Source organism: Thunnus albacares, chromosome 7 (genome assembly GCF_914725855.1).
Source record: "Thunnus albacares chromosome 7, fThuAlb1.1, whole genome shotgun sequence".
Lineage (NCBI taxonomy): Eukaryota > Metazoa > Chordata > Actinopteri > Scombriformes > Scombridae > Thunnus > Thunnus albacares.
In genome coordinates this window covers 7046705-7271885 of record NC_058112.1, presented here as the reverse complement: position 1 = coordinate 7271885, position 225181 = coordinate 7046705, and the positions used below count along the sequence as shown (strand labels likewise).

The 225181-nt window shown below is 39.2% G+C and overlaps 8 protein-coding genes, 1 long non-coding RNA gene and 16 other non-coding genes across 33 annotated transcripts; 15 read left to right on the top strand and 10 right to left on the bottom strand.

The window, feature by feature from the left end:
* Positions 1–13508: 13508 nt before the first annotated feature.
* On the top strand, positions 13509–16175 carry LOC122985939. 2 transcript variants are annotated; one of them, XR_006404208.1, is made up of 3 exons: positions 13529–14254; positions 14378–14465; positions 15333–16175. It is a non-coding gene; the product is annotated as an uncharacterized LOC122985939 (long non-coding RNA). The 2 variants fall into 2 exon arrangements; XR_006404207.1 differs by having other exon boundaries at positions 13509–14254; positions 14378–16175.
* Positions 16176–19487: 3312 nt separating this feature from the next.
* gins3 (GINS complex subunit 3) lies at positions 19488–25929 on the bottom strand. Its single transcript, XM_044356577.1, has 3 exons — positions 25632–25929; positions 24044–24277; positions 19488–20208 (listed from the first exon to the last, which is right to left on the bottom strand). The coding sequence occupies exons 1-3, from the start codon at positions 25800–25802 to the stop codon at positions 19978–19980; spliced, it is 636 nt and encodes a 211-aa protein (XP_044212512.1). The 5' UTR covers positions 25803–25929; the 3' UTR covers positions 19488–19977.
* A 2975-nt stretch (positions 25930–28904) lies between these two features.
* Positions 28905–96482, bottom strand: znrf1 (zinc and ring finger 1). The gene is made up of 5 exons (XM_044356576.1): positions 94816–96482; positions 51119–51214; positions 35442–35547; positions 33541–33632; positions 28905–32253 (listed from the first exon to the last, which is right to left on the bottom strand). The coding sequence occupies exons 1-4, from the start codon at positions 95207–95209 to the stop codon at positions 33575–33577; spliced, it is 654 nt and encodes a 217-aa protein (XP_044212511.1). The 5' UTR covers positions 95210–96482; the 3' UTR covers positions 28905–32253; positions 33541–33574.
* A 4715-nt stretch (positions 96483–101197) lies between these two features.
* Positions 101198–137825, bottom strand: ldhd (lactate dehydrogenase D). 2 transcript variants are annotated; one of them, XM_044356299.1, is made up of 11 exons: positions 137686–137825; positions 114517–114629; positions 113184–113325; positions 112623–112764; positions 109628–109787; positions 109247–109446; positions 106684–106812; positions 105382–105509; positions 104659–104749; positions 102439–102550; positions 101198–101794 (listed from the first exon to the last, which is right to left on the bottom strand). In XM_044356299.1, the coding sequence occupies exons 1-11, from the start codon at positions 137776–137778 to the stop codon at positions 101614–101616; spliced, it is 1491 nt and encodes a 496-aa protein (XP_044212234.1). In that variant the 5' UTR covers positions 137779–137825; the 3' UTR covers positions 101198–101613. The 2 variants fall into 2 exon arrangements, with proteins under 2 accessions (XP_044212234.1, XP_044212235.1); XM_044356300.1 differs by lacking the exon at positions 137686–137825 and adding an exon at positions 114941–115079.
* Positions 120590–120672, bottom strand: trnal-cag. Its single transcript has one exon. It is a non-coding gene; the product is annotated as a tRNA-Leu (tRNA).
* Positions 122828–122898, top strand: trnag-gcc. The gene has a single exon. It is a non-coding gene; the product is annotated as a tRNA-Gly (tRNA).
* trnag-gcc lies at positions 123521–123591 on the top strand. The gene has a single exon. It is a non-coding gene; the product is annotated as a tRNA-Gly (tRNA).
* Positions 124360–124430, top strand: trnag-gcc. Its single transcript has one exon. It is a non-coding gene; the product is annotated as a tRNA-Gly (tRNA).
* trnal-cag lies at positions 124641–124723 on the bottom strand. The gene has a single exon. It is a non-coding gene; the product is annotated as a tRNA-Leu (tRNA).
* On the top strand, positions 125991–126061 carry trnag-gcc. Its single transcript has one exon. It is a non-coding gene; the product is annotated as a tRNA-Gly (tRNA).
* Positions 126830–126900, top strand: trnag-gcc. The gene has a single exon. It is a non-coding gene; the product is annotated as a tRNA-Gly (tRNA).
* Positions 127111–127193, bottom strand: trnal-cag. The gene has a single exon. It is a non-coding gene; the product is annotated as a tRNA-Leu (tRNA).
* On the top strand, positions 128461–128531 carry trnag-gcc. Its single transcript has one exon. It is a non-coding gene; the product is annotated as a tRNA-Gly (tRNA).
* On the top strand, positions 129300–129370 carry trnag-gcc. Its single transcript has one exon. It is a non-coding gene; the product is annotated as a tRNA-Gly (tRNA).
* On the bottom strand, positions 129573–129655 carry trnal-cag. The gene has a single exon. It is a non-coding gene; the product is annotated as a tRNA-Leu (tRNA).
* Positions 130923–130993, top strand: trnag-gcc. The gene has a single exon. It is a non-coding gene; the product is annotated as a tRNA-Gly (tRNA).
* trnag-gcc lies at positions 131762–131832 on the top strand. Its single transcript has one exon. It is a non-coding gene; the product is annotated as a tRNA-Gly (tRNA).
* Positions 132035–132117, bottom strand: trnal-cag. The gene has a single exon. It is a non-coding gene; the product is annotated as a tRNA-Leu (tRNA).
* A 1057-nt stretch (positions 137826–138882) lies between the features above and the next one.
* Positions 138883–147074, top strand: fam169b (family with sequence similarity 169 member B). Of its 3 annotated transcripts, none has more exons than XM_044356303.1 (10): positions 138883–139041; positions 139672–139788; positions 140419–140563; positions 140879–140945; positions 141034–141119; positions 142948–143110; positions 144490–144672; positions 145240–145365; positions 145499–145569; positions 146366–147074. In XM_044356303.1, the coding sequence occupies exons 3-10, from the start codon at positions 140441–140443 to the stop codon at positions 146693–146695; spliced, it is 1149 nt and encodes a 382-aa protein (XP_044212238.1). In that variant the 5' UTR covers positions 138883–139041; positions 139672–139788; positions 140419–140440; the 3' UTR covers positions 146696–147074. The 3 variants fall into 3 exon arrangements, with proteins under 3 accessions (XP_044212238.1, XP_044212236.1, XP_044212237.1); XM_044356301.1 differs by having other exon boundaries at positions 140843–140945; XM_044356302.1 differs by lacking the exon at positions 139672–139788 and having other exon boundaries at positions 140843–140945.
* On the top strand, positions 141600–141671 carry trnap-cgg. The gene has a single exon. It is a non-coding gene; the product is annotated as a tRNA-Pro (tRNA).
* A 3765-nt stretch (positions 147075–150839) lies between the features above and the next one.
* arpin (actin related protein 2/3 complex inhibitor) lies at positions 150840–163899 on the top strand. The gene is made up of 6 exons (XM_044357110.1): positions 150840–151058; positions 151575–151650; positions 153977–154109; positions 158365–158571; positions 161173–161336; positions 162002–163899. Exons 1-6 carry the CDS (start codon positions 150967–150969, stop codon positions 162008–162010), a joined length of 681 nt encoding a protein of 226 aa, XP_044213045.1. The 5' UTR covers positions 150840–150966; the 3' UTR covers positions 162011–163899.
* On the top strand, positions 155803–155885 carry trnal-cag. The gene has a single exon. It is a non-coding gene; the product is annotated as a tRNA-Leu (tRNA).
* On the bottom strand, positions 162764–186393 carry anpepa (alanyl (membrane) aminopeptidase a). The gene is made up of 20 exons (XM_044357109.1): positions 184977–186393; positions 182866–183008; positions 182568–182701; positions 182174–182294; positions 181884–182038; positions 181385–181498; positions 180409–180552; positions 180153–180218; positions 176594–176659; positions 176353–176501; positions 174603–174685; positions 174286–174419; positions 171816–171871; positions 171458–171605; positions 171134–171222; positions 169839–169949; positions 168711–168878; positions 168388–168528; positions 166210–166273; positions 162764–164912 (listed from the first exon to the last, which is right to left on the bottom strand). Exons 1-20 carry the CDS (start codon positions 185582–185584, stop codon positions 164766–164768), a joined length of 2841 nt encoding a protein of 946 aa, XP_044213044.1. The 5' UTR covers positions 185585–186393; the 3' UTR covers positions 162764–164765.
* Positions 186394–187937: 1544 nt separating this feature from the next.
* On the bottom strand, positions 187938–194170 carry si:dkey-12e7.1 (uncharacterized protein LOC557553 homolog). Of its 3 annotated transcripts, none has more exons than XM_044356062.1 (4): positions 194037–194170; positions 193873–193921; positions 192294–192931; positions 187938–190711 (listed from the first exon to the last, which is right to left on the bottom strand). In XM_044356062.1, the coding sequence occupies exons 3-4, from the start codon at positions 192855–192857 to the stop codon at positions 190124–190126; spliced, it is 1152 nt and encodes a 383-aa protein (XP_044211997.1). In that variant the 5' UTR covers positions 192858–192931; positions 193873–193921; positions 194037–194170; the 3' UTR covers positions 187938–190123. The 3 variants fall into 3 exon arrangements, with proteins under 3 accessions (XP_044211997.1, XP_044211998.1, XP_044211996.1); XM_044356063.1 differs by having other exon boundaries at positions 193873–193918; XM_044356061.1 differs by having other exon boundaries at positions 193873–194170.
* Positions 194171–194616: 446 nt separating this feature from the next.
* chka (choline kinase alpha) lies at positions 194617–223054 on the top strand. Of its 3 annotated transcripts, none has more exons than XM_044356058.1 (12): positions 194618–196559; positions 197492–197600; positions 199756–199809; positions 208478–208591; positions 209967–210100; positions 212964–213068; positions 213953–214011; positions 214113–214200; positions 217148–217256; positions 217371–217477; positions 217572–217653; positions 218331–223054. In XM_044356058.1, the coding sequence occupies exons 1-12, from the start codon at positions 196324–196326 to the stop codon at positions 218388–218390; spliced, it is 1257 nt and encodes a 418-aa protein (XP_044211993.1). In that variant the 5' UTR covers positions 194618–196323; the 3' UTR covers positions 218391–223054. The 3 variants fall into 3 exon arrangements, with proteins under 3 accessions (XP_044211994.1, XP_044211993.1, XP_044211995.1); XM_044356060.1 differs by lacking the exon at positions 194618–196559 and adding an exon at positions 198215–198275 and having other exon boundaries at positions 197496–197600; XM_044356059.1 differs by lacking the exon at positions 199756–199809 and having other exon boundaries at positions 194617–196559.
* The last annotated feature ends 2127 nt before the right edge of the window (positions 223055–225181 follow it).

Below are 225181 nucleotides of genomic sequence, written 5' to 3'. Positions count from 1 at the left end.
TTTGCACATCAAATTCTGACACGCTGTGACTGGATATTCACAGACAACCCCACTCTCACATAGATTCAGGCAGACCAACACAACAGCCCGCAGGCGACCAGAAGAGCTTTTCTGTCTGGTTAAAGCTACCGTCAAAGGAACTGACCATGTTTGGGTAACTGGGGCATGAAGTGATGGAACACTGATAGCAACGTCAAACATGTGGCCCCGACAGATCAATGGCTTCAGCAACCCGTGCAACAACTTCAGTGGGTTTTGTTATGTTGAATGTAAAATGGCATGTTTATGAGGGCAAATATTTCTCTCTAGTTGTTTGTACAGCTCTCTACATATCTTTATTTTTGTCAGAAAAACAAACCTTGTTTTCTGGTGTCAGTTTGGGATGTACAGGGTTCCTCAGAAGATGCAGGAGAGCAGGGTTCGGTCTGATCTAGCCATATTTGTACATTACACTGCTGTTGTAGCCTGGTTCAGCCCTATGAATCTCATATTTTGTCATTTTATTTGTGTCTCAAATACATCTGGTGTTGCTCTTGTGAGAGGCTGTTTGAAGTTGAAGGAACAATCTGAGCCAATCAGAGGCTTTATGAGTAGGACTGAAGTTAGTGACATTATCAAGCTGTGACAGAGTCAGGGTGAAGACCCAGTGAACATATGTAATCTAAAGCCACCTAAGTCCACCTTTATTCATTTTCTATGAGATGAGATTCTCAAAGCAAGGTTGTTTACTTTATGCAGATAAAGATGAAAATCGCCGGGAAGCTCTGTAGTGATTTGCTGAAAAACAGACAAATAAAATGTGATGCAGTGGTGGGCAACAAAGTTTAGTCTTTTCCAGTTTTGGATAAATATCTGTGGAGAAGAAAAGTATGAGTGTAGTTTCTGGGATTACTCTTTTAGTATGAACCTTGTCTAAAAGATTACAGATACAAAAAAAAATAGAGTGATGCTTGGCGCATGCCATTGGCAAATTTCTGGAGAAAGTCCAGGTGTTTGTTTCCACAATGTTAGCTAATGACCAAACTACTTGCTAGCTTGTAAGTATTGAAACCAGGACCCCAGGAGGAATGTCGGGCTGTGAACCCAATTTGACAATTACGGCCAAATCGTGTAATTACAACTTCCCAGTCTGTCACATGATGCACACTGGCCCAAAAAGCCTTTTATTCTGTACACAATCAATGGAAATGGAGCAGCTGTAAAATGGTGAATACATTTTTCTGAGCATCACAACCCCTGTGAAATGACTCGTCTTATTATCAGAATTTGATCCATTCAGTCCGATAACATTTGGAAGTCTAAAAGAGCCACACAATTAAATTATTTGATCCCAATTCAAATGAACGAAGAGCCAACCAGAAGTCAGCGGTATCCAGTCCTTCTTAATACATCCATGGTTGAAAAGCCTACAGCGACATGCTAAAAATGGCGCTGTTGCGTGTTGTGTTCACTTCCAGTTGGACTTCATTATCAGATAGGTCGAGACAAAGCAACAAAAACATTGGGATACCTTAAACAAGTATCCCAATATACTATTGTTAGTACTGAGTAGCTAAACTGCATGTAACCATAGAATATACAAATTAAACATGTCCATAATCTCCTCCCTTTTTTTTTAGCAGGGTGAGTTTTGTACAGTAATAGCAGACACAGTCTTTCCTGACTGCACTCACTTTCACACTGATTAGCACTGACTACCTTAGCTACATTGACTAACATGTTGGATCATAGGTATCCCTGTTTACTGTAAGAACCATGACCAAAAGGCAACTCATTGGCAGCTATGCTAACTTCACTTGCAAGTGTTAGCCATTTAGCTCATTATCTGTCTGCTTAAAGGATAAGCCATTAGATAGGTTAAATAGGCAGTCCTCAATAAATCTTTGTAACTGCCTCCTTGAGTTATTTAAACAAAGCCTCTCTTTTTCTTTTGCAAGTGCTTATCATGCAATCAAAACCATTTAATAGCCTCTTTAAGCTAGCTCACTCAGGTGTTCTCACACAAGAAAAGAGGAGAGAACTATTATTTCTATTATCTTCCTATATCGTGATTGTGTGTAAACGCTTATTCAAACAGCGAGCTGTTTTCCTATTATTATCGCCAGAGTTAAAGGTATAGTTCGGATATTATCAATGCCAAAGGTAAAGGGATAGTTTGGATTTTTTGAAGTGGGGGTTGTAGGAGGTACTTATCCATAGTCAGTGTATTACCTGCAATAGATAGGTGTCAGCACTTCCCCCAGTTTGGAGAAGCAAGCGGGAGTACCAGCATGGAAGCTAAGCAATATACTGGTGTGGACAGGGGCGACAGAAAAACTTATTTTAGCCACCTAAATAAAAGCCCACTTAAAAAAATCAATATCAGTTTAAGTGTATGCTATATTTAGAATATTCTCACCACTTTACCTTACCATCAGACAGTTCTATGGTTGAGGAAATTTAGTGCCAAAGGAAAAAGCTCTCTGATGGCAAGGTAAAGTGGTGAAGATTTCTAAATATAGTGTGCTCTTAAACTGATATTGATTTTTTAGGTGGGCCTTTATTTAGGTGGCTAAATTATGTTTTGCTGCAGGCCCTGTCCACAGCAGTACTTTGCTTAGCTTCCATGCCGGTACACCTGTCTGCTTCTCCAAACTGGGAGCATGCTGAACCAAATTTATTGGAGGTCATACACTTGACTATTATACAACCCCACTTCAAAAAATCCGAACTATCCCTTTAACTGAAAACAAGTCTCTAACATTGTCAGAACAAAATCTAATTCTCCCTCAACAGAAATATGACAGTGTGTACAGATATTTTGGCTACACCTGTACTTCTTCCTCCAACTGTAACACCATATTTTCATGTAGTCTAACTTGACAAATCTGACCAGGTCTTCCCAGCTTACCTCTGATCCCAAGGGTACTTACTAATTGGCATAGTTTGTTTGGAGATTTCTTTCCAATTGCCTTGCTGTTAGTTATTGGCAGAATTCTCTTTTCTTGGACAAAATTATATCTGAATTTGTTTGTATTTCAGCCAAGAGTGTCAGTGATGTTGGCGTATTACATATTGCTATTAAAAAAGAGCCAGTTGAGCCAAATGAACCAGCTGGCTCTTGCTGCTACAAATTAATGAAGAATGAGCGTAGAGCATTTGCTCCCTATGGGCCATGGCTAATAAATGGAATCACATTGCATCATATCTTATTTTTGACTTGTACGCACATTCCAAATCTACATGCAATAAGAAAATGTTCATGATCGTGGTCAGTATGAAAGTGCTCAACATGTGTCTGATTTTAAATCGGTGAGTGTTCAGTTCACTCTTATACTTTCAATTCAATAAAGAAATAATTCCTTAAATTGAGCCATAATACCGTACATTGAGGTAGGTATAATTTTGTCACCATTATAATGTTTTGTAATGCACATGGAATTTTCAAAACTTTTTCAAATGTTGTTAGTTTTCAAGATCATTCAAAATTGGGAAACTCAACCCCGTATTAATTTCGACTTAGCTATCCACCTGTCAGTTTATCCATCCATTCATCTATCCTTTCCTTTCCTTTTTCTGCCCTGTACGTGTCTTCTCTTTCTCATGGACAGTAATTGTCAAGCAAATTTTAAGCAAACTTTTGAAATGTGACAAAAAAGATGTTTGGAGCAAATTATCTAGGCTATCTAGGCTACGCAAAAAATGTTGTTTCATCAGAAGTTGGCGGTATAGGCTACATTATGCATGGCTGTAATAAACAGAGTAGAAGTAGAGGTTGCAAACCGGAAACAAAATCAGTCGGCCATCTACAAGGGAAAAATGGAGAGAGGTCTTCCGCATATCCAGGAAGACGCTGACAGCTGAAACAACTGATCAGTCATGTGAGTTAAATGTTTGCTTCATCAGAACTTATTTGACAAAGGTGTTTCCATCTCCCATCTCACATTACCTCTTTTTAAAGAGAAGAAAAACCACCTCAAGCGAGCATAAAATTTTTTTTGCAAAATTGAGAAAGTTTTTTGCCGTTTCCATCAACCTCCTCTAATGCAATATTTCAAAATTTGCATAAAAATACATTGATGGAAACATGGTTAGTATGACCTACTTTGCACACCACAGATTGACTGACTAGACAGCAGCTTCAGACTGATGGAGAGCTTGCCAAAATGCTCTCTGCAATCTAACTCATCTTGATCAAATGGTGTGTAACAATCACTCTGTAGTCTAATCTAATTCAAATGTATTTAATTTAAATAAATGTACCACATTATGAAACATTCATTATGATTCAGATGGAATTGTTTAAAGGTATACTATGCAGGATTTTTCGGTTGCTGTTTGTAAACATACCATTCAAAGTTGGCCCCTGCTTCTCGGCTCATTTATTGTATTCATAAGTATTTGTGTGTACGGGAAAATCATGACTCCATTTTGCTCATTGAATATTTCCTCTGTATATGGAGGTATTGGAGTTCATGGCTAATCTCAGTAGGTGGGCCACCCTGCAGTGAGGCCAGAGACTGTTACTGTTCTGTAACTAGACACCCAACAGACTCAATCTCTGCAGTCTCCCAATGTGTCCATCAGCAGTCAAGTATCCTTCAAAAATGGCCTGGGGCCAAAGAACAAAGCCCCATCAGTTTACTACAAATTGCTCTAGACTAGTGTCTGTGAAATGCATAAATGATGAAATAAAATATATAGTAAAAGTAAGTTTTTTTCAGAGGAAAGGTGATTACCACTACTGCAAATGACGTGCAATGCTACGTGACAACTTTCCTCTAGGAGAAATGGAAGTCTGAAGGACAAGACACGATATCCTTCATAAACCCGCTGACAGCCGGCAGCAGCTTTTTCTGATATGTTTGTGTCATGTGGAATCATTTGATATTGGTTGACACATGTCACACACTTTTAGATCAAAGTCTCAGAATTGCCTTGTTCATCGCCTGGCAAATTCGACATGGTCTTTCTCTCACAGGCTGCTTCCATCACACGACTAACGGAGACCATCTTTTCCTCTGCAGTCAGAGTCAAGCACTGTGATTAAATGTGACACTTATGTAATGTAAATTAAAACATCATTAACACACCAGCAAATATATAACAATCCAGTCTATTGAAAGAGAAATTACTCATGAAGTCTCAAACTGTAATTATTTCCAAAGAGAGGTTTAACTTGTGTGTCTGCTGCGTCTAGTGATCTATATTGATGATGTAATGTTTTATATGGCCAGGTGGCTATAACTTAATTATATATAACTTAATCATCTACAAAAGTTCAGACAGTATTTTTCATTGTCATTATGTGTGTTGTAACAGTTTGGTGATATATATGGTTCATGTCAATTAAAGGATTTGGCTAGCGATTTTCTATATTTTTCTTATTGTCAACAAATCTCATGTGCAGAGCCAAACCAACAATGAATTGATCTACTTACAAGTATTATGCATGTATCCAAAGCCTCAAATATCATATTCATCTGTGCCATAGACCTCTGTTGTTGTCCAAAAACTATTAAAAACACATCAGTGAACCACACTACTGCACTGGGTGACATGTTCTTTTGTCAATTTGGTTACTGTAGCTTGTTTAGAAATGGCTCCAGGTGTGTTTGGGGAGGTGTTTCTTTGCTAAATACATTATTTTCATATCAGTCCAAGACACTTGCATCATGGAACTGACTATTTATAGCAAATGTCTTAACAGCTAGATTCAACGGATGAAGCTCTGCTTTTTGAAGGAGCTCCCAAAGACTCCAAGCAGCAAGGAGGAGTCTGCTGGGACAGCTAATCCTCTATAATAAACACAGACAGTACATGAACATTAAGACTTGGTTAAGTAAACAAGACCAAAAGCTTAGCACACAGAGAGAAGGCTGGGGTCTTGGAGGGAGCTGCAACAACAAATGGCATTGGCAAGAATGCATGGTTATAATGGGTGAGCTGTAGGCCTGCATGAGTAAGATTGGACAGCAGAAACGTGCAATGGGTTGCACTGAAACTGACTTTAAATCTTGTTATAATAGTCCTAAAGCCTACACACACAGATAAAGCAATATCAAAGTGCCACAATCAACCCACAAGCAGGGGTTTAAAGCTCAGCATGGGCCGATCACAAAGACAAAACCCACCTACACCCACACCCACCGCCACCCCATCCCAATCCCCGTCCTCATGTCTGTCCCTGATGTCCATTCCCATTGATCCAGTCTAAAAAGCACTCACTCTGTGCAGCAATGCCACAGAAATCCACCATGTGTCTGCTTCCAACAGACAGAGAGACAGACTGACCCCTGGGAGGTCTGAGATGCTGTTATTATTATTATGACTCATCGGTCTGTTATGCTGCAAATTGGCCTCTGTAGATTTCCGCAAGTGTGAGTGTCTGTTTGTGTGTAAGACAGATGCAGTCAAGGGTAATTAAATGAGTAAGGGAGTGAGTTGCTTGTGCTAAGTACTGTTTTAAATGGCAACCTACAGAAAGAACCAAGCAGTGGCGGAATGTAATTAAGTACACTTACTTATATACTGTACTTAAGTACAATTTTCACGTACTTTACTATAGCATTTCCATTTTACTTTGTACTTCTACTCAACCACATTTCAGAGGGAAATATTGCACTTTTTACTCCACTACATTTATTCCACAGCTATAGTTACAGACTACTTTTCAGATCAGTATTTTTGCGTAAAAACATGGGATTATCTTTATAAAAGAACTATAAAATAACATTGTTATATGTTACACTACCCAACAGTATAAATTGTTAACATTAGCTCTATGTTAAAATGCTACTTACATCTACAGTACATGTCAATAAACCTGTATTAATATTCCAATGATATATTTATGATAAATATAACATTCCAAATGGGGACAGTTTCCATAATCAGTACTTTTACTTTGACACTTTAAGTACATTTTGCTGCCAAGTTTACTTCTTCTGTACTTAAGTAAAAGTACAGAAGTAGTAAACTTAAGTTTTGAATGCAGGACTTTTACTTGTCATGGAGTTTTTTTTCATTGTAGTACTGCTACTTTTACTTAAGTAAATGATCTCAGTGCTTCTTCCACCACTGAAACCCTGCTTTAAATGCAACATAGAATAAAACATAACATATATGATACATGATCATGGAAGACCAGCTGAAGCAGTTGTCTACCAAATACCATATAGCTAAGCTGTGGCTAACTTTATGTTACTGATCTGTAGTTTCTTAATTCTTCTCCTTAATTTCCTCTTAAGTTTCTAAGTATAGGGAAAATAAGAATTTCCTTGAAAGGAAAGTTCCATTTATGCCCAAGTAAATATTCAGTCATTTAGTCAATATTCAGTGTTTAACATTGGAAACTTTGTCCTCTGTACACGCTGCTTGTAGACAGATTCCACATTCTTGCATTTTGAGTAAAGCCCTGTCTTGGTTACACTGTTGGAACTAATGAACTGGAAGTGTGCCAATTGAACACTGTCTCTATTTTCCCTATAATTAGTACTAAATTACTATTTTCCCCCCAGGAAACATCTTAAAAATTATGAGGAAATAAATAAAATAAACTGTTTACCAGTTTTGTTGGAAAGAAAAGTTTGCCTTTGCCAGCAATTTTTTTAAAAAACTAAAGAAAAATTAGTTTAATAACTAAATAATATTGACAAAAATTAATTAATAAGTTGTCACACTGAATTTTGTGTCAAGAAAAATACTGGAGGCTCACCGGGGCACTTCTTAAAAGCACAAAGTTTGAGCTAACCTCTGTATCATTCGCCTCTGCCAGACAATATGCCCCATGGGGGGTTTGCTTCATTGCTCTTTCTAATAAAGAACTTAATTATGAAACTGTGCTAACTGGACATCTGCTGCTGCTAGACAGTGGAATTTGAGCACCTAATCATGTTTTAGGAAGATAAAACTATGTTTTTACTGACACTCAAAATATACAGGTGCACTAGAGGTTTGTACACGTAAATACAAAGAAGCAGACTGTCTCTTGACTCTCATGAATCTGTAGCTTTTGGGTGAGTTTTCCATTGAACGTATAATTTACGGCTAGTTATCATCTGACATTGCCACTAGACTGAGTGCAACAAAGTAGTTAATTTCCCAAGCAACATTTTTCCATGCTTTTTTTTTCTTATAGTTATATCACAGAGAACTGGGGACCACAGTCATCAGTCTTGCGTCCATTTTGATTAAAGCTCCTTTATGTTTTGGGCTGGAAAACACCACTTCTTCCACTGCTTCCTGAGGTTCAACAATGGTCATCCTGTCACTTCCCCAGTCTTTGAATCTGTAAGTGTGAAGAGGTCAGACTCATGGGAGCTGTCGGTGCTAAATGCTACATAATAATTCATTGATTTGCATGAATAGATGGAAAGACAATAGAGGATGTGAGAGTACTCAACAGTTCAATACATTGTCATACTGTAGCTTCTGAGTGAGATGTGTGATACTGTGTGATACTTCATATCTCTCTCTTCAGCAGCGCCACTACCGAGACAAAATAGTATTTCTGATTTCTGAGTCTGATTGTCACCTGTGTTATAAAAATTGCAACCCATGTCAAACCATTGATTGTTTCAAAATGTCACATGAAAATCCACCTGGTCTAAACTGTATAATTGTGAGAAACAGGCTCAATGAATTGAATTCTAATGAATTGAATGCCATCACTTTATGTAACACTGAATTGGTTAACATTTGCTAAAACCTCAGTGCGCCACCTGAGCTCACTCCAGGGCACCCTAGGGTCCAGCTAAAATGTTGTGTTTCTTTTTCAGCTGCCTGAGCAAAATTTTACATTGATGGATGTGAGTGGCTTTCTTTTTTTTTTTTTTTAACTGTAAAGAGAAATGACATAATTATGTTCTCACATTCCAACCATCCCTCCAAACTACAAAAGACCTCCTTGATATGAAGTGCGCTACTTTACACAGCAACACACTGATGCTTGGGCTCATAGTCATGCTGCTTTTGATGTTTATTTGGGTTTTTTAATTAGTACTGGATAACTGAAGAATTTTAAGTATGTACAGATTCATAAAATTATGAAAAATTGTTAAACATAATCATTTATTGAAAGATGAATGCCATTCTGATCATTTACAGATGAAGCAGCAATATTTTGTAGTGATGTTTGCTATCTGTATGTTTAACCATATTCAAGCAACATTTAAATCCCAATTCAAGGTCCCCTCACTAGTTTTTTACAGAGCTTTCAACCATATTACATTTTCTTCTTAACACTGAGTTTGCTCAATTGTCATGGAGACATCTGTTGACATGCAAGCTCAGTATCAGTAATGGCTTCATCCATAGCACTTTTAGGACATTGCATCTTGTCTAAAAGTTAAGCATCAAAGTCAAAGAGGAATGATTGGTTCACTTACTAGCTTTTTAGTTTTTAACCACAATCTTCACTATGCTGGATATGTTTGTGATATTGCATCAGCATTACATTATTAGAGTGTATTCAATTTTAAAGCTGCATTCATTGTTTTTTGTTTTTTTATGATCATCTTGGAATGGAATTCCACAAGCTGAAAACATACTATCAGCTTATAAAGTTGACATCTGTCCAGCAGACACGGAGCAACATTAGCATGGGCACCTGGTTATGTTTTAAAATGGGGGAGTAAACTTGGAAAGATACATAATTGGCAGGGGGGTCTGGTGGTCCTCCCCAGAAAAAAAGTGTAATTTGAAACAAATTTCCTTCATTTCTGCTCCACCTAACCTCTTGGATTAAGTCAAGAAACAGCCACCTGCACTAGTCTAGATTAGTTAGATTGAGGGTGCAAGAAAAATGGCTATTTCATATTTGAAAATATATTTATAAAATTATTATATAGCCTAAAATAGTGGTAGGTTGCAGGCTACTAGGCCATCTTCAAGGTGAAATAAGGACAAACAATTTATATAAATGAAATAGTCTTACAACACATCACCATATGATTTGTATAATTAAACCTGGTTAAACAATGTTAAACCTGAGGGTTGCTATTCTCAATACTCACAAGGCCATCTTCAAAGTCTGACAATAACAACAAAGTAAAAACAGTTTGGATGAATGAAATGGCCTCACAACAACTATCTAATTCCAATCCCACACACAGGTTCTAGTGGGAGCTATTAGCACTACTAGCCGATATAGTTGTAATGTTATACAGGAATGAATAATCATAACTTCAAATTTTAACCTACATTATCTCAAATCAAGGAGTATTTTAATGCACAACTCAGAGGGTGATTTTTGCTCCTCAAGACTTAATCGAGGACTAGAGCTTATTGTGAAACCACCCCTTAGAATAAACTTGTATGAGTAAACAAGAGAATAATGATAATGATGAAAGCACAGCGCAGAGCAGCTGGATGAAAGGAGAGATCATTGCACAGAGCAATGCGTCCTCGTATTTAAAAATAATTCCATCCAAAGTCAGACTGAAACTGAAACTAAAGCAAAGTAGTCTGTAGATGTCTAAATAAGTCACTTTCCACGCTGAACATTAGACTGTTAATTCAGACCAGTGGTGGCTGGAGACTAAAAAATTGGGGAGGACAGGAGGAAAACCAAGGAGAGGCTCCTTTTCTCTCTCACTGCACTGTCAGTGTACCCTGATCAATCAGCAACGGGTTTGACTGAACCAACTCAAAGGGTGGTCCAAAATGTTTGATTTTTGTTTGATTACTTGTTTTTGTCAGTTGCTGAAAATAGTAAAATGATCATTGATATCATCTGATTGTGGGAACTGTATGATGATAAGTTTATTTTTAAAAAGACAAAAAATGGGGTAGCATAACTTTGCTCCACCTAAATGAATAATGAGGATGCATTTGCTCAACTTGCTCCATTGCTCAGGCGCCCATGACCATTAGTATTAATTTGGAGTCATGTTTCTGGTGATGAAATAAATATAATAATCCATAATCCATTCTCCTTTTACTTCTGTTTTGGTCTCCACCAACTCCAGAGAAAATATGTGCCACTTAAGTGCTAAATGCTACACTGCATTCACTATTTAGTTGCTAATTTTGTGTGTGTGCTGTTTGGTGCTGGGCAGGGAGTGTACAGTGGGTTTATCAGAGCTGTGCCTACTGTAGCTGGAAATGGCTGATGAGAGAAGTGAGCCTAACAGTACATTTGTTAAGTTTAAAACCAAAACAATGAGCCGAAAGATGCTATACTGCTCCATGGAGCTATGGAGAACTGCAGAGTTGGGGGATAATTTTTTTTGTGGGTTCGTCATAGAAGCAAGCTCTTTCACATTACACAACATTGGACCTGTTAATCATAAAAATATTGATAAGTGTAGCTTCATGGGCCATAGGAAACAAATGTAGTATTAATCAATTACCGTATGTGTATAATAGTCTATAAAAGGAGAACGATAACCAGAACAACAGCTTTTCTCTCTTTTCTGTCATTTCACTTCCAAAGTATAGAGTCCAAAAACAATCATACAACCCCATCCAAATACTTGTATCACTATTGCATAGTCAGACACATATATCATCAGCTACCAAATAGCTGCCTATTTTTTCCTCACGACTGCCTGCCACCTGCTACAGATAATGAAGCGAGGCCTACAGCATGTTGGACTCCCTCCTCCTACCAGCCCTGACAACATGGCATTGTATGAGCTGTTGCTCCTGTGCCAACACAGTGGAGGGTAGGTGTGGGGGGGTGAGGGGGTGGGGGGGTTTGAGGGGGAGATAATACTCATTTGGAGAGCATAGCGGGGGTGTTGCTTCAGATACAGCTAATCCTCACACCTCATCGCTGAGACGTGGCTGGCTGCTGCAGTGTTTGCCTCCGCCGTTCCCTTTCTCCTTCTCCTTCCTTCCTTTCTCTCTTATTTTTCCTCATTCTCTCCACTTTCCTGACATTCAGTCCATCTCCTGCTGTCTTTGTTCTCATCTCTAAGCCCTCCTCTCTTTTTCTCCTCCTCCTGCACTTATCCCCTCTCTTCTTGGGTGAGAATATAAGGGGCAAAAATGCGGGGTTCTTTTTAGAGAAGAGAGGAAAAGATAGTAGAGGACTTAAAAGATAAGATAAGGAAGTAGATTAAAATGGGAAAGAGCAGAATACAACAGCAGGAAAGACTAGAGAGAGATTCTACTCTCATTTTTGTATGCTAAATATAAGCTACCTAACTTTAACTGTGCTAGCTTAGCACAAAGTCTGAAACAAGGGAACAGTTCGCTAACCCCCCACCCACATCCCCACTCTACCATCTGTCTATGTTTGTGAGCTTTAGAGGTGTTGGTGGATCAATTTTGTTAACTTTATTTATTTATGCCAAGCTATGTTAGCTAGCCCTCGTTAAACCTGCATCCAGTCAGGTTTTGTTCAAATTTGGAGGCTGTGTGAACTACACAGCTTCACAGGAATGAAACTTCTTGAAAGCTGCTGCATGCAGTATCTCACACATTTCCAGATCTATATTTATAATCTGGAGCACTACTGGAAAATCTTGGCATGGTTTACAGTTGAAAACCTGTGTATCTTATACTGACCCTTTATGAAGCCCCACATTTCAGCCTCTGACTGAAACAGGCTGTTTTAGCTCCTGTCTCTTTAAGGCCCCTACCCTGATGAGCCCTCCCTGTTCTGAGTGGCCAGCTCCTGGAAGCTGCCCTTCAGCAGACTTCCAGCAGCTCAAGAGGCAGCATCAACAGTAGTTGTAAGATTTCTTTTCGTCATTCTTTACTTGAAATGATAACTTCTTAAATATGTGCACGCATGTTTGAGCCTGAATCAGAAATGTGCAAGTGGACAACATCAACAACCCATTGCACAACCTCAGCAACAAAGGCTACAAAACAGACAGCTGTTTGTGGGCATGCGCAAACAATCTGATGTCATCATGAGGAGAAGTAGGGGTAAAGTAAAGCATTTGGCACAGGTTGAAGCCCTGGGTTTCAGGGAGAATGATATATACATTCACCTCAGGTTTTGGACCTTTGACCTGTTTAGACATCTGACATCATAACAGTATAACAGAATAACAGAATAAGAGATATTATTATTAATATGTCCCCTTTAAATACAGAAGATGAGACATTGCTGGGTGGTTGCTCTGGAGTTGTTGAAGGCAACTTTGACAGAGGTAATGAAAGTTAGCATGGGCCCCTGGTTATGATTTAAATTATTTCTGTTGCTGAGTGATAAGTAAAATATATGTAATACCTTTTCTATTAAGTAGCCAGAATGAGCCCAGAATATTATATGACATGCATTTTGACTGCTGCCACCACACCAAAAAAATCACTTCTCAGCCTAGTGCAGTTCCTCAGGGACTGGAATTTATGAGGTTGATGTTTTTATTCTGAGTACAGTACCTTGTCACTTCATGTTGGCAAAAACTCATCAGGCTAATAGACACACTCAAACTGGCTTTTTCTTCTTAACAAGCCAAGAAAACACAGAGCTCAGTGACTTGACAGTTTGGGTATATTTGCACAGTTTGGGTATCTCTGGCAGTAGGAGCCATAAATCAATATTATAGTGCAAATCAGCAAGTTTACAATGTCTCCATTTAGCTACAGAGGACTACAAGTACAATAAAAGTGCAATAAAAGAGAAACTCAATTTATTAGCAATGTGGAACCTTGTAAAATAACTTCTTATTCTTGTAATTCAATCCAGCATTGGCGTAAATTGTGGTTGAGTGAAGATGATCAAATGTTAATTGCACGGTAAGATTGTCTATGGTTTACTGGTGGCCACGCTTAGAATAGAAACTCTGCCTGCACAATGTCTCCACAGTGAGAGAGAGTGATGAAATTACTCGTTAGGCTAATTTAAAGACACAGGGACAGAAAGAACTGTGAATAAAATGAGATAGAACAGAAATGTCATTACAATTTAGGTACTTAAATGTAGAAAATGAGAGACAAACCAAGTGAGAGAGGCAGCAAGAATAAGCCTTGGGCTCCTCTCAGCATTTTATCGTGTACACAAATGATTTCCCAACAAATACCAAATGTCAGAGCCCCTTAAAGTAGACAGAAGCCAGAGGCAGCAATAATGTCTTGTATGTCAGCTTCCTGGACGCTCGCCCTCAGTCTGCCCTTTGCTGCGGCTAAACCTTTGGCTGAGACTGCCCACCAGGATCCACAGACAGACGCAATGAAAGGCCTGTAATAGATCTGCCTGCAGAGACATGTAATCAGCCAGTAATGGTTAGATCCACCTATGAAGAGAAATTCACACTTACCATAAAACCTTACCCTATGGGAGAGATTGATTTCATTGTTCCTGGTGGGCCATGACGTAAGTGCTGAATTTATTATTAATTCATCCTTAATTTTATGACTGATGTGACTTGTGTTTGAATCTTAGGAGCGAGGATCAGTGTTGAGTGCTCATCTGTAGAGCTTTAATTGATTTTTTCAGGCAGTGCCACGCCAGGAGGCCAGCCAGCTTGCCTTTGGGTGTTGTTGACCAAATTAAAACCCAAGCTACATGCAGGTCATCTAAATAGGTAATTATAAGAAAAGGAAGGTGTTTTGCTCCAAGGTAAGTTATAGTAAAGGCTTTTCTGATGTAGGGGTCCTGTGGTTAGCTCTCCCTGCTGGAAAACTCTACTGTTTTGCTTTACTGCTGCTTTATGGGACTATCTGGATAGAACGTGTCAGCAGGTAGAGGATTTTAACATCTGCCTTTAAATACTGGACTTCATACGTTTATGTTGATTTAAATATTCACTGCCAACCTGTGCTTTGCATTTTTATAGAGAGAAAATCTTTATGCTTTTTGTTGTTTTTGTTGTACGCAGAAGTGAGACACTGACTTGGCCAAGTGCAAAATGGGACTTAGGGAAGAGGTTTGGATGGTTGGTTGGGTCAAAAAAAGCATGTAACTTTGACACAGGGGTCCCAGCCCTTTTTGATAACCATGAAGATCATCCCTTGACTTTAACCATGACTGCCATCTTTACATATCTGTAACCAAGTTCCTTTTGCTAGCTTGGAAATACACCAACCAAAGAGCTTTTTTTGTTCTTATTAATGGATTATTATTGATCTCTAAAGCCTTAATAAAATGATTTATTAATTATACATAAAACCAATAATAACAAATTATAAACCTTTAAAAAGGATGCTTTAATAGAAAATGCTGGCATTTTTTGTACAGGGCTTTTTATGGGTAGATACTAGGATTTGTTTGCATTTCTCTCTGCAGATGATCCAAAATTGGCAAAAGAAAAACAAGATAAAATGTTTGTTTATGAAGACTTTTAAGAATCTGATGGATCATGAAAAACATATAGTAACAGAAAGAATCAGAAAAGAAGTAACAACATATTTATTAGACGGTAAAACACATGTTGTGAATTTTTTTTGTGCAGGACAATCTGTCAGGACAATCACAGACCAGGATCAATAGTTACAGCCCAGAGGCACGTCAATATGTTCATCAGCAGGGACCTGTGTCCTAAACTGCCGACCCACATTTAACACATCAGCAAGCAGCTAGGCCTAGGCCCCCCTCAGACAGTTTGGTAACTAATGCCTTTTCCACACAAACCCCACGTATGACCAGTCATACCGGTATATGGATTATGGGTAAATATTACAAAAGCTACCAAACAACAGACTGGGTTTTTCTGGGCCGTTATCTGTGATGCATATATAACACTTGTTGAAATTATGGCAGAGAACTTGATCAAGAAATGTGTTCATGATTTAATGTAAACTCCTGAGACAAGTTATTCACTGTGAATTGTTCAGATGTTTCATTGACTGCTCCTGTCAAATAAAATCCCTGAAATCCATGTAATTTACAGCCAATTTCTGTGTCCCAGTTCCATACTATTTGTATACAGAATGTACCGTATGCTAATTGTCATAGTATACTGTTTCTGCAGCTAGTATACAGGGGAAAAAAATCAACATTATTTATTGTTTTATTCTTAATCTTTTCATTCATGATTATACATCCACACAAATTAATGTTATAACTACATTTTTGAAAACACATTAAAATTTAATCTGCTTTTATTTTATTTGTTTTCTCTCCGTTATTGTTTTTATATTTATTTTTATACAGCTTGATTGTACCATTCACACTGTTTAACACTTGGCTGTGGTAAAATGAGAGTGGAAGTTTGTTTTAATGAATAAAGTTTTTTGGGAAAATAAAAAAATTGTGCGTTTGGAATGTCACTGACTGATTAAAGAGAACGAAAACTACTTTTTTCATAATGTAATACTTTTTTTGTGTGTGTGTGTGTTTGATTTCCGAAATCATTGTGGGGATGTCACACCACCACTTGCAATTAATTTAAATTTTTTGCAGCCATTAGCAGCTCTGTGCAATGTGTTGGGAGAATGGTCAGTCAACAGCACATTCAAAAATCAAGCATTTTTAGCATACATACTTTTTAGACTGCTTTTTTTTCACTTTTCCAGTTTGAAAACACTACATTCACTACTCAGACATCCTTACAATGACTGTGTGGACTGGAATTAGGACACAGCTACTCAATACTTCAACATCACTAACTTTGACGTACTAGTGTCAAAAAAGACACCAGAGGAAACATTTAATCAGATTAACTTTTTCCTAAAGCCAAATAAAATGATGAGTAGTTTCAATGGAATGTGACACATGGATTGCAAGTGGTGGAAAAAAACAAGACCCTTTACTACAAGTAGTAAAAACACAAAAAACACTCTATTACAAGATAAAGTCCTGCATTTAAAATATTGTAAAAAAATACATTTGACTTAGCTGAAAAATGTACTTGTGAATCGCAACTAAAAGAATTAAGTGATATACAGACAGACCTCCAAAACAAACACACACGGACTGAGATGTCTCAGTGTCACCTCTGGATAATAAACAGTGCCGCTGCAGGGATAGCAAGCTAATGATATCAGCAGCTAAAGGCCAACACACTCTCACACATACAGTATAGAGGGGATGGACAAAATACCAGTAACACCTTGCAAAATACAGACTGGCAGTCAATACCAATTTGATTTTTGTGTTTGTTTAATAGACTGTCAGAGGTGTTGACTTGAACCAAATGGGGGATTTTTTTTTTAACAAATGTTCTGGCAGGCGTCTTTTAGTCAGTGTTGTTGAGGGTTAAATCATGACAGCTGTTCCTCTTTATTAACATGGTATTCCTGTTTGGCATGCATCATCATGATTTTTAAGTCTTTATTTTGCCAAATTATTTTATTTTTCAGTGTTAGTCATGCAGCAGTGCCTCAGGCAGTGATTAGTATAAATCACAACTACAAAGGAAGCTTGCACAAGTGAGTTATTAAGCCGAATATCAATAAGAAGTATGAGTCAGCAATAACAGAGGTCTGACAGTTAACCATTATCAACATTACCCTGATAGTCACAACTATCTCGATGTGGTTTACTTACAAAGCAGCTTTCACAATAACACAGTAACAGATAAAATGTGACAGACATAAATACAGACGCAATAGAAGAGTGGAAGCTAAACAGTGGTGAGTCTAAGGTGTGTGTTGCTGTCTGATCAGAGGACCTTCTGTAAACTGCTGGTGAAACTAGAGGCACAAGAGGCCAGATAGTTGCTGAATGAACCACTAGTGCATGATGAAATCCAAATGGAAAACTACTCAAGTAAAGAAGACTAAGGACAAGTGGTTACAAACACTGACTGAACAACATCACTATAAATTACAGCCTCAGAATCTACTGAGTTGAACGGACACTTCTGACAGTGTAAAAAACAACCACATGAGTTTTATCAGAAATGCAGTTACTGCAGAACTATTGTACTGTATCATGTTTCTGATATAATATTCTGTCTACCCATTATACATAACAAAATAACTGATTTAACAATACAAAATTAAAGGGGATCTTCACCAATTTTGCACGCGTTTCCAGGTGAAAAAATAGTATAAAGCCATTTTTGTCTCCAGGGGGAGCTGTGTGAAATCTGACAAATTGCCTCAAGTGATGTCACCAGGTGCCATCTTTTCCATTTGGAACCAGGACCTTCCAAATAAGGAGTGCAGTGTGTTGCCTTTCAAACACTAGAAACACATCTTGCTACCTTGGCCAGCACTGCATACTTGAGCTAACATTAGCTACTTTAGCTAAATTGTGCTAACACAGCAGGTATCATAATCAAGTAACATTAAACTTAGTGAAATACTGTGACAATAATCTGACTCAGTGTGAGTCCTGGAGCCAGGGAGAGCAGCAGGTGAGCCAACTGTCAGTCACAGCTACTAATCAACTCCCACACGGCAGACATCGAACCTACTTTAAGTCTTCAAATCTTCTTAATGGAGCAATAATTTCCAATATGACCACCAGCACACTAATTAGAGGGCCTGGATTTAGCAATTGAGACCATAATGACTCATTGAAAAAAATTATTGATTTAGTATTTCTAGAGAAGTTGTCGCTTTTTGAATAGGAGTCAATTGGAGCATCTAGTGACTGCCGGTGGCTTTTTAAGGATGGACAGTTTTTTAAACTGTTGGACAGTCTTGCTATTGTGCATGCTGACTCACTGGAACACCATTGTTAGTGTTATTAGTAACACCTGTGTTTCATACTGTAAGTCAGAATGTGTGCTGTGAAACAGGTCTACAGCCTACATCAACTAAAATAGCCACTGATATTCAGTACATTACAGCATGCTTTTTAGACTTGCCATCAGATTTATCAATAACGATGCAGAAAGAATCCTTTGCCTTATGTCTAATACATGTTGCAATGCATATTTCTAAGACAAACACTTAAATATTATAGTTACCTAGGACAAGTGAATCCTCCACCAGCAGGGGACAGTAGTGTTCCACGGGAACGAGGTCTCCAGGAGGTGAAGTCTGCATTTGGACTTTCTAACATCTACCCAACCACACCCAAACCATGCCCTCATATCACATCTTGATATCCCTTATCTCACTTTAGGAATGTTGAGGCAGAGAAGAAAGCAGAGGAAAAGTTTGCTCCAGTTTGTGGTTTAGACCTTGCAACTTAGTTTAGAGCAGTAGAGGAATAAACAGCTAATCAGCAACCTGCTGCTAGGTCGTTTTGCTTGGATTCAGATTGGCTGGTTGGAACATTTGGAGAGACCCAGTGCTGTTGATAAATGCATACAAAATGTTATCTCAGTCAGTGTGCTGAATGACCCATAATGATAATTCTACCAGTGACACATTTTACCAGCATTTCTTTCTACAGTTAGTATGTAGAACTGATCTCAATCTGCATGCTGATATGCTATATAATGTATACTATCACACATACTATTGATAAAATTAAGTCCAGGCAGTAAACATTGTGACAGCAGGTAGATGCTGATATCTCTGACTGCAGTAAGATCTCATGCAAACATTTGAAAAATAAGACTTCAATTGTATTTCTGATCCTATGAGACACCAGATTTTTTTTTCAACAGGTGGACGTGTTACTATACTGTTTCTACTAAAGTAGCAATGTCTTTATGATATCAGCTTCTATTAGGCCTAGTAGGCAATTATAAATCACTGAGCAGGACTTCTTTATGGTAATATTGCTATTTAATGATGTAAAATTATATATCTCAAGGCAGACAATTTGATCCATATCAGCCACCCCTAATGACCATCAGCCAAAAATCCTAAAGTTACCCATCTATAATGATATGAAACAGAAAAAAACAAGCAACTCTTTGTATTTGTAAAGTCTTCACTTGCTATATAATAAAATCAATCAACAATCAGAGTTACAATAACCAAATACTCATAGATCGGCTGAATGTCCAAAGAAAAATACTTAGTGATGACAAAATGAACACACCATCATACTGTTGAGTTTATATAAAGTTCAAACAATGTGACAGAATAAATAGGAAACATATGTTTACTCCATGCAGGATTGATTGATTCCCCACAGCAGAGAACGTCTCAGATGTAGAAGACAGATTTGTCCATGGAAAATGAAAATGCAGGTAAGCCAGTCTGTAGGTGCCGTGCTCTCAAGCAGAATCTTCCAGCTGTTGGCTGAGGTCAGGACTGTATGTCGGTTATCTTCCTCTTGCGGTAGTTAAGTACCAGACTAGAGGCGGTGAGCTGTGAGGCCTGACCTTTCTCCCAGCTCTGGAAGCCGTTGAGGCCGCTCTGCCCTGACTTGAACAGCGCCTTCTCCAGACAGTCCATCCGCTCCACCAGGGCCGACGTGTCCTCGTTGTAGGCATTCTGGGAAGAGTCCATGGTCCGTCTGAATCGACCAATGAACGTCTAGATGAAGGATGATATCCAGAGTTTGTGACCCGTTAGATTAAAAGGAAAAGGGAGAACGACCAGATAGAGTATTGTAGTGAAGGTTTTTTACATTAAGGCCTGCTGGTTTTTAATCACACTGACCTAGTTCAGCCACCTTTGATATAAAACCTAATGTTAAACCTCAGATATGTATAATTTTTTACATTTTGAACTTCCAAGAAATTGAAATCTTCCAAAAAAAAAAAAAAAAAAAAAAAAGATCTTCAAAAATATTGGAAACCACTTCAAACAGAGTCCAGAACTGGCCCACGCTATAATTCACTGAGCTCTTACATGGCTGGTATGTAGTCCACAGTCATTCAAGTCATCATCTAGAAACCTGCAGGCAGAATTCTTCATTTCCATCTGAATATTTTTTGTTAGCACAGTGCTAAGGGCACATTTTTAAGACCCTCCACAGTGATGCAATTATGCATCATTTATATAAATGTAGGGAGCACATGATAACTACAGGCGGCAAACAGGTCTTCATAACAAGATTTTACCACTCTTATTCCTGGTAGACTAAAAAAATAAAAATAAAATAAATAAATAACACTTAAACACAGCGGCTGAGGAAATGTTGATGAGATCAGTCACAGATTTCCTCCCGAAGCTCATGTGGTTAAAAACAACCAAGATACCACTTAAATGATGAAGGAGGAACCATCAACCACCATAGTTATTCACTTTTCTTTTATGGTGAAGAACCATGTAGTGTGTCAGGTCTATAGAGAAAATCTTATAGTATGCAACTACCTTGTTTGTGTTTCTGTCTGTCAGACAATGACATTAGAGTTAATCTGCCTGGTAACAGCTGCAGCAGACAGCCAGTAGCCTGCCATGTTTTCTGATCTGATTGCACCACCTAGTTGTAAAGTTTTAAACAACACTGGCTGGATTTGTTACATATTGATCTGAGGGCATTTCGTAGCAAAGTATCTGACTGTACAACGACATGTATTAAACATTCACAAGTGTGTCAATACTTCAAAGAACCTGGCATGTCTGTCCGTCCTGGAAGAGGTGATCATGTTAAAGGGTCTTTCAAGGGTCTAAGGACAGAGGTGTTGTGTGCTGCACAGATTAAGGCAAATTTATGATTTGTTATACTGGGCTATACAAATAAAACTGACTTGACTACTCTCAATATATACATATTCCAAATAAGTTAAATGAAGCACAACAAGCTGTACACTGTCCATAGACAGCACATAATATTTCACTGGATTTAAGGTGGATTGAAAGAAGGCATTTGAACAGAGTTACACTGCTTCTTTTGGATATGGCCTTCTATTTGTTTTGGATTCTGCACTTTTAAAGAAAATCATGTTTTTATAAAACACAATAATTAGGGTATTTTTCTAATACAATGAACAGAGAATTATTCCTTTTAGATAAATGACAAAGAAAAACAGCAAAGCGTTGCATTTGAGCAGCTGGACTAATTTTCTGTCAAACGACTAATCGTTGCAGTTCTAATATAAATGTATAAAATGAGTCTGAGTGTGTTGACCTTTCAAATCAGATATATGCATATATGTAACTTTCAAGTTTTATGCTGTGTTCTTCCACATCTTTTTATAGTGTCTCAAGTCATGTCCTGAACATTATAAATACATCTTTTAGAACAGGCATCTTCCCAGATGCCTTCAAAACAGCTGTTGTAAAACCTTTATTAAAGAAACCAAAGCTAGATAGTAATATAGTGACTATAGACTGATGTCCAACCTTCCATTCATTAGTAAGATACTTGAGAAGATAGTTTCAGTCCAAAGAAATTCATTTCTCAAAGAAAACAGTATCCTGGAGGAGTTTCAGTCAGGCTTTAGAACAAAGCACAGCAGTGAAACTGCTCTCACCAAGATAATCAGTGACCTCAGAATGAACTGTGATGACAATAAAGGTTTCAGTTCTTATCCTTTTAGAGCCAAGTGCAGCATTTGACACGATTGACCATGATATCCTGATCAATCGTCTTGAAAAGTGGGTTGGTCTTTCCGGCTGTTTGTTAAACTGGTTCAAAGCATAAATCAAAGGGAGAAAGTTTTTCATCAGTGTTGGAGATTATGTGTCTGAGAAATATGACAACTGCTATGAGGTTGAACAAGGGAGCTGCCTTGGTCCATTATTATTCTCACTGTACATGCTGCCACTTGGTGACATCATCAGAGAACACAATGTATGTTTCCATAGTTACACTGATGATACATAACTGTACATCTCTGCTGAACCAAAATCATGTTGCAGCTATTAACTCCATCACCAACTGTCTGTTAGCAATAAATAAATAGATGAGCAATAACATCTTAAAATGAAATGAGGATAAAACTGAATCCTACTGGTCGGCCTCAAAACAAAAAAGAGAAATGCTGTTTAATAATCTGGGAAAATTAACACCCTGGATTAAATCTGAGGTCACAAGTCTTGGTGTTATCTTAGATTCAGACCTAAGCTTCAGTTCACACATCAACACGGTGACAAAAACATAATTTTTCACCTTAGTAAAATAGCAAAAGTGCAACCATTTATAAATCCAAAAAAATGCTGAGAATCAAACTCATGCCTTCATCTCAAACCGGCTAGATTACCGCAATGTACTTTTTACTGGCCTCCCGAAAAAAGCCACTGAGAGACTTCAGCTCATCCAAAACTCTGCAGCTCTGCTATTAAACAGAACCAAAAAGACAGAATACATTAGTCCAGTTTGAACTGCTGTGCACTGGCTTCCTGTAGCATTTTGAATTGACTTTAAGGTCCTCCTCCTTATATACAAAGCCCTAAATGGGCAAGGACCAAACTACATCACCAAATCCTTGTTAGCTACTTGTCCTCAAGAACACTGCGATCATCTCCTCCAAACTATGGAACACACTGCCCATAGATATCAGAGCAGCCAGCTCGCTGGATACTTTTAAAAGAAAGTTTAAAACCTCTCTCTTTACCCGAGCATTCAAATAGCTTTGCACTTGCCCTCTGCTGCACTGTTTAATGCTCAGTCAGCTTCGCATTATGCTCTACTGCACCTCTTTTAAAATGTTATATTTTACTTTAATTTATACATTCTACGCTTTAACTTGTTTTTTAATCATATTTTATTCTTTGATTTTCATTCAGTATGCATTCTATGTATTTTAGTTTCACTTTATCCGGTGAGTTTTATTTTTATTTTATTTTCCATCTTATGTTATACCAATGGTTTTTTTTTTTACATGCTTTTATGTCCTTTTCATGTCATTTATTTTGTTGTAAAACACTTTGAACTGCATTTCTTGTATGAAAGGTGATATACAAATATAGCTATTATCATTATTATCATTATTATTATTATTATTATTATCTTTTCAACATTAAACAGTACAGAATGGTATTTAGTAAGACTCAAGCACAGATCTTGCACAAAGTTAGAGAGAGGGGCAATCTCTGTTAATGGTGACAAATTCAAATTACACTTATATGGTCATTTTAAGAATGTATTGCCTTTAATGAAGAGTCTAAGCCCACTTAATATCTTCAACAATCAGAAGAAACTATTTTTTCATCTCCTGCAGGTTTGCCTTACCTCCCAGAGGTCACTGGCACATACTGTTACAAAGATCTATTAAAGAGTTTGAAGAGACATGCTGTGTCCCTGATGAAGGTAATACATCATCGTAAATATCAAAGAAGCCCTGTCCAGTTTAAGTTATTATCATTTGTTAATGGTTGCTCAGTGTAGATTATGTCATTGTTATTATAATACCAGCACTTTTATTGGTAGCTCCCTATGTTGAATGAACTCTTGCATGTTGTGTTTGTGCATGCTGTTCACCTGCAGCAACGTCTGGGCGATATCTGGGTTCTCTGGGCTGTCAAAGTGCAGCATCTGGGATCCCAGGCCGTAGTAGTAGGGCCCCATCTTATGCAGGTCCACCACATTGGAGTCAGCATTGAACACGGTCCTCCAGCCCTCTTTGTATACTTTAGGAAGCTCGACTGACAACACCCTCCTCTTCTTCTCATACAGACCCTTTGACAGCCACAGAGGAAGCTCCATCTTTGTGCCCTGAGATGAAGGAGACAAACTTCAGAGTTGGAGGAATTGTCAAGGCTCCTGCTCTCTGGTAGGGTCCATAATGCAGGTATAACAGTGTTTCCACTATAACTGTACAGGCATGGCCGGCCGTCAAAATATTTTTTTAATGCCAAAAATAATGCCAAATATCCATTCATTTAGAAATCAATAGTGTTTGGGAGCCTCTGTGCAGAGCTGCTCTGAAATGTGGGTTAACCTCTGTGTCGTTGCCTGGGAAACTCTCCGTAGCATAGCTCCTTTAAAGGAATAGGGCAGTGTATAATGTGTGTGTGTGTGTAGAGTGAGCCAAGAAGTGCTTCTATACTCTTTGAGTGAAAGAGCAAGCAGCAGAAAGGTGATGGTGAACGAGCGGAGCAGAGGAAAAGGTTAGCAGTAAGTTGTCAGTCTGGCAGTAAATGTACAGTACAGACTACAGTGTGTCAGTTAATAAATGCTGCAGCTTGTCAAGACCAAGAAAAGTCATGTTTGTTGTTTCCCCAACTGCTGGAAAAGTGAAGGAGGTTTGCTCCAAAGTTAGCAACAATGAGTTAGCCTAACCTGATGATGCTAATGAAATGCTCTCAACGGAGTTCAATAACTGAACTGTCAGACTTAAAGTAGGAAAAGCGCAGGTCTTGCTAATAACATTCATTCATTTAACAATCATTCATTTTTATCATTAACACCTGTGCTTTTCCCACTAAGACGTGAAAAAGGCTCATTTCCTTTCCTTCTCGGGTTCCCTCAGAGGTGAAGAAGGGTTTCCACGATGTGTTTGAGTGTGTGTAACATGAATTAAATTACTCTTTTAACTCTCTGGTGAATTTAAAGTGTAGGTTTACTGACAAAGTGTTTCGTTTTATTAAGTAAAATATATCTTATAAAGTCAAAAGTAAATCACGTATACATCTCGATGAAGTGTGACTAAAACATTGTACTGTATGGTTAGAAGTCAGGGCTCATTGTGGCCAAATGGTATCAGACCAAACAACATTTAAAAAATGTTTAACTTGCACAGTTGGATTCTAACTATTTACAATGTTACAAAAAGTTGTTAAAGTTAAATTATACCAATATGACTGCTGTCTTGGAGGTTGCGGAATTGAAAAGTGGGTCGCGTTTATGCTTTAACAGTCGACTTATTTTTCTACCTAATGTCTGCCCTTTCCAGTAAAGAATAAACTGCAAAATATTGAAAGGGAAAAATAATGTTTCTTATTTAAGGACTACTTTTGAGTGAAGCTCTGGCAGAAACAATTGTCATAAGATGAATTAATTTACAAAACTTTAAACTATCACCGCTTTTCACGTATTTTTCTTCAGTAATATGAATAACTCCACCAACCTCCGGTATGTCCTGTGTGTCACTCGACTTCTCCAGAAATCCAAGCCGAGGAAAACTGCACTCTGTCCGGACAGGAAGTCTCTCATGAGACAGCAAAATATCATCGAGAGACAGGAAATTTTCCTCCATCCCCACTCCTGGTTGTACGGGAAGATACGACTGTGTGTCCATCTTTGTGCCTAAATGTGGCCAAAATCGGCTGTAAAGTAGATAAATACTGAAATGTTACGCAGAAACCTCCCCCTTCGTTGTTTACAACTCTTCCTTCTTGGTGTTTTGGCGCCAGGACCTGACAACCAATCAGAGCGCTGCTGTGAAGTCTAGACCAGAGCAATCGATTCAATCTGAGTCGAACCAAGTCGAAAACATGTCATTTATCCTTTTACTGATATGTTTGAAACTTTATGTTTTAGATTATTCTCTTTTGTTCATTCTTTTTTTTTTTTGTCAAAGCTTTTTGGAGTTCTGTGGCCATTTTACAGCCAAGTTATATTTAAAACTGTCAATGACATTTATATGAATTTGAAATGCAATATGTTTCATAAGGGGAACATAAAACCATAACCAAAAGTTATTATATTATTAAGTTTGTGAAATGCATTACAAAATTAAATGTACCTCTTTTCCATTAGTCACTTGCAATTATGTATTTAGCCATCAGAGGTCAGAATATTACCATTACAAATTTGAAGTCCCGTTTGTGTCCTGTTCTGAGAATGTTTTGCAGTCATCACCCTGGAATCTATAATACTACTACTACTAATAATAATAATAACAATAATAATAATGATAATCACCAGTATTTCAAACAGGCACTGGAAAGTTAAACTTGAATTGCAATATGCTTCTCTCTTCCTCTCTCTGTCTATCCTGATCCACATCACACACAGCTGTCATCACATTTACCAGTTGACAAATGAAAAACGACAGCTGGTCTATACTGTGATCATGTATTTTCCCATCTATCAGGACACCATCCGTTTGCAAATCTAGATAACAGGAAGAAAAGGTCAGTCATCTTTCTTATTTTGACATTTTTTTAATATTATAGATTATTATATATGTCATTATTATTACTCATCCCACAGATTGCACATCAAAGTCATCAGACATGTTAGTCGGCGCCCCCAAAAAGCAGGCTGCCATTCACATCCTCGGAAAGTAAAATAAGTCATGAACTAAAAGAGTCAAATGAAATAAAGCAAAATGAAGGTACTGTATTCTTTTAGCTGTGTGTCTGAGCTGAGTGGGCAGGCAGGCAGTACAGTGGGCCAACTGTCGACTGTGGCAGCAGTCTCAGACACTCGTTGGATATTTTCACTCTGCAAACCAGAATGAGGCAGACGCCATTTCCCAAAGAGATCATCCCCCACCCCACCCCCCCCCCACCCCCACCCCCCCATTAGCTGCAGGCCAGGATACACAGGGGACATTGTGTGTCACACAAATAGACAATGAGGTTAGCAGTTATCATTATTATTTGGCTTCTTATGGCCCACTGTTATGCACGCTGATGTTGTTCCCCGTCCCCGCAGGAGTGAACACTGCCCTCTGTTTCAAACCCTCCATTGTGTCATGGCCTTAACAAGGAACAGGGACGATCTCAGCACTAACAGGCTTCTAACACTTTATTTGAAGTGGTGCTCACGAGGCATCATAACCACATTATGATTACATGTGCTTTGATGTTAGGTGTGATATAATAAGGAAAAAAATCTCTAGTGGGATTTGAGTCTCTCTGCTGAAAAACAATTTTATACCAGATTCAAAATCAGCTACAGCTTAGACATTGTCACACCATAGTAGCTCCAAATGGCAGTGAGAGACAACTGTGTAACACAATTTGAAATTGATTCCTCTAAAGTTCCCAACTTTACCAACCCAGCCAATGTGGGATGCTTTAAAACATAAGACAGCATTGTGATTATGTAGGGAAAAGATTTAAAATCTAAACTTTGAAGTCTTAAGATTTAATTAGTCACTAGCTGGATGAAGATGTGATCATGCCCTGCACAGACATTTCTTTGTTCACAGTGTTGATGTGATGTGTCTCATACACTGTATACTGTAGAGCTGAGGGGAACTGTGGAGTTGGATGATAATTTTTTATAGGTTCATCACAACGAGCAACAACCTTCACATTACTCATTGTAATTTCATCCATTATTGATATAAAAATATTTATTAGTATAGCTTTCTGGCTTTTCTTTATCTGTCTGTGGTTTGTTGCTGGGCAGGTAGTGGACAGTGGGTTTATCGAAACCTTCTTTACTGAAAACACCTGCCTGAAGTGATTCAGAAATGCTGCCAAAAAAAAAAAAAAAAAAAAAGCAATGAGCTAAAAGTGGCTAAAATGCTCCATCCAGAGCTGAAGCAATACTTCCTTGTGGGTTCGTAACTAAGAGCAGCCCCTTTCACGTTATACATAGTAATTTGATCAACTCTTTATATATAAATATCCACTAATGCAACTTTAAGCTAACATATGGTGGTGCATACACATATGTTTACAGTCCTTATAATGCCTCGTAAAGAACTTCAAGTAAAGTTCCATAAAAACGCTGTCATGATAAATACCCCCAATATGGACTCTGCTGACTTCGACATCCGTCTTGGATGGATGGATGTTAATTGGCAGTATGACAAGCACAGTTTAAGTACAGATCAGCCCTGTTGTGTAAATGGTTAACTCCCACCTTATCAGATCAGAGGCAGTTTTCCTGTAAGCTTCAGAGCACTACAGAGGCCCCTTTGGGACTTGACTGCATTAAATTGTGTTAAATCCCATCCTTGCTGGTATTAATGACAATAAAGGTGACTATAGAGCAATAAAGCAAAGGGATAAAAGCAAGGGGTGAAAACTTCAACACCCAGTAAAATAGGCTTTTTTTTTAGATTAGTGCAAAGTTATACCTCAAGAATTAGAATGACTGATAAATTAAAAGATTAAAATACAGTGTATAAGACTGCCTGATACCCTTTGTTTTCACACACACAAACACATACACTTCCAAGGGTATTGGCTGGATTCCTCAAGTTTTGCCCCAAACAAAAGCTGACAGATGATGTAGCATCTGTTGTTGGTAAAAATGAAAGATAGTCGTAGTGCTCTGAAGCTGTTAGGACGCTCCCAGTTCTGATCAGTGTTTTCCTGCCAACATTCAAGATTTGGTTTGAAAATTCTCCCGGACGCTGAGTTTCCCCAAAAGCATCTTAGCTGTAAGTCCGTCTCTTACACACTTACTTACAACATTAGAACAGGAGTCGAGAGTGTAAGAGTGAGAGCAACACGCCATTCTTTTATTGTTTTAATATTATTTTGGTTCAAGAATGAAATATTCAAGGAAAAATCCACACTTGAATGTTTCAACAAAAAAGAGTAACGTCAACTACAACTCCCAAGGTGTATTTCTGTAACATCCAAACACCTAGCTTAAAAGTTACATGCACTGCTCGATTACTGTTTATTTGTTTTTCTTTATCTTTTATTATTAGTCAATTACTGCTTTTAATATTTTATTTTATTATTTTTTATTACTTTTTCTTCTGTCTGGTGTTGTTCAAGGATTGTATTGTTATTGGCTTCTCTACGATATAGTTTTGTACTACTGAAAATGTAAAATTCAATAAACTTTAAGTCATGACAAAAAGTTACATGCACTGCTAACAGTTTAAGTCAGCTTGTTAACATTCAGCAGTTGAAAGTTCACCTTCAGATTCTGGATCTATATTGGAATTTTGAATTTGCTAGAGCGCTAATTTATATCTCTGACTTGCTTCTTCTCCATAGCGACATCTGAGGCTCATGGGAAGTGAAGTATTTAAAGCCATGACAGAAAAAAAATGTGTCCATACTACATACTGTATATGTATTACATACTAATCTTCATAGTATACTGTTTTTTGCAATTACTATACAAGAAGTCATCACTGTCTGTTGCTGTTACAAACAGCAAATAAAATACTTCACTGTTAAGGCCAGTTCTGATCAATGATTTGCAACGAGACTGGATGCAACTTGCAAAAGAATCCCTGACGTCTGATTGTAAACATTCAATCAAACTGCAACTACAAAATGCATTGCAAAAAAACTCATTGTAATTTTTTTGTTTGGTTTCTGATGCGTTCCTGGAGCTGTTTTATCACCAACCACGATTAGTTTTAACATTTTACAGCTTTGAGCAGCCCCCCCAAGTGCATTGCATTGTGGCAGATTACATCATAACACGCTCATATATTATATACATGCATATATATATATATATATATATATATACATATATATATACACACATACATGAATTATGTGTGCCAAAACATAAACTGTTAAAGTTTTTTTAAGTATTGTTTAATTTTCTTTCTGGATTCTTTCTAGATTCTTTGTGGAGGGGCCTTGAAGCAATCATTAAAAAAAAAAAACCTAAATGTATTTTTACATTAACATTCCCAGTTGTACCCTTATAATAACTGAATGAAGTAGACACACACAACCTATTTGGAGAAAGTGGATACATCACATTCAATCCTAAAATAACTCCCGGGGTGTGCTGAACATTTCTGACCTATGTAAGGGTGGAAGATGATTCAAGGGTGGATTTTTCCTTTGAAGCCATGTTACATGATAATTCTGCAGCAACAACAAAAAAAAGACCAACTGTTGCTCCATGTCTCATTACTATGCAGGTATATTACATACTGTGCGTCTATAGGATTAAGATGTTTCATGGGAAACCCAGTGCTGGTCTGTTGTATTAGTTGTATCTGGGCCACTGAATGAAAGTTGATCATAGAGTCTGTCATCTAGCACAATTTATTCCACCATTTGTTTACAGTAGCTTTGTAAATGCAGTTGTTTGTATGTTGATTTGTAGTAGTCGTCATACATCAGCTCTTGGCATTCTGAAGAGTGAGTAACACCTCACATGATTGGAATATTAAACAAATATTGTTAAATATGAACAAATGAATAAATAAGCCCCGTTCAGTGGATCCACAGTGGGACTACAGAGTCCTTTTTCCGGGTCGGAGCGGGTCACATCTCCAGTCGGCCACACACGCAGTCAGCCAGACCTATTCTAGCAGAAACACAATGTGGGGAACCGACAGTAGCATAGACCAAGAGGCGCCTTTTGAATCACACACACACACACACACACCCCCACAAACAGTCGTACACACGGAGACACACACACGCACACACACACACACTCTTGAGGCTCTCACGAGAAAATGACTAATCCATGATCACATGAAAAATCTGGCAGGTCTAAAAAGAAAGAGGAGATGAACTGAGAGAGGTTACATGTGTAATTTACAATATGTCATGTCGCTTCTCTGTAGCTGTAAACATCAGCAAAGTAAAGGGAGGACTGCCAGTCGCACACAGGGAACATGGACATCTAGACTGTAAACATTTCAATACACAGACCCACACACACACACACACACACACACACACACGCACACACACATACACACATGAGGCTTCAGCAAAAGCTATGTTGTCACCGTTCTAAGCTCACACACCCACACGCACACATACAAACACACACACACACACACATACAGTGTACGTACACATACCAGGTGAAGCCTGACACACACGTTACACAGTCGTAGTGTAAACTACATTGCTGGCCCGTCTTATTCTCCCTCCCCCCCTCCCGATCATAACTGAGCATGCTCAGACGGCTCCTCTCCAGCCCCAGTCCATCTTTAGATTCCCCCCCTCCATCCTGTACATACAAGACAAGCTGACATCCCAGTTTTTTTTTTTTCTTTTTTACCTCTATCCCTCCCTGCCTGCCCAGGTGTGCACTCTGGTGTGGAGGATGTCTTGGAACCAAATCTAAGAAGCATTTTGGGGACTTTTTAATTGGATTATTATTAGTCAAATTGGCGAAGAACAGCACAGAACTGAGGCAGGGACTATAAGAAAGAAAGCACACCGGGCTGTTATGAGAGGACGTCACCGAGTTGGAGTCCTGTTGTGAGATGAGAGGCCCACCGAATAATGTACAAGTTAGTCCGGTCTGTTTCACGTAGCTTCTGCAACTCGACAATCCTCCATTTGATGGTTTCCTCCTTATTCTCATCCTCTTCTTCTTCTGTCTTCCTTGTGTGGTTTCCTTCCTCCTCCCTCCTGCCCTATTGCTGCTCTGCTTCCTCACCTCTCTCCAGTTAAGGCCATGGGAGGGCTGGACACAAATGACTGACGGGCCTCGATCCAGATACGAGAAGGAAGGCCGGCAGCTGGAGGCCTGTGAGGACCTGAGCACGTCAGGGAGGCAGCTGGCCTCGGTTGAGTTAGGGGGGAGGAGTTGAGACCGGTGAAGCCCTTTGAGGGACTCTGTTAGCCTGGAGGAGTGGGAGGGAGGGAAGGGAGGGAGGGGTTGTAAGCAGCCTCTTCAGCAGACATAAAATGGAGGGCTCGGGAGGGGCCCTTTAATGTACGATGGCGTTGGTTTGACAGTCACGTTTTTTTGGTTCAGTTCACGAGGAATAATTATCTTGGTTAGGATGATGGATTCTGTCAGGATAAGTATGTGTTGATCGCTTTGATTGTTTCTTCAGATTTGGTTGCGCCTGTGTCCAGATATCCATGGCAGGACCATGAGATGTCCTGGAGACAGAGGGGAGGGGTGGGGCAGACACACAGAACAAGAGATGGTGAGAAAAAGAGAGAAAGAGGATGCATTATGTGTGACTGTAATGACATCAAAGATGTTAAAATGATTCAAAGTCTTGTAGTTTTATGGTCTATTAAGCAACATATTAAAGGATGAAAAACGGTGGCTTAAATGACAATAATGTGCGTCATCTTACACAGTGTGTCAGTGTGAGAGGGAGTGTCTAGATATGTCTTTTTTGACTAATATGGACTAATGCAGATCACGCCATCCAAAATCTTTGGAGCAACCTATAAAAAGCCCATTTACTGTAGATTGAAGCCCAGGACACTACTAATCCTAGTGCTAATGCTAAGGCCATGTTCAGACCAACATTAGCGGCCCTATCATTCATTTGCATGGAGCCAGTCGGTCAATACATCAGGGGGAAAAATGAGGGTAGTCTGGCAAAAAAGTTTAATCTGACACAACTTTTGCATCAACACCTTTTGACATCATCCAGCAAGGCATTGTGTTGGCCAATCACATACATGCAAGTGCACATTCCTGGTGGATTACTTTATAACATGAACAGAGTATTTCTATTGTTTAACTAATTTTCAGCAGACATCAGCATTCATTTAAACTGGTGTTTCTGTCAGCTTAATGAATTGCCAGTATTTACTCTTCTTCTAGTTCTGTATTGGTCTCCACCAGCCCCTGAGAAAAATATCTCTTTAACTGCTAAATGCTCCACGACATTCACCAGCTAGTCACTAATTTTGCCTGTCTGCTGTTTGGTGCTGGGCAGGTAATATACTGTGGGTTTATAAGAGCTTTTTTGCTACCACCTGCACGTTTCGGCTTGAAACAGAGTCAATGAAATTGGTGAGACTGAACAAAAACAGTTAAGTTGTTAAGTTAAGACCAAAACAATCAGCTGAAAGATGCTAAAACGCTCTCTAGGACTGAAGGAAACTGCACAATCAGATGACAAATCTATGTAGGTTTGGTTTTACATGGGACCCACTTCATTTTACACATAGTCATTTGATCCACTGTTAATATAAAAATATTGATTAGAGCAGCTTTAACATGCGATAAAGGTATTTATCCTTTCTACAATGAATTAGAATTCAATTAAAATACATCAGATCCATCATATCAGTGATAGAAAACACTGATTGGACCACATATGAATTTTAATACAAAGTCAATATCTGCTTTTGTATATTGCTTACATATACAGTTTTACCTTGCCATAACTAGCATTCAAAGTGCCTATGTGCTGTGTTTCTTACCTTGAGCAGTATTCTTAGTGGGCCTAGTGGTCAGTCAGTCAGAGGGGTGTTCAGGGCAAGACCGATTGATCTCGAACCATGAGTCTATACAGCTGCAGACACACATACACACACAGGTATTCAGTTATTTTGTGAAACGACAAGTCCATACAATACAGCTGCAATACAGTGGACACTTTCTTAGAACAAATAATAAAAACATTCATAGTTCATTTAGGAAAGGTCAGACAAAATAATTATAGAAGGAGGAGAAATAACATAACAAGAAATTTGATAAAGCAAGACAGCTCAACAACTGAATTCTGGTCTTAAATGCATTCAGTACAACAGAAGATTGTTGCTAAAGTAACATGTAGGCGTGTTGGACGGCCTCCATGCACGCCCACATTAGCAGAACATACACAATATACTGTATATAAATGAGGCCCTGGGGGAAAAAGCAGTGTTACAGTTCACTCAACATGTATTGTACATTATTTTAAACTTTTACTTTCACATTCTTATTGTGCTTTACTGAACTGTTTTTTGAGTATGCTATATAAGCAGAAAATAGCTTTATCAGAGTGTTACATTTTTATATATAAAATACTTTATATACTATATATATAAGCCTTTTTCATGGAAGACATGCCGACAAGTCACAAAATAATGCTTTAGTCCTGCTATTGCTCATGCTGGCTCACTGTCACACTGTCATGTTTTATGGGGACACTTGAATAAAATGGAGTCATTATTTATGCTATTAGCAACACCTTTTCTTTTCCTGCTGTGTATAAAAGGCCCATTGGAATATACTTTTTTTTACATTTAAGTAGTATTTTAAATGTTAATGTTGTAACCTGTTGAGGAGGAGCTAATTTTAAAATATGATGATATATTTAGTGTGTAAAACCTTTATCAGTAACTTACTTATCAGATAATTGTAGTGGAGTAAAAAATAAGATATTTTTACACTGAATTATAGGTTTCCAAGGCAGATAAAGGCAAAATATTTTGGATGAAACCTCCAAAAGGATTATTTACATTAAAAATCAAAAATACTAATGCTAATGCTAATATTAATGTAAATAGTGATTCTAATAACAACATATCCACTCATACATGTGTGAAATCCCATCAGTCTTAATGTGAAAAGTAACTATATCTGTCAGATAAATGTAGTTCAGTAAAAATCATAGTATTTTTCAATGAAATGTAGTGGAGTAAAACATAAAGTAGTATAAAAGTACCATAAAATTGTACTCTGAATATGACTTCCAACCACTATGGGTTTTCGAGGCAGATAAAACATTCAAAATGTTTTGGATGAACTTAATTTACGTTGAAAGTCGGGATACTAATACTAATTCTAATTCAAATCAAATACTAAGACTAAGAGTCATTTCAACAGTCAGATAAATGTAAAGTGAAAAGAACCATATTTCCCTGTGAAATGTAGTGTAGTAGAAATATATAGTAGTGTAAAATGAAAATACTGAAGTATAGCATTTTCAAATTAAGTACTGTGGATGTGTCTTTTTTCAACCCATACAGGTTTTCAAGGCAGATAAAAGCTTCCAAGAAATACAAGAAATACCAACCCAGCTGTAGGGCTTCTGAGAAACACTAGCAGCTATCAGTCGTCTCCAGCCTGCTCATGTTTGTTCATGGTAATTATCCTTCACTTTCACAATTAATCTGACAGTGATATATCGATGTTTAGAAATGCTACACGCAGCACCTTTATTATCCAATGATATAATATGAATAACCTCTAAATCAAATGCAACGAGTACTGTCCATCTTTAAGGAATGTCTTTATTGGAGTGCAGTGGATTTAATTAGAGGAAGTGCAAAATTATATAACGGGCAGTGATTCAAATCTGTGTGTGTGTGTGTGTGTGGGTGTGTGTGTGTGTCACCTTTTGTGGTAGATGCAGAGGCACGGCAGTCTGGCTATGGTGTCCCCTTGCTGCAGTTCCTCTAGACAGATCACACACTCACCGGCATCCCTCGCCAACACATCATCTAAGGTGGCAGGCATACACACACACACACACACAGCAAGACACGTCAACAGTATGCACCAAAAACAGTGACAATTCCAGACTCCGTCAACATATCAAACACAGCAGAGAGCAGTGGGGCGAGCAGGTGGGTGCATTACACACAGTAGATAGAGTGCTTAGTTTCTGCTTGTATCATGAATTAAGAGCCTCAAGTCTGTTTCCTGAGTAGAAGTGTAACAGCGTCCATCAGATGGACATTCACCAAAGAATATTTTTAATTCCACCCATCTACTTACTGTGATGAATGCAGGCTCTTAAAGTCTTGAATGGCATATATATACAGCATTGAAAAGTAAATAGGCCTATATTAATCAATCTAAAGAGATTTTACATTCAGTCAAATGTAGTCAAGGCTGTGCTGAGAAGAAAGGAAAAGGCAATATAGCAAATGTTGTGTCATGTCACTAATGGCTGTTTTTAGTTGCAAATACACCACCTGACAATTAAAATGTATATCTTAGTGGTTAAATTGCATTTATATGAAAATTCCAAGCTGCATCTAAACAGTATCTTTTAAGTAAAACAGTAAAGTAGTTATCTTGTTTATTATGAAGTAAGGCTAATAAGGATCAGGGCCACACAGCAACGTTTCACAAAGTAGGTGCTGTGGCACTCTGGGGTGCCTTAAGGACAAGCCAAGGATGCCACAACATTACCCAGTACCACAATCAATTTAGTGAACATTTTTAATAACAATTTGCAACAACCGTATTTTTATGTTGTGTTCTCGAACATATCAAGAAATAACCAATAATCATTGAAATCACCACATTAAAATGCTGTTAAACATGCAAGACTGCTAAGCTAACAGTTGACGGATGTAATATTAACTCAAGCACATGGCAGATAGAAAAAAAGCATCTGTCAGAGCAACCAATGGAAGTATTCAACACTGTAAAGACAGCTCAAAGAAAGGCTCAAACATCTCTCAGGGCAGTCTGAGATGACTAAAACAACTAAAATTTGTCTGTAGCCTGCAGTGGGAAGCTAGCTGGCCCACAAGTTTTGCGGTATGTAGGTGGTACTGTATGTAGAATCAGGAGACAGACACTGAATATTTCAGGTGACTATTAGAGGTGAATACAACAGAATCAATGCAAGATGCCATTTAAGTGCATATTTTTGTCCTTGAAAACCTAAAACATAGGCTAATTTGATTTTTATGCTAAACAAAAGAAATTGTAACCAATTAGCATATTCAATTCTTTATTAATTTTTTACTATTTATTTATTATATTATTTATTTATTCAAGTTATTTATTTATTTAAGTTATTTATATAAGTTATTATCTATTTATTTAAGTTCAAAACCTATTGGCAGAGCAACATAAAACTACTGGATTCTTTATATCAGCCATGCTAGTGGCAAGGCCCTTGGGATGGCAGTGTCAGCCTGTCTTTCGGTTGGTCCGTCCACCACTCTGGTCCAAACTGAAATATCTTAACAACTACTGGATCGATGGCTGTTAAATTTTGTACAGAAATTCATGTTCTCCAGAGAATGAAACCCACTGACTTTAGTGATTCACTGACCTTTCCTCTAGCACCACCATAAGGCTGACATTTTTGTTTTTAGGGAATTATCTTGATAACTTTTGGATGGATTACTGTGAAATGTGGTACACATATTCATTTCTCCCTCAAGATAATTTGTTATAACTTTGGTGACCCCCTGACTTCTCATCAAGTGCCATCATTAGGCCAAAATTTCAATCGGTCTAATGCTTTGATTTATAACCAAAGCTGCTTCCATGCTAACACACTAAACTAAGATGGTGGACATGGACCTGCCAAACATCAGTATATTAACATTGTGAGCATTTATGCATATGATATGATCCATAACACACTGTGCATAAATAGTGCATGTGACAAATAAAGTTTTGAACTCTGAACTTGAAATATATTAGATAATATAGTATGACATCTCACTGTAACATCAGGGATTCCTTACACTCAAACTAAAAAATATTGATCCTCAAAATCTTTAAGTCCCTCTGTGGGCTTACAGGTCCCGAAAAATTCATAACGCTTCATTTCACATCTGCCACTGTGGGGCACAACTACAAAGGCTCTGCAGCCTGGCTGCTGCTCCAGTTTGAGAGTGGCTGGTTGGTAAAGCAGAAACCCAGCTTCTAATCCACAGTGAGTCAATTAAGAGCCAAGCCGGTCGCAGCTTGTCACCAATTATCTGCTTGTTTTGTTTTGGGTTTATTTTGCATGTCATCTTTGGTACTAAGCTGACTGGGTGTATTTACTGCATTTGTTCCTGCTTTGACTGCTTATTATTACTCTTCTCTTTGTCTGTTCATTCATGGTAGGAATTCAGTTCAAATTACTTTATTCCTCCCTCAAGGGGCAATTTGAGGCAAGCTGGTTTGCAAACATAAAAACACACACATTCACAAAAAAAATCATTCAGATGCATAAAAACAATCAAAACAGATAACAGAATAGAGAAAAATAGACACATGAGCTGATGACAGTGGCCAATATATTGCTGACCAACAATGTCAAACACCATTATGTCAAAAGTGCATTTACATGTATCAGTCAAACTGAACATCACTTATTGTAGTTGACATGTCTTAGCTTTTGGAATAAACCAAACTTCCTTCTATATGTTTTATATACAGGCTAAAATATGCCAATAATTTCTTCCAGTCAAAAAACAGATGTAAACCAGCAAATTAATAAAAAAGTTATAAAACTTCCACTAAAACAAATATCAAATTAATATTTTTGAGTGGTAAAATTGCTGCTGCTATTGTACACTATGTATGTGCTGTGCAAAAATGATAAGCCTGACAGGCGTAGCAACTTTACCTAGCAGTGTTTAGTGAACAGTCAATTACTGTAAGTCCTTTACTCAAGTAAAAGCACAACAATGTAGCCTAATAATACTGTAATACAGGTGCAATATAGGTGTTAATTGTATGAAATAAATGGTTCAGATGTAGGAACTGTATTGGCAAAATTATCAGTCGCTAAAGCTGTCAGGTACGTGTAGTGGGGTAAAAGTAAAGTCTCATAAAATGATGATACTTAGGTTAAGTGCTGGAATTCAAGTACAGTACTGAGTAAATTTACCAACATCTCTGTTGGATAAAGGTTCAGTCACTAGCGCTACAGCTATCTGCCACAGAGTGAACCAACATTAATGTGAAAATGTCACAGATTATTGGATTGATACAAAAAAATCCAGTATTGAGGATGTGACTGAATCATAATCACAATTTTTCCTATCTGTCAAAGGAAATATGAATCTTCAAGCAAAAGAAACTGCAGTTACAGTTACAGAGAAATGATTAGTGAATAAGAATCTTATAATAAAACATATCACACTGATTACTGACTCACAGAGCATAGACAGAAGGTGTGTTGCAGTGTTACAGGCAGAATATGGGGCAGATAAGGAGAAGGGGGGTAGACTGTGAGATGGAATAAGAGACAGGAGACATATGCTCTGACTGCAAATCAGCTTAGTTCCTCAAACAAACTCCCATAACCCTGCTCTCCTCCTCCTCCTCCCTCTCTCTATCTCTCTCCTCTCCTGACCCCTCTCCCTTCTTCTATTGTTTACTGTAGCACCTCCCTCCGTCCCTCATCCTCTGTCACCCCCGTGAAAACACCCAGCATCTCTCCGACTGAGCGCTCCGGATTAAATCACAGGAACATGTCTAAATGCCCTGTCTAATAATGATACAGCAGCTCTGCCATCCTCCTCCTCATCCTCCTCTTCCTCAAGTTTCCTTAGCATACGAATCCAAACGGGAAACATTCAACTCCCAAAAACGGACGCGATTTTGCCAGTTTGACAGCGAGCGCAGAGTGTATTAAATCTAAAGTCAACATCTGACCTGAGCTTTAATAATCAAGTGAAGAGGGTGGTTCAATCTTGTTTCCCCTTCACCTGCGAAATATTTCAAAAATGAGGTCATTTCTCTCCGATGATAGTGCCCTAACTCATCATAGTCCTGCCTCAGCCAAAATTTCTCTACATCGATTGCAGCTGGTACAAAATGCAGCTGCGAGGCTTTTAACTGGATCAGATAGGAGTGTATCACCTCTGTTCTAGCTAACGTCCACTGACTGAAGATTTTTTTATTAATTTATAAAGCCTTTCATGATCTTGCAGCTACATTTGTGAGCTCTTAACCCCTTATGTACCAGTGCATAACCTGAAATTAAGTTTCCCAGATCTGGAACTAGGTCATTGCAGTAAAGCAGGGAGTAACACACTGTAGTACAATAAAGAAGAGTACAGGTTTAAAGCCCTGCTAGAGGTCTTTAACTTCATTGTAACACCTCAAAATATCAATGTGTGGAGGGAATGAACAAGATCCTGGTTTGAAGAATGAATCTATATTTGGTATTCTTAAGAACATTATGAGTGGCAGGCCTAAAAACCTTAAGTTTGTCCTAATGTTGGTGCTCGAGGACATTGGATATGACAAAGGTCTTTGGATATTGAAAATGGGAGAGGTTCATCCTCTAGAAAGCATGATTGTGGTCAGAGGGTTTCATGATAATCTGTCCTTTAGATTGTGTTATTTGTTGTGTACGAAGGGAAATTGTGGCCTGATAAAAGTGCTTGAGGAAAGGTTAGCCTGTCATGAAAACCATAATGATTCAGCCTCAGGAGACCATGAATAAAGCCTAAGCCTAACTTTAATTGAAATCTGGCTTATAGTTGTTGAGATTTCTTGACCAACTGACATCACCATCTTTATACCGAATTAATACTGCACAGTATCAATCCACTAATAGCCTGATCCAGCTGATGTTGGGGTGTCTGGAATGAAAATGAACATTAGGCATTACAATTGCTCTTTTTATTTGGCAAAGTGTTTCATAGTGGAAGACAAATTACCATGTAGACACCATGTTTGTTGTTGGTGCTGTCAGATGAAGTTGGTCACTGGCAGCGTGCTGATCACCTAGCAAAAGCTACATTTGTTTGTTGTGATCACATCTGTCACAGTAACTACCTCAAAAAGACAAAAATATTCTGATCTCAGCATTTGGTAAGGCACTAACAGGGGTTGTAAATGTAAGTGCAAAACACATATCAACCCTTTGGCCAGACAAAAGTTCTGCAGCCTGGCTAATTGATACTGCAGTATCAATTAGTGTCCAAATACTGAATAGTGTGAACATGTTCACACTATTCAGAGTGACACTTGAGGCTGAGGAGGCTGGGTAGACTTTTTATTTGCCATGTGCTTTTTATGTTTTTTCTTATCTATAGATATTTTTCATATAAATAGTCAACATAATTATTACTAACCTAAACTAACTATAACAGCCCATATGAGTCTCACGTTTTACACATAAGACACATTTTAATGCTTTTATTCATTATATATGATGTGAAAACATCAGATTTCCACACAGTCAGAGAAATGAAACGTGAGAGTCCTGGTATAAGTTCAGTTTTAAAAACCTAGCACACCACGGAGCGTCGCTCCAGTAGGCTGCTGACAGTGCTGTCAGTTGAGAAGTCAGTCCCACAGGACGGCAGTAGCATGCGGTTAAAAGCAGTTTAGTCGACATTGCTTCCGTTCAGCACTGGAGCACTGGAACAGAAACGAGTCATGCATTGCTCTGCATCGCGGTGTCCTCAGTTTCACTGTTGCCATCAGTTATGTATTACGTAATTCTGAGACAAGACTATTTGTAAAGTTAACAGCCTGTCATGCTGTTATCCTGTACTACTCTGTGTACAATGATGCAGCTATAAAAAAAAAAGCCAGTGATTCGACTGACAAAACGTGAGTCAACTCAGGGGACTTCTCGACTGATGATTCAAATAATTGATGTTTAGAGGGCAGCTCTACAGTCCTGTACAGTACCACTGGACTCCAGGAACATGTTTCAGCTTTTTAGAGAGACAGATGAACCAAAAACTCTACAAAAAACTTTATGACAAAATACAATGAGCAACAAAAGTCAGTGGTTCACAATCAGTGCCCTTTATAACATTGGTGGAACATACAAATACCTACTAATATAGAACAAGTAAAAATCATTTATGATATAAAAATCAACTATAACAAATGTGAACACGAGGAGACAGTACAGATCATGGATGTGTGCTCTCAGGTTGAACAGACTTCCCCAGGTCTCTCAATCATCAGCTCTCTCCTCACCTGCCCCTCTCTCCCTCTTGACTTTCAGCTGTCTCTCCCGTTTGCTGGCTTGCCAACAGACATTTGGCATCCAGCACCTTCCCATCAATTATGAGTTAGGCAGAGTTGCTGCCTTGCTTCTCTGAATCACAGCACTAAATTCCCTCTTTCTTGTTTTTTCTGTGTCCTCCATTGACCTGAGCTGCGAGAGGCATCTTTTCTTTCATCTCTTAACCTCTCTTTCTCTCTCTCTCTCTCTCTCTCTCTCTCTCTCTCTCTCTCTCTCTCACACACACACACACACACACACACACACACACACACACTTTCTGTGTCTCCATACCACCCCTGACTTCTATGTCTGTATCCGGCCCCCTCTCACTCTCAGTGCGACAGGCTATATTTAGTGGGAGGCATTAAAATATCATCATGCAAAGTCGAAGCCCAGAAAAGATCCAGTGGTCAGCTCACGTGGACTTGGTGTGCTACCTATAACCCTCACCTGCTCCACACAAACTCACGCACAGTACACCTACACTAACACATACACACACAGTACAGTTTGTGCAGTACAGTATGTATCTGACCTCACTAAATGTGCTGCCTGTAGTCTTTAACCACTACTGTATCTGCTATACAGATAGATATGATGGTGATATATTAAAAACAAAAACATTATAGATATCAGATTTGAAAAAGAAACTACATTTATGAATTGTAATGATGTAATATGTATATCATTACATCATCATCTGTTATCATCATCAACATCTGTGTTCACATTATCGAAGAAAAATAGCTTTTGTGCATTTCTGGTGGTGGAAAGTAACTAAGAATATTCAAGTACTTCTTTAATTATATTAAAGAATTTAATAATTCTAAGTATATTACTCAAGTGCTTTACTTAAGTACAATTTTGAGGTACTTGTACTTTACTTGAGTATTTCTGCTACTTTATACTTCCACTCCACTACATTTCAGAGGGAAATATTGTACTTTCTACTCCACTACATTTATTTGACAACTTTAGTTACTTGTTACTAAGATTTGACACAATAGATAATATAACAAGCTTTTAAGATACAACGCATTGCTAATGATAAAACCAGTGGTGTCCAACCTTTTTGGCTTTTGACATCTTATAAAAAGCAGTGTGTAGTCGGGGTCACATTTCAGATGTCTATGAGTTGTTAACAGCTCCACCAAATAGTGATTTTTCCCTCTAAACTTCTCACATGGTTGCATTTCAATAAATGTTCAAATGATCCAATATTTCACCAAAAATCAAAGATTAGAGAAAAAGTCCAAAAACTGAAAACAGATTTGTGTATCAGAACTTTTTTTTTTCTTCGTCCCTCTCCCATTAATCATCTCATGACCCCTCAGATTTATCTAGTGACTCTTTGGAGGGGCTTGACCCCTAGGTTGGGAACCACTGGACTAAACTAGCTAACTGTGTATAAAGTAGTTGAAACTAGCTCCACCTCCAGCAGCTACAACAGTAACATGCTGCTCTAACACTGATGCCTCAGTATTAATAATCTAATGCTGTCAGTCAGGGGGACCAAACCATTACTTTTACTGCAATACTCTAACTACATCAAGCTGTTAATACTTATGGTGTTTTACTAAAGTAGGAATTTTCATGCAGGATGTTTACTTGCGACGTAGTATTTTTACATTGTTGTACTGGTACTTTTACTTAAGGATCTGAATACTTCTTCCACCACAGTGTGTTTCTCCTCCATTACTGTTTATGTGGTGTGTTTTTCCTGCCAAATGTGCTTCACTGATGTACAGTGGGCTGCTTGTAGTCAGCCTGTGCCAAAAATTGAAACTTTGAACCCAAGCTGTGTTTCCCTTTGTGAGTGCAACCAATGGCTGAAGGCTACTGCTGTTGCAATTAAAGAAAAATCAATGATGTGTCTTTTCGAATGTATTGATACTAGAGCTGTAAGTATTGACTGTTTTACTTATTAATTTATCTTCCAATTATTTTCTCAATTAACAGATTGATCGTTTTGTGAAAAATGCACATCACAGTTTCCCAAAAACCTTAAATAACATATTCAAAAGTGTTGTTTTATTCCAGCAGTTCCCAAGCTTTTTTTCCCCGATGTACCCCATACACAATCACTGTAGTTACACACAAACAGCTTAAGAAAATTGACTTGAAGCCTAAAAATGCACTTCCAGTAGTGGTTACATGCGTAAAGTGTGAGTGAAATATGAACAGATCTGAAGCCTGATTAAAGACAGCTGTATTGATTAAAATACGACTGAAACACTGTCTGTGTAGACACCATGTTAAGAGTCACATATTGATCAAAAAGTTAGGGAAGAGAAAGAAAAACGCACAAAATTAACTTTGGGTTTTCCAATTTTTCTCCAATTCTAGCTTTCTTGAAAAACAATGGATATCTTTACCTCTTTAGGCCTCTAAAAAGAATAAATAATAAACTTATAAATAATCTGAGATGAGAGAATCTTCACTTTAAAGTCTTTGTTTTAGCTCCTATACAACCTGTAACAGCTAGCCTTTAGTTTAAAGATTCACAAGCCAAAAGAGTTGGGAACCACTGCACTGTATCACAAAAGCAAAGGTACTATATGTTCGCAGATGACTGGCTGCTAATAATGACACACTGACGAAAGTGACTACTCCCAGAAAGTCGGTGTAGTCTGTTAAGTGTCTGATTATATTCCTGTATGTATTGTGCAGAAATTGTGTGTATGCGTAAAGGCCTTGCTCAGAGATGTGCTGATGTGCGACAGTCAGCGGGCCCAGGTGATTGACAATAGACCCCTGAGCATGCTGGGAAACGAGATAAGCTGCAGCTCGGCCCGTTTTTGTGGGTCTCAAAAACCCAGGAGAACAGAGAGAGAGAGAGAGAAATTACAGAGAGATTACACAGCAGGACAGACAGACGGACTCACAGAGGAGAGAGGGACAGAGGGGGAATAGGAGAGAGTAATTTGCTGGAAATAAAGAGTGACAGGACAGACAGAGCTGGAGAAAAAAAGGGGGAATTATGGGAGTCTTTCTCCTTTTACCCTCTCTCCTCTCATCAGTTATCAGCCATCAGGATACTCCATCACTCTGGATCCCATCTTCCTTAAGACAGTTTCACTCTCCTCTCTCTGTCTCTGTCACTCAATCTTCTTCTCCCCCCCACAGTCTGAATTCAGCTGCAGGGTTGAAACTTACATTATTTTTACTGCACTGGCCTTGTGGGCCTAGTTGACAGCTATTTGTGGAGCTGTAAGATTACCTCCCTTCTCTCCCTCCCCCTACCAAGTTTACATGATATAATCTGTGTGGTTACATTATTGTAATCATCAGAAACACAACAACAGTGTCCCCGCTCTGCATGCAGTATGAAACACAGACTCCTACAAGGTGACCTTCCGGCTCCAGATCAGACGTACATGTGCACAGTCTTGAGTCAAAGAAGTAACTGTCAATCAAGGAGTTGCTAAGGGCAATGAACAGACATGGCTGCTGTCAATCACATGTCTCCACGGAAGCAACCAGGAGAAGCAGCCCAGGCCATAATTAAAACAGCAGCCGGCTCAAGGAAATAAACAGCTGACTGGAAGGTAGACAGTGTGTCTGCATGCAGTATTACTGACTCATTTCCTTGCTCCTTATGTACATCTCTATTTCATTCATTAACCTCCCTGAGTATTACTATGGACACAGAGTAACAATAAATGTGATGAATGATGCACAGGTGTCATTCCTCCTTCCATTCTTCCAAGTCTTAAGAGTGGTGAGGCCATTTGGTTTTTTAAAAAGTTGAAACTTTGACCTTTATTTTTATGAACAGGTGGTTTAAACATCAGAACTCAGGCTGAAAATGTGCACCATAGTCTGTTACAATAAGACCAGAAAGGAGAAATCTCCTGTAATGTACAGTTACCTGGGTGTTAACATACCTCAAATCATAAATAATATGTGTATATCACTGGTATTTTATATATTTTCATATGCAGGATAAGAGGGATATTTGTTTGCTTTAATCCACAATAATGTGTCCATGCCGTCATGATCATGCTTGGCAATTATAGCCCAACTAGTATTAAAAGAATTAACACTAAAGTAATTGAACTTTAATTATTTAACACTATGGGACGTATTTTCGCAGAGGCACATCGACCAGCGCAAGCAGCACTCCAACTGTTTGGTATTTTCCTGACCTTGAGACTCACTTTGTGCATCTGTGTGATATTCTGGCGACCAGTGCAGAGCGCGCAGTGTACGGGTGGGAGGAGAGGCGCAGACAATTGGGAGGTTCATTCAAATGACGCAGCGCAAAGACAGTTGTATTTTGGTTGAAATTTGGTCCTAGATGTCGCTCTAAACACAGACATCTCAGGACCACGTCTGTTTGTGGCATAACATCAATCTGTGCTGATTTGGTAATTTTATCAACAGGATCAAACTAAATACTTGCTTCAGACAAGCTGCAACAATGGATTAATGTTTAAAATACAAATAATTTATTTCAATTAAACACTCTCCAACCAAAATCAGCACAGGCAATAATGTTTAACGTGATTAAAGCAGGAAAGTCAGTAAATCTGTCTGCATTGATCTGTAAATGAATGTGGGTGATTCTTACAGTATTTCCTCTTTTATCTGCTGCTTTATCCTGTATGAAAAGCTTCTCCTCCAGTTCATTAAATCCCTGCAGTATCTGAAGGCAGCAGGACTGATATGTTGATAAAACTGCAGCCTCTGAGAAGTGAAGCGCCAGAGTGCAGTGCCATTACACACGGCCATTCACTGTGTTTACCTTCATTAAATCACCTGGTGACACCAGGCTGCTACAGAATAACCACACACACCTCTACACATGAAGGAGACGTCGGGTTAGCAGGGCTCAACAGCCTCTTTTCCAACTTTCTTTCTAGCAAAAGTAACGTCTCATGTTTTATCCTTGATCGCAATGCAAACTCTATTGTGTAACATTAATTATTAAACTATGTGATGTGTACAAGGTGAGATACATTATAATTATTGCTTAAATAGTGTTGATCCGATATAATCGTATACTATTATCGTAACTAACTGATGAAAAAAAAACTACTCCACCTGTCTTTGGGTGCAGATTTGTGGTGATGTGTATTCATGTCCTGACACCCAGACATTTCCTGAAGAAAAGCTTTCCGTTTGTTGCGCTGTCATCATCACATTTAACTGTGATTGGCTCAACTGTTTCAGAGCTATGACAGCAGTGATGTGACTGGCTGAGACAGTATTTAATAATCACCACACCCCTTGATCTATATTCACCTTCACCCAGCCCATTTGCACGTGGCACGGCTGCACATACATGACCCAAAATAGCAGGTGTGCATGGAGATGCCCACACAGCCCATGCACCTAAAAGACCTACCACCTTGCGCTTGTCGTTGCACTTGCATGGTTAAGATAGGACCCTAAAGTCTTTAGCTAGAGCCTTTTGTTACAGCCTATGTATCCCAAACTCGACTAAGTTGTAATATCTATTTTAATTTCTGAATCAATTGTTTGGTTTATGAAATGTCAAAAAGCAGTGTAAAGTTGGTCATCACAATTTCTCAGAACCCAAAGTGTTAAGATAGCTTGTTTTGTCTGACCAACAGTCAAAAATCCAAATGTATTCAATTTACAATTATATACAACAAAGAAAAGCAGCAAATCCTCACATTTAAACAGCTGGAACCAGAGACTGTAGTTGGATTTAGGCACAAAAAGAATACACCACACATTTGATTGTCCCATAAGTTATTAGTCTTTAGAGCTAAATGCTAACATCTTAGAATACATTATGTTGAGTAGTAGCTCTAGTATGTTAGTGACTATAGTATTTAAAGTATTTATACTTGTACCACTAGTTTAAAGAGAAGAAAATGAGACATTGCAAAGTTGCAAGTAATCAAAACTCTTTGATACATATAAAATATACATCAGAAATAACATTTATACCAACTAGAGGGACTTTTTCCCTTTTACCACAGGAGGTGAAGGTGGCATTTAATGTTTGATAGTAAATAGTGCAAATATCACAGTAAAGGATTGCTCACCCACAAAATACACTTGTCAACATTAGCTACACTTTACAAGCTACAATTAGTGATATTATTACCTTACATGTGTTCATGTACATGACAAAACACTCTTTGTATAATGGTAGTGGAAACGTTACGTGAAGCATAATAGCCAGTGATCCAATGATGTACCCAGGACACTCGGATGATTTTGTTATCTCATTACTCATTGGTTGGTGGACCAATCTGACATATTCCCAACAGTTTGCTGTACTCCTTTAGGATCTACTACAACTAATAGTAAGTATCATTCCCCAAAAACATGAAATGCACTGAGGAGTAATAGATTCATGCAGTCATGAAACTGAATCAGTCAGCTGGTGGTTGAGGGGGAAAGAGAGTGGGGCCGGATGGAGAGACAGTGAGGGATGAGCTAAAAAAGCAACACAGCAGCGCTACACAGACGATCAATAAAGCAAAATAAAAGACCTTGACATGTGTGGCTTCCACAGCCCTACACTGTTACACCATGGCTTTTTATATATCACATGGAAACCTCGTGAGACCAAGCTTAGCATTGAACATCAAGGTTATTGATGGTAAACTTCATTACATGTGTATAGTGACACACTAAACGCAATTTTAAAATGCTACTTCACTTCTTTTACTTCACATTCTAAAATTATACCTCCAGTTTCTGAATGCAAACGTTTGGCAGGTAAGATGTATTAAAAGCAGAAGGGTCAGCATATTAACGTTATTTTACTTTTTTCAGAAGCGATCAAATCTGATTAATTTGACAAATTATATTGAATAAAACTACAAAGCTTAGAGCAATGCATGTGTCATAAATGTCTATCTGGAATATGCAATGATTTGCTCAATAAAGTTAACTGTGAAGCAGTGTTGAGAAGACAACAGCAATTCCTGGAAACCCTCCTTGCATTCAGATCTACTGTTGTGTATTTCTTCTGATTGTCCACCTCATACTCCTGGCCAAAAATGTAGCAGGGGTACCAGAGCTTCTTGTGTGGATTTGGTCTTTGTATTTTGACTCATTGCTGTGCTTTTTCTGAATTATTCTTCCTGCTTAAGACAAAGTTTTGGTAGGTGGCATCCAGCCATAATGTCTGTCACTTTTAATGTAAATAAACCAGTCCCTTTATTTGTTCCAACAAATCATTTCTTGTATGTCAAAGCATTTTTTAATCAGTCGTATTGTACGTAGAAATCTTGCCCTTTTTCCAAGCTAGCTCATGGCCCAACAATGTATTTCTTATAAAAGGTTTCTTGCATGTTCGTAAGGATACAACATCATATGTTTTTTTTGTCCACCTTATTCTAAGCTAATGGAGTATCTACTACTGTGTAGGGAAGTTGATTGTGAGCCCATTGTCATTTTAACCAGGGTAATACAAGAATTACTCTGTTAGTATTAAATAACAACAGATAAGATTAGGTTTTGATATTGTACTTATAGTTACACTCATGGGAGCTGTAGTTGGTAATTGCTACCTGACAAATTATTGTTTTATCTGATAAATATGACAACATGCTCAAATTTCGCAGTCTTGTATAGTAGTCGATACCAATTTATCTTTTAACAGCAGCAGTATATCTCTACTCAAACTACTCTACCTGAAAGCTAATTTTAGAGACACAGAAGCTACCTCCATTAGCTCAGGGAGAAGCCACCTATAACATTCACATTCACTTTGGCTCTCTATTAAGTGCCACAATGGATATTCAGTGATAAGAAAATGTAACAAAATTGTCACTTTCATTGTCAAAAGGTCACTTTGACACCAGTAGTACAGTTTATTTGGAAAAAAATAATATATTGTTGCCTTTTAGTTCTGGTCCATTTCACGCTCACACTGATTTACTAGATTACAAACAAACAAGGAGCTGTACACTAAAAGTCACAGTGAAACAGAAGTTTGCGTGTCTTTAGCTTCAGTAATGTGACACATGACCAAGTGAAATGGTTTATGAGGGTGGAATTTAATTTGAGACACTGAAATCAAATCGTACAAATGGGGCTTTAGCTAAACCACGGCTCAAAAGTGGCTGTGGTTCAGCTAAAACAGTGCGATACGAAGCTATAGAGAGATATGGAGCTGAAGAGGACTGTTGGCCTCCACACACATTTCTCTCACCCGTGTTGTTAGACCAGGAGGAGGGGTGTAAGGATGAAATTAATAAATTTGATCTAAACAAGTCTTTGGAAATGTAATTGAAGTTTTTGCCAGCTGAAATCCAAACACACACCTCCTACCAAGATATTGCTCTGCTAGCATTTATATGGTGAGAGGGGTTAGTTAGTCACCCAAAATTACATTTGATTTAGATGCATTTATGTAACTGCCCCCAAGTTTAATATGAATCATTAAGAATATTTTTACATTTTGTAGGAAAAGAAGAGAGGGAGTTTGATGTAGAAATACTCAAAAAAGATTTTTTGGACACATATTTGGCATGTAGCAAGAGATAAATGAATGATGAACACAGGGACACCAGATTAGAATCTGAAAAATGTATTTCACTGTGTCTTTAAGTCATATGATTGCATAGATACACTGAGAACAATCAAATTCTGGTGACTGACAGCAAGTCATGCAGCACTTAACTGTACCTTATGTGTTTGTTTATCTTTGCTAATGTCATAAAGCACAGCAGCAGAAGTAAGAATTGATTATGAACATTAACAGTCCAAACTGCAAAAAGACTCACTTTTCAGGCACTCTCAGTTTGGTTGTGTAATTCGCACCAGAATTTGATTGACAGCTTTCACACCAGAATAGTGGTTAATGCTGTCTCTGTCACTATTTGTCAGACACTGTACTTTATACTGTAATGTTGGCTTCTTGCACAGTTAGACCTGTAGTTCGCTGCTCCAGTGAGGAGAAATCAAATATTAAGAAAAAAAAAATACAGACATAACGGCCTCAAGGGACCAGTAACATCTTTTTTTCCAAAAGTGCTTGACTGAATATGTCAGGTTGTGTTAACTCATTGAATCTTTGAATGAATTTTTATGACTTTCCTCATTTCCCCTTATTCATATTTATCATGTTTTAGAGGGACTATCTTGACGACACACGTCAGTCTGTAGACCCACCCACCTTGTCATGAATATTTATTAGCCCAGCAGCAGAAACAGGAACCTTGGCACCATATTGGGAAGACCAATGAGTATGAAAAAAAGTACATAATCTTGAAAAACCAGGGCCAAAATCAGTTCATTATTTACTGGCAGACAACTGACGCCCGCAAGCCTGGCTTTTACCTCCAATTAACAACAAGCTTCCTGTCATGGCAAAGCAGAGGTAAACTACAGAAATAGACAGAGGTGATGCTCACCGTTGTAGGAGAGGCGGGGCTTGCTTAGACACATGATGAAGTGAACTTCCATTTCATTGGACGCCACAGACTTGGAGCAGACAGGACACTTGAATCCTAAGAAGAACAGCAGAAAAGAAGGTCAAAATTCAACAAACTTATGAAATAAACATCATCATGAAAACTTTTTAAGTTGCAGTAAATAGGATTTAGTGGCATCTATTGTTGAGGTTGCAGATTGCAACCAATTGAATACCCCTCCTCCCCTCTCCTTCCAAACATGTAGGAGAACCTACAGTGGCCGCGAAATTCGCGAAAAATGCGAAAAACATGAAAGGACCTCTCTAGAGCCTGTGTTTGGTTTGTCCATTCTGGGCTACTGTAGAAAAATGGCATTGCAACATGGCAGGCTCCGTGGAAGAGGACCTGCTCCCTATGTACATACAAAGGGCTCATTATAAGGTAACAAAAACACAATGATTCTTATTTCAGGTGATTATACATTAATTAAAATATACTTATGAATATTATATTCCATTTCTGCCAATTCTGTTCTGCTAAAAGCCACTAAATTCTACACACTGCACCTCTAACCCAGATGCGTGTATAAGATCATTACAAAGCAAATTCCAATAAAGGGTGTAAATCTATGTGAAAGGTACGTGAAGGAAAAGCTCAAAAATGAGTTTCAGATTTGAATGATGATACACATTTATCCTCTTAGGTGATGATCTGAAGTCCAGAAGCCCTGATGATAAATTACCCATCAATAGACTTAAGTGTTGCTGTTTTTCCTCAGGGCTCCTGGATCCCATCTGATGTTAAACTGTGACAAACTAGGCGTGGATGCTGTTCCACATCTTTCTGTGATAAAAAGCACAGAGCAACCCGGACCAAACAGTCTCCTTGGAGTGTCAAGCACGGTGAAGTTCATGTCAAATGCTGAAATGCAAAGTTATTCAGTGTTAGTAATATTTAATACTTTTTGATTGCACTTTAAAAATAGGTCCACCTTAGCCATAACAGATTTTAAAAATCTATTGTGAACCAGAAATCTGAAGAAAAAAAGTCAGTGTCAGAGGTACTTTGAGGCATTAAATCATGTTATGGTACTCCTTTTCCCATTATTCTGGAAAAGTTATTGAACCAGAAGGAATTTGAGCTGCTGCATTTCATACAAGCAAGTGTTAAGTGAAGCAGGAGAAAGGAGTTACATTCATCTAAAGGTCAGCACAATGATTGGAGATAAATACAATGTCAACACAGTAAAATGAAACAAGCCAGTGTGACAAGGAACTACTTGTGAATGGAAATCACTGTCCTTCAGCAAGGTGTGTACATGCTTGTAGATCTGAGTGTCTGCGTTATCCTTTTTACAGCTAGTTTGTTGTTCATTTATGCAATAGCTTTTCTTGGCACATCCAAACTTTAAATAGATTTGGGTTTTCAAGATGGTATCTCTCAAAGGGTGTCTTTTTAGTTTGTAATTCCCTCTTTGTGTTTCCACAGACAGCAATACATCCCAGTAGTCACATGTAGATTTGTTGTCAGGACAATAAATTAACAGGATGTAGATATCCACTCTATTTGGCTAACTCAGACTGCTGAAACCTCATAATAGCTGGGCTGAATCTTAAGGTTTGTTCAGAATACAAATAGACGCAACTTGATCAAACATTTAGAACTCATACCAAACCTGAGGCTGAGGCAAGAGGAAATTGGACAAAAACTGGAGGAAAATAACAGAAAGAACCCATGCACAGCCACACTACACACAAACAGTCACTGCATACTAGCTGCAACTAGTGTCTGTAGAGTTGGTGTACTGGCTGTTTGGGGTGGATAAGCAAAGACTGCAAAAACGTTCAAGCAGTCAAACTTCCTCAAATAATACCAGGTGAAAATTGGCGCACTAGGAGGGGAAAGTTTCAAGGCCAGTATGTAAAGGAAAAATGACATCAAATAGCCCAATCAGAGAGCTATAGAGTAAATATTGTTAGAAATGGCTAACACTGGACTCGTCCAATGGTGCCGAGAAGGAACGTGGCCCCTCGGTCTTCCCTCTATGTTCTGGTAGGTGCAAGTGTAAAATAAGTGCAAGAAGAAACATGAAGCATCTTTGCTCTTTTGTATCATTAGTATAGATTTAGGCAAAAACCAAAACCACGGTTATAGTACTGAAAAATGATCACCACGTCTTAGATAACAAACATATTAAATGTAAAAAGTATTCACTTACATGAGCAGATGTGAGCTGTAAGCTGCACAGTTGTGCTTTGAACTTAATGCTAATGGCGGCATAGTAACACTCACAATGACAAACCTGGCAAGTCTATGTTTAACAGGTATAATGTTTACCATCTTAGTTCATCATGTTAGCATGCTGGTATTTGCTCATTTGCACTGATCACAAAATATAGCTGAGTGTGATGGAAAGTGTCATTAGTTTTGCATTTATTTGGACCAAAGTACTGGACTGATGATGATTTTGATGAAAGGTCAAGAGTCAAAGCCGCTTTTCAGGGGAAATGACTTTTCATTTCTTTGGGGACAATAGTTTTTGCGATATTTCAATAAAAACCATGAACCATGGATATTTATACAAATTTTGTGCCAATCCATCAATATTGCCATATTTCACTGAATAAGTGAAAACTTTGACCTGCTGGTGGACCTCAAGGAAAAGTCATCGGAATTTATCCTCTATGGAACTTGAATGTCTGCACCAAATTTTAGGACAATACAACCAATAGTTATTGATATATTTCAATGAAAACCAAAGAAGTCAATTAACTTCATGGTGACAATAGAAGAAAACTCAGGAAACACAAAAGTCAGTAAGATTAATTATCCAGGGAACTTCTGTAGCAAATTTCGAGACAATACATTCAGTAGTTGTGGAAATATTTCTATCTGGACTAGAGTGTTGGACCAGCCAACCGACAAACTGACTGACAAACTGACTGACATTGCCATCTCCAGATTGCCATTGTATTAAAATAAACTCTGGACCTATCTTTTCTCTGTTCCCCTAACCGAACATCTGTCGTCTTCAATATGACAAATACTTTTCTTTGATAAATGTTTGAACATTAAATGAGTTCCTGTACCTGTTTTTCAGAGCATTTGTCTGCACTTGTTTGCCCACTTTTATCCTCTCTCACACATTTTCACACACTCTCTCTCCTGGTTGTTTTATAATGCGTTCTCAGTCGTCCCCCTCCTGTGCTGTTTGGATGGGACCCATTAGGCCTAACTATATTAGTTTAACACATAACAGATAATTAGATCAGCTACTGGGCCACATGAGCCGAGTTTGCACGTAGCTGAAAACAGACACGACCGTACTGTGATAAAGGAGACTTCTAATCAAAACAGGAGCAATCCTTCACTCTAAACAGAGGTGGAGGATCAGATAGACTGTGATGTGTTTTAGCTGTTTTCAGTCGTGGTTTTTGTGACCCTATTACTTAAGCTCACCAAGCTTACTGTATGTTTAGTCACTATGCAAATCAAGTTTTGGTACAAGCAAGCCCCCAAAATAGTGTGCAAGCAAGCTTCATCATGCAAATTCTTTTTTAAAACCTTAATCCACTGATGCCCTCATATACATAAGTGTGTTTTATCACAACCTCTTTGTTTTCACTGATTTGATTAAAGATTTGAAGGTAGGTAATGCTCTCTGGTGACAGTGCTACAGTCTTGTTGTGATTATAGCATCCATTCTGAAAATGTGCTCCAATCATGTGGTGGTGTTATTTACATTTATATGACCAGTGGCTTTGCCAGGGTGTTTTCTATGTGAGCAGTTTTTGCTCTTTGAGCATTTTACTTTTTGAAGTTTTATCTCTTTGGGGATTTTTCATTTTTATTTTTTTCTCTTGGGATGTTTTCGGGAGTTTTTCTTTGCACACTTTGCGGTTGTCAGACTGGTGGTGTTGGGCACTCCTGTCAGTATTAGATAGGTCTGTTAGTTTGTTTTGTCCTCTTTTTGCCTTTACTCTCTGCTGCAGTTTCCTTTTTCTTTTCTCTTTTTTCTTTGTCCTTTGAGTTCTTTGCACATCAAGGGGTTGTATGAAGAAATTAATTTGAACTTAAAGGGGCACTGCAGGGATTTAGTATTGCACTTCAATAAAGTTAAAAGACTTGCGAGGAATAGATTGTCAAAACTGAAGAAACAGGGGCCATGATATCCTGACTTCAAGTCCTTATACTATATGGTAAGCTAAAAAAAACTGTGAAAATCAAATTAACCACCACACACTGAATGACTTTACTGAGATTTTATTAGGAGCAAACAACATGCTTCGCCTGCAGCTCAGAAAAAAAACTTTTGCTTCTGAAGAAGCTACAGCTACCTAAGATGTTCCTGCGACCAACCAGCACCTGATTGAAATTACTGGCTGTGCATGGGGAGTACTGCTCACTAAAAAAAATGTATCCTACATTTCCCATAATGCACTGTGTCTTTTATTAGACCAGTTTTTCCAAACCTTAAAATTACGTAATATCTACTTGTGTTTCTGCTTCACAAATTACATCCTTACATTGTGGACAGAGTTTTGAGCATTTCAATTGAGTGAATGTTCTTCATGTCAGATGGTTTCATTTCATTTTTACAGGCTGGGAGAAGTAAGTTCCAATAAAGGCCTTGAAAACCTTTTTTCGATGGGGTCCTAAATGAACACACAAGTTTTGGCTGAAGTTAGAACAGGTCAAGGGCTCTCAAGGGCAATGAGCAACATTGTCCTTGAAAGATTCCTGTATTTGTATTTGTTTTGTCTGTGCTCTTGTCACTGGTTTGAGGGGGATCAGTGATGTCACATATTTCCATGCACCAGTCAGGATTTAGCAAAATTTGAATCAAATATGTTGACAGCTGTGGGTTTGTTTGCTTATGTTGTCAGGCCGATGTCAATCAAATCTGATCAAACCACACCCACACAGTCCTGATGAAGGAAATTAGCTGGAGGATGTTTTTTTTCCATAACTATAAATTGAATTGTTGCTTATTTAGTTTTTAAGTTTTATTAATTTTTATTTATCTTCTTTAAGTGTTTAAGGTTATAGAAAAATACTTGTCCTTACATTTTAAAGCAATGTCATGTCATCAATTAACCAGAGGCCGTTTCCAGAAGAAGTTTTTTTCAATGTCATAACTCCTTAGGAGGAAAAATATATCATTTAGTTGAAAAGTGCTGCAAACCTGTAGAGTGTCACACGTGTGGTGCCAACGCCATGATTCAAGCACTGAAAGGTCGTAACCACAATCAGGTGTTTGTCAAGTTTTGCACAACACATAAATAAAATAGGTTGAAAATCTAACATATAATACTGTGACAATTTGTTAGATTATACACACTCAGACAAATTCGCTATACACAGAACCCCCCTCCACATGGCAGCTGACCCACTTTTCCCTTGGCTGCTATTTTCAGATGCTCCATAGGGACGACCAGAGAGATAGAGATAGAGGAAATGAGTGAAAAAGAGGTGCAGAAGGAAGGTGAGAGAGTTCAGGCATTTGAGGAGAAATGAAGGGTTATGATACATGGTCCAGCAGGACTCTAGCTGTGCAGGCAGGGAGGTGTGGATGTGAGAGTGTGTGCGTGTGTGTGTGCAGGTTTGCCTTCAACTCAGCCAAGCACCACAAATCCTTGAAGACATTTCATATTCAAGGAGCGCATAAGGTCAGATAGGGACAAAAATAAATCATAGGACTGGATCATAAATTAATTATAGTGGTGCCTGTGTGAGAGTGTGTTGTGAGAGCGTACAAGGCATGTGTGTTTGAGCAACCTGTGCCAGTAATCCTGCACTGTACACTCTGAGGATTTGGTTTATGTCAAATTGGCACATTTCTCTCAAATGTTTTTCTCGACTGTCATCGCTGTGAACTGCAGGTGATGTCAGTAAACTGCACGCAGCACATTCCTGCTCACTCACTGTGGTACACTTTAAACCAAACGACAGTGAAGAGACCGAGTCCAGCTTTCCCTGGACTGAGCACTGCTGAGAAGACAGATTAGATTTTGATATTTGTATCCAGTGTTGAGAAAAGTCCAAAATCCAGTTTGGGCATCTCCAGTTTGGTAATAAGAGTGGGTGTATTAATAATAAGGAGACTGGATATACTGTATGTTTTTTGTGCTGCTCTGTTATTTAGGCAAGTAAATGAGAGTATTTTTTACATAAAAATATTGACTCATACAGTTGCAGTAAATTAAATTTAAATTAAAAAATATATGAATGGCACATACAAACAAATAAGACTAATTACTGTGTTTTTATCTTACTAAACTACTGTACGCTAAAATTAAATAACACTGAAACACTAAAATTAATGTCAGCTGAATTCCATTTAGCTGCTTCAGTTTCAGGGTCCTGATATTGCACATGTTGGCTTACTGTCACACTGTCATGGTTTACGGGGACAATTGAATAGAATAGAGGCATCATTAATGTTATTAGTAACAATTGTACTTTTCCTACTGTGACAATTCAGGTGCTGGAGTCTGGATGTGTTTAGCATAAAGACTGGAGGCAGCAGTAAACAGCTAGACTAGCTCTATCCATAGCACTAAAATACAACACCAACACCTTTAAAGCTCACCAGTTAAATGTTGCAGCTCATTTTTTTAACCGATACATAAACAGAAATGTAAAAACAACATTTTGTGGTTTCAGGGGGAGTTATGTGTTGGAACTGTTTCTAACTATGAACAGATAGACACAGTGTCCAGCCTGCCGGATGGATAAACTGTTGTTCATTAAGAAATAGCTACAGTCTTAGCTCCATTAACATTTACATGAGACTGACATTGCTCTTATCACACTGTTGAAAAGAGAGTGAATAAGGTTATTCTTTTCTTTCCTATCTTAAAAAAAGCCTCATCTCATGTCACTTGTGTAATTCTGGATCCACAACATACATCTACTTCAATTAGGAAAGACACAACATGTGAACAATTAAGATGTTTAAGAGAATCAAGAAATTTTTTAAAGAGCACAAAATATCCCAATTAGCCAAATCTGTCCTGTGTAGCATCTGTATTAAAGGTTGTGGAAGAGACAAGGACAAATGTGATGAATGTGATAACCTGACAATATTAATATAAAGGAAGAAAGTCAGAGTTTGAAGTTACCTCAATACCAAAACAGCTCCTGACTGAAGCAAGCTGTTGTAAATGTGTCCTGTCATTCACTTGTATGAGCATGTAACCTTCATAAAGACGATCTGAAAAGGCACACAGGGAATTTCACCCCAGGCTGCTGAGCCTAAACACAGTGCTGATGACTGTTACACAACAAAACTTAACTCAACTTTTTAGCCTTTTAACTGGTCCAGTTTCACCACATATTATATAATTTCCATCAGACTTTTATTCTTGTCACAGTGTTAAAGCATCTGAAACAGATTTCAGACCATCATGGGACAGTCAAACTCTGCACTGAAACCCAGACTAATGGATTTATGGTTAGCAGCTATTCAAAGCCGAGCTCTGTAGCTTTGTGAATGTTGTCAGCCTCTCCAGCAGTGAGGAGTTCTTCAATTTCCTTCTTGTTTCCCTGCCACTTCTTAGCTGCTACCTATCCTTTTTTTCTTGTTTTCTTGTTTCTCAGTTTATTCTTTCTCATTATCTCCAACAATGTCTAAATAAGTTGCACAATTGTACTGCCTTTCTCTTGCAATATGTACAGTATCTGTATAAAGAGGATGTATAGTTTGACTCTATGCTCATTATGTGATTTTGTGTGTGTGTGTGTGTGTGTGTGTGTGTGTGTGTGTGTGTGTGTGTGTGTGTGTGTGTGTCCCATCCTGCCTATAATGTGTAGTGTGTGACTGAGACTTTTCATAAAACAAAAACACTCCAGCCAACATTTTCTGCAGTAGCGGGAATAAAAAAAATGCAACCTGCATCTTTGATTTTATTCCCCTTTTAAGCTCGTGCAATCATGGGAACTTTTTGTACTATACAAAACTCCAGTGTTCCCAAGCTCATTGCTATAGTCAAACTTAGCTAAGTTACAACATAAGAATAAATGAATATTTACAAATCACTAAATTAAAACAGGATGCACTACAGAAAGAAGTACTTATATAGAGATTAGTATTTACTAGATACTTACACCTACTAACTGCCAGGACTTACTGTTACACAGCTAATTGAACAAAGACAAAACTAACGTTAGCATGCTAATACATGAATATGTAATATGGTCAACATGTCCGACCTGACACTTAATAAAATGCTGTTTAATGATTGTGTAAACTGGGGAGATTTTTAAAGCACTTTTCACAAAAATAAGAGAACATTAAAGAAAATGTTATGCTAATACTGTTTTGCTAAATTAGCTAGGTTAGCATAATCTGATATTTCCCACTCATGCTAAACTACATGAATACAACGCACTTATGTAATTTTAAACAATAAAGTTTATTGTTGAACTGTGAAATATCATGCCTCCATTACATGTCTTTGTCACAAGTGTTTGATAACCACATTAGAGGGATCACTGCAAAAAATGCGTGTTTATGTATATATTCTGTATATATAAGATTATCAGCCAATATATCAATATCAGAATTTTTTTACTCCCTAATATTGGTATCGGCATCTGCCCCAAAAATCCAGTGTGGGTCAGGTCCTAGCAGTAAGTTTGATAAATCATTTGGACTCCCAAAACTGCTATTTTCGGGAAGTTATGTTGTAACTTCCAGCTGTGTGATGCTACACACATTTTCTAGTAACTGATTTAGCAGATCTGGCAGACTTAGTGATGGATTTACAAATAGCTGGTGTTGGTGACCATATACTAATTCTAGAAAAGTTCAGAAACAATGCAATTTACCCACCATACACAACTCTAACTGGTACGTCATTTAGATAAGGAATTAATTTACAAATAATAATAATCTTAATATTATAGTTAAAAGCAGAGAGATGCTTATACTTAAAAGCATCTCATTCATTTTCATTTGTTTTTTGTAGGCTGCAGGTGTTGCATAAATTTCCTTTTCTGCATTGAGAGCACACACTTGAACTAGACTGAATGTTGTGTTATCCTGTTTTCGGTCAGCCCTCTGTGATGTTTTAGTGATGAAAAACATCAGTGAATCAAAATTGCACAGAAAAGCAGCACTATGCTGTGATACAATAATTAACATACAGCGAGCGGTGGGGATCAAAGCTGGATAATGACTCAAAATGCAAAATCAGTTGTTAGGCTTCCAGTCTGGATTCTCCTGCAGCGGGCTCATCACTAGGACAATCGCTTCTTACTAAATTATGATTTTTGTCAGGAGGACCACCACATGATCAGCAGCCATGCTTGATTGGTCACATTTAACCACAGATGACTTTTCATACACTGTAGCCAAACAAATAAAACATGTATGAAGTGTGAAGACTAGACTGGAATGCCACCAAGGAGATGCATAATATTGATGTTTTACCAACATTTAATCATTTCCATGATATCTTTGGCCAATTAATATCTACACATGCATTTTTTTTATAGATTAATGAAATACTGTTTATTGGTATTTGCCAATTCATTACAGAACACAACACTGTTTCCAAGTGTCATTGAATGAGATGGTCACAAATTATAGTACTTGAAGTGGGAAAAAATGTAATATTTATTTTGGCAGAACATTGTCATCTATCTTTGTTCTTGGATTTTTTTGCTACAGCAGATGGATCCTTGAAAACTGTCAGATGGGGACTGTCACACTCTTGCCTCAAGTGGAAACAAGCTTTAGTGAATATCAAAAGGGGGATATCTGCTCCCTTCAATCACAAAAGAGTTGAGAAATGTTTGAAGAGAAAGTTAGATATGAACTATATTCATTCAAATATTTCACAGTGGAAACAGTCAATTATGTTAAAGTAATTACAAACAAACATATGCACTTGTAACTCTTAGGATTAGGATGTTATTCATAACCTCTAGGATGTTATTCATTAACTTAAACTCTGCATTTAATACAGTCATCCCCTCCAATCTGATCACTAAACTTAGTGACCTTGGCATCACCTCCCTCTACAACTGGACACTGGTCTGTTAAGTTAAACAACCTCTACTCCCTTTCCACCCATGACTGCGTTCCTGTGCATAGCTCCAATACTATCATCATGCTCACAGACAACACCACGGTGGTAGGCCTGATCAGTGACAATGACAAAACAGCCTTCAGGGAGGAGGTCCAGCACCTGGCAGCGTGGTATGCTGACAACAACCTTGCCCTCATTACCAAGAAGACCAAAGAGTTCTTTGTGGATTACCGGAACACCAAGGGCAGCAGAAACACCCCCATTCATATAAACTGAGGTGGGACTGAGATGGAGTGTGTCTCCAGCTTCAAATTCCCCAGCAATCACATCTCTGAGGATCTCTCTTGGTCCCTCAACAACTCCAGACTTCGTAAAAAGGTGCGACAGTGCCTTTACTTTCTGAGGAGGCTAAAGAAAGCCCTACTGCCTCTTCAGATCCTGGCAAACTTCTACCACTGCACCATAGAGAGCATCCTGACCAACTGCATCATGGTGTGGTATGGCAGCTGCTCCGAAGCTGACAGGAAGGCCCTGCAACAGGTGGTGAAAACAGCCCAACACGTCATCGGTGTCCCACTACCTGCCATCGCTGACCTCCAGTATACTCACAGCATTACCAGGGACCCCCTCACACCCCAACCATGGACTGTTTGCCCTCCTCCCATGAGCCTTAATGCTTGATCCCACTGGAAAATAAATTTATCAGGAATAGATTTTTGTTTGCTGAAAAAATTATTCCTTGCATGGTAATAATATATCTTCAAATATCATTTATGTGCTTGCAAAAAATCTTTTTCTATACTCAAATTTCAGAACTGAGGAACAAATATAATTCCATACAGGTAGAGAGAAAGGAGACACTGCACAGAAACTCCAATTCAAACCTGCAGTCAATCTGTTTTCCAATCCACCTGTCTGTGGGAGGAATACCCTGAGAGCACATGAGCAAAACACACACACTCACACGTGCGTGTGCATGCACACACCCACGCACACCTTGCATGACTATGCAATAACAACAGTGAGAGAGGCTGAATAGCTAGAGCCGTCACACACTCTGAGCTGAAGTGCTATTAAATGGTCCCATGGAGACTTATTCTTGTCAACCCCTTCACAGACAACACACACACACTCACACAACACTTCTCAGGCGAGGTCACTCAACTCAATCTCTGGCCAATGCATATTTCATCAACCCCAGGCAGCCCGGCCCAGCCTGAGACTCTGACGCAGCTCCCAAATAACTAGTATCCTCTGACTGATGAAGACCTCAAGACTAACAAAGACACTTGTGCCTGGCCAGCGCCATGAAGTGTCTGTCAGCAGGAAGCGGAGCTACAGATTAACAGTACAGCTAGAAGAGGTTGGAAATGTTTGCACAGATTGGTACTTTTTGTGCCTGTGCTGGTGAGAGTTATTTGTTACTCTTAGCTGAGATGAGAAGATTGATATAAATTTTATCTCCAGGACAAACATACATTCAGGATGTCTATAATTTAGCACAAAGACGAGAGAAGAAGAAAATACACTTTCCTAGTGCCTTCCTAGTTTCAATGTAACTGCTGTTGCTGGTTGGAGTAGGTAGGTCGTGGCTCATATCAGGCCTGTATCCTACACCTGATCCTAACAAAGATGGATCATGTGTAGCTTGTAAGCTAAATTTTAAAAATAATACAAAAGTAAATGCATAAGCTTCAATTAAGACAACAAGAGTACACAGAAATAGTGAGAAAGAAAGCTGAGACATGTCCTTTATTCATACTTAATTCAGTTTCAGTTAAGGAGAATATAGCTTTATCTCTCCCTTGGGCCACAGCTAGTAGGGGGAGCAGAGAGGCCACACTTACAATTAATGGTATCTTATTCCACTATTACCACTGAGCGCAATAAGGTCATTGTCTTGAGTGCATAACAAGTGAACTCAACTGCTAATACACACTAAATGGCTAATAACACTGTGGTAGCATTAGCTTAAATGGGCTAGACGTTGGCAAACTTTTTTTCTGTCAATCCTCTTCAGACCTTAAATATCACTTTAGCATGCTGGGTGACAGCGGCTCTGCATGCCAACGATGCTAAAAGATACACTCTGGGAGAGAAGACAATGGATCATAATACTGACTACAGCTTTAGCAGGACTGTGAAAGTTAAGTTCAAACTGTTGTTTTCAGTTTGACATTGTTTTCAACAATGTACCTTATAGCAGAAAAGGCTATTTATTAAACATGTGGTGTCACTGCATTTTCTGAAAGAAATGTTTGATTCTGTTTGACTGAGAATATGTCTGCTAGCTTATTCCTAAATGCTTCCTAGTGCTAGCTACTTTGAAACATTTATCTGACAACACTAACTCATACTTTAAGCCTACTTTTGAACTTACAGCAGCTCTATGTATTTTTAAAGAACATATTGGTTTGTGTGAGAAATTTAAATGTAGGGATTTGTAGATAAAATGACACAAAACTGTAATGCTTTCGAGAACTATTGTCCCTGCTGCCGAAAGACAGAATGATTTTGTTGAAGGGAGATTATGTGTTATTTTAAAGTAACTGCACAGCTGAAATACTTCCAAAAATACACCATCAGCTACTGTATTTAGGCACAATCATATCTAAACTGATTTAAACATAAAAATAATAGTGGAACTTTGTTATTTCACTTGCTCAGAGACATGTCACTCTTTGGTTGTAGGAACCTTTAAAATGTTTTTGGTCAAGGGGTTTTGTAGCATCCTGTCATGTCTTGTTCTGCAATAATCACTGACTCACTGTACTTCATCTCCTACTTAATCACTTGTATTTACCAAGAGGTCAGAGTTGTAAAGCTAGTGGCTATTATCACTATTATTTGTGTGTTTTCAATTGCTGTTAAGTACTTGTGTTTAATTATTTGCTGTTTTAAAGAAGCCAGCTTGTGACATTAGGGTTGACTATAGTCTCATTCTCAGACCAAATAAAAAATATCTGAGCTGAGAAAACAAACTGGAGATGCTTGCAGTAGCTTCTGTGACAGATCACATCTAAGGACTAATGTTACCTTTGAGCAGCTAGACACATTCACTAACAGCCACATGCTGTAGTACAGCTGCTCCAGCCCAAAATTCCCAGTTTTGTAGCTCTAATTTTACAGTTTCACAGTTTCAGCTTGAATGCTACAATCTTTCTATAAAGTGTCTTGTTGATACCCATTGTAATCTAGATGAGAGAACCTCAATTGATAGAAATGGTTAGAACCTCATATAGGTTGGTTTCAACTGTTATCATGTGCTATCAACAACATTAAGCTTAGTGTGCAGCGGCAACCCATTTGCAGACTCTTTTGCCCTGGTTTCCCCTCTCAGGTAGGCTGCCCCAAACCTGTAATGTGGAGTGGAGCTTTGCAGACACTACTCCAGACAAAACATGACTATTTTAAGTTTCTCTGCATGCATTTGGGGAAAAATAATTTCCCTCTTTTTATTTGCAGGTCAAAATGTGTAATTCCATTATTCTAGTGGAAAGACACGACATGAGTCAAACCCAAAGGCAGCAAAGTTCTCTTAGGACAAAAATTGATTTTCTGTGACTAAAGCTGTATTTTGTAAGTGTTTATTTACTCAATTTTATTTTTATAATTTTTTATAGTTCTCTATCAATAAAATGAAATGTAATTTTTAATATGGTTGTGTATTGATAATACAGGAATTTAGGCAGCATTTATAATTCTTTAGTTAGACTTTTGAAAGTACAGTGACCAATTTCATTTATCAGTTTTTTTGCATATAAATATATTATTTTAAATAATATAAAAATATTCCAATACATTTATTTGCATGTAAGTACATGTAAATAAATAGTATTCACTTTTTTTCACCGTCACCCCCATTTCTGAACCCAAACCTTGTGTAGCGTCACTTCACAGACCTGCAATTCATTTTCTTTTTTAAACTATAACCACTATCTTTTCTTAACCTTAACCAAGTGGTTTTGTTGCCTAATCTCAACCATACCTTACCCATAGTTTGTTTGGCATAACCACAATCTTTCCCTAATCTTTACCAGAAAGCAAGAGTTTTGAAAGATGTTGGCATTGAAACTTGGTCGAATGTAATCTAGAATTTTGCAGAATTGCTAGCGTCCTTGTCTGACAATAGGGTTAGCTGGCTGTGTGTCCAACAATGCATAATGTTTAAATGTCAAGTATGGTCTTGCTGAAAAAGAGAAGGTGTGGTTAATAGACCTTAACAGCTCAAGTGGAAGCTGATCCCTGCAGCAACATTTCACTTTGGTTGGTTTAAAACTCAAATGTTGTTGCAGGGTTCAGGTTCTGGTGTACGTTTAAACGAGGTGGAAAAATGTCAGTCAGCAAACATTGACTCATTCTCTGACTGATTCTATCACCAGTCGCACGGAACAACAACCAGTCTTTAGTGAAGATGCTCGTAAGCAATGAATGACTTTGAGGCATAGCAATACTGCAGCAGGCAATATGATTAAAACATAGATGATGTATAATGTCCAGAGGATGATGGCTGGACTGTAGATGGCCACAGTCATCGAGAGGAGCCAGTCTAAATCAAACCAGTGCCTGGGAGCATATCGGCTGCACAAACAACTCTCCCAGATCAAATCAATAGCACTGTGAAATCCTGACTGTATTCAAACCTCACATAAAATATCTGCAGAACAATAATTACTAAGCCAATGAAGGCTCAGTTATTGTTTCCAGTCCAGGCAGTTATCTGTGTTAACAGTAGACGCTTTGGTTGATAAGTGTCAATAGCTGCAGAGGACAGACAGACTTCGGAGGAGGAAGGGGGAGTCTGTTTTAGCTGTGCAGTAAAATAAGGATCACAACAGTCCGGGGGCAGAGGGAAAGATGAATCATCCAGCCGTCTACTTTATGGTGCAGAAGTGAGGAGGAGGAGGAGGAGAGGACAGAGCGAGAGAAATAGAGGGGACAGTAAAAAAGAGAAAAGAGGAAGGCGAGACAGAAAGTTGAAGGGGGAATTGATGAAAACGAGAGTGCACGAGGGAGCAATAGAGCGAAAAAAAAGTGAGCATACTAAGACTAAATAGAGGGAGTGAGGCTGAATCATGGGACTGAGTAGGGAGGGAGCAGCGGAGGAGAGAGTGAGAGGTGGAGAGACACTGAGTGGTGAGATAAGGAGGAGGGGAGTCAGGAGGACAGGAGAAGGGCGGATCGAAACAGAGAAACAAGAGAAAAGAAGCAGAAAGCGAAGAAAATGAGAGAGATAAAATTCAGAAAGAAAAACAGCAAGTGTGGTTTTGTTTAGAAATTTATTTCTGATTTGCATCTGAATCCAACTTCATATGAAGCTGCCAGTTGACCATCAGTTCAAGCAGCTCTAAATAAGGCTATTTTCTCGAATCCATCACAGCGCAGTATTGACAGCTGTGCCATTCTTACATTTTACAATAGTAAGTCTCACCCACTTGAATGTAAATATCAAGCACTTTCCTTCAGTTGCTGGACGTGTTAACAATCAATATTCAGTTAGTCATTAAAAATTAACAAAACAAAATGCATGTCGGTTTGTGCGTTGGTCCACCACTTTGGTCCAGACTGAAATATCTCCAGAACAGTTGAATGAATGCCACTTAAATCTTGTCCAGACATTCATGATTCTCAGAGGATGACTCCTAATGACTTTGGTGATCCTCGGACCTTTCCTCAAGTGCCACCATGAGGTTGACATTTATGGTTTTAAGTGAAATGTCTCAACAACTATTGGATGGATTGCCATGAAATTTGGTTCACACATTCATTTTCCCCACCGGATGAACTGTCATAAGTTTGGTGATCCACTGGCTTCTCATCTAGCACCATCATCAAATCAGACTTTTATACTTTTGGTATATTACATTCATCTAGCAGACACTTTTGTTCAAAGTGACTTGTGATGAATGCATTCAAACCATGAAGCAGCAAGAAGTAGATAGAGAGATGAGCTACCACATGGTCCTTTTGACTGATGGGAGGCCTAAACATCCAGAGACAGAGGAGCACAATAGTCGTGCCTGGTTGTAGAGTTTGACCATGGCTGGGGGGTAGGAGGGAGCAGTGCCCTTCACTGCCCTGTAGGCCAGCACCAGAGTTTTGAACTGGATGTGAGCAGCAACAGGGAGCCTGTGTAGTGCACAGAGAAGAAGAACAGTGCAGGAAAACTTGGCAAGGTTGAAAACCAGGCAGGTAGAGCAGAGGCAGAGGCTCCAGCAAGGAGGGACTTGCGGTAGTCCAGGTGGGAGATGACAAGCGCCTGAATGAGCACCTGGGCCATGTCCCTGGTGAGAAAGGGGTGAATCTTCCTGATGTTGTAATGCAAGAATTGACAGGAGCGGGTTACTGCTGTGATGTTTGCCAAGAAAATGTTCGTCATCCACGTTCACTCACAGGTTTCTCACCGTGCAAGTTGGCACCACCATGGTGTTGTCAGTGGTGATGGACATGTCTCAGTGAGGGGAACCTTTCCTTCACAACCAAATATCTGCAAAACTAATGACAAGTCTGATGGGTAGCTAACACACTAATCTCAGATGGTGAACATAGTAAATATATGTAATACCAGCAGCTAAACATCAGTATGTTAGCATGTTAATGTTAGTATTTAGCTCCAAACACTGCTGTGCCTAAGTACAGTCTAAGTACACAGACAATCCGACATTCACACCCACTTCACATAGTGATTGGCCAGGTGTGTGGAGGGGAGAAAGTAAGCTCAAGCTGTTTTTTTTATGTGTTACACAACTACTGGCTATTTTTCATGTGAATGACAGAGTGCAACACTATGAATGCCTTCCAGGAGAGAGTCTAAAAACTTGCACTGTTATCCCCATATTAGTGTTTGTGTAAGAATTAGTTGTTTTCTAGCATAATCCGGCCGTTATTCTTGGTAAACTGTTGGCGTGGTGCATAATAACTGCAAAATCCAAGTGCATAAATGATTTGAGCTATAAATAAAATACAATTTGAATTAGAATAAGAAAATAGATAATGCTTTCACTTAAAATTGCAGTGCTTCTACTCTACATATGACCTGGCAAGTTTAAAATATTAAATAGAGCAAATAATGCTGTGCAACTTTCAGGCTTCACTGGAGGACCTAAAGTAGATGAGAAATAATAATGTGAGTACAACATAAAGTAATACTGTGAAAATCTGATACAGGGGAATTAGCAAGCTATGTATGGAGAGCGGTGGAAGAGCAGCACTTGTTTATTCTTTGTGTGGCCTTTATACAGGCAGTCAGCACACACAACCCAGTGCTAAACTGAATAGTTAATTTTCTGACAGGTTCCATTGTCAGTTAATGGATTTTTTAATTAATTAAATTATTAACTACCTTGCACAATAATTGATTTATTGGCATCCCTATGTTGCATATAGAATATTTAAACCATCTGGAAAGTTTTGGAAGAGCAATAACAGTCACATTACTGCCAGTGTGTTTAATTATTCAGATGAAACTATTCCTAATTTTGCAGAGGACCTTCCTGAAGGCCCTCAAGGACCCAAAGAGGTCCCTGGATGCCACTCTGAGAACAACTGCTGCGACAGATGTTATAGCACTGCTAGAGATGGGTACTTTAAGATAACAAAACAGATGATAAGAAATGCTCAGTATTGGGTAGCAGCCTTAAACGCAGTGACACAGCAAAATCAGCGACAGAGCAAAACAGCAAAAGCCACCATCCACAAGCAAGACATAGAACTAGTTTAATCAATGTCACCTTGAGTGGAGATGGGGACAAATGAAACCAAATCAATACAGGTAAAGGAAAAGGAAAACATTTGGCAGGAAAAATGTTGATACATATCATAGTTGACAAGTTTTTAATTTCTTGAATCAAGGATGCTGCTTCAAAGACATTTTGTCTTTTTCAGACTGATTTGACCTCTTTTACTAATACCACTAATACCACGGAGGCAGAAATCATTTTTCACTTCCACTTTCATACACTGTTTCCCTTCAACAGGTAGAAGAAGGCAGGCTGATGGATAGAGAATCCGACCTGTTACTGGAAGTTGATTGGAGTATTAATTATCTAAATGGTGTTTGATCACCCTTAAGCAAGGCAGTTAACCTTAAACACAACACACTATTGGTGGACTTCTGGTCAGAAATGAATATAATAGCTTTTCCTAGCAAAGCTGACAGGAAGTAGTAGTCGTAGAAGTCTTATCCAAAATGGGACAGAGGCTGAAACAGCAACAATGATCCTTTTTTTGTTTTAAATATAATCTCCCAGTTTAAGTGGTAACATACTGTAAGAGTGACTACATCTAAGGTAGTGTTATGCTAGATAGAGATAGCAGCTACACCCCATGCTACAGTATCTTACTGTATCTTTATATGGATGTATGACATCCCAACAGTGTATGAAAATTAATTTTAATTTAAATATTCACCTTGTTTTAGCCAGCTTACTTGGTCTTAATTATCTTGGCTTTCAAAAGTTTGGCTAAAGTTCTGCTTCAGCTTTAAATAACGTTTTCTTTTTAGCCAAGATAGCAGCAAGCTAACAGTGTTGACACAGACATTCATAGTCATCGCATTTTACATTTACGTTATTTTCAACTGGTATGGTGGTAATGTGAACTTGCCAAGCACAAGGCTAACGTTAGTTGGCCAGCTACCACCTGTAGAAAACCATAATCTATCTGTCTATCATTTATGTTAACTCATTTTCACTGATTGAACATTCAACAACAGTAATACGAATTGTACCATTGTTATTCCGTCATGTGGAATTCCAATTTCTCATCTGTCACTCAGACCTACAAGCTAAAGTTGAGTGATGCTTTGTGTTTAGATGTGCCACGCTAGTCTCAGTCACACACACATACACACGGATTGTGAGTGTGACAATTTGCAAAGAACAACATCTGGTTGATGCAGCTCTCACTATCAGAGAATAAAATGGAAGTTATCTCTCACAACAAATAAACTTGAACTTCATTTCAACCCAATTAAAAATGTAAGAAGACTAAATATGTCTTTATAAGTGCAAGAACAAGAACACATGCACAGAGCCAAGTCACTCAACTCAAGGTAAGCTAAGGGCACGCTCAGCTCCACAAGCTCAAGAAGCTCTAATTCAGGAAAAGCCAGGACTGAGGACACTGGAGGTTTTTAGCTCTGTAGCAGGGAAGTTGGAAAGTGATTCGGCTGCAGATGCACACACATACACAGCCATGCCGAGATTTAGCTCTACAGCAGACAGGCTGAAGGCAGAGATTCCACCGCAGAAGCACAACAAAGCCACTCTGGGGGTTTAGCTCTGTGGTATGGCAGACTGAAGGCAGAGATTTAACACACAGAGGCACTCTAGGCAGGCGGTGTCAGGCAGACAGATCAGAGAGGAGAGAGAAGACACCATTAATACTACAGATGGAAAGTCTGAGAGCAACTCTAGTCACACTGCTTGTCACGCTGCAGAGCCAAGCAGGCAGAGGGATGGATGGGAGGACAGAGAAGCAAGAGTTGGACACTTCATGTTTCGTAATGACACATATTTTGTGAAAATTACCAAATTCTAAATGTGGGGATGAAAGAAAAATGTGAGGAAGGATACCAAGACAAGTTATAGGGGTGTCAGAGAAATATATATAGTGTATGATAAAAGAACAAAGACTGTATACATTAAAATATCATACATTATGTGTTCTTGTTGTAAGCTAGATGAAAGGAAACTTTAATTCATATCAGTGTAACCTTTCACACATCTTAACTGATTGCCTGAATTCATGGGTTCTTGTTAATGAGCTTGAAAATTTAATCATTTTGTGTGTTTTACAGAGAACTTTGTTCTCTTCAGCATTCCTCAACATTCAATTTTGGGTCCCATTCACATGTGAATATCCATAGACACAAAATATCCCTCCAGGAAATTCAGTGTGTGTTGAATTTGACTGAAATAAAACCAGAAACAGTATTTTTTGGCCTTCTTTGTGCCAGAAATATTACTAGACGTGTATTAAAGCTAGACCAGCTGAATATTTTATATGGTAGCCTGCCATCTTTGAAGTTGACATTACCATTAACACTCAGGTAGAGATTTGTAGTCTTGTTTTGTTCAGTTACAAACCTTATCTCAAATTGAGCAGTTTTCATTGTTCATCTGTCTAGAGAAAGCCAGTCTCACTTTTATTTCCTCTCACCCAGACTACTCATCAAGCATCATGAAGTGCTTGGCTGGCTTGGCTTAGGTTTGGCCCACAGATGCTTGACTTTTAACACTTTTTTAAGTGTAAGTGCAACTAGGGCTGGACAATATATCAATATTATATCAATATTGTGATATGAGACTAGATATCGTCTGGGATTTTGGATACTGTAATATAGTGATATGATATACCATATCATAATAGATGGCATAAGTGTTCTCTTTTCCAGGAAAACCATAACTTTTACTAGTTTTAAAGGCTGCATTACAGTTAAGTGATGCAATTTTCTGAACTTATCAGACATTTCTAGCTCTTCCATTATTTGCCTTTATCCACTTAGTCATTATATCCACATTACTGATGATTATTTATCAAAAATCTAATTTTGTATATATTTTGTGAAAGCACCAATTGTCATCCCCACAATATCAATATCAAGGTATTTGGTCAAAAATATTGTGATATTTGATTCTGTCTATATCACCCAGTGCAAAACACAAGCTTTCTTATCATGGGTAAGCAAGGTCACTTATAAATCTTGGGTCTAATTTTTTGTAGCTTTGGCCATTGTTTCTATCATCATAACACTGTACTAACCAAAGTAATAGCTGGGATGTGGGAACACTGTAGCACTGCAAAACAAGATTAGGAGTCTACAGCCATGCTGTGAGGCTGTAATAAAGCACAGCAGAGCTTTGAGATAAATGCTGATGTCAGTATGCCAACATGCTGATATTTAGCAGGTATAATGTTTACCACCATCTCAGTTTATTGTGTTAGCATGCTAACATTTGCTGATTAGCAACAAACACAAAATAAAGCTGAGGTTGATGGGAATGTTATTAGTTTTGCAGGTATTTGGTCATGAGACTAAAGTACTGGACAAATTAAAAATTTGACCTGACAATGGCACTAGATAAAGTTAATAGAAAAGTCAATTCATCCTTAGGGGGACTTGATGGCTAAAAAGACTGACAAGGCAAGAAACATGAGCAATCAGATGACCCAACAAGCTGTAAATGAAACATTGGAGGTAATACTCAAAGTGAGCCCAACTAAAATTATGCTAATATTCATTCTTAGTGGGTCAAAGTTTACAATGGACAGTCAGGGTAATTATTTTAGTATTCACCTTTGTTTTCTCTTCTAAATAAGTTCAGCTAACCTGAAGGTTTATTTACAATCTGAGTGATGGTCTAACTGTTCATGTTTCTAGCCCCGTTAAATTTCTTTTTAGTGATGTCACCAGTTCCCCAGAACACAACAAGTATGAAAATAAGATCCAAACTGTAATTAACCACAACTATCCTCTAAAGGAGCAACAGAGACAAAGCCTAATGCCTAATCAATGTAAAGTGGCTAGCCCTTTGTCCTCACAACATCTGCTCTCAATGACTGCAAGGTCAGTGTTTTGTTTTTTTGTACTGATGTAGGTCTTTCTGCTGTTGTTGCACTATATTGATTTATTCCTTCTTGCCCCCTGACATAATCTGCTTTTTTATTGTGAAGTGCTAATAAACATTGGTATCAAATAACACTACATTGGTTATTTTAGTGTAATTTTACTCCTTCCCCCACTTTTTGTTATAAAAGGGTCACCTTGTCACTTCTGTTTCATTTTTGCCACCTTGAATGTGTAACAGCTTTACAGCTGCGTTCAGAGCTCTACAAATAAAGCTATAAATATACAGCCAATGTAGATAATAACTCAGTGAGACAGCAGTATTTGTAGTATACCTTTCTGTCTCATAAACAGTCAACACACACAGCCTCCACCTCAGAAAGCTCTTGTGCGCCACAGTCAGACTGGAGGAAGCCTGATCGTCAGCAGCCTACCACTGTCATGACCATAAACGGCAACCCTGGAAACTGTTGGTTTGATTACATCACAACTTACAACTAACGCAACTCTCGCCAACAAACTCTCCTTACCTTACCGGAAAGACCAGCAGTTTCCATGGGAACAGGACAGAACAAGAGAAAGAGAAAAATAGACAGAGAGAGATGGAGAGAAAAAGGAGAGGATGGATGTTGGGGGTGTGGAGAGAAGAGAGCTTACAGAAACAGGAAAGTGAGACACATTTCTATTGTTTTGTTTGTCACACAGGGGGATAATGTGACCTTAGATGGAAGTGAGGTGGAGGGAGGAGAGAGGTGGCAGCACACTGGAGAGGTGGAGTGGGAGGGAGAGAGAAATGTATAATTAGAGGGAAAAGAAAAAGAAAGGACAGGGCCACAGCTTGAAGGCGGTGTGGCCTGTGCTTTGGGTCTGTGCGATCCAGCAACACCAGGGGTTAAATTAGGTTGTTTGCGACGAGAGAGTCCCTGAATGCTCAATCAACACCTCAGAGCCCGTCGCTCCGGAGAACACAGTGGAACAAGGATCGGAAAACAACACGGTGAATATAACTCAGTCTGAACAACAACCACACACATGCCGTTCCCTCACCAGCCATCGGGTAAAGATGAGGTGTTACATGAGCAATATTGCAACTGGACCTGCAAAAGAACTGTTATTTTCAGTATCAGTTAGACTGTGGATTATTTTGGTAATTAATCGATCAATCATTTCATCTGAACAAAATTCCAAAGCCCCAGTTGATTTCTTCAAAATCAAAGCTTTATTTTATCTGGTTATCTGGGTTGCTAACCTGGCTGCAGTCAAGACCACTTAAAGGAATAGCTTGGGACCTTTTATTTGCTTTCTCACTAAGAATTTATCTTTGGACAAAGCCAGACTAGCTATTTCCCCCTTCTTCCAGACTTTATGTTAAAGGACAGGTTCACAATTTTCAAGTCTGACTTAAAACAGTCAAGAGCCTTAATGAAATTTGAAAAAGGTTTTTCTTGCTGTAATCATTCCTCCTGTTCATATTGACCATTAGAAGATCACAGACACACTGTGGGTTTTGGCCCCATCACTTATATTGAAAGTGCATTTGAAGGGGATCTTTTAATAGCCAGTATGAACAGGAGAAATGATTACAGGAGGGAACACGTCTTTCAATCAATCAATCAATCAATCAAATTTGTCAAATGCAATCATTCAGGTACAATCACAGTGAAATGCAATCCTGTCAGTTCCTCCAAATTGTGCAATGAAAATAGATGAAATAAGTAATGATTAGTAATATTTAAAAACAAATAGTAATAATATATGTGTATGTGTATAATTTTGGGGGAGATCCTAGTGGCCTGAGAGTAGAAGCTCATCCTGAGCCTCTCAGTGCTGGCTTGGTGTATCCGCTACCTTCTTCCCGACCACAGCAGGGAGAAAAGGCCGTAATCCAGGTGGTTGGGATCTTTAATGATTCTCCTAGCTTTATTCTTGCAGCGCCTGGTGTAAATATCCTAGACAGGGTAGAGCACTACCTATTGCATGTCAAGTTGAACAAACTACTCTTTGCAGGTCCTGTTTGGTGCTGTTTCCGTACCAGGCAGTGATGTTCCCTGTCAGGACGCTTTTGATGGTGCAGGAGAAGAAACTCCTCGGTATTTGAGAGGATACCCGGAATTTCCTGAGGCGTCTGAGGTGAAACAGTCTCTGCCTTGCCTTTCTCACCACCGAGTCAGTATGCAGCCCCCAGGTCACAACCTCGGTGAGGTGGACCTGTTGATATTAAGGGGGGCGTAGTTTCTTCCCTGCTCCTTAGTCTTGCTGACATTCAGGAGTATGTTGTGGTCCTGACACCAGCGATGGTGTTGAATCACTCAGTCCTTTGAATTTACAAGAATGTGAAACATGATAAGACTCAAGACCAAGACTGGACTCAAGCTCTGCAACACTAGTTGTTTGCATTAGTTTATTAATGACATTGTGTGTTTTAAACATGATTGCAGCTGCTCTAATTCAAAAAATGATTGCTTTATACTGAAGTTGTCCTTTGAATGTCAAGGGGAAGAAGAGAATGTTACATCAAATGTCTTGTGGAAAATGATGTTCTACTTTATTTACGTGTCAATTTGTGGTTGAATTACCTTTAAATTATAGAAGTAGGAACATTTCACCAAAGAGTGTAAAGTCTCTGAGAACTAGAGCAACAAATGACAGTACCAACTGCAACACATCATGTAACATCCCACAAACCTCTACCAATGTGTTGTCATGCAGACTGTGTCAGATATGTCATGTCATGTCATGTCATGTCATGTATGCCACACGATTCAATGATGGTGTTATGGTTGCTTTTGCACTTAAAGTATATCCCATATAAATTGGAATTAGGCTTAATTACACACGAATAACACAAATAACATGTACAATATACTGCTTGATTCATTTTGAGATGTCTGTCAACCTTGGCAGGATTGATGGTGAACCACACCTAATATCACAGAGCTTATCAGATTTGTGGTTTAATAATGTAACTTGACATACATCTGACAGGGATTAAAACTTTGTCTATTTAAATACATTTGTGGTTTGGAGTCAGTTTTCTGGCATTACTTCCAAAATATGTCATTGTGTAACACGCTATATAAAAGTGTTGTGTATACACACACACATACAGACAGGTGACAAATTAAAGGAAAAAACAGTACAGGTCTGAATGCTTGACCCCTACAGTGAGGGGATCTGGTGGCTCTGTTATGCTGTAGGGGGCATTTTGCTGGCATGGTTTGGGTCCACTTGTCCCCTTAGAGGGAAAGGTCACTGCAAATCAATACAAAGTTGTTCTGAGTCATCACCTTTATCCTATGATGAATCATTTCTATCCTGATGGGAGTGGTCTCTTCCAGGATGACAATGCCCCATTTCACAGGGCACGAGGGGTCATTGAATGGTTTGATGAGTATGAAAATGATGTGAATCATATGCTATGGCCTTCACAGTCACCAGATCTCAACCCAGTTGAACAGCTATGGGAGATTTTAGACTGATGTGTTAGACAGCGCTCTCCACCACCATCATCAAAACACCAAATGAGAGAATATTCTTTTGAAGAATGGTGTTCATCCCTCCAGAAGAGTTAAGAGACTTGAAGATTCAATGCCAAGGCGCACATGGTGGCCCAACACCTTACTTAGACACTTCATGTTGGTTTTTCCTTTAATTTGTCACCTGTCTGTATATAAGTATATATATACTCTTCTTACACTCTAAAAATTACGGACCTAAATTTGCATGTATTTAATATATGTGACTATTGTTTAAGCCACCATCTGCTTACTTAATTTTCCCCTGTTACAATGACATTAAAAAGAAAGAACTAGCATGCTGAAACCAGCAAATGTTTAGCAATTTAGCTTGATAAACAAATTGTGGTTCTAATAAATTATTCAACTAATTGTTTCAGCACTAATTTCAGCCACATAAAGCTTATGAATAATGGATTATTTCATGCAACAAGTTTGACCTTCTCCCCCGTTGGGTCATCACAAGGGAATTCTGGCAAATGCAGGAAATCTCCTTAAGTCCCCAGTTAAGTAGAAATACACAAATTTAAGAAAATGGGTTCACCAAGAAACACAATGTCAACGTTTCCTCAGAATATGACTTGAATTGACGGAACTGAACAGATATGTGACACTGTATGAGGCTCCATTTTTCTGTAAATATCACTGTGAGAAAGACATTCAGATCAGTCAGATGCAGTACAGAAGTCTGGCCTGTAAATTTTGCTGCTCTGCACAAGTCAGAGGTATATCTTTGCTCTGCCGTGACGACATTTAGTCCCTGTCCATAGCAACAGTCGCTGTGCCCACCAACTGCCGTGGTGACCACCGGGGCCCTTGCTGCTTGTAATTGGCCAGCCCGTTGCAATTACAGTACATATGGTGCTGACATGCAGCCACACGTCTGATGCAACCTTTTATACCTGTTGAAATGAATGTTTCAATTGCTTTGAATGGGACAGTCAGTGAGACAAACACGAAGAAAATCCAGACAGGAAGTGAGACTAGAAAGAAGACGTACAGCATTTAAATAAGGTGCAAAAGTGAACATGTCAATAATCTACTCTCTTCCAGACTGCCTGCTCTGCCTCTTTTTCTGCTAATTCATGTGTAAATAGCATTTGTGTGTATGTTTGTTTGTGTGCATGCGCCAAAAGTCAGCCAGAGAGGGAATAGTGGGGTCGTGGCGACATTTGCAAAGGTGAGGCATGTTTGTGTGGGAGCGTGCACGCGCAGTGCTCATATGTGTGTTCCTAGAAAAACAGCAGTGATAGGCAGCTATGTGGTTGTCACAGCAACAAAAACCCATCTTCAAACCTCGCCTCGCAGCCTCTCCTCCATTCAACCCTCCCTCGTTGCTCCTCATCTCATTCTGCCCTTGCATGTATGCAGAATGTGTACATGTCTGTGTGTGTGTGTGTGTGTGTGTGTGTGTGTGTGTGTGTGTGTGTCCTCGTATGCCTCCTCTGTGGATGCACTGCGCTGAGTTAACAGGGAGGAAAGAGACAAGGAAATATGGGGAGAGTGTGTAAATGTGTATGTGTGTGTGTGTGTGTGTGTGTGTGTGTGAAAGAGAGAGACAGGCAGAGGAAACAGAAATAAATTGCAGTGCTGACCTATATTCTCGTATCCCGCAACCAGACAGTTCAGCGGCACAGATGTTCCTCCAATCCCCGTGTTCCTGAAACCCTCGGCCGTGAAATCCAGCAACACCACCCGACCCTATGGACGGGACCCGCTCAAATTGTGCCTGTACGTTATGCATCAGTGGTGTTTTTATCTGTTTGCATGTGAGGATATGTGCCGATTTATTTCTGTGCTGATTTCAGCCTCGTCTCCGTGTATATGTTATAAGAGTACGCCTATGGACGCCGTTATACACTTGTCAATAATCTGCATCTGGTAGGAAGGCTCTTTTCATCCCTCCAAATCCTAAACCTGATGATGCAAGCACAGGACAAGCAGCAGCAATGAAGACTTATTTCAGGCTTTTCTTACTCCTGCTCACACCATGACTCAGAGTCAGACATACATAAATTGGACACAAGAATTTACATTTTCTGTCCATTTGTTTTCCAGACCATACCAAATAACTGTGATTTCTGCAGCTTTACAGTTGTGTGGTGTTTTTGAATTGCAAGCAAAACGCTCATTTCTGAATGGCTGGTTAATTCAAATCATATCGCATGATACCTGAATCATAATTCTATTTAACCAATGTGCTAAATCAGTGCACAAGACTTATGAAATGGTTGGTTCACCCAAATGATTAAGTTATATTTTCTAACTTGCCACTAATGATATCCAGCCATGCTGATAGTTTTGGTTTCTTTGCCCAGGTTTTAAGAAACTATGTCTAGATCTATCAATCTAGGGATCATTTGCAATAAAAACTGTTCACAGTGAGGACTGTGGGTTAGCCAGAGTAATAGGGACATGGTATCCAGAAAAAGATGTTACTGGTAAAATTGTTTTCAATGTTTTGAGCACCAAAACAGAAAACTCAAGTTTCCTCCACTGAATTGGTGTTGGTGCAGGAATCAAAGAGACGGATATATGAAAATCTGTGCAAATAAAACTTAATGTCTAGATACCACTACAGGTAACAGAAAAAAATTCTCCATAGACAATGTGAGGTAAGTCCCAGTTGGAGCACTTCTATGGCTTCAATGGTCTTGAAATTCTCCCAGTTGAATTACAGCAATAGATGAGCAACTGTGTTAGAAAATATCTGGTTCTTTGAGGGAAAAATCTAAGGCACAAGCCTATGTACATAAAAACGTAAGATGATGAGTTAACTATGACTCTCAAGGGGATTTTCAGTAAAAAAAAATCCAATCCTAGAGCTTAAAATGCTGTTACATGAGCTGCTAATGGTGGGCGGAAGCTAAAGATTACCATGTTGAGAAAATCTTTTCAAATGATGATGATATGATTATGATTATAAATTAAAACTATGTAGCCTATTTCATAACCTAAAGATCTACACAATTTGGTTTTCCTAGTGAAATTACAACTGGCTCCACAAATTGTCATCTGTAGCTGATAAGCATTAATTCAATGAGTTGCTGCATACCAGTGTATGTAATGTTTACACCAGAGATAAAGAGAGACAACTCTAAAAGAAAAAATCGACTGTTGAAGTTGTTCTAGACCAACATGGTGGTGATGAGCTACCTAACACATAGCTTGCTAGTTAGCAGCTAGCTAGATAGCTGTTAGTTGTTGAGTCTATGTATGGTGACCAGACGTCATATGTAAATCTGTAAAACGCTAAAATTGTCCCATTTTTCACCACAATTAAAATAATAATTATAATATTATACTTGTTTTCAGCGCTTACATAGACATTTATCATGTTCTGTCCCACTCATTTTTACCTAACCCGAAATAAAAACATAAACAATACATCACGCATCTAAATTCAACCCGGCAACGAAAATGCTGCGTTCTGCACACACTGCAAGGGTATTTTCGGTGTGGAAATGCCCATATAATAGATCTTATTAAACGCACAATATGTAATTTCAGCCACTAGGGGTCTCTCAATCAAATTAATAACAAAAGACGAAGTGTGATGACGATGTGAAGTAGCATGGGATCATGGGAGTTGTCGTCTTCTTTGTTAAATAACCAGCTTCATCGGGATAGGATTACTCCAGTGTTAATCATTCTGGATGTTTTTATCAGGATCTGAATTACCCGCAGAGGTCTCCTCCTCTCCAGAACAAACAGACCCAGAGATTACAGGTAAAAACACTGAATAAAGCTGTTTCACCTAAAAAATCATCGTTTCTCCGACGATGTACGGCGACGACCGGACGTCTGGTACGGCTGTTAGCCGAGCTGCTGCTAACACTTGTTTGGTTTATTTCTCTTATAACGTAAGATCCAGACATTCGGCAGAAAATTGTTGGAAACATTTGGGATAATGTAAGTACACAGCTCAACAAAATATATAACATAGGTCTAGTTGTTTTTAGACATGTTAATGTGGAATAATTACATATGATACCTTTAAGACGGCCAAACACAAGTGGTGGTTTCCCTGAGAGCTGAGGTTTTTGTTCAATTGACTTTATGTTTTGACATTTTAATTTTAATTTTATTTAAGTTTGTAAACTTGTGACAAGCTCATGGCATAGCATTGTGAAGATGTAAGTTAAAGTTTTTTTTATGTTATACCTTATAAAGTTATTTATAGGCCACATAGAGATTTGTACCTTGTTTTGTTAAAAAAAAAAAAAAAAAAAAAAAAGCTGGCAGAGAATATGTCACAGTCGGCCATTTAGCCGGCAGCCTGTGCTCATGCACACTGACAAATACCTTGGTGGATTCTGGGAGACAAAACATCATTTTTCGTCTGCTGAGGTGCTGCCCATGATGTTGAAAGGTGAGCTCAGTAAGTGTGCCAAGCGCTGAAACAATTCTTCCCCATCCTGATGAAAATGCCTGTGGTACCCCGGGACCCTTAAGTACACTTAAGGGTCTGTGTGACAGCTACAGTACTGGATAGAAAACAGTAACTGTGAACTATTAAGTATTTAAGCATGTCATATCATTGTTTTAAGATTACTGATATTTCTGAATTGGAACCTCTGGGATTCAGGGCTGTGATGTATCTCATCCTGTCTGTCAAGCTAACGTTAACACTAACTCAGTCAGACATCAACAACTTTTAAACTGTAACTATGAATCATAGCTCAATAAATAATGCCACTAGTGAAAAATATTCTATGAGATTAACTATGCTTCAGCTGACAAGTTTGAGAAAAGGAAATCTGTCAGGACATAAAAACAAGCAGCTGCATCATTTTATCTCATTGCTTTAATGTACAAATAAATTTGTGATTATACTTGGTTATAAACTTAAGTTTAAATTAAAAATACTGACAAATTTTCTTATACTCTTAATATTAATTTTAGTCTAAAGCTTTTATTGAAATTAACATTATCAGGGGCAGGTTCTACAGCGTAATACATACGTGTGTTTGAGTGTCCATGTGTGATTTATTTTCATTACTATTTAGATTTAAATTAAAAGGTGCCGGTGTATAGAGATGGAAGATTTGCTCATGTGTCTGTAATCTGAGAACAATAGCATGAACAATGGCAGACCTCTGCTCAGTGAGAGACAGAGAGAGAGAGAGGGAGGAAGTGATGGGGTTGCTGAGTAATTGTTTTGCACCTCAGCTGGGTGACTGAACTCTCAGGCAGGAGATTACGTGCAGCTTCGTGACCAAGACCAACCAAGAGTCATTGGTTCACCCTCTGACCTGGTTTAGGCCAACTGTGTGCATGTGTGTGTTTGAGAGGCTTAAACATGTTTCTATGTGTCTGTAATGTGCGTGAATAAGAATGCAATTGCTTAAATGTTTAAAATTATGTTGTTTTTTTTTCCTCAATGGGTTTGGGCACTTTTACTTCTCCATGTTTCTCAATAAAAACAAATCTTTAAAATGAACAGAATTTGAGAAAAATAGTAGCTATACTTAAATGGAAATTGTTCACTGTATACATTATGCAGACCAGTATTTAGATAAAAAGGACATTTTGATTGTCATGGCAGGAAGAGCACAGGTGTTTCTAATAACATCAACAATGCCTCTGTCTGTTGTTAACTTTTTAATGAACCATAGAGTTTGCTTAGGTAACTATGATCTATGACAAGGCAATACATGCATAGTCACCAGGGCTTGAAAGTTTACTTTTTGGATCATCAGCAAAAATAGCTACTAGATTTTAAAATTTTGAATCTCAAGAAGCTGAAGGGATTTTCTTGAATACATTTAATAATATTTGGCCTACTTGTAGAAATAAAAGATCTTCCATATCACTGGTGTCCACACACTGCAGTGCAAACTGCAGTGTGTGGACACTGGTATCAGTACACTGGTATCAGCACACTGGTATCAGCACACTGGTATCAGTAAATCTATGTATGAACACAATATGTATGCAATGTTTGTAAAAACACAATCTCACTGTCACATGACAATACCCAGCACTTTTAATCCCCCATTATGTTGCATCAACATGACTTCTTTACACTGCCTGATGTAATGCACAGATACACTGATAGAAATGAAAACAAAATATAATGTGTGTATGTGTGTGTGTGTGTGTCAGAAAGACTAACATTGTAAAAGAAAAATCATCTGCGAGGACAAAAATTTGAAGAAAGTTGCAGAATGGAATCCCACCAGTGATGATGACGAAGAAGAAAATAATTTACTCAATGCCAGTTCTGACACAAAATGTTGCACTCATACCGAGCTCACATGTGTGGAACTTGTATAAAAAGACAGTCAAAAGCACATTCTTAGCCAGCAATGTTTGCTTTTGTTGCAGCAGAATGAGCAAGGTAACACAAATCTGTATTACCACTTGAAAACATCTTCATAAAATATAATATGATGATTCCACAAACACCATGAAAACTACCCAACCCTTCTGACTGATCTTACACACATTTATAGGAGTAAACTTGGTATATCCATATACCAGATACCCTTGTAATATTTATTAGAAAATGAAAGAATTTCAAAAATCCCAACCTGAGAACATCAAGATTTTACAGCTAAAGAGCTACTGACTATTACACTAACAACTGAACTGCTGAACCAAACTTATGAAATTAATCATTCTTGTCTATACTGCAATACAAACAAATTAAGCAGTATGTTTGTTTGTATAAACAGGAAGTTTGCAGCTGTGGTTGACTGCACCATTTAAGTGTCAACTGTCCTTGTCCTGAGTTTATGTTTTCAAATGTGTTCAGTCACAGGCTTAACTGATCTGAAAATCTGATTCCGTTCCAGTGGTGAACTGATTCAACTCAGCCGCTTAAAAGTATTGTTCAAATGAACAATTGATTTGTGAGTTGACCCATCACTACAGCTCCACCATGTCACAGACAGGCCTCGATAATGGCACCAGTTGTGGCTGCTGGGTTGATTTGTAAAGCAAAGGCCTCTATTGAATTGTACTGTATTGTATATTCATTTCTGCTCTATTCTGTTCAAACAGCCAATGTAATTAAGTGTTAAAAATGCTTTTCCACTTGCAAGGTATAGCTGGGGAATTTGCAGCCAAGGTCGGCGGGGATTAAACTTGTTGGTCAGAAAAAGAGTGCAAATGCTGTATTGATTAAACACTGATGCTGTATTGACAGGCTGTGTCAATAAAGAGGCAGGAGGGTGGAGGGGAGGCCCATTGGTCTGAAGGATGACTGATGGATATAATGATCAAAGTACTAAAGCACTGGGCTGTACTGTAAAGTCAGTTATTTGTGTTTGGGTTGAGGGTAGGATCTAACCTGTCTGTCTCAGTTGGGTCTGATGTAGAAAATGAGCAATCTTTCCCTTTAAAAGCCCTATCTTCATACATCTGTCTGATACCTATTTGTATGATCTAATTACTAAACTGTAAAACATTTTAAGCTGGTTCAAGTTAGGTTTAAGTTTCTCTGCCTCCTCAAAAACAACAGCTGCATTAAGTTTGAGAAAACAAGTCAAACAAATCAAATTCGAGATATGCTGAATCAACAACTGTTTAGTCACTCTGACAAATGTCAAAGTGTTGCTAGATTTGCTTTGCAGTTACATTTAAATTTCAACATGTGAGGCTGCTCTTAGTAGAATTGTAACCCTTATCATGACTTGCATTGTTTTTATTATCATGAAAAGAAAAAAAAAACGTGACTTATCTTGACTTATCTGTGTTAAAGACACAGCAAATTCCCATCATGTATGTTTTCTTCACACTACAAAAGAAGGGTCCTTGGAGAAAAATGTAAGTTGGCTCAACTTGAAATAAATAAAACTACATTTAAGTTAAGTTAATGACAAAAGATAGCTGATTCCAAAGAATGACCATATGATGTTTTAAAGTGTGTGAGTTCTGGTTATAAAGCTTGATATGAGTGTGAAAAGATAAGTGAAAAGAGCTCACTTGGCTTTATTCTTCACTACCTCCTCGCTCTGTTTGTCTCCCAGCCTCGTCCTTCAGTTACATCACAGTGATGTCCAACCACAGTGAGTAGATTTATTCTTTTCTGTCTGTTTCCTTTAATTCATTCTGTCTCTCTCTCTCTCTCTTTCTCTTCCAGCCTATTCATTTTTGTCACATCTGTCTGTTTTTCGACATATTAATTACAGGGATCTGCCTTTAGTGGCAGTTCTCCAGGTTCATACCCTTTTCAAACTGCCCAGCCTTTCATACTTTTCACTGATGGCAGGTGTGGAACATTTGGACTAATCAAAGCAATCACAAACCTTTTTACATATGAGACTAAAGAAATCAAGAAAATTAATTTTATAATACAAGGTTTAGTTTCAGTCACTAAACATCAGTGAATTGTTTTAAATCTACATATTTTATATATTTTTTAATAAAAAATAAATTCAACCAGGTGTAGTTGTAGTTGTTAACGCAACATACAATACAGTAGATTTGGCCAGTGGAAACATGTTGCTTTGCTAATACTGCTAAGGGTACTGGTCTCCTCATTTTCAGACAGGAAAAGCAGGGCGGCTGTTAAATTTCTTCTAAATCAACCACCAATATAATGTTTGGAACAGTTCCCCTCAGCTTTACAGACCATTTTATCCCTATTTAGCTAATTGTTTCAGTTTTCTGGCCTGGAATCCCTACTTTCATCTTAACCTCAACCTCTCTGACAAACCCAATGTACGCTAGCTGATCAGCGTCAAACAGCAGACAGACAAAGTTAGCAAGCTAGCTTGCAAACATTGTGGAGCATTTAGCTGCTAATAACGCCATAACACTGATGTTGCTCTGTGTCTGCTGGATGTTTACATAAGCAACTGTTTGCTAACACATTAGTCATAACAACTTTATGAGGTGATAATATATCAGTATTTTGTTCTTGTTCCACAGCCCTGAAGTGGCAAAATATAAATTCATGCAGGTTTAAATCTCAAAACAAAAACTGAGCTTGCAAAATTTAGGCTGGCTTTGCAAGGCTAATAAATCAGGACTTCTCTAACATTTTTATGTCCATCACCCTGAAACATACATATTTTCTTGATTGGGATGATTTCTAGTGAACTAAATTACTGTAAAATGTATCTACAGTGCCAGTGACCAACTACAACAAGCTTTAGGTACCCCTAGAAGTCCCCTGAACACACTTTGAGAAACACAACTATTAAAAGCATGACTAGCCATATGCTATCAAATATTAAATTGCCTGCCACACTGATTGCTGCGCTAACCAGGAATCTGCTTAGCAATCTTTCTCACATTCCTGTTTTTATAACTTGTATACTGTACATCCTACACATTTTATTATTTTGTGAAACACATCCAGAAAACTGTCTCACATTATCCGCACTATGTTAGTAGCTAAAGCTAAAGTGGCTAATGTTTTGCTGCTCCTGTGGCACGAGTCTTGATGCCAACCTGATCTCGCAGAAAAGCATGAAATGACTACGACCTCTTAACACCGCATTACATGGTGGTGGCACGTAATGTGTTAAAATTATGTGCATTAAGAGGTTGTGGCCATTTGACATATTTCTGTGAAATCAGGCTTGTCTGTGCTTTCCAAAACCATTATAAATAACTATTAAAAAATAATTATATTTTATGGTGTGACAATGCTGTGGTTAAGGTCTGGTTAGGTTTCATCATAAATATGGGCTGCTCAAGCAGCACACTCACTCTTTTGGTTTTGTATAATGGGCTGCTCAAGCTGCCCACATAGCAACCAGGGATTTCCCCCAGCACCTCCAATGGCCAGTCCAACTCTGATTTAGGGAAGGCTTAGCCTTCTCTAACCTACATTACCCGCCACCCCAGGGGCTGATATGTAGCTATGGCTAGGCCTGTTAGCTTAGCTACCACAAAAAGTGTAGCTTACTTTAATGGCAGGTGCCTAAAATTAGTTATTTTATTCCAGTATTGCGTTATGGTATAAGCTACCAGTTTTACATGGTATCTTTTAGTGAAATGTGGCTGAAAAGAGTTGACATCCTATTTTTAGGTAGTAACAAGCAACCACACACAGTTTACCATTAATAATCAAAATATGTTGGGAGGGATGCAAGTGGAACAATAGTGACATACCATTTACAAGCTGCATATGCCAACAGATCAGCAGCAGCATATCAATAATTTTTAAGCTGTTTACATATTGCTAGGAAAATTCAATAGGCCTCTTAACACAGAAGACATTTGACATGTCATGGTAGGAAATAAGTAAATAGGTGGTAAATAACATCAATGATGGCTTACTGAGACACTTGAATAGAGTCAAGCCATCATTAATGTTATTAACGATGTGTTTTCCCTACAATGACAAGTCAAAATGCCTGCTGTGAAAAAAGCCTATTGACAAGTCAGGTAAAATTAAAATTCTATTATTGTTGCCAGATGACCCTATTCTTAATTAAAAACAGAAAAAAAAGTTTGAATCCGTTCATGACACCCAACTATGGGGCTTATTACTGAATACTAAATATCAACCTCAGACACAATACTGTCCCTGTGTGGTCTAATTCACACAGATGTGAGCAGCCATATGTTCTGTCAGCAGAGGTATAGTGAAATGGAGACGGGATCCAAAATAAAGCTGTTAAATTAAATACATGAATGAATCTAAATCCTCCAACCCATTCATGTTCTTGAATCAAGCAGCAGCCATTTAATCCGCCCCAGCACAGCTTGTTTGACCTCTACCTGCACCGTACCAAAGATGGATGGGAGGAAGCGGAAACTTGACTGCTGCTGCTCTGTGTGTGTGTGTGTGTGTGTGGGTGCGTGCGTGTGGACAGTATGCGTGGTACATTACGATTGCAATTGCACGACTCTTACTAGTCTGTGTTGTGATTAACATTAGCCTAGTAAATGCATCTTTTAACATGTGAATAGATGCTCATCAACACACACTAAGACACACACTCTTCTGCATTACCACCACCCTTTGTCTTGAATTTTAAGGAGACAATCTGTTCTTCCTTGTGACGATGATTTGGATTCTTTCTTTGCCCCCCCTCTTTGTCTCTCGTTCACAAACACACACATACACCAACCTCCCAAGGGCAAACAGGGGGAGAGGCACCTGTGGCCTGCCTGATTAACAGCCATTTTACAAAGAAGCAGCAAGCACTTTCAGTACAGCAGTGATGTGTGTCTTCTGAGAACCCATCTAACAATAAAACGTGTGTGACTGTGTGTACGTGTGTGTAGTGCTGCGTAACTATGTCAACAACAGTCCTTCCCTACGTGAATATAAAGGTCAAGGTCTGAATGTGTCTTGTTCTCTTTGTCTAACACACACTAGTACATATGAGAACATAATGTTACTGCAAGTACACTAAAGGTTTCTTACAAAAAATCAAATCCCGTTTCTGAGCATCACGCAAAAAATGATAAATTATAGTTGTTGTGTATAGCTGCAGAAAGAACGGCCTGTATTGGATCATTTATTATTTCATTGCATAGATCATTCTTTGTCAGAGAGTTATGCACACTGGTTTTGGAGGTCCGTGCCAACAGTTTTTGACATTCATCTTAACATGGATTGTCCTCTACATGGCTAGACAAACATACTAGGGGAACCCTGGAGCGAAACCCCTTTCTCACTGTAAAGTGTACAGTTGATGATGAGGGTCTTAAAAACAGGGACCCTCTTCATGCCAGGGCCTCAAGAGCATGGCAATGCACTCTGAACATATTGTGATCGGAATGGGACCAGATTGGCTAAACCAGCCATTCTCAATCAGTGGGCCTCATTGCGCCATCTAGTGTGCCGCGGAGGCAGTGGTACTGCCAAATGGTCAAATGGTATTGCCAAATGGTTAAATGGTTATTTTTTCTGGTAATTTACAAAGTTTAAAAAGCTAGTTATTTTTATTTTGAAATGTGCTCAATAATTCACATAAATAAAAAACATCAAATTAAAATGCATAATTTCAATGACCAGTTACATTTTAATATCACCACGCCAATCATGACACTTCATTAGGTAGAGATTAGGTGTTTTGCCACTGTTAGCTAGCTAGCTTTCTCTGTGGATCCTGCTTCAGAAGACATGTCTCTGTCTACTGTGTTGGAAAATGAACTGATGGAACTATCAGCAGACAGCAGCCTGAAGGTTCAGCTCACACAAGTTGACCTTGCTTCATTCTGGATACTGGCTGCCACTCAATATCCCTCTCTGTCAAAATGGGCAATCAAAATTCTGTTGCCTTTCATCGCCACCTATTTATGTGAGTTAGGGGTTTCACTTGTGACTGTCACAAAATCAAAGGCAAGGAACAAACTAAAAGCAACTTGGAATGCTACTCTGCACATCAGCCTCTCACCCATCCCACCATGACTTTTTTTGTCATGTTTTTTTTTTTCCCGTTTATTTGGGAAGGTGGTCCTCAGAAATTGGTTAACAATCAGAAGTGGGCCTTAAGTTAGGCTATAAAAGGTTGAGAATCCCTGGACTAAGCCAAATCTGGAAGTGGTCTGGTTCACACTGTGATTGGATCTCAGCCAGGTGTAACTGTAATCTGTACAGGGTGACTGCATTCATAAGAAGAACATTGACCCAGCAAGTTGAAAGATCACCTTCCTGCTTGCTTAAGCAACCCTGACAAAACCTACTAGCAGGAGCAGTAGCTATAAGTCTTCCCTAGCAAAAAATTAATGACACTCATCCACAACATTGCTTCCCTTGACCTGGGATGCACCATCCCCGCTGACAAGTCCACCTAGCTAATTTGCATATTGGGATCTGATGACAGTGTGGGTAGAATCAAGATAACAAGAGTGATTATTAACACCAAGTGTAACAGCAAAGGCTCATGGATTGGATGTCATTATCCAGATAATGTATCCAGATACAGATCACATATACCAGGCATATATGTAGCCTAGTAAGTGTTGCATATTCCCAAACAAAATTGTAATTAATTTGGCACACAAACCAGTGGCCACACAGTAAGATTGGACCTTTTGGAGTCCCTGGAGTTCTGGGGCCCTGGGGCAAATGCCTGCTTTGGCCAGTTGGTAAACCAGCCTTGGTCCTGTATGACATTAAATCTGCCTTTCTGAGGGAGTACATCACACTGTGCAAATCTCCAAATCTCAAGGATTCAGTGAATGCAGAATTAATCTCCCAAATTCAATTAAACAAATGTGTGACTTTTTGTGATTATTAAATCTTGAGCTGTGGATGATTTAGCTCCCCAAAGAGACATTGAATGGCTTTACGAAGTGCTTCAATCAATCACAACTTGTATACACCCACTTGATTTCACCAGCAATTCCTAGTCCACAAGCTAGCTATCTCATATGTCTTCAAGCACAGTCAGCGTTGGAATATTTACTAGAACAATTAAAATAGGTCATCAATTTAATGTTAACAGGCAATCACCACTCTCACCTTTTCTCTGCAACATCCATGCCTGTGACTAACTTTAAACCTTAGGCTGAACTATTATAAAATCCCTGAGGGAAGTCTGACATGGTGCTGCTTACGGATACTCCAACCTTTCCTACAAAAATCACTGTATCATTCTGTTCTGTAGAGTAATTCATGAGGTCTACAACCCAAATGGGGAGCCATATTCACATGTAAAGTAGCATTTTCCATGCTTTTCTTTTTATATTCCTGAATATACCTGCTGGTAGAAATCCCTGTCTAGATCAGTGCAATCTGAATCAACAGAAGTGCAACTTTTGGATGGTAGGTCAATTCCCCCCCAGATCCTTTGGCTATACCCACAATTTGTATCTTGCATCTTATCCAACTGCATTCTATGACCCACTGTCATCACAAGGTAAATTAATGCAAATCAACATAGACTCCAAAGACATACTGTACAAAAACTAACTTAATAGTTTGAAGTTATCCTGAACACCACATCAACAAACTTCAACTCAATCTCTACTTTCTGCATTACAACAAACCATAAAAATTCAACTGAACATGATGTCGCCTTCGCTGAATTACAAAAGCAACTTTCACAGCTGTGAAGTTAACTTGCATAGCTTTCTGAAATGGGTGTGTAAAAGGTTGGCAAATGCTTTATAAGATCTACAAACCAATGGTATTTATATTCTTTGGGCTGAACCATGAAAAAACGTTGGTAAGGTCCATTACAGCAGTTTGTGGAGGGAGATTCTCAATAATTGACACCTTTTTATTTCATTTTTCATTATACAATTCAGTTATTACTCACATCAAAATTCATAATCACAAACAGCATGTTCCTTGTGTTAAACACAAACCGCACTGCGCTTCCTATAGCTGAGTGGGATCACAGCTGCATCAGTCCCAACAGATTTGGTTTGGAAGTATACTGCGAAACCTCCCTGTAAGCCAGGTCTCAGTCCAACTGCTTTGCTCTCAAATGGATATGCTGAGCTTGGAATAACTGCTAGGAAATAGGAAAAGACCTAACCAGGCTGGTGAAAGCAGCTAACAGCCTAACAGGCGTTGTCTTGGACTTGATCTTCAGAGTGTGGGTCTTTTACTTTAAACATTTAACACCTAGCCCCAGAGCCACCATATTTGTAAGGTTTGAGCACTCTGCTGTGTGTTGTTCTTGAATTCTTTTCAAAAATGACCACAATGATGAAAAGACAATGGTGACAATGGTTTAGTGTGTTTGATTGTTAGTGCTTCCATAGACATACACAACTTCTGTTCAACAATGTTAGCTCACAGTTTTTCTCTGTTCCACTATTTGTCTAGTGTCGCTGTGACTGATGTTTTAAACAAATGAAACAATATATGTAAATGACACTGGAGTAGGCATGTCAGTTTTGGCTAATTTTGCTTTCGACAGACCAACACCCATTAACTGGTGACTAAACGCTTAATTCTTAAGAAATGTTGTGATGTAGCTTTCGTTTGTGAGAGCTGTCCATCAGTCGGTGGTCAGAGCTAGCTTGTCTGCCCTGGTTAGTTTGACTTTTAGCACATCCTTCTTTTCCTCAGTGTTTTCAATGTGTTTAGTCACAGTAGCTCTCATTGGCATAACGTTCTCAGGCTTGAGGTACGAATTTAAATAATGATACGAATATAAGGTGACCCTGATTATAAGACGACCCCCCCTTTTCCAGCAGCTGTTTTTTGAAAAATATCATTACTTTTTGAATATAACTTACATCATAGTATAGTTACGTATTCACACGCTCTACCAGGCTCTGGGAAGCTGTCAAGAATTATTTTCTCTGGCAGTTAGCATTTATATGACTGTCTTTTTGAGCTCCTTATCATCTGTGACCATGGTATTTGGCAGCTTAACATATTCTTTTTCTGCAGTAGAGACGTCGGAAGACACTTTGGACTCATTTTCACTTGTCATGAATTTATTTCCTCCATGTCAGAAAACCGATTACACAAGCCTTCAGAAACTCCTGCAGGTTAAACTGGACTAACAAACTGACTGACTCTAACATACTGTCTATAAACAGACATTAAGATACTCACTAGCCTAGCAACATTAAGGCTACAAAATGACCTATAATGCAAGACTCTATGTAGAAGTCAGTTTTACACCTGTACTTTATCTATTCAAAAAGAATATCTGATGATGTGGACATGTAGTTGTTTAGCCGTTAGCGGAATATGTATACAAATTAACCTATAGACCAACATGCATAACTGGTCAAAAATATTCTCTATGGTTAACCAATTAACCATTGACATCTCTACACTGGAGGCTTATTTCATATTTGTATTCACCATACTGACAGCACTTGCTATATGAGCTATGTTAAGGAGCATACCTGGCAAGTATGTTTTAGCCAACAGAACTGCCAAAGCTTTCTGGGTGGAGCACTTTAGAATTTATGTTTCCCTATGGTGTTTTAGGCTACTTCTACATTAATTTGGTTCAAAGGGTATACGCAACCAAAGAAACTTGTGGACAGAACCGAACATCCTGTACTGAATGGTTCAGGACAAGTACATACACTGTTACACCCCTACTGCACAATGTTACCAGTAGTTCTTCTTTGAGGCAGGATTACACAGTTCTGGAAAATAGTCCAGCAACGATAATTTTCAGTTTCATTCCTATGCTTGCAAGGTAAAAAGTATAATTGGCACAATGCTACTGGCTACATGCTACAAGCTATTATACATATATGGATACTCACTTATTTGATTTCCTGAAGCATGCTCTGTGCAACTTCTGACAAACTACAGACCAATTCATGCTTGCCACATCCGCTAGGATGCAAGGTACCGCATAGGTCCTTGTAACGTAAATTTTGTTGCATGTGCTAGAACAGCAAAATGGATGCTTGTTTGGAAGAGAGCTGTGCAAAGAGATCAGTCACTATCCACATCTGTACAATTTGTCAGATAAACACCCAACTGTAGTGTGCATAGAAGCGCAGCCTCTGTCCGTGTGCAATTCTGCAGCTTGTTGCGTCTAAATTGAAGTCACCCTCACCCTACGTTTTCTTGCCCTTTGTAGTGGCACTATACTGTGCCAATGTATTGGTCTTACTGAAATAAATGAGGACCCTGGATTATTTGACACAGTGCTATTGTCGTTCTGAACGCAGCCTAAGGCAGCCAATCACTTTCCAGAAAAATCTCTTTCATCAACAGAAAACCCCTCTGAGAGAAACATTTCTGCTGGAGTTACAAGTGAAATGAAAGGTCATGCTAAGCAATTGGAGCAGAGGTCGAGATGGATGAAAAGGGGCAAAACTCCCTACAGTAGCAACCAATCTTTTGTTATAGCATTAAAGATTTGACATTTTGGTCACAGTGACCTTCATCAGATACTTTAGACTGTATCTTCTAAGCTCATCTGTCTCCAACCTTGGCTGCACAACGGTTCCAATCCTAAGAAAAGGACTAACAGATTAACGCTGCAATATGCAACTTTTCTCACAGAGACAGGAGGAGTATTGTCAGTCTTGCCCTTTTCTCCATCAGATGGTCAAGTTCTCACCCCAACACTTGTCACTTATCTTGATGGGCTGTCTGTCTTTTTTTATGTCATCTTGCCTGAGGCTGAGGTGTGCAGCATCTATCACCAGCATCACTTGTTGTTTTTCCTTTTTCTCCTGCTTACCTCTCCTGTTGTTGTTGCTGTGACCTCCGGCAATGTGGCCGCAACTAGCCTCACCTTTTTAGCCACAACATGCTAGCTGCTGACCACGCCCTTATGTCCACCCCACAGTAATAGTGGGGCCCAAAATGTCATGGCCTTCACTTCAATTCTAATTTGAGCCATAAAGGGTGATTTTGTAATTAACACTCAGGTGTTTCCTGTATATCGACTATTTCCTGAAGGCCTTAGAGCTCAACCTCTCTTTCTGACATGTGTACCTTCCTCAATTTTTTCGATCTTCCACTGACTCCCCCTCCTCCAACAGTGTTATCTCCTCTCACTGGTATGAAAGCACATCAGGGTCGCTAGGCAATGTCGGCAAGGAGAAACAGCCGAGATATTGACGTTCAACTTGCTATTCTCCTGCTGTTAGCCGGTCAGGGCTTTGGTAATGAGAGCCTGGGGACCTGGCTGTGCCTGCTGTATGTGTGTGTGTGTGTGTGCGTGTATGTGAAGGAAGAGTGTGTCTATAATCTTCCTCGAGGACTTTATTGCTGCGTGTTTGCATGTGTTTCTTTACATGCAGTTGGGATGGAAACAGCTGTGGCCATGTGTTTGTGCGTGTGTGTACGTATATATATTGTGTGTGCAAGTGTAGGTGTGTGCACTTGAGGCTGATGGCCTGACAGGTTCTGTCACACACAGAAACATATTGTGGAGTGAGAGGTAAGCCGATGATAAGCATGAATAACCCCCCTCAACCCTTCTCTTCATCCTCTCCCTCCCCTTTTTTCTTCCTTCCCTCCCTGCCTCACCTTCCTCCATCTCTCCTCTTCCCTCTCCCGTTTCTCCTCCCTCCCTCCCTCACTCCTCACTAATCGCCAGGCTAATTGACTCAGCCAGATTTGGCAACAGGCTTATTAGTGTCATTTCACACAACAAGGAATGACCTATGCAGACAGTGCAGCGGTGACAGTCAACACGAGCACACCCTGCAACGTTATGCTCACCAATTCCCATTACACACACAGCAAAATAAAATGACCTATTAACAGCGCTCATTATTGTTTCATATGACCAAAATGACTGTTTGAGCATACTTTGATTCATTATCTTAAGCTGTAAAATTCAATATCTTAAATTTCATACAATTTTCTGCACAAAAATGTCTGGTGGCCCTCTGTTTTCTGCTATTACTGTGCATGTTACCCACATCAGCCCACACAGAATAAGACCCTGAGGGGAACATGCTGTTTCACAGACAGGTCAGTTTATTTTTAAGGATAAGCTGCACCCCAAATTGGGCTGAACCTCCCCCCATAGAAACTGAATGGCAGCGCCTAAGTGTCATTCAGCAGCCTACCTGCAGGTAAACAAGGTGTGCGTGATTGTATGTGTCTGTATGAGCTGATTTCTGATGCGTTCATGTGTGATGATTAATCCGTCAGCGTCACCCAAATTTCTGCCTGATGGGTGTCAGTGTGTGTGTGTGTGTGTGTGTGTGTGTGTGTGTGTGTGTGTGTGTGTGTGTGTGTGTGTGTGTGCTGGCCGCCCTTACCGCTGTGCGCGCTGAACCAGCGGGGTGCGATGTGCAGGGGCAAGGTGTCAGCCAGCGACCCCCGGGACCCCAGATAGAGCACCCCGTCCGTGTGGTGCCCTCCGCCCCCAGTGTCCTGGTAGCCGGTACCGTGAGGGGCGGCGGTAGTGCCCCCTGACCCCCCTCCGGCTCGATCCGAGTCCGTCCCTCTGGGGGTGTAGAAGCCGAAGGGCACGGCGGGACTGTGCTCGATGCCCATCCCGGCCACGGAGCTCACCGAGCGGCTCCGCAGGCCCATGGTGCCGCTCGGCCGGTAGTGGCCGAAGTGGGCCGAGGGTGGCACCGCGCTGTCATCCGTAGAGACACCGGGGAAAGCACCCCGGGGCCGCCCCGCCGTGCTCTGCTTTCCCCCCATCCAAAGCGGGAGACAAATGGGTGGGGGTTCTGGGTGGAAACAGGAGGGGGCTCGGCTCGATCCGCAAAGGGTCGAGAGAGCCGAAACAGGCTGTCGCCCCCTCCCCTCGCTCCTGTCTGTCTCTCGGCCTGCCTGCCTGTCTGTCCGTGTGTCTCAGCAGGCTCGTCAGCTCTGACTCTCTGCAGACGCAACAGCCCGTTTCCCTGCTGAGCGGAGCATGAGCCAGCCCTGACGTCTGGATTCACCTCACCCGCAGACAAAACCTCGACACAACCAGGGGGGATGGCTGACACGCTGAATGACGCCGAAAGCCCAGAATGACAAACTGACGCGCACCACGCTCCCCTCTCTGTCCCAGGTGATTAAGACGGCTGTATCATTCCCGCCCGGCCCGGATCACAGCAGCGCCGCAATGTTCACTCCGCTGTTCTCGTCTCATCTGATCTCAGACATCGTGACAACTGTTGCTGTCTGTCTGACCGCCAAAAAAAACGACGGTCTGTCTCTGACAAAAATGACGTTGCCGTCCGCGCTGTCTCTCCGGTCCGGTGGTCTCCCCAGCCTTTTTCCCGGAGATCGGGGTCACAGTAAAGCCGCTCCCCTGCGCTCAGATGGGCGCTCCGCTCCTCTTCGCGCCGCCGCCGCCGCTGCTGCTGCTGCTGCCGCTGCCGGCCAGACAATGGAGGCGCTCAGTGCGCAAGCTCCGATCATAAATACAGACAGGACGGGAGACAGTGCTGGCAGATACAAACACACTTTGTTTTTATTCCTATTGAGGGGGAATGGGCTTGAAAATGATATACTTTGAGGGCTTTTGGATCATGGGGGATTTTGGGGCTGTGGCCATCTGGTAGCCTATTTTTACAGCCCTAACTGAGCCTAAATTGGATTTTGTAGTTTTTACCATAATATTGTGAGCAAAGAAAAAAACGTGCGCTTTTGTGTTACTTTTAATCAATATGTATCAATATCTTAAAGCTTGCACAGACATTCAGTTTCTCATATAAGCAGGTTTGGAAAATGCGCATATTTAGAGGTTACAGGGAATCTCCTTTCTTAAATTAAGTTCTTCATTAATATGTTAAGTGAGGAATAGACCTGCGTGGTCTTTTTCATTTCCCATGATCCTGTTCTGCTCTCCTACATTACAAAGTTATGCACAGATTTTTCCACCATATGCTAAATTATTGGGATTACTGGCTCACATGTTTTGTTGGGGATTACTTGGTCTAATCCTGTGTGTGTGTGTGTGTGTGTGTGTGTGTGTGTGTGTGTGTGTGTGTGTGTGTGTGTGTGTGTGTGTGTAATTAGGCTGGTTTCATTCTGTTTGGTTCTTTGTTTCTTCACAATAACACACAGACAGCCTTGTACAGTCTTGTTGGCCTCACTACCCAATAAGGTAAACTATGGTACTGTAGTTACTGTGATAGGTGTTAATCTATCCTGCTATAATGACAGCAAGCCTATAAATGGTCCCCTCTTGGTTCCTCAGGCATGTAAACACACACACACACACACATACACACACACACATAGTCACACACATAAACCATATGGTTCTAATATAAATATAAGACTACAGGGAGAAAATACAGAAGCTGACAGGGCTGTGGGGCAACTTGTTGTCTAGTGGTTTAATTTGAGAGCTTCCCAATATTATCATAAGATGTACGGTAATACTCTGAAGGCTTAGCGCACATTGAAAATAGGGGATGACACAGACAGAATCCTGCAATCACTAACAGTAGGTACACAGGTGTTGCCAGACTGTCTTCTCATACAGTACATGATAAAATACCTAAATAAATTGTGTTATTAAATAAATGGTGTTATGTAAGCATTTTGATAAATCTGTAAAGAAGCAGGGCTGTACCCAGGACTTTCATGAGTCCAAATTCACCAAGCAGAATCCCACCCAACTAAGACATGCTGGTACTACTTTCTGATAAGTTGCCTTTAATAATGGGTTTGTAAGTTGTAACTAATGGCTTTAAATTCCACTTCCTGCCTCAGTGCTCTTTAATTAATCATTAACACACTCTAATAAAGCACTTCTGGATAAATCTGTGGGGTATCTGGAATCAATTTAACAACATGTATAATTACAGAATTGCTGTGGTTTATAAGGTGCTGAGAAACACCCAAATGAAAAAAAAGAATAAACACTAGCAAGAGTTTTTTCACAATGTGGCAAACCCCAAAGTCATTGTTATTAATACTAATAACTGATTTATCAATCCTAAGTAAGTGATCTACTAACTATTAATAAAGCCATTACTTGGAACTTTTCAAAAGTTTCAAAAGTGACTTATCAGAGAGTGATCATAAAATTATTGCACTAGCTACTAACCAAACCCTGTATAATTTATTGAGTATTTTAAAAAGAAAATCACACAATTCACACATTTTATTTAATGATTGTACCGTTAATTATATTTCCACATTATGGTCTAAATTTTGCTTGAAAGCCTTCTTCACATTACCAGGTATGTAATTTTGGTAGATAATACAAAATTACTTTCATTGTAATTTAGTTTTTTCGCCAAAGAAGTCAAATTTTAAGATATTTAGTCTAAAGATGTAATTATGAGAATCAGCTTTACCCAATATGCATTATATGTGTGCATGTACATATAATTGTATAACTTTTCATTATGTCAGTAAACCCCCCACATTTGATGAAATATTACAGAGAACATGAGCTCAGTATCTACAGTAGTATCTTGAGTGGAAACAGCCAAACAACCGAGAGACATTTCTTAAAACATTCATACATGTGACAGATATTACCACTGAAAGACATAGCTGAAACACCAAGGAGAAGCTTTTCTTACTTTTATTTTTTCACATTATGTCAACAATTTAGAATGTGCACACTAATGGCAAATTTACTGTAGATGACAGATTTGATTCAAACCAGATGAGTCCCACAGTGTAATGCTATTGAATTAAAATACTATAGCAGGTATATACTCAACTAAAAAAAAAAGTCTATTTAGTGGTATGTAACGGTATGAAAAGACAGATCATTAAAAATTGAAAGAAATAAAGCCTTTATTGCACCTCAGTGGCAGAACGTGCTCTATTTATTCCATAATGTTCAGTTAATGGCTGCAAGCTGTGACAACAGTATTTACAGGCCTATCAGGGCAGAAATCTGTTAACACCATTTTATTTAGTCCATCTTCTAATGTGATCCACATGACTGAGATGCTGCATGTTTGTCCCCAGGGGATACACTGCTGACACTCTGTGGTGGAGCAGAGTATTGCTTCCTCTCTGTGACGCTGTGATACGTGCAGTGACAGCAGGGAGATCTTTAAACAGTCTGAATGGCTTGTCTCTTTTTCTGACCAGTTTAATGGCTTTGTCACCATGATGCTTGGTGCAAACTGACAGCATGTTGATGTGTCCCCATCAAACACTCAAATCATTCTGAAGTAGTTTGTCCTGCAAAATTTTGCAGGTTCTCTGTGAATATCTGACATGGGACAACGTAAAACCTCACTTTTTATTTGGGTTGCTAACATAAGGTACATGCTATAGGTACAATAAGATATATTTAAATTATAAAATTATATAAAATTATAAAAATGGAACTAAAAGCTGTTTTAAGTATAAAGTATAGTTAAAGTAGATGCATTTGAAAACAAAGGGCAACCAGTGAAAATGACTCCTAGAATGAAGTGGTACCCAGTCCAGTGTGTCGTACATGAAACAGTGATAAGCAGTAAGGACACCTCAGGACAAATCTACAAATATTATTGTAGACTACATTTATAGGCTGAAGATGTGTTTCAGAGGTGTTCTGGTATATGATATCACCATAATCAGTAATGGAAAATAAAAGCTGTTGGACAATTTGTTTTCTTACTTGAGAGTAAAACAATTAATTGACCGATCTAGTAGACTAGCATTTATTTTATTTCTGATAAAATAAATATGAGGCTTAAAAGAAAATTCAGAATTAATTAAGTATTTAAATTTATTGACTTTAATAAGTGGAGACCCATCAGTAAAATTAATAGCCAAATGACTAGGTGAATGATTAAGATTATAACTAGTACCATTATGAGATTTTTATTTAAAAAACATTTTTGAACAAAAGAAAATTCTGATTGCAGAGAGTTTTGAATTTCAGTTACATCGGTGTCAGATGTGTATATAACCATGTCATCTGCATATAACAGAACAGAACAATTAGAACACATTTCTGGAAGATCATTAATAAGAATAGAGAAAAGTAAAGGTCCTAAAATAGATCCTTGTGGTGCACCCTTTTTAACAGTTAAATGATCTGATTGATTGTAATGAAAAGTAACACACTGATGACAGTTATGGAAGTAAGAATTAAACCAAAATAATGCCTGTTGAGAGACACCAATAACATGAAGATTATCAAGAAGAAGATAATGGTCAACTACATCGAAAGCCTTGGTTAAATCAATAAAAAATTCACCTGTGAACTGACCTTTGTCTAAAGATGAGAATATATCATCGGAAATTGTACCAGGGCAGTAGTAGTAGAAAAATCAGAATGAAAACCAGACTGAAAAGGGGAAATTCATAGAGATCATTAATATATTGTGATAGTTGATTAAAAAACTTCTCAAATATTTTAGCTTCAGTGCACATAATAGAAATTGGTCTATAATTATTAAGATCAAAATACTCCGGGTCAACTTGAAGAATAACAAGTTGTGACCTGAATCTAGAAGTGACGTATGTTGCCACACCTCCCCCTCTACTGCCTCCATCTGTTCTAAACAAAACATAGTCCTCAATTTGGATTTCATTGTCAGAAATAGCCTAATGTTGTTGTGTTTATGCTGCTTTGTTTTACTGTGCAAGCAAATAAATAAATAAATACTACTGTTTAGCCAAGTTTCAGAAAGTGTGATAACATTAGGTCTATAGTAAAAAACCCAGGCTCTCAGGTCAATTTTTGGGGGGAAGGCGGCTAATGTTAAGATGGATAACTCTTATACCTCTTACAGTTTTAATGATATAAAAAAAATAAAAAAATTGGTAAGACAAATGAATACATACATAGTAGGTCAGATGATGAAAAAGGAGAGAGCCACAGCAGAGCACAAGACACAAAGAGACATAAACAAAGCAGAGAAAGCAAAAAAAAAAAAAAAAGATTTACCCTCAAAAAATAACAAATAGAAAAGAACATCATCCCTGGCATCCCAAAAAAAAGCTGTCAATGCAAAAAAAAACAAAACAAAACAAAAAAGTTATATTTTGTCACCACTTTACATCTTTGTTAGTAGGTAAACATGTCAGATACATTGATGAAGAAGTCATCTACTCGGGTAGAAAAAATGAAATGAAAACATTAAGCCGCTTTGGGTCGGCTATCAGTAAAGTCACCAGTTAAAGGGCCCACACAGTCAGTACATGCAGCTATTTCACTTGGGAGCTAATTTAGCAGAAGGCTAGTGTGTCTAGATGTGAGGCCGGCCAGATAGCAATAGTCAAATTGGAGATAGCAAAAGAGCAGCTATCTGGCTAGCATAGCTAGTCCGAGGAAACAGTCAGTGGGGCTAATTGTTAAGTGCCCATACTAGTCAGCATCAGGACAGATGGACGCTAAATAGCTCTGAGAGGAAAGCAGTGGGATAAGGCCCCTCAATGGATTCAGGTAGGCCAATGACTCTAATGTTGTTACGGCAGCTGGTTGGAGTGAAATTACTTGGTTTTCGAAAATTTAGACGAAAAAGGTTGAAGGAGCGAAACTCAACATGTGCCTACTCCATCACACACAACCGTAAATATATTCAATTTAGAATAAAATAAAACAGTGCAAAGCAAAAAATCTTACATTTGAGAGGCTGGGACCAGCCAAAGATTTGCATTTTAGCTTGATGTCAAATGATCAATTATCAATATATGCAGAAACAAAATGAGGAGACAGAAACTAGATATAAAATATTACATTTTCAAAACCAAACTTCATGAAAAAGTACAAAAGAAGTCAAATTCAGTTATTGATAATTTATTTACTCATAGTTAACAGTTAACAGGAATAGCATATACAGTTTTTGCATGATAAATCCCACATAGTGAGGAATTCCACCGCTATCCATTCATCATCTTGATTCTCTTACATTTTTAGATTAAAGGCCTATTGTTTTCTTACCTTGGAAAAGAGTACACTGTTAATTAATGGTGATATGGACAATTCCCAGTGATTCCACTTTTAAAATAATAGCATCTTCCGTAAAATATCCTGTTGATTTATACATTGGATTAATCCCTGCATGGATCCAAAGTCCTGTTTCAACAAGAAATACTTCTAATGAGCAAGGTGCTTTTAAAATGCCATGTCATTCATTCATTCAATCATTCTCTGTACTCAGCGACGTTCCACAACATCCCTCAGATTGGCAGTATCTTCAAGGTTCTCTTGGGAGCAGAATTTTCCCAGGATTCATCAGATTGTTTGGATCGAGGGCATCCTTGAGACAGTGCATGACCTGGATGGACATAGGTCCCATCTCCTCACACAGCAGCGCTCTCTTGCCTAAACCCACTCCATGCTCCCCCGTACATGTACCATCCATGGCTAGGGCTCGCCTGGAGGGGAAACACAGCACCATGGAATTTTCCCTCATCAAAGTGAACACTGACTTTCAACAAAAGGTATGTTTTTAAGGATATTATCCCAGTGACAAGCTTTTGGACTCCAGCTACAATTCTGCTCTACGTTTTGTGAGTGTGTCCTATCATGCTTTCTTCATCTACTCTTTGCCTTTGGGATCTACTGCTGCCCCTACTGAGCCACTGGAGTTTACAGCTCATGTAGGCATTTTTCAAAAAATCACTGTTTATGGATATATCCCACAATATCCAACATCCTTTTCAAAACCTTATACTGAAAGTTTTGTGCTCTGAAATCAATACCAGTTAAGCGATATGGGTGAGCGATGCCAAAAGGGAGGTGAATCTGTTTGAAGATAGGCGAGTTGAGTGAAAAGGATTAGGAAAAGTGTGGGGAGGATTAAGGGGAAGAGAAAGGTGTTGAAGAGTGAAGGGGAAGTTGCTAAAAAGGGAGTAGTGAGGCCTGTCTACCTGAGTAAATGTGCAGAAGCTTGAGGCATACGCACTTGAACGACCCTCAAAAATCAGTTTATAAGGGAGCCCTGCAGAGTAAAGCCGTGTCTGGTGGGGGGTTTATTAGACAGTGAGGAGCATCGGAGGAAGGAGAGGTGACACATTACCTGGCCAGTCTCTCAGTGAACAGGTGGACCCTATGGAGCTCCTCTGGGTCATTGGGGTCCACCACCATCAGACAGTGAAAGTTACCATCACCCACATGACCTGCTATGGGACCTGAGGGCAAACAGAAGTCGTAGTCATTACACTGAAGAACTTAACACATGAATCGATATGAGGTATTTCTTTGGTGTGTCCCCTCTTCTTCTGTGTGCTACATTTTTGGTGATAATATTGCACATATTTTTTAAAGTTTTTTATTGAGACCTGTTAGTTCCCGTCCAGACACTTGTTTGTCATTCTGATGACTGATGAATGGGTACGAGATCAGTTGATTAATAATCTAATGCAATGGTCCTACATGAATGTTTTGGGGGATTAATTATCAGCAATGTACAGCTATGTACAAAACAAACTGTGGTCAGAAGTACACATGCTGATTCTTAAAAGCAACTTTAGAATTATTTTGGGGGGAAAAAATGAATGAAAATGAAAAACTAGGTAGCACTGTCTCTAAAAGATGTAGATGCTAGTTTCTGACTACATATCATTACAAATAGCAATGTATGGATAGTTTTGCTGCTATTATGAGGCTGCTATGCTACAAGCTGCATATAGGGTTCAGTGTAATTCTGTCCAACTTGCCTGTTGTGGTTTTTATACCCTTTTTTCTGATGTATCTCATTCATCACATTGGTGACATGGGATGCATCATATCTGGCACACTGACTCTTGTTTATTTTATTTATTGACAATATGACTGAAAAATTTGGGTGTTGATCACTCAATCTGTAAAAAAAAAACAACAAAAAAAAAACAAAAAGGAAAATCAAAGTAAAAAGGTTTTCCTGATGAAGACCTTGTAGGTCCAAATGTTGCATTAGTAAAAATTATTATGAGAACTTACAAAACCTCACTTTTTTCTTTGTATGCTGTTTTTTTCTCTCCTGCATCTGTACCCAACATGAGTTGGATCTGCACACTGTCCACCTTCTTTGCAGAAAATCAGTCTGCCTCACATCAGCCTATAATACAATACAATATAACACATTCCTCCTCTTACAAGTGAAAAGCTAAATACATAAGCAATAAAATGCACGCTTGCTCAATTCGACACACTCAGTGGTTTTGCTCTTACAGCTTTACATGATGTGGTGTGGTCAGTGGTGGCTGGCGTTAGAAAACACACACTGAAAACAGTGTAAATGACATTACTGAGTCTGTTTGCTAACTGCATGAGTCTTCCCTATTTATGGCACTGCTACACAGTGTTTTATCTTTTACCATTATCCTAACTAAATCAGTGCTTTTCAGCCAAAGTTACATGGTGACATTTTAATCCTGCTTTCTTGTTTGTTGTTGTTGCTGGGACTTCCTGCTCTGTGGCCACCAGTCACAGTTTAATAGTCAGAACTAAGGGTGTGCTCCAAAACCTGAACGGCAACACCAGTTTGTGCTGGAAAACCAGTGCTTCCTTTGATCTTCCTTTCATTTTAATTCGGCACACAAAACAGCACATGCTGCTTGTGCCGACTTCAATTGATGACTCATGTATCAACAGTGTGATTAACAATACAGACTAATACAAAACACTAGATCCACTAGAAAAAGGTTCTGTAATTTCTATGCCAACAATTAAAAGCTGTTAAAAGACGAAATTAAAGTTTACCACAGCACCTCCTCCACTACCTTCAGCTGTTTAATCGTCAGCTGACAGACAGCAACTTTTCATTTATGCAGGTTTCGTGCCCTTGCTGCTACATAACAAGCAGCTTGGCCATTTAAATGGTATACAAACAAAAAATGTCCAAACAGCTGAATATTGAATTTTAAATATACTGCTTATTTGTGAGGAAATAATTACATCACTGGCAACAGAGGAAAATGAATCTTGCATTGCGCTCTTTGATTAAGACTTGATCTGAAGGTTATTTTAATGACTGTAGTTAGTCTGTTACATAGACCATTCACACAATACTCAATTCAAGAAACTAATCCTTTTTTAATAATTAGTAGAAATCTTATGACTTTTACTCAACTAACATTCTTAAGATTGGACTGTAGCACTATAAGTTGTCCTGTCAGTCATAATCAGTGTTTACACTTTGTTTAAATGCTCTGATTGCAATAATTACGATGGATTCACAGGTTTTGTATTATGCAGCTTTATACTCACCATATCAAGCATTATTAACATCATTAATATTGTTCTCTGCAGAGCTAACCTGTAAGTCTGTTCTTAATCAGGTCCTCCTTTGTCTCCACTATGATTTGAGGCAGTCGAGACAATGGGACACACACATCTGTAGAGTAGGCCTGCACACACACACGCACACAAGGAAGATAAGGTCACAGAATTGGAGCTACATCAAGTGGTTGTCTTTTGCAACCGCTAAGATTTAAAACGTTAATAAAATGAGACATAAAAGTGCCTCAGGATGGTTATGGTGTTAGTTTAGCACAGGGCTATCAAGCAAAGCCTTTCAACCACTGTGGTCATTAACTGCCCTGTTGATCATTGTTAAAAGGCAACACATTTATCCAGCAACTCTACCTTGAGCTCTGACAGTATGGAGTTTTCCACACGGCAGTCACAGAGGAGAGTAATGTAGCAGTGAGCGATGATAATATGATACAGCCAACATGGTTTTATCCCTTTGGAATATTACATTTACCTGACCTAAGGATCCTCTTGCGCTGTTACTTATCATCAATCTGTGCTGCTCAGTGCATTAAAGAACTTAGTTGGTGGTTAAATGTAGTATCTTACTTTTCTGGTCTTCTCTTTTGAACATGCTTTGTAAACTTAGTAGATTTCAACTCGGGTAGTCATTTTAAGATTCCTATGTTTTTGGTCATTATGTTTCATTAAGTATTTCAGTACTAAAACCAGCTTGTTAAACCCCAGTGCTTTCACCACAGGTAAAGTGGAAGGTTACTGTCTTTACCTTGCAACCAGGTCTCAGAGCCAGAGCAGCATACCAGGCATCATGACGAGCTTTCCACAACTGGCTTCGTGTTTCTGCATCTCGAGCCCACTGGAAATCTGAGCCTCCATTACTCTGTGTGATGTCCTCTGTAGAAACAAATGGGAAAAGTGTTTTTGTTGTGACACTGCACTGGTATAATTTTCATACCTGTAGGATTGTTAGTTGAACTGCCATGTCTACGTTTCCTGTGGTTTTAATGTTTATAGCTTACAGCCTGAAAGTTACTGCTCCAGCTCATTCTAACTTTCACTGCATCTACTTTAGGTTTTGCTAATTGTTAAAAATTTAAAGGTGCAGTATGTTAGCCACAATATTAATTTCTTAGTTGCAATAGAGAGGTACTGTATTATCAGTGAGTTACATTTTCAGCAGTGTTTCAATAACACTAAAAGGATTAGTGCTATTGCAGCCCTGTGAGGCTACATTACTCATTACACACCAGTTAAGAGCCTAGCATACTAATGTGCTAGCTTAAGTATGCGCTTACTTGCCAAGGTTATGCTATTAGCATGAAACATATGTTAAAAACTGGATAACATGTTAACATTCAGCATGTCACATTAAGAATTTAACATGATATGGTTACTCTGTTAACATGCTAACGATTAGTTTGTCAAATTTAGCTTGTTGGACAAGTTAACATTCTAGTTGTTTTACTAACGATTTGTTTAAACGTTGGACATACAGTAACATTCAAAAGTTTGGGCACACTTTCTCATTCGGTGTGTCCAAACTTTTGTTACGATATGCTAAATGTTATACTATAGCACATGATAATGATGAACTCTTGTTTCCTTTAGGTTATGGAATATTTGACTTGTTGGTGGCTTTAAATGAAGTTAGGAGATAACTGGAGTCATTAGGATTCATCCTCTGGAGATGATAAGTCTGCACCAAAAATTCCTTCCAATAGTCCATCTTATAGTTATCAAAGTATATCACTTTGGACTAACATATTGGACCAACACTGACACGCCTAAAGCATAGCTAAAAATCAACATTGTCGACTCTCAGATGTTGCTAAAAATTTGAGGTATGGACTGTATTCAATACTGTCACAGAAAGTCACACTTACATGTTACATTATTTGCCTGTAACATTTCTCAGAAAGACTTTAATTTTTTCTTAAAGAAGCTTAAAGAAGAATATTTCATGATTCCATGATAAAACAATCTAAAAGAGTATGAAAAGCAATAGTATGTGGCTTTAATGCTAGCTAGAAATGTATGACTATTGTTTGTGATTTGCACACTCACACACCAGTTGTGTTGACTTGTTCCTCCAGGCTCCGCTCAGAGCCGTGGAACTCCAGGAAGAGAGTTGGGGTCACAGGATAGGATAGAGAGCTGAACCTGTTGCAAGCATCTATCATCACATCATCTAGAAACTCTGGATGACACACACACACACACACACACACACACACACACACACACACACACACACAGAGTTACACAGAGAAGGAAGACAAATGTCAGTCTGATGTGTCTAAAGAGGTAATTTTTCTGACTTTTGTCAATGTTTGCTTAATGGTCAGATACATATTTTCCATCTGCCAAAAATTGATATTGATCCTATTATCAAATTTCATGATGTATTTTCCCTTCTGTATCCGATCGTCCTCCTACTGCAGGAATCTATTTTCTCTAAGGGATCAATAAAGTCTCATCTCTTCCTTGTTTTGTCCTTAAAGTCAATTCTCCTGAACCCTGTTCATCTTCTCTCCTCCTTCCATCTCTCGGTTCATTTGTTTTTAATTGCATCTTCGGTCTTGACCACAAACTGTGACAAAAGAAGCAGATCATTAAAGATACAATCTGAGGGGATGTCTTCCTCTGTGAGCTTCTACAAGAAAATAAATGTGATTTCATTGTTAAAAATTCCCTTTGTACATCTCAGAAATAGAAAATGTTCTTCAAATAAACTGCAGTAGCTCCATTCTCAATGTGTAGGCAGCAACCTGCACTGGTTCTAGCACATCCAGGCCAATCTTCAAAAGGTGGATTAATAAATCCAACCTGCCCAGTGAGAGTTTTTAAAACACAGCATTATGGCCTTTATATGTATGGCATGTTGGTGATCTTATTTTGAAATCAGTTAACAAGACTTTCAAAGTAGATTTTAACATGATCTATTTGTGACACGTGTCTTAAATATGCTTAAGGAGGAAGCCGTCCAATCAGATCTCATCATCGACCCATCACTTATTAACAGTCAGAAAGTCCTCCCAGGTTTTGAATACTTGGGTTTTGACTCAAGATGTCAGTCAAAGTAAATTAATCGAAACAGACAGCTTGAGCCTTGTTTAGACCAGAGCCAGATGTAGCCAATAAACAGATCATGGGTTTGGGGGGTTTCATGATTGATTACTTATCCCCCATTGCCCCAGTGCAGCACACTTTAGTGGGCGTTTACAGTCGAAACAGTCCTGTGTTGAAAAATTGCAAGGGGCTGTGTTTGTGTGGGCCTGCTGAATCAGATACCAGTGAGATGATGAAATCTTATCCAAGAAGTCCAGTTTGATAAACAGATTTGTGAGTGTGAAGGCTTATCGTATACCAAAATACAACACAGCAGTTTATAATATAGAGAGGAAGGATTTTACTGCTTTTTTAAGTAATCACAGTGACAAATATTTCATCTGTTGTCACAATGATTACGAGCTCCACAGTAGAAATATGCTGTTCATGTTACAAAGTAATCCACCAGGAATTGCATATATTTGATTTGTTAACACAGCCCTTTGCTGGATGACAACAGTTGAATCAGGTTTAATTTTTTTGCCAGGGTTGAGTTTTTGCACACAGTGCTGCTGTCAGAGCGCAGCCTTAAGCCTTAAGCTTAAGTGTAGATGTAAGAGTAGATATAAAGTTATATCTAATTTTGCTTCAAAACAGTAGGGCTGGGCATTATAGCCAAAAAATAAAATCTAATTTTTTTTTCAAAAAATGGCATCATTTGATAATTTCTGATCAATTTTTGTTTTTCTGCTCAATGCAGAATTGAAATGTCATGTTTTTTTAGACAGTTGAACTCGAATTATACCTGAACCACCTGCAAGGTTGTCATCATTATACATAAAAGAGCAGAAAAGTCAGCTCACTAATTCATCTTCTCTGTTTGTGTTTCTTGACAAGACATCAGCCTGATATCGGCAGACCCCTGGCTAGCTAGCGTTAGCTACTCAGCAGGAAGAGATAAACTGAACAATGTAGAATTTGTAAAATATCATATATTCTTTTATCAATGAGTTTGAGAGCTAAGGTCATTCTTTAAACTTTTAAGAGACAGATACCATTCAAAATCATGTGCATTAGACCTTCGTGTTTCCAGATAACTCAGTGTAAGTGCCTTACTGGTGTTACTCCTTCAAGTCCCTTAATGTGCTTTTATCAGTGTCATTTGATCTGTAACTCTAATGCAGTCTAGTTGGTCCTACTTATTTGTTCTATGTATGAAAATAAAATATAAGCAACAAAGCTGTTATGACCCTGAGGTTGTATACTGACAGTGCCTGTATATTTGTGTATTGTGTGTTTGAACCCCCCCCTTTGTGTGTCTGTGGATTTCTCTCTCCCTCCGTCTGGTAACCTGCTGTTGTAGCTCTGCGTGTAACAGGCTGCAGGTGATTCTCTCTGATTGCCTGTGTGAGTGATTTTGTGATTGAGTGTGTGTAGGTTGTTCCGATGAGCTGATTGGTTCCAGCCTGAAAGCTAGAGGTTTACAGGCTGACAAAATATATTGAAATTTATTGACTGTCTTAGAGAAAACTACTTGTGGTGCAGTCATCCTAACTCGGGCATTATTTTGCTTCTTTCCTCACCGATGCGAGCAATGGGAACTCCAGCCTGTAGAATCTGCACAGTGCTGTCAACAGCAGCCTGGACGGAAGGAAAAGAGCAAACGGCCGACACCATGGCCTCTGGGATTCCGTAAAGACGCAGTGTTGTCTTGGTGATGATCCCCAAGGTGCCCTCTGACCCCACAAACAGGTTTGTCAGGTTGTATCCTGCTGAAGTCTTCCTAAAGATTGATAATAATGGATATTAGGAAGGAAGACACATATAAGAATGCATTGTAGCATATTTGTGGCTCCAAAAGGCAAATGTTTACATGTACACTAACAGAAATCCTGAAAGACAAACATTCATCAGAAAGTGTGTAATATTTCCATTTCTGTCCTTTTTGCTTGTCGTTGACTTACCTGGGACGTCGACCCTTCCCAGCAGTGTGTATGATCGTTCCATCAGCAAGCACCACCTCCAGGTTTATGACATTTTCTCTCATGGTTCCATAACACACTGCATTGGTACCAGACGCACTGGTGGCAGCCATACCACACAGAGACGCATCAGCTCCAGGATCTAAGTAGAAAACAGCACATCAATAGTGCTTCTTAAACCATTTTAAAGATGAATAGAAATTAAACATATAAAACAGGCAGAAAACACAAATCTGCTTGTCACACTGACATCACTGTGTGTCTCAACAGCACATGGCTTAAATTGAAGAAGTTATTAAGAAATGTAATTCAGCCTGTACTGTTTTCATGTTTCTTCTTCATTTAATCCTCCCTTTGCTTTTTTATAAAAATGAAAATCCTTTTGGTGTTGATAAGATTTTTTTATCCAACATCACCACCTGCTGGATAAATGAATTCAACAGTTTTCATGACAGTTGAAAAATGAAAATAAGTCTTATAGAATTGCCTTACATGTTTGTTACATGACATCACATTTTAAAAGGAATAAAGATGTGTATTATCACCTGCCTGGCTTAAGTTTTGTGATATAACCCATACTCCGCCAGGCCAACCAGTGGAAAACAAATCTGACATCACAGACTTTTGCTCCCTAAGAAGATGAAAAAGTCCTCACAGGGGAAAAAGATTTAAATTGTTTCATATATGTCCCTGATAGATGCCAGAATGGAAAAGATTTATCTTGTAAAATGCTTTTTATGTGGCTGACCAACAGGGAAATAGAAATGTGAGTGTATCCACATGCTGGATTGATGCTGCTGGCATCCATGACTGAACAGGCTGAGCTGAAACACACTGCCAAACAGACAACAGTGCAGACGGATGCTGCATGTCACACCCAGGATGTGAGGGATTGCCTGGGCTGGAGGAAATTCTATGCCAAACAAAACACAAATTATCCGATAATCAGACTGAAATGCCATTTCGTTTCACTTCATTCATTCAGTCTAACATCATTAGCATGTCAGCTAATTGTGGGGGGGGGGGGGTATTTTCTTTTGATTTGCTCTAACCAATCAATAGTGAGTGTTTTATCTGTCCCATTGATGTCATTTTCAGTTTACATGGAAGCTGCAGTAGAGGTCACTGGGAGCAGTTAATATTAATCACATACAATCTATGTATGTTAATTTATAATAATTTGTACCACTGAATCCACACTTATCCACACTTGTCACCATTTTTCTGTCTCTATTTTTGAGTGTAGCTAGGTAGCTAGCTAGTTATGTCGGAAGATGGTGACCCCATTCTTCATCCCACCTTCTAAACTGATTGTTTCTCCAACTGGGGAAATAGCCATCAGTGGGTAAATTTACTAATCTGTTAAAATACACTTTTAAAAAGCTTCTTGTGCATTTAAATAACAATCTTTAATCACCTACCTCTTATCTAGCATCACCATCTGGTCAAAATTTCTGATTGTTCTGATTCTGATCTGATTAGTTCTGTGTGTTAGCATGCTAACACACTAAACTAAGGCAGTAAAAAATGATAACTGCTAAATATCAACATGCTAGCATTCTTCCAGATGGTTAGGTTGACAGGTATGCAGTGTTTCCCCTATATTCATTCAGTAGTGGCGCACCGCCGCTTCTAAAATTTCAGACAATCATTAATATCAACAGGCTGCTAATGATTTTCACTCGCATACTGTATGAGCACAATAACACCCTACGTTATTGTGGATTTTTTTGGTCATCCTCCCTCTCCTCATTCCTCAAAGGACATCTACGTGAAAGGTACAGGAGTAGCGTAGCTCCGTTAAGGAATAAGGCAGTGCGTGTATGTATGTGTGTGTAAGTGTGCGTGTGTAGTTGCGCGAGCGGCAGAAACATGATGTGAACGCGAGCGGAGCAAAGGAAAAGTTTAGCAGTAAGTTGTCAATCTGGCAGTAAATGTACAGTACAGGCTGTGTGTCAGTTAATAAATGCTGCAGCTCCTCAAGACAAAGAAAATACTCATCTATTGAAGGGTGTTAGCCCTGAAGTTACCAACAACGCGTTAGCTTAACTTGACCAGTTTTTTCATATGCCCCCACATATGACCCCCCTCCCCCCGCCACCGCTGCCACTCCAAAGCAGTCAACGTAGGGGAAACACTGGGTATGTATGCAATAACTCTGTTGCCTCCTGTTAGATAGGATGCTGTAGCCATTCTCTACAATGCATACAACTGAAGAAGTTAAGATTCTCTCTGAAAGGATCCCTGAAATCCTTCCACAAGACCTGGAGTCCCCTACCAGTCATTATCAATGACCTTACTGTCATTCTTGATGCTGATGGTATCTGCTTGGTAGAGCCATGGATGTATAAAGAGAACTGGATAAAGCATCAGAGGTGGGAGCCCATTCATTCCTATAAAAGTTGCTCAGTGGCGCATGAAGCCAAAATAGTTCAACTTATTCCGCATTGCTTCCACATCTATGGGGCCCATAAAGCAAGCACACTAGTGACTTCCACTGGCCAAGCCAGCTACTTCTGGTTTAGCCCTCTGGCTAAGTTGAATGGGGATAAAACAATTCAATCGTGCGGCTCTTCTAGACTTTCCAAATATCACCGGTCCAAATGGATCAAATTCTAGTAGAGAAATGAATCATTTCACAGGGGTTGTGATGCTCAAAAAATGTATCCACTGACGTCTCTTTCACATTGTGAAAAAAAAAAAGAAAAAAAAAGAAAAGCCATTCTGCCATTACTCCAACACACTGTGATATGTAATGAAGAGGCCTCCACTCTTCCCTGTCATGATCTTGCTTATTTAATGGCATTTACCAATGTCTCAAAATGAATGTGGCAATCTTTTATTAATACTGAAAGACCACATATGGCACATTTACTCCTGAGATGAACTCTAATTATTAATTTACTAGTCTTCTTACTGTGCTCTACCTCTGAGCTACTGGAAACTAGAGTGAAAACTGGGAAACAGTGCAACTGACCAACAGGAAACCAGAGGCCAGTGTCTCGAAGGTAGGCATTGAGGGCCTTCCGGGTCACTCCAGGCTCCACCGTCACATCAAAGTCCTCCTGGTGGAGATCCAGAACCTGGTCCATGTTCCTCAGACTGAAGCACACACCACCCTGAGGGCAGGAGGAACTAACATGTAGACATACAGTAGACACATCCAGAACCACATTTTGTTGTCTGTTTTTCATATTTATAGTGTGTTTTTATATGGCAGATATTCAATTTCCTGTTGTAAATTCCCATGTTCCACTTGTTATTTTGCAATCTCCATACATATGTATTTTTATACTTTCCATTCATTAATTTCTACTCAAAGCTGTTGTAGGAGTATTTTACATGTTGAAATTTTATTTGAATTCAGCAAAAGTAATCCCACCATCACTCATATATTTGCTTACTGTATTAATGTATATCACTATTATTATTGCCATCACATCTAAGTGGGAGAAAAGCATCACTGAACACATCCAGTCACAGATATAGTACCACTGGTACTGTGCATCCACAGACATGCAGGGGGCTCCTCTCTCACCTTCACTGCACTGACCCCTCCCTCCAGGCCAGTTCCAGTGCCAAAGGGGATGATAGGAAGGTGGTGGTTGTGGCAGACCTTGGTGAGGGCGCTGACTTCCTCCACACAACGAGGAAACACCACCACATCTGGCGGACGACATCTGGACAGTGGGAAAGCAACACTGTCACTCACTGTTCTCCATACTTCTCCACAAAGCGGCATCTTTTTGTTATTACCCCGTGTAGAATTCAGGTGGAAAACATCCTATTTATAATCTTGTGCTTTCACAAAGGCATCTATAATCCCCAGGAAACCAACACTTGTGCCTTTACAGAGGTCTATGGATAAACTGTCTGTGTGCAAATAACCTCTGCTACAAGCAGACTAGAGGAAGATGTGATGAAGTAATCAGTTTCAAATTAAAAACAAATCAGAGATTTAACCTTTTAGTTCTGTTAAATGGCAATGACAAACTTACCATTTTAAAGCTGCACCAATAAACATTTTTCTACAAATGGATCAAATGACTATGTGTAATTTGAAAGGTGTTGCTTGTAATGACAAACCCACAAAGATTTATCACCTGACTGATTTTCCATTTAGCTCTTCAGAGTTTGGTTTTTTTTGCCTCTTTTAGTTCAATGTTTTGGTTTTATGACCAGCAACTCTACTCTCATCAACTTCTATTCCAGCAACAACAGGAAACTTTTTTTGACAAAAAAAACTGTGCACTATCTGCCCAGCACCAAACAGGAGATATACTAAGTTAGCAACTAGCTGGTGAATAAAGTGGGGCATTTAGTAGATATTTTTCTTCCTAAGGTGTTGGTGGAAACCAAAACGGAGCTAGAAACACAATTCCAAATGAATGCTAATGTTGAATGCTAACTTGTTCACTGTAACAACTTTTTAAGGTTATATTGGCAATATTGGCCACTTTAAAAACATAATAGGTACAAATACAGTTACTGGCACACTGCACTGCAGTGCTGCTGCTGATCTTTTGCCTTCATGTCAGGTATCCCATGAAATCTTTGTTTCTCTTCGTGTCTGTCCTATCATTTCCTTTTCATGTAATGCCACTCAACTTGTCACGGTATTGTATATTGTATTTTGTATATAATGCTGCTTTTTAGCCACACTGGTGCCACAAAATTTCCATCAGCCTCAGCTGTCCTTTGTGTTTAACACTGAATAGCATATTCTGTAGTTAGCATTTCGCTAACGGAGCAACTAGCATTACTGTAGACTCAATCTCAGACTCAAAAAACTCAATTTTTGTATAGAATTGAATACACTATTAACATGCGGTATTAGTCTGTATGTATGTAACAGAGTGAGAGAGACTAACCTGTGTACAGACTCATCTTTGCCATGTTGTTGTCTGACAGCATCACCCAATGAGACACCATCCTCACCACATACAGACCTGAATGCAGAGAGTATGCTGTCCAGAGTCGCACTCTGTGTGGACACACACACACACACACACACACACACACACACACACAAACACACAAATGATTACATTCACTGGAGGAGAGTGATTCATCACTACTGCACACTTGAATTGAATAGTTCATTGTACGATAGTACATCCCAATTAATTAATTAACCTTTTAGTCTATGCATTGTCAGAAAACAGTGAAAAATACCTATTATAATTTCCCTCAGCTAAGGGACATGTATGCAAATGTCTTGTTTTGTCCTAAACCCTCAAAGGTATTAAGTTTACTGTCATACAGTGGATATAGAAAGTATTCAGACCTCCTCACTTTCTTCATTGTGTTGTAGGTTTCATTTTAAATGGATAAAACTTCCATTTTTGCTTCTCAAGCTACACTCTCAATAACCCATAATGACAAAACATGTTTTTGCAAATTCATTAAAAATAAAAAAAACTTAAATCTCTCATTTGCCTGACACCTCAAATTGTGGTCAGCCTGTTTGCTTTAATTGTCCTTGACATGCGTCTAGAGCTTGATTGGAGTCCACCTGTTCCAAATTAAATTGATTGGACATAGTTTAGAGAGGCACACACCTGTGTGTGTATATAAGGTTCCACAATTCACACTGCAGGTGAGGGCAAAAACCAAGCTATGAAGTCCAAGAACTCTCTGTAGATAAAACTGTGGTGAACAATAGTCATTAATTAGGACTTCAACAGCAAAATAAGTTTTAAATTCCATTAGTGATTGTGAAAGAACAAAAAACAGTCTTTATCCTACTGATGTGTCCTGAGGCCAATCCTTAGAAGTGTTAATAGGGGATTATTTTAATGGATAGAAATGTAAACATTAATGAATGAAGAATGAAATGTTGTTTATTAAAACACTCTTAACAACAGTGACAGTTAAATATTTTTAACACACAGAGCCCATGGTGCGAAGTCACACATGCAATAAAAAAATAAAATTCAGAATATATTGTAATATTAAAAAGGTAAAAAGTAAAATGTTTTGCTGATCCTTTGATAATGTCAATTGTGGTGCTGCCACTCAGGTGCCAATCAGGCACCAGGAGCTCAAAACAAGAGTCAATAGCAACAGCAAAATAAGCTGTTTGGCATTGGCAGAGAAGATTTGACAAATTTTTCATGGGCGCAAACCACATACTCAGCTCTGCTGCTCATCCCACAAATGCATGTTCCCTACAAATGAGGCACCATTTAAAAGGGAAATAAACAGGCTTTCCAACAGTATAAGATTTATTGCCAAGAAGCATTGTTACAACAAAGAAATAATCCACCAAACACTAATTTCCTTATTTTTTGTGCTAAGTTAAGTTTTATTATTGATTGCATATGATGACATGGCCCCAGATGAAAAGGTGACCTTCTTCACAACTTTACGGATGTGGTCTAAGCAAAACACCTGTCCAAAGGTGCAGAAACTTTTGATGGCACCCTCCTGGTGGTGGTATTCGTACAGTAGGCAGTCAGTCAGGTAGAGTGCAGACACAGAGATCCCATTCCAGCCATCTGAATCACCATACTCTCTGAAAGGAGCTGGCCTGGCTTCCTGTCTTATGAACTGAGTGATGGTTCTTTGACCATACTTTCCTACATCACCATCCATGATGTTTTGGCAGCTAGGGAGGTAGGCCAGGTTAGCACATTCACATTTCAGGTGCATTATCTCCATGATCTGGTTTGCTATGCCCATGGGTGAATTGCCTGTGCACCTGAGCTCATCCATGACCAATTTACAGATGGGATTCTTCTAGGTCAGGTTTGTGAACCTCTTTGGAAGATTTTCCAGGCAAAGTTGGTTGTCAGCATGCCACCTCTTCCAGCAAACTGTGCAACACAGCCTGGATGACAACAGGTAGTACTGTCCAGTCATGCCAACAATCACATGAGGTCTACCAATGTTTGCAGAGACAACTTGGGGCTGAACACAACCTTCAACACATGGCAGAGTGTCATTGTTTCTCAGCCTTCCCATTAAGTTGTCGTTCTCTGGTTTCCATATGAAAAAGGGATGGAGCTGAAAGTACTTTGGGGATGGAAGATCAGAGATGTGTCAATTAGCAACAGCTGTAAGACATAAAAGAATAATAATAAAGTAGAGACTGAATATAAAGTACATTTAAGAGCATGCAAGCTGAACTGTAATCGCTCTCTCCAGCTCTTCATTTTCATCCATCACTGTAATGCAAACAGACAAGAATTATAATGTTCTAAAATATGTCTTCACTGTACATAAGCTAGTATGAATAAAATTACCACTGAAATGATTTAACTTTTCCCCCATTGGTGTACTTAAAAAACTTTGGCTACCATGACAACATGTATACCTTTTTGACTAAAAAAAAGGAAAACAAGACCCACCCATGGCTTCAGCAGGAGCACGTGAGGTTGGTGTCGTCAGAGGAGGGTCAGAGGCAGGATGCTGCTTCTTTTGCAGGTATCGCTGCAACTTGTGCATCTTAGTCCCTGGAGCACAGCCTTTCTTCAGTATAAAGGCTGCATAGCCATCATCCCTGCTGTCCCAAATCTCTCGCCAGGTGTTGCTGGCGCGAGAGCCAAAACCAACCAGCTGGTCATCCTCTGATGCTGCTGTTGCTGTCACAACCAGCTTTTTGGAGTCATAGCTGAGGAGAGACTGGATTTCTTTAAAGCTGAGGGCACAGCTCACAAATGACAATAGGCTGTCCTTGCTGTGTCCCTCTGCCAGGAAGACTCCCGCAGCTTCTTCCTTTTCATGACTCTTGAGTAGGTAGATGGTATACCCGATGTCATTCTCAAGGAGCCAGCGGAAAGACTTCCCCTTGTACTTCCCAAACTGCAGGATGTACTCTCCATACACCTCCGTTTTGTCTGAGGCATCCCCTCCTCTCTGACGGACCACTGTGAGAGCATTTGTTTTCACCAGCTCTTCTTTCACAGGTGCAGACTTGTCCTGTAGAGACGGGTTGTCTTTTAACAGTTTGGCTGCATCAGTAGGATCCTGGTGCAGGTATCCAAGTGGTCCTTTGCGAAACATGACACTTATTTTCCCAGGGAAGAAAAGTAGTTTGCGCATTTTTATCTGTAATGAAGAAAACAATTTAGTCTTTTTATACATTACAGACAGGCGTTTTTATAAGAGGTGTTGATATAAAGGGGCTCAATGGGGAGCAGGGATTAGGAAGTTTCTATTTCGGCCTGTCTGCATTTTCTCCCTCTATTTGTCTGGGTTTTCCCTTACAGATTCCACATTCTCTAAAATGTTAACATAAACGTGTGACACCATGAAGCATGCATGATATGTAGTAAGCTGTGCACAACATGGCATAGTATGAGAAACCCTCAGAGACATGTGTGTAATGCAAATAAACAATACTGTGGTTTTACAAAAAAACAGTAAAGTAAACCTGTAAACTCTGATTCTGGTTTTAACTTTAAAACACTAAAACAGCGACTACATAACGTTAAATGTAAACACGACGAATTTACAAGATTTAAATGAGGCAGGTTCATAGTTTATTAACGTGTAATTCTTGCATTGTGCGTAAAATAGTATCAGAGTGTATCTAACGTTAACAAGCTACTGGTATGCTTCGCCATATTTAAATGGACGATAACGTTACGTCACACAGTAATGCTTTCGACTTAACGTTAAGTTGTCAGTTTCCAGGCACCGTTAAAACAACAACACATCCAGCTAACGTGTGAATAAACCTTCTTTGACCGTTTGTTTGAGGTTACGTTAGCATAAGGTTATATTTAATTCTTCCGAAAGTGACGGTGACATTAACCTGTTCGACACAATAAACTCAAGAACTAGGACTAACTTTATAGCGGTAACGTAAACAGAGAAACCTTCGACAGAACCAAGGCAAAATATAACTACTTGTTCGTTCACTGTTTAATTTTTCATTCAACTAAAGATGACTTACCGGTTAGCAATTTCCACACAGCGTAACACTAGTTAATGTCAGCCGTCCGTCCACCGTTCAAACTGGCGCTGAAAAGTGAAGTGACGTCGAAATCTCACAAAATGGCTAAACGGCGCAGACTAGCGGACAAAAATATATTACATCTGTAGTGGTTTAGCACTACCATAGAGAATGAATGGGAAACGGTTTAGGGCGGTTTAGCTAAACAATTCTCGGCCCCCGCGCGGGAGGCCTGGGTTCGATTCCCGGCCAATGCAGAAATAGCTTTTACTTTCTTATGCAACAGCAGACACTTTTTAAATATGGAGTCATCACAGAGTTGGGAATGACACACTAGCATGTGCTCTGCTGAGCTTATATTCTGTAGAACAGGGGTCTGTTTCACAAAGCAGGTTCAACAAACTCTGAGTCTAATCCTGAACTCTGAGTTGATCTACTCTGAGATAGGAAACTCTGAGTTTCCGGTTCCAGAACAGCTGATTTGAGTCAGTTTAATCAACTCGGAGTAGTTTCACCTGGAGTTAAGCGCGTGCACCACAACTATAAAAAGCCAGCATCAATGGAGCCCCGATTCAACGAGTCACCATGGCAACGGGGAAGAGGAGGGCGGCGTTTTTCACCCCACTAGAACTGAACATCTTAATGCGATAATACGGCGAGTTTGAACATGTTTTCAAAAAGAAGTGCAACACCGCTGCAGCTGCAAAACAGAGGGAGACGGCGTGGGAGAACATCGCTGCTCGGGTCAATGCGTAAGTTTAAATGTAGTCCTTTGCAATCACAATAATATTACAGAGGAAAACTGCTTGATTGGTCGCCTATTAATTTATTTCATTTAGGTCCAATCCCGCGAGGGAGAAGCGCACTTGGCAGCAGTTTAGGATGAAATATAAAAACATTGTTCAAACAGGTGAGACCTCGGCATAATCTCATGGGGGTACCTCACTTTGATCATGTTTTACATTGTAAAGTAAATATTAAGTGGCTGTTTGACTGAGCAGCTGTTTTATCCCCAACATAATGCTGGTTTCACACACATAAATGTCTTCTCATCTACATCATGTTCTTTTAAATAATTAAGCCTATTTAAACTAACACAGACTTCTACTCAGCCAACAGAAAGAAGGCAGATGCCCGTAAAACGGGTGGTGGTCCAGCACCGCCACCTCTAACGGAGGCAGAGGAGCTGGCCCTAAGCCAGAATTTAGGAAGGCCAGTGGCTGGCTCCAACATTGTACAAAAAACTTCCGTTTGCAAAGAAACGCAGCGCAACACACAATATCTGCTGGGATGTGAGAGCATGACTATGATCGGTAATGTTGCAAATGTAAGGACGGATTAGGTTGTGTATGTAGATGATGGACTGTGACGTGAAACGGTACCGCTCAAAAAGATAATTGTCTGGAAATGCAAGAACATCTATGCGCGGTCTGATAACCATCTCTCGACGAATATTTAATTCTCTGCGCAGTAATGCTGCACCTTCATCCACGGGATCGTTATCAAAAGGACATGCCATGTTAGTGAAAAATGTTACTGTGCCTAATGGACTTCTAATATACTGACTCTGATTTTTTTTTTTTTTCTTTTTAATGATTTTTTTAAATGACAGACGGCAGAACTAGGCTACGCCAAAACTCGCCTGCTGACTGAATGAATGAGGAAATCAAATGGAGTGTGTGGCTCTGAAAGAGGGCGGAGACTGAGAGAAATTCGAGGTTCATTGAGAAAAACCTGGTCCCGAGCAGGTTAGGTTCATAGAGTCTGTTTCTACGGTAACTGACCGAGAGCTTAAGTTACCCCTCTCTCTGAAACAGGCTAGAGTTATCCCTCTTTCTCTGGTTTGAGTTACCTCCCTTTTTGAAACGGAAAACTCAGAGTTTCCCTCATTTCAGGGTTAACAGACCCTGAGTTTTCACTAAACCTGCTTTGTGAAACGGACCCCAGGACACATAATAATTCACCAACTAATAACAAATTACTGGCATATAAGTGCATGCGTAGTTACAATTAGAGGGTCCAGCGTCAATTTAAAACACCATTGTCAGAAGTGGGATTCGAACCCACGCCTCCAGGGGAGACTGCGACCTGAACGCAGCGCCTTAGACCGCTCGGCCATCCTGACTTTTTTCAGAGCAGTGCATTTTCTGAGCCAGTACTCCAATTTTGCCCAAAACAAGAAGTTGAGGGCAAAGTTACGCTTACTGAAAACAAATCAAGTAGTCTGTCCAAAAACAACCATGACACTGTCGACCAGATGCACGTGATATACTGCACTTGCAGGCGATATACTGGGAGGCAGTGATTCTGACTTGCTGGCCTGTCTGTGCACACTAGCTCAGCCTTTACTCAAACTGTGACGTATAAGGACTTAAATTGGCCAGATACTAACAAATTATCGACTTGTCAAGAATTGGTGGCTCAGTGGTAGAATTCTTGCCCACTCTGTGAGATGCCTGGGGTTGTTTGAAAACTGTCTGAAAATGCCCACATTTAAACAAGTATCGCGTCTCCCACCTCTCCATGACACCCGCCTTTTCACTCTGCCGTTGGAAATTTGCTGTTTGGAACAGCTATAAACACTTTTGCCTTCCCATGTGGTCGGAAACCGTGGTACCAACCAGTCTTTTCTCGCATGACCCGGCCCTTAGACCGCATGGCCATCCCAACTTATTTCCAACAGCTGTCATTTTCAGAGATATAACTCCAAACTTACCCAAAAGAAGAGGTTGACAATCAAACGGCAATGACTGCAAGAAAGGGAAGTGAAAATACTCATACGTCAGCCATAACACGCAGGTGGCAAGAGGTATGCTCGGGTGATATCAACGGGCAGGTGAGTGGAAATGGCCGTTCTGGACAAACTTGCCCAAGGTTTACTCAAGTATGTTGACATGACATGGGCCAAATACCAGTCATGCCTTCATCCTGCCAACATATCAGTGCATGTTTGGCGAACTCTTCAAGCATTGGTGGTTCAGTGGTAGAATTCTCGCCTGCCACGCGAGGCCTGGGTTCGATTCCCGGCCAATGCAGCAAGGTTTCACTGTCCCTTGCATGACAGCAGAACCTTTCCAGGAATAGGGTTGTCTCAGCTACAAAAGCCACAACAATTACAGTACATCGCACATTGAAGCGGTCACACCACAAAGCAGTTGGAGAACTGCTGTTGGTGCTGACGTCTAAGTCGCTACCTGGTCTGGTCGGCCGGGTGCTAGCAAGTGGCCCTTGGACCTTCTCCCTACTGCACTCCCTACAAAAGCCACAACAGTTCGTTACAGTACAACGCACATTGAAGCGGTCACACCACAAAGCAGTTGGAGAACTGCTGTTGGTGCTGAGCTAACGTATAAGTCTGGTCTGGCTGGCCGCGCGCTAGCATGTCACCCTGGTTCCTTGACCTTCTCCCTACTTTCCCCTGTCATTGCACACCATTCTGTCCACTAGAAAGCTATTGAAGAGGGGAAATGAAGTTCTCTGAGCTTACACGCCTGCTAACTGTCGCCCTAGCAAACTTGTTAGCTTCGCTCGAAAACTAACGGCGAGATTAGCTCATACAGTGTATTGAAAGGATGCATTTGGATGCATTTGTACCGTAGCTCTAGTGAGGTGCTTCAGGTGATTGGGAGGAGGCCCTGTCTAAGAGGCTGAAGTCAGGGAACAAAAGTCTCTGTTCATAGTAAACACAACAGATTATATGACAGGCTGCACCTCTTCTTTAAGCTTTGCAGTATATAGACTAGAAACTGTCCAACTACCAGATGTGTCTTCATCCACATTGAAGCAGTCACACCACAAAGCAGTTGGAGAACTGCTGTTGGTGCTGACGTCTAAGTCGCTATCTGGTCCGATTGGCCGGGTGCTAGCAAGTGGCCCTTGGACCTTCTCCCTACTGCGCTCATTACTTTCAACACTGCATGCCGTTTTGTCCAATAGACAAAGAGGGCAAATGAAGTTCTCCGAGCTTACGTGCCTGCTAACTGTTGCTTAGCAAACTTGTTAGCTTCGCTTTAACTCTAACGGCAAGATTAGTTCATACAGTGTATTGAAAGGACGCATTTGGATGCATTTGTACCGTAGCTCTAGTGAGGTACTTCAGGTGATTGGGAGGAGGCCCTGTCTAAGAGGCTGAAGTCAGGGGACAAAAGTCTCTGTTCATAGTAAACACAACAGATTATATGACAGGCTGCACCTCTTCTTTAAGCTTTGAAGTATATAGACTAGAAACTGTCCAACTATCATATGTGTCTTCATCCTTGCATATTTCCCCTTGTCATCGAGCATTGGTGGTTCAGTGGTAGAATTCTCGCCTGCCACGCGGGAGGCCCGGGTTCGATTCCCGGCCAATGCAGCAAGGTTTCACTGTCCCTTGCATGTCAGCAGAACCTTTCCAGGAATAGGATTGTCTCAGCTACAAAAGCCACGACAGTTCGTTACAGTACAACGCACATTGAAGCGGTCACACCACAAAGCAGTTGGAGAACTGCTGTTGGTGCTGAGCTAAAGTATAAGTCGCTATCTGGTCTGGCTGGCCGCGCGCTAGCATGTCACCCTGGTTCCTCGACCTTCTCCCTATTTTCCCCTGTCATTTTGTCACCATTGCACACCATTCTGTCCACTAGAAAGCTATTGAAGAGGAGAAATGAAGTTCTCTGAGCTTACACGCCTGCTAACTGTCGCTTAGCAAACTTGTTAGCTTCGCTCGAAAACTAACGGCGAGATTAGCTCATACAGTGTATTGAAAGGATGCATTTGGATGCATTTGTACCGTAGCTCTAGTGAGGTACTTCAGGTGATTGAGAGGAGGCCCTGTCTAAGAGGCTGAAGTCAGGGAACAAAAGTCTCTGTTCATAGTAAACACAACAGATTATATGACAGGCTGCACCTCTTCTTTAAGCTTTGCAGTATATAGACTAGAAACTGTCCAACTACCATATGTGTCTTCATCCTTGCATATTTCCCTTTGTCATCGAGCATTGGTGGTTCAGTGGTAGAATTCTCGCCTGCCACGCGGGAGGCCCGGGTTCGATTCCCGGCCAATGCAGCAAGGTTTCACTGTCCCTTGCATGTCAGCAGAACCTTTCCAGGAATAGGATTGTCTCAGCTACAAAAGCCACGACAGTTCGTTACAGTACAACGCACATTGAAGTGGTCACACCACAAAGCAGTTGGAGAACTGCTGTTGGTGCTGACGTCTCAGTCGCTATCTGGTGTGGTCGGCCGGGTGCTAGCAAGTGGCCCTTGGACCTGCTCCCTACAAAAGCCACAACAATTCGTTACAGTACAACGCACATTGAAGCGGTCACACCACAAAGCAGTTGGAGAACTGCTGTTGGTGCTGAGCTAATGTATAAGTCGCTATCTGGTCTGGCTGGCCGCGCGCTAGCATGTCACCCTGGTTCCTCGACCTTCTCCCTACTTTCCCCTGTCATTTTTTCACCATTGCACACCATTCTAGAAAGCTATTGAAGAGGGGAAATGAAGTTCTCCGAGCTTACAAGCTTGTCAACTGTCAGTTAACAAACTTGTTAGCTTCGCTCGAAAACTAACGGCGAGATTAGCTCATACACTTTATTGAAAGGATGCATTTGTACCGTAGCTTTAGTGAGGTACTTCAGGTGCTTGGGAGGAGGCCCTGTCTAAGAAGCTGAAGTCAGGGAACAAAAGTCTCTGTCCATAGTAAACACAACAGATTATGTCACAGGCTGCACCTCTTCTTTAAGCTTTGAAGTATATAGACTAGACACTGTCCAACTACCATATGTGTCTTCATCCTGGCAGCGTGTAATTGCATATTTCGCCTTCTCATCGAGCATTGGTGGTTCAGTGGTAGAATTCTCGCCTGCCACGCGGGAGGCCCGGGTTCGATTCCCGGCCAATGCAAAAATAGCTTTTACTTTCTTATGCAACAGCAGACACTTTTTAAATATGGAGTCATCACAGAGTTGGGAATGACACACTAGCACGTGCTCTGCTGAGCTTATATTCTGTAGAACAGGACACATAATAATTCACCAACTAATAACAAATTACTGGCATATAAGTGCATGCGTAGTTACAATTAGAGGGTCCAGCGTCAATTTAAAACACCATTGTCAGAAGTGGGATTCGAACCCACGCCTCCAGGGGAGACTGCGACCTGAACGCAGCGCCTTAGACCGCTCGGCCATCCTGACTTTTTTCAGAGCAGTGCATTTTCTGAGCCAGTACTCCAATTTTGCCCAAAACAAGAAGTTGAGGGCAAAGTTACGCTTACTGAAAACAAATTAAGTAGTCTGTCCAAAAACAACCATGACAATGTCGACCAGATGCACGTGATATACTGCACTTGCAGGCGATATACTGGGAGGCAGTGATTCTGACTTGCTGGCCTGTCTGTGCACACTAGCTCAGCCTTTACTCAAACTGTGACGTATAAGGACTTAAATTGGCCAGATATCAACAAATTATCGACTTGTCAAGAATTGGTGGCTCAGTGGTAGAATTCTTGCCCACTCTGTGAGATGCCTGGGGTTGTTGGAAAACTGTCTGAAAATGCCCACATTTAAACAAGTATCGCGTCTCCCACCTCTCCATGACACCCGCCTCATACATCAGCCATAACACGCAGGTGGCAAGAGGTATGCTCGGGTGATATCAACGGGCAGGTGAGTGGAAATGGCCGTTCTGGACAAACTTGCCCAAGGTTTACTCAAGTATGTTGACATGACATGGGCCAAATACCAGTCATGCCTTCATCCTGCCAACATATCAGTGCATGTTTGGCGAACTCTTCAAGCATTGGTGGTTCAGTGGTAGAATTCTCGCCTGCCACGCGAGGCCTGGGTTCGATTCCCGGCCAATGCAGCAAGGTTTCACTGTCCCTTGCATGACAGCAGAACCTTTCCAGGAATAGGATTGTCTCAGCTACAAAAGCCACAACAATTACAGTATATCGCACATTGAAGCGGTCACACCACAAAGCAGTTGGAGAACTGCTGTTGGTGCTGACGTCTAAGTCGCTATCTGGTCCGATTGGCCGGGTGCTAGCAAGTGGCCCTTGGACCTTCTCCCTACTGCGCTCATTACTTTCAACACTGCACGCCGTTTTGTCCACTAGACAAAGAGGGCAAATGAAGTTCTCCGAGCTTACGTGCCTGCTAACTGTCGCTTAGCAAACTTGTTAGCTTCGCTTTAACTCTAACGGCAAGATTAGTTCATACAGTGTATTGAAAGGACGCATTTGGATGCATTTGTACCGTAGCTCTAGTGAGGTACTTCAGGTGATTGGGAGGAGGCCCTGTCTAAGAGGCTGAAGTCAGGGGACAAAAGTCTCTGTTCATAGTAAACACAACAGATTATATGACAGGCTGCACCTCTTCTTTAAGCTTTGAAGTATATAGACTAGAAACTGTCCAACTATCATATGTGTCTTCATCCTTGCATATTTCCCCTTGTCATCGAGCATTGGTGGTTCAGTGGTAGAATTCTCGCCTGCCACGCGGGAGGCCCGGGTTCGATTCCCGGCCAATGCAGCAAGGTTTCACTGTCCCTTGCATGTCAGCAGAACCTTTCCAGGAATAGGATTGTCTCAGCTACAAAAGCCACGACAGTTCGTTACAGTACAACGCACATTGAAGTGGTCACACCACAAAGCAGTTGGAGAACTGCTGTTGGTGCTGACGTCTCAGTCGCTATCTGGTGTGGTCGGCCGGGTGCTAGAAAGTGGCCCTTGGACCTGCTCCCTACAAAAGCCACAACAATTCGTTACAGTACAACGCACATTGAAGCGGTCACACCACAAAGCAGTTGGAGAACTGCTGTTGGTGCTGAGCTAATGTATAAGTCGCTATCTGGTCTGGCTGGCCGCGCGCTAGCATGTCACCCTGGTTCCTCGACCTTCTCCCTACTTTCCCCTGTCATTTTTTCACCATTGCACACCATTCTAGAAAGCTATTGAAGAGGGGAAATGAAGTTCTCCGAGCTTACAAGCTTGTCAACTGTCAGTTAACAAACTTGTTAGCTTCGCTCGAAAACTAACGGCGAGATTAGCTCATACACTTTATTGAAAGGATGCATTTGTACCGTAGCTTTAGTGAGGTACTTCAGGTGCTTGGGAGGAGGCCCTGTCTAAGAAGCTGAAGTCAGGGAACAAAAGTCTCTGTCCATAGTAAACACAACAGATTATGTCACAGGCTGCACCTCTTCTTTAAGCTTTGAAGTATATAGACTAGACACTGTCCAACTACCATATGTGTCTTCATCCTGGCAGCGTGTAATTGCATATTTCGCCTTCTCATCGAGCATTGGTGGTTCAGTGGTAGAATTCTCGCCTGCCACGCGGGAGGCCCGGGTTCGATTCCCGGCCAATGCAAAAATAGCTTTTACTTTCTTATGCAACAGCAGACACTTTTTAAATATGGAGTCATCACAGAGTTGGGAATGACACACTAGCACGTGCTCTGCTGAGCTTATATTCTGTAGAACAGGACACATAATAATTCACCAACTAATAACAAATTACTGGCATATAAGTGCATGCGTAGTTACAATTAGAGGGTCCAGCGTCAATTTAAAACACCATTGTCAGAAGTGGGATTCGAACCCACGCCTCCAGGGGAGACTGCGACCTGAACGCAGCGCCTTAGACCGCTCGGCCATCCTGACTTTTTTCAGAGCAGTGCATTTTCTGAGCCAGTACTCCAATTTTGCCCAAAACAAGAAGTTGAGGGCAAAGTTACGCTTACTGAAAACAAATTAAGTAGTCTGTCCAAAAACAACCATGACAATGTCGACCAGATGCACGTGATATACTGCACTTGCAGGCGATATACTGGGAGGCAGTGATTCTGACTTGCTGGCCTGTCTGTGCACACTAGCTCAGCCTTTACTCAAACTGTGACGTATAAGGACTTAAATTGGCCAGATATCAACAAATTATCGACTTGTCAAGAATTGGTGGCTCAGTGGTAGAATTCTTGCCCACTCTGTGAGATGCCTGGGGTTGTTGGAAAACTGTCTGAAAATGCCCACATTTAAACAAGTATCGCGTCTCCCACCTCTCCATGACACCCGCCTCATACATCAGCCATAACACGCAGGTGGCAAGAGGTATGCTCGGGTGATATCAACGGGCAGGTGAGTGGAAATGGCCGTTCTGGACAAACTTGCCCAAGGTTTACTCAAGTATGTTGACATGACATGGGCCAAATACCAGTCATGCCTTCATCCTGCCAACATATCAGTGCATGTTTGGCGAACTCTTCAAGCATTGGTGGTTCAGTGGTAGAATTCTCGCCTGCCACGCGAGGCCTGGGTTCGATTCCCGGCCAATGCAGCAAGGTTTCACTGTCCCTTGCATGACAGCAGAACCTTTCCAGGAATAGGATTGTCTCAGCTACAAAAGCCACAACAATTACAGTATATCGCACATTGAAGCGGTCACACCACAAAGCAGTTGGAGAACTGCTGTTGGTGCTGACGTCTAAGTCGCTATCTGGTCCGATTGGCCGGGTGCTAGCAAGTGGCCCTTGGACCTTCTCCCTACTGCGCTCATTACTTTCAACACTGCACGCCGTTTTGTCCACTAGACAAAGAGGGCAAATGAAGTTCTCCGAGCTTACGTGCCTGCTAACTGTCGCTTAGCAAACTTGTTAGCTTCGCTTTAACTCTAACGGCAAGATTAGTTCATACAGTGTATTGAAAGGACGCATTTGGATGCATTTGTACCGTAGCTCTAGTGAGGTACTTCAGGTGATTGGGAGGAGGCCCTGTCTAAGAGGCTGAAGTCAGGGGACAAAAGTCTCTGTTCATAGTAAACACAACAGATTATATGACAGGCTGCACCTCTTCTTTAAGCTTTGAAGTATATAGACTAGAAACTGTCCAACTATCATATGTGTCTTCATCCTTGCATATTTCCCCTTGTCATCGAGCATTGGTGGTTCAGTGGTAGAATTCTCGCCTGCCACGCGGGAGGCCCGGGTTCGATTCCCGGCCAATGCAGCAAGCTTTCACTGTCCCTTGCATGTCAGCAGAACCTTTCCAGGAATAGGATTGTCTCAGCTACAAAAGCCACGACAGTTCGTTACAGTACAACGCACATTGAAGTGGTCACACCACAAAGCAGTTGGAGAACTGCTGTTGGTGCTGACGTCTCAGTCGCTATCTGGTGTGGTCGGCCGGGTGCTAGAAAGTGGCCCTTGGACCTGCTCCCTACAAAAGCCACAACAATTCGTTACAGTACAACGCACATTGAAGCGGTCACACCACAAAGCAGTTGGAGAACTGCTGTTGGTGCTGAGCTAATGTATAAGTCGCTATCTGGTCTGGCTGGCCGCGCGCTAGCATGTCACCCTGGTTCCTCGACCTTCTCCCTACTTTCCCCTGTCATTTTTTCACCATTGCACACCATTCTAGAAAGCTATTGAAGAGGGGAAATGAAGTTCTCCGAGCTTACAAGCTTGTCAACTGTCAGTTAACAAACTTGTTAGCTTCGCTCGAAAACTAACGGCGAGATTAGCTCATACACTTTATTGAAAGGATGCATTTGTACCGTAGCTTTAGTGAGGTACTTCAGGTGCTTGGGAGGAGGCCCTGTCTAAGAAGCTGAAGTCAGGGAACAAAAGTCTCTGTCCATAGTAAACACAACAGATTATGTCACAGGCTGCACCTCTTCTTTAAGCTTTGAAGTATATAGACTAGACACTGTCCAACTACCATATGTGTCTTCATCCTGGCAGCGTGTAATTGCATATTTCGCCTTCTCATCGAGCATTGGTGGTTCAGTGGTAGAATTCTCGCCTGCCACGCGGGAGGCCCGGGTTCGATTCCCGGCCAATGCAAAAATAGCTTTTACTTTCTTATGCAACAGCAGACACTTTTTAAATATGGAGTCATCACAGAGTTGGGAATGACACACTAGCATGTGCTCTGCTGTTCTGTAGAACAGGACACATAATAATTCACCAACTAATAACAAATTACTGGCATATAAGTGCATGCGTAGTTACAATTAGAGGGTCCAGCGTCAATTTAAAACACCATTGTCAGAAGTGGGATTCGAACCCACGCCTCCAGGGGAGACTGCGACCTGAACGCAGCGCCTTAGACCGCTCGGCCATCCTGACTTTTTTCAGAGCAGTGCATTTTCTGAGCCAGTACTCCAATTTTGCCCAAAACAAGAAGTTGAGGGCAAAGTTACGCTTACTGAAAACAAATTAAGTAGTCTGTCCAAAAACAACCATGACAATGTCGACCAGATGCACGTGATATACTGCACTTGCAGGCGATATACTGGGAGGCAGTGATTCTGACTTGCTGGCCTGTCTGTGCACACTAGCTCAGCCTTTACTCAAACTGTGACGTATAAGGACTTAAATTGGCCAGATATCAACAAATTATCGACTTGTCAAGAATTGGTGGCTCAGTGGTAGAATTCTTGCCCACTCTGTGAGATGCCTGGGGTTGTTGGAAAACTGTCTGAAAATGCCCACATTTAAACAAGTATCGCGTCTCCCACCTCTCCATGACACCCGCCTCATACATCAGCCATAACACGCAGGTGGCAAGAGGTATGCTCGGGTGATATCAACGGGCAGGTGAGTGGAAATGGCCGTTCTGGACAAACTTGCCCAAGGTTTACTCAAGTATGTTGACATGACATGGGCCAAATACCAGTCATGCCTTCATCCTGCCAACATATCAGTGCATGTTTGGCGAACTCTTCAAGCATTGGTGGTTCAGTGGTAGAATTCTCGCCTGCCACGCGAGGCCTGGGTTCGATTCCCGGCCAATGCAGCAAGGTTTCACTGTCCCTTGCATGACAGCAGAACCTTTCCAGGAATAGGATTGTCTCAGCTACAAAAGCCACAACAATTACAGTATATCGCACATTGAAGCGGTCACACCACAAAGCAGTTGGAGAACTGCTGTTGGTGCTGACGTCTAAGTCGCTATCTGGTCCGATTGGCCGGGTGCTAGCAAGTGGCCCTTGGACCTTCTCCCTACTGCGCTCATTACTTTCAACACTGCACGCCGTTTTGTCCACTAGACAAAGAGGGCAAATGAAGTTCTCCGAGCTTACGTGCCTGCTAACTGTCGCTTAGCAAACTTGTTAGCTTCGCTTTAACTCTAACGGCAAGATTAGTTCATACAGTGTATTGAAAGGACGCATTTGGATGCATTTGTACCGTAGCTCTAGTGAGGTACTTCAGGTGATTGGGAGGAGGCCCTGTCTAAGAGGCTGAAGTCAGGGGACAAAAGTCTCTGTTCATAGTAAACACAACAGATTATATGACAGGCTGCACCTCTTCTTTAAGCTTTGAAGTATATAGACTAGAAACTGTCCAACTATCATATGTGTCTTCATCCTTGCATATTTCCCCTTGTCATCGAGCATTGGTGGTTCAGTGGTAGAATTCTCGCCTGCCACGCGGGAGGCCCGGGTTCGATTCCCGGCCAATGCAGCAAGGTTTCACTGTCCCTTGCATGTCAGCAGAACCTTTCCAGGAATAGGATTGTCTCAGCTACAAAAGCCACGACAGTTCGTTACAGTACAACGCACATTGAAGTGGTCACACCACAAAGCAGTTGGAGAACTGCTGTTGGTGCTGACGTCTCAGTCGCTATCTGGTGTGGTCGGCCGGGTGCTAGAAAGTGGCCCTTGGACCTGCTCCCTACAAAAGCCACAACAATTCGTTACAGTACAACGCACATTGAAGCGGTCACACCACAAAGCAGTTGGAGAACTGCTGTTGGTGCTGAGCTAATGTATAAGTCGCTATCTGGTCTGGCTGGCCGCGCGCTAGCATGTCACCCTGGTTCCTCGACCTTCTCCCTACTTTCCCCTGTCATTTTTTCACCATTGCACACCATTCTAGAAAGCTATTGAAGAGGGGAAATGAAGTTCTCCGAGCTTACAAGCTTGTCAACTGTCAGTTAACAAACTTGTTAGCTTCGCTCGAAAACTAACGGCGAGATTAGCTCATACACTTTATTGAAAGGATGCATTTGTACCGTAGCTTTAGTGAGGTACTTCAGGTGCTTGGGAGGAGGCCCTGTCTAAGAAGCTGAAGTCAGGGAACAAAAGTCTCTGTCCATAGTAAACACAACAGATTATGTCACAGGCTGCACCTCTTCTTTAAGCTTTGAAGTATATAGACTAGACACTGTCCAACTACCATATGTGTCTTCATCCTGGCAGCGTGTAATTGCATATTTCGCCTTCTCATCGAGCATTGGTGGTTCAGTGGTAGAATTCTCGCCTGCCACGCGGGAGGCCCGGGTTCGATTCCCGGCCAATGCAAAAATAGCTTTTACTTTCTTATGCAACAGCAGACACTTTTTAAATATGGAGTCATCACAGAGTTGGGAATGACACACTAGCATGTGCTCTGCTGTTCTGTAGAACAGGACACATAATAATTCACCAACTAATAACAAATTACTGGCATATAAGTGCATGCGTAGTTACAATTAGAGGGTCCAGCGTCAATTTAAAACACCATTGTCAGAAGTGGGATTCGAACCCACGCCTCCAGGGGAGACTGCGACCTGAACGCAGCGCCTTAGACCGCTCGGCCATCCTGACTTTTCTCAGAGCAGTGCATTTTCTGAGCCAGTACTCCAATTTTGCCCAAAACAAGAAGTTGAGGGCAAAGTTACGCTTACTGAAAACAAATCAAGTAGTCTGTCCAAAAACAACCATGACAATGTCGACCAGATGCACGTGATATACTGCACTTGCAGGCGATATACTGGGAGGCAGTGATTCTGACTTGCTGGCCTGTCTGTGCACACTAGCTCAGCCTTTACTCAAACTGTGACGTATAAGGACTTAAATTGGCCAGATATCAACAAATTATCGACTTGTCAAGAATTGGTGGCTCAGTGGTAGAATTCTTGCCCACTCTGTGAGATGCCTGGGGTTGTTGGAAAACTGTCTGAAAATGCCCACATTTAAACAAGTATCGCGTCTCCCACCTCTCCATGACACCCGCCTCATACATCAGCCATAACACGCAGGTGGCAAGAGGTATGCTCGGGTGATATCAACGGGCAGGTGAGTGGAAATGGCCGTTCTGGACAAACTTGCCCAAGGTTTACTCAAGTATGTTGACATGACATGGGCCAAATACCAGTCATGCCTTCATCCTGCCAGCATATCAGTTTGGCGAACTCTTCAAGCATTGATGGTTCAGTGGTAGAATTCTCGCCTGCCACGTGGGAGGCCCGGGTTCGATTCGCAGCCAATGCAGCAAGGTTTCACTGCATGACAGCAGAACCTTTCCAGGAATAGGATTGTCTCAGCTACAAAAGCCATGACAATTCATTACAGTACATCGCACATTGAAGCGGTCACACCACAAAGCAGTTGGAGAACTGCTGTTGGTGCTGAGCTAACGTCTAAGTTGCTGTCTGGTCCAGGTGCTAGCAAGTCACCGTGGCCCCTGGACCTTCTCCTTACTGCGCTCATTACTTTCAAAACTGCACGCCGTTTTGTCCACTAGACAAAGAGGGCAAATGAAGTTCTCCAAGCTTACATGCCTGCTAACTGTCGCTTAGCAAACTTGTTAGCTTCGCTTTAACTCTAACGGCAAGATTAGTTCATACAGTGTATTGAAAGGATGCGTTTGGATGCATTTGTACCGTAGCTCTAGTGAGGTACTTCAGGTGATTGAGAGGAGGCCCTGTCTAAGAGGCTGAAGTCAGGGAACAAAAGTCTGTTCATAATAAACACAACAGATTATGTCACAGGCTGCACCTCTTCTTCAAGCTTTGAAGTATATAGACTAGAAACTGTCCAACTACCATATGTGTCTTCATCCTTGCATATTTCTCCTCGTCATTGAGCATTGGTGGTTCAGTGGTAGAATTCTCGGCTCCCGCGCAGGGGCCAGTCGCGTATAGGTGGAACACAGTGACAGCCAATGAAATTGCAGCATTTTTCTCATTGTCCAAGGTGCTGAACTGCTTTCTCATGCAGCAGGTTTAACGTGAAAATTTCAGACTGGATGCGGGTTCGAATCCTGGTCATGGCAATGCTTGTCATACATTATAAAAGATAAATAGCTATTTCGAATCAATAAAAATGAATGCTACTTTATTGTGCACTTTTTCTTCAGTTTATCATTAGATTGTAGTGGCAGAAAGCTAAGTGGCAATGTTTATGGCTTTTTTAAGTAATCTAGTAATTTAAAAGAAAAACAAACATATAATTCCTCATGCAAATGAAGTCAAAGCTAGCACATAAAGACAAAAATAGTAAAGTAAGACAAAACTTGGCCTAGTGTGGCCTAATGGCCCAGTAATATAAAGTACCTGACTTACATGTGGCTATTAAATAATATTACAGAGTTTTCTTACTCAGTGTAACATGTTTAAATTATCATTCATTTATCAATGAGACATGTAGACATTGATGAATTAAATATTGTTTATTAGACACTCTTGACAACTATAACAGTCATAATATTGATCAAACACATAGAACCAGTGGTGTTGGGTCATAAACACACACACACAATTCAAATAAAAAATGAAATATATTATAGAGCTGCAACTAAAAATTATTTTGATCATCGATTTCTGTGTTGATTATTTTCTTGATGTTGATCAATGTTTCCCAAAGCCCAAGATGATGTCTTCAACAAATGTCTTGTTTTGTCCCAAACTAACTGTCCACACATACTATAGAACTAAAGAAACCAGAAAATATTCACATTTGAGTAGCTGAAATCAGAGAATTTAGATTTTTTTTTTTTAAATGACAAAACGATTAATCGATTATCAAAATAATTGGCTATTAATTTAATAGTTGGCAACTAATTGATGAATATGCTAATCATTGCAACTCTACTTGAATGGTTTGTTGAACTTATTGCCTTGTTTTGATGTGTTTAGACACACTGCTGCCCTGATTTTGACTCTATTTTCTCACCCTCATTCTCCTCTCTCTCCAAGACAGTCCTCCTGACTGTGTTTATGTTCCAGCTGCTGAGGACTGTTGGACTGAGGGTGTTCTCCAGAAAATATTAACATTGGAGAAGCTGGACTAAGAAAATTTGGTCTTTTTTTTCTTAAATAAGAAAGACTCCAAATGATTAATCAATCATCAAAATAGTTTAATATAAACTATTAATAGATTAATTTAATAGTCTACACCTAATCGATTAATCGAATAACTGTTGCAGCACTAATATATTAGAATATTAAAAAGTTGCAGGTTCTGCTAGTCCTTTGACAGAGCAAAACTAACTTCTGAGGCACACAAATAATTGAAATGAGTGAGCCACCAGAGGGTCCAGCAAAGGTAACCAGATTGATTCTATATACAGAAAGACTTGAAATTGCAGAACTCGTGTTTTGAAAATAGAACACTTTCTCAATTTGACACATAAAAATAGCAGTCTCATAAAATACTAAATAGAAAAATGAGCATTTTAAAATAAGGATAAAATGAGCAAAAGATATTTACACACATGACAAAACACTCTCCCTCTCCCTGTCTCATTTTCCCTTTTCAACTTCCCATCTCTGTCTTTCCATCTCATAAAAGTGAGACTCTTGGAACTCTTTCCAGGTCATCTCCTTGCCCATGCCCTGATCTTTGCATAGTGAAAAGACTTTTGCTGGACAGTAAATGTATTTCCCCACCACTCCAGGGAAGCCTGCATGAATATGAGGACTGTTTGGGCCCTGCTTCAGTTCCATTTTACAGAATTGACACTTTCGACCTGTGTGCTACGATTCTGCCCTTTTTCTTTTCTGTTGTCCTCTCTCCTCCACATTCTTCTTTGTGGCATCCAGTTCCTGCTGAAAGAATCTGCAAAGTCTTTGAAGGGCATTTTAGGATTTGTCAAACCTTCAGCACCATAAGTTTTAAAAACCTTATTGGAGCAGTAAAAGTATCAGACAGGACCTTGTTGGAAGAAGAAGTGGATGGAGGAACCATCGTTCTCATATCTGGACTTTGGCCACAGGAAAGACACGATTTTGTCTGTGGCTTCTTTTTTCCTAGTTGTTGTTGTGGCTGTTGCTGCTGCTGCCTCTCCATGATGTTTTTAACGATCTTCTCGATGGAGTCTTAGGTTAGAGGTGTGGCCAGGGTCTGAGCAGGTTGAGGTGGGTTTACTATTGCCACAGGCATGGTAACAACTGGGACACTAGTAGTTTCACTCCCCACTGTCAGAGAGTGCCAGAGTTGCTGCCTGTCTTGGAGTTTTTCTGGGCTTGTGTTTAAAGAGGAGCTGGTGTTCATCAACTTGGCCAGGTGCTTTACATATTGTGCAATGTGTAATTTGGTTGTTGGGTGGAGCATGCTGTTTGGGTCTCTACAGGAGCTGTTAACAAGGGTAGCATAGTCCTGGTCCACATGCTTGAGCATGTTCTTCTGCCCACAGTGTTTGTTGAGCAAGTCGTCGATGGCCTTCTTCATGGGAGCTGCATTGGCCAGGCAATTCCCGGCCAATGTAAAAATAGATTTTACTTTCTTATGCAACAGCAGACACTTTTTAAATATAGAGTGATCACTGAGTTGGGAATGATACACTAGTATGTGCTCTGCTGAACTTATATTCTGTAGAACAGGACACATAATAATTCACCAACTAATAACAAATTACTGGCATATAAGTACATGCGTAGTTACAATTAGAGGGTCCAGCGTCAATTTAAAACACCATTGTCAGAAGTGGGATTCGAACCCACGCCTACAGGGGAGACTGCAACCTGAACGCGTACCTGAGCTAGTACTCCAATTTTGCCCAAAACAAGAAGTTGAGGGCAAAATTTTGCCTACAGAAAACAAGTCAAGTAGTCTGTCCAAAGACAACCATGATACTGTTGACCAGTTGCAGGTGGTATACACACATTCTTTGTGGTGGGGATTGTGAAGACTCCTAACACTGGTGTTATAAAATAAATGTGTCACTTTAAAATATATATATTTCTTATCATCTTCACATTTTTTGGCCGTAGTAATAATGTTATTGGTTATCGTAGTGGTATCACTCACAACAAACATCAACCCTGAGATTCCATATTGGTGTATCTATAGTCTTCATGCCATTAATTGCAGAAATGGGAATGCCTGTGTGTTTAAGGACAGTGTCCTCTCGAAGTTATTCATTGTTGTGCTCAGTAGTGCATTGTTTATTAGCTCCTCACTTTCACTGTTTGAACTGTTGAAATTAGACGTGGACTAATTGCAAACACATGTGAGCACTGTTTGCTTGCTTGAAATTATACGTGTGAACAGGTTTGTAGCCTGAAAGTCAAGACTGAGGATTCACCATTTTTAGACACATCTGGCGTTAGGTGGTTGGTAGTAGAATTCTCGCTTTCCAAGCGGGAAGCACCGGTTCGATTCCCGGCCAATGTGATGTTGTTGTTGTTGTTGTTTTTTTTTTTACCCAGACAAGCATCCAAGCTAAACAGACATTCATTCCTGTCAACTAAGTAATGAATAGACGGAAAGCATCAGTGTAACTAACAATTATTTGACCCCTAACAGCAACCAAGAATAAGAGAAGATGTCATCATAAACAGTTCAGTAGATAGCACAACTTACATTGGCATTAAGTTCATACTTTGCCAGAGCAAAATGTTCCTCATATAGGCTATAGAAGCTACACAAATCAAGCAAAGTACCACACACATACATAAATGTAAAAGCATGCCGCGAATTCTACCACTGCCAGCCACACAAAGTGTGTCGAAAGAAGTTGGCTAGCTATCACACAATATAAAACAAGGTTGCTTAATGTTAACATTATCCCAAAACTCTTCAAATAGGGCAACTATTAAACGCACTAACATTACCATAGTTAACGTCAACCTTTCGGCTAGTTTATAGCTCAGTTCAATTAGTAATATTTTCTAGTTCATAGTCTGTAATGCTAGAAAAGGTTGGTACTACAACAAGTACAGGTACTACTAAGCTAGTAGGTATATCCAAAATGCTATTAGGTTGCGTACTATTAGTTATTTTGCAGGATTGTTAAAATGTTAACAACTCCATAAGATATACGCAGAAATAGTAAGCACAGTGTCCTCAGTCTCTACACCAAACACACTAAACCTTCGACCTGCTGCCGCAGCACGTGACCTCCTAATACGATACACTGAAATAAAACTCTTTATTTTAAAAAGCACTTACTCTGGCGCTGATTCCCGATTTTATGTTGTGACATTGCAGGAAGCAATGCCTAAGAGACTGCAGCTGTCGGCTCGGTTTCAAACTAAGCAACATAATTTACTATTGTCTTATGTTTTGCAAATATAAATTGTAAAACATTAGGCAACACACGACTTCCTTTCAATTCTTTTCAGAATACAATACAGCATATACAACCAAGTTCATGAAAAACTGTTTTATTGTAAAATGTAACAATAACCTCACCAAATTTAAATGATAAAAGTTACATTTATACTCAGGATAAAAGCTGTGTTGGTCAACTTTCAGTTTTATCTGTCATTGCTGTTGTTTAGTACAGACATTAAACATAAGTAAAGAAGTACATAAAATGATTGTCTTTCTTTTTGGTGCTTATTATGCAAAAAAAGGCTGGAGACCACATGCCTGTGCCATGTTGAAAGGGGGTAGAACCAGCATAGTATGATATTTTCATAATGACTATAGAACACAAGTGAGCAAATAGCAGGAAATATAAGCTTATTTACTGTATATTCCCTGATTTTGAAACTCGATAAGTAGTTTGTAAACCTCTGTGTTGTTATACTGTATATGCTGACCTCAGCTTGCCACATAATTAATCACACCAACAGTTCCATTACATGAAGAATATTTCTAAAGTTTGAATTTGCTTGTTATGGTGCGAAAAACTGGTGCACATTATTTCCTGCATTTTAGAGTACTGCCATATTCAATTGTCAAAAAGACTTCAGGCTTTTCACGCAGACTATGGGGCATCTATGCGGCTTGTCTACAATTCAGTTCAGACTGAGACATGAAAACTATTACACCAGTTCACTGAGCCAACCAGGTGTCTTAGTGTCATTTGGCCCTTTTGGCTATGCTTTCGTGTGTTCACTCGTGTGTTTATATAGGGAGTAACCAAACATTTATTATGATGCACAACTCACATCGGGAACAATTTAGGACCACAGCCCCTTGTAAGATGATATTTATGTGATGTCATTATATTGCATTGTCCTACAAAATGCAGTTAAGGTGAGTTTAAAAGTCCGTGTAGGAATTGATGTGACAGTAACTTTATCATACCATAAGGTTCGGATGTCTGTTATTTTGATGTCCATCTTCTGGTTTTCCGGTCTTGTTGTGGCTCGTGCTTGCAGAATTGACGGAGATTGCAGCGGGACAGACGTAATGTGTCTCTCCTGTCAGATGGTGGCGATGCAGGTCAAAGAAAAAAGAAGCCAAGGTGGTTTAAAGTGGCATTTAGGGAAGTTACAGGTGGAGCCGAAAGCCAGTTCTATCAACTTGTGTGAGACTCTACTATTCACGTTGTTACTGAACGTATTAAGTCTTAAAGTAAGTATCAATTGAAGCTGTTGAGGTTTAATGCGTACGTGTTGACTTGTTTGTGTTTGCAGTTCAATGTGCATAAGCTGGAGTAGCACATACTGTCAGTCTTGTATACAGCGTAACATCTTAATATATTAGCACTTCAAAACTTTTCTGAACCACCAAAAGTAACGTGAAACTAAAATATCTTGCTAATGTACTCAAGCGGCTTTAAAATTACTTTGAATTGAAACACTCTCCTCCACGTGCAACCAAACACTGACGTACACCGAGAATGGACTTCGTTAACTGTGTGACCTGAAAGTTAATGTTTAATTTAAAAAGGTTCAGCTAATTACGGTAATTAACGTGCCGAATTTACCAGAAGGAGCTGACAGCTTGCCGAAGATGATAAGTCACCTGCTTCTTAGTTTCCGGGTTTACAGAAGTAAGGCAAAGTTAAACTGCCAGAAATTTGAACGTAGTCTGGTGGAAAGACTGGACAAAGAGAAGCTGGACAAAATACAGTCAGAGGTGACTGTTGATTAGTGCACCCCAGTCACTACTGATATCATTACATCCATGAAGTTAAGAGACACTTTTGCTGTTTGTTGATGTTTTTAAACCATTGTAAATGTGTAACTATGCCTCAAACAGCTGTACTCCCTTTGAGAGGGCCATGTACCCTGTAGACCTCCCAGCTGTAATTTCAGTTCTGTCAACTTGTGTGAGACTCTACTATTCACGTTGTTACTGAACGTATTAAGTCTTAAAGTAAGTATCAATTGAAGCTGTTGAGGTTTAATGCGTACGTGTTGACTTGTTTGTGTTAGCAGTTCAATGTGCATAAGCTGGAGTAGCACATACTGTCAGTCTTGTATACAGCGTAACATCTTAATATATTAGCACTTCAAACCTTTTCTGAACCACCAAAAGTAACGTGAAACTAAAATATCTTGCTAATGTACTCAAGCGGCTTTAAAATTACTTTGAATTGAAACACTCTCCTCCACGTGCAACCAAACACTGACGTACACCGAGAATGGACTTCGTTAACTGTGTGACCTGAAAGTTAATGTTTAATTTAAAAAGGTTCAGCTAGTTACGGTAATTAACGTGCCGAATTTACCAGAAGGAGCTGACAGTTTGCCAAAGATGATAAGTCACCTGCTTCTTAGTTTCCGGGTTTACAGAAGTAAGGCAAAGTTAAACTGCCAGAAATTTGAACGTAGTCTGGTGGAAAGACTGGACAAAGAGAAGCTGGACAAAATACAGTCAGAGGTGACTGTTGAGTAGTGCACCCCAGTCACTACTGATATCATTACATCCATGAAGTTAAGAGACACTTTTGCTGTTTGTTGATGTTTTTAAACCATTGTAAATGTGTAACTATGCCTCAAACAGCTGTACTCCCTTTGAGAGGGCCATGTACCCTGTAGACCTCCCAGCTGTGGATAACAATGACGTGAGATCGGCATCTGAACAGTACGTCTCTTCTTTGGAGTCCAGACATTGTGAGAATGAGTGGTTTCAGTCACAGACCTTGAAGGTACTATAATAAATTTGATGTCCCTAATTTTTATGTTTATGACTATGGTTTTTACTGTCTTGATTCATATAGGAGCAAATTTATCCACAATATTCAAATACTTTTGACATTGTTTTTAGGGGGGAGGTTAATATTTTGGCACTTCAGATGTCTCCTGTAAAATATTAACATTTTGTGAGGAAGTATTTATTAGAAAAAGTACAGTGTTTGTTGCTGCCTTGGTGTTCACATCAGAGAGTGCAGAGGTTCATGAAGTGGTTTTCCTGTCATCCCACTCAGGTGGCAATAACAGCAAATAACATAAGCCAGTTGCAGGTGTTTGAAGATGACCAACCTGGATGTACAGTGCTGGCACTTCACCCCCCTGATCATCCAACACAAGGTCTGGAACCACACACACTCATATACACACACGCAAAGACACACTAAATGTACAGACTCCTTCTGACTCCTTCTCCTCTACCTTCCAGTGGTGGCTTTATACCTGCATGGGAAGTGGTGGTGTGTGGACGACGTCTTACGAACATCCAGCAAATCTAGAAGTGGCTTGGTGTCGGTAACTTGGCTTTCCTACTGTACATCTGTTTTTACATCAGCATCACTACAACACAGTGATAAACAAATCAAGGTTCCTCAGTGTGGAAAGAATTAGAATTTACTTAGTTCCAGGTGTTGAAAACTTACAGAGGAGATACAGAAATAAAGGTCTCCAACTACTGATTTCTTTCATTGCTGATAAATCTGTCAGTTATCTTTCTCAGTTAATCATTTAGCCTATAAATGTCAGAAAATAGGGACAAGGAAAAATGTTACTTAAGACTCAATTCCAGGTACATTTCACCCAAGTTTGTCCATTTCCTTTGACAAGCTACATTGAGTCTGTGCCCTCATGAAAGGGGAAGTTTTTTTCTCTGTGATCTTTGGATTGGATTCTGCTCACATAAGACTGATGCCCAATTATGGAACATGTACAGTATCTTCATCACTAAATTGTAGAATTTCCTGGAGTGGCAAGCAAATAATTATTCTTTCGCTGGGCTCGTTGGTCTAGGGGTATGATTCTCGCTTCGGGTGTGAGAGGTCCCGGGTTCAAATCCCGGACGAGCCCTACAAGCAAATGTGTGACAAAGAGGGTAGCTTTTAAGCCTAGACTCAAATACTGTATGTCATGCTGATGCTGTCAATTTGTGAATCACTGTGCACATCTCAAGATTTTAGCAGTGTATCCTAAAGTTTCTTCTTCATGGGTCATGTTGCATGGAGCTATGTAGAAAACACATGTATTGATCCTGATTTGTATAAAGATGAGTCAGAGTTCAGACATGAGGTGGAAGTGAGTTTATGGATGAATACTGATGTCAACAAGTCAAATACTTTGACATGACAGTTGGAATGACAGTGCAAGAAAGTGTATGTCTTTGGAGTGACAGTGTTGGATGGCTTTGCATACAAGTTTTAAGGCCCATTGTACAGAAGCCAAGAGTTGCCATGGTTGCAGTGATTTTTTTCTATCCCATCATCTTAAAATTACAAGTGAAATGTCTTGTTATCTTTGGATAACAAACTTGTTCTTTCATGATAACAAGTCAAATAGTCGAATAGTGTTATCCCACGATAACAAGGTATTTTTTATTTTCTTCTTCTTTATTTAAGGAGAAGACTGAAGCTGCAACTTTACAAAGGGATGTAAAGTATTTGAGTGACCCTACTTGATATTGTTAATTTCAGAATACTGTTTGAGAGGTTCAGATTAGCTGAATTAAATGTTACTTCTAATATATGCGCTTTGTTTTCTTGTGAAAATTAGATATTTGTTCTGTTGTCTCAAGAAAATAAATATTTGTTTTCCTGAGATAACAACATAATTAACTTATGATCTTGAGAAAAAGAGATTTTACAATATGACATCTATCTAACTGCAGTTTTTCTGACCAATATTGTGATCATGATTTGAATGTGATTATCTTTTATACATTGAACTACAAGCCTGTATTTGTGGTCTACACTGTATTAAACAAGATATGATTGTAGCAAGCATTAATACAAATTGCTCTTTTTTTACTTAAATGTAATCAGATAAAATATGAAGTCCTCTCAGGGTCCTTTTTGAAAAACCATCATTCAGAGAAATTCAAAGTAAACTTGGCCAGTTTTCTACCAGTTTAGCTTACATTTATGTAGATATTACATGTTGTTGTTGACATTACTTAATGAACTTGTATTCAGATATAATCATTACATTAAAGTGGAGTGGGGTGAAATTTAATGATAACAGCTTCATCATTACATAATTTTTACCAGAGCTGTGTGTGTGTTCACTTGTTTGTTTACTATTTGTTTTCATCCACGTTGGTGAGCTTTCTAATTCGGAGTATTTTCCCCAGGTGCAGACAATTATGGAGAGGGTGATTGTGTTCCTGCTCAGTCAGGTAGTAGAGCGGTCTTCACAGGAGGAAGTGTTGTTCTCCCCACATCCCCGCACAGAGAGCTGCAAACTGTTGTGGAGAGACGGCCAGGCAGTCGGCTTCTACACAGTCAAACACAAAGGTACGATGGAGGAGGAGAATGAGAGATTTCTTTTTTTACATGTAAATCTTGCCTAGTACAGTTTTAACATAAGTATTTGTTCCTCCAGAAGGACAAAATCTATTTACCACATGTTACTTCCACTTCACAGTAAAGTAAATTTATCTCAACCAACAAAAAGTCACAACCACACAGTAAAACAATGTCCATAAACCTGTCTTCAGATGATTTACATCCGTATACAGCATTTATATTTATCACCTATCTCTGCAGCTCTTTTATGACATCAACGACCTTATGTCCAACAGCAGACAACTGTTTCCAGCAAAAAGCTCAGATAACCCCCATTGCACACTACCTGCCCAGCACCGAACAATAGATAGACAGTGACAGAAAGTCGAACATTATGCTGCTGAAGAGCCAAATGTTTTTCTCAGGAGACCAAACCAGATTCAAAAGGAGAGTGAATATTAGACTCACATCCAACAACCACATTCTAAAGTGGTCCCAGTCCCAAGTGGTGAGAAAAAGAGTATTGACACCTGTTACATTACGAGATATTCCATATGCATGGGTTAATGGGTGGCACTATAAGGAAAATGCAACACCATATACAATAGCAATCACTCTCCGGGTAAATAGAACATGTGGCCAGTACAGTAGCTGTTCTGTGTCATCCTAAAGTCTTGTTGGTAGCAGGTAAAAAATAATTGCAACTACATCCTGATTTCATGCTGCACATAAGATGCAAGTATCTTTCCACACAGAAGCAGGACATTGTACAGTTGGTTAGCTTGCTGAGGAGTTGATCTGTTTATGTGCTGTCAAAAAATGCTCAAAATGACAGTTGTTTTGTTTGGTAGATGCATTTTGATGAACGATTGCAATTGGTGCTAACCACGGGAACACAACAATTGAACGCTTTAAATGTAAAGCAGTTGCAGTAGGATGCTGGGTTTCCATTACAGCTGTGATACAGTGTAAAGAGAGTAAACAGTAGACACATAAAACTACACTAGGTTACACGCAACTTGAATCCAGTGCAGTGATGGCAGACTCCACCACTAACAATGAAAACTTCTATATGGAGGTAATTTCTGTATATAAATACATTAAATGGTTATTGCAGAAAAATGCTGGACATTAATAGTATCAAAAACTGACTGTGATTTTATGAAAATCATACAGGTTATAACTTTAAATGTTATGTTTTCATGTAAAAAAAAATTGAGCAGTACATAACGATCTTATTTTTTTAAGGCTCAAATGTTGGCTCAATAATTGGCTGGTTTTGGCCTTAAAAATCCAAAGTCAGTCAGACTGTGTACCACAGTAGACCAAATATTTACTGTGGTTTGCTACATTTTTTCAAACAGTAACTCTTCCACTCAATGTTTCAGGCAGTCTGTGTGACAGCTGGAGCGGTCGATGCTACATGCTGCCTGTTCTAGACACAGTGCTGGTGAGGAAGAGCTGGAGACGGAGAGGCTTCGGCCTTCAGATGCTGGATGATTTCTGCTCCTCTTTCTCCAGAGAGGAGGTGCTGGGAGTCAGCGCTCCACTATCACCCAGCATGGTGGCAGGTCAGCTAAGTTCCTCCTTTACCTCCCTCCCAAAAAAACTTTTTGTCTATTTACATTCTAGATTTCCCTTCCTTCATTCTTATCTAAGGGACATGTTTGTCAGATGATTTGTAATATTTGGCAGAAGATTGCATATTTCCAGTCAGTGGTTGTTGCAGTGTTGCATTGGCTGCGCTCATGCCACATGGGAATAACTAAGAAAAGTAATTACTAAGAAATGTTCATACGCACACGTGCTTGGTGATGGTGTATCTACGTTTCATAACAGATCAATCATTTAACTGTCAAGACACACTAAAACTGAAGTAGTTTTACCCTTCTCTTAATTTAATTTTGGGGTTTTTCCTCAAATGAAACTACTAATGAAACTAATTCCCACACTTCCCCACAAACCCCACAGAGATCCCAGGTAGTATTTGAACATTATTTAAATTTTAGGAAGGAGGCATGTGATATGAATGCAACACAGGTGTGTGTGTTATGCTCAAACTCTCGTTTTTTGTAAAGTGATCTTTCTATCTAGCAACCCATCAACAGGTTATGTGATTGTGTCTCCTGTGTGTTCAGTGTGCAGTCAGTTCCTGCAGATGCACGAGGAACATGGAGAGCGTCTGTATGAGGTGGAGGCTCCAGGGGGATGGGCTCAACGACGAAACATCTGGCTGAACATCCAGCTGGGCCGCTACTCCTCCAGTAGAGATTATATCATCTTTTACATTGAGCATGAAAACTCATTCTTGACCTTAGAAACAACATTTTAAATCTTAAAAAAATCTGAAATCAAGGTCCACTTACCACAGGCAACCAACAGCTGTTGTCTTTCCAGATACCAATGAGGAAAGCAAGCCAGCTTCAGGAAGAACCATGAGGAATGACGGAGATGACTCGTCTCAGAAGGTGAAAATCTAAATTTAAAAGACAAATCCCTGAAAAAAACCCCAAAAAAACAAAAACCAGTTACTGCTGATGTGCTCTGAATTTCTGCAGGCTTCAGCACCCCTTGATAGAATAAGCAAATATGCAAACATTGGTGGATGGATGGAAGTTCTCATGAGTTTTACTAAAAGGCATTCTGGGAAATGTAGGGCATAACTGATTGAGTAGATAAGGGTATTTGGTGTACAAATCCATCACAGACTAATACCTAATATACATTCACCAGCCGCTTCATTAGGTAAACCTGTGCAAAGCTTTACGAAGCTTACACATTTTCAGTTTTTGTTGAAATTGTCAGAAAGGTGATAATTCTACTTTATGTTTATTATTGAGATCATAGTGGGTGGTGGTGATGTACTGGTGTGCATTGTGTGTATATATATATATATATATATATATATATATATATATATATACATATATATATATATATATATATATATATATATATACACATACATACATACATACATACATACATATATGATGAATTAAGAGAATTTACAGTGCATACAGTGAATTACAGACTATCCTCTGAACAGAGTAGTCTTTGTCAACATGAGACGTTTTTAAGTATCATTATTCAAGGTCACAGGAGAACTCCCTGTTCAGAACACATCTATTATGCACAATCACATTCTGTGCTTCACTGAGTCGTAACAATAATTAAGATTTATTTCTCAGAACAGTACACCCAGAATACATGAGTGTAATCAGTCATATTGCACAAGAGTCTCAGAGTCTTCTGTTTTTTTAGACGCAGACATGTCATTCCAAACCGGACTTGGCCTCACTGCATACCTGTAATATGACCGTTCCACTGATAATAGACTCTGCTGAACAACCAGTTAAACCTTGTGATCCAAGCCAAGAAGTAACCTCCCGAAGCAGCAAGACCTCTGGAACAGGATGTAGCCCTGCAGCCCATGCTCATGATCTGGACCCTGGACCTCCCACCAGACCACTAAAGTCTCTAAACACAAAACAAGCTCTGAAATCCAAGCCCTCTGTATCTGCAAACCCTCACAGAGAGAAGCCAGAGGCACAGAGAACACTTGGAGGTTCCAAACGAGTCAGAAGGACATGAGTTAAACACGCATATGTACATACAGAGGTCTTGTGTGTGAAACCAGCCCTCAGAAGACAGTCTTATTACAGATTAAGTAGATGCTATACCAAAGTAAATTTTGTTGTCCTTTATACTGTATTTATGGACTTTTTAGACTGATATATGAATGAATAAATAAATAGTATAATACATTGCAAGTACTACCACAAAACATAAACTATTTTGGTATAATATGCAAGTATTTTGATATGGATGCTGTTTTACCCTTGTCAGGACATTAACGTGGTGTAACTGTTTTGTTTTAATATTAAGGCCCTGCACACTCATACTGCAGTAAACCAACTTGAGTGACTTCATTCTGGCTGATAAGAGGTCTTCTCAGGACTGTGGAAATGTACAGGCTGCACTTTATTGACCTCTCCCTGACTTTCCTGTTAATTTGGCAAGCGGGACAAATTGCACCTTTCATGATTCTTATTAGCACGTGGAGTTTGGTGACCTCACATAATGCCGAGCATAGTTCAAATGACTCATCAGGGTAACTGAAAACGCCTGTGAGGTTGCACAGGGCTTTTAAAACTTCTTCACTGTACAGACAAATATCATATATGAAGCCATAGGCAGCAGCCAGTTAGCTTAGTTTAGTATAAAAGGGAAAACAGTAAATAGACAAAGGGAATCAGCTGGCATGTTCTTGTCCAACTTTTGGCAAGAAAGTGAATCAGCGTATTTCTTAAAATGTCAAACAATTTCTTTAGTCACTATATGTATATAATGAGCTATATAAAGACTGAAGAAGTACTATGAAAGTTAATTAACTGACTGCAACAAATCAATCAGCTAGCAAAATAGGGACACCTGCATATAAAGGGATGTGAAAAGACTAGTGTTAAAGATGCAAATACAGTATGTTCATTAACACATTATGGCAAACAGACATTTAAGATCACACTTTGTGGAAGTAAAAAGTACTTATTTCGAAATTTTAGCTACTAAATTAAAGCTGCAAGCAGCGTTGAATGGGCCTTCGCGCCATTGCGCATGTCGGGCCGTGGTGCAATCGAATGGCTTCTGTGACGGGCACTTAGATGTCTTTAGACCCGGGCTGTTTTCAGACAGTGCAAGAAGGAGATAAACATCACTTCCTTTGTCCACTGTTTTGCCCACTGTTGGGGCTGCTTTACTGAAATTTCGTAGGGGGCGCTATTCAGCCAGTTTGCATCACTGATGGAATATTGTCATGTACACGTGTTCAGGCCGGGAGTCTTATCAAACATGTAAAGTTTGGTGCAGACTGGAGCATTTACAATAAAGTTATAGCAACTTCCTCTGTCATGGCGAAACATCAAATCTCAACAGTGTGAGGATGAGAATTTTCTGCAGGGTGAGACATGGCTGCCTTGCTCACACCTGTGTCATAAAAATCATGCAAGTTTTGTGCCCATTCACTTGAATTTCAATTAGTAAATTGAAAAACCCTTGATGAGTTTGTGTGTAAAACAAATTAATTTTCTAATTTTCATCAAGTCTATTTTTAGGAATGGAAAGACTTTTAACTAGGGATGCACGACATTGGATTTTTGCCGATATCCAATATGCTGATATTTCCAACTCATTGTGGCCGATTGCCGATGCCGATATATGCACATATTTTTACCAGCTGGCTGAGGAGGCTATTATGCATGTAAGCATAGATTATACTATGATCAAGAAAGACAATATATGAAGGAAGAACTTAGGAAGACTGGAGTTCAGTAGCTCAGCATTCAAGTTCTTCCCTCATATTGGCTATAGTCTTTCTTGATCATTAGTACAATATATGATTGCATGTGTAATAGTCTCCTCAGCCAAGTGGAAAAAATATATGCATATATCAACATCGGCAACTGGCAAAAATGACAGTCAAAAAGTAATTGTGTTAAATAATTGTGATTCAATATTGAACAAGATAATCGTGATTATGATTTTTGCCATAATCGAGCACCCCTAAAAACAACATAAATTGTGATTTACATACACACACACAGAGTTTAAATATGTATATGATAAATTGTGAATATGTATGTAATGAATTGTTTTCTTTAAGAAACTGTTACTTGAACATTTTTCAGTGTGCTCCTAAAGTTATATGTGTGCTCCTAATTTTTTTTCATTTAGGAGCACATGTACTCCTTGAAAAAAAAGTAATATCCTCATAAATCCCATAACTTTGGCCAAATCTTACATTAAAAATCACATTTTTTTTGCAAATCCACTGATACAGGTTTGAAAGTGGTCGGACTTTTAGTTTAGACAGTTTGCCACTTTGCCAGTTTGGCACAAAGTCCATGCCCAGAGATTGCCTCCTCATTGGTTTACATTGTAAGGTGTGATGTCACACTACAACTTTCAGGGCTTCCTAGATCTAAACCGTTCGAGTTATTGCAAAGTTTTTTATAACTTTTGCTCAACACAGTGTGATAAGTCATGTATTAAAGTTTGAAGCCGATACCATTAACACCCTAGGAGGAGATAGCGTTTATTCAAGGTCCAAAATTGGCACAAAGTTGTTGGACCATGGCTACAAGTTTGGCTATCAGCAATAATTGACGATTATCAAAGATAATCGTTAATTATTAAAATCAATACAATTATTAATAAGAATTAATAATAACGGGGCACCACCCTGGACTCAGGGAAAAAGATAGCCAATTCAGTCTCAAAGTGTACTAATCTATGAATTTGGGACTTTGATTAATAATTAATTTAATAACTATAAACAAAATCACCATATCAATAGCTAGTTCAGGTTGAAGGATTTGGGGTTCTTTACAGAGCAGAGGTTGGCAAAACTTATTCTTGTGCAACATTAAAACAGACAACAGGTATATCCAAAAGCATTTATTTAACAAAAGGGTAAAATTAACACACAATACTAATCTAGCTAAGTGTACCTATATACACGTGTGAGTGTGAGTGTGTGTGTGTGTGTGTGTGTGTGTGTGTGTGTAGGGAAGACAATAGCAAGATGGCTGCAGTTACCTGGTGACTGAGCACATGGCATGCCGACAATTTGGCTAGTGCTCCCCTGTCTGTCTCTCTCTCTCTCTCTATGTTTTATTTGTGTGGGTCTGTGTGTTGGCCTGGGTGTGGCTCTCCTGGCTCCCAGCCCTACACTCCTGTCTGCAATCAGCTCATCACCCCTCCCAGTCTGCTCACCTGCCTCTCATCAGCTTGCAGTATATCTACTCCAGCTATTCACCCACTCATTGTCAGATTCCAGATTGTTGTATCTACTTCAGTGGTAGCTCATGCTTCAGGCCTCCCAATTGTTTATAGTGATAATACCAAGTTTGGTATTATTGCTAACTGCTATTTCTCTGTCCAGTGCTCCTGGACCACAACTCAGCTACTGACCACATCTACCACCTGCTCCCTTCTGCCAGCCCTTGCCATTCTCCCTCAATCATCTCAGCTCTCCAGTCCTCTGCCTCAGCCTGCTTCATCCCCACTCCATCTACCTCCATTCATTACTTCACTGGCAATAAAGCCCTTATTCATTCATCTCCACTCTAGTCTGTGTCTGCGTTTGGGTCCACATTGCAAACCACAACACATAATGCACTTGCAAGGTAAGTGATGGGGGACAAAATCCACAGCCCTCCTTCTATGCAAAATGTATTTAAAAGTTTATCTGAAGCTGATATGAAATTTCAGAGTCCAAATAAGTCAAATCAAGTTGATATCTTTCAATGTTAGTCTTTTTAGTGCCAAACTCCCTCTTTTTGTCATTATACTTCCACCACAGCTCAACAGGAAACACTGTTCAAGGAAGCTCAAAGAGGGAATTTGATCCCAAGAAAATGTAAATGTGTCAGATATCCACTTGATATGACTAACTCAGCCTGCTGAAGCCCCATATAAGCTTCACATCAACTTTTAAATGCATTTTTGCACAAAACAACTGTGAATTTTGGCCCCCATCGCTTACATTGAAAGCACATTTGAAAGGGATCTGTTAATAGCCAGTGTGAACAGGAGGAATGATTACAGCGAGGAAAACCTCTTTCACTATTCATATGGTCACCTGACTGTTTTAAGATACACTTGAAAAATAGAGAACCTGTCCTTTGACACATCGCACCGCATGCAACATACATTTTTCCTCATCTCTTGCACAACTGTATCAACGTCGGCACGCGCCGTCTGGAAAGCGAGCGCACCTCTCTCAGGCGGCTACAGTAGGAACAGGAAGTCAGGAACAGGAAAAATCTCACAAACGGGAAAAGTTACAATATATTTTATGAAAGATGAGCCGAATCTATCACAACACTTCTTTACTAAACAAACCAGTACACAATGACAGATTTGACCGTGTGTGGTCTCCCTCTGCGTATGAAAGGTAGGGGCTCAAATGCCTTTATTAGAATACATAAAGAGTAAAAAGTATTCTGGTGAATTCACTTACAGTAGCTATCTCCGACACAATACTAAACTCCACTGAAAAATAGGACAGTTTACTCTTCCCGAGATTTAACGCAGGTATATCTGACCTAGACAGCTCAAAACATTATTTGTAAGAATGAATTATTGCTTGTATATTCGGCATTTAATTGAATCCCCAATCTGCACTAAACTCTCAATAACATGGCAAATAGCCTACCGTTCTTGTGTTTATAGTTCAGTGTGTTTCAGACTATCAGCCGAAATAAAGAATGGAGCTTAATGTTGCTCGATTTGCCAAATTTGTTTTTTTTGAAAGGAGTTTATTTGGTACGTCTCCACTTTCAAGTCTATGGTCTCCACACAAGGAAGAAAAAAACATTGAAGTTGTTGCACACTGGTTTTCTATAAGCAACAGAATGAACTGCTACAAATGGAAACTGAATCATTTTATTAATTGATATTTTCCTCACAGTGGCCAAGGAGTTCTTCTAGAAGGGAAGCTTCTGGATCTTTCCAGACATGCAATCACTGATGTCAACAATCAGAAGGTAGGCTACTGTAGTTCAGTCTACCACAATGCAAATCCAGCAGGGGTCCTATGAGTACGACACTTTCTCCTCTCTCATCAGGAGACTGTGTGATTCATCAGTGTGCAAACAATTTGATAGAATTTGAGTTTTCACTACACAGTCACAATAAAGAAAAAGGTGGGGTTGGTGTTTCAGTTCAACATACAGTTAACATGTAGGCCTAATGGTGTCTATTTAAATAAATAATAGGGGAGAACGGGGTAAATAGAGCCAGTGGGTACAATGAGCCAGCTCCTTTATCTAGGTAACCATAAGCAAAAGTAATCATGGGATCACAAATTAAGAAAGTATAGTTCACATTACTCAATCCATCTTGGACTCAAGCACATGGAGAGAGTGGTCAGCAAAACAGAGCAAAAAAAAAAGATTTTTATCATGCCAAGTGAATTCATCATGTTGCTAAAGTTACCAGTCTTGTATCTTAATTAACAAAGATATGTTTTATACATTATTACATGTTTATTTAAGTCAATGTAAGCTGCAAAACAAGGTAATAAACTCAGCATAACTGTGGATCTGAGCCACTGTGTGAAACAGTTTTGTCAAAATGGAGGTTGTGGGGTAAAATGTGCCAGTGATGTTGGGGCAAGATGAGTCAATGGTTCAATTTACCCCCAAAATTATTTTCTGATATTCTAGAGACTAGAGACACTGTTCATGTTAATGTTTGATCACTGTTACAAGTATTACAATGTTGATGAATAAGTACCTAATTGTTGACTGATGTTAAGTTTAAGCCACACACAAACATGCTATACACACAGACGGGTGGCAAATTAAAGGAAAAGCCAACATAAAGTGTCTTAGTAAGGTGTTGGTCCACCAGAACAGCATCAATACACCTGAAAACTGTAATTTAAAACACATTTCCTGCATTTCTACTCCACCAACCTCTTGGATTAAGTCAAGAAAGCCACCTGCACTAGTCTAGATTAGTTAGATTGAGGGTGCTATGAAAACCAAGAATGCATCAAGAACAGTATATAATTTGGTGGATGAGGACAGGAAATGATTATTAGAAAAATGGCTATTTCATATTTGAAATTATATTCATTATATAGCCTAAAATGGTAGTAGATTGCAGGCTACTAGGCCATCTTCAAGGTTAAACAAGGACAAACAATTTATATAAAGAAATAGTCTCACATCACCATATAATTTGTATAAACAATGTTAAACCTGAGGGTTGCTATTCTCAATACTCACAAGGCCATCTTCAACGTCTGACAGTTGCAACAAAGTAAAAACAGTTTGGATGAATGAAATGGCCTCACAACAACTATCTAATTCCAATCCCACACACAGGTTCTAGTGGGAGCTATTAGCACTACTAGCTGATATAGTTGTAATGTTATACAGGAATGAATAATCATAACTTCAAAAGCATATTATTTTTACCTACATTGTCTCAAATCAAGGACTGTTTTAATGCACAACTCAGAAGGTGATTTTTACCCCTCAAGACTTAAAAGGGCCATTTTAGTTGAGGACTAGAGTTTACTTCCCCTTAGAGTAAACTTGTATGAGAAAAGAAGAGAATAATGATAACAATGAAAGCACAGCGCAGAGCAGCTGGATGAAAGATCATTACACAGAGTGATGCATCATCATATTTTTTTTTATAATTACTAATATATAATTCCATCCAAAGTCAGCCAAAGACTGAAACTGAAACTAAAGCAGAGTATTTTGCAGAAGTCTAAGTCTACTTTCCACTGCTGAATATTTGACTGTGAATTCAGACACTTTGGCACTGTGAGGAAAGGCTCCGCTCTGTCTGTCTGTCTGTCTCTCAGGATGGGTTGGACTTAACCAACTCAAAGGGTGGTCTGAAGACGTCAGATTTTTTTATTACTGTTTTTGTCAGTTGCTGAAAGTAGAAAAATTATCATTGATATAGGTTGCTTAAATGAAATCGCCTGATTGAGGAGACTGTATGATGATAAGTTTATTTTTAAAAAGACAAAAAGTGGGGAGCAAAACCATAACTTTGCTCCCCCTAACTGAATAATGAGGATGCATTTGCTTCACTTGCTCCAATGTTGAGGTGCCTATGCTTGACAGTATAAACACACCGTACTATACCATCTGCAAACAGAAACTCTGAAAGATTCAGCTCTGCTTTGGTTTTAAAACAAACTCCTTTTTCCTGTGTTGTGTCAGCTTTCCCAGTGAAAATCGATATCACTGTTTGCATTTTAAACAGATGAAACCTAAACACACACAGACAAAACAGAAACCACAAACTACACTTTGTTGTTGTTTATTTTCTCCCTGTTCGCAGGTCCGTTTCTATGTGCTGTACATCAAACCCAGCCGCATCCATAAGAGGAAGTTTGATGCCAGCGGGAAGGAGATTGAGCCAAACTTCAGTAACACCGGAAAGGTCAACACTGGCTTCCTCATGTCCTCCTACAGTGAGTAGAGCACAACAAACAATTTAGTTTATGTTTGAATATTTCTTTTTCACCTTCAAACTCTATTCCATCTGGAGTTTGTTGCCAGGATGTCAGAATGGCTGAGTATGTGTATTTTAATGTTTTTATATAAATATAGGTACAATGATCAGGCCATAGTCTCCCTTGATGATATGATCATGTCCCACTTCTGATGTAAGACGTTTTTGAACTGCAATTAGACCCTAAATTTGTAATAGTTGGACAAAGAGTTTGTGAGAGGCTGTTGAAGAATGAGGGCATTGCAAGTGATGTTTTGTAGAAACCCATGTTTGTCTGTGACTGTGTAGAAGCCTTATTTATTTGGAAAAGCAAAAACATGAAAATAAACAAAAAATGTATGTATTTATTCATTATTCAAAGACAGAATGATTGACATATGAAATGGCCATTTCATCAAATTTGCACCAATGCTTTTTGATTTGCATCAATTAAATGCAAAATTAGTATTAGTATTAGTAATTAATGAATTAGAAGACCTGAGAGTCTCAAAAACGGGTTTCACACATCACTGACCTTTCTGAACTTACTGAACTCTATGACAATACAATCCAAACTCAATGTCCTCTTACTAGCTTTTTCCAGAACTTCCAACCATATCACAGTCTTCTGTAACAGAATTTGCTTGATTGTCATAGAGATTAATCAACTGCAAGCTTGGTAGGTGTTGTGATTTCTTCCACAGCACTTTTTGGATGAAGAGATAAGAGTTGAAAAGCTAGTAAATTTACATTAAGTTGTGGTTCTTTTGTCAGGCTAATAGTTCCAAGATAAAACATTAGCTCTCATGGTTAACTGTCCAGGAGGACCATGTCCAGGAAATGTGAAAATGGCCCAATTCTGTCCTCCAGCAATAAGTATGAAGTCAGGATGGCCAAGCAGTCTAAGGTGCTGCGTTCAAGTTGCAGTCTCCCTTAGAGATGTGGGCTCGTTCACAGCTTAGTGATGTCACTATTTTTGAACAGTGTCTGCTATTACATAATACAGTAAAAGCTACTTCTGCATTGGCTGGGAATCCAACCCGGACCTTAACTGTTATCAAAATGATATTAACATTGAACACAGTGATTATGTTAAACTGAAATAAATCAATGACTACATGAGTAAATATTTACATATTTACTATAAGATGGTGCATGGTAGCTATATAAAAAAGCATAAAAACACCATCAGAGCTTTGTTCCAGACAAGATTCAATCTTGCACTCACATGAGGAGACAGGAAGAGGTTACTTTCAGTCATGGAAGCCCTTTGCAGCTATCTGTGGCCGGCCGCTGCGTGGTAGGTGAGAATTCCACTGAACCACCATTGCTTGAGGAATTTGCTAAACATGGACTGATATGCTGGCAGGATGAAGGCATGATTGATATTTGGCCAGTGTCAAGTCAACATACTTGTGTAAACCTTGGGTAAGTTTGTCCAGAACGGGCATTTCTACTCACCTGCCCGTTGATATCACCCCAGCATTCCTCCTGCCACCTGCAACTAGTCAACCACCTGCAAGTGCAGTATATCACGTGCATCTGGTCGACAGTGTCATGGTTGTTTTTGGACAGACTACTTGATTTGTTTTCAGTAAGCGTAACTTTGCCCTCAACTTTTGTTTTGGGCAAAATTGGAGTACTGACTCAGAAAACGCACTCATCTGAAATAAGTCAGGATGGCCGAGCGGTCTAAGGCGCTGCGTTCAGGTCGCAGTCTCCCCTGGAGGCGTGGGTTCGAATCCCACTTCTGACAATGGTGTTTTAAATTGACGCTGGACCCTCTAATTGTAACTACGCATGCACTTATATGCCAGTAATTTGTTATTAGTTGGTGAATTATTATGTGTCCTGTTCTACAGAATATAAGCTCAGCAGAGCACGTGCTAGTGTGTCATTCCCAACTCTGTGATGACTCCATATTTAGAAAGTGTCTGCTGTTGCATAAGAAAGTAGAAGCTATTTATGCATTGGCTGGGAATCGAGCCCGGGCCTCCCAGGTGGCAGGCGAGAATTCTACCATTGAACAACCAATGCTTGATGACAAGGAGAAATATCCAATGTCACACTGCCAGTATGAAGACACATCTGGTAGTTGGACAATTTCTGGTCTATATACTTCAAAGCTTAAAGCATAGGGGCAGTGGTGCTTTTACACAGTTATACTGTGTATACTAATTTCTGGGCAGGGGAATGTACCACCCACCTAAAAATGCCCAGAGTTAAGTATCAGTGTCAACTTTGAAGAGCAAGGCTTCAGCCAATCATGTTGCAGACAGAGACTTTTGTTCCTTGACTTCAGCCTCTTAGAAAGGACCTCCTCCCAAGTACCTGAAGTACCTCACTAAATTGCAGTACAAATGCATCCTTTTAATAATCTGTGTTGAATAAGCGCAGTGTTCTAGTGGGGTAATAGGGTACTATGAACTCTTTAAGATATGGTGGTGCCTGATCATTAAGGGCTTTGTAGGTGAGAAAATCTGTTCTGGATTTTACAGGGAGCCAATGCAGAGAAGGTAAAATGGGAGAAATATGATCTCTTTTTGTAGTTTTTGTCAGTACACATGCAGCAGCATTCTGGATCAGCTGGACAGTCTTTAGAGACTTGTGGGGTAGCCTGATAATAAGGAATTGCAGTAATCAAGCCTAGAAGTAACAAATGTGTGGAGTAGTTTTTCTGAAGTGAAAAAAGGCAGTCCTGGAAATTTGTTTATGTGGGAGTTAGCCTAAATGACATATCCCGACCAGAGATAACGCCCATATCCCTTACAGTGGTGCTGTAGGCCAGGGTAATACCATCCAGAGTCGCTGTATCATTAGATAATATATTTCTAAGGTGTTTAGGGTCAAGCACAGTAACTTCAGTTTTGTTCGAGTTTAGTGGCAGAAAATTGCAGGTCATCCAGGTCTTTATGTCCTCAAGGCATTCTTGGAGTTAAATTAACTGATTGGTTTCATCTGGCTTCATTGATAAATATAATTGGGTATCATCTGCATAACAATGCAAATTTATGGAGTGTCTCCTAATAATATTACCTAGAGGAAGCATATATAAGGTGAATATTATTGGTCCAAACACAGAACCTTATGGAACTCTGTGTCTAACTTTTGCCTACTTCAAGGATTAATCATTAACTTGAACAAACTGGAATTGATCTGATAAATAGGATTTAAACCAGCTTAGTGCAGTGCCTTTAATGCTAACTACAGCACTAAGATCTAACAAGACAAGTACAGAAGGAAGTAAAATGCAAGTGCTTCTCAGTCTGCAAGTCAGCCTTTGTGAGTGCAGATGTGTAAGAGCAGAATTAGATTTATGCATGTGTGAGCAGCTTTGATAAATACAAACATGAGAATACTTATTGCTGACTCAAATGTTGTTGCACAGTTCCTCTTGACTGCTCAAACCCTCTGTAACACTCATCATTCTTTCCTTCCTCTCCAATATACTTCCATACTGCAACACTAGTCAAGTTGAGTGAGCACAACTGAAAGTACACAGAGAGGAGATGTTGAAAGAGCAAGAGAGACACTGTGAGAGTGTCAAAGGATTTGAGAGCAAACAGCAGGGACATTGAAAGAGCAAATGAGCAAAACCGAGTGAAAGAGGTTGTCTTTGTGTGCTTATGTGGATATTAGCAAGCATGCAAATCCATTTATTTAGGATAAAATAGATTTTAGTTTGCTCAAATAAACATTTTCTTTGCTTGATAATAATTTCTCTGCAAAATATAATCCATGTGCTTGCAAAAAAATCTTTTCTATGCTCAATGAAAAAATAATTCTCCATAGTTATAGGCAATATACAATTTGTGATGATTTATAGAAGTACACTTTATATTTCATATGTTGTCCATGGTCTATCTGTGTATTTGTAGTCGCAGTGTGTATCCTCCACAGTTAAAAGAAACTTGTATTTGGACAGTCGCTGCTGTGATACGATGACTTTAATTCTACTACTGACCCACCAATGCAATATGATATCAACAACAACCTGTCAAGCATACTATTACAGTGTGCTGACCCATGTACAGTTAGTGTTTGCTACTCAACAAGATTCATCACATGATGCTTGGTAGATAGTGAAGCTAAAAATCTTCAGATGTTAATGAGACATACTTACAAGTGTGTGTGTACATGTGTGCGGCGTGTGTGTGTGTGTGTGTGTGTGTGTGTGGTTGAAGACGTCCTTGTTCCTACTAATGTCATGGTACATGTATTTTCTGTCCATGCAGAGGTGGAAGCTAAAGGGGAGTCAGACAGTCTGTCTGAGGAGCAGCTGTCAGCAATGGTGAACAAAACCGAGCTGGTGAAGATAACTGACAAGCACAGACCCAGCGGGACCTGGGCCTTCTGGTACCCAGAGTCAGAAATGGACAAAATAGAACTGGAGACTGAACAGGATGTACGGCTGAAGACCAGAGGAAACAGTCCTTTCATATGTGAGTCTGTGTTATAATGTTGTTAAGCTGCTTCCACATATCTAGTATTGAATATTGAATTAGAACTAGTGCAGAATACTCTGAACTCTGCTTTCTGCTTCAGGCTACCCATTAAAAACAAGTAGCCTGAAGTGTATCTTGGTCAGGGGATATAAATACAGTACAAGATTTGGTCAGAGCTCTTTAATCCATTTTCCAACTACAAAAGACAAGCTTGTTTTTCAAAGCCAGAGGGTCCTTTTGATTTTCATGGTCTTCACATTGATCAAGTGTGTCCTAGAGCTGAGCTCCATGCCAGTGAGGAATGAATGAAATTAAACTTGAATTTTGTTTTTCCAGTTTGCTTTCACGGTTTCATAAGTAAGGGGAATGAACATAGTTTGAACCCCCTAATATTTAGAAGATTCATTCAGCCCTTTGATATTCAATAGTCAGTTTTGAGTTTAGTGAAGTGCTTTGGTCTATTCACAGTCTCTACATTTTTACCCAGTATTGACTATGATGTGATGGGAATTTTGAAGTTTCACAATCCTGAGGAGAGGAAGAACAAGATTAATTACCTACAGCCACACTAGCAGCTCTGTGAGACTGTACTTATGCACATCACAATGCTACCTTGATTATTATGATAATGCTAGTATGCTGATGTTAGCAGATAGGCAGGTAGCAGATAATGTATACTGTGTTCACTGTCTTAATTTAGCATTTTAGCATGCTAATATGAGCTAGCTAGTACTAAACACAAAGTACAGCAGAGGCTGATGGGAATGTCACTAGTTTTGCAGGTATTATAACAAATTAATGGACAAAATTTAAGTTTAAACCTGGAAAAATAAGATGATCACCAAAAGTATTGGAACACATCATCTGAGAACCTTGAATTTCTCTGCCATGCAAATGCATGAAGTATATGTTGTAGATATATTTGTCTGAAAAAATGAAAAATATGACGTGGTGGCACTAGAAGAACAGTCAGAACAGTCAACAAAGTCATATCTTCTAGAATATATCCTCTGGGGACCTTGAATATCTGCAGCAAATGTCTTGGCAATCCATCCTATAGTTGTCAAGATATTTCACTCATGGTGGCGCTAGAGGGAAAGTCAGAGGATACCCAGATCATTAGGATTCATCCTCTGGGAACCATGAATGTCTGTACAAAATTTCTTGGCAATCCAGCTTATATTTATCAAGATATTTCAGCCATGCTGCGAGCCTGGCTAAAAAATGCAAAAAGTATTTGTGAGTTTCTCATATTTCTGTATGACATCTCTTGACATCTCTTCAAATGTGTGAAAAACTTAATTATTTATTATCAAGTTGAGCTGCTATTTTCAACAACTTTAATCTAATTAGAGTTTTATTGAAATATAGCAAATAGAGACAATATTCTGCATTTAAAAAAAAATGTTTTCAGGTACATTTGCCTTGCATCCCATGCTTCTGTAGACAGACAGCCATGGTATTTGTATACACTATATGTAGTTTACTGACTGCAACATTCAGAACCACCAGTATGGTCCTTGAAGAATTTAAATGTCACTGTTAACTGTGTTTTGCATTTCTAACAAGACAATAAACACAGTAACATTCATTTATTGTCACATTTTAACATTGATATGGCAAATGTGTAAGCAGACAGTTGCCTATTTATACATAAAGCAGTGACTATAAAACAGTGATGGTGAGAGTGGTGAGAATGAACCTAAACATTAAAAGTGTGGGCCAGAAAACCAAAACAATGAGCTGAAAATGGCTAAAACTGAGAACTGCAGAGTATAGTGATCATTTTCTGTGGCTTCATCATTACAAGTGAACCCTCTCACACTATACATACTAATTTGATCTATTGTTATTATTGAAATATTAATTATAGCAGCTTTGAAGAGCTTAAGGAAGTGATGTACATTTTGAATGAATTGTTGTAGTGTGCCTCATTGTTCTGTTCTGGGTCCTATTCTGTCATACCTTTGGCAGACAAAAAGTAGTTTTAAAGGTATCTCCTATCACTGCTAATGATGATATTCAACTTAACATCTGATTTAAGCCTCAAAATGTCACAAAATTGTCAATATTACACAACTACCTAAACTCTAAAAATGGGATGGCATATAATTTCCCAGAGCTTATTGCTGATGCAGCTGGCCTTGCCCCTAAGGTAATGTAATCATTCACTCTTTTATTTCATCCTGTTTAGACTACTGTAGCAAGACATTCATGGATGACTTATAAGTGGTCTAAAATGCTGCTGAAAAGTTTTTGACCAAGTCCTCTAAAAGGTTTCATTTGACATTTGTTTTTATTCCCAGTGGCTTTCCGTTAAATTGAGAGTCCAATTCAGGACTCTTGTGATCACTTTTAGTGTGCTTTTCTCCAGGCTCTCCCTAACTAAAGGAAAATGTGGTTTTGCGGTTGTGGCCTTTTCTTTGAAACTGTCTGTGAACACCTCATTGCGTCTTCTTCTTGTGTCTTGTTATGTCTATATGTCATGTCTTTTTTTTTTTTGTTTGTTTTGTTTTTTTGCAATGCACTTTGTAATGTCTGCTCCTGAAAGGTGCCATATAAATAAACTTACTTTCTTCCTTAATTTTGTGCTTGTAGTCTCCTTAGCTAAAGTGGACGGTGGCACAGTGACCAAATGTAACTTTGCTGGAGATGAAAAGGCTGGAGCATCGTGGACGGACAAGATTATGGCCAACAAAGCAGAAGCAGACAGCACACAGAAACCTGGGGTGGAAGGAGAGGGGGCAGAAGAGGATGAATGGGTGAGGTCAACTTCCATATCCAAACCAAGTTTATACACAGGGCCTAAATAAAACCTACTTCATTAACGCCCCTAATGTTGTCTAAGTTGTAGGAAGGTATGGTGGGTAATGATATATGTGCAGAGTTTGTTTTCATGATCATCTTCTGAAGCAGGAAAGTTTCTCTGCTCACCTTAAATTCTAGTTTAACTCATGTACATACCAACATGATTTGTGACATCAAAACTACTTTGGAGCCAATCATGGTCCAGTAACTTACACAAGCGTGATGTGGAAACTTGAACTTGAAGTAGATGTCATTTTAAAAATTTTAACAGGTAATTTAACTTTTTTTTGAGGGAAAACAATATTAGACACTAATTATTATGCAAAGCAAAAAATTGTGAGGGGATCTTTATTTTGCTACAACTTCAGTGAGATCAGAAAGTACCGGAAATATGGTCACTTTTCATGTTTACAATTAGGGTGTACCTCCTGTTAACCTCTTTGTGCATCTGATACTTGAATGGATATGGAAAACAAGCTAGAAGCTATGATTTGACCTAACTTTGGAAGTGATCAGAATCCCTCTATGGATGAAACTGTTGTTCAGAATACATACAAAGCAGATGATGCCTTGGACAGAAACTAGAGAAGGCTCACTTTCCACTTTGTTTCTCTCTCAGGATGATTGAGGAAACCGTCTTTACTATCAGCCTTGCATCATTCCAGTTGCCAGGTTGGAACGCTTCAACTTGGTTTACATCCTGTCTCTCTGAACCTCTCACATAACGGTCTTGGGGCTAGAAACATTGTATCACTTCTACAGTACAAGACTGGACTCTTCAACCTCCTCAAGTGAATCTGGCTCTGAGCTTTGAAACTGCAGTGGGACACTAGCTCTGTACCTTCATTCTTACTTTGCTTTTGTCTGTTTTTGTCCCCATGTGCTGTACTGCAATAAAAAGAAAAAGTTACATAAGCCCCAATCAGACAGGATTTAATCCACTATGGAAGGTTGGCTGATTTTGATATATCATCCACTGATCAGTGATTTAAATTTCATCTGGATTGCATATGTGTGATATTTCTTCCCGTACCCTGGTACTAATTACAGTCCAAATATCCACTGCTTTTTATCATACTCATTGGCCCTCCTATACTGTTATATATATATATTTCAAAGTGTATCTCTAAGGGTATGCACTCAAAGAGCTGTGTTTCCTGTTAAGTTTAATTAGCTCAGTACACTGTCTGAGTTCTGTGTAACACTCGAAGGAAAAGATAAAAGGATGATAATACTGATGTCCCCATATGTATATGGAAATAGAAATGATGACTTAAGTGCAGAGAAACGTGACAAATCAACCTCCTCCTGGCATATTAATCCAGCCTGAATAGGGCTTTTTAATAGGCTTTTTTTTTTTTTTTTAAATTATTTTTGTCATTTTTGCATTTATTTGATAGTGCTGAGAGAGAGCGGAATTATGGGTAGAGAGAGAGACATAACGTGCAACAAGGATCCAGAGCCGGAATCGAACCATGAGTGTTACAGTTATGTGCTATGTGTCTTAACCAGCCCTGTGGCTTTAAAAGGTTTAATGTTTCAACTTCTGATTCGATGTCACTATCTAGAATCCCCAGTCTCCCTCCGTAATATTCCCTGACACAACAGACACAAATAAAGGTTGAAGCATGAGAACCTGAGCAAAACTAACCTCTGATATCAAACAGTGAATCAAAATGCCAAAGAAGCCCTCATCCTACCCACTAATCCTCAAAACATCCTAAAAAAAAATGCCAGTCAGTTGATTCAATTTATTGAGCAATTTTAATTATAAAAATAATCATATTTAGTGATACACTCCCTGATTTTTTTTACAGCATCCAATAGTGCTACAACAAATTCGTTATAAATAGGCAGCGTAACAAAATCATTGAGTGTAATTTTTAAATAATACTTGAAGCAATATTTTCATTAACTCACTAACACAAAGAACTGCAGAGACACTCCCAAAATTCTTCTTCTTCTTCATACAGTACTGTATTTTTCTCCACAATATGGCAACGTTGAAGGAATGAAGTCAAACTATCAAGCATGGTTCTCTTAAATATGCAGTTGTGCCAGTAGACATTGTCAAGTGTTGGTGCCCTTTTAGATGTACACATACAGTAATACTTCAACATGTTTACATTTACATACTCTCTAAAGAAGATACAATGGTAAGCAAAAATTGCCAAACAGTCTATAGAAAGGCTGAAACAAACAAGAAAGTAAATTGAACTATTTTAAGTCTTTGTACTACAAAAGGCAATATCTGCCTTGCTTATATTGAGAATGACAATACGTACAGATGACAACTCGGTACATTTATTCACATAGACCCCCCCTAGCTGTCCTTTTATGTTTATGGACAATAAACATGAACTGTAAATACTGTCCAGTGGCCATGTTTGACAAATACAGAAAGCAAAAGTTTGCTTCTCATTGTATCTGAATGTTCCAGTATTGACTTCGAAAACATTGTATTACCTATTGTCATCATTGTAGTTGTCTTGTTATTATAAATACAACATGTACAATTTTCACAATTAAAACATAAGCAAGTTGACTGGATTAAAGGACTCATGTCTTACACAATGTTGATGTTTTATTATTAAAATAATTTCAGCATCACACAAGAATAATTTGGTTTCTTGATTACAACATATATACTGTCAGACACATATAGACATGTTTCCTATAACAAACAGAGGAGGGTCTGTTCTTCAGGTTTGATTTGTGCAAATGTCAAGCTGGTCTGGAAAGTGGCAGCAGGTAGATGATAGTAAATCAGTAATTCAGTCTCTTAATTCAAGCAACAATTCAATTTGTTATAGAAGGTTAACACAGAGTTTTGATTATGAAATGATTTTGAAAACGAGCAACAGCAACAACGGGAAATACATGATTTTGAAGTAAATTCGTCATAAAAATTTAAAGTTGGCCGATGCTGTCACTGTCATCATGTGCAAAAATCACAAGCAGCTATGTAAATCTTCTTACTTTGATAGTTTTTTTTAATGCGCTTTACATATTGTATATAATGTATAAATAATGATTATTGAGTATATTCATAAACACTGTTGTGTCTTCATTATTGTTGATTTAATTGCCACATTTCTCTCATATACTGTCAGTACAACACTATGTGTCAGTTTTACATGCTGCACAGTCAGGGTTCAGTTAGGTAAATTGTTTGGTGGAAAAAGTGAATCTCTCATTTCATGATTATTTTTCTGGTCCATTTTCCTGGCAAAGTGGGATTCAGTCTTCATCCGCTCTTGTTTTTGAAGTGGATTTGGTGGAAGAGGAATGCCTCAAAAAGAGTTTTCAACCGCAGAATTGAAAACTGCCAGCACCACTGATCTTTGAAGGACTGAAAAAATCAAAGATGGTGGGTTTTCACTCTACGAGGCAGTTTCGCTTTCAAACCACTTCAGTATAGTCTCTTTGTTCTCGCTGACCCACTGGATGTTGACTTGGGTTTGCTCTATGGCCTTGTACACCGCCGTGGTAGCAGGACCCATTTCATAGGTTGTCGCAAAACGCTCCAACTGTACACACAACACAGAAACAGGTGATACAGTGATGTAAGAGCATTGCAGGTTAGCAGAAGTGGCATATTAAAGTACAAGGCTGGGCATTGCTTTATCTTTTTCTCATCATTAGCGAATCCTATGAAAAGACCAAAACCAATCAGTATGTGAAATCCTGGGACCCTTTAAGTGACCTTTCGCTAAACCCATGCCATAAACAGCAATTGTTCAGTCATAACTTAGGTAACATAACTATACACAGAAGGAAGCATTTCATACTACATTATTTTGAGAGGCTACAGGTTTTAAAAATAAAAATTCTTCACAATGTCTTTCACATGGATCATTAGCCGGTGAGAATACTAAATGTTTGCCTGGGACATGTAGGATATACCTCCAGTCATTTAGCATGATGTCATGTATAGCCCTCAAGTGCATATTTAAGACCCTTGTGCTGGGTTCCCATTTTAAAAAGAGTCAGCTGGAAACATGAAAAAGTCTTGTGCGTTTTGTTTTTTTAAAAATGTTTTTTGTATTCAACATTTTGGGTTCATGCTGCAAATAAGTGTTTAACATGTTATCTCTTGGATTTAGTTTTGTTTTTTTTGGCCGGTTTATATTCCTGCAATATCATTTCTTATTCCTCTGTGCTGTAGAGCTCCATTGTTGTCCAAAAACTATTAAAAACACATCAGTGAGTCACACCGTTGCTGGGTGATATGTTCCTTCATTACTGTGAACACACACACTGTAGTTTATTTTGACTCAGTCCCACAGACACTGTCCTGTTGCCAGAAATACTCAGTAGAGCAACAAATATGTGTTAGTTCATGGCTGAATATAGTCCCCCCAAAACAGACTATTTACTCCTTTTACTATTTACTCCTTTTGAGACATTTGCTAAAAACTACAGTTTGTGGGATTGATTCATATAAAGTACAGTGTGTGTGTTCATGGTCAACAATGTCTTTGGAAAGCAATGGTGCTCCAAGGCACAGAGGAATAAGATATATCAGGTTTTGGATACAAACACAATACTTGTTAGTAGAATCAATTTATTGTTTATTTCGGTTGTCATGGGATTTGTTGACAGCCTTATCCTACATTTGAGTCATGGCTCGGAGGCACGACTGTCTCAACATCCATACATACAACTCATGATGACAGAGATTTCTGATAGGATATCAGGGTGAGTCTAGTGACTCATTAGATATAAATCAATTATCGGTACGTGACTACAAAGATAAGAGTGTCTCTCTGACGTCATTGCATATTGGTAATATGACTGGAAGATAATACAACATCAATAAATTACCTCCTCCAGTTCAAATTGTGTGGAGAACCTTCTGGTCACGGCCTCAATCAGCATGGCTCCATCCCTGATGGTGGAGAAAGACAGGGTGGACAAAATATTAGAAACAGTATATTGTGAAAGACATATTTAAGTCTTAGTGGTCAAAATGTCTGTTACATAAAAGAAATTAAATATTTGCTAATTACGTGATTTAGATAAGCCTCAGGTGTGTATGCTCATGAAATTAAATGTCTCTTGTGTATATTTAAACTGTGATACAGATCAATTCATCTTCCTGGTAACAGCATAAACAACGGGGACTTTATGAAGGAGAGCAATCACTGATAAAATTATAAGGCCATTGTACTTGATGACACTGTGCAAGATTTTTATGAGCCACTGTTTATTATAGTCCCTTCTTTTATGACAGTGTCTGTTTATTCAAGTAACTTGACTGCAGGTCATTTCAGGCCTCTGTAAACAACAGCCCACAGGCAAGACAAGGCTCTCAGATCTCTGTGATGAGGCAGCAAGGCGCAGTACGTTCATAAAGAAAACATTGACAACAGTGTTGTCCTCTTAACTGGCAGCTCATGGCCTCAAAGCAGATCATGAGACAGAGCGGTGAAGCATGAAAAACATGAACAAGCAAATACTGTGCTCAGGGTTAGACTGATAGATCAATTTGCTGGGATACAGTGTGGGGATTATACTGGCCTTTAACTTCACAGCAGATATGGAGCTGAGTGGTGGTGGAGGTTTCTCCCTGACACAACCCTATATTCTTGCATATCACTGCTCTATGAACCAAATTTGGCCGCACATTTGCAGTGATCATTATACTTTATCATGTACAGTAGCTATGCAATTAATGCCACTAAAGTCTGTTTCCACAGCAGAGAGCAACCCTGAGCCAAGTCTTGCTAGACCACGTTAAAAGTGTCCTGGGCCAATCTCTATATAGATGCAGTAGAAGAGATTTAAAGCTGCATCATTGATTTTTTTGGCTATCTGGTAGCAGCTGAACAAGCTGAAAGCATTAACATTGACATTGTTAAGACAAACAATGGCTTATTTGCACATTCAGCAGAGATGGTTTTGAGTTGTGTAGTGTATCTGGTCATCTAACAAATGCAAATCCAGTATTCATTCTCTTTTTAGCTGTTTTGTTCTCCACAAACAACAACAAAATATTTGTTTACCTTGCTAGAGGACTAACCTGTATGACTTGATGTATCAGCTAGTCGCTGTCTGCTGTTAGGTGCTGGGCAGGCAGTGTACAGCTGCCTGCTGTGGCTAGTAATGAGGTTGATTACAGTGCTGAGCAAAGTTGCAGTGCAGGCTAAGAGTCATTCGTAGTGATGAACCAGTAAATTACCACGCAACTTTGTAGTTCCCCTCAGCTCTACAGAGCTTTTTTAGCCTCTTTTAGTTCATTTAGGAATTATGACCCACACCTCTGCTCAGCAAAAAAATTCTGATAAATCCACTGCACACTACCTGCCCAGCACCAAACGCCAGACAAAGTTAGCAACTAGCTGGTGAACACAGTGGAGCATTTAGTAGCTAAAGTGACAGATATCTTTATCAGGGGTTGGTGGAGACCAAAACAGAGCTAAAGACAGTAAATACTGGCTTACGTTCATCAGTTGGCCAGAATCACGATTCCAGATTAATTGTGTTGTTCCATGTCCTCTGGATGTGTAAAGACAGTTGTGAACCATACCAATTTCACAAGGTCATGCTATGACAAATGTGTGTACTTTTAGCTAGTTGTGGAGTTCTGCCTCCAAGTGCCCCCAAAAACAAACTGATTATGGAGCTTTAAAGAGCTGTACACCATAACAAGATTTTAACTTCTGTTTTATCAGAGAGTTTTAACTTCTCACAATCCAACTGCTGTGTTAAGGTGGCTTCTCCACCATGATGAGCATATGTTCTGGGGTAAACCATGAATACTTGTAATTTTCTCGTAAATATGTTGGAACAAAAAATGGCTAGAATTAAACATTTAGTACTGGTGCAAAACACTGCCTATCATGAACCTCAAACCAAAAATACTAGCATCATGATGCCTTTTTCTATATTGGTCAAACCCAAGTACACAATCTCATATACTTGTTCATGACTAAGAAAATGAGGTGTAATCTGTAAAAACCAATATGAGAGACATTAGACGCAGTCCAAATAGCAACCTACCCCTGACTGACGTAGTCCCAGTTTGCTCTGATAAAGTTCCAAGTCAGCTCCTGCCCCGCCATGTTCCTAGCTATGTAGTTAATAGTGGAAGCAACATCCATCAGCCGTATCTTCTCAGGGTTCAAAGTGTACTGCAGGTATCTGTAAGATAAGGAATTAGTCACCGCCTAGCTCTTCACTTACTAAAACTTGCATGTTTGGAACTCAACCTTATCACGGGTGTGTCCACAGTGAAAGAAGTTATTATGTACACAGTCAAAATGACAGTATTATGATTCTGTATGACACATCAGGACTTGATTTTTAATGTTTGTTGGCTTCACCTGTTGAGCAACCAGATCTTCCTTGTGCAGGACAGAGCTTCTCGGAGCTGGTCTTTCTCTGAGGTTTTGTTGGAGCTCTGAAATTTCTCCCAGGCAAACTCCCACTCTTTCATCCCACCCTCAGCCACAGCTTGGCAGTAGATTACAGACCGCAGGTTGGGGTGGATCCTGAATCACACACACACATACACAGTAATTTCCCTGCATCAGGGCTGTCTCATTTTCAAGTTTTCTTGGTTGTCCTGAACTATTGACTTTGCCTTTTCCTGATTATCAGCAAATCTGCAGACATACTGAACATTTTCTCCATCTGGTCTACTTCCATGTGTTTTCTTCTACCACTACAAAACTTTAAAAGTGATTACATCTGGCTGATATTAAAGTATGGTCTTTATAGTGTTATGGACAGAATTTCTCCCTGGATTTTAACGCAGCTTGTTGAGTCTTGGTGTACATACAAACACAAAGTTCGTAACACATACACATCCACTTACAAATGTCGGCCAGTGTGAATGTATGGACACTTCAATGCATGTACAGCACACACATGCATATGTGTTGAAGTAATGTATGGACACACAGTTTACACATTTAATGACGAGTCACGATGTCTCTGTTTTTTAAAGTTGCACCTGGACACTTTGCAGATTAATGTCTCCAAAAGCCTGAAAAGTAACTGTAAAGGCACCAGAGTTTTATTTTTGCAAACACCTTTTCTATTTGTAGGAATAGGATTGTGGTCTCCTCTTTGCGATTTTGGATTAAACTGCATGTCAGCATTAAGATCCTGCCAAGTGCAGCTTTAAAAATAAAACAAATACAGAGTGGTAACAGCCACGCACAACTGACACAAAAAAAGCAATTAAATACAATTTATATACAAGCAATTGACACATACCTTCAATAAATAATTGCTGGAAGGTAAAGCTACAGAACATGATGGCAATTTATTGTCAACCAGTCACTTAATTCACAGTAGAATAATGTGCAAGTTTAGGGTAAATGCAGAAGGTAGGGATTAGAAAGGGGAAAGAAGAAATATGTTAACACACTTGTCTAGTTAATTCAAATGCATGTAATGTTCAAAGTCCAAATTATGTATATATACTTATCCAGTAGTGTCCATACTTGTTGGTGTTGTTGCTTTCCATCCAGTCAGCATACATCTTTTTAGCCATTTCCTGACATTCTGGGAGACCACTGGAACAGGCCACCTCTATGGCAGTGATCTGGCTGTGCCTTAGGATGAAACCCAATGATATTTTATATAAGTGGACACATATTAAATGACAGTAAACGTAATGTAATGTGTCATGATGAAAAATGTGGTTGAAAGCCCCCAGAAAAAGCTTATAAATGGACCTGGAGTTCAGATAATTTTGTCAAACTACTGTAATATAGCATTTGTGGAGACAAGTTAGCCATGGATTACTTAAGGCTTTTTTAATTCATCTTTTTTTGCCATGTGGGGGCAACAGAACACAGCATGTATGTGTTAGCAAATAGTTGCCTATTTACACATCCAGCAGACACAGAGCAACATTAGCATTAATTTGGAGATGTGTTTGTGTCCACCTGACATTGAATTTAAGGCAAATATTCACTGTCCGTTTAACTCTGTTTTGGTCTCCATTAACTCCTTAGGGAAATACCTGGCTCTTTAGCTGCTAAATGCTCCGTTATGTTGCCCAGCAAATTGCTAACTCTGTCTGTCTGCTGCCTGATGCAGGGCAGTTAGTGTACAGTGGACTCATCAGGGCTTTCTAGCTGAAAAAAGCTGACTGCTGTGATTGGAAATTAGTTGAATGAGATGCTGGCTGCTAAACCAAAATGATGAGCTACAAGTGGCTAAAAAGCTGTGTAGAGCTGAGGGGAATTTCAGAGTTGGGTGATAATTCTCTGTGGGTTTTGTCACTACAAGCGACACCTTTCTTTCACATTACACATGGTTATTTGAAACATTGCTTATATTAAATATAAAAAATGATTAGTGCAGTTTTAATATAGAATGCAGTAAGTTACATGATGAATTTGATTCATCACATAAATGAAGTGTTTTGTAACACTGATTTGGTAAGTGTTGGGTAAGTGTCACTTGAACAAAGATACTCTATAGAATAATTAACCAAGAATAATTTAAGAGAGTTTACAGTCATTGTATTTTTCAGCTAAACCAAACCCCTGATTTCTTGAGAACTGGTTCCATATAAACAAGCAAAGTATTGGCAGTGCAAGTCCAAAGTACACAGCTGTCACTAGCATGTATATAGCTGATGATGTGTGAGCTAACAATGCAACTTCGCCCATCTGCTCTGCATTGACACTCTTGGACTGTACTGTGAATTTGTGAAACTGTGAACTTCAGCATTGTGTAAATCTGTCAATGACCAACTAATAACTAAGTAAAAATGATCTTTCCTTACTGTAAGGAGTGGTCAGAAGGGACTTCTGATTTGTCAGTGTCGTTCTTGAAGAAGTTGTACAGGCCTTTAACCTGCTGCTGGAGGTATGCCTGCAGGAAGAAACAGCTTTACAGCAGAGTTTCAAGAATACACATGGTAATATAACATTTTTTACTACACATCTGTTTATGTTCTGATGAGGGATGAACATTAATACCGGCAGGCATTTCCATCCAGCACAAGTCAATTCGGTTAATAATGTAATAAAGCCAGTGGACTATCTGATACAGTCTATAAAATCATTTTTTTATCACAAGTTAAAAAGGATATTTTAATGGCACGTGCCTGCATAGGTCCATACATCTCGGAGCGGTCAAACATGAGGATGAAGTACTTCAGGTTCCTAACTGCAGACTCCCAGGGAAGGTAAGCAGTCTCATTACGAAGGAACCGGGTTGAATTAAGAGCCAGAGTCACATTGACTAGTTTGGCCCTGAGAGAAAAAAAGGGATTCGATTTTGGAAGATCACAGTGGCGAATGAGCCATCAGCATGACGTTATTTCAATCATGCTTTTAAAATTCAGGCAAAGATAATGTGGCATGTTGCAACAGAAGGATCACAACACACAGTTAATCTACAGAAAATGGAAATAACAAGATGTTGAAAGGGAAGATCAAAGCAGTCAAAGAAAAAGTCATTACCTTGCTAAGTTGAATGCATCATCAATAAGCTGCCCTCTGTTTATCAGTGGGATCCGCTGGAAAACAAGCAAGATGAGGAAAAGTTTATCTGAAATGCAAAGTTCTACCAGCAGCATAAGAAATCAATCAGCATGAGAGTAGGAAATAAAACATCAGGCCTGACATTGTGGCGCTGTAGAGAGATACAAATTGAGGTTTTGAACCAGAGAATCATGATTATTACATTCAATTTCTGTTTCCAAAGTCAGAAATCAACTCAGCTCAATTGAGTCACAAATTTTTTTCCAGTAGGGGTAAACTTTGTTTCTGTAATAGTACTTCTGAGAGGTCTGGAACCATTTCAAGCTGCAATGGATTCCGATGAAATGGAACGGCTTGGATGGTTGTCTACTACTTTTGTCCAGAGTGAACTATCTGGACAGCTATTGGATGAATTGGCACTAAATTTGGTAAAGACATATTGTTTCCCAGAGGATGAATCCAAATGATTTTGGTAATCTCCTGACTTTTCATCTAGTGCAACCAGTGAGTCTTTACTCCAACAACTGCATCAATTGAAAAAGACATTCACGTTCCCCACTAGATGAATTGTAAAAACTGTCGTGATGATATAACAACATCTCACAAGTAACTTAATGATATTGGAGCTGTGGCGGCGCTACATTGAAAGTCAGGGGAACACCAAACTCAGTAGGAGTCATCCTCTAGGGAGCATGAAGGCCTGTACAAAATTTCATGGCAATCCATTTTACAGTTGTTAAAACTTTTTAGTCAGGATCAAAATGGTGGACTGACCAAGTGACCTGACCATGGAAAGAGTCCAGTCCAAGAAATGCAGGTACATACTTTGGGATCAATACAATCCCTCGATTGCAGAACTATGCAAACTATGTTTCTGCTGGACTGATTCAACCCTTTCACCTATCAAGACATTTCTTTTTTCCCCAGTTTATTTGGGTCATGTCCAGTTCTGAGTGGTCTGGTCTTTTTCAACCACACCATTCAGCCGCCATTCAGAGTTTTGTCAAAAACATTTTTTTCTTTCTTTCCAACAAAGTCGATCCATTCTTCACCATATGAGAAAGGAAGCATATTTTGGATGCCTTTGTTGTTGCTCAAAATAAAGGCACTGAATTTTGACAATGCAAACCATCTGGTCATTACATGCAAATGAATTTGGCAGCAAAACCAAAAAACAAAGAGTGAGTATTTCTTCACATCATTTTCACTTTTCAGTTTTTCATATAGTCTTGTCTTTTTAATATAGTCTGGTCAATTTAAACCAATTTATTTGACTTAAATGTTGCATTAAACAGTGCACCCACAGCCCACATTATCCCTGGAGCCTGGTCTGGGAGAGGGAAATGTATCAAGCCACACAAGATTGTGTAAAATCTAAATGTAACAAGGACAAATGAGCTAGTGGGTAATGGAGGAAATAAAGCAAAAACTTGGAAAAGGCAAGCTTCTTAAAATTCCCAATGATTCAGGGAAGGCCACTGCATTGTTGAAGAATTACAACTATGTGGTGACAACAGATAAAAACCTCCAACATTCCTCCACAATTCTGACTCTTAAAGAGCATCCCGTATGAAGTTCTGTTCTGGATTATAATTGTTTGGACTGTTGACAAGTTCAGCTGTAAAAGATGTTTTGACTTTACCAGTTGCATTCATCTGGTTGATATTCAATGAAATTGAAGTTGATCTACTAACCAGTAAGGCAGATAATCTATTTTGAGATGCTGCAGTGTTACATGCTGGTAACTGACTGCAGTGTGTGTATTGCCATTAAACCTATAGCTAATCATCTAATAGAAGTTATATACAGTATGTTTTGTGCTAGAGGGCCACCGTGCCAAACTTTGTGTTGGTCTATTGTCGTTGTGTGTGAAAGCCTTTCCAAAGCAAGCATATAACTTTGTCTTTGAAGCAGAAATAACAAAAATGTAGCCTCGGCTCTCAGGTTAGGTTGGGGTCTCAAATTCTGCAGTACAAGGCAGGTTCAGCTGGTTCAGGTCTGGAAAGCACAGGAACAGACTGGTTTTGGGTTTCAGTTTTGGGCCCATGCAGAACTATACTCCACTGACTTTATGAGTACACAAAGTGGAACTATCCATGGTAGTTATTGGTCTCTTTTGCGCAAAGTGGTTGCACTCACTGTATGGACTGATTGTGTTACTGCCTAACCAGCTTAAAACACTACAAACTACAAGTTTGTTCACTGTCTTGTTAATAGTAACACAAGACTACATTAACAATGAGGGCAATGTGTTAACAACACATGATTTTCTATTTAACAGTCCAGATTTGGATAAATGGGAGGGGAGAACCCGTTGTAATTTTACATTCTAATAAACCACAGGTTGTAAAATTACTTTCCTTATCTGTCACATGAACTGTATGTTGATGGGAGTTGGTTTCTGCACAGTTCTGTGATTTGTTAACTCATAATTTGGCTCAGTACTCACATTTGTGTCTGTTTCCAGCTGAGTCAGGAGGCGTTCCCAGTTCTCAGGGTCGTAATTGACTCTGTAATATCCAGTGCAGTTGACGTTTACAAGGATCCACTCTCCATTTTTAGATTCTAAGGCTGGTATCGCAACTGTTTAAAAGGCAAATTTTGGTTGAAGGTAAGTTATACTTTACTGACCATGAATTACAAAAATGAAAACATATGAACATATGAAAATAATATGAAAAATATGAAAAATATGAAAACAAAGTTATTACAAATTTAATTTTGAAAAGGCAAGGGGTTTATATTCAGTGTTGTATATTCTGTCACCTGTTTTGTTGTCTCTCAACCAGACTCTGACATGACTCTGATCAGACTGTGACATGACTCTGATCGGGACCTCCCACCAAAGACTAAACAGGTAGAAAAAATAGAAAAGAGTATAATCAGGATCCATGAAAAGCCTCTGTACAGTGAGCAGAGTAAGCTGAGAAGAGTCAGGGAGCAACTTTAAACTGAGTCACAGCACAGTAGGTTAAAATATTGTGCAACTCACCATGGCAGTGTTATGGAGTGCATAGTTATAAAACATTGTTTCAAAACACTCTACATGGCCCAAGGTATACTCTACTGTAATCGGCTGCAATGATTTCATGCAGGCCTGGGAGGGAAACACTTGGCTAACAAGGTAGCATTGATGTAATAACTTATTGTATTTTGCCAAACAAAACAGACAGAAGAAATTGACTATTTAATTATATGGCGACAACTGTACTCAGAGGGAGTTGACCTTTTTAAGTTGGTGAAGGATTTATATACCAACCTTGGCCTTTGTAGAGACACTGAAAGTAAAGGATCTTCTCTAATCCTTGCCCAAGTAGGTCGTAGTCACATTCAAGATGTAAAATTCAAATGAATACAGAAGGAGGAAGGTGGAACCAGTTTCTCACCACACATTGTTTGTTCACATTTTCTATCAAGGATTTTCATTGGTCAAAAATTCAAGTATCCATGCCAGTGAGTGAAATTCCTATTCAGACCATCTACAAATGGAAGGTGAACTTTACCGCAGTCCTTCACACTAGTGTGTTGACCACAAACTGTTGTGAAATATTATTTTATTACAATATCAATAAACCTACTTTTTTGTTGTTATTTTTTTGGGCCAATTGGCATATTATTGAAATATTAGGACTATTCACACATTCATCAGATATGAAGGCACATAAACATTCATTTGGAGATGTGTTTCTATTCATCTGATTGTTGCAAGTCCAATATACTCTCCTTTAGCTCAACCCCTTTGAGAAATATCTGTCTCCTTACTCACAAAATTCTCTGCGAAATTTATACCGTCTAGTTGCTAACTTTGTCTGTATGCTGACTGGCTTATCAGGGCTCTTGCTATCAGTTGCTTGCTATGCCTGGAAACAATTCTGATGAGAGCAGTGAGAGTCAACCAAAACATTAAAATTGTGGCCCATAAAACATTGAGCTGAAAGATGTTAAAAAGCTCTCTAAAGCTCAGGGGAACTGCAAAGTCAGGTGATATTTCCTAATGGGTTCATGAGTATGAGAACCTCCGTTCACATTACACAAACAAGCAATGTGATCCATTGTTCAAATATTGATCAGTGGTATAATATGTTAACAAATGAAACATATAGGGCCCAATACCAACCCTTGTGGGACACCACATATAACTTTCCTACATTCAGATTTACTACCAGAAAACTGTACATATTGTTGTCTCTTATCCAAACAACTACTGAAACATATATGAACTATCCCTCTAATACAATATGACAGTAGAATAGAGAGTAATATGTCATGTACTATATCAAAAATGCTTTTTCATCAATAAATCAATAAATACCCCAACCATGAAGTACTTCCTTTCCATTGTTGTTGTGATTTCTTCCGCTGTTTCCATTTATGCTAAAGATGTGGATCTATTTTTTCTAAATACATACTGATTCTCTCTCATTAGTTTGTTATTTTCAATAAAATTAACCAAATTAAACAACTTTCCAGGGGAAATAAAGACACTGGTCAAAGACATTGGATGTTTAGCACATACCTAGATACAGCAGAATCATTGAACAGGAAGCGCTTCTGGTAGATCTCTCCATTGGTAGTGTTGATGGTGATGACAGGATATCCAACTTGATTGGTCCAGGTGCCCATCATCTCGGCAACTTTAGTGTTACCATTAACAGCGCTTACAGCCTGCAAACATGGCACAAGTAAATTAACATTTTATGATGTTATAGTGGTTTGTAAAAAAGCCTGGCTAAATCTTTTATCCACCAAGACTTTACCTTTTGTATACAGTCCCAGAGGTCATTCTGGTCAGTGTTTTCATTTTTAAAGGCACTGAGGTACATCTAAAACACACAAAAATGGAGACAATGAGAGAGAGAGAGGTTATAGTGAACACAGTTTCAACCTGTCTTCTTTTTTTTCCAGGAAGAAACTTTGCTTTTGAAATTGGTGCTGAGACTTGAGAGCTAGATGAAAGTATGCAAACACAGCTGCAGAGATCCCAAGTGGATGTAATGTAAAAGCAAATGTTTGGCCAAAATCCACAGTCCTTCAGTCATTTTCTGACATGCTCAAACACAATGACGCACCAGGTGTTACAGATCTGTGGGACACTCGTCCTCAATTCTGCACCTTCCTGCTCTTTAAGAGATTCTGATCACTCCCCCCAGCAACAGTGTTTTCCTTTAGTAATCTGTCTGCGCCATCCCACAAGGAAAATACGGCCCCCTTATTGATTTTACTTGAGGCAGTGAGAAATAAGAGTGGATTGTCAAACTGGAATGTCAGACTTCGGAGCAGCAATAATTGTGTTATTATCAGCAGATCAGATTTGGATATACTGTATGACATAAATGTTGTTTATTGTTGTTTAAATAAATTTATGTAACTGACTACCTTTAAATTGAGAGAGACCTTGTGTTGGATTATCAACTGCACATTTGGTGCAACTGCTCTGAGGCTTCTATCCCTGATTTAACTGTCTCTAACTAATCTTGTGCCCCTAACTTCTAGAGGTGCCCTGTTTCCTTTTATTTGTATTTGTTTCCTACTACATCTGTGTATGTGTATTGATGTTGTATTGGATTGTATTTACTGGGACCATGTACAGTGTTAAACATAAATGTTTGATGTACTGCACGAGATGTAGCCTAAAGCTAATTTTCATCTGCAGTCCCTTACAATTAAAACACATAACAGCACAATAACAGTACAAAGCAAAAAAACACACAGGACACATGATACAAAATACAAAGCTACACACAATAGCACATAACATACACCCACAATATCAACTAGAAATTAATAATGTAAGCTTGTCAAATTGAAAGTAATTCACCTCATTGTAATGCAGTATTGTGACATTTACTCCTACCCGCCATTTGGTTTTCAGGATTGCATATTCATTTTATAAAGAGTTATTGATGGAGTGAAACGAAATTCGCTGAGCTAACTAGTTTCCTAAGTGGCAGTTATCAAGCTCACCAGCTTGGTCACTAACAGGACAATAAGTTCACACTGTTTATTCGAAAAACATATCTGTAGCATCAACTTCAGACTCATAACTGTCTGCAAACCATTCCTCTTTTGTGGAACAGTTTCTACTTCAAGACAGTGGATGTGGATGGGACAACATGGCTAATAAGATATGAGCGTACTCCATTTTGGGATGTGGCTCTCTGTTCCCTCAGTGGTCAACACTGTTTGACAGCTTGCTATTGGTCACCTAGGCTAAATTGCATGTTGAAGTCCACCCCAGTATAAGTTTAGATCTTCTCACAGAAATGAACCAATTTTGTCACAAAATTTTGCAGTTTTAAATACTAATTTGACCAGGCCTTTAAACTGTTTTAACAATAACTGAACATTATAACCTCCATGAAGGTAGGATTTTTTGTGGGGTTGTTGTATTAGACTCCATTAGTTTAAGGTAGGTCTACCTAATAAAATAATTGAGACAGTGAGCTAGAGAAAATATAAGAAAACGATCACAAATACCAAGTATTGCACCAAAGCTAATTGAAAATTGTTCTTTCCAGGGTGAATCACAAACCCAAAGTACTATTGCTTGGTCTGTGTAAAAAAATCCTTTTTCTCAGAACCAATCAATACATTGTCGTTGGCTCACCAAGGTCTCATAATACCGCATGTTCTGAGGAAGCTGTGACCACATGAGACTACATGTGCCAATATCTGGCACCGCTTATGGCCAACCGAATAAGCTCCTTTTCATCCATCTAAAAGAAGTCCATGAGGCACTGAAAGTTTTGTAATGCTAAGGGTAAAGTGAAGTCCTTTACTTTTTGGTTGCATGTAGTTGGCTTCAACCAGACATACATTATATATTCCTAAAAGGGGTTTATGTGAATTTGAAGCAGGCTTCTTTTTTTTTCCTACCGCCACTTAAAGCATCAACTTAGAAAACTTTGGAGTGGTAGTTTCCCCACCCATGTTGTAAATCATGTTATATGGTGAGCCATGAAATTATCGAACATCATCTTCTCACAAACAAAAAAACATTTCACCAGGTCACTGTTCTTGGTCTCTGCTAGCATGAAAGTAGGGCCCTTAGTCTAGAGCAGGGGTCGGCAACCTATGACATGTGTGTCCACACTGGCACACAAAGCCATTATCAGAGATACGCAGAGCAATTCAATAAAAAATATTCTATTAATATAGTTTTTTAATAAAAAACATTTTTTAATATAAAATATTGCCTAATGGTAAACTAAATGAACAATTTGAAAAATAGTACTGAAATAATTAATTAGTCTCAAAATACACCATTGTTTTGACAGCAAGTGAGCACACACAATTGACATGGTCTATCATACCCCTCCTCCCCATTTATTGCAAAAAGCTGTGTGCACTCTCTTCTGCAAAAATGTTGTGTGTCGAACTTCAAGAGTAAAATGTCATTTTGAAACAGGGCACAGGAAAAACTTAAAAGATAAGGCTGATAAAGCTGAATCAATCAAGAAAGCAGTGGCCCAGTATGGGAAAGCAATGTGTTTACAACTGTATGTGCTGCCAAAAACCAAGCTACAGAGGGCAACTATAAAGTCACGCAGTACATTGCTAAACATGGCCCATTGTTTTCTTTTTTGATAAACCCAGAACACTTGAGGGGGAACAGCATGTCCATGTTTCAGTGGATGAGGATTGAGAAGTTTGAAATGCAGCAGATAGAACTCAATGCATCTTCACTGTGGGCATCTAAATTCATACAGCTGCACAAAACACTGGAAACTGCCAACATTGATCAAGGGGAATCTATTCTGGCCTGTTGGGAAAGCTTTTCAGAAACGTTCGACTGTCTGAAGAAGGTGGCCTTCACATTGATTTCAGCATTTGGATCCACATATGTATATGTGCAAACAGATATTCTCACATACGAAGTCAATTTTGAGTCCCATGCACAACCACGTGCACACATGTGCAGAGGCATGTGTCCAACTGAAAGTCTCCAAATACGGACCAGAGATCACACAGATCAGTAAAGAAAAGCAGGGAAACGAGTTGCACTAAATCGGTAAGATTTAATTAATTTTGGCATGTGGAATCTAGACGGGGAGACAAGCAGCAGCAGTAAATGAATAAAAAGATAAATGCTCATTATGGAAATGAATTGGCACTCGGGTCTGTGATTTTTTTATTTTTAAAGATTGTAAAGTGGCACCTGGTCTAGAGTCTAGATTAAAGGAATGATCAAGGAATGACCTTGTGTTTTGAGGTTAAATAGGTTGTCAGAAGTCACTTTTAGTCTTGAGTCTCAACTTGGGGACAGTCTGCAGGCCCTAATGGAGGCATTTATAAAGATCACAGCACATTACTTACTTTCACCCCATTGTTGAAAACCTCTTCACCCACTACGTCTGCCAGCATTCTCAGCACAATTGCCCCCTACAGAGTGAACACCAAATACATGTGTATGTTAATATTCACAGTACACTGATATGGGTGAAACAACAGAAACAACAAATATCAAGTATAAATTCTAAACACTTTAATATTGATTCCATGACTGTGTGTGATTGTATGTTGCACCCTTACTGTGGTCGTGAGGTATGATGTGTATTTATTGACTCTCTACCTTACTGTAGGTTATAGCATCAAACATGTCAATGATATCATAAGTCGTCTGGACGTCTTCCTGTGGAGCACTGAGAGGATGGGATGAGGCCAAAGCATCCTCTTCAAATGCTGTATGGAGGTCACTCAAGATAAATGTGTCTTTCTGAGGAAAACAGAAACCACATGTTGCATAATTACATGAGGAAAATACAATGCACTGAATATCTTCTGAGAAGAAACAGAGCCACTGTTTATATCTTGCCTGACCTTTTGCTACACAGTGCCCCTGGACGGCAACACCTTTCCAAAACCAGCTAATGCCAACATGTTCACAATTACAATGTTAACATGTTGATGCTAAGTAGATATAATGGTTTTTTAAAATTTTTTTAATTTAATTTAACACACATACAAACGCTCGGAAAGAATACATACATATAATACAAGACAATATAAACGTTGTCAAAATAAATTAAGAAAGAGAAAAAAAAATGTAGGGGATTTATGTAAAAAATACATAGAGATATAGTACATAAATAAACTGTCATTTTTTGCAATCATTTATTAACCAAACAAAGGAGGGCTTGCTATGTCTCCAATTGCTACAATGAATATGATATTTACCAGTGATTTTATCAGCTGTAGAGAATATTTAATAATATTTAAATTGTTGTGGTCAGAAATGAGAAGCATGCTTTTGTTTACTTCTGTGTGAAATCAATTACTCATTGTTTCAAAATTACCAAGAATATTGAGCGGTAAATCTGCCACTATCATTTTAAACTGCATATGTGCCATGTGAGAATGGAAAGCTTGACAGACATAGCGACAGTAACTCAGGTCAGTGGGGCTTAGTGAACAGTCAACTGCATCCAGCTTTCTCTTATATGTATTTTTCTACACAAGGACCATGGCAAATTGAAAAGTTTTGGAACTCAAAAGAAAACGTGTGAATATTTGACTGACAATGTGAAAAGATGTAAAACTGAACTTACTATTTTAAATGAGGGCTCAACATGGTCCACTGCAAAATATGACATGTAGGTGGCGAAACCCTCATTCAGCCAAATTTGGTTCCACCATTTCATCGTCACTAGATTTCCAAACCACTGGCAGGAAAAAGAGAAGGAATCATAACCACAGAGGTACCAGTCCATCAATGTGTAGATATTATATATAGATATGTGTATAGGTGAAGAAAAGTATCATGCAATGAAAAATGTTGCAGTGTTAGGCATAGTAGAACTGGTGTGCTGAGGTCCTTTTCTTATTTTACATCCTGTATAAACTATAAAGCCTCCTGAATCCACACCAAGAGGGATAAACTGAATGAATGTGTTTTTTGTTGCAAGACAGGGTCACATCACAGTGTTCTTATTCAAAACTACTAAAATTTGTGAGAGAGTTAGAGTCAAGTACTTTGATCCAAAAATAAAATTGATCCATATAATTTTTATGAGGGGTAATACACAAAATAGTTTTTCTTTCTCTAACCTGGTGTGCCAGTTCATGTGCAATGAGAGTGGCGATCACTTCCTTGTGCAACCATGAGGACACATTCTCTTCATAAAGCAGTCCTCCTTCCTGGTATGTGACCAATCCCCAGTTTTCCATTGCTGCAGGATTTAAGTCTGGCAGTGCAATTTGATCTGGAGGAATCACATATCAACATGGACAAATGATCAAATCTTGCTGATACATTTACTTATCCAATAGTTATTAATACTGTTAAAGAGTATCCAGTTAGTATAGAAGCATCCAATTATATCTTGACAAAGTTTTACCTAGCTTATTATGAGCGTAATCAATTCCAAAATGACTCTCGTAGAACTCAAGAATCTGTCTGGTGATGCTGGCTGCATAATTAGTGTATCCAGCGGTAATGGCCTCAGGGCGAGCACATATCTGTATGAGCAAAAAAATAAGAATAACAGTTGAGGATAATGAAATGATTTAGTTATTGGATACAGTTTTGGTATTTGGTATATGAATGGTATTTTGGTATGGCATTAAAACCATACTGTACAAAACCTATAGGCAGGTCTAATATTTTGACAGTAAACTTTTGATCAAATTGCTGTTTGGAGAATAAAGTTAGAAATTCATTGGCAGAAATGTCACACTAGCCAAAGTTTCAGTCAACACCACGCCAACTTGAAGCGACAGGATCATACATACCTTAATAGTCAAATGATTACGATTGGACACGGTACATTGGAACTCTGAAACTGTGAAGGCAAACAAGTATGTCGACATCCTTGGTGTTGGATAAAATTTAGTGTAGTCCCACTCAGAATCTATGTTATATGAGCCTAAGAGAGTGGAAACAAAGCAGACCAGTATAAGGAAGGACATAATTTATTCTGTTATTACTGTTTATCTGTTATTGCTATGTGGACAGAAGCATAATAAACACACATTTGTTGCCATTTGTTGCCTATTAGCTTCGCATTATCATAGGAGCTTGTTTTTTCACCTGCTTCTTCTGCATTTCCCAGAACTTTCGTGTATCGCCTGTGGGTGATGGTCACTTCAAATACTGCCTTCATTTCTGGCTCATCGAAACAAGGAAACAGTTTCCTGGCATTTGTTGGCTCCATATCGGTGGTGGCAAGGAACCTATGAATATGTATAAGGACAATCAGCCCATCATTATCTGCTATATACTGAAGGAACAACATAAAAAGATGTCATAAAGCAGCCATGTTAAATGACTTTGAATAGATAAGTTCAAAAGCATCAACTTAAACAAATGAACAATGTGTCTCTGTGTCTTTCAAACTTTTTGATACTGGTGGTCATTTTGTCCACAACACACACTTAAGGTCAGATGCTAGATTGTGTACTTGGGACAAACAATAGCAAACATACAAAAGTTAACCCAAGACCAAAAAAAACCAAAAAACAAAAAAAACCACATTGTGTGTGTGCGTGATTTCATATTGCGTTCTCCTTTTCAATCTAGAAAACTAAACTACACAAACATATAAATGAACAAACAAGCTACTAAACAGTAACACACCTTATTTTCCATTTTAGCTCCAAAATCAAAACATGTGAGTTGGTCAGGCTTATTTTCTCAAAAGACAAAAAATGTCTTTGAAGGGGATCCATGTTTGATTTGATATTTTATTGTATTATAACTATAAAGACACAGGTCATGGTCCAAGTTTAGTTTTAGCATATTACCTCAAACCTTGCAGTCAACAACCTCACACATTGCCACCTTAACGGCTCTGCGGTTGTACTTGAGCTAAATTCTGATGTCAACATGCTACATGCTCACAATGACAATGTTAATGTGCTGATATTTAGCAGGTAACATTAGCCATATTTACTGTCTGAGTTTAGCATGTTAACATGCATTTGCTAATTAGTAATAAAATCTAGATTTATTTTTATTAAAAGTAAATAAAAATATGAATGATTCATCATAAATAAAAAGACTAATGACTCATCATGAATACATTGTACTTTATCACAATTAATTAACATTTTAGTGTCTTGGCTCATGTGTTTATTTGCTCCATAATACCTCACGTCGCTGAAATAGTATGGGGAAGTGGGCTGAAGTCACCATTACTGCACTTGAACTCTTGTTGCATTGTATGTAAGGAATTTCTCTTTTATTTAACTGTTTTTGCACAACTTCTGCCAAGAAATGTGTTGCTACAATCCTGTAGAAACGCCACAGTGCAGTAGTTATCAAAATGCAGTTGAAACCACTGTTACATGTAATGTAGACAACTAAAATAAAACCTACAAAAACATGTTGAGACAGTTTTAATACACACCTTTTCACCTGCTAATCACTAAACACTTACTAGGCTGTGCTCTTACCAGCTGCCTTATCAGCAGACAATAAACTTAAAAAAACAGAGCAAAACCCACAAGCCTCTGTTCAATTAAATTATTTTCATTTTCATTAATCTCCATGGGAGTATCATACTTTGCTGGAGAATTCTAGGTTTACACTGTGTATTTCAGATTTTTTTTAAGCCAAATTATAAATGTAAATAATTGTAAATACATTACAGTTACTGATCCGAGAACCAGCTTGATATCAGCTTGTGGATCATTTTAGCTTAGACCAGGGGCTGCAGGTGTTGTGGAGTTGGCATGGAAGGTGTTTCTGAGGCTATTTAAGTGTCTGATAAACAGTTCTGATGGAGTATATATCAAGAGATCCCTTCTGAAAAGTGCTTCCAATATACTGCACTAGACAAAAGTTTGGACAGGCTTCACCTGTCAAATGAATATCTTTGAAAGTTACAGAAAGTTAATTTTGACCCTGCCATAGAGAGCTTGAGAACATAACATGTGGATTCACCTATAGAATACTTTTATCTCAATTTATGTCTCCTAACGCCACTGAGAGTTCTTGAATTTGCTGCTCCCCCAGTGGTTGTAGCAAAAATATGTGCTTACTACTTCTGCTGACCAATTCACTGAGAGAAAACCTGAAAGGATTGTTTCATTTTTCTATAAACAAAAATGTATGCCATCAGAATACTTTAAAAGAGGCTATGATCACACATTCTACCCTTTAAAGCTTTAAAGTTATCATTGCTTTTTTTTTTTACTTACCTCTCTGAGTTTGTATCACCTTCATAAGCTGGGACACCGTCATTGTATGTGCTTACATACAGCCCTTCAAGATTTTCGGATATTTCTCCCTCGAAAGTCAGACTCAAACTGTAGTTATATCCTGCCTCCAATGCATTATTCAACTGGATCTCCAGGAAGTCGCTTCCATCTTCATGATGTTTCATTCTGAACACTGATACCTTCTGATCAGACTTTTTTGTCTTCACCACCGGACTAGAAACTGCCAGGTTCTTGCTGTGGAGGTAGATGCTGCCAGTCTTCTGGACACAGTGAAAGTGAACAGTAGAGTTTCCTGTGAAGAGCATCGTCTGGTTGGGACTGGTGACATTCACCTCCTCCATGATTTTGGGGTAGAGGTAAGGCTTGATGTGGACCTCGTACTTCTCAGGTATGAGATTCTTCGGCAGCCGCATGACGGGTGGTGGTGCCTCAGTGGTGGATAATAAGGTTGGAGGTGGTGTCGGGTGCATTCCAGCGATCTGATTCGTGTACAAAATTATCATGGTGATCAACCCGGCAATGGCAGAGATGCTCAGGACGATGAAGGCAGTGGCAAAGGCCATGGATGTGTAGGATCCTTTCGGCATGGTGGCTGCTTCCTTTGGCGACTCCTAAAGGGTCTCGATGCTTGACTGGTAAAGATGAGTCTGATGAGTCCCTGAGAGTGTATGCCTCTGGTCTGAAATGACTGATCTGTACGCATGCAAGTAACCTCCCTCCCATAAATGGGGTTTGGCCTCAGCAATTAAGGGCCTATGCTTAGGTTAAGCATTAACTTGGATATTACCGAAGGAGCAAAGAGTAAATGTAATAGTGTGAAGAGGGTAATGTTCATTGGCCTTGTTGTAAATAATCCATCTGATTGTGCTCTCAAACATCTGGAGGTGGTTACTGTGGTCTTGCCACTAATACAGGGGTTAGGTAAACCTCAAGGAACACTTTATCCTCACGCTACACTCTCCAACCCATCACACACACACCCACACCTCCTCACATTCCTTTTCTATGAACGTTAGCGTACATTGTCCGAACCATGGTAAACACATGCCTCCCTGGACACAAGAGCTGCTGGTGAAGAAAATCCATCAAGGAGTTACAAGAACACTAGCATCATGTAGGTGTCAAGAGTCCCGAGTTGCATAAACATTTATTCCAACTTCTGCTATCCACGGCCAGGTGAAACCTCAGTGCAGGGGGTCGGATGCCAGTCCCCAAACATACATATCAATACAGATCCTGTGCAATTGACAAACTCCCAACAAATGAAAAGCATATGAAGGGAGTGCTGAGAGGGCTGGATAAGAGAGGAGGAAAAAAAGAGGAGGAGAATAGAGGACAGGGTGATTTGGGAAATCGTTGAATTTGCTGGAAAGCCCCCATCCTCAGGGAACCACGACCACCAAGACACACACACACATATGCACAAACATTCCTGACCTCAGGAGAGGAAATACAGGGAGACAAATAGGCAAAATGGTAACAGTGTATGAAAGAGGGCCTGGGCTGGGTGCGACTAAGGTTATTTATTCTGAGAACAGATGTTCTCGTTGCAGGGTCAAGGAGATCAAAACGAACCAACCATATTGAAACACTAAGATGGCACAACAATAAAGGAAAACCATGGCAGCGAGGCCGCATTCCTGTTTCGCTTTGTACATGATCTCTGATTAATGTGCTGTTAGGGATGTAATGATGTTTTTGACACTTGTGAAAGCACTTTTTGGTTTCACACAACTTGAAGAAACTTTATAGTGAATTCCATGAACTCAGTCAAAGTTAACATGTGCAACAATGTTAAAACCCAGAAACAAATCTCTGGTGCTCTTGGACTCTGAAAGCAAAATATGGAATAGACCAGAGGCCAGATGCATAAATGATGCGTACACACAAAAAACCATGCACACGCCATTTCCCACACATAAACTGGTATTTATAAAAGCAGACTGTGTGGGTGGTGAGAATTGCATCTCATGCATTCTTCAGACCAGGCGCACACGTTTTTCTGAAGCAATCTGAGGGTGATGTGATAAGCTGGAGATGAAATATAAACTGATTACATCATTGATTACATTTTTTAGATCACTGCTGATGATGGTTTACAGTCCATGTGATGAATTAATGACATGAACGGTATAAAGAGCTGCACAGCTGTGTGTAATGGTTGTGTATAATGACAGCTGTTCTGCTGTTGGAGAACCTGCCGGTGCAACACAATCTGTCAAACTGTACTTCTTTCAATTCAATTTCATTCATATCAATTTTTATTCATATAGCGCCTGATCACAACAAAAGTCATCTCAGGGCACTTTTCACATGGAGCAGGTCTAGACCATACTCTTTAATATACAGAGAGAGAGACCCAACAATTCCCCCATGAGCAAGCACTTGTCTTTCCCGTTTGTTTCATTGACAGGTGTTCAGACTGGTGGAGCAGGTGGTAAACTGATATGAAAATGGGTGGTTCAGGGTGTGTCTTCATCCATGTATGGATAACTGGGGGAGTGGAAATGAGGCTTGTGCATGTGCGCCCAGTTCCACAATGACTGAGATTTATAAAACAGAACCATGAGTACGCACAGCTTCATAAATCTGACGAAAAAAAATGTGTATGCATATTTCTGGGTTTGTGCGTGCACAAAGTTTTAGTCATGAATCTACACAGAGTTTTATGCATCTGGCCCCAGATGTTACAACAAAGTTAAATGTGGAAGAGACCAGATGTTATGTCTGTCCAAATGTTAGGGCCTCCAGCTCACTTCCGATCACATGATCAGAAGTGCCCTTGTGCTGTTTTCAGAAAGGATTTATTCATTAGAAAGCAGGAGGTAGGTGCTGGAGGAGTTGTCACTTGTTAAAGAAGTGAAACTTCAAGCTGATGCCCACACACACACACAAGCACGCACAAACACACACACAACATATTATGAATGACAATTGAGATCAAGGATAATTCTTTACAAAGAGTCATGTGAAATATTGTACAATCAAAGTTTTATCATTTCCACCAAACCTCACACATACACTTGATATATTCCAAAGAGCATAAATACCCTCAAGCACAAATCTGCTACTCGTACAACACATGTCCTGGAGTGAAATGATCAGACGCCATTGATTTAGAGGACAATGTTACACTAGTGCAGCTGTAAACACAAGGTTCCGCTGTAAGACGAGAAATCTTCAGGGCCAAACCTTTGACAATAAGGACCTCTGCTGATTAGGAGGATAATTGCAGAAGCACTGATTCTATTTCTCAGCTGTCAGAGGCAAACAGTTGAGGCTCCTGGTAAAAAGGAATGAAAATAAAATTTCACAAATTTCACATACATTATCTGGAGTCTATGATCCAAAACTTAATCCACACATGGAAAACAGCTGGACTTTGGTCACTCACTTGCTGTGGTGCTTTGAGCAACAACAAGCTCCCATGACAGCAGTGGAAATATGCAAAACCTTTCCAAACAGGAATGGTTGATGCATTTCTTTATTTTAAGACAGCAAGTTTAAATCTTTTAAAACCTCATAAAATCATTGCATTAGCTGTCGCTGCTTTTGGGAGAAACACACACAATGCAATTCCACTAATGCAACACACATCAATAATGAAACAACCCAAAAAAGGCTTTCAAGAAAAATATGTTGGGTGCAAATTGGTCCAGCACTGGAATGAACTCTGGTTAAGTTGTGCAGCATTCTTGACAGGCTGTAATAAGAATTACACCAGCTTAAAGCTGCCTGTGAATGTGTCAAGTATTCAGCAGCCATGTCAGAGTGCAGATACAGAACCAGTTTGGGTTTTCAGGATATCTGGTATTCTACAGGATTTGGTCCTTGACCCATTTTTGGTTCAATAAGTGACTTTACCTCACACTGATTGTTGAATTTTTTTTCTGTATTACTAAAATGACATAGTTCAAATGTGTAGGATACAATTTATTATATGTATTCTATGAGCATGTGATCAATTTAAGTCCATTTTTTAAATATTTACAGCATGTGCACACCTGATCTTATCTGTCAACTGTGCAATTCTCTAGCAGAGGACTCTATTCCTGTATTTTCTATACAGCCTGGTCCTTCCATTGGAAACAGTGGATGACTGGATGTTTGAGGATAAATACGATTGAATTCAATCAATGACCAAATTAATAACAATAGTTGAATTTACAGTACAGTACAAATCAGTTTTCTATAACTGTTGTTAGGAAAAAAGCTGTATTCAACTTCTCAGTAATCTAATAGCGAGAATGAAGTCCATGTATATTAATATTTTGAGAAAAAAGCTGTGATATTTCAAGTTTGACCACAACTTTTTCTCATATTACAATTTGAAATGTTCACTTTTGTCCCCTAACGCTGCAACTTTTCTCTCAATATATTTCAGGACTTTATTCTCGATACATTACAGCTTTTTCCTGAAAATTACAACCTTTTCACAAAATGTAATGCCTTTTTTCTTGAAATTATGACTTTTGCCTCATAACAGTACAGCTTTTTAAAATACTTGACATATTACAACTATTTCTTGCACAAATATGACTTTTATTATCAAAATATTTTGCCTTGATTCTCAAAAACTCAGATTTGTTTTTACCAGTGGTCCTAATCCTCCAATGTACTATTCTCTGTGGAATAAACTCAGGCTGAGTTTAAAATGCACAACTCTCCACAACTTGGAGAAGCCATTCCACTCACTGTATTTAGTCTTCTTTTCACAATAAATGGGCCGTGCACACATGGCTCAGGTGGAGTTGTGGTAAATGTCGTCATGTTTCCAGCACTGAGTGGAAATGAATCCAGGCCAACACAACACAGTGCAGTAAGCATGAAGCACCTTTGCTTTTTGGAGATACTGGACAAAAAAAAAAAAAAAAAACAGAATAGAAGAATAGAAGGCTGTGTGTCATTGTCTCATCAACTTTTGGTAAAGTATTTCCAGCTATAACAGCAGCTTTCTGTGGAAGAGCTGGAAACAACCTAAGTCTCAGTTTTCATCTGCAACTATATTGCATCCCTCTGCGTAAATAATTAGTTCATTCAGACAGAGACAAGAATGGTGTGTATTTTCTGGAATCTACCAGTGAATGACCATTATGCACTTGATTTATTGTAAGTCATAGCATTGACTACCACAGCCAGCTGTCTAGATGCTGGACACAGTAACAGGACTGTTCCAGGATGGCAGACAGCTCGCCATAGCTCTCCTCTCTCCACGTGGGGAGGAGCCTCTCATTGTTTAGGGCCTGGAGCTTTGGCGTCCCCTCCCGGAGGACGTGGTACAGGCAGGGCCACCGGCTCTGGATCCTGAGCCTGGTCCGCCGGTCCAGTGTGATGCCGCGGACGATCTTCTTGGCTCGTAGCTCTCGCAGGGCGGGCAGCTTCAGACAGGAGAAGACCAGGCCCCGACTGGGCGACACGTCCAGGAACTCCAGAGAGAGAGACTCCAGAGTGTAGGAGATGCCCAGGTTCCTCAGTGGCACCAGGATGTGCAGAGTCAGAGACTTCAGGTTAGGCAGGGATTTGGTGAGAGTCTGCAGCGTCGAGGGAGTCACTCCTTTGAAGACCCAGAAATATTTGAGCTCGAGGACTCGGAGCTGCTGGAACTGGGTGAGCAGCGACACGGACACATCTGACCAGTCGAAGTGTAAACGCATCTTGGAGATGCGTGGGCAACTGTGTGTGAGTTTGGTCAGCAGCTCCTGGAAACTGGTCACCTGTCAAATCAAACCAAACAGATGAAACATGTGTGTGAAACATCTGTCTGTATAACAAGTGACATGTCAATATGGAGAAGAACACGTTATAACAGCGGCTCCCAAACTTTTATGCCATGCCTTGCTTTGGAAGCCCTGAGATGTAAATTGATTGCATTTTTAAATCAACAGGTAGCAAAACTAGGGAAAATAGTAGTGAAAAACAGGGAAAACAGCTTGTTTCACTGCTGTGAAGAACACTGTTTCACTGCAGAATACAACGTGAGCCGTGTTGGGCAGTAGCGGCGTTACTAGGTTAACTACTACTATTTCTCAGTAGAGTGGTGGTAGCGTCGCTGTTTTCTGGATAAAATAGCTTTTCAGTAGTGAAGCTCTTTTATTGATCAAGTAGTGCAGTGGCATCCACACAAGCTACATTTTCCCATCAAGCATTTCTGCAGCTCAGGCACAACTGAGCTTTCTGCTGTGGACTGATATAAAACTGCTGAAGATCAGTAAGTGACGCCACCGCCATGCACGGACCTGTATACCTGTTATACAAACTAAAACAAATAAACAAATACATATAGGAGGGAAGAGATGGGAATATTACTTTTGTTGTTTTTAAACATCGACCAGCGGAGGATACAACAAAAATGCTAGTCTCTCAAAAGTATGGTGGTTAGTCAAAATTATTTGCTTGAAATGTATGTAGATATAGCCACTAGTACAGAGTGGGCCTAATAAAATGACCACTTTTTAAACTACCAATCATATAAAATATACTACTACTCCTGCTACTACTAATAATAGAATAAAAAATAAAAAAGTAGCTTTGATGTAGCGAACTACTTTTGCCATGTTGTAGCTTAGCTTGCTACATTTCTCTGGGGGATAGCGTCAATGTAGTGGAGCTTCATTTAATGTAACTGGTAGTTTAGCTCACTACACTTTCCAAGTAGCTTGCCCAATACTGAACGTGAGTGATGACGTCTGAAGTTTCAAACATCACTGATGCCTCAGAAAGTGCTTTAATCAGTTTGACAAGTTTTGCAGGATTTATAAAGAGGGGCTGTGATGAAGAAGAATGCCCCATGATTGAACACTAAAGTCCTTCAATAATGTTTTTATCAACTGAAGAACAAAATGCAGCTGCTCAGCTTTAAATAAATACTAAAAGACAAAATATAATCACTTTTAGCCTCCCTTCACTGCTTACCGATAAGTTTTACAACAGATTTTACAAGATTTTACTAATTATCTTCAGAACACCTCATGGTTTAGCTTCCAGTTATATTGTTGTGTTGCTGCCAGAGCGCAGCCTCAGATCCTCAGGCAGGCTGCTTCTGATGATTTCTTAATTTCAATTTCATGTCACATAACCACAATGTCACAATGGTTTGATTCCAGCAGCAGACCTTTGCTGCATGTTGTTCCCCAACTCTTTCTCTCCTCATTTCCTGTTATCTCCCAAATGTCACTGTCATATAAAAGCACGTGCTGAAGTTCAGATTTTTTACTGCTTGCTCAAATCAGAAGCCACCACCAGCATGTGAATCTGGTGCAACTTTAATTGTAAATACAATCAATGCAAGCATGTTACCTGGTCCATCTTGGTAATGCTGTCCTGGTGGGAGCTGGAGCTGGAGTGGACCCTGAGGTCCAGCGGTTCTAGAAGAGTGAAGGTCCAGTTGAGGTCTAGGTGGCTGAGGTCCCTGCAGTGGATGTTATCCAGCAGGTGGCTCAGCAGCTCGCCCCACTTGTTACAGCGATCGCCCAGGTCAAAGCTGGCCTTCAGCGTCAGCAGGCTGGCCCGGCGGGAGATGAGGTGGTGCGTGTAATGGTGCACCCAGGACTTCCACCTCTCGAACTCGCGGTTGGAAACGAGCAGCCCCTCCTGACCCAGGTGGAAGACGCCGCGACGGGAATAGTCGGCCACCCTCCACAGCTTCCATGAGCGGATGAGGCAGCTCCAGCTCAGGCAAACCAGAGCGCAGCTACATTTATCCACCTCATTCAGAAAGGACAAGACATGCAGCTGGCACTCCACCGGTAGGAAGTTGAAAGGGAAGTAGTCATCCACTGCTTTCCGCCGGCTGCTTACAGGAACCAGGGGTCTCTTCCGCGGTGACATGATGACAGAGGGGGATATAATGTTGGTGGTCATTGGCGGAAGTCAGAATCTCCACCGGGAGGTCTTGTGGTCTGGCTTTGCCATAAATCTCTCTATCCTGGTGAAGGCTTGAAGAAAATAAACAGACAGGAAATTAATACAGATGCAGGCCTTTTTATTTTTCTTGTGTAAACTCTGCATACTTGTAAAGGAGGGCTCTTGTTCCTCAGGGTGTTCTTTATGAGTGTAAATAAAGGTTGATTATGATTATTACTTTAAAGGTCTATGCCAGATTTCAGGACATTGGCCTTTTGGTCAACTCACCCTTTATGTGACCAGGAAACAGAATAAAAAACACTGTTCTAGTTTAGTATGAAGTTTACTTTACAGCAGACAATACAACTCGCTTACAAGCACTAAAAGGAGATTACCACTTATATACAGTAGGTTGTATGTTCACATTGTTGAGAACTGAATTGTGGTTCAGCTTGAACTTAAACTTTATTGGCGTATTAATTCAACTATGTATACTATGGCTACAGTTCAAAGGATTTCATCTCTAGTAAATTCACAAACTCTGACTCAACTGTCTGGGCCACATACACAATTATAGTATATGTGAACTCTGACATTTGGTGGCATTCTCCTTAAAAGTCCTGCACAGAAACGCTGTAGGATGGGAATGTCGGTCCTTCTCTCACCGATTAATATTAAATGTCTCCCATTATTTGACCAATCAGCCTGTTTGCAATAACCTCGATGTAACGTTGGTACTTCAAAAATCCTCCGTTGACCAGCACGTAATATAATACACACGTGATCACTTTTACTACGGTATTGATAATAATAATGATGATGATAATAATAATAATAACAGTTATGTGACACGTCAGATTGTTATAACATGACTGGAAGTCTTTTGGTAGCACCGTTATTTCTTCTCCTGTTTTCTTTATAGGTTCATTCCTGCTTCACGGGCGAATTTAACGGCTTTAAACTTTTATACGTAGTTTGAAAAAAGGATCTGATTGTGAAGCATTATTTTTGAGATATAAGATCGTGTCGTTACCTTTTGCTTGAACAGGCTTCCTCCCGTCCTTAGTTAAAAAGCTAACCTGCTAGTAGTTAGCACAGAGAGGAGACAAAGGAGATCCACATTAATTAATTCCTACATATTGTTGAAATTGTTGTAGGTTTCGGTATATAGGAGCGTGCTAAAGGCTGTGTGGCAACCTGATATAAATCCAGAAGTTTTAAAAAGCTGTAAAGAGCAAGTATTTGGTAACTAGGCCGGCTAGTTAGCTGCTGAACAGCTGAGCTCTGTTGTTGTTTTTGTTGTGATACGCTAGTGATGATGTCATCAAAAGCCGCCGATCTGCACGTTTTTGACTCTGGCGTAGCGCCGCCGGGCGGAGGTTGATGTTCGAAAAGAAAGATATATCTTCTGTATAACCTCCTCGGTGCAAACAGAGAGTGTATTATTATGTGTCATTATTAAACACATTAACCCGAATAGACGCCGCTGAGAGGCACTATTCGTTGTATTGCGTAATATTTAAATATCTCAAGCGTACTAGGGAATGAATAAAGCGCGCCATCTGCTGGTGAATGTGTAACTGCCAGTTAGGAGGACAATCTTAGAGTTTCTTTCTTTCCCTGCTGTTTGTTACACCCGTTATATTTCACACTTTCACGATATTAATTAACTTTTTCCATTTAACGTGTTTTTTAAGTGAATTCTCTCGTTACGTTGTTTTGGCACAGTTTTATGCTGTTTATTCCTATTTTGCCTGAGGTGCATGTTTCACCAGTAGGTGGTATCAAAACACAACGTGGGCCTGGTGATGCAGGATGACTGTGGAGCAGCATCCTTTGCGGCAGTTCATACTGATCCTGGGTGACGGAGGACGGATATGGAGATATCTCCCTCTCTCCTTCAAAGATGTGCATGTAGAAACCCGGTCACGTGAGGGTACTGTATTGATATTGCTGTGTTTTACACAACCCCTGAGAGAACACAACGCAGAGTTCGTAGCAAAATTAAATGTCAGGCTAGACCGGTTACACAAGAATAAATGAAATGAAATTCAGTTTAGTGTATGACTCATGACATATTAACTCATTCGGGTATGTAAAAGTTATGACTTCCTTCCTGCAGCCTGTATTTGGTGATAAGTTTCCATATTGTGCCTTTGCTTTGTTCAGCCAAAGGACAGGGGGGAGGGAGTGTCAGGGGGGTTTAAAAGCATTACATACCTACTAAGTATACTGAGAGTTATACCCAGAAATATTCTTTTTACACACGAACACACAGAAAATAACATGTTTCCCATTAGAGGCTATTATGATGCTAGATTTCTTACAGGACAGAAAAGTAAAAAAGGTTTTCTGGCTACGTGACTGATTGTGAGGGAGAAATGTGACAGATACTTATGTTGCCTTCACGGACTCCATGGAGGTACTTCTTTCGCAACATTTTCAGCCGCGGAGCAATGTTTTGAATGATTTTGTCATAGCCATGGCCATAGACATATTAGGGTGATGACAAATGGTGGCAATAATTCTCCAATAAACGAGAACGTCAGTCTTTAAAATACACATCTTTGCAGAATATTACGAATGGGTTAGGGTTTATAAATGTACATGGGGTAGGAAACGCACTTATCATTATTATAAGACCTTAAGTATACGCACGATGCGTTTTGGTGAGAAATGTTTAACGTAAACAAAACCATATTTGTTTAGGCTACAATGAAAACTCCACAATATACATTTAAATGTTGTTGATTGCCAGGAATACACAGGCTCTTACACATTTGTTACACAGTTAACAAAACACACAGCTAACATTGCTTGCACACAAACACAGCTTCCATACTGTACAGATCCCTTTGTGCCAGATGTACAAAAGGATCTGTCTGGGCGACATTTACATGTGTCGATGACACAGATAACATATTCAACACTATAATATAAAAGTAAAATAAAAAAAATAATGTAATAACTACAGCTACAAAGTAAAATCACATAAATATTCAATAAATTATTTTACTTTACTTTTTTCTGTCTGTGTCATAGTTATTAGAAAATTAACCTGTATGTCCGATAGCCATGAAGGCACCACCTGGTTTGTTTTGGTCTGCGGGGCTGTGTCCGAGCCAACCAATCAGGAAAGAGAAGGGGCGCGGACGTGTCATGTGACCATCCTTCCCCGCCCTGCCCATAAATCGGCGCGTCCCTCGGACTTGATTCATTCTCTGAAGGTCTTGCCTGCAGCATCCTCGCCTTCCCGACCTCTCTAAGAAGCCTCAACGACGCTTCGCATCTTACTACTGAATAATAAAGAAAAAGAAACAACCTACAACACTTTTGTCTTTCATAAACTTACCGAGAGAAAAGAAATCTGGTATCGAATAGCCGAAATAAATCCTCCTGCGACACAAACCAGCTTAGTCATCTCTCCCGGGAGGCAGTCACCTCAGAATATTTGAGTTTTATTCCACATTTTTAAAGACCAAAAATGAAAACCAAATTCATCAACGGGGTTTCATCCTCTCCCTCCATGTCGCTGGGTCTGCTGGTGACCGAGAACGCCTTGCAGGTCCAGCCAGACACCCAGGAGGACTGCAAGGAGCTGGTCCGTCCCGACCAGCCCGACCTGGACACCCGGCGCAAGGCTTATCTGTGGTGCAGAGAGTTCCTCCATGGAGCCTGGAAAACCCTGGCGGAGGACGATTTCCACATCACCATCATAAGGTACAGTGTGTTCATCTGCTCGTGTGATGGATACAGGCCCTGCTGGTGGAAGCTAGTGTGATAATACCGTGCAGCAAAGAGTTACAGGCTAAACACGCCTTAAATATAGATTGTTGCTGTAGTATTATACATATTCGCAATAATATATTAAACAGTCTCTCCAAGCTGAGTGATGATGTCATCCTGGAGCTACTCAGTGTCTTACACTGTGGATGACGTAAGAACAGTGTGGAAAAAAGGGCCTTGGCTAATACTGCAGTGTCACAAAGAAAGCCCCATTATCTAAATACATTTCTGGAGCCTCCAGAGTCAATTGCTAAATCATTGTCAACAGACTAGCTACAAAACGGACACAAGTTAAAATCTTGATGTTTTGCTGTCACTCACTACTGAAATAAAACATTAGTAGCCTACTTTACAATGTAAATTCTTTAGCCTTTCCCTTTTAAATGTGGTGTTTTGTGACACTGGGGGGTAATTAAGATGGCAGAATTGGTCTTATTTGCTATAGCTGCTATTTCAGGTGTTGTCTGTCTAAACAGGGTTTTATTCTAATTTAAATTTCTCAGTTTATGTTTTTGAAAAACTGCCGCTTAAATATGAAATCATCTGTACAGGTTAAACAGCACAAAACAGGAAAGACAAAACAGCTGAAGCTAGAAAAACAATTTATTCAAAGGAATCATGGACATTAGTTGAGCCCCTGTAGGTAAGGGGAGACTGTACATGTAGTCAAATAAGCTCTAATGTATATTATCATTATTATTATTATTATTATTATTATTATTGTTATTAAGAATTCAGGTTAAGCAAAGGTCCTCAGAAAATAACCTACAGGCAAAAAAAGAGAGAGAGAGAATACGATCCTGTCATTCCATTATGTAATATAAATATGCTGTCATATTTTCTGACTTGGACCATCTGTCTTCCAGGGGTGGTCTGAGCAACAAGCTCTTCCTGTGCAGCCTCCCTGACAGCCTGGACACTGTTGGGGACGAGCCAAGGAGCATCCTGCTGCGCCTCTATGGGGCCATCCTGCAGGTGGGAGCCACATCTCTCATCACTTCACTTTGACAAACAGCTAAAGGCTGTTGTTTTATTGTTCAGAGTTACAAGTAAGCCAAGCACTTCACAAGGATGTGTTGTCATGTCAGACAACCAGTGACCACTCATTAGTTTGTAGCTGTTAGTCTGTAATTATTCAAGTTTAGCTGCTTGTAATGAAGATGAGCACACACAGCTAACATCAGAAATTTAAACATAACACACTGATTGTCTTTTAACTAAAACTATATAAATATTTGACTTGTCTACCTTTATCACCAAAATGACTAACTGGGGTCAAAAGTGACTTTATTGTTTAAGTTGATTAGAAACCAAACAGTAAACAAACAAAAAAAGATAATAGCTGTGTGATGTGACAGTGCGACCACCAGAGGTTATTGTTGGGTGTGTGTGTGTGTGTGTGTGTGTGTGTGTGTGTGTGCGCGCGTCTTTAGATCATATGCTTATGTTAGTGTATGCATGCATGTGCAGTTGTGCCTTCACGTGTGTGTGTATGTGTGTGTGTGTATGTATGTGTGTGTGCGTGTTAGCCATTGTTGTACATGGTGATGTACCCCCATGGCTGTACATGCATGTGTTCTTTGCCGTAGGCTTCCCAAAGGAGCGTGCCTTGGGCACTCTTGTTCCCAGGTGAACCCACCAAAAAACACGGTACAGTATGAGATCCCTGAAATCTCAGCCTAATACAAAGACGTAACACACACTCATGTAGCACAACCCCGGCTGCCAACACCGGGAGGATACAGTATGGAGGGAAAACAAAGTGCTGAAACACCTCTCCTGTCTGTCTCTTTTCCTCTCTAAATCCCTGCCTTGTGATTCTTAATCATTAAGAAGTCAGATGAATTTTTGTACTAGTGGACAATCAGCCTGAGAGTGAATCTACATTTGCTTGAGTGCAATTTGACTTGTTGCTTCACAGTTTGCACTAAAAACAGATAGATAATGTATTTTGTTGTAGTCCCACAGTGGTTACAGTAAACACGGAGAGATAGAGGCGTTTTTATCTCCGTAAGGTGATGTGGCTGGTGTGTCCAGAGTTCATGTTACCGGCCACCCTGAGGCAGTTACATTCTGCAATATTACAAAGGATAACCAAACTTCTCCAAAGATAACTGTTGAGTCACCATCACACGTCGGAGCGGATTGATTTCACATGCAAATACTTAGTGTCAAGAGTTCAAGGACTTCAAAACATTTGCACAAGACTCCTGAAAGCAGCATATTCTAATCTTCTGCTGCCACTTCAACGTTGGAAGTGTTTGTTTTTTTTTTTTAGCACAAGCTGTTTGTTCCAGCCTGCTTCGATAAATAAAAGACAGAGCCAAAACAAAGACGCAGAGATATTGGCTGGTCACTTGCTGCTTGCCCGGCCTTAAAATTTGTCATTTGTGGCCATTAAGTGATTAATTTTCATGTACACATTAACTGCAGGCCTGATGAGACCTGCATTAAGTATTAACTAAAGCCTGTGTAATTGCTAATGGGCATATAAGCAGTTAGCTTTTATTGCTAGGGATGTCTGAGAGAGCACTTCACCAAGGCAACTGCAGCCATCTCTGTCAGGACAGAGCTGCCTCTCAGGAATTAGTGATGTCTAATCAAAAAGCTAATATGATTAAGGAACTCAGATGTCATTGTCAGAGTGCACTGCTACTAATGATTAAACAAACCTTTACCTACGCTGGAGACAGCGTTTCTCAGCAATGAAGTTATGTGAATCACATGCTCAGTAATGAGTAAATTCACCAAATAAATGTGTATATTTTTAGCTCAGCTGAAATTAATGTAATCCGCAGTAAAATATAATACCCAACAGCAGCTCTTCAGTTGCATAATCGAAAATAGTTTTATCTCTCTCTCTTCTTCAGAGATAACACCTGCTATCTTTGCACTGTCTGACTTCTATCTCTGATCTCTTTTTCTGGCTGTTACGTTAAGCGGGTAGTCAGGGGAGCGCAGTGAATAGTCTGACCAGTCCTCTGCACTGTCATGTCCAAAAGACTTGGTGTGTGTTTGAGCTCATACTGTACTATCTGCACTGCGGGCATGGCTAAGTTTTGATGTTGACGCTCCTGGACGGCTTCACATGTATTCATGGATAGTTCTTTCCTTTTTCTTTTGTTGATAGATGTCCTGTAATAAAGGGGATTCCCGACAGTCAAACAAAGAAAATCACTTGCAAGTAAGTAACTGATGATGGTGCCACCGTACAGCATGTGTCTCTGCCCAGTGTCCATCCAGCTGTTTCAGTCAACACAATATTCACCATCTCATGTGTCAGCCCCTTCCTCACTGATGTCTGAAAATGTATTTTTTAATTCCCTAAATTCTCCTGTTATTCATATCTCTGTCGGGATGGGGTTTTATTCTCCTGATGCAGCAGTTGTTTTAGGGAAATCACAGAGATGGCTGAACCTTTGTATCCCCGTGGGTTTTTGAACTTGAGTTCAGAATTGATTTCACACCTGCCTCCCCTTACTAACCCCTCGAACGGCCTGATTGTAAAAACTGAGCAGGGAAATGCTGCAGTCATCCTACAGATTTCATTCAGCTGTGGTGGTTATTTTGGTAACATTAGCTGGAGTTGCAACAATTAGTCAATTAATCAAGTAGTTGCCAACTTTTAAATTAATCGCCAACTATTTTGATAACTGATTAATCATTATGAGTAATTTTTTAAGCAGAAGATTTCCAAATTCTCAGATTCCAGCTTTTCAAATATGACTATTTTGTGGTTTCCTTAGTCTTCTGTGACAGTCAACTGAATATCTTTGGGTTGTGGAGTGTTGGTTGGGACAGAACAAGACATTTAAGGATGTCCGATTGGGCTTTGAGAAACACCGATCGACACTTTTCACCATTTTCTGGACCAAATAACTAAGTGATTAATTGAAAAAATACTCGACATATTAAGCGATAATGAAAATAATCCGTAGTTGCAGCCCTAAACTTAGCTCGTTGGGCGTGAATTCAACTGCAGAGTTCAACTGAGGAAATCTTATTTGGAACACAGTATCGTTTTACAGAACATGAAACAACATGAATACAACATGTTCAGAGAGTCACAGCTGGCAGCCTGAAGCACTGCCAAGCCTCATACCCACTGACCCAGAAATTCCTTTACCATACATCATGTCATGTGATCATGACATTTGACTCTCACATTATGATGGTGAATCACAACTCCCCCACCACGTGAGGTGAGGTCATCAGCTAGTTAGCTATTGTCACCACTCTGGCATCTCTCCCTCAAGAATGCTGCTCATAGAGGCAAGTTACCTTCCCTCTAATCCCAGCCTTCAGCCAGCAGTGTGGGTAATGCAGAACTGACCCCGTGTCAGTGTTTTAGAATAGGCTCACCTGGATCCCTCCTGCTAACAATGCTGTCTGGTCCGGGTAAATCCTATTTGGATTAGAGGGGATGACACCGTATTAATCCCTATGGGGATATTTCAAACGTCACAGCAGCGTATTAGGCATAGTGTGGATATACTGTGTCCGAGGAGTGGGACACTTGCGGACAGTGTACATATAAAAGTTACCACTAGATGTACCTATTATTAGAAATATGTACCTATAAAAATAGACAAATGTATAACAGACAAAAAAACTGTTGTCAGATAGTGGCCATAGCCTTTATTAACTTCAACTGCAAAGGAAACTAGGCCTTTATTTGGAACAGGTTTATAGCAGAGACAGGCTTTTATGTAGAGCTGAAACAAGCAGTAGATTAATCAATTTGCAAAAAATAATTTTGATAATCGATTTATCATTTAAGTAAAAATTTTTTGAAGCAAAAATGTCAAAAAGCCAAGGGTGTCAACTTCATATAGTTCAACTGAAATCACATTTAATCATCTCTCTTTGTAGTCCAAAATAATGTCAACATGTTTTTAATGTATTGGTAGTATTTTTTTTTATTATTGAAATAAAGAAAAAAAGATTGTGTCGTAGACTTGTTTGATTGACATTACCTGACAGGCTACCAGTTTTACACCCTACGGAACAGAGACAAAATTAACAAACTGTTTTAACTGCAAGTCATGGACAGACAGTGTGTCGCCAACAGGGATTTTGAAGAACAATGACCAAACCAGCATCTAACGGGTCCAAAATGACATTTGCAGGTATGTTTATATTCTGTTGCAGCTAACTGGATCCTAGCTGCACTTTTCCTCGATGAAAGTTTGTTTGGTAGTTCGTTCAACAAGCTAAGGTGCTGGACAAGACATGTTAGATAAGAAAGAGACTTTAGCAGGAAAGCTAATATGGGTTGTTGCTCAGAGTCTGTGGCTCTTGTGTAGCAGGATGCTATCAGGCTCAGTGTGACCGTCTGCTTTGCCTATTCTATAGGAAGCCATGTTATTGCTTTATGCAAAGAGTTGATTTGCTGCATCAAAATGAAGTCTTCATCTAAGCAAATGGATGACGGAACAGTATTTCATCAAATTAATGCTAAACTAGGAGGAGCCATCATGAAACCAAAGAATTTAAAATATAAATTTCTCCCATGTATGCTGTAGTAGACAAGAAAAGAATATCATCTGGTTCTCTTAGTCTTCGATGACAGTGAATTGAATAACATTGGTTTTTGGATTGCTGGTCATACAAAAGACATTTGAAGACTCTGACATGTTATAAATTAAGATACTAATCTACTAATTAATTAATAACTAATAAAAAAAGAATTATTGATAACTAAGTAATCATTAGTTGCCGCCCTACTTTAATTTCTTATCTGTTGTACTTTGCTACTTATTTTATTGCCAAAGCAAACGCAACAATTACTCCATGTTTGTCTGTTGTCTTGATTAATTCAGGATACTATACAATCCCACACAAACAATTCCATCCACAGAGTCGAACAAAATCCAGTTTTCATTCATTATTTCTAGTTGTTTCCACTTTGCAGTTTTTTTGGCAAAAGTTAGGTTTGGTTAATTTACCATCGGTGAAACTAAGTGCCTTCTGCACAATTTGTTTCCCATTCAATCCCTTTCCTAGTAGGTTTTTATAAGTTGAAACATCTCTGAGAAGTGTTGACTTTCACTGATGGTAACTAAACTGAGCTCAAATAATTGACAAAGTAGAAGCAATTGAAATTATTTTGTGAATGAAAACAGCATTTGTGTTGAAAAGCAGAGTTTGACAGGACTGTTGTGGAACTGGTGCTGTGGAAATGTACATTATACTCAAATTACCATGTAAGCTATTAAGAGATGGAGTAGTTCAGCCCTTTCTCAATGTTTTTTACCCGGCCTTTATTAGGGAATGGCCTACTCTATATATGCTATTACTGGTGAACACACTTCGCCGTTATTTCAAAAACTGTCTTATTTGAGAATTTATGGAATATAAGTTACCTAGTGTACTAATTGTAATTTGTTTACTGTAGATAAAGAAGTACTATTGGTGATAGGTTGGTGTTGAGTAACACAGTTTGTGTTATTTAGCACCAATAGTGCTAGACCAATAAATCATCCAGGCCAATATATTGGCTAATATTAGCTTATCACAAATATATGTCTCGGCATTTATGTTGAAATAAAACGGTTAGAAAAGTATAGAAACGCCAAAGATATGTTGTAGGTCATTTTTTAAAAGTTTGTGTTTATGTTAAAGTCATGTTGACGGATATATTGTTGTCAGACTCTTTGAACTGCCAAATATTGAGGTCAGTATCAGCCTTATAAATATATAAGAGATTTGTGGTCGGTTCGTATCTATCCCTATACAGGCTTATTGACACAGTTAACAGGACAGATAAGTATTGAGGTTAAAGCAGCAGTTGTCGGCAGGTCACAGTGCACCTGCTGCAACACCCCAAGGTCAGCCGTTAAATATCTCTGAGCAGAGTAGCAGCACTGTTATGAGACCAGTGTAACAATTACAATTCAGATATAATCAAATACTTGCAGAGAACATGGTCCCTACATCAGCTCTCAGTAAATGCGATTGTGAGGTTAAAATAATAGTACTTTTAACAGGAAGAATATTCAGATTTACTACAGGACGTTGCCGTTTCCTGTCTGAAAAGCATGTAGTAGTAGGAGGGAGGTGCTTATTAGGAATGTTTAAATTCTTCTGTGCCTTAACACTGAGCTGGCTTGACATCTACAGTATGGCTTGTTGATAATTAACTTTTGAACGAGTGGGAGACTTGCCCAGAAGAGTGAGCCAAATCAAAAAGGCTGCAAATCGACCAGTGGCCTTTAAAATAGGTCAGAGGAAATGAAACAGAGGTTGAAGGGATGGACTGCAGAGCTGTCGGACAGTCGATATGTGGCCACTGCAGTCACTGTGTGGGACACTTTGACAGCCTCTAAACAGAAAGGTGAAGGGATGAATTGTGCTCTGTTCTCACATAACAGCTTTTCTCCAACAAGAGTATTTTTTTGTGTGTAATCTGCATACATATAAGAAAAGAGGGGGTATTTATGTGTGTTTTGAGTAATTTTTGACATCATTCCAGATTAGGAAATTAGCTGTCTGACCAATTCGCTGTCCCTGCTACAACTGTTACTACTATTCTCTCATCCGATTTCTCTTTATCGCTATTTCTAAATTTAAATCTGTGACCTGCACAAGAGCACAGTAAACATGGTTATCACTGGCATAAAAGTGATATCACAGCTCAGTCCTCAGAACCCACACTAAAGCGTGTTTGTAAATGTTATCACTTAAATAGAGATTATACACTAACTGAATCCCTGAGTCAATACTTTGATCTGATCTCTTACTGTCCATGTGTCACATACAGTATGCAGGTTAGAACAAGCCAAAAATAAGCTTTGAATATACAGCACATATGCAAGCTGGATGCTGCAGATCTGGGTCAGTACACGGATGCACTCAATGACTTGCTGAAATACTGTCAGAGGACTGCTACATCTTATAAGCCCCACTGGAGTTTGAGTCTTTGCTCTGTGTTACACACAGACCGCCAGCTGGCCTGTTGTCTGGCAGTATGTGTCAAGATGATTATGGTAATGTGGATAATTCACATTGGGGATTTGAAACGGCATGTGATCAGCACTCTGCAGATAAGGCATTACATAACGGTGGGGAGTTTTCTCTGAACAAATGCTCTGGGAATGAGGCAGAATGTGCTGCACAATGTGCAGGAGGTGGATATTGAGTTTGTTTGCTCAAGATGTGAAAGCGTTTCTAAAGTCGGCACGGCATCCCTCTGTTATTAACATTATGCTGATGTAAGAAAAAGATAGATTGTTCTGTGCTTCAAACAATTTTGTTAAGATTAAACATTACTTGATCTAGTTGTAATCTGCTAAACAAAATGTCTAGATGTTAATGTGATCGTTGCCAATAGTCTTGGACAGATTTTTTTTTTAAAGCCTCTTCTTAAAAGAACACTCCATTGATTTAATATTGCACTCATATAACATTGTTGGAGTCATGATGAACAGTTTTAAAACAAAAAAGATCAAAATTGATGCAGCGTGACCAGAGATATCATCTTTTTTATTCCATGCTTTCTTCTTCTTTGGCAAAATCTGCCACCTACATTAGCAATACAATGCAGCTAATGTAGCCTGGAGCTGGAAGTCTCAACCAGAGATGAGTGAACCATTGCTGACTCAAGTGACATCACTTGAGGCATTTTTTAAAAATCAAACTTCATGCAGCTACATCTGGAGCCACAAAAGGCTTTGTACTTTTTTCACAGATGCAGTGGTACTCTCCAACACCTGAAAACACACTTCGATCTGTAAAATCGACGGAGTTCCCGTTAGTGAGCTCATAAATCTAATGGAATATGAAAGTGCAGGTTCTTTGCAGATCAGTCACCTCACAGAAAAAAATCTGCAAAAACTGTGATATGTAATTAATCGTTTAAGTCCTAAGTCCCAAAAATGCCCCAAAAATTCTGGTTGCAGCTTCTCAAATTTATTGATTTATAGCTTTTATATTTCTTATGCAATACTAAGCTGAATATTTTTTGGTCTACTGGTCAGACAAAACAAACAATTTTAAGATGCTACATTAGGCTTTAGGAAATTTTGATGGGTGTTTTTTTAAAACCATTTTCTGACATTTAGACTAAGCAATTACTTAATCAGTAAGGAAAATAATCTGCATATTTATTCAGTAAGAAAAAATTATTGTTCTTTGCAGTCCTATTGTCAATCATTTTCTTTGAGATATAAGAAGGAACACAAATTGCAACATTTTTCTGAGAATGATGGAAGAGACAACTTGCCTGTTTTTGGCAGCTTGTTACAAGTAGGCTGTTTGAGTAGTCACAACAATAAAATGTTTAGCACTTTATCTCTTCAAAAAACCACCTCGGAATTCTTTATCAACCTTGTCTGGTTTCATATTTTACATCTTTGTACTCTGCATAAAAGTAATTGCTGAAAACTGAAATTGAATTTGAATTTTCAACTTCTATTTAAAGTGTTATGTATATAATTAGACACTAGCATCTTTCAAGTTCAGTTCAGAGTTCAGTGTCGAGCTTCTCTGTAAGTGGTGAGTTATGTTTTGAGAAACATGTTTGCACCATGATTCAAAGTAACATCTAGGAGGCCACTAAGCGGGCAGTATTGTTTCCTTTAAGTTGGCTTCCTGCGGGACAATCAGTGTGAAACACATTCCCTGGCTCGAGGCCCAGTGTTCAGATCCAAATCTCTGTCTCTGCAGAAATTTATCTGAAGGATTTTCACTTAATAGGTTTAACTTAACAATATGTTATACTGCTTTTTACTGCAACCATTTAGGGTCACATTTAAATGAAAATAGATTGCAGCATGAGCCGGAAAACTCCATCTCCTATGAAAATTTTGTTGTGGCTGTACCAGTAAAAGCACCTGTAGACAGACAGGTGTAACTCCTGCACACTTAATAAATAATAAACACTTACATTTATTCCGAAGCTATGTTTTGGTCGAGTGACCTTCATCAGACATTTCACATTTGCATTTACAGCAACCTGAAAGTGAATGAATTTAATGCGCAAACTGTTTTGCAAAAGCTGTTTATGAACATTTGATTAGCATTGTGACATTAGCGGAATCGTTCATATTAACTACAGCCCTTACATTTGCCACTACATGTAGACTCAGGTTATTTCAAATATTCATGATACATGAAAGTTATTTTAATGTAAAAGGTGTTTTTTGGCATGAATGAATGTTCTGAGATTCTACCACATGGAGCAATTTGAGTTTTTTTTGCGGATTAGAGTTTCATTTCCTGCTGAAAGCAGTCATTTCCTTATTGTTTGAGTTGAAACAAGAAGAACCACTTTTTCAGAAAGCCCTTTTTCTAACTGGCAAGGGTACTGAGAAAAGGAAGTCTAGTCAGTATATGAATAAAAATGTAAGAGAAAGAACTTTATTGCTAGCTAGCTAGATCCTGCTAACTAACTAGCTTCAGACTAGTATTAATTTGAATCTAGAAACTAATTAGTGATAATTTAGTCTTGCTAAGTTGCTGTGTTTAAGTTGCCATCCGGAAGAGCAGATGTAATAACTTCATTAATCTTTTATTAGTTTATTAATAGTTAAGGTTTATTTAGGTGAATCAGCTGTATACTGAGCGCTGGACCAGTTCATGTTGTGAGCTTTGCTCTGCCAACAATCCCTCTCCCCTGCTAACGACCTCCTGCCTACTTGGTTTGAAGCCCAGTCTTCTGTCCTCTCTACACAATAGAGAGAAGCTAAATGAAGTCGGTCAGAAGCCAGCACACAGCATCAGTCTTTCAGGCTCTTGAACTTGTTTGTGTTGGTATGAGAGAAGGTTCCCTGTTAACATTGGCCCCTGTTGTGCTTCAGGCTACGTGTGTTGGTGTGTGAGTTTTGTGTGTCTCTAAGATAAAGGAGGAAAGACAAGGCCGTCTTCTCTGCTTCAGCTGCTTCAACAGTGACTGGTGCTCTGAGTGGGCCAACTCTTCCTGGAAGTTTTAATCTACCTCTTGTGTTCTCCTCACTGCTCTGAAAGGCAAACCCATCTAACCCTAAACACAGAATTTCTCCTCATTTCAACTCTCCCACCCTTCTCCTCCTCCCCCTGATTTCCACTGAAGCCCCTCTCAGACATGGACTTTACCTTTTTAATGTTCTGACATTTTTACATGTCAGATCTTTAATCCTTTTTCTGTTAAAGTTGCCCTGGCAGTTTGCCTGCTTAGATACCTTAAAAATGTATGTGACTCTCATACATTGCTATTAACACTAACACCAAATTACCTTTTCTCATGCAACTTACATATTCTTTAAGAAATGGTGCCACTGAATTTGTTTTTGTGTGTGCTACAGGGCAAAATATTTTAAAAATCCCCTGTGGAAAATTCCACTTGTCAAATTACCAGCTAAGTCTTGCTGTATTTTTATTCATGTTAACTGCTTTCAAGGAAACGGTAAAAGAAGGAAGGGTCATTACGTCAGAATACCAACGTTGTAATGCTCTGCTTGGTGACAGACTTTGGCGCTAGCTCTATTGAAGCCAATGGGAGATGCGTGGAGAAGCACACTAAAACACAACATATCTACGTCATATGACCTTTGATGAAGAATGAAAGATCTTCCTTATCTTGTGACAGTTTCTCTATCCGTAAAGGTCATATCATCTTGAACATGAACCAAGCACTGTTACAGCCTCCATGTCTGAAAGGTGCCAACAGAAGAATTGTTTCCTTCACTACTCTCAACCCATCTCACTCCAACTTTCATGTTTTCAGAAACTGTGATGAGGAAAAGCTCTTTGTCTCATTTGCCATGCTGTTCCTGTTGCATTTTACAGCACTGATGGGTAGTGGTGATGGTGAGGGCACATACTTTAAATGTTTTGCTGTTAGGTTTCTTACTGTTGTGTGTGTGTGTTTTTAGGGGGCAGAGGCCATGGTACTGGAGAGTGTGATGTTTGCGATCTTGGCCGAGAGGGAGTTGGGACCTAAACTCTACGGCATTTTCCCTCAGGGCCGACTGGAGCAGTATGTTCCCGTAAGTTACCTGTTGTTGTTCATATGCACATGGGTTTGTATATATTTACTTTTGTGATCAGTTTAAAAAAGGTACACCGAATAATCGGAACACCTTAATTATGAAGACCTTAGTTTAACCTAGTTAAGACAAGCAGACAATTCAATCAATTTTATTGAATCATTTTTTAAATTAGTTGCGGTATCGTAGTGTATGTTCTTGCTGTTTTTAGGACTCGGTATTGGCCAAAATGTGTCGACAGCACCGGATAACTGTCAAGTAACCAAATGTCTGGTCAATTATATATCTTGTTTGCTTTCTCTTTGATCTGACAGATGTTGATTTATTATACATTTTTGCCAATTTTATTAATTAGACAGAGCTACCTGAAAATCTATTCTCAGTCAGCTTCTTAAAATGAACAACAAGGTCCTATAAGAACATAAAATTTTCTGCATGAGTAAGAACAGTTTTGGTTATTTCACATGAGAGAATGTCATGCATTTCTGTCCACCAATCACAGTTCAGCAATATTTTAATCAAAATGCCGTGGGGGGTTTTTTGCTTATGGTGTCAGTCAAATTAAACCTGATAGTGCAGCATAGTTTTTTGAGTGTTCAATTTTTAATAAATAATGTCCTGAACAGTAAATGTGCAGAGAAAAAACATGATGTGAAACCAAAATATGTGGGGCTTTAAGATGTGAGCTCTTTTGTTTAACGAAAAAAAAGTTTTTTAGAAATAAGCGTTTATATTTCTCAAAATAAGCCGTCAAAAAAATATTAGTAAAATTATTTGTATTTAGGGTTAGGATTTGAATTAGGCATGGAGAAGCATTGGTTAAAATTTAGCACTGACAGCTTGGGAAAGAATGATATAATATAGTGTGTGTGTGAGGTGTACTATTCAATGGTGCATTATTGATCAATGTTCAGAAAGAACTAATAAACCATAAAACATCTGCTCTTCAGTATCTAAACAGGACTGTGTTAAACAATTAATTTTACATATGGAAGAAAGTAATGACTTCTACCATTGAACTGACCAGCCACACGTCATTCAAGACATTCATGTTCTTTAAACATGGATGTACAGCAAGAACAAAAAGCTGATTGAACTTTGACTGATTGAACTTAAATACCGGGACTTCCCGGAGGATTTCATAACGTCAGTAAACTGTACATAACCGATTCATGTTTGCCGACCCAGCTGAGTTCAACAATGTTGGTGACTCAAGATTTCTCAGGATTTTGATGTGGATTCATTTCAGGGTAAATTGTGAATGTGTATTTTTCTTTGCTACGGCATATTGTGATTTGGGCTACTAAGACACTTCACTATTCATAAAAAATAATGGTTATGAATAAAATAACCAGTGACAATATCCTGTTAACAGAGCCGTAAACTGGACACCTGTGAGTTAAGTGACCCCAGTATCTCAGCGGAGGTTGCAGAGAAGATGGCCAAGTTTCATGCAATGAGGATGCCTTTCAACAAGGAACCCAAGTGGCTGTTTGGAACCATGGACAAGTAAGTCAAGAAAATCTCATTGTCTTGACCTGCCCCATCTAATGTACTGTCTCATTTTTAGTGATATTCCCAAGATCATTCTGTCTCCTCTCTGGCTAATACCAGTGAGAGAAGAAGATTAAACACTGTGCCAGTATCAAGTTTCTGAATCGGAAGATAACACATGATGTCACTGATTACTTATTGATAAGTAATGAGTTGGCGGTCAGGTTATCATGATACACTTCCGTTTGAATTGCTTTCAAATGTTATTGTCGGATGTTTATAAGGATTACGTTGCACAATGTTTGTCAGCATGTGGTGATAAAGTCCATGGTCCTGTTCCACTTTTCTTTACCGTAAGGGCGTAAATACTTGTTTATCACCACCTGGATTATGTTTCACAAACATGAGTCATTTGTCCAGCCGTGTGACTGACGTGTTCATTTTGTAAAGGCTGATGACAGAAAAGAAACGTAGAAAGAAAGGGCTACTGTGTAATAATTTATTAAAGTGAAAATTCACATGCTGCTTTAGCCATTTCATAGAGGTGACTGACCTTTTTTTAGACATGTCAGAGAAGCTAGAACACAGTTTTGGGTGTGTTAAACTCCTCAACTGATTGTGAAGCACAGATGCTAGAGTCCTTAAGCTCCATGTGAAGTTTAGTGGGCAAACAGCAAGTGGACTCAGGCTGTTAAATGATTTTATCTTTGCTAAGTGACATTCAATTCAAAAGAGAAATGACTACTTTTATGACATACAGGATTTTCTTTTTCTCTTAGATCATCATTGTTTAGAATGATCGGTGCTGGTAATCAGGACTGAACAAAATTTAAAAAGCACTTCAAAAAGTTACGTAATATAATGTGCACAGTTACAAGAAATTACCTAATTTAACCAGATATATTAACCTTTAAATGTGTAGTTTCATTTAAAACAAGAAAGAATCAAAGAAGCATCACCACCATACTAAATTGTTTAAAATAGCAGATGTATTTGTTTTTTCATAAATTGCTATTTAGTGCAGTTTTTATTGCCTTCTTCACTCACTTTAAAGTTAGTTGAAAACCCACGCAAAATGCATGCTAGCTTAATTCATCTTGTATGCTATACCAGTCCAAACCTGAATTTGTATCGCTTTCAGTTTGAACACACATTCACTTTTAATGTGTGAAAGTGAAGCAAACTTTGCCTAAAATGACTAGTGCAAATTTGACTATTGGAGTGTTTTTGCTGTCTGTGTTTAGTCATCCCAAACAACCAACAAACATACTGTACAGATGTTAGCTGTAGCTAGCTAGCAACAACACTATGTGCCTATGCTGGTTTGTGTTGCACTTTAGCCTCTGACTGATTCAGAACTTACCAGAGACTCCAGTTCTCCCTGCTATTTTCCTCCAATTTCTCTTGTTTTCTTCTTATCTCTGTATGTAGCCAAAATTTAATTAAACCAGTATAAATTATGCTAATGACTTTTTTCAGACTGTTTTAGTACTGAACAAATAGAACTAAGCTAGTTTTCATTCTCTCTCAAATGGTATGTGTTTAAACAGTGTAATGTGTTAATTTGCATTATTATATTGTATCCTGTATAATGTGTACTGCAGTAAGGATATATGGTTCAGGCCTGCTGGTTTTCATATGCATCACACCATTTGTCATATACCTTCTGAGCGATGAGATATCTGAGAAACACTTGTCATAAGCTTGTCAGTGATGATGCGGCTACACAGAGCCCGATTCAGATTGAAGAGATGTCTTTAGTAAAGGCATCACAGTCTTAGATATTGTTAGAGTTAAATGGAACTAATTTTCTACAAATCTCACTTCTGACTATATGGTCATATCTCTGTGTTGTTATCATAAAAATAGATATGGAGTGATAGTGGCGGTAATGATGAGAACATCAAAGCTACTACTATTGCTACTCATTTGTGTTAATCAACAACCAGTCAATCTCCTGAAGAAATATTATGGGAATTTTCGGCCGTTCTTGAGAAAAAAAGAGAACATGTGAATATTTTTTCTGACTTACCACTTTATCTGACAAACCGCATTCAGATCTCTGTTCCTCTTCTCTGCACCTGCGTACACACTCTGTACACACAGACACACACACACACAGAACTACTACTACTGCCTTATTCTAGGACTACTGCATCTGCTACTACAGCCTCCACTTTTTTTTGAGTCTTCCATTACAACGCTACTGCTATTACTACTACCACTACTTTTATAACTACAGTAATTACTACCACTGTAACTAATATTTGATTATAATTAAATTAACCTTTTTTATTTTTACAATAATTTTTACAACTCTTTAAGTCCAGCTTTCATAAGAAGTATATAAACATTGAATAAATGCTTTATAATGCACTATAATATGGTTGTAAACAGATATAAGGACATTTTAAGTGTTTAGTGTCTCCTATGAAGATGCATTTTATACTATTACAACTCTGTTTTGCTAAATTTTCATTTATAATATGCTTATACAGTATATCAGTTTGCAAATACATTATGGTATGTTATAGACCATTTATTAACTGTTTGTGTACTGCTTAGGAATGCTAAATAGTAATAGTAATGCTAAATAATGTATTACCTCATTGGTTCACACACTACTGTAATCTGATATTTATTGTAATTGTATTAGTAGAAGAGGAAATGAATATGCAGTAGTTCCAGTAAGACCATTAATAACCTCTGATACTCTATTTTGCTTGTCAAGATGAGGCATCATGCCTATCAGTGAGTCAGGATGATGTTTCTCTCACATGATCCTGACTTCATCGTGTATCACACTACTTTGTCAGATCAAAGACAAATATCTGTGAGGGAAATGGTGGAGTAACTGTGAGTTTGTAACTCTCACTAGATACCTGAGCCAAGTCATGAGGCTCAATTTCACCAGAGAGTCCCACCTGCGTCGCTTCAACCGCCTCCTCAGCTACAACCTGCCACAGGAGATGGATATGCTCAAGTATGTTCCTGTACACACACACACACACACCAGCACAGAGCTGATATGCACACAACACATACATGTGTTTCCAGCTGTGGTGTTATGCAACAGAATGTACAGAATGTGTAGGTCCTATGATGGTGTTTACAGCAGATTAACCTTTGAGTAATAACTTTTGATAGAACACAGCAAACTGGAACACTGGACACTGTCTCATTAATATTACAAAGTGCTGACCGGCTCATGTTTTAAATAGTGACTGTAGAGATAAAGAGCAAGTGCAATGAAGCACTGATATGTTACGATAAAATTCATGTCAGTCCTTTTTCCAAAACTGGGATTCAGCCCAGAACGTGATGTTGAAAAGCAGAAATATCAGCACCTGGATAATTACATGTTGTTATTCTGAGCACTAACCTGTCAACCTTCAATGTACTGTATATATTATGGTGATTCTAATCATGTATAACAGTATAACATGCAAACCTTGTTGGAGGTTGGCTTCTACTCTGAACGTTAACCAAACTGCCAGGTAAATGGATCAAACCACTTATTTGTTCCAGCAGCTCTGTGGATTTAAGCCGTTAATCCAGAGTCAAAGGAACCACCATCTGTTGTCTCTAAAGGACTTTTTCTCACATTCCAGGATTTAAAAAAAAAAGAAAAAAGTGGCAGCTTAAGTTTTTATTCCTGGTCTGAAGTCAGTTGCAAGCTGTATAATAAAGTGCAAAACAGAGATGAAGCCTCCTTGGTGATATCCATATTATTTTGTCCCAGCATAGGGATCACTGTAGTCAGTATGTAAAGATGCACACAGTTTATCTTGAACTAAAATCTCTTGTCCAGAACATATTAAACACAGCAGATTGATCATCTTCTAACATCTTTTTCTGTATGTTCAGGTCTCTGCTGGAGTCCACACACTCTCCTGTGGTGTTCTGCCACAACGACTGCCAGGAAGGTAAAAACATACAGACGCCAATATCCTCTTACTGTAGGCTGGACACTTGCTTGTCTCTTTAGTGATTTAGAAAAAATAACATTTGTGTGTGTTGCTTTCAGGGAACATCCTGCTTCTGAAGGGCCGCCAGAGCTCAGACAAACAGAAGCTGATGCTCATTGACTTTGAGTACAGCAGCTACAACTACAGGTATGTTAGCAGCTACAGATTTCACCTGCAGCAACGTTGGTTTAAAAGATAAATCTGGTGATATTCTTCATTTTTCTTAAATGCCAATAAATCACATGTGCAGACCCAAACAAACCATGAATTTGAATGAAAGTGTCTGTGTTTTCATAGCCTGATATATCTTGTTCCTCTGTGCTGTAGAGCTTCATTGTTGTTTAAAAACTCTTAAAATCATGTCAGTGAGCCACACCGCTGCATTGGGTAACATGTTCTTCTAGACTACACCGTAGTTTATCCCACAAACACTGTCCTGCTGCTGAAAATAGTCACCAACAAACACGCCATTTCCTCTTGTTTGAATAATGGTTGCTAAAAACTACAGTGCCCAGCTGTTTAGGGAAATTACTTAGCATATTTAAAATGAAATATTTTTAAAGATGTAAAAAACAAAAACATTAATGTATCAAAAACTGTAGAATAATATTAGCTTTATCCTTTAAGACATGGCTTTTATAAACAAATAACCATCTTTCTTGACTTCCTTTATCTGATTTTTAAAGCTAAAATGTTGTTTTTAGAGGTATCATACCGTGCCATTACATACCGTAGAGGCATGTCAACACTGAATTTGTACCACTAAGATTTTCTTTCTAAATTTTAAACTGCAAACTGTATTCTGTACCCCAGTGGTGAAAGTCAGAGAACAAGCAGCTAATGGGAAATGGAAGAATTGGAGAAAATCTGGCCTGTGAGGAATGTATTTTGCTGAGTTAACCTTCACATCATAACACAGAAATGAAACTAGATGACGAAAGGAAGGAAGTTCACAGCTAATCTGATAGTTTTTCCCCAAAGATTTCCTTTTGGCCCTGAGCTCCTTCCAAAATGATTTTTGAAAATACAGTGCGAGCTGTCATCAGACAACTGTAACTGTGAGACTACATTTTTGTGCAGTATGTTAGTAAATTCTAGGGAAATTTTTAGTGCTGTCAGGATTTCCCGTCTGGTTTGCACTTCTTCTTTTTGAAATATAAAGTCTAGCTCAGCTAACAGTGTTTGAACTCTGACACCTTCACAAGTGAGTTTAATAAATAAAGTAAAATTGATCCACCATATAACCTAATCCAAATGCCCTGTGCAGACTGCCAGGCATTGCTGATGTTGGGGGTTTAAATCTCCTTCAGCTGCCTCTGCTGCGTCACCGTCCTTCATCCCCCTGCCAGTTCTTTTCCTACCAACAAACCTTGGCTGTGCACCCGAAAGTGAGGGGTGGGGTAGGTGAAGAGTGAAAGAGAAAAAGAGAAAGAGAGAGATAACCTAGATATTGACCCAGTAAGAAAGCAAAATCAGAGGGAAAACTAGAGGAAAAGGAATGCTGCCTGGCTTTTATCTGTCTTCCATCAATATTTCATAATGCATGGCCACCTCTCTCTGTTAAAATATTCACTGCAGCTGTTATGTAACCAGAGTTTGGCAGGCCATTGAGAACACGCAGGATGGAGGCCATGGAAAGACCTGTCAGTGTTACAAATGGAAATGATGGTGCAATAGATTTCCCGTACAGTGGTGCGCATAGAACTGGGAATAGACTGGGAATACAATGATATCATTGTACATAAGAGGATCACTTATTTTCTGCACCTTTTAGTGGCTTGAAATGTGTTTGTATCTGTGTGTGTGTGAATTCCTGAGTGGCTCAATTATGGGAAACAGCATAGATCACACTGGCCTTGATGCCCTCAGACAAAGCTCTCTCTCTTTCTCTCTCACACAGACACACTAACACACACATACTCCCACCCCCTGCAGCTCCTTTCAGCGTGGCCCCTTTAAGTCTCCTCATATGTTTCACAGCAAACACGTGACCCTCTGTACACAAGTGACCCTCTGCACACACATGCCTAACATGTGAGCACATGTACCATCATGTATGTACAGGAAGAACACGCCCACAAATGGACACACAGACAAGTACCCTCTGGATTCTTTTTTCTCATTGACCGACATGAGCCAGATGTGAAAACAGAAGTAGATTAGTCCCAGAGAGCAGTGGGAGGCTTTGTGTTGGAAATGTTCCCTGGCTCCTGATAGCAATGTTGGAATCAACATGTTGATTTAGGGCATGACTATATGCACCGTAGTGTATTTGCTCCAAGAATCAAATTCTCAAATAGAGGCCTTTATTTATCTGAAGATTTACCTGATGGCCTTTATTTGATACTAGCTTTTATTAGAAGAAGACCTTTATTTGTCATTTTCTGCTTTATGAATATATTTTCACATACATTTTAGCTATGCAGTGTGGCTCTAGGGATGGCACTGTCAGTCAGTCAGCCAGGCCACCACTTTGGTCCAGGCAGAAATATCTCAACAACTATAAGATGGATTGCCATGAAATTTTATACATTTTATACATACAGACATTCATGGTGCCCAGAGGTTGAATCCTATTGAATTAAGTGATCATGACTTTTCATCTAGCGCCACCAGGAGGTCAAAATTTTAATGTATCCAGTGAAATATCCTTTCATCTACAAGATAGGTCAGCACAAAATTTTGTACATATTCATGGTTCCCAGAGGATGAAATCGAATCACTTTGGTGGACCCCTGACTTTTATGGCCAACAGCAGCCAAAATTTGAGTTCATCCAATGCTTTGTTTTGTGACCAAATACCTGCAAAATGAATGACGTTCCCATCAGCCTCAGGTGATACAATAACTTGTGTTTTTGCAGGAAAGATACTCAAACAAAGGCAGGGCTAACTGAAATGAAAATCAAATAAAGGGGTTTGAAATACCGATGCATCATTATTTCTGTTTTGGGAGCTAAAACAGTGGTACAGGATGTAGAAACTAACTCTTCCCAACTGTCAAGACACACTGAGTTATTTAATACAACGATATTTTCATCCATCATCTCTAATTGTTCTTCTGTCATTGTGTCTGTCCATCTGTTAACCTTGCAGGGGATTTGACATTGGTAACCATTTTTGTGAATGGATGTATGACTACAACTGTGACGAGTTTCCTTTCTTCAAAGTTAACGCTCAGGCCTACCCCTCAAAGGCCCAGCAGGTGTGTATGATATTGGTGACTTACTTCGTCTTCTGACTCAATTTGATATTTTTTGCTTCTTTGGCTTAATTTATTGACTGCTGACTTTTGCAAACTTGTGGTGTCTCCGTACAGCTCCACTTCATTGAAAACTATCTGCGTGAGTCTGACCAAGGGTTTGACAACCTGAGTGAGGAGGACCAAATGAAACTGAAGGAGGAGCTGTATGTGGAGGTCAACAGGTGAGCTCAGATGTAGGACTCAGTGTCAGGTGACATAATACAATAGAAAAGTAAACAAAGTACAAACCGTGTGTCCATGTGATTTTGACTGTAGGTTCTCTCTGGCATCCCACTTCTTTTGGGGCTTGTGGTCCATCATCCAGGCCCGGCTCTCCACCATCAAGTTTGGATACCTGGTGAGTCCTACATTTAATTACTTTTATGCTTGTTGAGTTAGTTAAAGTCAGTTAATATGAGAGGTGGTGAGGTCAGGCTGCCATGTCAACCTGACAAGATATCACAGAGACAGACTGAGGAAGGTTGTCTCTGTCACAACTCTCTAGGTGATACAGTTCACCCCTTTTGCATTATGCTCCAAGTTGGGTAATATTGAAAACTCATTTGGACAAGATTCCTGGATATTAGTAATGTTACATCCTTTGAGGGATGTTCACCTATTGTCTTTATTTAGCATTTAATTAGCATAGTATACATTTCCATAGCATCATTATCCAACGGTCTGGTCTGTTTTCATTCACAAATGTTTTCCAAATGCTTCTACTTGGCTGTTTCAGTCATTGTTAAGTTACCATCATAACACTTGACACCTTCACTGATGTTTCACATTAAAAGCCTTTTTGTGACTCAAAGGGCATAATTCCTCTCAATAGTGATACACTTTTACTGTGAAAGGTCGCTAGGAAATGTTGAATTTCATTAATGGTAGCTTAATAGTGATTGAAAAGGCGGCTAGGTAGAAGCCATTTGATATTATTAGTGAATGAAAACAGGATTTCTGTTAAAAAGAGAAACTCACAGCAGCAGTGTGGTGAGTATTCAGGTATAAATGAATGTTTACTTGACTGTGTTCTAGGAGTACGCCTTGGCCAGATTTGATGCCTACTTCCAGCAGAAGAAGATCTGGGCTGTCTAATGGAATGAGATGATTGGATGGATTGACAACATGTTCAGCCAAACGGCAGGAGGAGGACATACTGGCTGATAAAGATTCCACATGCTTTACTTACACTCCCTGCCTTGAGAGTATTTGCTGGCTACTGTTGGTGATGCGTTGACCAAAGCCTAGACTTGATCACATGGCTAGGTGCTTAAAGTACACCCCTAAATCCATTGCAGCTCAAAATTTACACCGCGTAACTCCCTGAGAGCCAAAAAAAAGACAAAACGTCGACTTGTACTAACCTTCATCACTGGTGAGAACTGCTCTCTGCTTCTGCCTTGTTTGAACCATACCACTAACATGAGGGTTACGTTTTGAGCAGGAGAAAGGTGGATTTCGGTTACAGCTGGGTTGGAAATGTTAACATTGCATCAATGTATATGTATTGATCATTCCTTTATGGAAATGCTCTGTGGGAAAGAACCAAAATGTGAACTTCTCTTGGTAGGTTCCTGCTTACTTAAGCAGCCAGTTGCTAACTATGTATATTATATATAGATCTCAATGTGCCAGTAACCTGGTCCTATCTGTTACTGATGGGCTGGCTTATTGGCTGGTGGAATCATGACTTGATCAACAGGTCAGATTGATGTCTACACCTCTAGATATTACACACTTGGTATTTGTTCTATTTTCTTTTTTAAACGGCTGTATTTGATATTTTCTTCAGGCCAGGGCATCAGATAATGTTGTATTTCCATGTATGTGAACAGTTGAGGTTCTTTTTTCTGTGTTAAACTCCACCAAATCAAAATCAAAGTAATCAAACTTCAGGTATTTCCTTTACAATTAGGTCTGGTTTTGCCTGGCTACCTAGCTAAAAACGCCATTACACCGACAAGCTTTTCTTAAGCGTGTTAAAACTATACTGACAGAGATGTGGTAGATTTATGGTATTAATATGGATCACTGGGACAGTAAATCTCCATCTCAGTATAGTTTACATATTGGCTATTTACATCTGCGTTGTGTGATTTTTGCTAAAAAGACTTTCCAGTTATGCTTTATGAACCTGAGGAATTGTTGCTAAATTCTCTATTTGTAACTAGGGAGCTACAGTAAATGACCATAATTAAGCATTGAAGAAAACTTCACACAGTACACTGTGGTTCCTTATAGTGGTTATGGATTCTTTGATGACATCACTGTTTTTCTGGCACAAGTGCCTCCTGCCAAGTTGCCTCATCATCGTATCCATAATCCAAAATAACAACAGAGGCAGGCAGACCATACTGCACAGCTGAATTTTGCACAGATTCAAATAAGTTGCAACTGCAGCTGTGTAGCAACTCTGTTAAAGGGGCATTTGGTAAAATGTTGCTTTAACCATATCTATCAGTGACCAAGACCACTCTTTGTTACTGAGAGCTGAGTCATTGGTGTTAATCACCTCAACCCCTGACACACATTGGCTCATATAATGGTCATTGTCTTCCCTAGTGGGATAAAAGTCTTACTTAATGCACATTTAACAAAGGAATTCAGTACTGGGATAGAGAAACACTGTGCCCTGTGTGCGTGAGGCTTACCTCATTGGTTCTGCTTTCAGACTTTCTCATATGCAGATGGATAATTGTTCAAAATTGTTTAAAATGAGCAATGGTGAGAGTGAGAACTGTGACTAATTTGTCCGGCTCATCCAAACATCCGGCTCAATTCTACCTCACCACGGCAAGTTATTACATGTGCGCCAAACTCTCAAGAACTGTACTATTACACCTAGATACACAAATTTATCATCTGCTGCTAGGACAGCCTTCATTTTGCCTTTAAATGAGACATAGATATGTTGAATTTTAGTTTATTTTCCTTGCCTGGCACTTCTCACATTTGGTGAAAAACAGCTTTTTGGTGTTGTTAGCATTTCTCTTTTCACTCTAATTGGTACCAGTGACCATGAGCTAACGTTGATCAGCTTGCCACTACAGTAGTAGTGCCTATTAGACTTGATTCGAAATGCTAACAATGGCAGCAAAGCTTTCCATGATAGACATCAATTGTCTACACTTTTTTCACATTTTCAATATTGGGAGGGTATAGTACCCGGTGGAGAACAATCAGACCAAAATTGACCTTTCGCTAAGCCCCACCCCATTAGTTACTGTTACTACACCTACAACATCAGCTTTTAATTCTCACACACATATGCAGTTTACAATAACAGGCAGATTTACAACTCAAAATTCTTTGCAATTTTTGAAATAATGGGTTCTTGATATCAGCCAGAGATAAACAAAAGTAGGCTTCTCATTTCTAGCCAGTGACTGTCGATTTTAAAGATGGTAATGACTGTTGCTGTAGCTAGCTAATTAAGCTATCCTTAGCTAGTTTGCTGAATGCTGAACGCTGTGTCAGGCTGACTTTTTAATGTTTCCAGTGAACTTGTTTTAACATGATAATTCCATAGAAGAGGTCTTAAATATACACTTGATGGCTACATACTTAATATGCTAAAAGTCTGAGGCTAAAGCTACATGTCCCAGGCAAAAGTCAGCATCTCCACCAGTTGATGATAAGACATGGAAATATAGGAGAAGCATTGTTTGCATATTGCAGTGTACAGCTAGCTAACATACTTGTTTTTTCAACCAGTATGTTTTAACATTTAAAGAGAAAAAGCTTTTATAATGAGGACCAACTAATGTGTTTGGAAAATGTAACCCTACAGTATGGCTGTGTCCAAAATCACTCCCTATTTACTATGTAGTGCACTACATTTACCCTCTGCCATTTTATTTGCTAATATTAGCCTAAATTCTGATAGCATCCAGAACAGGTTTCCATACAGTGGGAGTCATGAATGGGGCTTTTGTTATGGAACCTGTAATCCCATAAAGTAATGTAGTTACCAAATAATATGTTCCTATGCTTTAGAAGTAACACTCAGTGAGTCTTGTCAGTTAGGTAGTACGCTTGTGCACCAGACAAGCTTATGATTGCAGCTAACGTTACACAATGCATTCCTTATGCTTTTGTTTTTGTTTTTTGGAAAGGCTAAAAAAAATAATACACCACCCTCTATATTTTTTAAATGCTGAGCATTGCTGACAGCCCCATGCACATCACTTGGACATGATGAAATCCAAAGTTTGACAAACCTGCTGGTCTTAGTTACAATTGGTTACTAAGCTATGATTAGACAATGGGGGTTTAGCGAATGGTCAATTCAAAAGGTCAATCTAAATTGTCTCCTTCACCAAAGATATTGGTCAACATCTGGTTTACTTATCATACAATACTGGTTAGAAACACTTAATTTGACCCTTATTTGCCATAAAATGTATGATTCATTGTTGAAATGCTGTGAAAAGATACATTAATAACTGCAGCTGTGTGACTGTGCTGCTACAGATGAAAGCTGTGCAATCACCTCAAAAGTTGACATGCATATTCATGTTTATTCAAGTTTGGTTGTTGCACATTTATACAGCAGGGTAGATTCCCTGTTTACCTGTGAGCCACTGGGATTTAGTGTGGAAACCACCAAAATGACTGTGATTTTCTTAAGTGTACAGTAGGCATTACCTCATACTTCTTGTGAGAATGGCTACACAGTCATCTACAGTGTACACGAACAGAACGAACTGACCTGGATCATAAAACTCATCTGATCACTGCACCAGTCACCTGGTGATACTGGAACCATCCAGAGGTGTTTGAATGTCTACTGTGGCACTTTTAATCTAAGGACCGAAAAAACAATATGTACTTGAGTATTTTCATGTTTAATCATTTGGGGTCTGTTGAACTATGACTCATTTAAGTTCTTGAAATGTTAGTTTTATTTTACATGCAAGTGTATTTTGTATATTTCAATGTTATATTTCATTTGGAATGTGCTTAATGTATAGTTTAATCTTTATTTTGAGATGCAATGAAATGAGGGATGGATCAGCAGAATGTCTAGTGGATTGGACTGGACAATTATAAAAATTTAGTGTTAATGGTACATCCTTCATGAGGCAATAGTCTTTATTTTAGTACCTGTTCTTTTCACAAGGGCAATTTTTTTTCTTCTTTCTACCTAACCTGACTTTGTTTTTTCTTATTCCGAAAGTTGTTTTTCATTTTTTAAATATATCTTTTGCCCATACCTTTCTCTATACGCTATGTCCAACTCAATTCTCTTGTCCGTTGCCATTATTTTTATTTGTTACAGAAAAAATGGACACCATGATCTGTACCTGCTGTACATTCCATACTTGTTACTCCAATATCATGTACACTCTGGACCAAAAGAACTACCAGTTTGATCCAATTGGTTATTTCAGTAAAAATGTAATTTGTCCCCAGTCAAGAACAAAGAAACACCCTCACTTCTGTTAACACTTGTTATGTAATACATGTAATATTCACTAACAAAAATATAGAGGGTCATGCTATAAATTATCTAAATATAAAGAATGGCAAACTTGTATCTTTGTCATTCTAAATATTCTTGAGAATGTACATTGTGTTAATGTATTCCACTTATTTTTGTGAAAAAGAAAACACATTATGCTCTGTGACAGTATGTACTCATTAATACATACTTTGTCATATAAAATGGTTTTGGGTGAACTGCTGCAGCATAGAAATGACTTTGGCTGTAAATTTACGTTTCTGCTTTGCACAAATAAAAGTTAAAGAGAAAACAACTTGTTTCTTTTCAATATCATATACACTCACAGCTCCATGGACGCATACGCGTGGTTAATATGAACATAGTGAACATGGTAATTCTGTAGTAATTATAGAGAAAATAGACATTTTCAATTAATTAATTAAAATTAATTACTAGCATAATTTAAAGACAGGTCAGCCAAACATGCAAACATATTTGTCTACAAACAAACATACAATTCAACATCTATGGTAAATTCAGATTGCAATAGTAAATTAATAATGAATTAATATTTAACTTAGTTTGAATTGAGCTTTTTTACATTCCTAGTTTACTTAAACTAGTACTATATTTCATAGTTAATTCCAGGAAACATTCAAGAAAATTACCAGACCTGTTGAATAAAGTATTATTTAAATGATTTATTTTCCAATTATGTTTTCCACTTTGTTGGGTCTTAAAGGTACATTGAATCTCTATGTATAGCATTTCCAGCAGCACTTGAAACGGGTCATCTGTTAAAAGGGGGAAATGGTTCAGCCACCATCATGAGTTGAACTAGTTTGGATTCATCACTTCCTGCGTTTCAAGTCAAGGTCCACACCTCACAACCGAAATACAATGGGCCAAATGGGTTGATTTAACAGTATCTAAATTGCCCTGTTAAAGCAATGTTTTTTCTTTCTCCAGCTGTCCATTGACACCTGTTTAATGACCCTTACAGCTGATGTGTGTTTCTGATGTTCATTCGGTCTCAACCCAGCTGTTGCATGTGATGGAGGGTCTATCTTTAGGTGCACCAGCAGAGATCTTAAGGTGTTGAATGACTTACTTTATTTGTTATTGCCTTTCATCTCATTTCTATTTCTCATGTGTATTAGTCTCAAATTGTCTCAAATGCACAGTTCATATTTGTAGTGTCTTATGATCAGCTTCTCTGTCTGGTTCACATATTTGGTGGCTACAAAAGTTTATTTAGCTTATTTACTTAGCTTGTTACTCCAACAAAAGGGGATGGCTGTATTTCTTTTATCTATCTGTATAATTTACAGATAAAGGTCAATTGATTTATTGATTGATTAAGTCTATCACGACACTTCACACCACACACACCAAATTTTTACTTCCTTATTACTTGTTTTGATTCCATACTGTCATCCTAAAATAAAAACAAAACAAAAACAAAAACACACTTTTAGCCTTCTAGCCACAAAAGCAGCTAAATCATCACAAGTTTTTTTTGTTCAGACAAGCATTAGGATGTCTACAAACTTGGATACTCTTCCTGTTTAAATGTAGTTGGGAGTTTGCATTGAGATAATGACAGCACTGATGTACACTGCAGAGCCGTTAATACAGATTCATGTGGAATATGCTCATTGATATAATGGACATTGAGACAAGTGAGATGGTGAAATGTTACAGTGAGGGCAGCAATGAGTCAGACTTGGCCTGATGGAGTGAGGCTTCAGCCAATTGCATTATCCATACACAAGATCACCTCAGTTAACGTCACACTGTTGATAAAAACACCATTCATTCACGTTGTTCAGGCCAGTACAACGCACTCAAAACTTTGCATTTTGAGTGGACAGAAACTGTTGAGTCCAGTGTTTCATTTCTTAAATGAAATGATAGCTGGTAAGCTGGTAAGATGGTAATTTTCTTTCTTTCTATCTTTTCTTCTTTTAGAAGATTGAGACAATAAACCATCTACAGTGTGATTATAGTCCAGCTTTATGCCAAATCACTCAGAAGTGTTTATTAGTGGTTGACTTTATACTCTGCCCTATGAGGAAATATGCAAGTTAAATACCCGTGATACACCATAAAGCAAAGTCTGTTGCTGGTGGCACCACTTCAAAAATGACTGAGATAACCTGTAGACCAGTTCCACAGTACGGCCACGTCTGATATTAATTCATAGATTGATAATAAGATAAGATAAGAAGCATCTGTGATGTCACTCCTGAATGGATAAAAAAATCCAAATCAGGACAAAGGGGATGAAGTCTTGGTGGAGCTGTGAGACAAGCAAGTACTTACCTGACCTTTCCTCTAGCGCCACCATGAGGTTGACATTGTCATTTTGAATGAAACGTCTCAACAACTATTGGACAGATTGCCATTAACTTTGGTTTGGACATGCAAGTTCCCTGCA

Bases quoted from the DNA above. Each gene is read 5' to 3' on its own strand.
- arpin (XM_044357110.1), top strand. From the start codon at position 150,967: ATGAGCCGAATCTATCACAACACTTCTTTACTAAACAAACCAGTACAC. The intron at 151,059-151,574 runs GTAGGGGCTCAA...TTTTCCTCACAG, and splicing joins TCTCCCTCTGCGTATGAAAG to TGGCCAAGGAGTTCTTCTAG. The intron at 151,651-153,976 runs GTAGGCTACTGT...CCCTGTTCGCAG, and splicing joins CTGATGTCAACAATCAGAAG to GTCCGTTTCTATGTGCTGTA.
- anpepa (XM_044357109.1), bottom strand. From the start codon at position 185,584: ATGCCGAAAGGATCCTACACATCCATGGCCTTTGCCACTGCCTTCATC. The intron at 174,420-174,602 runs GTGACAGAATAT...CCTTTTAAACAG, and splicing joins GTTGAGAGACAACAAAACAG to TTGCGATACCAGCCTTAGAA. The intron at 164,913-166,209 runs GTAATTTATTGA...TTGTGTGTACAG, and splicing joins CACAATTTGAACTGGAGGAG to TTGGAGCGTTTTGCGACAAC.
- fam169b (XM_044356302.1), top strand. From the start codon at position 140,441: ATGTACCCTGTAGACCTCCCAGCTGTGGATAACAATGACGTGAGATCG. The intron at 143,111-144,489 runs GTACGATGGAGG...TCAATGTTTCAG, and splicing joins CTACACAGTCAAACACAAAG to GCAGTCTGTGTGACAGCTGG. The intron at 144,673-145,239 runs GTCAGCTAAGTT...CTGTGTGTTCAG, and splicing joins ATCACCCAGCATGGTGGCAG to TGTGCAGTCAGTTCCTGCAG.
- gins3 (XM_044356577.1), bottom strand. From the start codon at position 25,802: ATGGACACACAGTCGTATCTTCCCGTACAACCAGGAGTGGGGATGGAG. The intron at 24,278-25,631 runs GTTGGTGGAGTT...CCTTCATCTCAG, and splicing joins ACACACAGGACATACCGGAG to GGCACAAAGATGGAGCTTCC. The intron at 20,209-24,043 runs GTGAACAGCATG...TCCTTCATCTAG, and splicing joins TCGCCCAGACGTTGCTGCAG to ACGTTCATTGGTCGATTCAG.
- ldhd (XM_044356299.1), bottom strand. From the start codon at position 137,778: ATGTTGCTTAGTTTGAAACCGAGCCGACAGCTGCAGTCTCTTAGGCAT. The intron at 114,630-137,685 runs GTAAGTGCTTTT...GTGTCCACACAG, and splicing joins AATCGGGAATCAGCGCCAGA to AGTGCGACTCTGGACAGCAT. The intron at 106,813-109,246 runs GTGAGGAAAGAA...TGTGTCATCCAG, and splicing joins AGTTCCCATTGCTCGCATCG to AGTTTCTAGATGATGTGATG.
- si:dkey-12e7.1 (XM_044356061.1), bottom strand. From the start codon at position 192,857: ATGACCACCAACATTATATCCCCCTCTGTCATCATGTCACCGCGGAAG. The intron at 190,712-192,293 runs GTAACATGCTTG...TTGATTTGACAG, and splicing joins GCATTACCAAGATGGACCAG to GTGACCAGTTTCCAGGAGCT.
- znrf1 (XM_044356576.1), bottom strand. From the start codon at position 95,209: ATGGGGGGAAAGCAGAGCACGGCGGGGCGGCCCCGGGGTGCTTTCCCC. The intron at 51,215-94,815 runs GTAAGGGCGGCC...TGTTCTTCTTAG, and splicing joins CTGGTTCAGCGCGCACAGCG to GATTCAAGTGTCCTGTCTGC. The intron at 33,633-35,441 runs GTGACACACACA...GTGTGTCTGCAG, and splicing joins CTCTGCATCTACCACAAAAG to CTGTATAGACTCATGGTTCG.
- chka (XM_044356058.1), top strand. From the start codon at position 196,324: ATGAAAACCAAATTCATCAACGGGGTTTCATCCTCTCCCTCCATGTCG. The intron at 196,560-197,491 runs GTACAGTGTGTT...TCTGTCTTCCAG, and splicing joins TTCCACATCACCATCATAAG to GGGTGGTCTGAGCAACAAGC. The intron at 214,012-214,112 runs GTAAAAACATAC...TGTTGCTTTCAG, and splicing joins CCACAACGACTGCCAGGAAG to GGAACATCCTGCTTCTGAAG.